The sequence below is a fragment of the Oryctolagus cuniculus genome, chromosome 1 (assembly GCF_964237555.1).
Source record: "Oryctolagus cuniculus chromosome 1, mOryCun1.1, whole genome shotgun sequence".
NCBI classification, from domain to species: Eukaryota; Metazoa; Chordata; class Mammalia; order Lagomorpha; family Leporidae; genus Oryctolagus; species Oryctolagus cuniculus.
This window is the reverse complement of record NC_091432.1, coordinates 134,698,409-134,985,616: the sequence shown is the minus strand read 5'-3', so window position 1 is coordinate 134,985,616 and position 287,208 is coordinate 134,698,409. Positions and strand designations below refer to the sequence as shown.

At 43.1% G+C, this 287,208-nt stretch overlaps 6 protein-coding genes, 1 long non-coding RNA gene, 1 other non-coding gene and 1 pseudogene across 89 annotated transcripts; 6 read left to right on the top strand and 3 right to left on the bottom strand.

Moving 5' to 3' along the window:
• Nucleotides 1-12,648: 12,648 nt before the first annotated feature.
• On the bottom strand, nt 12,649-30,211 carry RMI1 (RecQ mediated genome instability 1). 7 transcript variants are annotated; one of them, XM_070049133.1, is made up of 5 exons: nt 29,730-29,953; nt 23,099-23,158; nt 22,164-22,209; nt 16,787-18,923; nt 12,649-15,371 (listed from the first exon to the last, which is right to left on the bottom strand). In XM_070049133.1, the coding sequence occupies exon 5, from the start codon at nt 15,337-15,339 to the stop codon at nt 13,474-13,476; it is 1,866 nt and encodes a 621-aa protein (XP_069905234.1). In that variant the 5' UTR covers nt 15,340-15,371; nt 16,787-18,923; nt 22,164-22,209; nt 23,099-23,158; nt 29,730-29,953; the 3' UTR covers nt 12,649-13,473. The 7 variants fall into 7 exon arrangements, with proteins under 7 accessions (XP_069905234.1, XP_051689715.1, XP_069905244.1 ...); XM_051833755.2 differs by lacking the exons at nt 22,164-22,209; nt 29,730-29,953 and adding an exon at nt 29,968-30,211 and having other exon boundaries at nt 16,787-16,976; XM_070049143.1 differs by lacking the exons at nt 22,164-22,209; nt 29,730-29,953 and adding an exon at nt 29,968-30,105 and having other exon boundaries at nt 16,787-16,876.
• On the top strand, nt 29,991-40,950 carry HNRNPK (heterogeneous nuclear ribonucleoprotein K). Of its 20 annotated transcripts, none has more exons than XM_051833647.2 (17): nt 29,991-30,105; nt 32,024-32,103; nt 32,205-32,287; nt 32,659-32,756; nt 33,266-33,322; nt 34,805-34,848; nt 35,723-35,795; nt 36,308-36,379; nt 36,885-36,998; nt 37,226-37,354; nt 37,919-38,226; nt 38,339-38,393; nt 38,626-38,709; nt 38,990-39,005; nt 39,084-39,166; nt 39,527-39,696; nt 40,417-40,950. In XM_051833647.2, exons 3-17 carry the CDS (start codon nt 32,230-32,232, stop codon nt 40,448-40,450), a joined length of 1,395 nt encoding a protein of 464 aa, XP_051689607.1. In that variant the 5' UTR covers nt 29,991-30,105; nt 32,024-32,103; nt 32,205-32,229; the 3' UTR covers nt 40,451-40,950. The 20 variants fall into 20 exon arrangements, with proteins under 20 accessions (XP_051689607.1, XP_051689612.1, XP_051689604.1 ...); XM_051833652.2 differs by having other exon boundaries at nt 32,202-32,287; nt 40,477-40,950; XM_051833644.2 differs by having other exon boundaries at nt 32,202-32,287.
• MIR7A (microRNA mir-7a) lies at nt 40,019-40,082 on the top strand. The gene has a single exon (NR_162452.1). It is a non-coding gene; the product is annotated as a microRNA mir-7a (primary transcript).
• A 10,120-nt stretch (nt 40,951-51,070) lies between the features above and the next one.
• On the top strand, nt 51,071-62,888 carry QNG1 (Q-nucleotide N-glycosylase 1). Of its 4 annotated transcripts, none has more exons than XM_017350804.3 (4): nt 51,071-51,209; nt 52,384-52,643; nt 59,257-59,452; nt 62,181-62,888. In XM_017350804.3, exons 2-4 carry the CDS (start codon nt 52,470-52,472, stop codon nt 62,411-62,413), a joined length of 603 nt encoding a protein of 200 aa, XP_017206293.1. In that variant the 5' UTR covers nt 51,071-51,209; nt 52,384-52,469; the 3' UTR covers nt 62,414-62,888. The 4 variants fall into 4 exon arrangements, with proteins under 4 accessions (XP_017206293.1, XP_051689719.1, XP_002721316.1 ...); XM_002721270.5 differs by having other exon boundaries at nt 51,153-51,864; XM_017350805.3 differs by lacking the exon at nt 51,071-51,209 and adding an exon at nt 51,312-51,791.
• An 11,890-nt stretch (nt 62,889-74,778) lies between these two features.
• Nucleotides 74,779-75,767, bottom strand: LOC138846171 (uncharacterized). Its single transcript, XM_070061129.1, has 2 exons — nt 75,674-75,767; nt 74,779-75,572 (listed from the first exon to the last, which is right to left on the bottom strand). The coding sequence occupies exons 1-2, from the start codon at nt 75,765-75,767 to the stop codon at nt 74,779-74,781; spliced, it is 888 nt and encodes a 295-aa protein (XP_069917230.1).
• Nucleotides 75,199-177,819, top strand: KIF27 (kinesin family member 27). 7 transcript variants are annotated; one of them, XR_011378826.1, is made up of 19 exons: nt 75,199-75,364; nt 80,674-81,057; nt 91,986-92,186; nt 96,558-97,516; nt 105,251-105,394; nt 116,562-116,768; nt 125,607-125,776; nt 126,604-126,707; nt 128,998-129,153; nt 130,550-130,755; nt 133,129-133,326; nt 143,179-143,289; nt 145,063-145,239; nt 153,030-153,245; nt 158,707-158,913; nt 162,266-162,464; nt 165,526-165,681; nt 172,819-175,595; nt 176,108-177,819. XR_011378826.1 is itself a non-coding variant. In XM_051833658.2 (18 exons), exons 2-18 carry the CDS (start codon nt 80,760-80,762, stop codon nt 173,310-173,312), a joined length of 4,203 nt encoding a protein of 1,400 aa, XP_051689618.2. In that variant the 5' UTR covers nt 75,199-75,364; nt 80,674-80,759; the 3' UTR covers nt 173,313-177,819. The 7 variants fall into 7 exon arrangements, 6 of the variants coding, with proteins under 6 accessions (XP_051689618.2, XP_051689624.2, XP_051689621.2 ...); XM_051833658.2 differs by having other exon boundaries at nt 172,819-177,819; XM_051833659.2 differs by lacking the exon at nt 75,199-75,364 and adding an exon at nt 75,553-75,695 and having other exon boundaries at nt 172,819-177,819.
• LOC103352409 (uncharacterized) lies at nt 145,038-200,934 on the bottom strand. Of its 27 annotated transcripts, none has more exons than XR_011378862.1 (12): nt 200,633-200,934; nt 174,541-174,706; nt 172,791-173,298; nt 172,465-172,636; nt 164,853-164,963; nt 164,504-164,724; nt 163,769-163,967; nt 155,590-155,973; nt 155,054-155,271; nt 153,988-154,046; nt 153,066-153,686; nt 145,038-145,302 (listed from the first exon to the last, which is right to left on the bottom strand). It is a non-coding gene; the product is annotated as an uncharacterized lncRNA (long non-coding RNA). The 27 variants fall into 27 exon arrangements; XR_011378871.1 differs by having other exon boundaries at nt 155,054-155,203; XR_011378872.1 differs by lacking the exon at nt 155,590-155,973 and having other exon boundaries at nt 153,066-153,787.
• Nucleotides 191,776-193,325, top strand: LOC100348318 (survival motor neuron protein pseudogene; annotated as a pseudogene).
• A 61-nt stretch (nt 200,935-200,995) lies between the features above and the next one.
• GKAP1 (G kinase anchoring protein 1) lies at nt 200,996-282,455 on the top strand. Of its 22 annotated transcripts, none has more exons than XM_051833667.2 (14): nt 201,019-201,158; nt 201,930-201,989; nt 216,963-217,221; nt 226,389-226,532; nt 227,077-227,118; nt 239,226-239,303; nt 241,193-241,316; nt 247,964-247,986; nt 262,656-262,808; nt 270,497-270,598; nt 275,795-275,858; nt 279,303-279,373; nt 279,814-279,891; nt 282,137-282,455. In XM_051833667.2, exons 3-14 carry the CDS (start codon nt 217,006-217,008, stop codon nt 282,182-282,184), a joined length of 1,143 nt encoding a protein of 380 aa, XP_051689627.1. In that variant the 5' UTR covers nt 201,019-201,158; nt 201,930-201,989; nt 216,963-217,005; the 3' UTR covers nt 282,185-282,455. The 22 variants fall into 22 exon arrangements, with proteins under 22 accessions (XP_069905126.1, XP_069905111.1, XP_069905107.1 ...); XM_070049004.1 differs by having other exon boundaries at nt 201,930-202,037; XM_051833666.2 differs by lacking the exon at nt 201,019-201,158 and adding an exon at nt 201,424-201,562.
• The last annotated feature ends 4,753 nt before the right edge of the window (nt 282,456-287,208 follow it).

The following is a 287,208-nucleotide window of genomic DNA, read 5'->3' as shown; positions in this document are numbered from 1 at the left end:
GGGGAGTGACAGAAGGATAAAGCCAGAGCCCAAGCCCTGAATCACAAAGATTCAAATTGTCCCCATAGCTAATATCTCAGTGCTGGCCTCTGAGACTTTCCTAAGAACTCACAGGTGCTGACCAAGGTGGTCCCGAATCCACCCCTAGACCCTACACAGACTGGTGCCCACCTCTGCCATTTGCAAAGAAATACAGTCCCCTGTCACTGACCAATCAAGGGAAGGTCACGTGCACTGTGAACTGATAGAGGACCACAGAGGCTCATTCCCCACTTTATAAAATTCACTCCCTTGGGGAGTCAAATAATTAAGCAATAACTGCCCAACACTTTGCTCTGTGCACTGTAAATAAAAAACTCTTCCACCACCAATTACTGGGTGCCAGCAACCTGCTTGCTGTAAGTCCAGCAAGTGGAATCAGTTGGTGAGGGTTCTGTAGCAGTGTCTCTAACCAGTTCAGGGGTGTTCTATAACACTTCCATCAAAGGTTTTCACTGTTCTTAAAACACTTTTTTAAAAAAAGATTTATTTATTTATTTATTTATTTATTTATTTGAAAGTCAGAGTTACACAGAGAGAGGAGAGGCAGAGAGAGAGAGAGAGGGAGGGGTCTTCCATCCGATGGTCCACACCCCAATTGGCCGCAATGGCCGAAGCTGCACCGATCCGAAGCCAGGAGCTTCTTCCGGGTCTCCCACCTGGGTACAAGGGCCCAAAGACTTGGGCCATCTTCTATTGCTTTCCCAGGCCATAGTAGAGAGCTGCATCGGAAGTGGAATGGTCAGCGGCCATATGGGATCCCATATGGGATGCCAGTGCTTCAGGCCAGGGCGTTAACCCACTGCGCCACAGCGTCGGCCTCTAACAAACTGTTAAAACGTATTTTTCCTAGAACATTTAGCACACTGTCTGGAATTCAGCAAGGAGCTCACAACCTTGATAAGGTTTCTTGGATCCATGCACGACACAAAAACTATAAAGCGTATTTTGGTCCAAACAAAACATAACCAAAAAAAACCAAAAAACAAACAAAAAAAAAACCTGTTTCTCTGCTCACATCCCATTTCTGACATCAACTCCGTAGTGTTTTCCAACACGTTGGTTTGAATTGTTTGTTAAACCAAACCTCAGGCTGGTGCCGCGGCTCAATAGGCTAATCCTCCACCTAGCGGCGCCGGCACACCGGGTTCTAGTCCCGGTAGGGGCGCCAGATTCTTTCCCAGTTGCCCCTCTTTCAGGCCAGCTCTCTGCTGTGGCCAGGGAGTGCAGTGGAGGATGGCCCAAGTGCTTGGGCCCTGCACCCCATGGGAGACCAGGAAAAGCACCTGGCTCCTGCCATCAGATCAGCGCGGTGCGCCGGCTGCAGCACGCCAGCTGTGGTGGCCATTGGAGGGTGAACCAACGGCAAAGGAAGACCTTTCTCTCTGTCTCTCTCTCTCACTGTCCACTCTGCCTGTCAAAAAAAAAAAAAAAAAAAAACAAAAACTTGAATTCTCTGGACACCAAATGGGTGTCCAGTGATTCAATTCTATTCTGAATTCGATTTGACTCAACACTGACCACCTGGAGTTAGCAGAGACACCGACCCTCCAAGGGCTCAGCCCCCCAAAATTGCCCCATACTTCAGGTGCCAATCACAAGCCCAGGCTGCCTGAACACCTAACCAATCAGCTATAAGTCAGGAGAGCCCAGCGTCTCCTCCTTGAGTTTAAGAGATTGTACACAGCTTTTATTCCAGTGGGCGGGGCTGACAGTTCCAAATGTCTAATAACTTGGTCTTTTTGGTGACTGGCCCCATCCTGAGGCTACTCTTGGGATCCATCCCAAGTCACCTCATTAGCATAAGCCCAGGTATATTCAAAAGGAGCTCCTTACAAATGAAAAGGGAAAGCCACAGGGTTGTTCTACAGTTCTATAAATTGTAGATAACTGATACAAGTGCCAAAGACTCACTCACAGAAACTGTGTCTTGTCTGAAAGGGGATCAGTTTATTTCCCTTCTCCACTACAGGAACTCCATTTGTATGTTAACTCCCACAAAAACACCCAACACGTAATTTTTTTTTTAATTTAGTAGATACAAATTTCCAAAGTACAGTTTATGGATTACAATGGCTTTTTCCCCCCATAACTTTCCACCCACCCACAACCCTCCCATCTCCGGCTCCCTCTCCCATTCCATTCACATCAAGATTCATTTTCGATTATCTTTATATACAGAAGATCAATTTAGTATATATTAAGAAAGATTTCATCAGTTTGCCCCCACACAGAACACAAATTGCCAAATACTGCTTGAGCACTAGTCATATCATTAATTCACATTGAACTACACACTAAGAACAGAGATCCTACATGGGGAGTAAGTGCACAGTGACTCCTGTTGTTGACTTAACAAATTGACACTCTTGTTTAAGGCGTCAGCAATCTCCCCAGGCTCTAGTGATGAGTTGCCAAGGCCATGGAAGCCCCCTGAGCTCGCCGACTTTGATCTTATTTCCACAAGGCCATAGTCAAAGTGGAAGTTCTCTCCTCCCTTCAGAGAAAGGTACCTCCTTCTTCCAACACATAATATTTAATCTTCCTTGTCTTTCCCATTATTTCTACTTCATGTATTGAATGTGAATGTACTGGAAGTATGTCCTGGAAGTAATACTGAAAAACCCTCGTCTATTATAAAACCACTAGTGTGGATATATAGATAATAGCTATTCTCAATCAAACCTATCTGTCAGCTATCTGGCCAGAAAATAAGGCTCATGGCAGGTAGCTCAACAGAAAGAATTTAACATGGAAAAGTAGCTACAAATGGTTCAAAAGGCTGAGAAGTCTGAAAGGGAACTATGAGGCAACCCAGAGATAAGCAACAGCAGGAAGCTGCTAACGTCCTGGGCTGGAGGTGTCAGGACAGGAAGCAATAAGCTAACTGAAATCAGCTGTCAAGAGGAGAGTGCTCACGTGACATTAATGCACAGGAAGTGGCATAAGGCTACATATTTATTATCCCACAACATTCCTTCATCCACACTTGTGTCGTTGGACTTCTCCTTTGAGCCAGCTAGGGCATCTGTCTAGCTCCTCTGTTGCTTGAGTTAAAGTCTGTAACACATGTTCAACCTTGTAACTGTCAGTGAGCCTTGATTTTACCTTTTTAAAAAATTGTGTTTTCACAGGAAATATTAAAGAAGCATAAGATTTCTTGTACCCGAGTGTGTAGAGTAAGATTCATATCCACAACAAATATGTAATAAAATAAGTTCAGTCTACATCCAATTCCTTCCCGTAGCTGCCGTTGATCTTATAAATGAATTGATATTACAGCACATATTCACTAGATAATTGAAATGCACTACTTAGTACCAAATAAAAGGATATTTAATTTTTTTACTTAAGGACAGACAGGTCTATACCAATAACTCTAAATTAAGTGATGGGCCGGCGCCGCAGCTCAATAGGCTAATCCTCCGCCTTGTAGCGCCAGCACACCGGGTTCTAGTCCCGGTCGGGGCACCGGATTCTGTCCCGGTTGCCCCTCTTCCAGGCCAGCTCTCTGCTGTGGCCAGGGAGTGCAGTGGAGGATGGCCCAAGTGCTTGGGCCCTGCACCCCATGGGAGACCAGGAAAAGCACCTGGCTCCTGGCTCCTGCCATCGGATCAGCGCGGTGCGCCGGCCGCAGCGCGCCGGCCGCGGCGGCCATTGGAGGGTGAACCAACGGCAAAGGAAGACCTTTCTCTCTCTCACTGTCCACTCTGCCTGGCAAAAAAAAAAAAAAAAAAAAAAAAAAAAAAAAAAGACCTCTCTCTCTCACTGTCCACTCTGCCTGTCAAATAATTAATTAATTAAGTGATGAAGCATGTATTCCTCAGCTTTTCCTTACTTTAACTAAAGCACCTGAGAGTAGCGACTCAGGAAGGAGGCAGCCCTATTCTTTATACTTCGGAGGTCACAGTCTAAGATTGGGTGGCTCCATAGGTTCAGGCATCTGGTGAGGCCAGAAAAAAGCAGAGGGGTACATGAAAGCCAAGAAACAGAGACAGGAGCCAAAAGGTGAGACTTAGCTTGAATGGCCACTCTCTCATGACAACTACCTTCCAACAATTGGACCCGTCTCCCAGATGCCATAAATAAATCAAGCCTCTACCTTTATTCTATTTTATTTATTTATTTGACAGGCAGAGTTAGACAGTGAGAGAGAGAGAGACAGAGAGAAAGGTCTTCCTTCCACTGGTTCACCCCTCAAATGGCCGCTACAACTGGTGCGCTTTGCCAATCTGAAGTCAGGAGCCAGGTGCTTCCTCCTGGTCTCCCATGCGGGTGCAGGGCCCAAGCACTTGGGCCATCCTCCACTGCCTTCCCGGGCCACAGCAGAGAGCTGGACTGGAAGAGAAGCAACCGGGACAGAACCCAGCACCCCAGTCGGGACTAGAACCCGGGTGCCAGAGCCGCAGGTGGAGGATTAGCCTAGTGAGCCACGGCTCTGGCCTCTACCTTTACTCTATTAACCATGACCATAGGCTTCCTTGTTTAAACTTGTCTGCATAACTCAGGGGAGCCAAATCCTGTTCGAACCCTAACAAAATCATATTTTGGATACTAGTCCCTTATCAGAAGTAACTTTCAAATACACACTTCCATTCTGAAGGTTGTCTTTTTACTCTCTGACATTACTATTTGAAGCACAAATTTAAATTTTTATTAAATTCAATTTAAGAATTTTTATTTGGTTATTTATGCTTTACATGTCATATTTAAGAAACCATTGTATCATCTAAATTCACTAATGTTTACACCTGTTTTCTTCTACAGTTTTTAGTGTATAGCGCTTATATTTAGGTCTTTTCATCCACTGTGGCTGATTTTTGTATGTAGCATGAAGTATGAGTTCAATTTCATTTTTTTGCATGATATTGTCTCAGCACTTTTTTTTAAAGATTTATTCATTTCTTTGAAAGTCAGAGTTACACAGAGAGGAGAGGCAGAGAGAAAGTGAGAGAGAGAGAGAGAGAGAGGTCTTCCATCTGCTAGTTCACTCTCCAATTGGCAGCAACAGCCAGAGTTGAGCCAATCCAAACCCAGGAGCCAGGAGCCTCCTCTAGATCTCCCATGTGGGTGCAGGGGCCCAAGAACTTGGGCCATCTTCCACTGCTTTCCCAGGCCACAGCAGAGAGCTGGATCAGAAATGGAGCAGCCGGCCGGCGCCGTGGCTCAATAGGCTAATCCTCCACCTTGCGGCGCCGGCACACCGGGTTCTAGTCCCGGTCGGGGCGCCGGATTCTGTCCCGGTTGCCCCTCTTCCAGGCCAGCTCTCTGCTATGGCCAGGGAGTGCAGTGGAGGATGGCCCAGGTGCTTGGGCCCTGCACCCCATGGGAGACCAGGAAAAGCACCTGGATCCTGGCTCCTGCCATCGGATCAGCGCGGTGCGCCGGCTGCAGCGGCGGCCATTGGAGGGTGAACCAACGGCAAAGGAAGACCTTTCTCTCTCTGTCTCTCTCTCTCACTGTCCACTCTGCCTGTCAAAAAAAAAAAAAAAAAAAAAAAAAAAAATGGAGCAGCCATATGGACGGCTTTACATGCTATGTCACAGCACCAGCCCCTCAGCACCATTTATTGAAAAGACTATTTCCCCATTGATTATCTCCATACTTGCCAAAATTAGATTAGATAAATTACTTTTTTTTTTTTAAGATTTATTTTATTTATTTGAAAGACAGAGCTACAGAGAGAGGTAGAGACAGAGAGAGAGGTCTTCCATCCACTGGTTCCCAGATGGCCATTGTGGCCAGAGCTGCACCAATCCGAAGCCAGGATCTTCTTCCAGGCCTCCCACGTAGGTGCAGGGGCCCAAGGCTTGGGCCATTTTCTACTGCTATCCCAGGCAGTGGACCGGAAGAGGAGCAGCAGGGACTAGAACCAGCGCCCATATGGAATGCCGGCGCTTCAGGCCAGGGCGTTAACCCACTGCGCCACAGCACTGGCCCCTAGATCAATTACTTTAACAAATCATTGAACTAGATTTTTTTGTTCTTTTGTAACTTTTAAGATATCTGACACCTTATCTAAGTTTCCAAATGCATCAGTGTGAAGTTACTCGTAACGGATCCTCTTAAAAGATTTTAGGAGCAGCATTTAGTGTAGCAGGAAGATGCTGGTTGAGACGCCTGCATCCCATATTGGAGTGCCTCAGTTTGAGTACCCGCTCTGCTCTGGATTCAGCTTTTTCCTAATGTGCACCCTGGGGAGCAGCAGATAATGGCCATGTACTTGAGTCCTTGCCATCCACTCAGAGGACCTGCATAAAGTGCCCAGTTTCCAACTTTAGCCTGACTCAGCCCTAGCCATTGCAGGCATTTGCGGAGTGAGAAAGTGGATGGGAGTTGTCGATCTATATCCAACTCTCATATAAAACATTTTTAACTTTTTTTTTTTTTTTTAATTTAACATATGGGCCGGCACCGCGGCTCAATAGGCTAATCCTCCACCTGCGGCGCCAGCACACCGGGTTCTAGTCCCGGTCAGGGCACCAGATTCTGTCCTGGTTGCCCCTCTTCCAGGCCAGCTCTCTGCTGTGGCCAGGGAGTACAGTGGAGGATGGCCCAAGTGCTTGGGCCCTGCACCCCATGGGAGACCAGGAGAAGCACCTGGCTCCTGGCTTCAGATCAGTGTGGTGCACCGGCCGCAGAGGCCATTGGAGGGTGAACCAACGGCAAAGGAAGACCTTTCTCTCTGTCTCTCTTTCTCACTGTCCACTCTGCCTGGCAAAAAAAAAAAAAAAAAAAAAAAAAAAATTAACATATGTAGGACAGTGGGTAATGTCTGTTTCACTTTTTTTTCCATTTCACTTCTAATTTTTGTGCTTCACATTTTCACTAGTCTTGCTAAGTGTTTGTCTTCAAAAAACAACTCTTAGCTTTTGTTAATTACATTATATTCACTTTCTATTCTACTAAATTTTTATTTTTTCCTCCCTTTTTATGATTTATTTGTATTTTTTTATAATTTAATGGGATAAATGCCCAGCTCAATGATTAACCTGTATTCTTTTCTGATACATTTAAGATATAAAATTCCCTTTAACAACAGGTTAATCTCCACTCCATAAATTTTGATTTTGTTTTCATAATTCAAAATCTAGGACTGGCATTGTAGCCTAGAACCAGAGCCCGTATGGGATGCCAGTATTGCAGGCAAGCGGCTTCACCCACTGTGTCACAGTGCTGGCCCCAGCGGTCAATTTCTGTAAATGTTCCACATATGCATGGCGGGGGGGGAAGGCACTATACACATGTTGAATATAGTATATATGTATTGATTGTCGAGTTTAATTGTATTTTTTATCCCTCCAACTTTTTCCTCCTTGAGTGCATAATCTTCCTCTATGATTGTGGATTTCTCTATTTCTCCTTATGGTTCTGTGCATCCAGAATTGTTGTAAGTTTCTGGGTGAATTAGCCATCTTATCAACTGTCCCTCTTTACTAAGTCTTTTGTCTAAAATTCTACCTTGGGAAGCACCTGCCTCCTGGCTTCGGACCAGCGCGCTGCGCCGGCCGCAGCGCACCAGCTGCAGTGGCCATTGTGGGGTGAACCAATGGAAAAAGGAAGACCTTTCTCTCTCTCTCTCTCTCTCACTGTCTACTCTGCCTATCAAAATAAATAAATAAATAAATAAATAACTGGCTAGTGTTCATACATCTTTCTACAACCCTTCACTTTTCCTATTTCATGATCTTTGCACGATCTGTGTCTCTGTTATATAATTGGGTTGTTACCTGATGGTGGCTGCTTTATTGGAGGATTTAGCCTACTTGCATCCCATATCAGAGCCCCAGTTGGAGTCTCAGCTGCTCCGCTTCCCTTCAGATCCCTGCTAATAAGCCTGGGACAGCAGGAGAGGATGGCCCAAGTGCCCCCTGCCATCTCTGGGGGACACCAGGATGGAGTTCTAGGCTACTGGCTTCTGCCCAGGCTAGGCCCTTGCAGCCATTTGGGGAGTGAACCAGCAAATGGAAGATCTCTCTATCCCTGTCTCTGTCGCTCTGCCTCTCAAAATAAATTTGAAAAACAAAATTCTCCCTTTCTCTGCCACCCTTTCAAATAAATCTATAAATCTTTGAAAATAAGTCACTGCTCATTTAATGCATGTATTTACTCTTTTTGCTCATCACTCCTTCTTGCTCTCCAAGTTCCCATCTAGTATCATTTTCCCTCTACTTAACAATTTCTTTCCGGTAGAGTTGGAGAAATTTTTTTTTTTTTTTTTGGTGTAAATTTTCTTAGTTTCCTCTATTGTACCCTATCTTGAAAAAGGGTTTTACTTTTTATAGGACTCTAGGTTGGCAATTATTTCATCACTTTGGATGTGCCATTCTATTATCTTGATTCCCACTGTTTCTATCAAGTCAGTTGCCACATTTTTGGTCAAGATATTACACCTCGCCGGCGCCGCGGCTCACTAGGCTAATCCTCCGCCATGCGGCGCCAGCACACCAGGTTCTAGTCCTGGTCGGGGCGCCGGATTCTGTCCCGGTTGCCCCTCTTCCAGGCCAGCTCTCTGCTGTGGCCTGGGAGTGCAGTGGAGGATGGCCCAAGTGCTTGGGCCCTGCACCCCATGGGAGACCAGGAGAAGCACCTGGCTCCTGCCATCGGATCAGAACGGTGCACCGGCCGCGGTGGCCATTGGAGGGTGAACCAACGGCAAAGGAAGACCTTTCTCTCTCTCTCTCTCTCTCTGTCCACTATGCCTGTCAAAAAAAAAAAAAAAAAATTACACCTCATCTCTCTCCCTGCTGAAGATTTTCTGTTTTCAACATTTACACAGGTATGATTTTCTTCGAATATATTTTACTTGAGACTTGTGGGACTTCTGAAATGTATAGCTTGATGATTTTCCTAAGTTTAGAAAATTCTCAAGACTTAACTCTAATCATCTCTATTTCTCTTCCTGGGACCCTGCTTAGTCTTAGCTGCTCTGTTTACATTGTTTTCTGGTTCTTTTTTATGCCCTTTGTCTCTGTGTTCGTCATCTGATTTTTTTTTTCCTTTTATGATCAAATTAGCTGTCTCTTCAGCTGTTTCATCTGATGTTAATCTCATTGATGTCATAGGAAGCAATTGATTGGGGCAGCAGCACAGTGGTGATAAGAATTCACCAATGCCAGTGCTGTGACGCAGCAGATTAAAGCCTTGGCCTGAAGCATGGACATCCCACATGGGAGCCAGTTCGAGTCCCGGCTGTTCCACTTCCCATCCAGCTCTCTGCTATGCCCCAGGAAAGCAATAAAGATGGCCCAAGTCCGTCCGCTCCTGCACCCATATGGAAGGTAGAAGCTCCTGGTTCCTGGCTTCAGATTGGCTCAGCTCCAGCCAATCTGGGGAGTGAACCAGCAGATGGAAGACCTCTTTCTGTCTCTACCTCTCTGTAACTCTTTCAAATAAATAAAAAATAAATCTTAAAAAAAAAAGAATTCACCAAATAGTAAGCAGACCTAGATTTATTGAAAACACTGCCAGGAATCAACCCACAAGCAGACAGGTAGGGGCTGACAACTGCTGCCAACACAGGCTGTAATATGAGGGGTACACTTGTAGTGGCAACCCCTTCTTAGAATGGCCATTCCATACACTCGCAAGCGAGCAGTGGGCAGGACAGCCAGAGGTCTTGTGTTGCAGTACAGACTACAATTCGAGAAGTATACTTATAACTGCAATATCTTCTCAGGGTGAGTTTGCTATGGTCCAGCTTTTCCCAGGTAGGTGGTTGGCATCGCTGAGCAGAGATGGAGAGCTTGTATTGCCTATAGTGTGCAGCCTCCACCAAACGCCCTGGGCCCACCCTCTAAAATTAACTTCTTAATTTTAGCTATTACATTATTTCTAGAATTTCCATTGGCTTTTAAAATCCCAGTTCCCTACTAAGAGGTTCTGTCTTGGCTTCCTGTGTCCCTCAGACATACTACATAGTTTAGTCCACGATTGTGAGAGCTTCACATGGTGTCTGCTAACTCCAGAATTGGATAAACTTGCCCACTTAGTCACAAGCTGTGCTGGATTAGAGCACGGGCCAATCCAGGGAAGATTTCAGAATGTACAAAGTGAAGAACGTTGACTTCTTGCAAGCAGATTCGTTCCAAAGCAAAGACTTGAAGTTCATGCCCATTTTTTACCCTTCCCATTTGCTACTTACATGTGCCCTTGAGTTCATTCTTTTTTACGTTAAAATCTGTTCGGAGATTATCATGCAGGTAACTTGAGTGTCTGCTTAGCCCATGGAAGTACAGACCAATGGCTACAAATTTGCAAGTGGGAAACAAAACTTGTTCCAACCCAATCAGAATGTAGGTCAAGTCAGCCAAGTTTTCTGATTCTCCCTTTACTAGAAGGCAGACTTTTCTCATCTAGTGCCATGTATGCTGAGGTATCTGGGCTTCAAGTGCCATCCTATTGGAGATGATAAAAAATCACTGAAAGAGTAAGTAAGGAAATAATAAGACTTCATGAAATACTGGAGTTATAAAAACGAATCATTTGGGGTCAATGCCGTGGCATAGTGGGTAAAGCCACTGCCTGCAGCGCTGGAATCCCATATGGGTGCCAGTTCAAGTCCTGGCTGCTTCACTTCCCATCCAGTTCTCAGCTATGGCCTGGGAAAGCAGTGGAAGATGGCCCAAGTGCTTGGGTCCCTGCACCCGCATGAGACCCAGAAGAAGCTCCTGGCTCCTGGCTTTGAATTGGCACAGCTCTAGCCATTGCAGCCATGTGAAGCGTGAACCAGCAGATGAAAGACCTGTTTCTCTCTGCAAATCTGCTTTTCAAATAAAATAAATCTTTAAAAAAGAAAATGAATCATTCAGTCATACCCTCAGGCAGCTTATATTCCAACACAGCAATGGCTCTCAACTTGCGCCCCAGGGAATATCTGCCAATGTCTGGATTTTTGGCTGTTTGGAAGGATGCTACTGTAGAGACCAGGGATGTTGCTAAATATCATACAATGAATGGGACAGCCCCCTAAAGGAAAGAATCATCCTACCAAAAATGTAGCAGTAGAGTAACAGAGAAACAAATAAGCATTAAAACACACACACACACACACAGGGTATTATTATGTACAATATTAATTTGGAGGGCATGAAAGTGGGCACAGGAATTCATGAAACACATGGACACCTAAAGCTTAAACTGAATTGGAAAACTATGAAGGGTTTGGGGAGGCAAAAGGATCACAGCCTGGACACTCTGAACATGAGTATGAAAGTGAGGAGTTGGGGCCAGCACTGCGGCGCAGCGGGTTAACACCCTGGCCTGAAGCACCAGCATCCCACGTGGGCCGGTTCCAGTCCCGGCTGCTCCACTTCCTATCCAGCTCTCTGCTGTGTCCTGGGATAGCAGTGAAGGTGGCCTAAGTCCTTGGGCCCCTGCACCCACATGGGAAACCTGGAGGAAGCTCCTGGCTCCTGGCTTCGGATCGGCACAGCTCTGGCCGTTGCAGCCAACTGGGGAGTGAACCAGCAGATGGAAGACCTCTTTCTCTGTCTCTGCCTCTCTCTGTAACTCTGTCTTTCAAATAAACCAAATAAATCTTAAAAAAAAAAAAAAAAAAGTGAGGAGTATATTCCCTTACGGGTTTAGAAAACTACAGATAATCTGGTAGGACTAAAATTTATGGGCAGATGAGGTAGGCAGGGAGTAATGGCGTAAGATGAGACTACAGTGAAATCAGAGGCCAGAACACAAAAGGCCTTACATATCAGAAGAGCTCAGACTTCACCTTGGCAGTAAGGTCGCAGGGAGAAGGTTGATAATGAAAAGAAAAAAATATTTTAGAAGGATCATTCTGGCATCATTGCAGATTTAAAGGCAAGATAAAGAACAACTAGCAAACCACTGGAATAATCCAGACCAGAACCAAAATCACAGCACTGAGCGATAGGTGGAAAAAAGAGTACCACAGCCAGTCTTCAGTGTCTGCATATCAAGAGAGGAAATAAGGCCTCATCTCAGTTTTCAAGCACCATCCAGAGACAGAACACAGAGGAACATGCAGAAAAAAAGATGATGAAAGATAATGCCATCCCACTTAGGTTTCTTGTTGTCAAAGAGCTACATACACATACAGATGTGACTACTATTAGAACATATATCAGCAATATCTATATTTCGTGTGCTTTGAACTCTGATTATCATGCTTCAAACAAAAATGGAAAGTAATTTTTTATCTTTTCTTCTATATTTTATGTCTGTTTATCTTACTTTCAGTTGTTTGATATTACATTGTTTTCATTAAAATAAAGCACAGGGCTCAATGCTGCGGTGTAGCAGGTAAAGCCCTGCCTGCAGTGCCAGCATCCCATGTGGGTGCGGGTTCGAGTCCTGGCTGCTCCTCTTCTGATCCAGCTCTCTGCTATGGCCTGAGAAAGCAGTAGAAGATGGCCCAAGTGTTTGGGCCCCTGCACCCGCATGGGAGAGCGGGAAGCTGTGCCTGGCTCCTGGCTTCGGATAGGCACAGATCTGGCCATTGCAGCCATCTGGGGAGTGAACCAGCAGATGGAAGACCTCTCTCTCGCTCTCTCTCTCTCTCTCTCTCTGCTTCTCTGTAACTCTACCTTTCAAATAAATAAATAAATCTTTTAAAAAAACACAATGTCTTACTTTATTATTTAAGCATTTGTTTAATATTTTAAAATTCAACACTTTAATTTAAACGTTTTAAGATAAAAGTAAAAATAACTGCTTTTTAAATATAACTCTGTAGCAGCAAAGTAGAATTGTAAAGAGCCTTTTAAAAACTCAGTACTTACAACAAAACTGAAGGAAGGTTTATATACAGATATCTAAAAAGATGTTAATATTTATAGATAAATGCCTTATTTTAATCCAATAAATGAACTGTTTCCTGGAAATTAATAATCAAGTTTTTAAAAAGCCACTTAAAATAAACTATCCTTGAAAATAAGGCTTTTAAATCATTCAACATTATCATGAAATAGTAACTTGTTAACAAGATTTACATTAAACATACCAAACAAATATTTACAATCAGCAAAATAAAAATTAGCAAAGCAATTTGCATCTTGAGACCTGGTATTCTGATTCACTTGATTTTAATTTTTTTCTCTAAGAATAAGGCTATAAACAAGTATTTTGAGTACTCAACGCAGAAGTAAACATCCTATTTATAAATAACTTTCATCAATACAATTCATCAATTAACACTAATTCAATACTTTAGCAATTATCTTACGTTAAATGGCAGATCAAAAAATCTGTCACTACATTTCTTCACTGAACAATTAGTATCAAAAGTTAATTTATTAAAAAAAACCTACTTCTACAACAAAATGATTAAACACTGCAAAATTAAATTGGAACAGCTATTTTTCTTTTTTACAAACAGAAAGCTTCAACACTGAACAAACTTAATTCTAAATATTTCCTTGTTGTCTTGAATTTTTCTCTAATACAATTTTTAGTAAGTTATTTACTTAATCGCTTCTTCAGGCTCTCCAGGTGTTCCACATTAACATCTTCTAACGCCAGCACCATTGCTTTAGATGATGAAGGATTATATGAAATAGTCATGAGACAGCACAGATCTATTAGATCTCTCTGGCATTTCTGCAAACCTTCCAGGAACTTTTGGTATTGAAGAGGATCCTTTTTTAACCGTTTCATTTCTAGTACTGAAAACCCTATCAGACTAGTAAGTATCTCATCTACAAAGTCTACATCTAGATATGCGGTACCATCAGAAACCTTTGCAGTTATACTCCAAATTCCACCAGAACTTGAGAGATTTCCAGTTAAAGTTACAATAAAGGCTTTCACTTTCACAGTTGCAACTTCCTTTGATTTGCTGGCCATTAAAATGGACAAATAGCTAAAGGGTGGAGAATACAAATCCACGGCAAGAGAGGAATCCGTGTTATTCACTGATGACCTTAAAGGACGAGTCTGTAAATGATGATCATTTTCTTCAGACCTTTGTGAACTCTTTCTCGGTCCACAGTTGAGCAGCTCTCTGTTTAACATTTTATTTGTCAAAGAGTGTCCACCTGAACTGTTAATGGTTTGCTTAGTTTTATCATCTATCTCTGAGTTCTCATGTTTATTTGCAGAATCCTGGGTCAGGGGCACATCATGATGTACTGAAAAAACACTACTACTACTTTGGTCTCTAGAAGATGGACAACCAAAAGACTCGTCTTCATTAGCCATTTGTTCAGATAAATTTTTTTCATTCCAGCTATTGTTTCCATTTTTGCAAATCAAAGAAAAATTATTAGCAGTATTAGGTTTATGTGAAACCCTCTCTGTACTTCTATCTGTGTTTCTGTTTAAAGCCAACAGCTGCAATTCTTCAGTTTCCATCTGTTCTTTCTGGACAGTTTCTTCTAAAAGCAAGGCCTCTTCCAATGAAAAGTCATCTAATTCCTCATCAGTGAAACGCATAGACTGCTTTGGTGGTTGCTCCTTTGATTTTGGTTCAAGACTTGACTGTCCCATGGGAATAATATTTGAAGAACTACCTGAGTTGAAACATCTTTCCAAGGAGGTGATATGATTTCCTGCAAGCTCATCATTCTCATCAAGACTTGCCAAGAGTTCTTCATCAGAAGGTCCTAAGGCAGGATCCAGATTATCTGTAGCTCTGGGGATGTTCTGGTTTGAATTAACTGGGATGACTGCAACTGCGGGATCAGGTTCCCCAAGTAATCTTGCAAGTACTGTTTCTTGGGCATATTCTTCTAACAGAGCATCGACTTCACCTCCTAACACCTTCACATTCTCTGGTTTCAATAAGAGAACACCAAGACGGAAAGAAATGTTTCCATGAATCAAAATTTTTGTACCTGGAGAAAGATTACTATGAAGAGCTGGAATAGTCTGATACTCCATTCCCTGCATTTGTACAATTCCATCAGTTAGCTGTAGCATCAACATTCGTGAAGGTTTTGCTTCCCAAGGTTTTTGGGTTACTTGTGTTTCAGCTGTAACTAGATCGTTTGCTGTATTCTTTCCTCTCAGCTTCTGTATCTGGGAATATGCAGGTTGGCTCACATCAACCAAGGAGTTAATCTGAAGAGCATAAAATCCATTCAGTTCTCCTTTTGGAACTTCTAAAATACCATCAGGTAAAAGAGGATGCTCTAAATCTCTCAGATCCGTAAGTAGCCATTGTTCAAACACTTGTTTATTCATTTGTGCCTGACTCAAACTGACATTACTGTTTTCTTCTTGGATCCAGTTAATACAAGCTTCCAGCCACATCAGAGGCACTTTAACATGCCATGTAGCTAAAAGCCAGGTTTCAACTCTTAATGCAATACTAGTCACACTCATTTCCTTTAAATAAAATAATATGCTTCTGTTACCTGAAAACAAAAAATAAAACTGTAATTCAATATATTTAAGTACAATTCTATAATTATCTACAATGCACAAACAAGTATAACCGTACCCTTTAGATTTTTCTCTTTAGCATCTGAAAACTGTTTACCTTCTACATGGCCAAAATTCAAATCCCACAGGTAACCAGTTAGTGTTATGAGAAAAGTGAAAGGTTCCAGACAGATACATGTGTGAAAACTGTCTCTGTCAAATCACAAACTACGTCACCTAACAGATTTCTCACCTCCTCTAACCCCATGTTTTCATCTCCAGCATCTGTCCTACAGGGTTGTTGTGAGGGTTACGTGAATACTTGTAAAGTGCAAAGCCAGACTTATGAAAGACACTCAGCAACAATTATTACATTAACATGGTAATCAGATTCTAAGCATTTGAAATTTAAAATTTAGTTAAGGGGTGGGCATTCAGCACAGCTGTTAAGATACCATTTGGGACTCCTGCACCCCATTTCAGAATGCCCAGGCTTGGGGCCCACCTCCTCCACTTCCAATGCAGCTTCCTGCTAATGCAAACCATGAGGGGCAGCAAACGATGGCTCAAGTATCTAGGTCACTACTACACACCTGGGGAGATCGAGACTGAATTCTGAGTTCCTGGCTTCGACCTCGCTGCTGTGGGCATTTGGGAACTGACTCAGCAAAGGATCTATCTCTATCTGATTCAGATTCTCTCTCCCTGCCTTTAAAAAAATAAATAAACTCTTTAAAAAAATAAAGTTCAAGCCGGCGCCGTGGCTCAATAGGCTAATCCTCCACCTTGCGGCGCCGGCACACCGGGTTCTAGTCCCGGTCAGGGCGCCGGATTCTGTCCCGGTTGCCCCTCTTCCAGGCCAGCCCTCTGCTGTGGCCAGGGAGTGCAGTGGAGGATGGCCCAGGTGCTTGGGCCCTGCACCCCATGGGAGACCAGGAAAAGCACCTGGCTCCTGGCTCCTGCCATCGGATCAGCGCGGTGTGCCGGCCACAGCACACTGGCCGCGGCGGCCATTGGAGGGTGAACCAACGGCAAAGGAAGACCTTTCTCTCTGTCTCTCTCTCTCTCACTGTCCACTCTGCCTGTCAAAAAAAAAAAAAAAAAAAAAAAAAAAAAAAAAAAAAAACTTATGCCACTTATGTTTGGTCATTTAGCACTTAAATATGTGATCTAAGGATAAAATTACAGATGTAATAGTAGACTTTGAACTAATATAAAACATCTTGTTAGGCAAAATATTCTCGAGAGTCCAGCCAGGAAAATATATTTGCTTCTGATTTATCAGTATGGTAAAGCACTAAAGACCGATCAATCACATATTCACAAAAACATACTTTGTTCCTTCTACAGAAGAGGATAGAAGAGGTAACATTTATTAATGTTTTAATAAGCCCATAAGAAAACTTACCACTTGGAACAGCAGCAGGGATTCTGACGACAGGATTTGGAACTGGCTGTTCAGTGGAGTTCCTGATACCTCTACTGCTCAGAAATGGCCCTGGGAGATAAGCAGTAAGGGTGCCAAGATGAAGCTTTAGAAAGAGTCACTGGCCTACTTTCATGAGGGCAAGAGTTTGATGGTACAGTTTTCCAGAGTCCTGTTATCAATCAGGGTTCAGTGGAAGCAAAAATAGAATAGAAACATGAGGTTTGGAGTGAGTTAACAAAAACAAGACATTCTGAGAAAGTTACACTCCCTCTAAGCCTGTTTCCCTATCTATGTACAAGTGTACTTTAAAAAGTTTATGAGAAAATAGAATTAGGAGTTATTTATTATGGTATAAAAATATTTTGAAATCCATGCAGTTTTTTCTTTAAAAAAAAAAAAAGATTTACTTGGGGCTGGCGCTGTAGTGTAGTAGGTAAAGCTGCTGCCTGCAGCACTGGTTCCAGTCCCAGCTGCTCCACTTCCCATCCAGCTCCCTGTTAATGCGCCTGGGAAAGCAGGGGAGGATGGCCCCAGTCTTTGGAACCCTGTACCCAAGTGGGAGACCCAGATGAAGCTCCTGGCTCCTGGCTTCAGTATGGACCAGGCCTGGCCGTTGTAGTCATTTGGGAGTGAACCAGCAAATGAAAGACTGCTCTCTCTCTCTCACCCCTCGCCCTCACCTCTCCCTCTATAACTCTTTCACTAAAAAATAAAATAAATCTTTAAAAAAAGACATTTATTTGAAAGAATTACATGGAGAAAGGGACAGAAAGAGCGAGAGCGAGGGAGAAGGTGACGGTGATGGCATGGGCGAGGGAGAGAGATCTTCCATCTGCTGGTTCATCGCCCGGATGGCCACAATGGCCAGGGTTGGGCCAAACTGAAGCTAGGCACTTCTTGAGGTTCTCCCACATGGGTGGCAGGGGCCAAAGTATTTGGGTTATTCTCTGCTGCTTTTCCCAAGCAAGGAGCTGGATCAGAAGTGGAGCAGCCAAGACACAAAACGGGCACCCATATGGGATGCTGACATCATAGTCAGCAGCTTTACCTACTATATCACAACACCAGCCCCGCAGTTTTTTCAAAATACACATGAACTTTTTGAAGATCTCTTGTATACACAAATATAACATTTTTTGCACCAAAATAAACTCATCTTTTAATTCCATTTTCCAGAAACTTTTTGAATCCTCAAAGGAACATGGAAAAAACATGTTTGATGCAGTGATTCAGAATATAACTCCAGGGCCCAACTTTCACTTTCAGATTCTGTAACTCCAAACAAGCTACTCAACGTCAAGGTACCCTACTTATATGACCTGTAAAATGAGAAGAATAGCACTTTCCTCATAGGCTTATTATGATTAAATTAGTATGGGGAAAAGTAGCACCTGGCACATAATAAGAACTCAGTAAATGTAAACTATCATTAGAGCACCTATTACAGCACTTGAAAAAAAAGCAGTCACTCAAAAACTAGTCATTGTTATTTTAGGTTAAATGTTTCCCACATTGGATAAAGTCCTAGACAACCCTGAAATTAGTGAACTGAGACTTTTTTAAAAGTTCTCAAAGAAATAATCTACTTACTTGAGACTGCAGGAGCTTAAATGCTGAAAATGCTAGCAGAGCTCACCCTAAGCTATTTCACACCGCATCCCAAACCGCTGAAAGAAGTGCAGCAGTGCCCGAGGAACGCTGCAAACTGAACACCCTTTCATGTTTCTTAGCAACTAGAACTCCTATTATGCCTCTACACTTTTCTTCCACTTTGCTTCTATATATACTACTGGTACATGGCAAATGGGATCTAAGTGCTCGCTACCATTAAAAATTTTTAAACAGTCCAAAAAAGAGGACATGGAAGCATACAGCTCTCAGGAATCTACAAACATTCATTTAATTTAAAGAAAGGTTAACATTTAAAGAAGATACGGCCGTAGTAGGTAAGGCCACCGCCTGCAGTGCCATCATCCCATATGGGTGCCAGTTCAAGTCCCAGCTGCTCCACTTCTGATCCAGCTCTCTGCTGATGGCCTAGGAAAGCAGAAGATGGCCCAAGTATTTGGGTCCCTGCACCTTCGTGGGAGACCCAGAAGAAGCTCCTGGCTCCTGGCTTCAGATGGACCACACCTCTGGCCATTGCGGCCATTGAGGATGGGGAAGTTAAGGTTATTACAATTACAATTACATAACTGATGAATCTCTGCATCAGAGAAAATGAGACTATTTTAAATTATATGTGGAAGGGGCTAGCACTGTGGTATAGTAGGTTAAGCATCCACCTGCAGCACTGGCATCTCACATGGGCGCTGGTTCAAATCCCAGCTACTCCACTTCCAATCTAGCTCCCTGCTGATGGCCTGGGAAAGCAGTGGAAGATGGCCCAAGTGCTTAGGCCCCTGCACCTGCGTGGGAGACCTTGAAGAAGCTCCTGGCTCCTGGCTTTGAATTGGCTCAGCTCTGGCCATTGCAGCCATGTGAAGAGTGAACCCATGGATGGAAGACCTGTCTTTCTCTCTCCCTCTCTCACTAACTGTTGTTTCTCAAGTAAATAAATAAATCTTTTTAAAAAGTATATATGGAAAACAACATAAAAATCCAAAGGTGGGGCTGGTGTCATGGCATTGTGGGTAAAACTACCACCTGTGATGCTGGCATCCCATATGGGTGCCAGTTGGAGTCCCAGCTGCTCCACTTCCAATCCAGCTCTCTGCTATGGCCTGAGAAAGCAGTAGAAGATGGCCCAAGTGTTTGGGCCCCTGTATCCATGTGGGAGACCCGGAAGAAGCTCCTAGCTTCTGGCCATTGCAGCCATGTGGGGAATAAACCAGTGGATGGAAAACTTCTGTCTCTCCCTCTCTCTGTAAATCTGCCTTTCAAATAAACAAAATAAATCTTTTTAAAAAAAATTCAAAGGTAGGAAAGGTCCCTGCCTGTTGTAAAGAAAATAAACTATGTAGAGTTTGAAATATATGAAATCAGTCTGTCTCTTTTTTTTTTTTTTTTTTTAAGATTTAGTTATTTATTTATTTATTTTGAGAGATAGAGTTACAGGCAGTGAGAGGGAGATTCAGAGAGAAAGGTCTTCTTCCATTGGTTCACTCCCCAGGTAGCCGCAATGGCCAGAACTATGCCGATCCGAAGCCAGGAGCCAGGTGCCTCCTCCTGGTCTCCCATGGGGTGCAGGGCCCAAGCACTTGGGCCATCCTCCACTGCACTCCCAGGCCACAGCAGAGAGCTGGACTGGAAGAGGAGCAACCGGGACTAGAACCCGGTGCCCATATGGGATGCCGGTGCCACAGGCAGAGGATTAACCTACTATGCCACAGCACCAGCCCCATCAGTATGTTTCTTTAACAAAGAAACCAAGAGTTCTTTCACAAGCTTCCTGATTTATCAAATAGAAATACCTTCAACCTTCTTGGTAAAAAAGGAAAGCAAAATATAGAACAGGCTATATGGCATGCTAACTTCTATATACAAATTAGAGGGAAGTAAGCACATGCTTACACACTTACAAACCCATCAAAGCCATCTAGAAGGATCTGTAATAAACTAGATACAACTAATTGGGCACTAAAGTCATGCAGCCTGCAGGAAAAGAAAACAGACTGAAAACAATGTGGCCAACATTCCAAAAGCTCTAGAGTCTACTATGCCATGTAAGGAGCAAAAGACTGGAAACAGACTCCTTGCCAGAACTGGGCCAAAAACTGTACCTCGCAACAGCAACCTGTAGCTTATGGAGGGAGCAGAGCTGCCCTGAGCCTACATTCACACATGGAATACACACAAAAATACTTCAAAAAGTTCACAGAACAGGGGATTAAAAGTAGGAGGGTAGGCACTGTGGTGCAGCAGTTAAACTGCTGGCTGAGATCCATGTACCCAGTATCAGAGCACCTGGCTTCAAGTCCTGCCTCTGCTTCCAATCCAGCTTACTGCTAATATACACCCTGGGAGGCAGCAGGTGATGGCTCAAGGACAGGTTCCTGCCACCCACATGGGAAACCTGGATGGAGTTCCAGGCTCCTGGCTTTGGCCTGGCCCAGCACTGGCTGTTACAGACATCTGGGGAATAAGCCAATAGGTAGAAGATCTCTCTATCTTTTCTCTCTCTCTCTCCCTCTGCCATTCTGCTGTCCAAATAAATTATACGTATTTATATAATTTATAATTATACATATAAAGTAGTAGTCTATATTTTAGGTAAAAAATTGTTTGAAATCTATGTAGTTTCTTCATAATATACATTTTTCACAAATCATGAAAAAACTGCACAAAAAATTTTTGCATCAAAATAAACTCAATTTTTTTTTTACACTTATTTTTTATTTAATTGAAAGAGTTACAGAGAGTAGATAGAGGGGACAGAGAAAGAGAGGTCTTCCACCCACTGGTTCACTCCCCAAATGTCCACAACAACCAGCGCTAGGTCAAGCTGAAGTCAGGAGCTCAGAGCTTCTTCTGGGTCTCCCACCTGGGTGCAGGAGCCTAAGCACTTGGTCCATCTTCGCTGCTTTCCCAGGCACATGAGCAGGGAGCTGGATTGGAAGTGGAGCAGCTGGGACTCGAACTGGCATCCATATGGGATGCTGGTGCTGCAGGCAGAGGTTTAACCTACTATGTTACAACGCCAGCCCCAACTCACATTTTTAATTCCATTTTCCATGAACTTTGTGAAGTACCCCATGGTTCAGAATTGGGATATTCAAAGTAAACCCAAGGGGCTGGCACTGTGACACAGGGTTAAAGCCCCAGCCTGAAGCACCAGCATCCCAAATGGGTGCCAGTTTGAGAACTGGCTCCTCCACTTCTTATCCAGCTCTCTGCTACAGCCTGGGAAGGCAGTAGAAGATGGCCCAAGTCCTTGGACCCCTGCACCCACATGGAAGACCCAGAAGAAGCTCCTGGCTCCTGGCTTCAGATCGGCATAGCTCCGGCCAGTGCAGCCAACTAAGGAGTGAAACAACAGATTGAATACTTCTCTTTCCTCTCTCTGTGTAACTCTGACTTTCAAATAAATTTTTAAAATATTAAAAAAAAAAAAGTAAACCCAAATCTCTAGTAAAACAATTGACGTTGAACTATGTCAGCCAGATAGGCTAAACTTCAAAACCACACAAAAGGGGGAAAACTTATCTAACATAAGTCCTCAAACCAAAATTACCATGAGCTGCATCAGCAGACACAAAAATAGAAATCTGGACCTTATACAATATAAAATTAAAACAGATTAAAGATCTGAAGATAACACCTGAAACTATAAAACTAGAAGAAAACAGATATCATGAAGTACAAATAGCAGAAGCAAAAACAGACAAATGGGACTTTAAAAACTTAAAAAGGATACAATCAACAGAGTGAAAATCCACAGAATGGGAGAAAATATCTGCAAACTACATATCGGATGACAGGTTAATATCCAACATTGATATAGTAATAAATGTATATAATAGTAAATAGTATACATACATATAAAACTCAACTTGATAACAAAAAAGCAAATAAGTAGGCAAAGCTCTTTAAAAGACATTTCTCCAAAGATATACAAATGGCCACCAGGCACATGAAAGTGCTCAACATAACTGATAATAAGAGTAATAATGTAAATCAAAGCCACAATGATATATTGCCTTACAGCTGCTAGGGTGGTCAATATTTTAAAAAACAACAAGAAAGAAAGAAAAAATAAATGTTGGTGAGGATGTGGAGAAATTAGAAACCCTGTACACTATTAGGGGAAATGTAAATTAGTACAACCATCAAGGAAAACAACATGGAGGTTTCTCAGAGAACTAAAAATAGAACTATCGTATGATCCAGCTAGCAAGACATAAAGAAAACAATATATAGCGCAAAAGGAGTAGAAAAATGTTATAAATAGAAATAATAAATAAGATGGTAGAAATGTCTAAATATGTCAACAATAACAACGAATATGAGGGGCTGGTACTGTGGCACAGTGGGGTAAGCTACTGTCTGCAATGCCAGCATCACATATGGATACTGGTTCAAGTCCCAGCTGCTCTGCTTCTGATCCAACTCCCTCCTAACGCTCCTGGGAAAGCAACAGAAGATGGCCCACTTGGGCCCCAGCAACCACGTGGGAGACCCAGAAGAAGCTCCTGGCTCCTGGCTTTGGCCTGGCCCAGTCCCGGCTATTATGGAGTGAATCAGTGGATGGAAGACTTTTGTCTCTCCTCTCTCTGTACCTCTGTGTTTCAAATAAATAAATAAATCTCTAGCAAAAAATAAAAACAATGAACATGTACAGGTTAAACTCACCAGTCAAAAGATGCTTTCATATTGAATAAACCACATTCAGTTGTATGCTTCATAAGTGACCTAAAACAAAATAACACCAAAATACAACATTAAATAAAATCATGGCCTATTAAAATGTCCAATCACAATTCCATGAAGCCATTAAACAGTGACATCATATTTACAAATACTGTGATAGCTGTACTTACAAAACCTACACTTCCAAAGTGCTGTTTTCCTGCATCTGTTGTCATTTTTTTCTAACTCAGATATTAAGCTAGATGTGTTGTGCTCCGTTGCATTGATTCAGTAGGGTACTTACTGCCTCCACTAATATTTAAACACCACAGTTCAGGCAAGCGAACCCAGAATCATTCTCAAAGGTGTTGTGGTAACGTGATGACAATCAACAGATAAACTGAAATCAGGACAAAGTGTACTTTCAGTAGAGCTATAATTGCTTAAGTAAATTAAGTACAATTATTTATCTAGCATAAATGTGCAATTACAGTTAAGTTGCTTACAGAATCTTTTGTACTATAAATCTCTTTGGATACAGTACAGGTCCCTAATTTAGTATTATATGCAACCGAATAACAGATACGCTATTTTCTACCTAGACCTCGTTAAACACCGGGAGATAATACTGTTGAGACTTCCAAGAGGAGGAAGAAAGACTGGCTAGTTGTGATTTGAAAAAGCCAAGGCTGCACAGAAAATCAAACAAGGCCAAATTTTAGAGAGATGAATCCTATTCCCAGCAGGTACAGATAACACAGAGAACTGGAGATAATGGTTTGTTAAAAATTAACTAAAACTGCTTAACCTCAAAGTAATAACTTGTGATAGAAAGAGTATTATTAACTATATGAGTGATGAATAAACTGAGGCATGGAGATTAAGCCATAAAGATCACACCGAGAGGCCAGCATTGTGGCACAACAGCTTATAATGGTGCTTACGACAACAGAACGCCATCTAGGAATCCCACACTGGACTGCCAGTTTCAGCCTCTGATCCAGCTTCCTCCTATTGCCCCTGGGAAGGCAGCAGATGATGGCCCAAGTACTTGGGCCCTTGTTATCCATGTGGGAGACCAGAATGGAGTCCCTGGTTTCAGCCTGGCCTAGCCCTGGCTGTTGTGGCCATTTGAGGAGTAAACCAGGGGACAGACGATCTCTGTCTCTCTGTTACTCTTTCAAATAAATCTTGAAAAGAGAGAGAGAGAAAAAAAGATCATACCAAGTAACAGACCTCTGCTAATCTCCATTCCTATAACTTCATCCTTTACCCTGTTGACTTAGGTGCAAAGGGAAAAGTGTAGCCAGTCCCTACTGTATATAAAACTCACTTACATAAATAGCCATTCTAAAACACACCACCATTAAAATGAACAGACTTGGGGCCAGCATTGTGGGGCAGTTGGTTAAGTTGCCTGTGATGCTGGCATTCCATATGAGCACCAATTCAAGGCTCATCTGCTCCACTTCTAATCTAGCTCCCTACTAGTTGCCTGGAAATACAGCATATGATGGTCCAGTGCTTGGGCCCCTGCCACCCGTGTAGGAGACCCAGATGAAGCTCCTGGATCCTGGCTTCAACCTGGTCCAGCCCTGGCCCTTGCAGCCAGGGGAATGAACCAGCAGATGTAAGATCTCTGTCTGTCCCTTTCTCTCTGTAACTCTGCCTTTCAAACAAATAAGTAAACCTTAAATAAAGCAAAGACTTGAGAGCAGGATGTTCGGACTAGCAGCTAAGGATGCCTAAAACCTGTATCAGAGGGCCAAGGGAGTTCAATTCCTGACTCCATTTCCCTGTCAATGCAGACCCTAGGAGGCAGTGGTGACAGTTTAAGTGATTAGGTTCCTGCCACCAGGTGAGAAATATAAATTTGAGCTCCTGGCTCCCAGCTTCAGTCCTAGCCTAACTCCAGCTGTTGTGGTTATTTAGGGAGAAAATCAGTAGATGGGTGCTCTGTCTTTCACTGCCTTTAACATAAAATTTTGACTAATCCAATATATCAATCTTATTTGGATCCTTATTCAAAATGACCCATTAGTTAAAAATCTGATTAAAGGTGCTAGCATTGTGGCACAGAAGGCTAAGCTGCTGCCTGCAACGCTGGCATCCAATATGAGCACCTGCTGGCTGCTCCACTTCCAATCCAGCTCCATGCTAATGCCCCTGGGAGAGCAGTGGAGGATGGCTCAACCACTTGGGCCCCTGCAGCCATGAGGGAAACCTGGATGGAGTTCCAGGCTCCTGGCTTCAGCCTGGCCCAGTCCTGTAGTTGCAGCCATTTGGGGAGTGTACCAGCAGATGGAAGATCTCTCCATTCTCTTTCTCTCCCTCTCTCTGCAACTCTTTCAAATAATTAAAATAAATCTTTAAAACCAACACCACCAACAACAAACCCTGTATTTTAAGAGTAATGGATCAGATGATTTTTATTATTTTTATTTATTCCAAACAGGTACTTCTGGGCCGGCGCCGCGGCTCACTAGGCTAATCCTCCACCTAGCGGCGCCGGCACACCGGGTTCTAGTCCCGGTTGGGGCGCCGGATTCTGTCCCGGTTGCCCCTCTTCCAGGCCAGCTCTCTGCTGTGGCCAGGGAGTGCAGTGGAGGATGGCCCAGGTGCTTGGGCCCTGCACCCCATGGGAGACCAGGAAAAGCACCTGGCTCCTGGCTCCTGCCATCGGATCAGCGCGGTGCACCGGCCGCAGCGCGCCGGCCGCGGCGGCCATTGGAGGGTAAACCAACGGCAAAAGGAAGACCTTTCTCTCTGTCTCTCTCTCTCACTGTCCACTCTGCCTGTCAAAAAATAAAAAAAATTAAAAAAAAAAAAAAAAACAGGTACTTCTTTGTGTTACTGAACAAGGCAACTGACAAAAACTCCTCTCAGCTGACAGTTGGACAAATTCTAAGAAACACTGCTTGGCAAACCACAACAACTAAATTGTTCCATCAGTATGTGCCAGTCCTAATTAATAAAATTCTCTCCAAGTACTACCCTCCAGGATTTGAATCTCAACTTCTTTAACTGACATACTATAATTTTATGGTAATGTTATCATAATCAAGCAATAATAGAAAACTCCAGTGACTAAAACCCCAAAAGATAACCAAGACATTTGCAAAACACAAGCAAATATGAGAGATGCTTAATATTGTAGAAGCATTCAAATATAACTATTCTCATGTATTGTACCAAAAAGTCAAGAAGTCTGGAGAGGAAACTATTAAATGCACATATATTACATGGAATTCTTCAATTAACAGTAAAGTAAAATAGATGGCATAATTGATTGGAACATGGCTATAGCCAACTACAAATCATAACCATCCAAATAAAAAGATGATGTATGATAGGATTTTTCCCTCATAGGTTAGAAAGCTGATTAAGATGTTTAATTCAATGGAAAAAGTGTTATATAAAGTCTGTATTATAAAGTTTAGACTGGGTTTCAATAATTGAGACCCTTGAATTATTAAGTAAACTGTATTACTTGCATCTAGTCCTTAAGAGACTTAACGTTTTCATGCATCTCTTTCTGGAGAAATTTGGTAACCATAGTCACGGCAGGTAGGAGCAGCTCTGAAGGAAAGGTTAGCCAGGGCGGCACAATTTCCCATTCACCATTACACAAAGAACAGCCCTCACCCTCAAGAACACCACTGTCGAAGAAGAGAAAAACAAATTACGAAAAGATGGTTTCCAAATTGTACACCGATATCATGTGCATACAAAATAATCCACTTCTTTTGCTTTTCAGAACTAATGCTAAGGAAACGATCAGAAATGAAAACAAAGATGTATGTGCCAGAATGTTTATCACTGTGTTTTTATATTGTGGAACAAACAATCTGTTCAAAATTAGAAAAAAAAAAATCATATAGATTGCATTGATCCACATGAAATGGAAGGCTAGGGACTCTAAAGAAATATTACTAAGGACTATTTAGTGACACGAAAACACATTCACATTTTGTTAGTAAAAAGCCAGATATAAAGCTTAATCCCCATTAGTTTTATAATCAGGAAAGAAGATTAATTTTAAAAAATTAATTAATATTTTCTGCATGATAAACTTGGCCGACCACACTAATCTATATTCTACATCTTGACTGCAGGAACCAAACAGAATAGAGTAGGAAAATTCTATCACTCACCACTAAGGCATATTTGATTTATGGGTTAATTTTCAATCAGTCTCTCATCTTACAATTTTTTTCATAGAAAAAGAGGTGGCAGGACCATCCTTTTGGGCATTTTATGCAGCATTCTACCAACAGCTAAGATTTAAAAGCACTAACAAATATTTAAGTCAAGTCCATGTTCCATTATCTTTCCCTAAAGGTAGCTCTGCATTTTCATTCGCTGGATGGATTTCATGGTAATTCCACAATTTTGAGAAGGTATTCTAAATATTAGGGAGGGAACATTTATATATAATTGAAATCAGAAATAAGTAATCAGAGGAACTGCCTGTAGATCCTTCATATGTAATGTTAAAAAAAAAAAAAAGAATAGGCTTGGGAGTCTGAAACAGGACTCTGTTATGTGACCTTGGGACCATGGCTTCTCTTAGTCTTAATTCCCTCATCCATAAAACAAAGACAACCATAATTTACTCCACAGGCTGTAATAAACTTCAAATTGCCAGCACAGGCCTAGCACATAGTGGGGAACTCAGGAAATGGTAGTTAAAAATAATCATCCAGCTGGCTAATGCACAGTCTCAATTATATTAGCCTATTGAAAGAAAGTAAATTCCACTGCTAATACTAGTTCTAAATTCAAATCCAAAATGACCACTACATCATACTATCATTTATACCAATTAATTACACCGGACATCAGCCTCTACAATTATCAATCAAGTTGGCAAGACCTTGAATGAACACAGGTGTATGCAAAAAGTTCTTGGAAAATGCGTACTACGAAAAGATTTTGCACAGATTTTTTTTTTTACACCAAAATAAACTTATCTGTCAATTTCAGTTTTCCATGAACTTTCTAAAGCACCCAGTATTGCTGGGGGACTCTTAATTTAAATAATGAAAGGATGGGAGAAAGACCTCCTGTTACTTACAGAGATTTAAAAAATAAGTTAAAAGAGGTAAGACAGAAAACAAACAGGTTAAGGACTGTTGGGACAACCAACTCCATCACAATGCCATCTGGAGGCTGAGCCAGTCAGGGTCCAGCAGGTCCAGTGCAATTGGGAGGCTCCTACACAGCACTGCACGCTTGGAATTCCTCCTCATGTCTGATTATCAACACAGAAAATGATGGCTGAAACAGAAACATGAACTCCAAAGAAAGTACTATGATTACAGTCCCACTTACGTGCACATCAGTATCAGTGAAACGTTCCAGGTTTCTGATGACAGATTTTATCGCATTAAATGTTGCCAACCCTGACTGGCACAGGAAATCTCTGTAAGTGCAAGTATCCCTGAGCCCCTACAAACATGCATCAATTCTTGGCTGAACGTTTCATAAAAATCCGAATTTTCTATCTTAAAGCTAAAATGTGAGTTAAATATCACCAACAAGACTGCACAGCCTTCATGGTAGGGGCTGCATGATATGGGAAATTACACCGCCACTTAAAGAGAACTTCTAGAAGCTCCACAACACCGGACGTGATCCCTGAATTGTATTTGTTAACTCCCCTCCCAAGATGTCAACGCTGAGATCCTGAAGTCCTCAGTTTCCCCTACAACCATCCAAGGGTTTTCTTCCCAATCAGGCAGGGAGAGAATGGATGGATGGATGTCACCACTGCATTTAAAAGGACGCTGGTGCATCCTATTTTGCAAAGTGTTGAAGAAGGGAATTAAGTTGCAATAAGAATGAATCAGCACAAACCCATCACCAACTTAAAAAAAAAAAAAAAGTACGTATTCTGCTCCCGGCGGGTTTAGCGCCCTTGTGTCGACGTTAACATCTTTCTGCCTCAACAAGTTCGCGCCCGCAGGTGCAAGGCGGCGTTCAGGACGTGGAAAACGGGTACTCAGGGCGGCGACTACCCAGGTCTGTCACAGACGCAGAGTGACCTTAGGGGCCTGAACAAAAGAAGTCATCAAGCCTTAGGCCCCGGGGCTGGGAAGAGGAATCGGCACGAAGCGGGAGCGCGGAGCAGCAGGAAAGGACACCTAGGTGAGGGCGAGGGGTTTTGTCAGCCTGCAGCACGGTCCCGGTGCCCGCGGCTCGGGCGGGCGCGGCAAGAGCGAAGGGAACCCGACTCCGACGCCCACACAACGTGCTCCCGCCATCCGCACTCGGTTCAGACGAATGCGATATTTACTTCCCGAAACTGCAATAAACTACGACAACACTATAAATGATCCCCTCCACCGCGTTCTTCAAAACAAGGAAAAGAATGAACAATCTCGTCAGAAACGGAGGAAAAAAAAAAAAAAGCCTGGGGTCCTCCCGCCACCCCCAACCAGGACCGAGCGCGGACGCCGGCCCGGACTCGGGCTCGCCCCGCGCTTCCTTCCCGGGACCCCGCTCGCCGGCCGGGCCTCCGGGGGTCCCGTCCCGCACCGCCCCGCAAGCCGGGCGCGGCCGGGGGGCGTCCCGGGGACCCCGCGACGTGTGGACGGTGGGGGCCGGGCGTCCCCCGGGGCCGAGCACCGACCTGGGCGTCCCGCCGTCCGCTCGCGCCACCGCGGGCCCGCAACGGTGAGCACGGAATTCGGCCCTGCGAGCCCGCGAACGATTTTTTTTTTTTTTTTTTTTTTTTTTTTGCCTCTTCCCGCCCGATTTCCCGCGCGCTTCAGCCCCTCCCCCAGTCCCGACAGACGCCGTCTGCCCTCGAAGACGCCCCTGCGCCGCCCCCTCCCCGTGCGCGTGAACGAGGCCGGTTCTCGCGATACCTTCTCCCCTTCCCTCCCCCTAGGTAGCGAGTGCGCGAGCGAGCGAGGAGGAGGGCGCTCCAGGCGACGGCACTGCAGACGCCATTATCCTCTGTTTCTCTGCCGCACCGACCTCGACCTCCTGTCTGCGGGCTCTAGGTAATTGGAGTTACTGGGGCTTAGGAACTGCGGCTTTAGACACGGGCTAGGCCTCCCCGGAAGGCTGCGGCTGACTTCGTCCCAGCCCGGGTTTTCTTTCAGGCCCTTCGTGGCCTCACAGCCCGAAGGGAGGCGCCGGCGGGGGGCGGGGCTGTGGCCGCCGTGGCCCTGACTGGCGCGGTCGGCGGCCAATCGCTTCGCACTCGCGCCACCGCCGAAGCTCGCGCAGCCAATCGGGCGCGGCGGCGGGGGTAAGGGGGCGGGAGGCGGGGGAGGGGGGCTCGCGCTCGTTCTCTGTCTAGCTGTGACCGGCTGAGGCGGCGCGGCGGGCGAAGGGACGGCGGCCTCGCGCGGTGAGGAGCGGCGCCGAGCGGGCGGCGCGCGGGGACGAGGGTCGGAGCCCGGCTTCTCCGCTGGAGAGAGGCTTTCCCGGGGGCTGTTGGTGGTTGGCCGCTTCTCGGAGAGGGGGGGAGGGCAAACGGTGGCCGCCTCCCCTCCCCCACCTCCGCCATTTCCCTGAGCGTCTATCTGCAGTCCGCGCCGCGGTGTCAGACCCTCCGGGGGACCGCGAGGCACGTGCCTGCTTGGGGAGGGCCTGTAGTTAGGCGGCGTTGGGAGCCGGGCGCTGCGTGTGTGAGGAGAAGCGGCGGCCGGCGGTCGGGAGTCGGAGGCGGTGCGAACGCTGCAGCGCTCTTTGTGCGGCTCCCCCCGGGCCAGGGGTTGGGGGAACGGCCTCGGTGGCTTTGTCTCCTTCGGGCGCTGGCGGGGGTGGGTGGGTGCGGGGGACGCGATCGCGGGACCGCGTGGTGGGTGGGGGAGGGGGTCCGCGCTCGGCTCCGCCTCGGAGCACGTAGTCGCCATTACGCGGGCCGCCATTTCCTGTCGGGTCGCGGCAAGCGGAGGTGCGGCTTTTTTTTTTTTTTTTTTTTTTTTTTTTTTTTTTGCCGTCGGCTTTGGCCCTTTTCTGCGCCCGGGCCGGCTCGGCTATTGGCAGTCGCGGTGTCGGGAGGCGAAGAGGGGGCAGCGCGGGGGCGGGCGCTCCCCGAGTGGCTGCGGGGTCTGCGGAGTGGGGACTGCGGTGCCTCGAGGTTGAGCTGCGCGCGGCCCCCGCACTCTTGACGGTAGACGCTGCGTTTCAACTCCAGCCACCCTAGCTAAAACTCAGAATAGGACTGTGTGCCGGGCCGGGAGTTACCGTTTCCGTTAGCCGTTAGGAGACCAGTGTTAGGGAAGAAAGCTTTTTTTTTTTTTTTTAAGTTTGCGCTCTCTGGCCATTCTCGTGGAGCCGTTTGTCGACCCCTGTGGCTCCTAAGAAAAGCTAGGAGAGACCCCATGCCTTTCGAACACTGCAGAGTGTGTTTCAGGGTTCAGCTAATGGTTAGGGCGAAGTGTTTTAACCTAATTCACACTGTTCCGCCAGTTGTGGTCAAGGGTCCTGTTCAGTAATCAGAATGGTAGTAGCGGTTTGGGTCTGTTGCCGTATCGGGTTTTTCGATTCGTCCCCCTGGCTGTTGGATATGGCTTGCATCTGTCCTTGTATTTGTAAACTTGAGAGATTTCTGAGAATGGTCATCACTGGAAAGGCAGCCAAAAGCGATTCGATGTTCCAGTTTACAACTAGATGGTTTCTGATTAGTCTCTGTAATATACTGGTGTTTTAAGGGCGAAATGGAAGCCCATTGACTTAGCTTTTTCAGGTGTCTGAATATACAGTGTGAAAATTAGTTTTGCCTTTCTTGGCCAAAAATCAGACTCCTTGGAGATTTTTGCGCAGGCGCTTGAATTTGAAAACCTGAAAAAGAAGAGGCAAGTTTTAGAAATAGCTATGTAGTTTGTTGTGCTTCATTCGGTGTCTGTGGTGATCAGAAATTAGTAATGAAAGTAAACAAAGCAAAATGATTTATGTTGGTTTTTATAGGCTACTGCAGCACTAGGGTGTCAGTTGTTGGTCCCGCCCCGAATACTTCAGTTCTGCTCTGCAAGGATATAGAATAACTGGTACGTTTTAGAAGTAGTCTTTTTTCCTTAAATATTTAGTAAGATGTGGGGCTTAACTTTCCGAAAAAGCCAAATGTACTAGTGTCTTTATTTTTTAGCAGATTGGTGTCTTTTTAATACAAGAAAATGGAAACTGAACAGCCGGAGGAAACCTTCCCCAACACTGAAACCAATGGTGAATTTGGTAAGACAACTGTATTTCATTGTTATTGATTCTGTGGTTTAGTAAGCTATCAATACCGTTTACCTTTATAATTTCATAGTCTTGAGGTAGTTGTCAGCTGACACAATTCTTATAAACTAGAAGTAAGTGATTTACATAGGTAACTGAAAATAAAATGGTAGAGAGCCAATAAAAACTTTTCCTTGGATTTTGGAATGTAATTCCCTGGAGTATTTTATCGCAGTGTCTTATTCAATAAACGCGGTCTTTACCAGAGAGGGTAAAGATGACACCAGAAGTACTTTTGGCCTTTTTGCAACATGGTTTAATAACAAATGTTTTATGCACTAAATGGAGTTGCTTTCTTTGAAATCTCAACTATTAATTTCTAGGTAAACGTCCTGCAGAAGATATGGAAGAAGAACAAGCATTTAAAAGATCTAGAAACACAGATGAGATGGTTGAATTACGCATTCTGCTTCAGAGCAAGGTATGTTTCAAACTCAGAAATTTGGCCCCTTTGGAGGGAAACCTTCAAAGCTTGAGAGATTTGTGTGAATCTTTCTGAACAGGCTTGTGAGCTCCGATAGTTACGTGATAGTTACGGTGAGGTGGGGTGTGATCTTAAAGCATTAGTAGTGGGTTAAATCTTGATTGCATTGTAGATTCCTTGGGAAATTAATAGGTTGCTTGATTATCACAAGTCACAGTATAAAAGTGCCTATTTAAATTCTTGGTTTATTTTACGAAGTGGAACTGTGAAGTCTGGTTATATTTATACTCCAAATGCATGTCCAGCATTCTAAATATTCCGAAGCTCAATCTTAACTCAGTCCTCAAAGCACATCTTGAAGAGAGGGGGCTATTGATTTTCATGTTGTTTTAAAGATGTCCAACCTTGTAGCAAAGGTTAGATTTTTGTTGTTGCTGTTAAAACTAAGCATAGATTTTTTTGAGGGAGAGTGTTAAGTTTTTTCTTTTGGTCTTTGTCTTCTACAGAATGCTGGGGCAGTGATTGGAAAAGGAGGCAAGAATATTAAGGCTCTCCGTACAGACGTAAGTATTACAAGGTTTAAACTGCACAAAAAGCTTCAGTTTATGTTTCTAGAAGTTTTAAATAATTACATCATAAAAATCATTTAATAGTTTAGGTGCAAGCCGTTTGTAATAACTTATTACATAGATGATTTCAAGGTTTGCTGTTCCTGTTTTAACAAAAGCCCAGATTAAGTAGGTTGGGGGATTTGCGTGAAACCTCTGCATTTAAGATTCCTCCAAATTAATCACTTCAGGCAAGCTGACATTGTAATTAGCAATAGTAGCAAAGTGTAGAAACCCGTAATTGCACCGTTTTCCATGTGTGAATCAATTACAGAAAACCATTGCAGGTGGCTGATTAAACCCAGAATTTTTTTATTTTTTTATTTGTCCATCTGTTTAACAGCTTGCACATGGAGCACAAAAATTTTATTTAACATTCAGGTTGCATGATTGGAATATGGGTACAGAATAGATCAGGTACTTGATCTTATCAGGAAACCATTTGTCAATGCCTATGATTTGTTTGAGTCTTCATATTTTATAGTGGGTTGACTCTTGTGATTAGACACATTAAATGTTGGCAGTACCAGAAGTGAGCATAATCATGGGACTTAGCTACACCAAAATTCCTAAATTTTTTTCTCGTGATGTATATACTTCTTAATGTTTTTCTTGCTAAAATTGAGGCAAATAGTAGCTTTGTGTTGAGTACTTATTTGACAGTATTTCATTTCTCTCTTGGTCACAGATCTTTGTATGTTCCTCTTGATTGCTGTAAACTGAACTTGAAAAATTGTTTAAAATTTTACAAATCTGCTTGTTAGGATTTAGGAATGTATTTCAGACCTCCAGAAAACCAACCAAACCAGTCTTTTACTACTAGCAGGGGTTTTTGGTGGTGTGGGAATTTTTGTTTTGTCTTTTATAAACCTCTCTCCTCCTAATCCAGATGCTCTGTATAATTATCTGGGTTATTTATTTCCCCATTTCCTCAAGAATTTCAGTAAACTGAGTCATGATAGGTTTTGTGTCTACCCTCATGAGCCAGCCTGCTACTGAAACATCGTTTGTTTCTTTTCTTTTTTTTCTTTTTTTTTTTTTTTTAAAGTTAGAACCATCATTTAAGGTCCTTAAATGTTAAGCCACAGTCAGGTATACAAAAGTCCATTATTGTGTTAGTCTTCAGAACAACTTAAGCTTGTTTCATTAATTGAGAGTATGAGTATAGTTTGTATTAAATTAAAATTTATTGCTTTTCCCCCTTTTCCCTCTCCTTGTTTTTTTGGCCATATATCTCCGTTGCCCATGTACTGGATCGACTTACCCCTGCGTTGCCCACCATGACGTTGGCCCATCCGCCCCTGAACGCCCATGTGAAAACCCTGGTTGGCTATGCCCAAAAATGTGCTCGTTGCCAAACGGGTACCATACTTGACAACTTCTGATTGAATGCCCATGCCCAATGCCAACATCCACGAACGCCAATGACCAATGCAGTACAATGCCAGTGTTTCAGTCCCAGACAGCAGTGGCCCCGAGCGGTATGTCCCAACAGTTTATGCCTCACTGCCTGATTAGAAAGAGAGAAATGTATTTTATTACCTGCCTTTTATATAATTAAATAGTATCCCCTTTAGACGGTGTATTGTTTTTCAAGTTTCTGTCTTATTTTCCCCATTAAGTCTTTTTGTCACTGAACTTTTACCGTGAGTTGCCCACCCAAACGATCCACTAATTTTATTTCGATGGAAGGAGCACAGCTTCAAGTGTTGCATATTTGCTGCATTGTAAATCAAATTGTTACCAAAATAGTCTCTCGCTCTGTCTTTGTGGCCCACCTTGCTTCCCAACATTGCCTGTTCATAATTTTTTCTGATGAAATGCTAACTCTGGTTCACTTTCCTTCACTTCTCATTTGTGTTGTCTTGTTTTGTCTTGCATTTGTATTTGTTTTCTTGCAGAGCCCATTAGTGATCTGATTTCTAACTGGTATCCATAACCTTATTCCAGATACAATGTTCACCACTTGCATATTCCCCCACTTTGCCTAAGAGAAGGTGTGCCAGTTTTACCAATGTAACAGCGAGGGTATCCTTAACGTAGTGGTGGCGGGGAACATAAGTATTCAACTCTGCTTCAGTTCTGGTCAATTTATTATTGCCCACTTAATCTGAGCCCTTCCAAAAGCCCATTCTCTCTGTCTCTCTGCAAGTCTCCTAATACTGTTACCATGTCTGTATTGGGCGTAAAACAAAATGCATGTGAAAAAAACTTATAAATAGGCAACTTTAAATGGGGAATATTAAATAATTGTTACTTCTCTGTAAAAGTTTGTATGACTACTAGTGACAAACACAAAACTCATTTTTCTTTTCCACTCTTTTTGTACTATCTGGTATTTGTGATGTTTGACAGCATATTGAGTATCAGTGCTGACATTGAAACAATTGGAGAAATTCTGAAGAAAATCATCCCTACCTTGGAAGAGGTAGGCTCCCTTTTTTATATATATATTTGGCGATATAAGGGGGAATGGCAATGTTTAATAGTGTCTTATTAATAGTAGTGGTGGAGACCCAATGGTTGAAGCCATTTGAAGCAGTAACAACCTGCTACTCTATGTATACATCATTTGGGAGGTTTTTTTGGTTCTGTTTTTGTTTTTTAATTATAGACCTGCCACTTGTAGTAATATAAACTACTTGTGGCCATTTAATGGATTTAGCATGTATTTTGTAAGCTCTAGTTTTAAAGTTGGTATTACTAAAATTAGAATATTCATTCTGGGAATGTTTGAAAATACGATTATTTAGATCTGATGGTAGACTAAAGAGTCTGTAATTTACTAAGATAAAGAGGAAAGTACAATTAAGTCACTGTTAGATAATCAGTTTCTCATTTAATATATATTTAAAATATGTTGTAGCTTTACCAATATATGCGACAATAGCCTGATCACGCTAGACACTTAACCTATTACTCTTATTTTTCTACTTTCAGGGCCTGCAGTTGCCATCACCCACTGCAACCAGCCAGCTCCCGCTCGAATCTGATGCTGTGGAATGCTTAAATGTATGTCATAGTGCCGTTGAACCCCACTGAAGTATGGAGCCTGGCCCATAGGATCAATTTTATTTTTAACATAGTGTGCTTTTCCCATCTCTATAGAAAAAGGATTAAACATGATACACAAATGGTCTTACAACTCACTGTTGACCCTGCTCCATGCTGCAGTGGGAATTAAACTACATTTGCAAAGTGCTTTGCAGTCATTTTTTTATTATGGTGTTATTTGAATGTTAATAATAATTTTGTGGTAACAGCGACATGCTAAATGGCTGCAGTGTGGGTATGGTGTTGCAGGACCTGAAAATAAAATAGTTTTTTAAGGTGGTGCAGAATGTCCTTTTTGGGCCTGGCTATTGAGGATAATAAGCACATAACTGGTAAAGTTATTGAAATATAAATTCAGGTTGCTCACTGCAACAGTATATTATTGTTAACGCTTATAGCAGATAAGTGTGTATTGGGGATTAATATAATTTGAGACTAAAATTCTAAAACTCTCCTTCTACAGTACCAACACTTTAAAGGAAGTGACTTTGACTGCGAATTGAGACTGTTGATTCATCAGAGTCTGGCAGGAGGAATTATTGGGGTCAAAGGTGCTAAAATCAAAGAACTTCGAGAGGTAAAGGCATTCTCTTAACTCTATTATAATCCTTACTAGAGAATAATTTTTTATTATAGATTTGTTTTTGTGGGCAGCTCTTATTCCCCTTTGAATTACCTCCTAAAGAGTCCTTATTATTTGCTTTTAAAATAACTAAAAGGCCTAGTGGTCCTAGAAAGGTTATTTTATAACTTCATGTGAATCTAGAAAGTCCTTTAATTTTTTTTCCTCTATTAAACTTACAGAACACTCAGACAACAATCAAGCTTTTCCAGGAATGCTGTCCTCATTCCACTGACAGAGTTGTTCTTATTGGAGGAAAGCCTGATAGAGTTGTAGAATGCATAAAGATCATCCTTGATCTCATATCTGAGGTATCTTCACAAGACTTTATTTGCATTCAGTTTCATGAAATTGACAATACTGTTTCTACAAAATGAGTTCTTTGTCTTACCAACTTCTGTTTCTTGGCTTTCAGCCTTCCCTTTAATTTAGAAATAGCTTTAGAAAAGTGGAATGTGGTCATTTGGTAATTGGTGAAACTGTGATAGTGTCCTTTAAATAAAACTCACTATGGTGCTGCTTATGTCCTCACTTTGCATAGCTTATGTCTTTCCCATTTTGCATAGTTTCCCAGCTTGTATCCCTGCATATGGATTACAGGCTAGTCCAAGATAACAGTCACCTCGGCCAGCCAAATGGGGGTGATTTATTCATAGATTTGCTTTTATTCATTTAGTTGTCCATGTGTGAAAATAAGAGTTCGACCATTTTGTCTTTCAAAAGCAGTGAGACTGACTTGTAGGGCTTGGAAAGTGCCTGTATTTCTGTCCCGGCCTCTAGTGCCTCCTGGGAAAACAAGTGTCAACATTGAAAAAGTTGATACTGAACCAAGGCGTTTTGTTTAGTCTGTAAGATTGCTATATTTTTGTTTTTAGTCTCCCATCAAAGGACGTGCACAGCCTTACGATCCCAATTTTTACGATGAAACCTACGATTATGGTGGTTTTACAATGATGTTTGATGACCGCCGTGGACGTCCTGTGGGGTTTCCCATGCGGGGAAGAGGTGGCTTTGACAGAATGCCTCCTGGTCGTGGTGGACGTCCCATGCCTCCATCTAGAAGAGATTATGATGATATGAGCCCTCGTCGAGGACCACCACCACCACCTCCTGGCCGAGGTGGCCGAGGTGGTAGCAGAGCTCGGAATCTTCCTCTTCCCCCACCCCCACCACCTAGAGGAGGGTAAGTGTTTTTCATTCACAAATTGTTAGCACACAAGAGGCTGCACTGGGTAGTAGGATAGAGTTGCTATGTGAAGTGAAACAAACTGTTTACAACAGTACTATGCTTGCAGAGATTTAATGGCCTATGACAGAAGAGGAAGACCTGGAGACCGTTACGATGGGATGGTAAGAACAGTTTTTCTCATCAATGTGTTACATGAGGGCTTGGGGGTTAAGATTTTTAAAATAGCTAGCCTTTTTTAAACTATGTTTAAGATGCTTTCTGCAAGTGAATTTAAATCCTTCCATTTGCTGAAGCTGTTGAACTGTTCTCCCAAGATACCTAATTGCTGCCCAGAGTGTGTGTTTATTTGTAATGTAGGATGGCAATTTAGGCATCTTAATATTTCTAAAACAGGTTGGTTTCAGTGCTGATGAAACATGGGATTCTGCAATAGATACATGGAGCCCATCAGAATGGCAGATGGCTTATGAACCACAGGTAGAGTCATAGGTATAAAGTACATATCAGTAAATTTAAGATGCTTCCCTGCTCACCAGTAAGTGTGCTTTATTTCCCCTCATGTTTTTGTCTTTGAATGCTGTAAACTTGAATCCTTTATTCCTCCCCCTAAAGATTGTTTTCTGAAATTTATTTTCTGGAAGGAAATAAATTTGGACATATTTAGGAAACTTTAGTTTCCTAAATGCAGGGGGTTTTATGAGTATTAAAATACTTAAAGAAATTTTAAAATAATTTTCTATTTTTTCTTTATTTTTAGGGTGGCTCAGGATATGGTAAGTTTTCTCTTTTGTGAAATCAAGCATTATTTCATGCTTTTAAAAATGAACTTAACTGCTCATCATTTAAATCAGACTATTCCTATGCAGGGGGTCGCGGCTCATATGGTGATCTTGGTGGACCTATTATTACTACACAAGTAACTATTCCCAAAGATGTAAGTATCATTAGTTCTGTCAGCACTGTTTGATCTCATTATTGCTGTCTTTCCATACATTTCTTTTCAATTCACATGGTTTTAGAAAGTATTCCACTTCAAAATTTGAAACTATATTCAAGGGTTTCAGTGAGGTGTCTTTGGTGACAGACTTCAATGCCATAAAATACCTAGAGGGGTTTGAGCCCTTAGATTCTTGAAGGAAATGTTAGTGTGTTCAAACAGCCCAAACTCTGAGGAGGCATAAGGGTAATTGAATCCAAATAAATACCAAGTTTCGTATTCTTGGCGATCATTGAAAATACAGGTAGTTTTCTATGAAAGTATATGATAAACACTTATTTTCTGAAATCTTTTCAGTTGGCTGGATCTATTATTGGCAAAGGTGGTCAGCGGATTAAACAAATCCGTCATGAGTCAGGAGCTTCCATCAAAATTGATGAGCCTTTAGAAGGATCCGAAGATCGGATCATTACCATTACAGGAACACAGGACCAGATACAGAATGCACAGTATTTGCTGCAGAACAGGTCAGTTGAAGATCAGCTTTGTGTTCACTTGAGACATACCTTGAAAAACTTCCCTTCTCAAATTGATTTTTCTTCTAGAAACCGTGGTGTCTCAGTCATTTGGGGACCTAACTTCTAAACATCCTAATAGCTTTGCCTTAATTTTCCTCTGCTTTCTTACTAAAAACGAAGACATTCAGTACTAATCTTGCTGGAAGAAGCCTTAACCAAGCAAACCTCTCATTTCTCTGGTGAAAACTGCTGCCAAAACTACTTGTTTGTTACAAATTATACAGAGCCTGTAGACAATAGAAGATTCATTGGATGTTGGCCTAGTTCTGTGTGGAAGACTAGTGATTTTGTTGTTTTTAGATAACTAAATCGACAACAAATCACAGTCTGCCATATGGCACAGGCCATGCCTCTACAGGACAAATGATTGGTGCTGTAAAATGCAGCATTTCACACCTTCCTGGCATTTCTTTTGTCTTTTCCACCAAATATTAACAGCTTTCAATTTCATTTCTTAATCCTGCTCTACTAATGTCTGATTAACTGTTAATCTTTTTTCCTTGAATTTTACACTGCTTTAATTTGTGATTGCTAATGTTTTTTGCATTCTTGTTTCTTATTATAAAGGACATGTTTATCACTTAATTTAGCATTGAAATTGTCTTGATGTTGATTCAGATGTAATGAACAAAAATTCTAATTCGCACTTTTTTTTCTTTTCTTTTATAGTGTGAAGCAGTATGCAGATGTTGAAGGATTCTAATGCAAGATATTTTTTCTTTTTTATAGTGTGAAGCAGTATTCTGGAAAGTTTTTCTAAGACTAGTGAAGAACTGAAGGAGTCCTGCATCTTTTTTTTTTTATCTGCTTCTGTTTAAAAAGCCAACATTCCTCTGCTTCATAGGTGTTCTGCATTTGAGGTGTAGTGAAATCTTTGCTGTTCACCAGATGTAATGTTTTAGTTCCTTACAAACAGGGTTGGGGGGGGGAGGGCGTGCAAAAACTAACATTGAAATTTTGAAACAGCAGCAGAGTGAGTGAATTTTATTTTTTGTTCATTGTTGGTGGTTAAAAAGAAACTTCCCCCCATGTAATTATTGTGAACACTTTGCTTTGTGGTCACTGTAACATTTGGGGGGGTGGGACAGGGAAGAAAAGTAACTAGTCCACATATCCCTGGCATCTGTTCAGAGCAGTGTGCAGAATGTAATGCTCTTTTGTAAGAAACGTTTTATGATTTTTAAAATAAATTTAGTGAACCTATTTTTGGTGGTCATTTTTTTTTTTTAAGGCAGTCATTTTTCATATGGTGGCTGGATTTTCCAACCCACCCCAAACTAAACACTAAGTTTGATTTTCAGCTCCTCTGTTGGATATAAGTGCGTCTCTTCTTGGACATAGGGAAATATCGGGGGAAAGTCCATTCTGTGATTCCTTCATGGTTCAAAAGTCCACTGCTGGGGAAGAAATTCTATCATAATACTCATGCTTTATAATAAGCTGGGCATTTTTTGTTTTTATGAATGCTTACCCCTACTTGTCAAAGGTTTGTGATAGTTTTGAAGAATCATAGTGGGGAAGCTGTACTTCAGATTGAGAAATGGTATAGGTATATGCCCAAAGCCTCATTGGCAGCAAGTTTTATTGATGAAACTGACAGTTCTGGAGGTGACTGATACTGAATACTGGTTATTTTTATTAGATAATTTCTCACTTATAGACTTAAATTGTCAACCTGCTAGTGTCTTAGTTAAACTTTGTACAAATATATATATTCTTGTTTTTTCTTTGTATGCAAACTGAAAGAAAAAGATGTACCATTTTTCTGTTGTATGTTGGATTATGTAGGAAATGTTTGTGAACTATTCAAAAATGAAAAAAATTCCTGTGGATGTTTTGTGTTAGTATCTTCACATTTGTATTGATAGTTAAAATTCGCTTCCAAATAAACTCCCCATTAGATTTGTGTTCCCAATTTGAATAAGGGTTGATTGACACTTGTAAAAGTTGTTGACATGTTCCTCTTGTAAGGAAATACAATAATCTTAAATTAAGTATTTTTTTGTGTGAAGTTTTTTAGCACTTACTAAATGAAATATGGTAGGGCTGGTAGGTACCCAATTTGGGCTTTTAATTCTTTTAAATTCTGTATTAGCTAAAAACCAAGTCATTATTTATTTGTACCAGTTACTATGAGTAGTTTTGAGTCCCTGAGGCTTCATTTTTTTAAATACCTTTACCTGGACTTTGAGGACATTAGAGATGGCCCCTAAAATGTTTATGTAGACCTCTTAATGATCCAGAAAGCCTGAGAACATAATTAGCTTTGTATGGGAAGAGTTAGGGTGTAGTTCTGAAATTTAAGATCCTATAATGTGAGTTGAATGGTTACTCTTGTTAAGAATACTACTGTGAGTGCATGTGGATAGATCAAGGGAATTGGAATGGCAGTCAAACTCCTTTTTTAGTATGCTCTGGTTTTTCATGGTCAGCAGAAATGTGACAGAACTATGAGAATATAACTTGAAACTATCATGAATGCTACCTGTGGTTTAGTTTCTTCCCCAAAAGTGAGCTTACACTGCGCTGCTGCAGGGATGAAACTTAGCCATTGTAATAAGACTTTCAGTTGCTTGACATGAAATAGGCCATTTTCCCTAGAGAGAGACACTTGGAGAAGATACTTACTGGCTTTTCAGTTTTTACGTCATCCAAAAGTGAGTTACATGAATATATGAACTACTTAGCTGAAAGTACACATTTTTGCCATGTGTACTTGAGAAAATCTGATGGATTGAATATTTACATTGGTAATGCAGCTTTCGGGCATTGTCACTTGATAAATGATACATGAAGTTGGGCAGGGAATTAACTTGAGAAACTCAAGGAAGCAAACAAATTTAGCACAAGCAGTTTTTAAAATTAGTATATGATCTTGAAGCTTTAAGAACAAGTGCTTTTGGGGGCCAGGCCAAAGCCTGAAGCCAGGAACCCTGTCCAGGTTTCTCAGTGGCAGGAACCCACACACTTAAACCCTCACTACTACTTTACAGGAGGTACATTAGAGTGGAGCAGGATTGAAACTCAAACCTAGGATGTGGGCTTCCCAGCCAGAGTATAAAGTAGATCAAACATCTATCGCAACTGTAAGGATTCAAAGTTTAGACAAAGTCTTGGGACTCCAGCATCCCTTAAGTCTCACATGGGGTTAGGTCCTGCTGCTGCTGATCCAGCTTGCTTGACAACGTGCTTCCTGGGAAGCAACATGATGGATGGTCTAATTGGAGTTTCTGCCACCCACATGGGAGACCAGAATGGCATATTGGACATTTAGAAAGAACCAGCAGGGAGGATCTCTACCTTATAAATCTTGGGATAAAAATCTTTTCATTACTTAATATCACACTGGAATGTGTCACAATTTCAGGGGATCAGTTATAAAGAACATCTTAATATTTTTAGTGCTCAAATGAGTTTATAAACAGTGACAAGGTATGGTTGGTGTAGTATTGCCATCAAATGGTTTTTAATTCTAAAAACACAGTGGTTACAAGTAAGTCAAGTTTAAATACTGGATTTCACAGCTCTCATTAGGAGTTTCCTCATTGCAAGTTTGAAGTGAAATTGCCCTGATTTAATGGTATTGAACTTCCAGAAGGTGATAAGGACCACACTATCACCAGAGGTGCTGGATTAGACTGCCAATTGCTGGACTACAGTTCAGCTCTACTCAGTCTTCATAGAGAGGCACCAGGAATCTATTTAACATTCCCTATGCAGCTCTTAACGGAGCCTAAGGACATTTATAATACAGCGGTGAGGACCACATGTTTGCATGGCTTTTCAATAGCTTGTCAAATACATGAATTTAAAATTTTTGCACCAAAATAAGCCTTTTCAAGTTTGAACTTTTTAGAGATCTCCCATCTGCTACTTCACTCTGGAAATGCCAGTAACTATTAGGCCACCCCCACCACCACCAATGTGAACTTTTTGAGTATGCTTGTGTAGTTTGTGCTAATGAGGCATGTGGAAATGTGCAGTATTAGTAAAGTGACAGGGGAAGGAACTACACAGTACATGGTAACTAAGGAAGCAGAAACCGAGCGTGCTGTGGGTGTGTACATGCGTATGCGTGCACATCCGTAAGCATGTTCTTGAACCAGGTTCATCCTAGAGTTCAACTAGGGAAATCACAGCATCTTCCCAAATATTTGGGACCCAAATTTCTTTCTGGCAGAAGTTGAGAACACAGATGGACATTGCTCAACCAGGGCTAGGCACTTCCAATCAGCTAGAGGTGAATGCCTGGAGAAGCAGCCCAGGCAGTCATAGACATGTTTGATTGTATGTGTAAATACGCATTAGAAAATAGAAGATGCTGGGGCCAGCTGTGAGGCATAGCACTTAAGATGCAGCTTGTGATGCCGCCGTCCCATATGAACAGAATCCCAGCTTCTCCATTTCCAATCCAGCACCCTACTATACAGCTTCTGGCAAAGCAGTGGAAGATGGTCCAAGTGCTTGCACCCCTGCCAAGCTTATGGGAGACTCAGATGGAGCTCCTGGCTTCTGCCTGGGCCAGCCACAGCTGTTGAGGCCATTTCAGGGAGTGAACCAATGAACGGGAGATCTAGCTACTCTGAAATGAGTAAATTTTTTTTAAAGAAAATGTGTAAGATACAAGTGTTTTGTTGGGATGGTTTCTACCACAAGGAGCCACATGCAATGTGGTAAGTTTAAGAAAGAAACCAACATGTGTCTGCCCCGGAGTGGACATTGTGGTGCAGGTTAAGCACTCCCCATCCTCTAGCCCAATCCACTTTCCTGCTCACATGCCTGGGAAGGCAGTGGATGATGGCCAAAGCGGAGTTCCTGGCTCCTGGCTTCTGCTGGGCCCAGCCCTGGCTATTGTGACCATTTGGGGAATGAACCAGCAGATAGAAACACTCCACCTCGTTCTTTGTCCAGAACTGCTAAGAACTAACTGTTGGTCCTCCTGTAAACAGTTCTTCCTCTATTACTTTGTTTCTCCAAACTTATTTCCACCTCCTAACACCTAGACCTGCAATTATGAGGGAATTAAAAGGTATAGTCACCAAAATCTCACACTTTTTAAAATCCTTTGAGAAATTTTCCCTTTTGACCATTGCAACTTCCTTCCCCCCACCCTGCCCCTTTTAATCCTCTTTTTTTTTTTTTTTCTTTTTAAAGATTTATTTATTTGAAAGACAGAGAGGTGGAGACAGAGGTCTTCCCTCTGCTGGTTCACTCCCCAATGCTGGTTCACTCCCCCAAATGGCCGCAGCGGCTGGAGCTGAGCTGATCTGAAGCCAGGAGCCTGGAGCTGCTTCTGGGTCTCTCACGTGGGTGCAGGGGCACAAGGACTTGGGCCATCTTGCATTGCTTTCCCAGGCCACAGCAGAGACCTGGATCGGAAGAGGAGCAGCCAAGACTCGAACCAGCTTTCATATGGGATGCCAGCACTGCAAGCAGTGGCTTTACCCACTATGCCAAAGCGCTGGCCCCTCTTATCAAGTTTTAGAACTGAGATGACATGCCGTGAGGCTATGGTGGAGAGTTGGTTACTGCATAGCAGAAGCCGTAGAGAACCTAGCCCAGGACCTGAATGGAGAAACAACGTAACTGCAAAGATTTTCAGTTGCAATGAAAGCCAAGGTGGATTGTTAAGTCAAGGAAGACCTGCTGTGCTAAGGACTAAGAAACCGCATCACCAGTTTTACTAACTTTGGACACCCAGTGGTTGTGAGGGGAAGAGCAGGGGCCAAAACTCAGACCCCAGCCAGCCTGCCCCTCAGCAGGAGGTCAGAGAGTGCTGACAGACCCTTTCCTCCTGTAATCAGAACACTTAACTTTCCTTTGCATCCACAAGACATTTGAAAAGACAGAGGCAAAAAAAAAAAAAAAAAAAAATCTTTAAAGAGAAAAACAGCACTAATAATATAACGAGGTTGCCCGGTAAATTAACTGAATAATTATTTCCCTTAAATGAGACCATCTAAAACAAAGATATGGGCTGGCTTCATGCAACTGGGAATGGCCACACCCCATGAAACAGATGGTCCCAGATGCTCCACTTCACTCTAGCTTCCTACTAAGGTGCCTGGGAAGGCAGCAGTTGATGTCCCAAGTATCTGGGACCTGCCATCCACAGGGGATGGAGTTCTGGATCCCAGCTTTGGCTTAGCCCATCCCTGACTGTTGTGGCCATTGGGTGATGAACCAGAAGATGAGTCAGTCTCTCTCTCTCTCTCTCTCTCTCTCTCTCTCTCTCTCTCTTCTCTGGCTGCACTTGACAGTTGAGCTGTCTTGGACCAAGCCCTAGAAAGCAGGAGGATTCGTTTTTTCTAATTAATTAATCAGTTACTCTGAAAGGCCGAGCAACAGAGAGAGAAGGAGAGACAAGGATCTTCCATCCTCTGGTTCACTCCCCAAAAAGCTGCAACAGCCAGGTCTGGACCAGGTCAAAGCCAGGAGCCTGGAATGCCATTAGAGTCTCCCACATAGTTGGCAGAGGCTCAAGTACTTGGACCATCATCCGCTACTTTCCCAGGAGCATTTTTCAGGAACTGGATTGAAGTGGAGCAGCCAGGACTCAAACCAACCCTTTCATATCAAATACCAACATCACAAGCAGCGGTTTTACCTGCTGCACCACAATGCCACCTATTTGTGAAAGAATATATGTAGGAAGAAAATTGTTTTGGATGCTGAACAGCCAACGTAATGAATTTTTTTAATTTTTTTTTATTTTTATTTATTTATTTTTTTGACAGGCAGAGTGGACAGTGAGAGAGAGAGACAGAGAGAAAGGTCTTCCTTTACCGTTGGTTCACCCTCCAATGGCCACCGCAGCCGGTGCGCTGCAGCCGGCGCACCGCACTGATCTGATGGCAGGAGCCAGGTGCTTCTCCTGGTCTCCCATGGGGTGCAGGGCCCAAGCACTTGGGCCATCCTCCACTGCACTCCCTGGCCACAGCAGAGAGCTGGCCTGGAAGAGGGGCAACCGGGACAGAATCCGGCGCCCCAACCGGAACTAGAACCCAGTGTGCTGGTGCCGCAAGGCGGAGGATTAGCCTAGTGAGCTGTGGCGCCGGCCAAGGTAATGAATTATAACACATTTTGTTAGTAACATGCTATCAATTTCCATATATATATATATATTTGAAAGAGTTACACAGAGAGAGAAGGAGAGACAGAGAGGGAGATCTTCCATCCACTGGTTCACCCCCCAAATGGCCGCAACAGCAGGAGCTGAGCCAAACCGAAGCCAGGAGTCAGGAGCCTCTTCCAGGTCTCCCTTGCAGGTGCAGGGGCCCAAGGACTTGAGCCATCTTCCCCTGGTTTCCCAGGCCATAGCAGAGAGCTGGACTGGAAGAGGAGCAGCCGGGACTAGAACCATATGGGATGCCAGCGCCGCAGGCAGAGGATTAACCTACTGCGTACAGTGCTGGCCCCCTAGCGTTGCTAATTTCAAGTCGGTCAGCAATGAAGTATGGACGACAGCCAGTACCACTCAGGTCTTCATGGTTATGCCATGTCTGGGAATGCACGGTCATTTCCTGACTTTCCAGGCTCCATCTCAAGGCTGCCACTGAACATCGGGGTAATGAGGAACACAATTCTAAATTTCTGATGGTTCCCTCCACATTCAAACTTCGCTGAAATCCCACACCTGGGGTGAGTGCTTTGGCACTGGAGGTTAAGCTGCTGCTAGGGACATGCACATCCTGTATCAGAGTGCCTGGTTCAAGTTCTGCCTCTGCTGCTCCTTCCTGCTAATACACACCCTGGGAGGCAGCAGGTGATGGCTCAAGGACTAGTATCTGCTATCCACATTAGAGACCTGGATGGAGTTCCTGGCTTCTAGCTCTGGTCTGGCCCAGCCCCAGTTGTTGCAGATATTTGGGGAGTAAGTCAGGAATAAAGGATATCTCCCCATCTCTGACACTCCGCCTTTCAAATAAATAAAAGTAAACTTTTAAAAACACACACACACCTCACATGTAAGAAATCTGACTTCCTGAGCAACCTCCCAAGGAACCGGATAACGCAGCCTGGGATTACAGGGAGTCAGTTCCCTGTGGGGAAAACTCCGACTGACTGCGTGTGGTACAACAGTTAAAATGTCACTGTGGTGCTGGCATCCCATATTATAGTGCCTGGGTTCAAGTCCTGGCTCCACTTCCAATTCCAGCCTCCTGGTGATGCACACCCTTGAAGGCAGCTTGTGATGGTTCAAGTAGTTGAGTCCTTACCATCCACGTGAATGACCTAGGCTGAGTTCCCAGCTCCAGGCTTTGGCCCAGCCCAACACTGTCCATTAGGGGTATTTGGAGAGTGAACCAACTGATGGGAGCTCTCCTTGTCTGTCAGTGTCTGGAACATATAAAAAACAAGAGCAAGAGGCAGGCATTGACAACCAGTGGGTTAAGCTGCCTTGACCCATATCATAGTGTCACTTTGAATCCTGGCTGCTCCACTTCTGCTCCAGCTCCCTGCTAATGTGCCTGGGAAGCAGCAGATGATGGCTCAAGTACTTGAGTTCCTGCCACACCTGGGGAATGAATCAGCAGATAGACACACTCTATCTGCAGTTCCTGGCTCTTGGCTTCAACTTGGCCCAGCCCTGTTGTTGAGGTCATATGAGAATTGAACTTGTGATGCCAACATTCCTTACCATAGTGCTGGTTCAAGTCTCATCTAATACTTCTGGGAATGCAGTGAGTAGGGACCCAGGGGCACCTGCCACCCTACATGGAAGAGCTGGATGGAGTTCTGGGCTTCTGACTTCTTGGCCCAGCCCTGCCTGGCTGCTCATTTGGGGAATGATTCTCTCTCTCCCCCCCGATCCCACCACTCTGAAATAAATAAAGGCTGGAGTGGTGGCATAGCAGGTAGAGCTGTGATGCTGGCATCCCATATGAGGACCTGTTTGAGGCCCAGCTGTCTACTTCTCATCCAGCTCACTGCTAATGTTCCTGGGAAAGCAGTGAAAGATGGGCCAGAGTGCTTGGGCCCCTGCACCCACATGGGAGGCCCAGATGAAGCTCCTGGCTCCTGGCTTTGAGCTGGTCTAACACCAGCAGTTGCAGCCATTTAGGGAGGGACCAGATGATCTCTGTCTCTCCCTCTCTCTGTGTAACTGCCATTCAAATAAATAAATCTTGACATTTTACTTCAGAATGATGGCGCTCTTGATGACTGACTGGAATAATCTAACTTGTACACTGCTTGGAAGTGGGGAAAACGGTACACACGATTGATCTTGTATCCCTGTTTTGTTAACCTTTAAAATTGTCAGCTTAGTGGCCAGTACTGTGGCATAGTGCATTAAGCTGCTGCCTGCAGTGCTGGCATCCTATTTGGACTCCAGTTTGAGTCTCAGCTGCTCCACTTACAATCCAGCTCTCTGATATGGTCTGGGAAAGCAGTGGAGGATGGCCTAAGTCCTTGGGCTCTTGCACCTGCAAGGGAGACCTGGAAGAAGCTCCTGGCTCCTGGCTTCAGATTGGCCCAGCTCCGGCCATTGCAGCCAACTGGGGAGTGAACCAGTGGATGGAAGACCCTCCCCCCAACACACACCTTTCCTTCTCTCTCTGTGTAACTGCCAAATAAAATGAATAAATCTTTCAAATAAATAAAATGTCAGCTTAGGGGTTAGAGGTCATCATGACCTCTTCCAAATTCTATGCGTAGGGGTAGAGTTTCTGGCAAAGGTTTTCAGAGAAATACCCAAGTGACATGTTGCTTTGGCCTTTAGGCGCTTCGGTTTTCCCCTTTCTGCAGACGCATGCTTGTAAATGCAGAACTGTTCTGCAACCATGAAGACAAAAGCTACAGGCTAGGGATGCTGAGGCAGAAAGCAAGAAGCCTAGATCCTGCCGACGTTCTCAAAGAGCTGCACCAACTCTGGGCTTATTCTGAGAAAAGTCATCCCCTTTTTGCTGAGTTACTAAAGTTTGATTTTGTTGTTGTTGCTGTGGCCTGAAGCACAGTCCTCTCTAGATACTTACCTGCCCTACCAGACGTCAAATGCTATGTGTCTTTGCTCCCTGTAGATGCTGTCCCAGGAAGAGAGAAACCATCACAAAACTACTTGAAACCACAAGGAAGTTTATTAGGAAAGCTAAGAGTTGGTGCAATGATGCAATCCCGTTATTCCACTTCTCTGCTGTTATTTTGTTCTTGCAGGCTATTTTTTTGGCCCTATGAACTGACTTCCTACTCACTCAGGTTGCCCCCAAAAGGATTACAGCAGTTCCAGGTCTGACATCCAAGCTCAGCTGGATCCACAGGTGGTGTGAGTCACTCTGGAAGAATGAGCACGCTTTTCCGGAAGCAACTTAAAACTTTTTAGCCTTGCAGTTTACTGAGTTGAACCAGGGGACGTGCATACCTCCAGTCTAATCTAGTTGTTGGCCGACAGTGATAGTACGGGTCCATACCACCTCTGGGGCTGAGGATGCTGGTCTACACTGATTGTGCTTAGGAGAGAGAGATTCCTGAATAACATCGGTTGGGAAGGAAGGAGGGAGATGTTGCGTAAATAAATAACTCACTTTTTGTATTCTCAGCATTTTGTAGACATACCTGGAAAACAGAAGACAAACCCATACACACACAGTTTATGGTTTATTTCAATGTGGTTTTTTTTTTTTTTAAAGATCTTATCTTATTTATTTATTTGACAGGTAGAGTTACAGATGGTGAGAGCGACAGAGAGAGAAAGGTCTTCCATCTGCTGGTTCACTCCCCAAATGGCTGCAACGGCTTTAGCTGAGCTGACCCAAAGCCAGAAACCAGGAGCTTCTTCAGTGCTTTCCCAGGCCACAGCAGAGAGCTGGCCTGGAAGAGGGGCAACCGGGACAGAATCCGGCGCCCCGACCGGGACTAGGAAACTGGTGTGCCGGCGCTGCAGGCAGAGGATTAGCCTAGTGAGCCGCGGCACCGGCCTCAAGTGATTTTTTTTAAGGTTTATTTATTTGAAAGGCAGAAGGGGGGGGGGGTGTCTTCATCCGCTGGTTCACTCCCCAGACGGCCGCAGCGGCCAGAGCTGCGCCATCAACAAAGGCTTAGCTCTCAGCCCAAGTCACCGAACTCTCCCTTTCACTCGCAAACCGCAGGGTCCAGTATGCGCTCCTGTCATACCCCGGGCTAGGTGCGATTCGAGACCACGCCCAAGGCCACACACAGATCAGCACCGACTCAACGCACTGTCTCCTCAACCACTTCTCCAAACCTCCCAACTAAACTACAGACTTCCGGAAGGAATTCTGCACGACGAGGCGGCGACCTGCCCAGGGGCTCGGGGCGGCTCGGGCCAGGCACCCAGCCGAGGGCCGTAAAGCGCGCCGGGCCCCAGGAACCCGGATGCGGGGCGTCGCGCACACCGCGCCTTCCGGGATCCGAGCTGTGAGGCCATCGCGACCGGGACCACGACCGGCAACCGCAGTCCCCACATCCCCGCTTCCCATACGGGGGCTGGCGGGGGGCACAAGGTGGGGAAGCAGCAACTCCCGGCCTACCGGCGCCCGACCCTTCCAGGCGGGTCGCGGGCCTCCACAACCGGAAGTGGGGCCTGATCGCGCTCGGGCGAGAGTGGGCGTGGCCGCCCTCCCGGAAGTGCCTGCGGCGCCGGCCCGAAGCTGTTCCCGCGGTCTCCTCGGGTTCCCGCGGGCGCGGGCATCGCTGCGGGGCTGGGGGCCGCTCTGATTGCCGTTCTCTGGGAGGCCCGGGCCCTGAATCTCGAGTTTGAGCAGCCCCAAAGTTCAAACTGTCATCCCCCCACCCCGCAAGTCCCAGAGGACAGGAGCGGAATGGACGCGCCCCTGCCTCCCCGGGAGTCCGCCCAGTTCATCGCGGAGCGCAGTCGGGACGTGTTCATTGACGGCGGAGGCGTGCGCAGGGTGGCGGAGCTGCTGCTGGCCGAGGCCTCGGGGCCCGGGCTGCGCCTGGAGGGCTGGAAGGCCCTGCACGAGCTGAACCCGCAGGCGGCCGACGAGGCGGCGGTCAGCTGGGTGTTCCTCACAGACACGCTCAACTTCTCCTTCTGGTCCGAGTCAGACGAGCACAAGTGTCTGGTGAAGTACCGGGGCCGGGCGTACAGTGGGTACTGGGCCCTGTGCGCCGCGGTCCACAGAGCGCTCGACCAAGGTTGGTGCTAGGCGCCCCGAGACTGACCCGGCCTCAGCACGGCTCTGAGAGCCCCTTCCCAAGGATACTCGAAGCACAGGAAGGGCATGCTGTGTGCAGGACCCTGTGTGGACGGTGGGGCTGGCGTGGCGTGGCGCCGCGGGTTCGAGTCCCGGCTGCCCCGGCCCGACCCGGCTCCTTGCCGATGCCCCAAGCAAGGCAAGCCCCAGTGCTCGGGGCCCCTCCTGGGCCGATCCGAAGTCAGGAGCCAGGAGCTTCTTCTGGGCCTCCCCAACAGGGGCAGGGGCCCAAGCCCCTGGGCCCTCTTCCACTGCTTTCCCAGGCCATAGCAGAGAGCTGGATCGGAAGACGAGCAGCTGGGACTCGAACCTGCGCCCACGTGGGATGCCCGCGCCTTGGGCCAGGGCGTTAACCTGCTGCACCACAGCGCCAGCCTCATTAATCATGTGTTGTAACAGCAGGAGTCGAATGCACATGATGTATGACATTCTTCTCCTGGATTTTCTTTTCCCCTTAAAGGGATTCCGATAACTAGTGCCTCGTACTATGCCACGGTGACCCTGGACGAGGTTCGGCACATATTCCGCTCCGACACCGAGGTCTCCATGCCTATGATGGAAGAGAGGCATCGGATTCTGAACGAAACCGGGACAATTCTGCTGGAGAAGTTCGGAGGCTCCTTCCTTAATTGCGTCCGCAAAAGTGAGAACAGTGCCCAGAAGTTAGTGAGCCTGGTTGTTGAGAATTTTCCTTCTTACAGAGATGTGACTCAGTTTGAGGTGAGTTGCGTTCGTTGGGGATGTTTGAAGTCCTAATCCTCCCAGAGTTAATTCTTTTACTTCCAGAATTCACTTTGAGAATCAAAACTTGAATTTTGAAGTTCCTTTCCTGTGGATAAGAAATAGTTGGGGCCGGCGCTGTGGCGTAGCGGGTAAAGCTGCCGCCTGAAGCGCCAGCATCTCATATGGGTGCCAGTTCTAGTCCCTGCTGCCCCATTTCTGATCAGCTCTCTGCTATGGCCTGGGAAAGCAGAAGAAGACCGTCCAAGTCCTTGGGCCCCTGCACCCACGTGGGCGACCTGGAGGAGGCTCCTTGCTCCTGGCTTTGGATCGGCGCAGTTCCGGGCCGTTGTGGCCTTCTGGGGAGTGAACCAGTGGATGGAAGACCTGTCTCTCTCTGTCTCTGTCTCTCTCTGTCTCTGTTTCTCTCTCTGTCTCTGCCTTTCAAATAAATAAAATAAATCTTTTAAAAGAAAAAAGAAATAGTAACAATGTCTCAAAGCCATTAGTTCTCTTGTGTGTGTTTTATTTATTTAATTTAAATAGTGAAAGAGGAGGACAGATAGGAAGAGAGAGAGTGGGCCAGCGCCGTGGCTCACTTGGTTAATCCTCCGCCTGCAGCGCTGGCGTCCCATATGGGTGCCGGGTTCTAGTCCCGGTTGCTCCTCTTCCAGTCCAGCTCTCTGCTGTGGCAGAGAGGATGGCCCAGGTGCTTGGGCCCCTGCACCCCCATGGGAGACCAGGAAGAAACACTTGGCTCCTGGCTTTGGATTGGTGCAGTGCCGGCCATAGCTGCTATTTGGGGAGTGGACCAGCAGAAGGAAGTCCTTTCTCTCTGTCTCTCTCTCACTGTCTACAACTCTGTCAAATTAAAAAAAAAAAAAAAAAAAAAAAAGGGAAGAGAGAGAAAAGGGAGAGATCCAGATCTTCTGTGATCTTCCATTCATCTGGGCCAGACCAAAGACAGGATCCAGTAACTCCATCTGGGTCTCCCCATGTGGATGGCAGGGGCCCAAGTTCTTGGGGCATCTTCTGCTGCTTTCCCAGGTGCATTAGCAGGGAGCTGGATCAAAGTAGATTAGCTAGGACTTGAACCAGACCTTTTTTTTTTTTTTTTTTTTTTTTATCTTTTATTTAATGAATATAAATTTCCAAAGTACGACTCATGTGTTACAATGGCTTCCCCCCCCATACCGTCCCTCCCACCCACAACCCTCCCCTTTCCCACTCCCTCTCCCCTTCCATTCACATCAAGATTCATTTTCGATTATCTTAATATACAGAAGATCAGCTTAGTATACCTTAAGTAAGTATTTCAACAGTTTGCTCCCACACAGAAACATAAAGTGAAAAATAATAGATGATTTTTTTTAAATGATGATGAAATCAGATCAGACCTATTGTCATGTTTAATCCCAGTGAGAGTCAAGTTGGGAATTGATAATTTCTTTTTTTTTCTTTTTTTTTTTTTTTTTTACAGAAGATCAGTTTAGTGTACATTAAGTAAAGATTTCAATCGTTTGCACCCCCATAGAAACACAAAGTGAAATATACTGTTTGAGTACTCGTTATAGCATTAAGCCTCAGTGTACAGCACGTTAAGGACAGAGATCCTACATGAGGAGTAAGTGCACAGTGACTCCTGTTGTTGACTTTACAAATTGACACTCCTGTTTATGGCATCAGTAATCTCCCTATGCACCAGTTATGAGTTTCCAAGGCTATGGAAGCCCCTTGAGTTCTCCGACTCTTATCTTGTTTAGACACGGTCATAGTCAAAGTGGAGGTTCTCTCCTCCCTTCAGAGAAAGGCACCTCCCTCTTTGAAGACCTGTTCTTTCCACTGGGATCTCGCTCACAGAGATCTTTTTGCCAGAGTGTCTTGGCTTTCCATGCCTGAAATACTCTCATGGGCTTTTCAGCCAGATCCGAGTGCCTTCAGGGCTGATTCTGAGGCCAGAGTGCTATTTAGGACATCCGCCATTCTATGAGTCTGCTGAGTATCTCACTTCCCATGTTGGATCACTCTCCCCTTTATTTATTCTATCGGTTGGTGTTAGCAGATACTAGACTTGTTTATGTGCTCCCTTTGACTCTTAGTCCTTTCATTATGATCAATTGTGAACTGAAATTGATCACTTGGAATAGTGAGATGGCATTGGCACAAAACCAGACCTCTTGATATGGGATGCTAGCATTGTAGACAGTGGCTTAACCCACTGCAGCACACAGTACCATAAATAAAATTTTCTTAAGATTTATTTTTTTATTTGAAAAGCAGACTTACAGACATGGAGGAAAAGACAAAGAGAACTCTTCGATCCACTAGTTCACTCCCCAAATGTCTGCAACAGCCAAGATGGGGCCAGGCAGAAGCCAGGAACTAGGAACTTCTTCTGAGTCTCCCACATGGGTGCAAGCACCCAAGCACTTGTGTCATCCTCTGCTGCTTTCCCAGGCACATTAGCAGGGAGCTGGATTGGAAGTGGAGCAGCTGGGACTTGAACCAGTGTCCATATAGGATGCCGGCATCACAGGCAGCAGCTTACACTACTGTACCACACCAGCTCCATAAGTACATATTTAAAGAAAATTTAATATGACTTTCAGGACACCATGTAGTTTGTTTACTTTTTTTTTTTTTTTTTTAAGATTTATCTTATTTATTTGAAAGACAGAGTTACAGAGAAAGGCAGAGAGAGAGAGAGAGGCCTTCCATCGCTGGTTCACTCCCCAAATGGCTGCAATGGCCAGAGCTGCGCTCATCCAAAGCCAGAAGCCAGGAGCTTCTTCTGTGTCTCCTATTTTTTTATTTATTTATTTATTTATTTATTTATTTATTTTTATTTTTTTTGACAGGCAGAGTGGACAGTGAGAGAGAGAGACAGAGAGAAAGGTCTTCCTTTACCGTTGGTTCACCCTCCAATGGCCGCCGCTGCAGCCGGCGCACCGCGCTGATCCGATGGCAGGAGCCAGGAGCCAGGTGCTTTTCCTGGTCTCCCATGGGGTGCAGGGCCCAAGCACTTGGGCCATCCTCCACTGCACTCCCTGGCCACAGCAGAGGGCTGGCTTGGAAGAGGGGCGACCGGGACAGAATCCGGCGCCCCGACCGGGACTAGAACCCGGTGTGCCGGCACCGCTAGGCGGAGGATTAGCCTAGTGAGCCACGGCGCCGGCCTCTTCTGTGTCTCCTAGAAGTGCAGGGGCCCAAGCACTTGAACCATCTTTGTCGCTCCCCCTCTTCGTGGAGGAACGACACAGGACCCTGCACTGTTCTTTTGTCTGCTCGGCCCTTCCCGGGTTTGCTGCTGGTTCTTCCCGGGTTGGCTACCGACCCTTCCACCTCCGTGGAAGGGCGGTTCCCCCTGGCCACTTTCCCCACTTCCGCGGGGGAGCGGCACACCGCCGGCCGGCTCTCTCGGGGGCTGCTCAGGTGTTCCCCTTAGATGTTCCTGGTGCATGTTGTCTCTCTCCTCCTTTATAGTCCTCTTCCGCCAATCCCAACTCTGCTACCCACATGCCGAGTACGCTGCTCTCCTCCAATCAGGAGCAGGTCCTACAGTTTATTGGTTGAACTGGAGGCAGCTGTGTAGAAGCTTACTCCTCCCCAGCGCCATATTGTGGGAGAGCAGATGCATAGAATAAGTCTTAATTCGAGTAACAGTCTAGTCCCAGTTGCTCCCCACACATCTTTTTACTGCTTTCCCAAGTGCATTAACAGGGAGCTAATCAGAAGTAGAGGAACTGAGACTTGAACCAGTGCCCATATGGGATGCTAGCACTGCATGCTGTGGCTTTAACCCACCACTGCGCCACAGCGCCATCCCCAGTTTGTTTACTTTCAAGTTGTCCTAGATTTTTCTTTTTGTGGATGTAAGGAATGAATTTTTTTTGTAGATTGTGAAATAGATTTTGCAAGCATTTTCTTTCTATTTCATTTACAGTACAACAGCTTTTTTTTTTTTTTTAAGATGTATTTATTTAGTTGAAAGGCAAGGTGACAGTGAGAGAAAGAGAGAAGGAGATAAGATAGATCTTCCACCTGCTGGTTCACTCCCCAAATGGCCACAGCTGAGACTGGGCCACCCGGAAGCCAGGAACCAGAACCCCACTGGGGAGTCCCATGTACTTGGGCCCTCATCTGCTGCTTTCCCAGGCACATTAGCAGGGAGCTGGATTGGAAGCAGAGTGTCTGGAACTCCAGTCTGGCACTGTTAAATGGGATGTGGGCATCCCAAGGGACAACTTAAACCCCTGCACCAAGCACTGGATATATGTGGGCACTTTTCATATTTTGACAGATAACATTTGATGTTACTCTTAAATCATCTGTAGTACTTTACTTTTCTGTTTGTTCATGGTAAGTTTATTGAAGACTTTGCTCAAGAAAATTCATGGTTATAGAGTTTTTGTTTAACAATTATTTGATAAAGGTAAACATCTTTTGAAAATATTCGTAAGGTTAAATAGATTGTGGAAAATATAAGGAATTGTTATTTCAGCATTTACTGGTATTTTCAGTGATACCAGTTAACATTTTTTTTTTTTTGACAGGCAGAGTTAGACAGTGAGAGAGACAGAGAGAAAGGTCTTCCTTCCGTTGGTTCACCCCCCCAAATGGCCTCTGGGCTGGTGCTGTGCCAATCCGAAGCCAGGAGCCAGGTGCTTCTCCTGGTCTCCCATGGGGTGCAGGGCCCAAGCACTTGGGCCATCCTCCACTGCCTTCCCAGGCCACAGCAGAGAGCTGGACTGGAAGAGGAGCAACTGGGACAGAATCCAGCGCCCCAGCCGGGACTAGAACCCGGGTGCCAGCACCACAGGTGGAGGATTAGCCTAGTGAGCCATGGCACCAGCACCAGTTAACATTTTAGAGGTCCAGAATTTTATTACTAAAATAATTTGATCACTAAGGGTAATTGGCTTAAAGGAAAATGTTTTACGCATTATTTGAATTATTTTTTAGATTCTTCACTGGAGTCTTATATTTTGTTCCTTTTTTCATTTTAAGTGACATAATCTAATCGTGTGATATCTAGTCTGCTACCATGGAAACAGCAGGCATCATGTGACAATTATGTTTCCTTAGACCACTAGCGCTGATTTTGTTATATAAGTTTTAGCCCTATTTTATCCCATTTTGCCCTGTGAACCTTGTTAAAAATAGCAGATAATGACTGCTATCTATTATACTAAACTTTATGGTATAATAATTATCTTTGATACACAATTATCTTTGATCGTTTTATTTTGTGAGTTTTATATCTTGCCATTTTATAAACTAGATTCACTAGAAACCAAGTTACCATATAACAACCTAGCTTATGTGAGAACAATCACAGCGTTGCTGTATTTGAGTGGTTTGGGAATTTAGGCTCTTAGCATAATACAGGATTGTTTCTTAATGCTGATGGTTCCCCAGTCTCTCCATTTAATTCATAGACTTCACATTGTGTTGAAAAATAAGCATGTATGTTTGCCCTGGAAAGCACAATTCCAAATTTTATTTTCTTAATGTTTGTTTATTTATTTGATCTACCTGTAAGACTGACAGAGTGAGAGATCCTCCATCTACTGGTTTACTCCCCAGTGCCCGCAGCAGCCAAGACTGGGCCACGTGGAAGCCAGGGGTCCAGAACTCCATCCAGGTCTCCCACATGGGTGATAGGGCTCCAGGACTCAAACTGGTGCTTTAATATGCAATGCCAGTGTGACAGGCAGCAGTTTATCATTTCACAGGATCTTTTTATAGGGCCTTTCCCTCAAGTTTTCATTTAACTTTTTATTTAGTTACTTATATCATTTACTAATTAAAATGTTCTCAAAGATGGTCAGAATGTATTTGAGGAGCTAATAGTATTTGTTATTCCCATTTAGCAGCTCAACAGTTATAAAATGTGATTTGAAATTATTACCATTGATATTAGGAGCAGGAGTAAATTATAATCAAACTGTGCTTTTCCATAGTTTATACTAATCTTCATTTGTAGATTTAAAGAGAATTCTTAAATTATAATCCAGCATTTTATAATGCTTTATTAAACTTGTTTCTGTAATGTATAGATATAATTGGTTACTTTAGTTACACTTCCAAAAATGGTAGGCTTGATCATTTCTGACTGTTGATCAATTATGTTTTTATGTCTAGAGTAAGTTAACCATATCTGAAAAGAAAGTAAAAAAAATTAATGTGATTCTCCTCAGATGTGAACTCAGGTATTATTTTCTTCTTTATAGTCTTCTGTATTTTAGACAATTAGTGTGAATTATGTTGCAACCCCAAATTTTTTAAAGAAATTTTCAAAAGAATACCATCTAGACCATAAACATAACAAGCAGTTGGATTGCAGTAACACAGAAATACATATCTAAAGTGATGCCATTGAAAAAGAATACTAACCAGTCCAGGATAACATGAATTGTGTTCTGTTTGCCTTGAGTAAATTGGAGTGACAGATAATGTTTATTAGATCATTTTGTTTTCTGCTAAAGGTCTGTAAATTCTTATCAACAGAGTGAGATTAGTCTGCCCTTGACAAAATGATTTGTGCCTTCTTACAACATAGCACAGAGCTTTGGGAAGCCCGGGTAACACTGATATTCTCGCTGTTCACCAGGGGAAAAGAGTTTCTTTTTACAAACGGGCCCAGATCCTCGTGGCAGACACGTGGAGTGTGTTGGAGGGAAAAGGAGACGGCTGCTTCACGGACATCTCCAGCGTCACCATGTTCGCCGACTACAGGTTACCCCAGGTCCTGGTCCACCTCGGAGCCCTGAAGTACTCCGATGAACTCCTGAAGAAGCTTCGCAAAGGTGTGCAGCCTCCATTCAGACATTTCTTGTTATGTGGTGAGCTGTGTTGAGTCTAGTTTTTTTTCCACAAAAGGTCTCTTGCTTTAAAAAAAAGAGTTCTGTTTATTGCTTATAGTGTGGAATATGGATCATGTGGAAAGTTGTGCTATTGGGATGTTTAGTTTCAGAGCCCAGTAAAATGAAACCTGAGTTTGTGTTAGGTGGACCTGTGCCACTCTGACACTTCCTCAGATGTAAGTGGTCAGAGCGTTAATCAAGTGTAAGAGCACCTTAAATTCTCTCTTTTGGGTACAGAATTTTCTGCTACTTTTTCTCTTTTTCTTTTCTGTTCTTCTTCTTCTTTTTTAAAATGTATTTGAAAAGCAGAGTGAAGGGCCCATGCTGTGGCGTAGTAGGTTAAGACTCCGCTGGCAGTGCTGGCATCCCATATGGGCACTGGTTCGAGACCTGGCTGCTCCATTTCCAATCAGCTCCCTGCTGTGGCCTGGGAAAGCAGCGGAAGTGGGCCCCTGCATCCACGTGAAGGACCTGGAACAAGCTCCTGGCTTCAGATGGACAGCTCCAGCCATCCATTTGGGGAGTGAACCCTCAGATGGAAGACCTGTCTCTCCCTCTCTATCTGTAGCTCTACCTCTCAAATAAAAAAAGAAAAGCAGAGTGACAGAGAAAGGGAGAAAGATCGCCATTCTCTGGGTCACGACCCTAATGCCCCAACAACCAGGGCTGGGCCAGGCTGAAGCCGGGGGCCAGGAACTGCATCCAGGTCACCCACGTGGGTGACAGGAACCCAAGTTCTCAGGTTGTCATCTGTGCCTCACAGGCAGATTCATAGGAAGCTCAATGAGAAGAGCTAAGCAGGGCCCAGCGCTGTGGCGCAGCAGGTTAAAGCCCTGGTCTGAAGCGCTGACATCCCGTATGGGTGCTGGTTCTAGTCCTGGCTGCTCCACTTCCAATCCAGCTCTCTTCTCTGGCTTGGGAAAGCAGTGGAAGATGGCCCAAGTCGTTGGGTCCCTGCACCCACATTGGAGACCCAGAAGAAGCTCCTGGCTCCTGGCTTCAGATCAGCGCAGCTCCGGCTGTTGCGGCTGTCTGGGGAGTGAACCAGCGGATGGAAGACCTCTCTCTCTGTTTCTTCTTCTCTGTAACTCTGTCTTTCAAATAAATAAAATAAATCTTTAAAGTAAAATAATAAAATAAATAAAATAAAATAAAATAAAACTGCTTAAAAAAAAAAAGAAGAAGAGCTAAGCAGCTGGAACTCAAACCAGGCCCTCCAATTTGGGATGCTATGGACTGTGAGTGTCCCAAGTGGTACCTTAACTTGCCCAACCCTCTTTATTTTATTGTTAATTTTTTTATTTGACAGGTAGAGTTGTAGACAGTGAGAGAGAGACAAAGAGGAAGGTCTTCTTTCCGTTGGTTCACCCCCCAAATGGCCGCTACAGCCGGCGCTGCGCCAATGCCGATCCAAAGCAAGGAGCCAGGTGCTTCTTCTTGGTCTCCCATGGTGGTACAGGGGCCCAAGCACCTGGGCCATCCTCCGCTGCCCTCCTGGGCCACAGCAGAGAGCTGGACTGGAAGAGGAGCAACTGGGACTAGAACTTGGCGCCTGTATGGGATGCCGGCACCGCAGGCAGAGGATGAACCAAGTGAGCCACGGCGCCAGCCCCAACCCTCTGTATTTTAAAAGAAAGTTTTATGATTGAATAATTTTGCCCAGTTTCTTGTTGTTGTTCAGTTAAAATCCTACACAGCCAAGGAGGCTTAGCTCAAATGCTTCTACTTAGCTTTCCCTGAGTCTTCGTGTTTTGTCTATGTCTTGAATTTTTATAGCGCTTGTCTCTGCTGCTGTGAGAAAAAAATCCCAGTGAGAAGGGAAGCAACAACGGCCAGGCCTGGGCTAGGCCAAAGCTGGGAGCCAGGAGTTCCATTCTGGTCTTCCATATGGCTATCGGGGATGCAAATACCTGGACCATCCTCACCGCCTTCCCAGGCACATCAGCAGGAAGCCGGATAGAAAGCAGAGCAGCCAGGACTCCACGGGCACTCCAATATAGGCTGTCAGTGTTGCCAGCAGTGGCTTAACCCCCTGCACCCCAGTGCCGGCCTGCTGTCCTGTTTTTAAGTTTGTGATTACCACATATTCATTTAGCAAACATTTATTGGTGAGTTAGTATGTGTAAGATGCTATGTGAAGTTCTGAGAATATTGAGAAAACAAGCCAGACATGGCCCCTGTCCTTGTGGAATTTAATGCCTAAGTTGAAGAATGATGTAACCAAAAGTAAATCTGAGGCTTACAGTTTTTGTTTGAAATGATTTATTTATTTAGAAAGAGTTACGGAGAGGGAGAGACAGAGAGAGAGGAATCTTCCATCTGCTGGTTTATGCCCCAGACGGCTGCAGTGGCTAACACTGCAAGGCCAGGCTGAAGCCAGGAGCTTCATCCAGGTCTGCCACGTGAGTGCAGGGGCCCAAGGACTTGGGCCATCTTCTACCGCTTTCCCAGGCCAAACAGGGAGCTGGATGGGAAGTGGACTAGCCGGGATATGAACTGGTGTCTATATGGGAAGCCGGTGTCATAGCAGTGACTTGACCCACTCAGTGTCAACCCTGGACTACAGTTTAAAATGAGTACTATTTAAGTACTATGTATTGTACTACAGTGAAGTTCTGAGTGCATTTTGTTACCCACAATGAATGCTTCTTGCTGTTTTTCCTCCTTGCAGGAGAAATGCTTTCATATGGGGACAGGCAAGAGGTGGAAATCCGAGGGTGCTCACTTTGGTGTGTCGAGCTGATCCGTGATTGTCTCCTGGAGCTTATTGACAGAAAGAGTGAGAAGCCTAATGCAGAGATCAATTCCATTCTTCTGGATTATTGCTTATGGGACTATGCTCGTGACCACAGGGAAGATATGAAAGGAATCCCGTTCCATCGCACACGATGCATATATTATTGATCCGGAATATAAATAGATCCAGAGAAAACGCCTACGTTTTTATAGCATATAAATCGTTTGTACAGTTTTGCTTTGCCATTTGGAATAGATGGTAGAAATTACAAGAACAAGAAAGTTGACTGTTCAGTTTTGCTTTAAAAATGTTTTCCCCAGTATTTCCTCTGTATTCATCACTTTGCTTGTTTCAATCTTGGCTGTATTTTCCTTTATTTTGTGGTGACACAGTTGACAGAAATAGTGAAGGAAGTTTCATACTTTCTTTATATCTCAGATTTCTTACAATTAATCATGTCTTGCAGTCTTTACTAATAATATTTAATCTCTTCAATTGATATCTTTTTTCAGGGTATACTTATTTTATTTGTACTGTAATCATTTGATATAAAAGAGAGGATAGAGTCTTTGATGTAATTAATCTTGACCTTATTTTTATGCTCCTTATTGGTAATAATAATAGATGATTTTCAGTTTTGGATGTCTGCTTGCCTGCTGTTTATTTTCAGAATAACCACATCAGAATTGAAAAAAATATTTTCAAAACTTTTCTTAAACCAGGAATGGATTATTTCATTAAAATAGAATTTACCACATATGATTTTTAAAGTTTGCAGTAAGTTAGTTTATTTACTTTCTGTTGCAGAACTGTCATTACCTTCTAAGCACTTGTCCCCCAACTGCATACCCTCACTTTCTGACCATCTTGATTTCGTTAGGTGTCTGCAGTGGCCCCTACGGACACCAAAATCTGTGGATGCTCAATCCCATGTATGACATGGCATGGTATTTACATAGAATGTGTGCACATCCTCCTGGGAACTTTACATCCTCTTTAGATCACTTATTCTTTAAAAATATATTTATTTACCTGAATGGCAGAGTTACAGAGAGAGAAGGAGAGACAAAGAGAGAAAGATTCCATCCTCTGGTTCTCTCCCCAAATGTCTGAGACTGGGCCAGGCCAAAGCCAGGGGTCAGGAGCTTCATCCAGTTCTATGTGCGGGGGCCCAAGTACTTGGGCCATCTTCCGTCACCCTCCCAGGCACATTAGCAGGGGGCTGGATCAGAAGCAGGGCAGCCAGGACTCACCGTCCCCTGTATGTGGTGCTGGCGTTATAGGCAGTGACTTTATCTGCTACACCACAACGCTGGCCCCCTTTAGATCACTTATAATACCTAATACAACGTTATTATAAATAATTAGTACACTGTATTGTTTAGGGAATGATGACAAAAAAAAAAATGCATGTTCAGATGAGGACTTTGTGACCTACAGTTGGTTGAATCCACAGATGCAGAACTTGTGAACACGAAGAGCTGACTACACTTTGCCTTTCTGTTTTCTGTCATTGTGTGAATCAGGAAAAGATAACCTTTCCCTAAGGACTTTACTGCCATCTGCTGGAAATTTGTCATAATAGTCTTAGAAATGGAATGAAGGAAGGAAGGAAGGAATGTGAGTGGAACCTCCTGGAATTGGGTACAAGCTGCGCAGCCTAGGTAGCTGGTGTTGATTCCTCTCTGTCTGTGACCCAGGAAGTCCTCAGTCCAGGGCTGATCTGGTCTGGTATGAGTGGTTTAAATGCACAGTTAACCCATCCTCTTCGCATGGGCTTACTTAGGCAGTGGGTATAGAATCTGGCTCTGGCCAGTACCTGGACAGGAAATCTGCTGACTGTGCAGTGCCCCATGGTGTAGCAGACCCAGCTGTCTTTTATCTCAAGCCCCTCAGCATGGCCTGGCTCCTGATCCAGGAACTCTGTGTTCTAATCTAGGCAGTGGGATTGAAGGAGCAATGAAGCTGAAGAGTACAAAGAAAGTTGACACCAAAGTCTCCAATAGCTGCCACATTACATCTTGTTTCCATTTCACTGACCAGTACTTGGTCACTTGACTACAACTACCTACCAAAAAGGCTAGAAAACTACAAGTTATCTCTATTCTTGGCATTAGATACATTCTAAATTATGTAAGGGGTATGCATAGATTTTGGGAAACAAGTTTTTTACCACCAGCACATGGGTTTTATAGATTCAGAGAATTTAAATAGTCTTTTTCCTAATGACTTCGACAGTCATTGATGGCCATTTTTAAAATCTGTTATTTCATTAGGAATTACAAAAGGGTAACTAATATTCTTTTTTTTTTTTTTGCCAGGCAGAGTGGACAGTGAGAGAGAGAGAGACAGAGAGAAAGGTCTTCCTTTGCCGTTGGTTCACCCTCCAATGGCCGCCGCGGCCGGCGCGCTGCGGCCGGCGCACCGCGCTGATCCGATGGCAGGAGCCAGGAGCCAGGTGCTTTTCCTGGTCTCCCATGGGGTGCAGGGCCCAAGCACCTGGGCCATCCTCCACTGCACTCCCTGGCCACAGCAGAGGGCTGGCCTGGAAGAGGGGCAAGCGGGACAGAATCCGGCGCCCCGACCGGGACTAGAACCCGGTGTGCCGGCGCCGCAAGGCGGAGGATTAGCCTAGTGAGCCGCGGCGCCGGCCAACTAATATTCTTGATTCTGTGGCCCTTATATAGGCATGATCTCTCTCAATGGGTTTCAGGGAAACCTGGAAAACTTTTTTTTAACAGTTTATTTTACTTATTTGAAAGGAAGAGTGACAGAGAGAGATTTTCCATCTGCTAGCTCACTCTGCAAATGGCTTCAATGGTCAAGGCTGGGCCAGGCCAAAGCCAGGAGCCAGGAACTCCATCCAGGTCTCTATATGGGTGGCAGGGGTCCAAGTACTTGAACCATCTTTTGCTTCCTGGAAAGTGCATTGGCGGGAAGTTGTATTGTAAGCAGAGCAACCATGACTTAAAGACAGTGAAGTGTGCAGAGTTCCCCCAAACTCCTTGCCACACCTTTAATTCAGAGGATACCTTCCTAATTCCTTGGCGCCTCAGTCTCCAGTGATAGCCTTTGGTTTGCCATTGTGACTTTTTAAGCAAAGTTTATTATTTTAAAAGAGTTACAAAGAGAGAACGAGAGACAGATCTTTGATCTGCTGGTTCACTCGCTAGATGGTGGCAACAGCTGATGCTGGACCAAGCCAAAGCCAGGAGCTGGGAGCTTCATCCAGGTCTCCCACAAGGGTGGCAGGGGCCCATACACTTGGCTTATCTAATGCTGCTTTCCCAGGCCATTAGCAGAGAGCTGGTTTGGAAATGGAGCAGCCGGGACTAGAACAGGTGCCCATATGGCATGCTGCCGTCACAGCAGCACTTAACCCGCTATGCCACAATGCTGGCTGGAGATTTGCCTCCTGTAAAATTCAGTCATTTAGCCAAGGTACCTTCTCAATGCTTTCCAACCAAAGTGAACAGATTAGCTTTACTGTTGTAGCCTGGGGCATCTCAGGATGTTTTGGGAGAGAGCCTGAGAAAGCAGGGTTCTGTCTAGATCAACTGCTACAGAAAGCAGGGGTAATCCTGCCGCTGGCTATTTCAAATCTTATCCACAAGGAGGGCAGAGAGAGACTGACGCTGTAACTATAAGGAGAGTGACAGTCATTTGTTTTGGTGGAGAGAGAAGTGTGTTTGGTACTTTGTGTGTGGCACATTGGTCTTCCATCTTGTTTGGATAAAAATTAGGTGGTAGCTTTATTCTGTCTTACTGTGTCATGGCCTCAGATGTCAGAGCCTGTGAGATTATGTCATGGGGGTGAGTCCCAGGCTGTCAGGGATTGTCTTGTTTTCTTTTGTGTACTTTCTCCACCTTCAACTTCACCCCAACAGCACTAAAGCAAATTAATACATTTCATTCCGTTCAATTAAAAAAAATTATTTGTTAGCTCCAACACTGTGCTCCTTCCCTGAAGCTGAGTGGACAAATGGCTTGAAGATCTGGCTGATGGAGGCTGGCACTGTGGCACAATGGGTTAGAGCTACCGCCTGCAGTGCCGGCGTCCCATATGGGCGTCAGTTCGAGTCCTGGCTGCTCCACTTCCAATTCAGCTCTCTGCTGTGGCCTGGGAAAACAGTGGAAGATGGCCCAAGTCCTTGGGCCCCTGCACCCACATGGGAGACCTAGAAGAAGCTCCTGGCTTCAGATGAGCTCAGCTCTGGTTGTTGTGGTTATTTGGGGAGTGAACCAGTGGATGGAAGATCTCTCTCTCTCTCTCTCTCTCTCTCTCCCTCTCAACCTCTCTGTCTTTAAAATGAATGAAATAATTATTTTTTTAAAAAAAGTTAAGGAAGTACAGAGATAATGAGCTACAGTATGTAACTTAGGGAAGCTACTTTCAGGCAAGTGTGTCTTTTTTGTTGTTGTTGTTGTTGACAGGCAGAGTGGATAGTGAGAGAGACAGAGAGAAAGGTCTTCCTTTTGTCGTTGGTTCACCCTCCAATGGCCACCACGGCTGGCGTGCTGCAGCCAGCGCACCGTGCTGATCCGAAGGCAGGAGCCAGGTGCTTCTGGTCTGCCATGCGGGTGCAGGGCCCAAGCACTTGGGCCATCCTCCACTGCCTTCCCAGGCCACAGCAGAGAGCTGGCCTGGAAGAGGGGCAACCGGGACAGAATCCGGCGCCCCGACCGGGACTAGAACCCGGTGTGCCGGCGCCGCTAGGTGGAGGATTAGCCTAGTGAGCCGTGGCGCCGGCCCCAATTGTGTCTTACCTGATAACACCAACTTTAACTGTCAGTGTGCTTAGATTTTTTTTATGGGATTTTTTTTTTTGGAGGGAGTGTAGGTTTTATTTATTTATTTATTTGGAGATTATTTTTTGAAGATAGAGGGAGAGATAAAGAGGGAGAAGAGAGAGAGGAGTCTTCTAACTACTGGTTCACTCCCCAAATGGCTGCAACAGCCAGGGCTGGGCCAGCCTACAGCCAGGAGCCAGAGACTCCATCGGGATCTCCCACATGGTTGGCAGGGACACAAGTACTTGGGCCATCTTCCACTGCTTTCCCAGGCACATCAGCAGGAAGCTGAATCAGAAGTGGAGTTCAAGTCCTGGGACTTGAACTTGGGATGCTAGCATCTTAGGCGATGCTTAACTTGCTGTGCCATGATGGTGGTCCCTGGCTTTAGTATTTGATTTTCACCCTTTGGGTAGATGCCGTTATCGAAGACAAAACCTGAGCAAGTAATGGAATTGAATTTATTCAGTTCAGGGTATTGAAATCAGAAAAGCACCCAGATCCAAGGAGCAGAGCTGCTTGGTGGGATGATTTTGCCTTAGACTTTTGTAGGGTGGGGTAGACCCATTACTGGTGGGAGGATTTATAGGTGAGATTGTTTTGCCATCAGGAGAAATCCCACTTCACTGAGCAAGAAATGTTTATCTCCATGTGGAGGTAGTTTCAGGCCCACAAAGGGTTCTAATCATTCACGAGACAAGGAATAAATAGTTGCAAGGCCTGCATCCGTCCTTGTCATCAGGTTTAGGCAAAGGGGAAAGGATCTGTGTTTGGCTTTGTCACAGATCAAGGGAGTCCTCTGGGAGTCTAATGGGAGTCTTGAAAGAGAGCCAGCAGTGCAGAGAGGGGTGATGCTTCTGGGTAAGCCATTTTCCTGAACACAAAGGGTGGGAGATGCCAAGAAAAAATGAAAAGGTTGGAGGGCTTTATTCATGTCGCTGTTTCCCCAGATTACGTGTGGGCTGTAGGGACTCAGATACTTCAGCCATCATTTGCTGCTTCCCAGGCACATTAGCAGGGAGCTGACCTCAAAGTCAAGTAGCGGGGACTTGAACCAGCACTCTGATATGGGACACAGGCATCCCAAGTGGTGGCTTTTTTTGTCCTTCATGTATTTATTTGAAAGGCAGAGTGGCAGAGGGACAGAGAGAGAGAGAGAGAGGGAGAGGACACTGCCATCCGCTGGTTCTTCCACAAGTAGCCAGATCAGGGCCAGGTTAAAGCCAGGAGCCAGGAACTCCATCTGGGTCTCCCACGTGGAAGCAGGGGCCCAAGCACTTGGGTCATCTTCTGCTGCCTTCCCAGGTGCATTAGCAGGGAGCTGGATCACAAGTGGAGCAGCCGGGACTCGAACCAGCACCCATAGGGGATGCTGGGATCTAAGGCAGTGGCTTTACCTGCTGTGCCACAACGCCAGTCCAGACTTTTTGACTTGGTGTATTTATTTATATTTTTGTTTGGTATTCATGGGCTGAATTGTATCCTTCCCCAGATTTTGAGGAAAAAAAAAACACCTAAATGACATTATACCCACAGGGACATGTATTTCAGTACTAAAAAAAGAGCATAGTGTATGGAATACTGAAAGCCTGTACTATAGCTTAATGACTGGCACTAAATAAAAGTACTGCAAAAATGCTCATAGAGGAAAATTGAATTAAAAGTTAATTTCACTTTGGTGCAAAAAAATTGAACTCCATGCATAGTTTTCTTTTTTCATAATACACATTTCCAAGACATTTTGAACTGCACTGTAACAACAGATGTTAAATATGTTTGTGATTCTTGCCACCCAATACCATCTTTCCCATCCATTATCTAATAGGCATTCGTTCTGAGAGGAGGAGTGTGGTGGGGGCAAGAGGCGCGGAGTCACCACACAGACCCCGGGGAGTCGGGTGAAAGTGGGCCAGAGGTGAGCAGCCTGTAGACTGGTTTATTTTCAGTTGGTACAGCAGCTTATATAGCCAAGGCAGCCAATCTGGTCAAGGGGCGGTCTATGCCCTAACCAATCACAGCCTGTTGCCAGGCAGGCTCTGTTGTCAGCGGCCATCTTGGCATGGCCTTCTCATTCCACCACACCTGTGTGTGGGGGTGTGAGTGACAGAGACTCAGAGGGGAATTGGAGGTGGGGAGGAACCATGTCAGACACACTGCACACTCATCACGTCAGGTGAGTCCAATTTCCCCTTCACCAAATCTGTTCTTGTCACGCATGGGTGGGAGAAGGTAGAGACAGGATATAGGAGGTCAGTGAAGAGGGTTTTCTCTAGCCTGAAACTCTTAGCCAAATCTAAATGTCATTCATGCCTCAGAATATTTTACTTATTTGAGAGGCAGAGGAACAGAGAGGTGGAGTGACAGAGAGGGAGAGAGAGCTTCCATTCATTGGTTTGCTCCCCAGATGCTGGGATGGCCAGGACTCAGCCAATCTGAAGCCAGGAGCCAGGATCTCCATCTAGGTCTCCCAGTGTGGGAGGCAGGGACCCAAGTACTGCTCTGCCAGGAGCATTAGCAGGGAGCCAGATCAGAAGCAGAGAAGCAGGGACTCAAACCAGTGCTCCAAAGTATGGGATACTTTCTCAGAAATCTTAAGGCTTCTCCATTGCTCCCAATTAAAGACTGTGGGGAGGACTCTGGGTCTTGCTGTTCATGCACAGAATGCGGCAAAGGCAATGGGACAGCCTGATGGTGGCTAAGTTGTAAGATGGGCTTCTGTCTTGCTGCTTTTCTTTCCCTGCCTCATCTTGAGTGTTGATCTGATGGAGAGGGGCACCTGCCAAGGAACTGGGTGGGGGAGGAACAGAAGGCAGGCTCTGCCCAGCAGCCAGCAAGGATCTGAGTCCCCAGTCCAACCACCCTCAAGGAGAGGAATCTGGCCACAGGCAGGACGGGAGGCAAGCTGGCCCAAGCTGATGTGACTATGGCCGACACCTTTATGGCAGTCTTGTGAAAGCCCTGAATCAGAGGACCCGGCAGAGCCACGTGCAGATTCCTGACCCACAGAAATGTCACTGAGTTATGGGGTGATTTGTGGTTCATCAATAGATAAGTAATACAGTAGGTATGTTATGCTGCTGGGTGAATGGAAATGTCATCTGATTCATTATCATCTAAATTACAATCTTCGACTAGAATATTTCAAGTTGCTGGTTGCAGTCCATGAAATGGATCATAGGGTTATTATCAACATTAAGAAAAAGTGAAATAGAATAGGATAAAACAGAACACCATGGTGGGTAAGGGTAAGTATAATCTCATGAAATTCTTTTTTTTTTTTAAAGATTTATTTATTTATTTGAAAGTCAGTTACACAGAGAGAAGGAGAGGGAAGAGCTGGAGCTGGTCCTAAGCCAGGAGCCAGAAGCTTCTTCCAGATATCCCACATGGGTGCAGGGGCCCAAGCACTTGGGCCATCTTCCACTGCTTTCCCAGGCCACAGCAGAGAGCTGGATCAGAAGTGGAGCAGCCTGGACTTGAACCGGCACTCATATGAGATGCCGGCACTGCAGGTTGTGACTTTACCCACTATGCCACAGCGCTGGCCCCAAAACTTTTATTTTCATTTACTCACATGTATTTTGAGTCATGTCGTCCATGCACGTGAATTGAGTCGTGATGTTAGTTGTATTTTGGATGATACCTTAACATCAATACAATTTGAAAGTCACTGCCCAAGGCCCATTTTTCAGGTTGCGATGATGGCTCTTTCCTGGTCTCCTAGTTTCCCTCATGACTGGTGGACACCATGCTTGCCTGGTTTGCCCACAGGGGCGAGAGAATCTGCCTGGCATGGTTGGACAGGATGCATTAGGAAAGTTCAGCTTCTCCACTCTACACTAAGGAACCAAAGGCAGAATGGTGGCTAGAACTCCCAATATGGTAAGTAAAGGGGCTCTCTCTCTGTTCCAGAAATAAAGGGAAAACCAGACACTCCTCAGTACTGAAGGAACCTAAAGTGGGAGGAGTAGGATCTATTGCTTCCCGAATAACTCATTTTCTACAAAAACAAAAAACAAAATAACTTTTTTATTTGAAAGCCAGAGAGGAGAAAGAGAGAGAGAGAGAGAGAGAGAGAGAGAGAGAGAGAGAGAGAGACTATCCACTGGTTTACTCTCCAAATGCCTGCAACAGCTAGGGCTGGATGAAGCCAAAGCCAGGAGCCAGGAAATCCATGTGGGTCTCCCATATAGGTGACAGCAACTCGAGTGCCTGAACCATTATCTACTGGCTCCCAGGGCGCTATGAGCAGGAAGCTGGAATTGGAAGCAGAGCCGGGACTCAGATCCAGACACTCTGATATGGAATGCAGGCGTCATAGCCAACGCACCAAATCCCAGTCTATGGTTCAAGCTGTTCTGAGAATGTGCGTGCGTTAGAAGTCTTAGGGGGAAAGGACAAATGTTTCTTTTCCTTCCCTTCCTCCCTCTCTCCCTCCCTCCCTCCCTCCCTCCCTCCCTTCCTTCCTTCTTTTCAAAAAAGATTTACTTATTTATTTGAAAGGCAGAGTTACAGAGAGACAGAGGCAGAGAGAGAGAGGTCTTCCATGCGCTGGTTCAACTCCCCAGATGGCTGCAATGGCTGGAGCTGCTCCAGTCCAAAGCCAGGAGCCAGAAACTTCTTCCAGGTCTCCCACATGGGTGCAGGGGCCCAAGGACTTGAGCCAACTTCTGTTGCTTTCCCAGGCCATAGCAGAGAGCTGGATCAGAAGTGGAGCAGCCAGGTCTCCAAATGGCGCCCATAGGAGATGCCAGCACTGCAGGCGGTGGCTTTACCTGTTACGCCACAGCGCCAGTCCCGCAAATGTTTCTTTTACTAAACTGGGCCCAGCTGTGATCTTCTGTGATTTGCTGCTCCTCTACAAACTTGGACTGGCCGTAGGTGTTGTCTGTAGCCGAGGAGTCCCAGTGCACCATGGAGCACAAGTGGAGGAGGTCTTCAAAGGAGCTACAAGGCATCTCCCAGTGGGAGATCCATATGAGGCTCCATTTCTTCCAGCGGCCCTAAGCCCAGCTCTTCCCACTGCCTCCTCAAAAGACAACCTTGGAGGCCATCGTCCTGGCGCTCAAGTTTGTGTACCTTCCAGAGGATCCACTGATCATGAGGAAATTGCAATTCTTACCTTGCCACATGGTGGCAGCACAGCCGCTACTGCTCCCCCCTGCACTACCATTCAATCAAGTGGCCCGGTGCTTCCAGCCTCTCACCCGGCACCTGTCTCCTCTTTCTGCAGCTCTTGCAAATTCTGCAGGTGACCCTTGGAGCTTCCTCTGATTTGGGGTGGGGGGGGTCTTTTAGTTTCTCTTCTCTCTACTCACCCCAGAAGGCCCAAGACCCCTGTCTCATATCGTTAGCATCCCTAAGTACCCCCAACCCTTTTTAAAAAAAGATTTATTTTATTTATTTGAAAGAGTTACAGAGAGAGGCAGAGAGAGAGAGAGAGAGGTCTTCCATCTGCTGGTTCACTCCCCAAATGGCCACAACGGCTGGAGCTGCACTGATCTGAAGCCAGGAGCCAGGAGCTTCTTCCAGGTCTCCCACGCGGGTGCAGGGGCCCAAGCACTTGGGCCATCTTCTACTGCTTCCCCAGGCGATAGCAGAGAGCTGGATGGGAAATGAAGCAGCCGGGTTTCAAACTGGTGCCCATATGGGATGCTGGTGACACAGACAAAGGCTTAACCTACTACACCACAGTGCCGGCCCCACTGTTATTTATTTAGGCTTTGTCTGTACTGGGTTCTCCCGTATCAATTCACAGTCCCAATGGGCAACACAGGTTTTTTCTGTTTGTTTTTTAAGAGTTCTAAGAAATGCAACACAATGAATTGACATATTTGATGTTTTTTTCCCTGGACCACAGGCTTTAGTTTGGAGGAAAAATGCAGAATCTCAAAAAGAACTATAAAAGCTGTAGCAAATTATAATTTACCCTGAGATCTCTGAAGGTCCTATTTAGAAACAATCAATGGTCAATGTCACGGTTTTGCAAGAGCAAGAGACACAAACCATCGAAACATCAGATTCCAGGTTTCTGGCCTTAAGGATTTCCCAATCTCCTCTGTGAGATACATTTTGGACTAGAAGAAAAACATTGGCAGTCTCACAATTATTTCTTTGAAGAATAAGTCCCCTTTATGCACAGGAACCTGTGAATCCCTGACAACTGCTTTTTGGAACACCAAACCACCTTGATTGCACCACAAAAAACTAGAGACACTGAGGCATTTAAAACTAAATCAATGGGGGCCAGCGCTGTGGCACAGCGGGTAAAGCTGCCACCTGCACTGCTGGCATCCCATATGGGCACCAGTTCAAGACCTGGCTGCTCCTCTTCCGATCCAGTTCTCGGCTATGGCCTGGGAAAGCAGTGGAAGATGGCCCAAGTGCTTGGACCCTTGGAGCCCCGTTGGAGACCAGGAAGAAACTTCTGGCTTCGGATTGGTGCAGTTCCAGCCGTTGTGGCCATCTGGGCAATGAACCAGGGGATGGAAGACCTCTCTCTCCCTCTCTCTCTCTCTGCCTCTGCCTCTCTGTAACTCTGCCTTTCAAATAAATAAATAAATATTAAAAAATAAATAAAAACCAAACCAAGGAGACGGTGCTGTGGCACAGCTATTGGAGCGCCAGTTCAAATCCTGGCTGCTCTGCTTCCAATCCAGCTCCCTGCTAATGCGCCTGGGAAAGCAGAGGATGGTCAAATGCTTGGGGCCCATGTGGGAGACTTGGATGCAGTTCTCAGTTCCTGGCTGGACCATTGCAGCAACCTGGGGAGTATGCCAGCAGATGGAAGATATGTGTCTATCTCTTCTTCCTCTGCCTGTCACTCTTTCTCTCTCTCTCTCTCTTTCTCTCTTTCTTTCTCTCTCTCTCTCTCTTTCTTTCTTTCTCTCTTACAGCTGGACTGGAAGAGGAGCAACCGGGACTAGAACCTGGCACCCATATGGGATGCTGGTGCCCCAGGAGGAGTATTAACCAAGTGAGCCACGGCGCCGGCCCCCACTCTGTCTTTTTAATACATAGTTGTTTTTTTTGAAAGTACATTGGAAAAGTTAAAAATAGAATTACCTCTCTCTCTCTTTCTGTCTCTGTGTAAGTCTGACTTTTGAATAAATAAATAAATCTTCAATTTTCAAAAAAAAAATAGAATTACCATATGACCTAGCAATTTCATTCCTAGGTGTATACCCAAAAGAACTGAAAACAGATATCCAAATAGTCATACAAAAAATGCTTACAACAGCAATATTCAATTTAGCCAAAAAGTGAAAATACCCCCAGGTGCCCATGAAATTACGAATGGACAAAACATGTTGGTATAGCCACACAGTGGAGTATTATTCACCCATAAAAAAGAATAAAAGTGCCGAGAGATGCTACAGCATGAGTGGACCCCGCAAACATTAAGCACAGAAACCAGAGATGTCGCCCATGGAGTGACTGCACGAACGCGGGACACCCAGAACGAGCAGGGGCTGGCGGGCGAGGGGACCACCTGCAGGACGGAGTTTCTTTCGGGGAGTGAAACGTCTTGGAGGCAGACACACACAGGCGATGGGTGCATGACGTCGGGAATGCGAACTCGACAATAAAGACGAACTGGACTGGTGGCTAAGCTATTGAGGTGGAACCTGCAGGGTTCTCGTATCCGGTCAGGAGCCCATGGACAGCTGCTTGAGCTCAGCGCCGCGGGAGCAGCCGGAGCCTCCACTGCGGCAGGAGGAACCTGTGTGGGTAGGAACGCTCAGAGCCGGGGCTCGACTCTGCCACCGGAGGCCGGGACTGATTCAGGGGTGGGACAGCGGAGGGGCGGGGCGGGGCCAGGGGGCGGGGCGGGGCCAGGGAGTCGGTGCTCGCGGCAGGAGCAGGGAGCGGGTGGGGCGGCAGGGGCGGCAGGGGCGGGGCGCCGCTCGGGGCGGGGCCAGGAGGGACGGGCTTCGCGGAAGGGGCGGGGCGCTGTTGGGGGCGGGGCCAGGAGGGACGGGGTTCGCGGCGGGGGCGGGGCTCGCGCAGGGGCGGGGCGCCGCTCGGGGCTGAGCCAGAGTGGACGGGGTTCGCGGCGGGGGCGGGGCGCTGCTGGGGGCGGGGCCAGGAGGGACGGGGTTCGCGGCGGGGGCGGGGCTCGCGCAGGGGCGGGGCTCGCGCAGGGGCGGGGCGCCGCGGGGGCGGGGCCAGCACGTGGCGCCGGGACGGCGTTCCTCGCGCGGCTGGCTTCGCCGGTTGCCTGGAGAACGCGCGACAACAAAAGGCGCGGGCGGCGGCAGCGGCGCGGCAGAGCGAAACCGGGGAGTCGTGCGCTCGCCGCCAGAGACCGGGCCTTTCCCGAGCCGGTGAGTGCGGGGACGGGGCCGGCGTCTGTCAGCGGCGCCCCTGAGCTCGCTCGGCGCTCTGGCTGTGGGAGCCGCGGCGGGGCGGGCTCGGGGGGCGGTTGGGGCGCGGGCGAGGCTGACGGGGGCGCCCGGCGGGGCGTGGGGGTGTGGGGGTGCCCCTGAGGGGGCGGGCCCTCCGGGCCGGAGCCCGCCGCCGCCGTGGCCTGCGCTGCGGGAACCCGGAGCCTCCTCAGCGGGGGTGACGGGCGCGAGACCCCTGAGAGAAAGTCTGTGCTCCGCTCCAAGCACCGGGCCTTTCCGATCGCCCACCCACTGCGGGTTCCCAGCTCAGGTTGGCGCCCACCCTGGCCTCGGGAGAGCCAGTGCTGCTGTCCTGGCTCCGCTCGGGAAACCCTTTCAGCATGCCTGATGTCCCCAGAGAGCAGGTGTTAGCGACGGAAGGCGGCCGACCTGAGCAAGTGTCAGCGAGACGGAGTTGTTTTAAAAAAAGAGACTGCTTCTTGTGTATTGATGACAAGCCATTATTGCTTTATAAAGATTTATTTATTTGAAGGCAGAGGTACAGAGCGAGAGAGAGGTCGGTCTTCCATCCGCTGGTTCACTCCTCAGATGGCCGCAACGGCCGGAGCTGTGCCAATCTGAAGCCAGGAGCCAGGAGCTTCCTCTGGGTCTCCCACGTGGGTGCAGGGGCCCAAGGACTTGGGCCTCTTCTACTGCTATCCCAGGCCACAGCAGAGAGCTGGATCGGAAGTGGAGCAGCCGGTGCCCATATGGGATGCCGGCATTGCAGGCGGCGGCTTTACCCATTATGCCACAGCACCAGCCCCAAACCATTATTTTTTAACTGATAGAATAGTTGAGTTTCAGTTGCTCCTAGAGCCAAATTGTTTCTAGATGTTCCTATTATAAAAACCAAGAGGGTGGAAATATCTCAGTTGCGTTTGACAGATTTTATTCACAGTTTCATCAGAATTAGCCAGGTTTGGCTTAATATAGATCATTACTTTTATGGCATAACAAAAAGACTATTTGATAAAAATTTAAATGTTCGGAAACAGTTGGAAGAATCAACTCGGACGACATCCTTGCAGTCTACCAAGTTCCCATTGGCAAATGACTGTAGAGTTCTTTAGAATCCAGTAAAGGATTTACCACGTATATGAGTATTATTTTAGTGCCAAGGTTACATGTCTTTCTTTGTTTTTGCCATTCAGTATTTTGTTGTTGATTGTTTTGGGATTTTACAGCCCAAGGGACCTGATGCTTTTTACTCAGTGGGCTCCTTATAGTGTGATTAAGTGTTTATTATTGTTAGGATCATCTTCATATGATCCACTCACAAAGTGGTAAGTGCAAAGTACTACAGTCTTTTTAAATGCTAGTTTATATATATATATATATATATATTTAATTTATTTATTTACTTGAGAGGTAGAGTGACAGAGGGAGAGACAGAAGGCAAGGTCTTCCATTCACTGGTGCACTCCCCAAATGGCTGCAAAGCCTGGAGCTTTGCTGATCTGAAGCTAAGAGCTAGGCACTTCTTCCAGGTCTCCCACATGGGTGCAGGGGCCCAGGCTCTTGGGCCATCTTCTACTGCTCTCCCAGGCCATAGCAGAGAGCTGAATCGGAAGCAGAGCAGCCGGGACATGAACCAGCATCTGTATGGGATGCGGGTGCCACAGGTGGAGGCTTAGCCCACTACGCCACAACGCCGGCCCCTAAAGGCTAGTTAATTAATTAATTAATTTATTTATTTTTGACAGGCAGAGTGGACAGTGAGAGAGAGAGACAGAGAGAAAGGTCTTCCTTTGCCGTTGGTTCACCCTCCAGTGGCCTCCATGGCTGGCGTGCTGCGGCCGGCGCACCGCGCTGATCCGAAGGTAGGAGCCAGGTGCTTCTCCTGGTCTCCCATGGGGTGCAGGGCCCAAGCACTTGGGCCATCCTCTACTGCACTCCCTGGCCACAGCAGAGAGCTGGCCTGGAAGAGGGGCAACCGGGACAGAATCCGGTGCCCCGATTGGGACTAGAACCTGGTGTGCCGGCGCCGCAAGGTGGAGGATTAAGGCTAGTTAATATTAAATATGGTATTAGTAACATTTCCATAGCAACCCATGCTTAGAATGTTATTTTTGGTCTAGTAGTCAACTAGTTACTTAATGATATTGTTCAAGACAGCTTCTTCAAAGGCCTGGCCTCATCTCTGATTACTTTACATCATCTGCCTTTAAACATTCTCAGGTTACTTGTTACTTTTTTTTTTTTTAAGCTTTTATATGGTGTAAGCTTTACCCTACCAAGAGTATGAACATTTGTGTACAAGCTTTTATACAAACATATGTTATCATTTCTCTTGGCAGGAGAATTGCTCAAACGATAAGTCTGTGTTTAACTTTTAAGTAACAGACAGTCTGTTTTCCAAAGTGGCTATACCATTTCACATTTTCACTAAGAGAGAAGATTCCAGTTACTCTGCACCTCCACCAACACTTACCATGATTTATCATGGTAATTACACCCTTGCTAGTGGATATGGAGTGATACTGTGTTTTCCTGATAGCTAATGAAGCAGAGTATGTGCTTATGTGCATGTGCCTAGTGACCATGTTGTGTATCTTTTTTTTTTTCTTTCAAGATTTATCTATTTATTTGAAAGGCAGAATTACAGGGTGGGGTTGGGACAGATCCTCCATCTGCTGGTTGACTTCCCAGATGGTCATAACAGCCAGGGCTGGGCCAGACCAAAGCCAGGGGCCCAGAACTCCATCCAGGTCTCCCACTTGGGTGGCACTTGGACCATCCTCCACTTCTTTCCCCCATGCATTGGCAGGGAGCTGGATAGGAAACGGAGCAGCAGGGACTGGAACCAGCGCTCATATGGGATGCTGGCATTGCAGGCAGTGGCTTAACCCACTGTGCCAGAATGCTGACCTCAAGCCATTTTGTGTATCTTCTTTGAAGAACTGCTTTTCCAGATAATTTGCTCATTTTAACTTTTTTTTCTAAGATTTATTGATTTTGAAAGTCAGTTACAAAGAGAAGGAGAGACAAGAGAGCTTTCATCCCCTGGTTCACTGCCTAGATAGCCACAATCGCCAGCCTGTGGGCAAAGCCAGGAGCTAGGAACTTCTGGGTTTCTCACATGGATAGCAGGGGCCCAAACACTTGGGCCATTCTCTGCTGCTTTCCCAGACCATTAGCAGGGAGCTGGATCAGAAGTGGAGCAGCTGAGACACGAACCAGTACCCATATGGGATGCTGGCATGCCACAATGCTGCCCTCCTCCCAACTTCATTCTTACACGTGTCTTATCTGTTGTCCCTGTACCATTTGTTTAAAAGGCTGTGCTTGCCCCTTGGAATGGCACCATTGTTGAAAATTGCCCATAAATGTGAGGGTTTATTTCTAGATTCTCAATTCTGTTCTTTTGATCCATATTCTCTCCTTTTGTTCATATCACATTGTTTTCATTGCTGTTGCTTGGTTTTGAATGTAGGGAGGTGTGAGTCCTCCTGTTCTTTTTTGATATTGTTTTGGCTATTCTGTGTTCTTGATGAGTCTGTATAAATTTTAGGATCTGCTTGTCAGTTTCTGCAAATTAATCAGCTGGGATTTTGACAGGGTTGCATTAACTATGTATCAATTGGGGAATACTGACATCTTACCTATTAAGTCTTCAAAGCCATGAATGTGGGAATTTTATTTGTTTAGATCTTTGTTTTAACTTCTTCTTCTTTTTTTTTTTTTTTTTTTTGACAGAGTGGACAGTGAGAGAGAGAGACAGAGAGAAAGGTCTTCCTTTTGCCATTGGTTCACCCTCCAATGGCTGCCACGGCTGGCGCGCTGCAGCGGGCGCACCGCGCTGATCCGATAGCAGGAGCCAGATACTTATCCTGGTCTCCCATGGGGTGCAGGGCCCAAGCACTTGGGCCATCCTCCACTGCACTCCCTGGCCACAGCAGAGAGCTGGCCTGGAAGAGGGGCAACCAGGACAGAATCCGGCGCCCCGACCGGGACTAGAACCCGGTGTGCCGGCGCCGCAAGGCGGAGGATTAGCCTATTGAGCCACGGCACCGGCCCTGTTTTAACTTCTTTAAACAATGTTTTATAGTTTTCAGAGTATAAATTTTATGTGTCTCTTGTTAAATTTATTCCTAAATATTTTACTTTTTTTAAAAAAAGATTTATTTACTTATTTGAAAGAGTTACACAGAGAGAGGAGAGGCAGAGAGAGAGAGAGACAGAGAGGTCTTCCATCCACTGGTTCACTCCCCAGATGGCAACAATGGCTGGAGCTGCGCCGATCTGAAGCCAGGAGCCAGGAGCTTCTTCCTGGTCTCCCACGTGGGTTCAGGGGCCCAATGACGTGGGCCATCTTCTACTGCTATCCCGGGCCAAAGCATAGAGCTGGACAGGAAGTGGAGCAGCTGGGTCTCGAACCGGCGCCCATATGGGATGCTGGCGCTTCAGGCCAGGGCATTTAACCCACAGCGCCACAGTACCGGCCCCATTTTTTTAATGCCATTATAGATGGAATTATTAATTTATTTGTCAGAATATTTATTTTAAATAAAGTTCTGAGTTTAATTTTAATATGTTAATTCCATCAGCAATCTTCAAAAATAAATACAACCTAATATTTAGTAGTATAAAAAGTAATTGTTGCTGGCGTTGCGGCTCAATAGGCTAATCCTCCACCTAGCAGCGCCTGCACACCGGGTTCTAGTCCCGGTGGGGGCGCCGGATTCTGTCCTGGTTGCCCCTCTTCCAGGCCAGCTCTCTGCTGTGGCCAGGGAGTGCAGTGGAGGATGGCCCAAGTGCTTGGGCCCTGCACCTCATGGGAGACCAGGAGAAGCACCTGGCTCCTGCCTTCAGATCAGCGCGGTGCGCCAGCCGCAGCGCGCCAGCCGCGGCAGCCATTTGAGGGTGAACCAACGGCAAAAAGGAAGACCTTTCTGTCTGTCTCTCTCTCACTGTCCACTCTGCCTGTCAAAAAAAAAAAAGTAATTGTTATGGTAGTTTTTATTATTTTTGCATAAAATTTAGTTTTATATTGATTTATAGAAATTCTTGAAATATTTTCATGGGCTTATTCCTAATATTTGTGACAAAGATGCCATTTTTCCATACATAGCTGTAAAATTAAGCAGGATTCAGACTACACTGTAGCTATTTAGTTCTGCATTGTTCTGCCCTCTGCTCAAAATCAAGTGTTTTCTTAACTGTATCTGTCTGCTCTACCCGTGTAGCAGCCTTATTACAGCAAGTGAACTCAAGATTAAAATTTGTTTTTTTATTTTCGTTCACAGGAGTCCAGATCTTACATACAATGGATGCTTCTCACACTAGACACTGAACGTTAAGAGATAACTTGTTTAGTACAATCCAAGCTGCCATGGAAGAAATACCAGTAAAAGTTGCTGTAAGAATTAGACCTCTGCTTTGCAAAGAAGTTCTTCATAATCATCAAGTGTGTGTGAGAGTTATTCCAAATACCCAGCAAATTATCATTGGGAGAGACAGAGTGTTTACTTTTGATTTTGTTTTTGGCAAAAATTCCACTCAAGATGAAGTTTATAATACATGTATAAAACCCCTAGTGTTGTCACTCATTGAGGGCTATAATGCAACTGTTTTTGCCTATGGACAAACTGGATCTGGGAAGACATACACCATTGGAGGAGGCCATGTTGGTAAGATTCTCACATTCGGCTTTATTTGAGACACCAGAGAGAAACTTGCATATGACAATATCTGATACATACTGTGTGCTTACATATTGATTAAATAATTAAAGAATGAATAGGATAATCCTTTGTCATCATGTGATCATCTTTGAAAGAATTGTGTTTAAATGGTGAAGCTTCATTAAATAATCAAATTTATGATTATATTTGAGGAAAGAAGTTCAATGCAATGTTCAGTATTCAGCCCTTGTTATTTAAAATTTTAGATTTTAAAACAAATGAGGTAAAATAAATGAGTGCAACATGCCAGTTATGAATATTAAGCATCCTGCAACCAGGAATTAGGGATACTAGGAGAAAAATGTTTTATGGATTAAAGTGTGTTTTTTAAAAACCTAGATTTCTATTTCAAATTATTTCAGATATTGAATATTTTAGTATATGATTTCTTCTGCTTAGAATCATAGTTTAGAAAATGTGGAATCTTAGGATTTCCTGTGGCTCTGAAGGGAACCTTGGAAATCATCTCTCTTCACTGATGACTTCTGAGCTTCAGCCACAGAGAGATGAAGAGCTTGTTCAGTTAGTTGGCTAGTGGTGGGTGGGGAATTAAAAGGCGAGTACTCTGTTGAATGTTTTCTCTTTTGGTATTTTTTTATACTAACACCAAATTTCTGATTGTTTCACATATGCATCCTTGAATTTTGGTTAGTATTCTCTATATGTGCTGTGAATGTCAATATTTTTCATTTTCAGTCTTCTCAAATGTAAAATATGTTGCCCTGAGAGGCTGCTTTCATGATACATGTGGAGGTAGGGGACTTCTGAAGGGTGGCTGTGTCTTTGGGAGGACCCCTCATTCCAGCAATTGTGGGGAAGTTTTAAGTGGTACCTCCCAACCTCCCAATTATTTTTTTTTCCTGAAATGCCATTTAAGGATTTAGTTTCTTTCCATTCCCTCCCTCCCTCCCTCCCTTTCTCCCTTTGCCTTTCCTTCCGATTTATTTATTTATTTATTTATTTATTTATTTATTTATGAGACAGAGTTACAGACAGACAGAAGGACAGACAGAGGTCTTCCATCTGCTGGTTCACTCTCCGAATGGCTGGAGCTGAGCCCATCAGAAGCTAGGAGCCAGGAGCTTCTTCCACGTCTCCCACGTGGGTACATGGGAGCTGGATCAGAAGTGGATCAGGGATTAGAACTGGTGCCCATACAAATGCTGGTGCCGCAGGCAGAGGCTTAACCTACTATGCCATAGTGCTAGGCCCCCTCCCAATTCTTAAAAATCACCATTTTACAGAATTGAAAGATTACAGATATTGGATTATTTCTACCTTTCACAATAAAATTAACCCAGTTTTTCTTGTGCAAGTTGTGACGTTTCTTGAGGATGGTAGTTTTTCTTTGTGTTTTTGATTGGCATACTTTTATGACCTTAAAGACCCAAATACCAGGGCCAGCACTGTGGTGCAATGGGTTAAGGCCCTGGCCTGCAGCACTGGCATCCCATGTGGGTACCAGTTCAAATCCTGGCTGCTCCACTTCTGATTCAGTCCCTGCTAATGCACTGGGAAAGCAGTGGAAGATGGCCCAAGTCCTTTGGCCCCTGCACCCATGTGGGAGACCTGGAAGAAGTTTCTGAATCCTGGCTTCAGATCTGCCCAACTCCAGCTGTTGCAGTCATTTGGGGAGTGAACCAGTGGATGGAAGACCCCTTCCCTCCCCTCCCCTCCCCTCCCCTCCCCTCCCCTCCCCTCCCCTCTCCTCTCCTCTTCTCTCTCTCTCTCTCTCTCTCTCTGCCTCTACCTTTCTCTGTAACTCTTTCAAATAAAAAAAGACCGAAATACTGATAGGAGTTATGAAATAGTTAGAGCTTGGTGATTTAATTATAGCGATAGTGTGTTTTATTAAAAAGCCACAAATACAGTTTTAATTCTGTAAGGGAAAAATTACTAAAGTTGTTTATTGTCCTAAATATTTTAAAAATATTTATTTATTTATTCATTTGGAAAACAGTGGCAAAGAGAAAGAGACATGCATAGAGAGAGAGAGAAAGAGTGAGCTTCCATCTGCTGGTTCACTCCGCAAATGACCCCAAAAGCTGGGACGGAGCCAGGAGCCAGAAACTCCAGCTGAGTTTGTCACACAGGTGGCAGGGATTCAAGTACTTGATCCATCATCCACTGCTTCCCAAGCACATTAGCAGGGAGCTGGGATTGGAAGTGGAGTACCTGGGATTCAAACTGGCCTTCAGAATGGGATTTGAACTTCACAGAGACAGCTTAACCTTTTGTGTCTCGCTTGTCCTAAAATATTTTAGCTACTCTAAAATTCTGCATATCACAGGAGATAGAGCACCAATAGGAACACTTTTTAATGATTTTTTTCCTACTTAAAACATTAATGTTCACTATAAAAATAATTACAACTGATGCCTAAGAAATGAAAACAAGTGAAAGCTCTTCTCACACCTCGGTTTTTGTTTGTTTTTAAAGTTTGTTTAATGAGATAGTGACCTGTGATTCTGTAACTTTCCTTTCGCATTTAATATAAAATATTTTACTTCTCCTTAGGCTTATACATTTACACTTCATTCTTTGGCTGTGTAATATTTCCAGAATATGAATGGTCATAGTGCATCCATGGAAGCAGTTTGTGATTGCCTCTGACTTTTACTATAATAAAAAGGTTTCTCTATGTACATTTAACTTTGCCTATATGTTACAGGAATCTACTTTCTATTGCTAATAGCACAGTAGCACGGACTGGGCAGGTTATAAAGAAGAGAAGTTTAGGGGCCGGTGCTTTGGCGCAGCCGGTTAACGCCCTGGCCTGAAGCGCCAGCATCCCATATGGGCGCCGGTTCTAGTCTCGGCTGCTCCTCTTCCGATCCAGCTCTCTGCTGTAGCCTGGGAAAGCAGTAGAAGATGGCCCAAGTGCTTGGGCCCGTGCACCCATGTGGGAGACCTGGAAGAAGCTCCTGGCTTCTGCCTTTGGATCAGCGCAGCTCCGGCCATTGCAGCCAATTGGGGGAGTGAACCAGCAGATGGAAGACCTCTCTCTCTTTCTCTGCCTCTCCTCTCTCTGTGTGTAATTCTTTCAAATAAATAAAATACAAATCTTAAAAAAAAAAAAAAAAGCCCTAGCCTGAAGCGCTAGCATTGCATACGGGCACTGGTTCAAGTCCTGGCTGCTCCACTTCCAATCCAGCTGCCTGCTATGGCCTGGGAAAGCAGTAGAAGATGACCCAAGTCCTTGGGCCCCAGCACCCATGTGGGAGACCCGGAGGAAGCTCCTGGCTCCTGATTTGGATCAGCACAGCTCCAGCCGTTGCAGCCATCCGGGGAGTGAACCAGCAGATAGAAGACCTCTCTCTCTCTCTACCTCTCTCTGTAACTCTAATAAATAAAATAAATCTTAAAAAAAAAAAAGAACAGAGGTTTACGTTGGCTCATGGTACAGGACAAGGGGCCACATATGCTGGTGGCCTCCTGCTGGCAGGGTTCTGAGGTGGTGCAGGGCATCGTCGCGTTGCAAGAGATAGGGAGTGTCTCCCTGTGTGTCTGCGTGCTTCTGATCTCTTTCCCTCTTACACAGCCACCAGGGTTCAATCTCTGGGCTCCAGCACAATGGTTTTACCTCGTCCTAGTCACCTTTCAGAGACTCCACCTCCAAACACCACAGCCAGCTTAAGTTTTTACACTCTTAACTACCTCCCCTGGGGGGTTAAATTCAGCACCTGAAGCCTTGGGGACATGATCAGACCATATCCAAACACATGGGTTAGTATATTCCTATAGATTATATTCCCAGAGGTGGATTTGTTGAGCCAAAGTATGCACATTTATTTAACAGTTTTATTAATTAATTTACTTGGAAAGTGACGAGAGAGGGGGAGTGACAGAGATCTTCTATCCGCTGGTTCACTCCCCAAATGTCTACAGCCAAAGCTGGGCCAATCTGAAGCCAGGAGCCAGCAACTCTATCTGGGTCTCTGAAGTGGGTGACAGAGACCCAAGTACTTGGGTCGTCATCTGCTGCCTCCCAGGATAAGCATTAGCAGAAAGCTGGATGGGAAGCAGAACTGGTACTTCATCTCAGGTGATGCAGTATGGGATGCAGGCATTCCAAGCAGAGCCTTAAGCTGCAGCACCACGACGCCTGCTCCAGAGTATTCACGTTTAAAATGCAGATGGAGGGGCGGGCATTGTGGCACCGTGGGCTAAGCTGCCTTTGGGATACCCACATCCATTAGTGCAGAGCCTGGGATTGAAGCTTGCCTCCTCTTCCATTCCAGCTTCTGGCTAGTGCATACCCTGGGAGGCAGCAGATGATGGTTCAAGTGCTTGGGCCCCTGCTACCCACATGGGAGACTCAGGTTAAGTTACAGGCTCCTGCCTTTAACCTGGCTCTGTCCTAGCTGTTGTGGGTATTTGGGGAATAAACCAGCAGATGGAAGATCTCTCTGTCTCTGTGTCTGTCTGTGTATCTCTCTGTGGCTTGGCATTTCAAATAAATAAAAAGTTTTTAACAACAATTTGAAGATACTGGACACTGACAGCTACCCTCTGGAAGGGCTATGTCAGGTTATATTCCCACCACCACTATATGAAAACTGATTGCGGATATCCTTGTCACTTACTGATAATATAGATTCAGACATTTCCCCCAGCTGACAGTTGACAAATTGTATTTTGTTGCTCGAAACTGCATTTATTTCCTGGTGTATTAATGAAGTTAGTGAGTTTTCTATTTCCCAGATTTTCTCTATGGGATATTATAGATACCTCTGCACCCCTCATCTGGTGTTTAATTATTGATCATGCAAATAGTGTTGATTCTCCCCCAGTGAATATTTATTAAGCATCTATAGTATTTATTTTTTAAAGATTTAATTATTATTTGAAAGGCAGAGCTATAGAGAGGCAGAGAGAGAGAGAGGGAAAGAGAGAGGTCTTCCATCCGCTGGTTCACTCCCCGAAAGGCCACAATGGCTAGAGCTGGGCTGACCTGAAGCCAGGAGCCAGGAGCTTCTATGTCTTCCATGTGAGTGCAGGGGCCCAAAGTCTTGGGCCATCTTCTACTGTTTTCCATGGCCATGGCAGAAAGCTGGTTAAGAAATGGAGCATGCCAAGACTCGAACCAATGCCCATATGGGATGCCAGCACTGCTGGCAGCAGCTTTACCCACTACGCCACAGCGCCAGTCCCCTATAGTATTTAGAGTACCATGCTAGGCACTGTATCAGAGTGGAAATCTCTATATTCATTTTCTTGCTTTTCATAACTTTAGATTTACTACCTATAGAAGACATAACCTTTTTTTTTTTAAAGATTTATTTATTTATTTGAAAAGCAGAGGCAGATACAGAGAGAAAGGGAGAGAGAGAGAAGAGAGAGAATTGATTGATTTTCCATCCACTAGTTCACCCCCCAGATGGCTGCAATGGCCAGAGCTGGGCCAATCAGAAGCCAGAAGCCAGGAGCTTTTTCCAGGTCTCGCACGTGGGTATAGGGGCCAAGCAGTTGGGGATCTTCTATTACTTTCCCAGGCCACAACAGAGAGCTGGATCAGAAGAGGAGCTGCCAGGTCTCTAACTGGCATCCATATGGGATGCTGGCACTACTTTACCCATTATACCATATCACCAGCTCCAAGGCATAACTTTTTTTTTTTTTTATAAAGATTTATTTACTTACTTGAAAGAGTTACACAGAGAGAAGAAGAGGCAGAGAGACATATCTTCCATCCACTGGTTCACTCCCCAGATGGACACAACTGCCAATGCTGTGCCGATCCGAAGCCAGGAGCTTCTTCTGGGTCTCCCATGTGGGTGCAGGGGCCCAAGCACTTGTGCCATCTTCCACTGCTTTCCCAGGCCATAGCAGGGAGCTGGATCAGAAGTGGAGCAGATGGGACTCGAACCAGTACTCATATGGGATGCTGGCACTGCAGGTGGCAGCTTTACGTACTATGCCACAGTGCCAGCCCCTGAAATTTTACTTTTTAGTAAGTTTTTTTTTTGAATTCTTGTGCTTTGTTTTCTGTTGAAGTGGGGAAGTCAGTAGTCTATTCCGGCTAGTCTAGATTGCTTGTTTATACTATAGTTTGAAAGGGTTTAGACTTCTTTTATTGGCTAGTTCCTAGAAACTCTAAAAAAGGAATCCTCATTTTCTTATTCACATTGAAAAACCTTACCACTTCTTATACTTGCCACGCGATGGCAGTCTTGCATTTTAAAAATAGGCAAAAGTCTGTCCCAGTTGCTCCTCTTCCAGTCCAGCTCTGTGCTGTGGCCCGGGAAGGCAGTTGGAGGATGGCCCAGGTGCTTGGGCCCTGCACCTGCATGGGAGACTAGGAGGAAGCACCTGGCTCCTGGCTTTGATTCGGTGCAGTGTGCTGGCCATAGCAGCCATTTGGGGGGTGAACCAACAGAAGGACGACCTTTCTCTCTGTCTCCCTCTCTCTCTCTCTCGCTGTTTAACTCTGCCTGTCAAAAAAAAAAAAAAAAAAAAAAAGGCAAAAGGCAGCCATCCAAGTTACTAGACGTTCAGATTCTTAGGATGGTTGTTGCCAAAAATCTAAATCTTAGTAACCTTCAGCTCGGAAGCAGGTTGTTCTTAAGGTTCATTGTAAGCCAAACCTTGTTCATTGGCACGTGTTTTCCATGAAACAATGCTAAAAATGGTAGGCAGGTTTCCTGAACTGGCTTGCAAAACTTATTAACTCTCAATTTCTTTATCACTCTATTTGTTTTAAATTTTGTCTTTATCTTGTACCTTTTTTTGTTACTTAGAAACATTGTGGTAAATATTCCCGTAAATACAACTATACATAAAACAGAATATACCATTTTAATTAGTACCTTTATGTGTACTGTTCTGTGACGTCAGATTTACTTGCTGTCTTCATGTGGTCATCACCATTGTTTCCAGAATGTTTCATTTCCCAGACAAAAGCTCTGCAGTCATCAAGGGGTGATTTCTCCCTGCCAGCCTGTGGCAGCCTCAGATCTACTTTGTCTCTGTGGACTGGCGCATTCCCAGTATCTCATAGAAGTAGAATCTCTCAGCTGGCACATTGCAGCATGTATCAGAACATCATTCTTTTCTATAACTTAATAATATTCCGTTGTGTGTATACACCACATCTTATTTATCCATTCCTCTGTTGCCAAACACTTGGTTTGTTTCTTTTGCTTTTAGGAGTGATGCTGCTGTGAACATTGCGTACTAGTATCTATTTGGGTCCCTTGTTTACATTTTTAAAAATAATTTATTTATTTATTTTACTTGAAGGGTGGAGTTACAGAGAGGGAGAGGGAGAGGCAGAGGGAGAGATTGCCCATGTGAGATGCTGGTGCTGCAGGCGATGGCTTAACTCGCTATGCCACAGCACTGGCCCCTGCGTATACATTTCTGTTAAGCTGCTTTTAACTTTTTAACTGTTCTCGATGCAAGGTGGGGCATAAATGTTCTCTCATAAAGTCATTGTGCTAGTGTGTGTTTCAGGTTGTGGAAGCTGTAGCTCAGCTGCTGATGGAGAAGGGAGGTGTGGTATGGACATGGGCCTGCACTGAGGCCTAGACCTGGGCAGGCCGACCATCCTGCACCTCTCTTCTGCACACGTCATCTGTCACCATCAGACTCGGGCTTGGTTCTCTGCCCTCTCTCATCCCCTTCTACCCTCATGCTCGCTGTACTTGTCTATCCCCCCAGAAATCTCAGAACAGGTGTTCTTGGCTAAGTTTAAGGAACCATAATACGAGGACTTTTTTTTTTTTTTTCCTAAAGGGCTCTTGCTAAGGAAAATGAATTGCACTCCAGTGATTGGCATCTCACCTGACCATTCCCCAAAAGAATATGAAATAGGTTGAGTTTACATGGGTCAGTTTCCCACTGCTTTGCAGCCTTTTCTGTTTCAGAAATGATATATTGTCTAAAACCTCCAACGATTTTATCACAGTGGCTCCTCCTAGTAGGGGGCCCTTAGTGAACATCCGAGAGATAGTGTGGATTTGAGCAAGGGCAGCCTTTGATGTGAAGAGACTTTTTTATGGGCCTATGGCCACATTCTTGCATCTAGTGTTTAAGGAGCAGTAACTCAGTGGATTGGAAAAGGTGAAGAATTTATAAGATGACATGGTCTATTTATGGAATAAAATGATACTCCCTATTGTTTGATCTTTCATATTTAAGTAGGTATTTCTTTTTTTAAAAAGATTGTTTATTTATATATTTGAGTTACACAGAGAGAGGAGAGAGAGAGAGAGAGAGAGAGAGAGAGAGAGAGGGAGGTCTTCCATCTGATGGCTCACTCCCCAATTGGCTGCAACGGCAGGAGCTGAGCCAATCCCAGTCCGAAGCTAGGAGCCAGGAGCTTCCTCAGGGTCTCCCACATGGGTGCAGGGGCCCAAGCACTTGGGCCATTCTCCGCCACTTTCCTAGGCCATAGCAGAGAGCTGGCTTGGAAATGGAGCAGCTGGGACTCGAACCAGTGCCCATATGGGATGCTGAAATTACAGGCAGCAGCTTTACCTGCTATACCACAGCACCGGCCCCTGTAATTGCTTTTTTATTCATAGATCCTAGACATCTATTTAACAGTAGGTACATGGTAGATCATTGTTAATCAGCCATTGTTCTGATGGCTTTATTAGATTTTTTTGGAATTTTTTCAAAAATTACAGTAAGTCTTTCCTGATCCTTATATAACATCTCTGAGTACATCCATCCATAGGTATTCTTTTTTCTTAAAACTTTAAAAATACATATATTTAATTTTTTAAAAAATTCCTTTTTGAGAGAGAAGAGAGAGCTCACATCTGCTGGTTCGCTCACCAAACGCCCACAGTAGCTCCCAACTGGGATCAAAGCCGGGAGCCAGGAACTCAGTCCAAGTCTCCCAGGTGGGTGGCAGAGATTCAAGTACTGGAGGCACCACTGGCTGCCTTCCAGGGTGTGCATTAGCAGGAAACTGAGGACTTGAATCCCAGCACTCCAGTATGCATTGCAGGCTCCCCAGCTGGCGTCTTAATTGAGCAGATGGTTGAAGGGCATCACTTGTAACGGGGCCCACTTCTCCCTTTGCCGCTCTTTCTTAAATCCTCTCTTCAGACTTTCACCTCCACTGCCACGGAAACTTCACTCATCATGCATTAGTCATAAATGATCCTTACTTTGCTAAGTCCAGTGGCAAGTTCTCATCTTTTATCCAATTGGACCTATTGGCACATCAGACATATTTCTGCTTGGTTTCCAGGCCACCACTTAACTGGTTTCCTCCTGCCTAACTGGTGGGCCTTCGTGCTGTCTTGCTGGCCCCTTCGTAGTGAACCCGTAAGTGAAGGTGCTGAACAGCCCCGTTTCCGTGGGCTTTTCTAACCCTCTGCTTTCTTCCTGGGTGATCTCCTCCAGCCCTGTGACATTAGAGCCCATCTGTGTATAGCTGACTCCCGTTCCCCCCTCCCCATACTTCTGACCACTGGTTTGAATTCTGGACTCATAGATCCAACTGCTTATTCAGTATAAGGAATGCCTAGTAGACATTTTAAGTTTAATTCATTAAAAACTGAATTCCTGCTGTTTCCTCTCAAACCAGCATGTCATCTATTCCTTCCCATTTCTGTTGATGGCAGCTCTGGTGACGCAAAACAAAACTTTTGGGTTGTCCAGGACTTACCCTTTCTTTCACATCCCACATGCAGTGTGTCAGGAAACCTTAATGGCTCTCCTTCAACAGAAATGCAAATCCAGCTGCCACCATCATGTCTACCCCCCGATTCCCTGTACGAACCTCCTGAGTTGTTGCCCTGTTTCCATCCTACAGTGCATAGCAGCCAGAATGGCTTTTAAAATCTCAGCTAAGAATAGCTTCTTGCTCTTCTCCAGTGGCTCTCATCTGACTCAGAATCAAACCCTGGGGAAGGCATTTGATGTAGCAGCATAAATCACCGTTTGGGATACTCCCCACTTCCCCAGATGGATTGCTTAGTTTGACCCCCAAGTGACTCTGCTTCTGATCTAGCCTCCTATATCCTGGAAGGCAGCAGATGGTGGCTCAAGTACTTGGATCCCTGCCACCCCAATGGGAGCCCCAAATTGACTTCTGGGCTCTTGGCTTTGGGTTGGCCTGGTCTTGACTGTTGCAAGCTTTGAATTAGCAGATGTAAGTGATTGTTTCTCTTTCTCTGTCATACACACACATACGGGCACACACTTTCAAATAAAATAAAAATAAATTAGAAATTTTTAAAAAAGAATGAAGCCCCAAGTGTACAGTCCCTCTACCAGGACCTGCATGATGTGGCTTGCGTCATCACCATTCTGAGCTCATCTCCTGCCACTGTGCCCTCACTTCCTCTGTTCTAGCCACACTGAACTTCTTGCTTACAGATCACACCAGTTTAGTGCCTTTGCCTTGGCTGTTCCCCCTTGTCTGGGCTCCATGGCCCCTTTGCCCCCTCTTTCAAGCATTTCTCAAATGTCAGCTTTTGAATGGTGCCCACCATGACCTTGCTGTTGAAGTTATGAGTGCTGTCCTCTCAACATGCAGTCCCACTTCCTGTGCTGCTCTCTTAATACATTCTTCAGGCACGCTTGCAACCTTTTCACATGCCATGTAGCTCACTTATTATTCTGCTTTGTTATTGCCTCGCCTCAGTAAAATCCCATGGGGAATGGATTTGTTTCCCTTGATTTTTTTCACTGATAGTTCCCAGGGTCCTGGAATAGTACCTGCACATAGTGTTATAAGAAAAACATATTCGTTCAAAGAATGCATGAGTGAATTCAAAGGGGAGGCACACAAAAGTTTTTACCTATGAATTTCATAGAACTGTAAGAAAAGAAATTCATTAATTGTAAGTTTTGCATTGTAGCTTTTCTTATAGTTTAAGTTCCAGATGTGATTCCTTTTTCTAAAATTTCAGCTTCAGTTGTGGAGGGTCAAAAGGGTATCATTCCTCGAGCCATCCAAGAAATATTCCAAAGCATCTCTGAAAATCCTAGCGTTGACTTTGATGTAAAAGTGTCTTACATAGAGGTTTACAAGGAAGACCTAAGAGATCTGCTAGAACTGGAGACATCCATGAAGGATCTTCACATCCGAGAAGATGAAAAGGGAAACACAGGTAAAGGAGCCTACAGATAGACCTTAATGCAGTTTTAGAGATAGGCCAGTAATTTAAAAAAAAACAGGTGAAATATGTTTACTTTTAAATGGATTGTTTATTGAGTATCAATCAACGAAGTTATTGAGGTGAAAAAGTAGGAGTTCGTACTAGTTGGTAAGCTGGATTATAATTATTTCTTTTGTAATTGAAAATATTGGTTTCCTACATTTCCCCTCTCAGGTGAGACTTTGCTAGAGGCTAAATTTGCTTTTGTGTGTGTGTGTGTGTGTTTTCTTCTCTCAATGCTACCCCGAGGTTAGGGGTGGCTTTGCTTTTAGATGTTCATCCAGTTGTCCAAAACTCTCCTGTCTTCCTCTCTGCTTTTTCCCAGTTCACCTTTTTAATCCCTTTTTTCTTTTTTTAATTTGGAGTCAATATTTTTGCTTCTCCATTGTTGACGTTTCCCTGTCCTTGTTGTGCTGCTCCAGGTCTGATTTTCTTTCTTTTTTTTTTTTTTTTTTTTTTTTGACAGGCAGAGTTAAACAGTGAGAGAGAGAGAGACAGAGAGAAAGGTCTTCCTTCCATTGGTTCACCCCCTAAATGGCTGCTACAGCCAGCATGCTGCGCCAATCCGAAGCCAGGAGCCAGGTGCTTCCTCCTGGTCTTCCATGCGGGTGCAGGGCCCAAGCACTTGGGCCATCTTCCACTGCCCTCCCGGGCCACAGCAGAGAGCTGGACTGGAAGAGGAGCAACTGGGACAGAACAGGCGCCCCAACCGGGACTAGAATCTGGGGTGCCGGCGCCACAGGCAGATGATTAGCCTTGTGAGCCGTGGCGCCGGCCATCCAGGTCTGATTTTCTGTGTTAGCAACCTGCTGTTCTCATTTGGTTGAAAATAGAAGGAAGTCAGAATGGGAGAGGCTAAATGCAAGATTTTTGTGGTTTTTTTTTTTTTTTTTTTTTTAAGATTTATTTATTTATATATATGAAAGTAAGAGTTACAGAGAGAGTGACAAAGAGAATCTTCCATCTGCTGGTTCACTCCCCAGATGGCCCCAATGGCTAGGACTGGACCAGGCGAAGCCAGGAGTCAGGAGCTTCATCCGAATCTCCCACACTTGAACCATCTCGTGCTGATTTTCTCCAGCCATTAGCAGGGAGCTGGATTGGAAGTAGAGCAGCCAGGACACAAACTGGCCCCTATCTAGGATACTGGTGATGCAGGTGGAAGCTTCATCTGCTATGCCACAAGTCTGGCACCAGATGCAAGTATGTTTTTTTTTTTTTTTAATTAATTTATTTATTTGAAGGAACTATAGAGGGAGAGAAAGAGACAGAGAGAGAGAGAGATCTTCTGTCTGCTGGTTCACTCCCAAAATGGCCACCACAGTCAGGGCTGGGCCAGGCCAAAGTCAGGAACCAGGAGCTTCATCCAGGTCTCTCATGTGGGTGCAGGGGCCCAAAGACCTTGGCCATCTTCTGCTGCTTTCCCAGGTGCATTAGTAGGGAGTTGGCTCAAAAGTGAAACTGCTGGGACTGGAACCAGAGCCCATATGGGATGCTGGCACTGCAGATGGCAGCTTAACCTGCTGTGCCACAGCATTAGCCTCCCAAATGCAAGTATTTTAAAGAATAATTTCTACTCTTCTGATTTAAGAGCTAATAGATTTCTTATAGAAAATTTTGAAAACAGAATAAGGAAGAAAGTTAAAGATCATCTTCAATCCTAGAACCTGGAAATACCAATTTAAAAATATTTATTTGTGTGTGTGTGAGAGAGCGAGTGGGCACACCCACTTCTGTCTGCTGGTTTACTCCTGAAATGGCTACCACTGGTGAAACTGGGCTGGGCTGAAGCTGGGAGCTGGGACCCAGGAACTCAAACCACGTCTCCGGATGGGTAGCAGGGACTCAGTTACTTGAGCCTTCACCTGTTAACTCTCGGGGTCCTCATTAGCAGCAAGCTGAAGTCAGAAACTGGAGCTGAGTATTGAACCCAGGTACTCCAACATGTGACATGGGTATCTTAACCATCATACTTAATGTCTGCTCCTATAAATGGCAATTTTTGACTGTGTCTCTTTCCAGATTTATTTTTCTGTATTCACATCCTTTTAAAAATATTTATTTATTTATTTGAAAGAGTTACAGAGAAAAAGGGAGAGAGAGAGACAGAGAGATCTCTATCCTCTGGTTCACTCCCGAGATGGTCTCAATCATTAGGGCGGGTTAGACCAAAGCTAGGAGCCAGGGGCCTTTTCTAGGTAGCAGGGGCCCAAGGACTTTAGCCATCTTCTGCTGCTTTCCCAAACCATTGGCAGGGAGCTGGATCAGAAGTGGAGCAGCTGGGACTCAAACCAGCACCGATAAGGGATGCTGGCACCACAGGCAGTGCTTTACCCACTATGCCACAATGTTGACCCCTGTACACATGATTTTTAAAAAATGTAACTTGTAACTCTACCTATAGTTTTATATTTTATTTTTCACCTAATAACTATATTGTGAGCTTTTTCATTACATATTTTTCAAACTTATGGGTCTTCATAGTAATATGGTAATGAATTGATGTGTTATAATGATTTATCTAATATTTCATCATTGGACATTTAGGCAGTTTCCAAGTTTTAATCATTATTAATAACATTGCAATGACTGTTCTTGGATGTCTGCATCACCTAGAAAACATGTAGTAGAACTTTTCTGGAGATCCTGTCCAGGGAGTGATTTCCATAGGAAATTTCCTAGCAATTAGAAAAGTAAGATGGCTATGGCCTTTCATATGGTAGCCTACAGTGGGGGCAGTAAGTTTTGCCTCCTTGTAGCCCTGTGCTTAGAAGCCCTGGAATTCCTAGATGTTTGAAGAAATTGGTTTTTGCTGTTTTTTAGAAAGAAAGTGAACATGGTTATTTATGATCTTATTTGATAATTTAATATTAGTTTATCTCTTCTGGATAGAATTCAGACTGATGTTTTAAGTTTCTGTATCTTATGGAATGTAATTATTGAAATGTTTTTATCTTTTTTAAAAGTTAAAAAATAATGCATGCTTATTTAAAACATCAGCACAGAGGTATGTGCTACACTACAGTATCCCTCCTGATAAACTTGATGATCAAAATATTCCAAAGCTGATAGCAGTCTTGCACACATTTTGGAAGGCTTCAACAAACTATCTAAAGACAAATTGCCGTATGTCTTCCTCATGGCCCACTTAACCCAAGTGCATTTGCTCGACTTACCGCTTGAGTGCCTCCCTGAAGTCGTGCTGCCCACTCTGGCTGCTGCTGCCCAGTCAGCACTGCCTGAGAAACTTGTTTTACACATGTTGACTTCTGGGCCCCACTTCTCAGAAATTCTGACTTAATTGGTCTGAGATGGGGCTAGGACATTGACACTTTCTCTTTTATAAAGTTTCTGAGTGATTGGCAACTGGGTTTGAGAACTGAATTTGCTATGTTATAGCCTAACATTAGAAGAAATTTAATGATAATTTTACTTTGGATTTAGAATTACACTGCCATATTCTATAAACTCTGAAATTGTAACATGGCCTACTTATAATACAGGTATTTTAGGACTTTAAATTAGCTAGGTTGTTAAAGTGTCAAAATGGAAGTAATGTAAGTGAAGTATTTCTTTTTCAAAGAAACAGCGGCGTGATAGGCTCTGAGTGAGAAGGAAGCATGTGTTGTGATGTGAGCATGGAATCAGAAGCGTTCCTGCTCTGAGTCAAATCTCAGAGCCTCCTACTCCTTTTGAACAATGTAGGTAGTAAGCTCAGATTATTCTTGGTTCTTTTCCTGCCACTGAAATGGAAACTTTTTTGCCTTTTTTTTGTGTGTTGCCATCTCATCTGTTTACCTTGAACTCAGATATGATGTTTTTAAATCAATAAGCAACTTTATTTTTATTGGATTTTTCATTTGTCATTGATTATGACTGTATAGTACCAAAAACCCCCAAAGCTGAGAATGATTTGAATATTAATAAAACTACAAAGAAATTAATTTTTCAAATTTTACTACTATTTTGAGTTATCTATTTTCTTTTTCTTTTACTTAGTTGACTATAAATCAGAATATTAGAATAAAGTTTTTTTGTCACTTTTAAATAATTGAGTGTGTGACTTGAAAGAAACTAAATTTTTTAAAAATTACATCTTTTAGAATTTAACCATCAAAATGAGTGTTGCTAAAATAGTTCTTTGGGATAATATTTAAAATTTTTAAATTATGGTGGTATTGTTATTATTGTTGGAACTGTTATTGGATTTTTAAAGGGAGCATCTTGACTGGGCTGGTTAACAAATGACTGTTGTATGGTTAATTTAACTCTACTGGATTTTGATGAACACCTGGTTTAAAAGCTTGCTGTTGCTATTTTAAGTGATTGTTGGGGCCAAGGAGTGCCATGTGGAGAGTGCAGATGAAGTGATGAGTCTTTTGGAAATGGGGAATGCATCCAGACATACAGGTTCCACCCAGATGAATGAGCACTCCAGTAGATCACATGCGATTTTTACAATCAGCATTTCCCAAGTTGAGAAAAATATGGAGGCAACTGAGGATGGCTCATGGTATCCCCACCGGCATATTGTCTCAAAGTTCCATTTTGTGGATTTGGCTGGATCAGAAAGAGTAACCAAAACAGGGAACACCGGGGAGCGGTTCAAGGAATCCATTCAAATCAACAGCGGCTTGCTGGCTTTAGGAAATGTAATCAGTGCTCTCGGGGACCCACGCAGGAAGAGTTCACATATCCCATACAGGGATGCTAAAATCACCCGGCTTCTGAAAGATTCCCTGGGAGGCAGTGCCAAGACTGTCATGATCACGTGTGTTAGCCCTTCCTCCTCGGATTTTGATGAGTCCTTAAATTCTCTCAAATACGCCAACAGAGCACGGAATATAAGAAACAAACCCACCCTGAACTTTAGCCCCGAGTCAGACCGTATGGACGAGATGGAGTTTGAGATTAAGCTGCTGCGAGAAGCTCTGCAAAGCCAGCAGGCTAGTATCAGCCAGACCGGCCAGATCCATCGGGAAGGGACTCCTGATAAAAACAGGATCCATTTTCTTGAGGAGCAAGTTGCTCAATTACAAGGAGAATGTCTGGGCTACCAAAACTGTATAGAAGAAGCCTTTACCTTCTTGGTGGACTTAAAAGATGCTGTCAGACTAAACCAGAAGCAGCAACACAAATTGCAGGAGTGGTTTAGCATGACGCAGGAAGTCAGGAAGGCTGTCCTCACGTCGTTCCGGGGAAACCGAGGCCTTGGGAACCTGGAGGAAGGACCACAGCACATTACTGTCCTCCAGCTGAAGAGAGAGCTTAAGAAATGCCAGGTATTTAGACATCACTTTATGAGTGACTTCTTTACGTTTGTTTGGGCGAGGGGATTCTAAGAGATATTTTGGAATTCTGGAAGATTTGTTAAAGTGTTTTGTGCCAAATCACACTTATCCTTCCTTCTTTCTGTCCTCTCTGTTCCTGTGGCTTCCTCCTCACAAGTCATACCTTGCTTGTCTCCTCCTTTTTTTCCTCTTTTGGTTAAAATGTATTTTAACTTGTTATATTTATTCAATAGAGCCATGTAGAACTGGATGTTAGTTTGGAGAGCGATAAGGAATACATTTTCAGAAACAAAATTAAGTTATACTTTCCTCAGTTTTTTTCCCTATTTGGGTCAATGGTTCTTTTTTTTTTTAAGATTTATTTATTTATATGAGAGGCAGCGTTACAGAGAGAGGGAGGGACACAGAGAAATGTCTCCTATCCACTGATTCATTCCCCAGATGGCCGCAACAGCTGGCGTTGGGCCAATCTGCCTTTTTTTTTTTCTTTTTTTTTAAGATTTATTTTATTTATTTGAAAGAGTTACAGAAAGAGGTAGAGTGAGAGAAAGAGGTCTTCCATCCACTGTTTCACTCCCCAGATGGCCACAACAGCTGGAGCTGTGCTGATGTGAAGCCAGGAACCAGGAGCTTCTTCCAGGTCTCCCATGTGGGTACAGGGACCCAAACACTTGGGCCATCTTCCACTGCTTTCCCAGGCTGTAACAGAGAGCTGGATTGGAAGAGGAGCAGCTGGGACTAGAACCGGCACCCACATGGGATGCCGGCACTTCAGGCCAGGGCTTTAACCTGCTGCACCTCAGCGCCAGCTCTGGAGCTGCGCCAATCTGAAGCCAGGAGCCAAGAGCTTCTTCCTGGTCTCCCATGCAGGTACATGGGCCCAAGCACTTCAGCCATCTTCTACTGCTTTCCCAGGCCATAGCAGAGAGCTGGATCGGAAGTGGAACAGCCGGGACACCAAACAGCCGGTGTCCATATGGGATCCTGGCGATACATGTGGAGGCCCAGCCCATTATGCCACAGTACCAGCCCCAGGGTCAATTTTTTTTTTTTTTTAATTTTGACAGGCAGAGTGGACAGTGAGAGAGAGAGAGAGAGAGAGAAAGGTCTTCCTATACCGTTGGTTCACCCTCCAATGGCCGCTGAGGACGGTGCGCTGCGGCCAGCGCACTGCGCTGATCGGAAGCTGGGAGCCAGGTGCTTCTCCTGGTCTCCCATGGGGTGCAGGGCCCAAGGACTTGGGCCATCCTCCACTGCACTCCCTGGCCACAGCAGAGAGCTGGACTGGAAGAGGGGCAACCGAGACAGAATCCAGCGCCCCCACCGGACTAGAACCCCGTGCCGGCGCCGCAAGGCGGAGGATTAGCCTAGTGAGCTGTGGCGCCGGCCCAGTTGTTCTTGATAGAAAAAACAACAACAACAAAACAAAACTGTATTCCTTGGATTTGGAGTACAGATTAAAAAAAAAATCAATGTATTTGATAATATTTAATGAATATTGCTATTGTATGTATATGTATATTATACTTATATTGAGTTCAGAATCACAGTTCCCTATGTTTCATTTAAAAATATCTGTATTTCAAATTTTTTTGTTGTTTTTATGATTTCATTTTATTTGAAAGTCAGAGAGACAGAGTTCTATCTGCTGGTTCACTCCCAAATGCTTCTAATAGCAGAACTGGCCAGGCTGAAGCTAGGGACACCATTCACATCTCCCACATGGGAGGCAAGGACTTAAGTACTAGAGCCATCATCTGCTGCCTCCCAGGGTACACATTAGCAGGAAACTGGAATCTGGGGCAGAGTTGGACTTGAACACAAGCACTCTGATATGGGATGCAGGCTTCCCAAGAGGCAACCACTGCGCCAAACACCTGCCCCCGCAAAAACATTCATATTTTGTAAAATTGTGTGTCACAAGGAAATATTGGAGAATAAGACACATTTAGTTCTGCTTGCAGTCTAATGGGCAAGCATCTTTCAGTTGTTCCCTAAGTAACCTGGTTCTCAGCTTCTGTGATTCTGTGCATTAAAATATGAAAACGTATAGTTAAAAAAGAGAGCTTTCTAGCAAGAGATATGTCTTCAGTATCTTTTTTTATTTTTATTTTTTGTTTGTTTTTTTATTAGGCAGAGTTAGATAGTGAGAGAGAGAGACAGAGAGAAAGGTCTTCCTTCCGTTGGTTCACCCTCCAAATGGCCGCTACGGCCGGCGCGCTGTGCCAATCCGAAGCCAGGAGCCGGGTGCTTCCTCCTGGATTTCCAAGTAGGAACAGGGGCCCCAGCACATGGGCCATCCTCCACTGCCTTCCTGGGCCACAGCAGAGAGCTGGACTAGAAGAGGAGCAACCGGGATTAGAACCCAGCGTCCATATGGGATGCCGGCACCGCAGGCAGAGGGTTAACCAAGTGAGCCATAGCACCGGCCCCTTCAGTATCTTTATACGTATTAGAGAGAAGCCATTTGTACTATTCCCTATTATATTATAGCAGTTCTCAAACTTTTTGATTGCAGGACTTTTTTATACTCTTTTTTTTTTTCTTTTGACAGGCAGAGTGGACAGTGAGAGAGAGAGACAGAGAGAAAGGTCTTCCTTTGCCATTGGTTCACCTTCCAGTGGCTGCCGCGGCCGGCGCACCGCGCTGATCTGATGGCAGGAGCCAGGTGCTTCTCCTGGTCTCCCATGGGGTGCAGGGCCCAAGCACTTGGGCCATCCTCCACTGCACTCCCTGGCCACAGCAGAGAGCTGGCCTGGAAGAGGGGCAATCGGGACAGAATCCGGTGCCCCGACCGGGACTAGAACCCGGTGTGCTGGCGCCGCAAGGTGGAGGATTAGCCTAGTGAGCCGCGGTGCCAGCCACTTTAGACTCTTAAAATTGAAATTTCCCCAAAAAGGTTATGTTAATGTGGATTATGTCAGGAGCCAGCGCCTTGGCTCACTTGGTTAATCCTCTGCCTATGGCACCGGCATCTCATATGGGTGCTGGGTTCTATTGCCAGTTGCTCCTCTTCCAGTCCAGCTCTCTGCTGTGGCCCGGGAAGGCAGTGGAGGATGGCCCAAGTGCTTGGGCCCCTGCACCCACATGGGAGACTAGGAAGAAGCACCTGGCTTCTGGCTTTGGATCTGTGCAGCACTGGCCGTAGTGGCTATTTGGGGAGTGAACCAGCGGAAGGAAGATCTTTCTTTCTGTCTCTCTCACTGTCTATCTGTCAAATAAAAAAAAAAAAAAAAGAATGTGGATTATGTCAATTGATTTACCATATTAGGCTTAAAAATGAAGAGAAAATACAGTTATTTATTTTAAAGTTAATTCAGAATTAACAATAATAACCTGATTACATGTTAATATGGAAATTTTTTTCATTAAAAACAACTTTTTCAAAGCAAAAAAGTTTAATAAGTATAGGATTGCTTTACATTTTACTAAATTTCTGGCTTAATATAAGACTGGATTTTCATATTAGCTTCAGCATTTAGTTTATTGCAATATGTTGTTTTGGTTGAATTTATGAAGACAATACAAACTTCTGTAGTTTCGTAGTTGGAAGGGAAGAATATTTTAAAAACTTTGTCAGGTAATTATATTCTTTGCTACACCAAAATTTAACAAGTGGAAATGTACTAAGTTTACTTGCAGTGTGGGATTTGAGACATTTTGTTTACATTAAGATCTAATTTTACATTAAAATCTTCTGGTTTCTATCTTGTACTTTAAATAGGTCTTTTATCTATACATAATTTTGAATCATCATTAATCATTTGGAAAATATTTGCTGAGTTATGCAGATATTCCAAATGTTGAAATATTTCACTACACAATATCCAGGAATCATCTTTGTTAATGTCATCAGGAAAGTCTTTGGGTATTAGAAGCTGTCAAGCTCACAGTGGCAGAAGTGTTTTCCAAACTTTAATTTTTCCATGAAACTCAAATTTTATCAGTTGTAACAAATATTGTTAGCTGTTTTCCTTGCAATGATTGGTTTTCATTTTTTTAATTAATTAATTAATTTGAAAGGCAGAGTTACATAGAGAGAGAAAGAGATTGAAGGAGAGACAGAGAGAAAGCGTCCACCTGCTGGTTCACTGCCCAAATGGCTGCAGTGGTTGGGGCTGGGCCAGGCTGAAGCCAGGAGCCAGGAACCAGGAGCCCGGAGCCTCCTCCCAGCCTCCACGTTGGATGCAGGGGCCCAAGGACTGGGGCCATCCTCTGCTGCTTTCCCAGGAGCATTAGCAGGGAGCTGGGTTGGAAGAGGAGCAGCTGGGAAAGGAATCCTTTATGGGATACTGACACTGCAGATGGCAGCTTAACCCATATTGCCACAGCACCGGCCCTCTGGGTTTTCATTTTCAATGTCTGCTGCATATCCAAATCTAAATAACCATAGTTTATCATTCTTTAGAGTGAAACTCCATGAAAAAGTGGAGCATTCAGCTTGTAACTCAACAATTGTACATTGTTTCCCACACAAAGTATCTCCTTTAGTACTCAGCAGAAATATTTTGTGAATACCTTCCATTTTGTCACACAGAATATCAAAAAAACACATACTCGAGAGTTGAGGATGAACAAATTTTTTGTTTGTTTGATCAAGACATTCTGAAGGAAAAATGGCACTTGTTTGTAGGGTGAGTGAACAGCAGTGAACAACTACTAGAACAGTTTGCTGTCACTGCCTTTATGTGTTCTAAGGAGCTAGCAGATTTACCTACCATTGCTTTCACACCATGTGGTGCAAATGTCATCATGGTGAAAAAGGCAAATATCACCTTAGTATGGTTTGAAAATGGTTTTGACAGGGACACCCTGAAAGGGCTTAAGGGATGTGCCGAAAGGGTCTCTGGAACCAGCTGTGAGAGTGCTGCTCCTTTCTGCTTAACATTTAAATATGAGCATTAAGGTGATACTTCTAAAATTATGAGGATTTTTTTTTTGGAAAGGTAGTGATTGTCCTACTTCTTTACTCATTAATATAAGAAAGTGATGGTACAGGAGGTATAGGTAACTGGTAATTTGAATTTTGGGATGCATATGGTAGTTGGTAATGGGAAGCACTTTTCCTTCGTGATCCTAAGATAGTAGAAATTGGAAGCTCATAAAACCCACTGCTTGGAGTTGGGTGAGTAGTAACTCTCTGTACATGTTGGAAACTTAATTTTTAAACTTGCTCTGCTTTTTGTATTCTAGATTATGGCTTCCTAAAGATAGAAAGTCTTGGCCGGCGCCACAGCTCAATACGCTAATCCTCCGCCTTGCGGTAGCGGCACACCGGGTTCTAGTCCCGGCCAGGGCGCCGGATTCTATCCTGGTTGCCCCTCTTCCAGGCCAGCTCTCTGCTGTGGCCAGGGAGTGCAGTGGAGGATGGCCCAAGTGCTTGGGCCCTGCACCCCATGGGAGACCAGGAGAAGTACCTGGCTCCTGGCTTTGGATCAGCGCGGTGCTCCGGCCACAGCACGCCAGCCGCAGCGGCCATCAGAGGGTGAACCAACAGCAAAAGGAAGACCTTTCTCTCTGTCTCTCTCTCTCACTGTCCACTCTGTCTGTCAAAGAAAAAAAAAAGATAGAAAGTCTTGTTGGAAAAGGTGAAAAGGTGTCAGGAACAGATTATTTGGAGGAATGCTAGATTGCAGAAAGGATCAAGATTTCTTAACTGCAAGACACATCAGAACTTTGAAAATGCTCAGGAATATTACAGCTCTCAAAATGACAGACATCACAGTCGGTGTTTACCAGTTTTTTAAAAGTGGGGGCAAGCTTTGTTTCATAGCTTAAGCTGCTGCTTGAGATGTCTGCATCCCATATTGGATGAGTTCATGTCCATCCCAGGTTCCCAAGTTTGTGTTCCAACCTCCACTTCCTGTTTAGCTTCCTGCTAATGCACACCCTGGGAGGCAGCAGATGATGTCTAAGGTAGTTGGGACCTTGATACCCATGTGGACATTGATGGAGTTCCTGGCTTCTGACTTCAGTAAGGCCCAACTGTGGCTGTTGCAGGCATTTGGGGAGTGAACCAGTGGATGGAAGATCGATTCTCTCTCTCTCTCTCTCTCTCTCTCTCTCTCTCTCTCTCTCCTTTCCTCTTTCTCGTATATAAAAATAAATAAGCATTAAAAATTGCTTAAAAATGCATTCCCTCATCTTGTCTGGAATCTCTCAAGACAAGTAATCTTGTATGTCTCTTTTAAAACTGGCACCTATATGAGATGCCGCATCCCAAGCAGTGACTTAACCCACTGGGCCACAATGCCCACCCCTAAAATTAAGTAGTTATTATTAAGATTTATTTATTCATTTGAAAGGCAGAGCTGCAGAGAGGCAGAGGCAGAGGCAGAGGCAGGGAGAGAGAGAGAGAGAGAGAGTCTTCCATCTGCTGGTTCAGTCCCAGATGGTTATAATGACCGGAGCTGTGCTGTTCCAAAGCCAGGAGCCTGGAACTTCTTCCAGGTCTCCCACGTTGGTGCAAGGGCCCAAGGACCTGGGCCATCCTCCACTGCTTTCCCAGGCCATAACAGAGAGCTGGATCAGAAGTGGAGCAGCCAGGACTCAAACTGGCACTCAAATGGGATGCCAGCACTCCAGGCAGTGGCTTTGCCCTCTACACCACAGTGCTGGACCCAGAATTAAGTATTTAATAGTCATATAGATTATACAACTGTATCACAATATAAGGATCATCAGGATTATGTGTTTCCTGCTCATTTGATAATTTAAGGATCCCAAGCAGAGAAAAGAAGAAACTTGTTGGGGTGGGCATTTAGAATAGCAGTTAAGACTCTGGTTAAACAATGCTCACATCCCAAATCAGAATCCCAAATGAGCTGGTTCCAGCACTGACTCCAGCTTGTGCTAATACAGACCCTGGGAGGCAATGGTAATGACTCAAGTAATTGGGTTCCTGGCACCGATGTGGGAGACCTGGGTTGAGTTTCCAGCTCCTGGCTTCAGCCCATCTCATCACCTGTTGTTGGCATTTGGGGAGTGAACCAGTTGATGGGATCTCTCACTGTCTCTTAGATCAATCAATCAGTCAGTCTTACGGTAATTCTAGCAAACTTGTAAACATCTTACTGAATGTTCTTTAGAACCTAAGTAACCAGTTTTCATTTACAGAAAAATAAAAATCAGGAAAATATTCATGTCTGTATGGTAATTCCTATATTATAGAAATAATAGATTATCTTTGCCTTTCTTAGAAAGAAGCCAGTAAACTGCCGGCGCCGTGGCTCAATAGGCTAATCCTCCACCTTGCGGCGCCGGCACACCGGGTTCTAGTCCCGGTCAGGGCGCCGGATTCTGTCCCGGTTGCCCCTCTTCCAGGCCAGCTCTCTGCTATGGCCAGGGAGTGCAGTGGAGGATGGCCCAGGTGCTTGGGCCCTGCACCCCATGGGAGACCAGGAGAAGCACCTGGATCCTGGCTCCTGCCATCGGATCAGCGCGGTGCGCCGGCTGCAGCGGCGGCCATTGGAGGGTGAACCAACGGCAAAGGAAGACCTTTCTCTCTCTGTCTCTCTCTCTCACTGTCCACTCTGCCTGTCAAAAATAAAAAAAAAAATAAAAAAAAAAATAAAAAAAAAGCCAGTAAAAAGTTGAAGATGCAAAGGATAAGAAAATATAAGAGACATCAACGAGCTTTCCTCAGATCACTGTCTCTGTGGTAGTATACGGACTCCATTGAGTATTTTCTATGTAAATATCACTTGTGCCTTCTTTCCCTCCTAGTGTGCACTCGCTGCTGATGAAGTCGTCTTTAATCAGAAGGAACTGGAGGTAAAGGAACTCAAGAATCAAGTGCAGATGATGGTACAAGAAAACAAAGGGCATGTTGTATCTTTGAAAGAAGCACAAAAAGTGAATAGATTGCAGGTAGGGTTTCTTGATCTCTGTAGATTGAGTTGAAATGGAACTAATTAAACAGAGTCACATGTTCAGTGATGAATGGAAGTGCTTGCAAAGTATGTTTCAGTTGAAGAATTTGGAACATAGGCTCCTGAAAAAGCTATTACAATTTTTCCCCTAAATCAACTTAAAAAAATTTTTTATTGTTAGCTTGACTTCTGTTTCACAGATATAAAGATAATACCCAGGAACTTAATTTAAAAACTACATTTTGGTTATCTTTCTCCAAGCTTTTCTCTTCTGTTGTTTGCCAAGGTTCTAGGCAATGTGATACTGTTAAGAATTAGAAAGTAAACATACAACCTAAATTTTTAAATTTATTTTCCTTTTACAGCTCATGTGTACTTTGCTCTTTAACTTTGGTCAAATATTTCAAATTCCTTATCTAACCTTTCCTATTGCTAACATGGCTATGTCTGCAGTGTAACATAGTATGTCCCTAAAAATACTATCTGGCTGTGATTCCTCCCACTCCTAAATATTTAATGTCATTTCAAGCCTTCAGCTCCCTATCAGAGAGGAACTAGTGCTGATTTTGACATATTTTATTTTTGTTCTCTTCGTAGCCTTTCTTTTTTTTTTTTTTTTTTTTTTTTTTTTTTTTTTTTTTTTTAAGATTTATTTATTTATTTGGGGCCAGTGCCATGGCTCACTTGGTTAATCCTCTGCCTGCGGTGCCGGCATCCCATATGGGCACTGGGTTCTACTGCCGGTTGCTCCTCTTCCAGTCCAGCTCTCTGCTGTGGCCCGGGAGGGCAGTAGAGGATGGCCCAAGTGCTTGGGCCCCTGCACCCACATGGGAGACCAGAAAGAAGCACCTGGCTCCTGGCTTTGGATCGGTGCAGTGCCAGCCATAGCGGCCATTTGGGGAGTGAACCAGCAGCAGGAAGACCTTTCTTTCTGTCTCTCACTGTCTATATCTCTACCTGTCAAATAAAAAAAAAAAGATGTATTTATTTATTTGAAAGAGTTACACAGAGAGAGACGAAAAGGCAGAGAGAGAGAGAGAGAGAGAGAGAGAGGTCTTCCATCCACTGGGAACTCTTCAGTTGGCTGCAATGGCTGGAGCTGGGCTGATCCAAAACCAGGAGCCAGGAGCTTCTTCCAGGTCTCCCACGCAGGTGCAGGGGCCCAAGGACCTGGGCCATCCTGTACTGTTTTCCCAGGCCATAGCAGAGAGCTGGATCGGAAGTGGAGCAGCTGGGACTTGAACCCGCACCCATATGGGATGCTGGCACTGCAGGCAGCAGCTTTACCCGCTATGCCACAGTAGCCTTTCTAGTTGTGTAATAAATTAAAAACATTAACCAAAATGTATGCAAAACCAGATGGATTGTTGAGTGATTTATCACCAAGAGAACAACTGGGTAACCACCCCCAGGTCCAGGATCACAAAGTACCAGCTCCTGAGAAGTTCTCAGTGCCTCCTTCCCATCTTTATCCTGCCCTCCTCAAAAAGAGCTTGATTTGTGTGGCGATCATTTCCTTGCTCTTCTTATTTTCCATCTCACTATGTATCCTTCAACACTATAGTTTTTGGAAGTTTTATAAATTTACTCTGTTTATATTAGTCAGTACGTGGTTTCTTGATTGAAATTGTAATTAATATATTTTATATATGATAGTGGCTTGCTTAGTTTAATAGCTATATTGTGTTTCACTGTATGATTATACCTCAAGTTTATTTTCTGTTCTGTTGATTGACATTTGTGGGCTTTTCCTGTGTATTTTCTTATTATGGACAGGTCTTTCAGATTTGTGCCTGGGGTTGAATTGCTTGGTCCATAGGGTAGATGTAAAGTTTTCAACTTAAGTAGATTAACCTAACCTGTTTTTCAGTTTGTACTCCAAACATTAGCTAGATATTCCCATTGCCATATATGCTTGCAGACATTTGTTATTGTTAATTTTTCAATAGTAGCCAAGCTGGTAGGTATGTGGTCTTATTTTGGTATCGTTTTCGTTTGTATGCCCTGATGACCAGTGATTTGGAGCAGTTTTTAGTATTTTTTGACTATTTGATAGCCTCTTTTGTGAATGCTAGTTCAAGTCTCTTTCTTGTTTTTTCTATTGTCTTTTAGACTGTCTTTTAGATTAGTTTGTAGAATTTTATTGTATATTCTAAGGTCTGAGCTCGCTGTCAGTTATGTGATTGCAAATACTTTTTCTCCTTCTATGGCTTTTTGCTCTCAGTGGTGTTTTGATGAAAGGATTTCTTATTGAAATGAAATGGAGCAATCTCTTTCTTTATGGCTAGTGATGTTTGTTCTGTATTTAACATATGTTTCCTTTCCCCAGCCCTTTCCTGTGAGGTTACTTTTCTATATTATCTTCCAGGAACTGTATTGTTTGGCCTTTCAGGTTTAGTTCTAGTGTCCTAGAATTTTGGCCATGGGGTAAGGTAAGAGTAAAGGTCACGTTTGATCGTTTTACAAATGGATTTCCAGTAGTCCCAGAGACTACCTTTTCACTAGTGTTTTGAGTGCTGTCTTTAATTATCAACCAAAGTCCATTTGTGCCACAGTCAAGTGGTTGGAACTGGAAGACATCATGTTGAGTGAAAGAAGTCAAGCAGGACAAATACTGCATGTTTTCTGTTATATGTAGGAGCTAAAAGAAAAAAAGAAATACCTGTTGGTATCAGTTTTGCTACAAATACATTGTTTTGTAAAACTTTGTTTTAAATGTTTGTCAAACAAATTGATAGGAAATTAATGATTTTGTGACTGTTTTAAAATGTACTGTATCTGAGGCCGTCGCCACAGCTCAATAGGCTAATCTTCCGCCTGTGGCGCTAGCACACCGGGTTCTAGTCCTGGCCGGGGCGCCGGATTCTGTCCCGGTTGCCCCTCTTCCAGGCCAGCTCTCTGCTGTGGCCCGGGAGTGCAGTGGAGGATGGCCCAAGTGCTTGGGCCCTGCACCCTATAGGAGACCAGGAGAGCACCTGTCTCCTGCCTTCGGATCAGCGCGGTGCACTGGCCGCAGCGTGCTGGCCGCGGTAGCCATTGGAGGGTGAACCAACAGCAAAAGGAAGATCTTTCTCTCTTACTGTCCACTCTGCCTGTCAATAAATAAATAAATAAATAAAATGTACTGTATCTGAGTGAAGTTGAGCTCTTTTCATTTGATGATTGTTTATAGCCCTGGCCTATATTCCTGCTGTTCAATGGTCTTTCTACTTTTTATCTGTTAAACTCTTTTTTTTTTTTAATTTTATCTATTTATTTGAGAGGTAGAGTCACAGATAGTGAGAGGGAGAGTCAGAGAGAAAGATCTTCCTTCTGCTGGTTCACACCCCGAATGGCTGCAATGGCTGGAGCTGGGCCAGTCTGGAGCCAGGAGCCAGGAGTTTCTTCCAGGTCTCCCACATGGGTGCAGGGGCCCAAGCACTTGGGCCATCTTCTACTGCTTTCCCAGGCCATAGCAGAAAGCTGGATTAGAAGTGGAACAGCCAGGAATCGGACCAGTGCCCGTATGCAATGCCAGCACTGCAGGTGGAGGATTAACTTACTCTGCCACAGCACCAACCCACTGTTGAACTTTTTCTTTTACAGAACCATTAAGCCTTTGACTATAATATAAATTAAAAATATATTATCTCATAAAAGGTCAAATTTCCATAAGATAATATAAAATATAATATAAACCAATTCTGATACAATATTGAAAAAAAAAGTCAAAACAAAAAGCCCACTTGTGTATGAGTCCATTTTCTACTTCTTGGCCTTCTGTTGTATTCTAGTGGTTTGTCTATTATTGAGCCAATATCACATGTATTATTAATTATAATTATAACAAGGCTAGATATTCTGTAGAGGAAAGCTTTCCACTCTGTTCTGTGTCTTCTCCCTCTACGTGTCAGGGAGCACAAAAACACTTGTGATTTTGGCTGGCATTACATTAAATCTATAGGTCTATTTGGAAAGAATTAGTATCTTTTGCTTATAAGTCTTCTAAATCATGAATTTTCTCAATAAATGCTTATTTTTTGTGGGTACATAGAAGTATTGCACGTATTTTGTTGCACGTATTCCTGGTCTTTGAGTTTTTTATGTGGCTTTGAATGGAATCTTTGGTTTTTGGGAAGCAGATTCATTCATAAGACATAGATGAATTACATCAGTAGGTAACCAGAAGTTCTATAACATATTTATGTCAGGAAAACATTACCTTATATCTCAGCCTATCATCTGCTAAAAAAAATTGCTCATTTCTTACCATAATATCTATGATTATAGGGTAGGTGGCCTGACGAAAAACCTAAATGTATGTCAAGTGTAAGACAGAGTCAACAGTAGGAACATAGACACTACAGGGTTTATAATTCAAACTAGGAAGTGAGAGAAGGCAAAAGGAAGGTAAAACCACTCAAGTGGTAAGCTGCCTGATCTATTGGTGCCTTGACTCACCCCCTACCAGCTCTGAAGAGGTTTTGGAGAGGTCAAGCTAGCAAAATCACTAAATGGAATTAAAAAAACACCTTTTTTTGTATTCCTAATTGTTCATTGGTATGTGTAACTATGTTGATTTTTTAAAAATATTTATTTATTTATTTGAGAGGGAGTTACTGACAGAGAGAGGGAGAGACAGAGAGAAGTCTTCCATCCACTGGTTCATTCCCCAAATGTCTGCAATGACTGGAGCTGGGCCAATCCGAAGCCAGGAGCCAGGAGCTTCTTCCGGGTCTCCCATGTGGGTGCAGGGGCCCAAGGACTTGGGCCGTCTTCCACTGCTTTCTTATGCCATTAGCAGAGAGCTGGATCAGAAGAGGAGCAGCCAGGATACAAACCAGTGCCCATATGGAATGCCAGTGCCACAGGTGGAAGCTTAACCTACTACACCACAGCACTAGCCCTGTATTGAGTTTTATATACTGAAATCTTAACATATTTAGCAACCTGAGTAAACTTTTAAATTCTAATGTTTTATCTGTAAATTCATTTGATTTTCATTTTATATATTTGTATTATCTGCAAATAGTGATAGTTTTATTCGTTTATATCTTTCAGCATTCTATTTCTTTTTCTTAGCTTTCTATATTTGCTGGAACCTCCATACAGTGTTGAATTCAAATAGTGACAGCAAATATACTTGTCTTTTTTCCAGTCATAGAAAAAAAGCTTTCAACATCACACACTACAAAGTATCATACAATACTTGGGTTTGCTGAAGGTGGTTACCCTTTATCAATATAAGGAAAATTTCTTTGCTGAGAATTTTTATTATAAGTGGATATTAAGGGTAGATGTTTGGTGCTTTGGTAAAGCCCCAACGTAAGATATCTGCATCCCCTATTAGTGTGCCTTGGTTCAAGTGCTGGCTGTGGATATTAAGGGCAGGTGTTTGGTTTGTGGTAAAACCCTCACGTAAGATACCTGCATCTCATATTAGTGTGCCTTGGTTCAAGTCCCGGCTGTGGATATTAGGGGCAGGTGTTTGGTTTGTGGTAAAGCCCCCACATAAGATACCTGCATCCCCTATTAGAGTACCTTGGTTCAAGTGTTGGCTTTGTTCTCTGTTCCTGTTTCCTGCAAGTAAGCACCATGGGTGCAGTGGTGATGGCTCCAGTATTTGGGTACTCACTACCCATGTGAGAGATTTGTATTGAATTCCAGGTTCCTGGCTTTGGCTTGGCCTAGACCTGGCTGTTGTGGACATTTGGGAAGTGACACAGGGAATAAGAGACCTCTGTCTGGCTGTCTCTCTGTTGCTACCTTTCAAATAAATAAATTAAAAATTTAAAACTAGAAGATACTGAATTTTATTATGGTTTTTTATCATGATTTTTCTCCTTTATTCTGTTAATGTGGCTAATTACCTTGATTGTGCTGCGTTTAAGAGAATTTTCTCTTCCTGGAACAACTCCCTTCTGTGTTGTGAAGTACTGTTGTTTGGGAGTCCCCAAACCACCCTTAGGTTGGGTGATTCACTAGGAGAACTCAGCATCTGGCTGTTCTCATGGCCAAGGTCACTGAAAGGACAGAGAGCAAGAACAGTGAAGAGAAAAGCACGTGGAGCAGCATCCGGCAGAAACCAGGCACGTGCTTCCGAGGGACGTCTCCCTTTGGAGTCAAACAGGATGCACTTAATTTCCCTGGCCGAGTTGACAACAGAACTGAAATGTTTTCTACTAGGGAAACTCATTAGAGACTCAGTGTCTTTGAGTGTTTTCCAGGGCTGATCTTGAAGACTGAACCAAAATTGCAGGTTACTAGAAGGAAAGCATAACCCGCATTATTTGTACAGTTAGTCTGAGCATAATAAACCCCCTTACCAGTTAGGGTGTTGGAAACCCTCCAAAAATACAAGTTCTCAGATACCTGATAACCTTATAAGCAGGTCTTTCAAAGGATCGCAGTCAACATCTGCTGTGACTGTCCTAGATGTGGTTTGCTAATGCTGATGCTCCTCGACTTACATTGAGTTTTGTCCTAATAAACCAGTTGCAAGCAGAAAATATTCTAAATTGAAATGAAATTAGGTTATTTACCTAACCTACTGAACATAGTAACTTAGCAACACAGCACACCATGTCATGTAGGTTGTTTGCCTCGTGATCATATAACTGACTGGGTGCTGTGACTGCTGCTGCAGCCCAGAGTCCAAAGAGAGTATCATTCTGCATAGCACTAGTCTGGGACAAGATTAAACTTCAACATAAATTTGAACATGATTTCTATTTTTAAGATTTATTTCTTATTTATTTGAAAGCCAGAGTCACAAAGAGAATGGAAGAGACAGAGTGAGCAAGGGAGAGAGATCTTCCATCCACTGGTCACTTTTTCCTCCTTAATCAGCTTTACTAGGGGTTTATAAGTTTTATTAATCTCTTCTAAGAACTTTTTTTAAAAAGATTTATTTATTTAAAAGGCAGAGTTACAGAGAGAGAGAAGAGGGAGGGAGGGAGGGAGGGAGGGAGGGAGGGAGAGAGAGAGTGAATCTTCTATCTGCTGGTTCACTCCCCATATGGCCGCAATGGCAAGAGCTGGAATAGTCCGAAGCCAGGAGCTTCCTTCTGATCTCCCAGGTGGATTCAGGGGCCCAAACACTTGGGCCATCTTCCACTGCTTTCCCAGGCACATTAGCAGGGAGCTGGATCTGAAGTGGAGCAGCTGGGACTGCAACTGGCCCATATGGGATGTTGGTTCTACAGGCAGTTGGTAGGCTTTACCTACTATGCCCCAGCACCAGCCCCCAAAGAACAATTTTGATTTTACTATTGCATTTTTGCTCATTATTTTATTGTCTGAACTTTTAAATTTTTTTTTTCTTTTTGGGGGACATTAATCTTCTGTTAGCTTCTTTGGCTTCTTTTCTTTGGTAATATACCCAGTTATACATGTCTTCCTAAGCTTATCTTTACCTGAACTCTACATTCAGCTAAAAATATTTATCAGTTTTGTTGTGAAAGTTTTTTAGATCTGTGGGTTATGTTTATTTTGTATTATGGGAGGTTTATTTTATTAATTTTTGGCTTAATGACATTGTGGTTGAATACCATACTATGTATGATTTCTTTCCTTTGTGTTGAAGCTTGCTTGTTGGTTCAGCATCAGGGTGGTTTTGTGATTAAAACTGTGCTGATAAAGAATGTGTGTTTGACATCCTTGGATGCTGTTATTTAAGTCTGTATTTTTACTCACTTTTTAAAAATACTTTTTGTTATAATGATATTGTAGAGAATGATATTAAAATCTCCTGCTACGATTTTGGATTTGTCTGTCTTCTCCATGAAGTACAGCTGTTTTTTGTTTTACAAGTATTGAAGCTGTGCTAGAAGTACATAGGGATGTAGAATTTTTTACGTCATCCTGGTGAATTGACCTTTTTTTTTGCCTTAAAGATTTATTTTATTTACTTGAAAGAGTTACAGAGAAAGGTAGAGACAGAGAGAGAGAAGTCTTCAATCCACTGGTTCACTCCCCAAATGGCCACAATGGCTGGAGCTGGGCCAATCCGGAGCCAGGAGCCTCTTCTGGGTCTCCCACGTGGGTACAAGGGCCCACACACTTGGGTCATCTTCCGCTGCTTTCCCAAGCCCATTAGCAGGGAGCTGGATCAGAAGTAGAGCAGCCAGGACATGAACTGATGCCCACATGGGATGCTGGTGCTGTGGGCCAGGGGTTTAACCTGCTGTGCCACGGCACCAGCCCTAGTGAATTTACTGAATTAATCTTTTAATCATTTTTTTTTTTTTTACCTCTTTTAGTGATTTTTTTTTGCCTTAAAGTCTGCTTGAATTCTATAGCTGCACTAGCTTTCTTTTAATATTTACATGGTGTCCCTTCCCAATTTACTTTTTAAAAAAGTTTTATTTATTTATTTGTAAGAGTTACACAGAGAGAGAAGTAGAAAGAGAGAGGTCTTCCATCCGATGGTTCACCCCCCAATTGGCCACAACAGCTGGAGCTGTGCCGATCCGAAGCCAAGACTCAGGAGCTTCTTCTGGGTCTCCCATGCGGGTGCAGGGGCCCAAGGACTTGGGCCATCTTCCACTGCTTTCCCAGGCCATAGCAGAGAGCTGGATTGGAAGTGGAGCAGCCGGGATTAGAACTGACGCCCATATTGGATGCTGGCGCTTCAGGCCAGGGCATTAACCCGCTGTGCCACAGTGCTGCTGGCCCCTCATTTACTTTTATTTATTTATTTTTTGACAGGCAGAGTGGACAGTGAGAGAGAGACACACAGAGAGAAAGGTCTTCCTTTGCCGTTGGTTCACCCTCCAGTAGCCGCCACGGCAGGCACGCTGCGGCCAGTGCACCACGCTGATCCGATGGCAGGAGCCAGGTGCTTCTCCTGGTCTCCCATGGGGTGCAGGGCCCAAGCACTTGGGCCATCCTCCACTGCACTCCCGGGCCACAACAGAGAGCTGGCCTGGAAGAGGGGCAACCGGGACAGAATCCGGCGCCCTGACCGGGACTAGAACCCGGTGTGCCGGCGCTGCAGGCGGAGGATTAGCCTATTGAGCTGCAGCACCAGCCTCAATTTACTTTTAATCTTTTTATGTCTGCTTTAGTTTTTCTTATAAGCAGCATATGATTACTTAAGTTTACTATCCTGACAGTCTCTACTTTTTAATTAGGTTTGATTCATTTATGAATTTAACATAATTGCTATTGAATATTTTACATTTTTCTTTTTCCTTCTTAACTTAGAAAATGTACTTTCACTCCTTTGTTTAAAATAAGTTTTCCTAGACAGTATGTCATGCCCCCTTGACTTAATAAAGTCTAATATTGGTTGGTACTTGGACTCTTTTTCCAGATAGTATAATGACTCCATTTACAACTTCCTGGCTTAAATGGCATTGGTATCATATATCTTGATAATCTGGATACATGATTTAAAAAAATAAGTTTGCACCTTTACTGATCAATTTTAACACAAAGAATTTTAAGATTTTTTTTTCTATTTAGGTATTGTAGTAAATGTGACATATTAAGAATGACAGGAGGCCGGCGCCATGCTCAATAGGCTAATCCTCCACTCTGGCACACCGGGTTCTAGTCCCGGTCGGGGCGCCGGATTCTGTCCCGGTTACCCCTCTTCCAGGCCAGCTCTTTGCTATGGCCCGGGAGTGCAGTGGAGGATGGTCCAGGTGCTTGGGCCCTGCACCCCATGGGAGACCAGGAGAAGCACCTGGCTCCTGCCATCAGATCAGCGCGGTGCGCCAGCTGCAGCACGCTGACTGTGACGGCTATTGGAGGGTGAACCAACGGCAAAGGAAGACCTTTCTCTCTGTCTCTCTCTCTCACTGTCCACTCTGCCCTGCCTGTCAAAAAAAAAAAAAAAAAAAAATGACAGGAGTTTTTTTATTTATATAACTTTGTGCTTATTTTTTTTTTATTTTTTTTTCCTGATAGTTATTTTATTTCAAATATAACAGACTACAGCAAGTGCTCTACAGCATAGCATATATTACAGATCAAATACACACATTTCATATGAAGGACCCGACTTGAAAAACCAGAACTTACTCTAAGTGCACTTGCAGGGGTAAACAAGGCTCAGGAGAAGATGTTAGAACAAAGATCTTCCCAGACAGCCTTCAAAGATAACACATCTGTGGCATTGCTGGGTTCTGGAGTTTTGTGTAAATGCCCATTTCAAAATCCCTGGAGTTGTGCGTGCCTAAGAGTCCGTGGGATTCTTGGCCGGAGAAGGAGGTGGGGCGGGAGGCGCTCCGAGGGTGGCAGCAGTGCAGGCGGGAACGGCTTCTTCAGAGTCTGACTGGGAGTACAGGAGCATCTCCAGGGTGGCGTCCCTGTCCGTGCTGAAGACCTCTTCTCTCGTGGTCATGGTGGCTCTGCGCCTGGTCACCTCGGAAGCCAGGTCTTCGTAGGGGAAGGTAACGCTCTTGTTCTTGAGGCTCTTCTGAGCCATGGCCTTGTTACCCAGACCACGTGAGGAATTTAGATCCACTGCACCTTTTAATCCCAGATCAGCTTAGTCTACAACCACTTGCACACTTCAGCTTATGGCTCATGGCCTGCTGAAAAATGCCTGCATGACTCTGTTTCCACACATCAGCTACTCCTCCTCCTCCCAGAAGGAAAAAGACCACCCTAACTTTGTGCTTATTAAGCACAGACTGACTTTAGAGCTTTCTGGACTGAAAATATTTTGGATGGGTTACATAAAAAATTCAGACCCGTCCCCAGGCCTGTCAGCTGGCTGTCTTCTCTTTGTAAAGCTTTGGGCTTGCTTTCCCCAGGAGTAAAGACTCTGAAGACTCACTTGACTGCACCTGTTACTTCTGTCTCCTTTGCCGCACCTTCTGCTATCTAGAGCTCTTTACTTTTCAGCTTTCTTATCTAATGCTACTTCAGTTTCGCTCAGAAAGTCCACGCTTTCATAGAGCACACTGTGTTGGCAGAGCAGCCAGTCAGTGGATGTGGCATTGTCTTTGAGTACTGGACCTCTTTTGGCTGGATTTGTGCTGCTTTCTATTCAAAAGGTTTTACCTCTGAGAACAATCCTAGTGACTTGTGCACCCAAGGAGGCTAGTCTTTGGGTAAAGGAAGTTTGTGTTGTCAATGGTAGTTGTGACTTTGGTCAATGTAAAATTAATTTTTATATTAATCTACACATGTACTGAGGTTCTCTGTCAAATTTTCATTTCTCTTCTACAAAGAATGAAAAAATAATAGAACAGCAACTTCTTGTGGATCAGCTGAGTGAAGAACTAACAAAACTTAACCTGTCAATGACTTCTTCAGCTAAGGAGAATTGTGGAGATGGGCCTGATGCCAGGATCCCAGAAAGGAGACCACATACTGTGCCATTTGACACTCGCTTGGGGCATTATATTTATATTCCATCAAGACAAGATGCCAGGAAGGTAAAGTCCAGACGTTAATATTTTTCTCATTTTGAGATAAAAAGATCATATAGAATGTAATATCACATTGCATGTGTAGAGTCTCAGCATTTTTGTTTGGCTTTATGGGCTTTCCCATATACCCTTAAGCATGCTTCTTTTTGATAAAAAATAATAAGAGATTGTATAACTATATTTAGAAGAAATAGTTGGGTCAAGATGCTGTGTATACTTCATCAGGGATTAAGCTATGATTTGCTGTCGTATGTTCAGACATGACTGAGTTTGACACTTTGACATTTTTTCTTCCTTTAACCATTCAAAGTTGAGATGAGGTTGGAGGGTATTTATTTTCACTTATTTGGTCTGTCCTATTATTTTGTAAATGACATTTATGTATTCTTCAGGCTTGCCAAGTTGACTTAATAAAGATATGGTATAACAAAAAGTATGAAGTTGTTTTAATTTTTATTTATTAAACATGTTTTGGGTGATAAATATATGCATACTCAGATTTCTCTTAAAGAATTATTGAGAAATCTCTACTATGGAAGAGAATGAATTAGCAGACCCTTGAATTTTTTTTTTTTTTACACTGAGCAAAGCAAGATTTATTGAAAGCGAGAAACCTCCTGCCACAGCAGTCAGGAGGGGGGGGTCTCCATAGGAGGAGCTGCCCCAAATTTTGGTTTCTATTTAATAGTTTTATGAAGGGAAATGATATAAGTGAGATCTATGTGGTAGTTACAAAGGGCTAGGAAGTATGACCATCAAGTTGTATATGAGCAGTGTTAGGCAGTGTGCATCAGCTAGTCCTGGGTGTGAATACCAACTGTTGCATAGCCCTGGACCTATGAGGAGTCTTCAAAATGCCTATGGAAAATGTTTATTATGAAAAAACTATACATGGATTTCAGAGGTTTTTTTTGCATCAAAATAAACTTTTTAAATTCCACTTTCCACTGAACTTTTTTAAAGCACCCTTATATGACTAGACATCCAGGTGAGCCCTGAGTTCCTTATTTTTAAGAGTAGGGGTAACATGGTGGGGTTGTCTAGAGGGCTTATATAAGCTCTGACAGGTGCCCGGCACAGTGCTTAGTACACTGTGGTCTCAACCCATGTCCCAGGCTCAAGTGCCTCAGTGTGAGGAAGGCAAAGCAGACACTATGTCTACTTTTATGCTTTTCAATTTTTTTTAAAGGATTTATTTATATGTTTGAAAGTCAGAGTTACAGAGATGGAGAGACAGAGAAAGAAATCTTCTACTTGCTGATTCACTTTACAAAAGTCTGCAACAACCAGGTCTGAGCCCGGCTGAAAGCAGGAGCCAAGAACTTCATCCAGGTGTCCCACATGAGTGGCACTTGGACCATCTTCTGCTGCTTTTCCCAAGCTACTAAAAGGGAGCTGGATCAGAAGTTGAACAGCAGAGACTGAATTGGAACCAGTACTTATGTGGGTTACTGGCATTGTAGGTGGTAGTTTAACACACTATGCCACAATGCCTGCCCTTTATAGTCAAAATTTTAAATCTTTTTTTTTTGTTATTGTGGTGTTTTAAAATTTTATTTAAGTTATACAGGTTTCATGTGTTTCGTATATATAGATTTAGGAACATAGTGATAATTCCCACCCTCTTGCCCACACTCCAACCCTTCTTCCATCCACTGGTTCACTCCCTAGATGGCTGCAATGGCCAGAGCTGGGCTAGTCTGAAGCCAGAAGCTTCATCTGGGTCTCCCGCGCAGGTGCAGGGGCCCAGGCACTTGGGCCATCTTCCACTGCCTTCCAGGCCACAGCAGGGACCTGGATGGGAAGTGGAGCAGCCGGGAGTCAAACAGGTGCCCATATGGGACGCCAGCACTGCAGGCCAGGGCTTTACCCACTACACCGCAGTGCTGGCCCCCTAGTCTCTCTCGTTTGATTAGATCTGAAATAGACATGACTGGAATAACGTCATTGTTTCGTATTAGAAAATGCTTCGTTCTGCTTTGAAGAGTTTCCTTCACCTCTAAGAACCCTTCTAGTCACTAAGAGGAGGGGAAAAGGAAGAAGATGCAAAGGTCATATGACTATCTTCCTGTGTGTCCAGGCACTGGGGCCAGCCCTCCGGGTTGGACTGGTCACTGCAGCAGCCTGAGAAGGCAGGCTTGTTGGGGAGACACACAGCAGGACAGGCTTTGCTGCAGTGCTCCTGGCCATTTCATTGTCCTAGATACAAGTGGAGGTTTCACACTGAATACACAGACTAGCTAAATTAAGTCACGAGGACAGCCACATGGCATTTCATTTTGTCCTAGATTTCATTCTCCTTAGCAGAAATCTAGCTGAGATTTTCCACTGTAATATTTTCTGCCTGGAGTCTAGCTCCAGTATATAGTTTTTCAAATGAAAATCGTCTGGCAAGGGAAATACTTCCTCAGCTTAAAATGCTTTCAAGGAAGAGGGGGTAGCTTCATCTTTTTTTTGAAAAAAGATTTATTTTATTTATCTGAAAGGCAGAGTTACACAAAGAGGGAGAGAGACAGAGAGATCTTCTATCTAGTGGTTCACTCCCCAGATGGCTGCAACTGCCATGGCTGGGCCGGGCTGAAACCAGCAGCCAGGAGCTTCATCCAGGTCTCCCATGTGGGTGCAGAGGCCCAGGGACTTAGGCCATCCTCCACTGTTTTCCCAGGTGCATTACCAGAGAGCTGGATGGGAAGTGGAGCAGCCTGGACATGAACCGGCACCCATGTGGGATGCTGGCATTGCAGGCTGCCACTTAACACGGTATTCCACAACTCCAGCTCCAGCTTCAGAAATTTTTAAATCAATTACAGAAAAATCTTGCTTTTATTTATTTATTATTTTTTGAAGATTTACTTATTTATTTGAAAATCAGAGTCACACAGAGAGAAGGATAGGCAGAGAGAGGTCTTCCATCCGCTGGTTCACTCCCAGTTGGCCGCAACGGCTGGAGTTTGGCTGATCCAAAGAGCCAGGAACCAGGCGCTTCCTCCACGTTTCCCACGCAGGTACAGGGGCCCGAGCACTTGGGCCATCTTCCACTGCTTTCCCAGGCCATAGCAGAGAGCTAGACCAGAAGTGGAGCAGCCAGGACTTGAACCAGTGTCCATATGGGATGCTGGCACTTCAGGCGGCGGCTTTACCCGCTGTGCCACAGCACCGGCCCCTATTTATTTATTTTTAGCCTAGTGAGCCGTGGCGCCGGCCTATTTATTTATTTTTAAAGATTTTATTTATTTATTTGAGAGGTAGAGTTACAGAGAGAGAGAGGAAGAGGCAGAGAGCAAGGCCTTCCATCTGCTAGTTCAGTCCTCAAATGGCTGCAACAGCCGGAGCTGGGCCAACCGGAAGCCAGGAACCAGGAGCTTCTTCCTCTCACTGGGGTGCAGGGGCCCAAGCACTTGGGCCATCTTCCACTGCTTTCCCAGGCCAGAGAGAACTAGATTGGAAGTGGAGCAGCCAGGACAGAAACCGGCACCCATATGGGAAGCAGGCATCACAGGCAGAGGCTTAGCCTACTATGCCACAGCACCAGCCCTGCTTTTACATGGAGGGAAAGAGCAAAAATACCTTTTTTATTTTAAATATACATTATTATATATGATGTAGAATACTTTCGTTACTAGCTTTTCTCACATTTCCTGTTGTTGGACATTTAATTTATTTTTAGCAAGCTCTCACTCTGGAAAATTGAATACTAAAATGGAATTATGGGACATAGCCTAGGCTGAATCCTCCAAGAAATTGCCTGTAAACTAAGTAGTATACAGATAAATAAAAGAAAAACTATTAATACAATTTATAAAATTAATGGAAAAAGGAGAAAAACTCATTTGTCCCAATTTCCACCAGAAATTCATCTGATGAATTGAAAATCCACACCAAAAAATATAACAGAGAATTCTACTTTTTCAGCATTATGAGTATGAGATGATTAAAGCCATAAGCCCATGTTATGCACCCTAAAAAGCCACCTTGGAAAGAAACTATTACAGAGGTGACCCACTCATTACTTAGTTTTAGTGTAGTACCAAGGCACTGATAAAAATCTGTTCTATTGTGATGAGTGTAAGGTTCACACCTTTTTTCACGTTTTATCATCTTTGATGGCAGGATAATTTTAATGGCATGTTATAACTGATGGCTTTTTTTCTCAATGATAAAAAATAATGAGGTGTCTTACAGTTGATGACATTTTAGATTTGGTGAAATAGATTATTATGAATAGGAAATAAAAGAAGTATCTTAAAATATTACTTTCTGTTCTTGACATAATTATCTACTAAGGAAATGAACCAGGATGTACTTAAATGATATACTTTTTAAACCATCTAGATTCTGAAAATTCAAAAAGCTGGCAATATCTGTAAAATATTTTATCTTTTCCTAAATGAATTACATTTTTGTTGAGTCACAGAATTCCTGTGCAAAACCTCCTGTTTAGGGGCTAAGAGCCTCTTCAATTTTTATCTTTCACATGAAGTCCATTTATTTCTCACAAAGTAGTCATTCGCTTCATTTTGGCTTTTAATCATGTTTTTGCATGCGTGGTCACTCATGGTGAGAAAGGAACAACAGTGGAACTGCGGGGTTTGTCTGCTGAGATGTCGAGCAGGCACTTTGCTAGCTAAGCAGCTTCTTCCTGCAGAGCATAAGCAATGAAATCCTAGACCTTTACAGAAGTGTTAATGACCTAAAAGACTAATTATGTGAAAGCCATAGTCATGTCAAATGAGTTAAGCAAAGTTTTAGTACATCTGATGAACTAAAATCAAATGACTCACTAGTGAGAAGAGACTCATTTATTGTATAGCAATTAAGTCTGAGTACAACATCTTAAGTCTACTTAAATTATTTTCAGACAGCAACCAAGTTGGTGAAGGACCTTAGGAAAGATCTAAAATAACTTTAGATGTAGTCTGTTAGAGTGGATGTGGAGACTGTCTTCAAATATTTGAAGACTTATTATTATTGATAGATGTTATATTTAAAATTAGGATCACTGGGAGGAAGCACCAAGAGAATATAAAGGAGGAATGATTAATGAGAAGTGCCAGAAGTGGCATGTGAGTCCCCAGGAATATGGCTAGATGATAATTTTGCACTATTGCAAAGCAGAGAAACATGAGAGGAGTGGTTGAACTAGGTAACCTTTCTAGTACTTTCCAACCTTGTGGCTGTGGAGTTCTAGGAAAAAGATGGCTAGAATTCAAAAAATGGCTTTTAGACGGATACTCATCAGCTGAAAATTTTTTTTTTTTTTTTTTTGACAGGCAGAGTGGACAGTGAGAGAGAGACACACAGAGAGAAAGGTCTTCCTTTGCCGTTGGTTCACCCTCCAATGGCCGCTGTGGCCGGTGCGCTGAGACCCGCGCACTGCGCTGACCCAAAGGCAGGAGCCAGGTGCTTCTCCTGGTCTCCCATGGGGTGCAGGGCCATCCTCCACTGCCTTCCCTGGCCACAGCAGAGAGCTGGCCTGGAAGAGGGGCAACCGGGACAGAATCCGGCGCCCTGACCAGGACTAGAACCCGGAGTGCTGGCGCTGCAGGCAGAGGATTAGCCTAGTGAGCTGTGGCGCTGGCCCTCAGCTGATTATTAGCCATCTTGTTTTAGTATTCATATTGTGAGCAGTGCTGTCTGAGTGTGGTTGGAAAATGCTAAGATATCCCTAGTGGTGAACTGTGGAATGCAGAAGCAAGTGAGGTAGAGTAGGATCCAACCCCTCTGTAGGAAGAGGTTGGGTCATAGAAGCTTTCACAAGCCTGGAAGGGGCAGACGACCCGTATGTTGGGCTGGAAGGACTGTTGAGGACTGTTAATCACCACACAGTGCTCACCAGTGTAAGGCACCAGATGTTCCTCAGTGTGGCACACTTTATTTGGGGTTCATTATTAAACTGGGCGGACAGTTTGGTGGGTTTTGTTTTTGTTCGTTTGTTTGTTTTGTTTTTTGTTTTTTTTTTTTTTGCTTGTTTGTTTTTGTAGAAAGAAAATGTAAAAGCAAATTACAGTCCCAGAGAACAACATTCAACTCTGAAACAAAATGTTTTACTTGCTTTTGAATTAATACCCAAACCCTAACAGGAAAAACTTTGATGTCTGACAGTTATGGGGCAAAATTGCCATGCTGGAGATACATTAGTTGTTAGATAAATACTCATACTTTTTTTCTTAAGTTTTATTTATTTGAAGTCAGAATGACAGAGAGAGACAGGCAGACAGAGAGAGACAGAGAGACAGAGACGTAGAAAGAGAGAGAGAGGAATCTTCCATCTACTAGTTCACTCCCCAGAATGCCTGCAACAGTCAAGTCTAGGCCAGGCTGAAACCAGGAGCCAGAAACTCCATCCAGGTCTCCAACGCAGTGGGCAGGAGCCCAGGTACTTGGCCATCATCTGGTGCTTTCTCAGGCACATTCGCAGGAAGCAGGGCAGCCAGGACTTGAACAGGTGCTCCACTATGAGGTGGTGGCCTTGAAAGCTGTGGCTTAACTTGCTATACCACAGTGACGGCCCCACTCATAGTTCTCAGTTGATTCTTCCATAAAAACTTCCCCTTCTCATGCCCCATACCCCAGAATTGGGAGGCCACCTAGAGAAAACTTTACCCCGCTCCATCCATCCTCATGCTGACGTGACAGATGGTCCAATTAGATAACCAACAGTAGAGACACAAAAGTCAGATGCAAGATCTTTAGTACCGTGTAGGCTTTTCTGGGGAGGAGGTTCATGAGAGACCCATTGTCAGCTAATTGAATTTTTAACACAATTTTACACATATTCCACTGTACAAGGAAACTTCAAAAAGCTCAGAAAGATATGTATTTTGAGAAACCTATGCATGGATTTCAAAATTTCTTTGCACCAAAATAAACTTGCCTTTAAATTTTTTTTTAATTTATTAGAATGGGTGGTGGGAAGGAGGGAAGGAAGAAAAAACAGAGAGAGAGAGAGAAACACTCCCAATGGCTGGCTGACTTCCTAAATGCACGCATCAGCCTGGGCTGGGCTGCACCAAAGCTGACAGTAGGAATGCAGCCCAGGTCTCCCATGTGGATACCAGAGACTCAGTTACTTGAGCCATCGCTGCTGCTTCCCAGTGTCTGCACTGGCGGCAAGCTGGACTCAGGCATTTTGATGTGGGATCTGGGCATCTAAATGGCTAGTCTAAATGCTTGCTCCCATAAAGGCAATGTCTAATTCCTAGTTTTCCAAGGTCATGTTTAAGAATTTAAAGTACATTTTCAATAGAAGAGTGGTAAAACATCGGAAGTTCCCAGGGTAGTCAGCAAATTTTATTTATTCTATATTGTCATTAATTCAGCTGTACCTAATTGCCACCTGGGTCTGTTTTTCCCCAAGCAGAGGGAGTGGCAGTGGCTCTAGATCTCTACTGGGGGTAAGATTTGGATTGGGTAGGAGACAAACCTTAAACAGCAATGCCGTAGTTCTCCAAGTGTCTTGAACCGGGAAGACTGAGAGGCAGGCACAATTACTGGCACATTTATGCTGTGCTTAAGAGTTGGGATGTTTTTCATGCCTCTCTTTGGTTTTGTTTTTGAATACCATTTTCCATGAACTATAATTTTAGAAGAACTTTCTAGAAGAGAACTACTGTATAGGTTTTGAAAGAAGTATGTGTCCTTTAGGCATAATAGTATTGTGAAATTAATTTTGATTTTTTCGGGGGAGGCATATATTCAGTGATTGATTTAACAGATCTAATAACCATGTAAAAAATATATTGACGAAGGAATCCCTCAGTGCTTGGGGGCAGACACCATAAGCAAAGCTCACCTTCCCAGGTTGAGAAATTTGTGGACAAGAAGTTGTCATTGAAATTAAATGGTGGTACGCTGGTGCTGCAGCTCACTAGGCTAATCCTCCACCTGCTGCACCAGCACCCCGGGTTCTAGTCCCGGTTGGGGTGCCGGATTCTGTCCCGTTTGCCCCCCTTCCAGTCCAGCTCTCTGCTGTGGCCCAGGAGTGCAGTGGAGGATGGCCCGAGTGCTTGGGTCCTGCACCTGCAAGGGAGACCAGGAGGAAGCACCCGGCTCCTGGCTTCGGATCGGCACAGCACGCCAGCCGTAGCGGCCATTTGGGGGGTGAACCAACGGAAGGAAGACCTTTCTCTCTGTCTCTGTCTCTCTCACTGTCTATAAGTCTCTCTCTGTCTCTCTCTCTCACTGTCTAACTCTGCGTGGCAAAAAAAAAAAAAAAAAAAAAATTAAATGGTGGTAGACATGTGCAGGGAATACTGTGGGGACTTGATCGTTTTATAAATCTTGTGACAGATGAATGTGTGGAGATGGCAAATAGCGGACAACAGAACAAGTATCATCATGTTAGAAGCCTTGGAATGAATATTAGTGTTAAACAAAGACATCCATGTTCTCTCTCCAAAAGACCTGTTTTACTGTAATGTAAAAGTTGGGTCATGTACATTTTCATATGAAATTTTTTATTAAAAAAACTTTTGTGATAGTCAAAAAAATATTTTGGCTGGTAGATGTTTGGCTTAGAAGATAAGATGCCTGTGTCCCATGTTGGAGTGCCTGGGTTGGATCCCTGGCTCCTGCTCCTGACTTCCGTTTCCTGCTAATGAAGACCTTCAGGTGTAGTGGTGGTGTTAAGTGGGTTCATACCACCCATGTAGGAGACTAGATTGAGTCCCCAGCTCCCACTTCAGCCCCATTGAGGGCATTTGAGGAGTGATGCATGGGAGATGTGAGCTCGCTCTCTTCTGTTTTGTAAAAAAAAAAAAAAAATTTTTTTTGAATAACGACATAAAGACAGACATTTTTAAAAATCAATTTTCTTTATTGTTGGGTGGGGGAATCCCCTGCAAGGTCTACACAAGTCCTCCCATGTACTCTCTGGATCGAGTATTTGCTGGATTTCGAACACGAAGTCAGATACTGTTGGGTCACATAGAAGAACAAGATGAAGTCCTCCACTGCCAATTTTCTGACAACAGTGATGATGAAGAATCAGAAGGCCAAGAAAAATCAGAAATTAGGTATGTTAAATATAGACTAGTGCGGGCCGGCGCCGCGGCTCACTAGGCTAATCCTCCGCCTAGCGGCGCCGGCACACCGGGTTCTAGTCCCGGTCGGGGCGCCGGATTCTGTCCCGGTTGCCCCTCTTCCAAGCCAGCCCTCTGCTGTGGCCAGGGAGTGCAGTGGAGGATGGCCCAGGTGCTTGGGCCCTGCACCCCATGGGAGACCAGGAAGAAGCACCTGGCTCCTGCCATCGGATCAGCGCGGTGCGCCGGCCGCAGCGCGCCAGCCGCGGCGGCCATTGGAGGGTGAACCAACGGCAAAGGAAGACCTTTCTCTCTGTCTCTCTCTCTCACTGTCCACTCTGCCTGTCAAAAAATAAAATTAAAAAAAAAAAAAAAAAAAAAAAAAAAAAAAAATATAGACTAGTGCGAATCCTTGTGTGCCGGCACCGCAGCTCACTAGGCTAATCCTCCGCCTTGCAGCATCGGCACACCGGGTTGTAGTCCCTGTCGGGGCGCCGGATTCTGTCCCGGTTGCCCCTCTTCCAGTCCAGCTCTCTGCTGTGGCCCGGGAGTGCAGTGGAGGATGGCCCAAGTGCTTGGGCCCTGCACCTGCATGGGAGACCAGGAGAAGCACCTGGCTCCTGGCTTCAGATCAGCACGGTGCACCGGCCGCAGTGGCTATTGGGGGGTGAACCAATGGTAAAGGTAGACCTTTCTCTCTGTCTCTCTCTCTCTCACTGTCCACTCTGCCTGTCAAAAAAAATAAAAAAAATTAAAAAAAATAAAAGAAAAAAAAAAGAAATGCTAACAAACAAGTTATTTGATCCTAATCTTTTTTCTAGATGCAGAAGTCGCTCATGGATTAAAAAACCAGGCTCTCTTTGCTCTCTCGTTGAACTGCATGGTACTCAGGATGAAACACAGAAGCCAAATTTGGGAAATAAAGGTATATAGACTTTCTCCAATAATTTAGAGCCAGTGATCGTAAGGGACTCTCCATTTTCTCCAGGTGGTAATTGTAAAGCATCTAAGAGTTCTCAAACTTGTTAGCAGTGCCTCCCTGCCTGGTGTCACTTCTGCAATTGTCCCTGTTCTGCCTCTCATTTTTCAAGCTTTTCACTCAGTAAAGAAGCTTTTTTACCAGTCAAGACTGGATAGAGATATAAACTAATTTTCTCGCAACCGAGTTTTGTGGTTTTTTTTTGTGGTTTTTTTTTTGTTTGTTTGTTTTTAAGATTTATTTATTTTATTTGAAAGGCAAAGTTACAGAGAGAGAAGGAGAGGCAGAGAGAGCTCTTCCATTGTTTGGTTCGCTTCCCAAATGGCAGCAAGAACCAGGGCTGGGCCAGGCCGAAGCCAGGAGCCAGGAGCTTCCTCCAGGTCTCCCACATGGGTGCAGGGGCCCAAGGAGTTGGACCATCTTCTGCTTTCCCAGGTACATCAGCAAGGAGCTGGATCATATGTGGAACATCTGGGACTGGAATTGGTGCCCGTATGGTATGCCAGCACTGCAGATGGCGGCTTAACCCATTGTGTCACAGTGCCGGCCCCACACAGAGATTTTTTATATTCAGGTCTGAGTAGATAAACTTTATACTCTTGATGATTTTGAAATGCCTCATAAGCAATTCATCCAGTGTCTACTGCTTCATTGGCACACCAGACTACTGCTCATGATCTATTTGGTATTAAAGTGCAGTTAATTTATTGATTGCCATCACAGTTGATGGGAATTTTTATGTGTCAAGTGGAGTATCAAAGACATGTATATGGAGCTGAGTGACTAATATGGCTGCATCCCAATAATTTCACAGCTCTGGCTCCTGACTCCATCTTCCTGCCAGTAGAGACTGTGATTGGGTTTGTGCCACGCATGTAGAAGACCTGATTGAGTTCCAGGCTTCTGGCTCTGGCACCAGCCCAGCCCTGGCTTTTGCTAGCATTTGGAGAGTGAACCAGCAGAAGGGAACTTTCTGTTTATCTGTCTGTCTCACTCTCTATTTCTCTCTGTGCCTTTCAAGTTAAAAAACAATACATACACACACACACACACACATATTGTTGCAAAAACTGCTGTATAATGCAAGATTTTAGTTCATCTCTCTGGACCAATGATGGTCACCCCAAAAAAGTAAGAGTATAGAAAATATAAATAACACGGTAAGTGCTGCACTATGAAAATAGCATCCTTTTAGCAGCCTATGCATTTAATATTTACCAAAAATGGACTCTTTTTGTAAGCTTGAATGTGAAATCCCAACTGCTGTGTATTTTTGCCTCTTTTCTCACCTTTCTATTTTAGTGCCTTCCTCTGCTAATTCTAAATTACTTTTATGTCTGCTTTTCTTTTTCGACTCTACATCTGTTGACTATTTTATGAGAAGAAAGTTTTTTTGTTGTTGTTGTTTTTTTTTTTAAATTTTATTTAAGGCCGGCACCGCAGCTCAATAGGCTAATCCTCCGTCTGCGGCGCCAGCACACCGGGTTCTAGTCCCGGTTGGGGTGCTGGATTCTGTCCCGGTTGCCCCTCTTCCAGGCCAGCTCTCTGCTGTGGCCAGGGAGTGCAGTGGAGGATGGCCCAAGTGCTTGGGCCCTGCACCTGCATGGGAGACCAGGAGAAGCACCTGGCTCCTAGCTTGGGATCAGCGCGGTACACCAGGCACAGCGCGCCAGCCACGGCGGCCATTGGAGGGTGAACCAACGGCAAAGGAAGACCTTTCTCTCTATCTCACTGTCCACTCTGCCTGTCAAAAAAAAAAAAAAGATTTTATTTAAGGTATACAAATTTCTCATATTTCATATATATAGATTTAGGAACACAGTGATTCTTCTCACTTTACCCTCCCTCCCACCCATGCTCCCACCTTTCTTCCTCTTCCCTCTGCTATTCCCACTGTTAATTTTTACAAAGGTCTATTTTCAGTTTACTTTATACTCATAATATTAACTCTACACTAAGTAAAGAATTCAATAAATGGTAGGGAAAAAAAAAAAAAACACTGTTCCTCAACAGTAGAGACAAGGACTATAAATGATCATCGAATCTCAAAATGTCCATTTCACTCCAAGACTTACTACATTTTAGATACTCTATTAGTTACCACAGATCAGAGAAAACATATGGTATCTGTCTTTTTTGGAACTGGCTTATTTCACTATAATGATCTCCAGTTGCATCCGTTTTGTTGCAAAAGACAGGATTTCATTTTTTAGTTTTGTTTCTTTTATTTTTAAAGATTTGAAGATTGAATGTCTCCAGGAGAGTCAAGAATCAAATTTGCAAAAATTAAGGAATTCAGAACTTATACTTAATGAAGCTAAGCAAAAAATGAGAGAACTTACAATTAACATCAAGATGAAGGAGGATCTGATTAAGGAGCTAATAAAAACAGGTAATAATGTCCTGTGAGCCAGCCTAAAGGAGAAAGAGAAGCTTTGAAAGTTGCCTCTGATGTGGTAACATTCACTTTAGATTTTGAAGCTCAGGACTGCGCTTGTGTTAGGTATTACAAGAGATGTTTAGAGCAGTATATGGAGGTTAGTTATTAAAAGAATTTATGTTGAAGTTTCACATATGAATTGTTCCAACTGCTGTGAACTCTGTGTTGTATTGAAACTCTATAACACTTCACTTTTTTGACATTTTTAAAGAAACATACATGTTAACTTTTTCTAACTTATTTTACTATTTAAATTATACCCTATGTCTTAGTTCATTTTTAACGTCAATCCTAAACTTCCTGTGTTAGATGTAGATAATTTGCACTTCTCTAAAAGATGTCAGGATTTGTTCTTGAGAGCAGTTGTAGGCAAACCAAGCTTTGTCTCACATGTGTCTGAGCTCGGGGTATGTCCTACATGCTCCCCTCATTTTATCGTCAGCTGCATTAGGCTTGCCTAAAAAAGGCAGCTCAGACTGTTTGTTGTTTTCCTTCAAATGCACTCGAAGGGTCAGCTTCAACTGCTTTGAAATTCAGTAAAGAATTGAAGGAAAAGGAAACGTTGCATTTCATTTCTCCAACTCGAATGAAAAACAGCTCCATGATCTCCTTTGGGGGAAACTGAAGGACATGCTGTCTTTCTTTTCTTCAAGCCCAAGGCGATAATCACGTTCAAAATACATAAATTATGGTGGTCTCGAATCTGATGCACAAAGAAGACAGCTGCCTTCCCACTTCCCTCCTCTGCCTGCAGGCTTGGTTTCTGGGGTTGGCGCTCCTTCCTCAACCTGCTGCCTTTTCCTCTGTCTTAGTGGCATAGGTGGCAGGCAGCATCTGAGCGCCAGTTAACCTAGATATTTGGAATTTGACCATGCCCCTTCTTCACAGGGGATCAAATGCCAGTTGAACCCTCTTCCAAGAGCTGATATAGGGGTTTAAATGGCTCCTCCCTCTAAAGATTTCTGGGTAGTGCCAGGGAAGTTGAGAATAATTAACTCCTGGAATAATTGTTTTCTTTTACAAAAGTTACCACATCATGGATCTCAATAAAGAGAATCTTTTGTGGCCTGCGGTATCCTTACCGGTTGATCTAAAATAGAGACAACCTGAGCGTACACACAGTGGCCCTGTTCTCACTCATCAGAGCCAAGGGCAGTTTGGAGCCTTCCTCAGAATCCTCTCCCCTCTCTGCCTCCTTCCCTCTTTAACAGCCAAGTTTTTAAGCCTTTGTCTTAAATGCTTACTTACCTTGCTCAGCCAGATTCTTAGAATAGAGCATTTTTAGGTTTTGATGTTTTAATTTTTAATCATAATTTATAATTGTTATTTTATTATTTTTGTGGTGAAGGTAACGATGCCAAATCTGTAAGCAAACAGTATTCTCTGAAAGTAACAGAACTAGAGCATGAAGCAGAACAGGCAAAAGTGGAGCTAACTGAAACAGAAAAGCAGCTACAGGAACTGGAAAGCAAAGATCTTTCTGATATTGCTCTGAAAGTAAAATTACAGAAAGAGTTCCGTAAAAAGATGGATGCTGCGAAGCTCAGAGTCCAGGTAATTTAGAGAATGTAATAGAGAAAACTTACTTAAGCCTTCCTTTCTTACATAGGAAACTTCCTTATTCAGGAATCTTGCTTTTTAGGATTCTTATACTGAATTAGGAGAGAAGTGGGAGTCAGCTGTTACTGGCCAGGGAATCTGGATGGCAAATTTCTTTTCCAGTGTGCTGACTGGCTTACTTACGTATTTTTCCAATCTGGATAGGCTACTTCTTCACTCAAGAAGTATATTCATTTAATCTAAGGGTGAAAAATAAAGACAACCACAGAAATAGTGTTCTATCTGAAGAACAAAGGATTGACTAGCACTAAAGTAACACTACAGATGTAGAAAGCGTCAGGTACATAGATGATATTTTGTTGGCACTCAACAGTTGGCAACAATTTCAGACAACTATCTGAAACCGTACTGATTGGATTCAAATAAATATGAGTACCACAACGTTTTTTGTTTAATAACTACTAATTTTCTAATTCCTGGATTTATTTATAGCTTCAGAAATAGATACAGTTAAAAATTCTAGTCTATCAGAAATATCCCATTACAGAAAGATTTTGTGTAAGGAAGCCATTTCCAGGTGTTTGGGGGATGGATAACAGTGCTTGATTAGTCTAATCATGATGAATTTTTTAAAAAATATTTATTTACTTGAAAAATCAGTTACAGAGGTGGGGAAGAGAGACACAGAAAGAGAGCGAAATCTTCCATCTGCTTGTTCATTCCCCAGATGGTCGCAACAGCCAGGGCTGAGCCAGGCTGAAGCCAGAGGCTTCATCCTGGTCTCCCACATGGATGCAAGAGCCCAAGCACCTGCTGCTTTTCCCAGGCCTTTAGCAGGGAGCTGGATCAGAAGTGGAACAGCTGAGATACAAACTGGCACTCATGTGCAATGCTGGTGTCACAGGCTACACCACAATGCTGGCTCCCATAATGAATTTTCTAGAATGCTTTCTCTAGTCCTTTTCATCTCACAACTTGTTGCTTTCATGTTGTGAAAATACACTGTTTCCATTGTAGGTAGAGTTGAATTGTAATTAATCTATTCAGAGCATTTTTGGGGGAACTGTTCTATTGTTATTTCAACAAGATGAATGTTTAGTACACTATATATTGGTGTTACTCTGAAAATGGTAGCAAATTTTTAATTATATAGATAGAGATAGGTAATTTTATGGTAATCCTGATCATTTTAAGGATTAATAATTCAGACTACAGCTTGCTGTGGAAACAAGAGCACAGTGCAATAGTATGCAGTCACATACAAAGAACAAGTTGATATGAAAGACCTCTAGTAACCAGATAAAGAGAGTAGTCTATATAAAATATATATGAAGCTATTTGAATGCCTGTGCTTAAGTTATTTATGAAAAATTTAATACATTGGTAATTTTCTGTCCAGGAGAAGGACAAACAGATTAGGGGTCTGGGAGAAAATCCTCTCAAATATAAACTTAGTGTTGTACTGTTTTAATCTTTATCATGTGTATATGTTTATTTTTAAATTAAAAAACATTTTTTTGAGAGAGAAATCTCCTATCCACTGGTTCACTCCCACACGTCCACAGCAGTCAGGGCTGGGCCAGGCTGAAGCAGATAGCTGGAAACTCAATCCAGGTCTCCCATGTGAGTGCAGGGGATTCACATTAGCAGGAAGCTGGACCAGGAGCAGAGCTGGGAACTGAACCCAGGAACTCTGATATGGGATATGGGCATCCCAAGTGGTGTCTCAACCACTAGGCCAAGCACCCACCCCATATTTTTTTCTTAAAGATTTATTTGAAAGGGAAAGAGAAAAGGAAAAGGAAAGGGAGGGGGAGGGGGGAGAGGAAGAGAGAGGGAGAGAGAGGGAGAGAGAGAGAGAATCTTCCATCCCCTGGTTCACTCCCCAAATGGCTACAATGGCCAGATGTGAGCCAGGAGCCAAGGACTTTCTCCGGGTCCCCCCCACCCCCGGGTTCAGGGGCCTAAGCACTTGCTGCCTTCCCAGGCATTAGCAGGGAGCTGCATCAGAAGTGGAGTAACCAGTATTCAAACCAGTGCCCATATGGGATGCTGGCATCACAGCTGGTGGCCCCACACCCCATATTTTTAAAATTAAAATACCTATTAACAGAAAAACAGAGATCCATTTTGTTCTGTTTGATTGTCAGCATCAGAAAATTTCATCATTCTTTTGTTGTTTACATATATGATAAAAATTATGATGGTTTCCCCAATTGTAAAATTAGAAGTGTAGAATAATAAAGCTCTTTGTGAACCTATGAAAAAAATCAGTGAAAATCTATTCCATTGAAGGAAAATGCTTGTTTAGTTTAGCTCAGAATATGAGATGCAGTTGCTCATTTTGAACTATTCCTGTGTCGTCAGGTCTTACAGAAGAAGCAACAGGATACTAAGAAGTTGGCATCACTGTCGATCCAAAATGAAAAACGTGCCAATGAACTAGAGCAGAACATAGATCACTTGAAATATCAAAAGGTACAGCTGCAAAAAAGACTTCGAGAAGAAAATGAAAAAAGGAAGCAACTGGATGCCGAAATTAAGCGGGATCAACAAAAAATCAAAGTAATATTGTCATACATTCCTGCTAAGTATAATACGAAATGTTAATGAGCTCAGAGCTAAGGAAGCCAAGGTCTTGATTCATTGGCTTGTGAAGTGCCTGTCCTTGACCTGCCCTTCACTGCTGTCCTCACTCACTTTTAAAGCTATGTTCATCTACATAGTAAAACCTATTTATTGAATTCTGAGTACTGTCTTGAAGGCTTTGACTTCATAAAAGAAGGTACAGTGATAAAATTTCTCTCAGTAGGATCTTAACTTTGGTTGAAGCTATCAAAAACATTAATTTATAAAGCTGACTTCCTAAAGAACGTCCATCATTTGAATAGGATTTCTAGTTTTCCAAGTGCTTTGATGTGCATTGTCCATGTTGCTACATGGAGAGGTACCAAGTGAAATGCTACCATTTCATTCATGGTGAACAGATCTGTGTGTCCAGCAATTCTATAGAACTGATCTTGTCTAGTTCTCTGTTTCCAGCTAAGAGATTTATTGAGAAAATCACTGTCTTCTCTTAGTCAGTTTATTCTTATCCAAAATGGCCTTAATCAAACTTGTCTCACAGGGCTCTTTTGAAAAAGAAGATAACACACACTTGTCTGGCACCATGTGCCAGGCTCTGTTCTGTTGAAATATTAAGCTGAACCCAAGCCTTAGGACATAATTGGGAATTTCCTAGATTTCTTTAAATTAAAGTTAACACTTTTTTTTAAAAAAAATTTATTTATTTATTTGAGAGGCAGAGTTACAGACAGAAGAGGGAGAGACAGAGAGAGAGAGACAAAGATCCTCCATCCACTGGTTCACTCCCTGAATGGCCACAACAGCTAGAGCTGAGCTGATCTGAAGGCTGGAGCCAGGAGCTTCTTCCAGGTTTCCCACGTGGGTGCTGGGGCCCAAGCATTTGGGCCATCTTCCACTGCTTTCCCAAGCCATACCAGAGAGCTGGATCAGAAGTGGTGCAGCTGGGACTTGAATCAGCTTCCACATGGGATGCCAACAACACAGACAGAGGCTTATCCTAATACACCACAGCACCAGCCCCAAGTTAACATTTTATATTTTTAGAGCAGTTTTAGGTTCACAGCAAATCTTCAGAGGAAGGTACAAAGATATGGTCAGCCATATACCCATAGACCCCACACATACTTAGGCACCCTCAATATCAGCACCTCCCAGATTTGCTAGACTTTTAACCCTGTGCATTACCTATGTTCTTTAAAAAAAAAAATCACAGAATTTACTATTAGAAGGGAACTTAGAGTTTTTTTTTAAAACTTTATTGAGATAAAATTCACATTATCATTCAACTCACTCACATAGTGTATAATTCCTTGGGTTTTGCTGTAGTACATTATTATTTTTTCTAAATTATAGGAAAATATAACATAAAATTATCATTTTTAATCATTTTAAGTGTAGAATTCAGTGGTATTAATTATGTTTACAACGTTGTGTAACCATTGCCACTATTTCCAAAACTTTATCATCCCAAACAGAAACTCTGTAACCAGTAAGCCTTAACTCTCCATTCTTCCCTTCCTTTAGTTCTTGGCAACTTCTGCTTTCTATCTCTGTGAATTTCCTAGATATATTTTCTAGGTATTTCTTAAAGGTGGAATCATATAAAGTTTGTCCTTATGCGTATGACTTATTTCATTCAGCGTGCTTTTAGGATTCATCCATGTTATATGGCTTGTATCAGAACTTCATCCCATTTTATAGGCAAACAATATCCCTTTATACCACATTTTGTTTACCCATATATCTGTCAATGGACACTTGGATTGTTTCCAAACTTTTGACAATTGTGAATAACGCTACCATGAATGCTGTCGTATCAATAATTGAATTCCTGCTTTCACTGCCTTTCGGTATATACCTAGGAGTGGAATTTCTGGATCACGTAGTAACTCTTTAGCTTTTTGAGGAGCTACCAGATATTTTCCGTAGCAGCAGCATTTCACATTCCCACTCACGATGTGCAGAGCTTCTCATTTCTCCCTGTCTTCATCAACACTTGTTACTTTCTATTTATCTTTTATTATAGACATCCAAGTGGGTATGAAGTGGTATCTCATTGTGATTTTGATTTGCATTTCCCTAATGACTAATGTTGTTGAGCATCTTTTCAAATGTTTAGTAGCCATTTGTATATCTTTAAATGGCAATTCAAGTCCCTTGTTCACTTTTAAAAAAAAATATTTATTTATTTATTTGAAAGAGTTAGAGAGAGGCAGAGGCCGAGAGAAGTCTTCCATCCCTTGGTTCACTCCCCAGGTGACTACAACAGCCGGAGCTGCACTGATCCGAAGCCAGGAGCCAGGAGCTTCTCCCATGCAGGTGCAGGGGCCCAAGGACTTGAGCCATCTTCTTCTACTGCTTTCCAGGCGATAGCAGAGAGCTAGATCAAAAGTGGAGCAGCTGAGACTTGAACTGGCACCCCTGTGGGATGCACTGCAGGCTGCAGCTTTACCCACTATGCCACAGCATCAGCCCCCTTTGTTTACTTTTAAGATTTATTTATTTGAAAGGCAGAGTAACAGATAGGGAGAGAGAGAGGGAGGGAGGTAGAGTAGTAGAGGGAGGGTGGTGGGAGAGAAGAGAAAGTGGGAGAGAGAGAACGCCTCCATCTACTGGTTTACTCTTCAAATGCCCACAATAGCCAGGGCTGGGCCAGGGCAAAACCAGGATCCAGGAACTCCATCCAGGTCTCCCATGTGGGTGGCAGGGGCCCACATATTTGGACCATCTGCTGCCTCTCAGGATGTGCATTAACAGGAAGCTGCATGGAGAGTGGAGGCAGATCTGAACCCCAGGCACTCCAGCATGGGAAGCAGGCATCCCAGGTGGGCTTAACCCACTGAGCAATACTCCTGTCTACTTTTTAAAGTGAGTTGATTGCTTTTGTTGTTGAGTTATAGGGATTCTTTATGTATTCTGGACATTAAACCTTTATCAGAAATGATTTCTAGGACTGGCGCTGTGGTACAGTGGGTTAGAGCCCCAGCTTGCAGTGCCAGCATCCCATGTGGGCACCAGTTGGAGTCCTGGCTGCTCCACTTCCAATTCCAGCTCCCTGCTGTTGCACCTGGGAGGGCAGTGGAAGATGGCCCAGATCCTTGGGTCCCTGCACCCTCATGGGAGACCCGGGTGGGAGGATTCCTGGCTTCTGGCTTCTGATCAGCTTAGCTGTGGCCATTATAGTCATCTGGGGAGTGAACCAGCGGATGGAAGACCCCTCTCTCTCTGCCTCTGCCTCTCTCTGTAACTCTGTCAAATAAATAAAATGAGTCTTTAAAAAAAATAATTTCCAAATTTTTTCCCACTCTTTTAAACTCTGATAATATCCTATGATATACAAAAATTGTTTATGTTGAAAAACAATTTTTTTCTATTTTTTTTTCTTTTGTTGCTAGTGCTTTTGGCATCATATCTAAGAATTTGTTGTCTCTATTGCCAAATCCAAGGTCAGGAAGATTTATCCCCAGGTAATGGTTTTAGCTCTTGTATGAGGTGGCCCGTTTGGGGGTGTGGTTTTGCATATGGTGTGCAGTAGGCGTACAACTTTATTCTTTTGCATGTGGATCTCCAGTTGTACCAGTACCATCTGTTGAACAGGTTATTTTTTCTCCTTGAATAGGCGTGGTAACCTGGTCAAAAAGGTGTGGGATATGGGAGATGCTGGTGGGGGTAATAGGAAGATGTTGGTCAGAGAGTACAGAGCTGCAGTTATGTCGGATGACTAAGTCTAGATATCTAATACACAGTTTGGTGACTGTTAATACAGTTTTACACTGAAAAATTGCTAAGAGAGTAGTTTTAGGTGCTTTGGCCACAGTAGACAGATGTTAGTGTTAGCTGTGTGAGGAGACAGAAATGCTAATCAGGTTGATTACAATAATCATTTCTCTATAGATAAATATATTGTAAAATATGTTATATATCAAGTATGTACAATTTTTATTTTTAAAAAGTCAACTGGCCAAGGGTATGCTTTCTAAACTCAGCTGTATTCCATTGGGCTGTATCTATCTGAATTTCAGTACCACACTGTATTCACTACTGCTGCTTTATAGTAAGTTTTGAAATAGGGAGGAAAATCCTTCAACTGTGCTCTTCTTTTTCAAGACTGTTTTTGGCTACTTGGGGCCCCTAAAATTCTACATGATTTTGAGTATTGCCTTTCACATTTTTTCAAGAAAAGCTGTTGGCATTTTGATAGGAATCACACTGAATCTTTATATTGCTGAGTAGTATTCAAATATTTACAATATTAAGTCTTTCCTATAATCAGAAATATTTTTCCATTTATTTAAGTCATCTTTAATTTTTTCAGCAGTACCTTATAATTTTCAGTGTACTAATCTTTTACTTCCTTGGTATTACCAGATATTCTATTCAGTTAGGTGATATTGTAAATGGAATTGCATTCTTAATTTCCTCAAATTACTTATTCTTGATAATGGTGGTAATTGTTATAGCAATGTTAGTATGGATTGAGTATATTCAGATAATATTATGCTAAGCATGTATGTAACTTACTTAATCCTTTTTTTCTCTTGCATTTTCAACTTTTCTTTCAACTTTTCCTGTTCTCCTGTATTTTCTAAGTATCTTGGATTTTTCTGATTCTAAAATTATTCTCTTTCAGCCTTATTTTTTCCTCCAACTACTTCCTCTTTCTCATTTCCCTGGGAAAGTTGACTACATTTGTTACTGTTCCTTCTACTTTCTTCCATTTTCTTACTTTTTCCAGTCTGGCTTCTGGCTCTGCTATCCATCAGAAAGCTCTTGAGAAATTCCTCTGGGTCACTAATGTCCCTGTCTTAACATTTAGCCACTCCCAGCATGGTTCACCACTCCCTCCATCTTGAGATATTTTCCCCTTTGCTGTTGTGACATTATACTCTCCTTGTTTTTTCTTCTTTTTTTTTTTCTTTTAAACATTTTACTTATTTATTATAGAGGCAGAGACAAAAAAAGACAGAAGAGCTCCATCTACCGATTTACCCCAAATGCTTACAACAAGCAGAGGCTGGGTTGGAGCCAAAACTGGGGACTGGGTACACACTACAGGTCTCCCATGTGGGTGGCAGGAGCCCAGTTTCTTGAGCCATCACCACTGCCCTTCAGGATCTGCATTAGCAGGAAAGAGAGTCAGACACCGTGGCCAGGAGCTCAGGTACTCCAGCGTGGGGTGCACTAGGCTGAATGCCCACTGCCTTCCTTTCTGATTGCTTGTTCTCTCTTTGCTAGGTCATCCTACTCTGTCAGCCCTTTCAGTGTATGACTTTCCCATGGCTCTGAGTCTGGCATCTTCTGTACTCTGTCCTAGGTGGCCTCATTTTTTTTTTTTTCATGGCTGCAATTAAACTCTGGTAACTGAGATTTAATCTTTAACCTCAGTGCTGTCTTTTGAACTCCAGATTCATATTTCAGCATGTTCATGAGGTAGTCTTAGAGATGAACTCATGGTCTTCCTTACTTGCCTCCCCACTATTCCCTCTCCCTGCCCCCTTCCTGGGAGAGACAATGTAGTTCTCCAGTGTGCCTTACAAGGCAGATGGACCCACTTCCACTAAGGAAAGGTAGACATTTAGGAGTCTGCATTGACTCTGCCCTCTTTCATATCATTCATAGCCAATGAACTACTAAGTCCTATGGAGTTTGTCACCCACGTGTCTTTATTTTATTTGAAAGGCAGGATGACAGAGAGAGAGAGAAAGAGAGAGAGATCAATTGATCTTCCATCTGTTGGTTCGCTTTTCAAATGGCCACAAAGGCCTGGGCTTGGCTAGGCTGAAGCTGGGAGCCTGGATCTCCATCTTGGTCTCCCACTCCTTTCCCAGGCACTCTGCAGGGAGCTGGATAGGAAGCAGAGCAGACAGGATTCAACCCAGCACTCCAGTATGGGATGCCAGTGTCACAAGTGGCACCACAACACCGCTGGCCGCCTTCCATAGATCTTGCATTTGCCCAGTTTCCACTTCTGCCAACAATGTAGTCTGTCAGAGTCCTTTCACACACGTGAGGATAAGGCCTGCCTTGTCTGTGCTGTGCTCTTTGAGTTCCAGATCCACATGTCTCATAGGCCATGACTTAAACCAGCAAGACCTAACACTCCAAACTCATGCCAAGGGAAAGGAAAAAATTAATTCAAAGAGAGGATTTTCTGTTGAAATGCAACTTTATCTGCAATGTAAGCTTTTTACATTCTTCTCCAGGGCATTTTTGTTCCTTTCAGCCACATCTCTAATTCTAGTGAAATGATCCATTTATGGGAGATAGCAAGTTTTCCAGAAAAAGGAACAGACTTGCGCCCCCCCCCCCCAATTATACTGATGTTTCTACTACATATAAAAACAGGTAACTGCTCACAGCCTTAAAGGGCATCATATCATCATTTTGGAGCTTTCTGGCACTCCTGTTTGTCCATTTTCTATATGACTAAACCATTTCCAGAGACTACTGTAACTCTGTAGAGTCTCCTTCAAGAAGCAGATCTTAACTGAGATCCATGGGTACATTTCAAAGAAGAGCATGGGAACTCCTGAAATTGTGGGTGATGGTGATCTTGGCGTTTTACTTCTGAGCACCCATTTCCTCATCTACACGTGGAGTTCCTGATAGTCTCTGTCTCATGGTATTATTGGGAGCATTAAATAATTAAATAGATGTTATAAGCCTAGCACAGTGCCACGCACAGTTATTTTAGTATTATAGCAGGGATTACAAGGAAAAGGTAGTAATTTCTGGAAAGAGGAATTAGACCTGTTGTGCTATACTTTGAAGGTGTATACAGACAAACAAATAGTGGGGTCAGCTCCAAGTGTAAGGTACCTTTAAGGTAGTTTTATTTCAGCATCCTGAAGTTGCTGTGGACTGTGGCGGGGCTAAATTACAACCATGAACAAGAGCTATGCAAGCAAGAAGAATTAATGGTTGATAAAATATAGTGAAGTCAAAATTTACCCATAATATGATTGAGATGGGCATAGGAAATTTGTTTCTTCCATAGCACACTAGTTTTCCTTTGGAGTGGCCTGCTTTGCCACTGTCCGTGCTGGAAATACGTATGGTGAGAACTAGCCAAACATCCTGTCTGTTGAAAACTTCATCAGTAAATGTAAACACTTCCTTTAACTCTCTCAGGTCTCTTCAGTAAGAATACCCACACTCGTAGCTTCTTTCTCCTTGAGCTTCTCTCCAAAGGCGGCATCCAGTGTGTGCAGTGGTTGGGTGCAGAGCTTTCTTTTATTGTACCCCACGGAGTGGAGGTATGTGACTGGCTGGAACCTGCTCATCCTGCCTAATCTCCTGTTCCTGATGATGAAGCCATGGCTGGAGTAACTCAGAGGCCGGTGTCCCTTCCAGCTTAGAGCATGGAGGTGCTTGGCTTTATAGGTCTCTGGAGGCTTCCAGGTCTTTTCACTAGCTTGGCAGCCCACAGTCCTGTCCTTTCCCCCAGTTGTGGGTTCATTTTCCCACAATGAATGATTGGCATTGGGCTTTCGACTGAGGATCTATGCTGCAGGAGACCAAGGAATCCAGTTGGTCTTTGTGTCCTAAGCAGATCTCTCTGCAGTTTTAGTGAGGCAGAACAGTCCCGTGTGGGTGTAGGGCCTCTGCACTGCAGTACTCTTTCCTGACCGGGTTAGTGCCCCCTCTGTCCTGGCTGATACTTTAACTTACCTCCCTTCTGGGCCACATTTCAGAGGGAGGGCAACTGGGACACAAGTCTTACTCCTTTCTGCTATTCCCAAGGTTGGAAAGTGCTAGGCTTTCCTTTCACTTTATTGGTGCTTCTGAGATATCTTGTCCAAAAAGGTAGTGTTCATTTTATCCAAAGTATCTGTCACGGCACAATACTTATGTAAAACATGAATTAGTAGGAAGATAAAATAAAAAATTAAAGTCCACTTTTTAAACTTACTCTGTTGAATTACTATGAAAGTATCTAAACACTTTAAAATTTCTGCACTTACCCATCATGACATAAAAAATATGCAGACTGGCCCACTTTGATTCCTGGCTCCTTCCAGACTCCTGCTAAGGTAGACAGCAGCAGATTCTCTGAACTCCCAGGGAGCACTACAGGTGTCAGGCCTCTTGATTTGTGAGACATGAGTGAAAACCAAAGAATTTGAAAATACTCTTCACAGGACCAAGATCTGTCTTGCAAGGCTATTCTCATTCTGCAGACTCCGATTTTTTAATGCTAGCAACTGAATATTACTTTTCTATTTGCATGTCAACTACAATAATTTCTAGTATACCCATAGCAGTTTGGGGGTCTTGGGTAAACTTAGGTGTGAAGGTAACAGGCTAAGAAAGGCAGAAGAGAAAAAGCATATTTGTAAATTGCACTCTTATCACTTTAAAGATAATTTGCAACACTGGCAAAGAATGAAAAAAAATGCTCGGGTAATTATCACACAGTTATTCTTAAGTGTTGAAAATTAACTGAAATGTGATCCCTGTTAAACATAAAAGTGGGAATAAGAGAGGGAAGAGATGTATAATTTGGGGCATGCTCGGGCTGACTTGCCCCAATTGGTAGAGTTGGAAACATACTAGGGGATTCCAATTCAATCCCATCAAGGTGGCATGTGCCAATGCCATCTCACTATTCCAAGTGATCAATTTCAGTTCACAATTGATCATAATGAAAGGACTAAGAGTCAAAGGGAGCACATAAACAAGTCTAGTATCTGCTAACACTAACCGATAGAATAAATAAAGGGGAGAGTGATCCAACATGGGAAGTGAGATACTCAGCAGACTCATAGAATGGCAGATGTCCTAAATAGCACTCTGGCCTCAGAATCAGCCCTAAAGGCACTCGGATCTGGCTGAAAAGCCCATGAGAGTATTTCAGGCATGGAAAGCCAAGACACTCTGGCAAAAAGATCTCTGTGAGTGAGATCCCAGTGGAAAGAACAGGTCTTCAAAGAGGGAGGTGCCTTTCTCTGAAGGGAGGAGAGAACCTCCACTTTGACTATGACCTTGTCTAAACAAGATAAGAGTCGGAGAACTCAAGGGGCTTCCATAGCCTTGGAAACTCATGACTGGTGCATAGGGAGATTACTGATGCCATAAACAGGAGTGTCAATTTGTAAAGTCAACAACAGGAGTCACTGTGCACTTACTCCTCATGTAGGATCTCTGTCCTTAATGTGCTGTACACCGAGGCTTAATGCTATAACGAGTACTCAAACAGTATATTTCACTTTGTGTTTCTATGGGGGTGCAAACTGTTGAAATCTTTACTTAATGTACACTAAACTGATCTTCTGTTAAAAAAAAAAAAAAAAAAGAAAAGAAACTATCAATTCCCAACTTGACTCTCACTGGGATTAAACATGACAATAGGTCTGATCTGATTTCATCATCATTTAAAAAAAAAATCATCTATTATTTTTCACTTTATGTTTCTGTGTGGGAACAAACTGTTGAAATCCTTACTTAAGGTATACTAAGCTGATCTTCTGTATACTAAGATAATCGAAAATGAATCTTGATGTGAATGGAAGGGGAGAGGGAGTGGGAAAGGGGAGGGTGGTGGTTGGGAGGGACGGTATGGGGGGGAAAGCCATTGTAACCCATGAGACGTACTTTGGAAATTTATATTCATTAAATAAAAGATAAAAAAAAAAATGCTCGGTTTTGTCAGCAAACCCTCATTTTTTTGCAGTTAGATTTTCTTGCCTCAGTGAGAGCTAACATTATTAGTTCTAGCCTTCCACTATTAATTTTCTCTTATTGCAATTAAAAAAATAAGTGTTAAGAAAATGTGTGCATGTAATGATGGCAAGGTAGTTTAATTGATGTTTTCAATTTCTTTCTCCACAGGAACTGCAGGTAAAAACAGAACAGGAAGATCAAAAGCTGAAAGCTGAGGCCCCCAGTGCATTTAACCTGAGAAGCAGAAGAGGCTCCCTTGGAAGTGTAGACCAGCTCCAGGTCTGTCCATTCTGTTGTTTCTGGTTTCTCTCTGATTTGCTGATTGTCTAAATAGAAGTAAGAAGTGATTGACTCTGAAGAAATCCTTCAAACCCTAGACTTTTTGTCACTGGAGTACAAAATTTCTAATATTTCTTCTAAGAATTTTGTTATCAAAATTGTTTTCTTTTCTAGAAAAATGCTTTGTTCTTATTTCAGTAGAAATGGGCTTATTTGTATGTTGCAGAACATTTGCATGTACACTAGCTGGTATTTATTCTCACATAAAGACTGGATCAGTCTCACAGAGACAGTTACTTTTCCACAAATCAGAGCTCTACATTCATACAGAACCAAACTGTATTTACACTACACATATTAAAGAGCCACATTTTACAAATAACAAATCATGATCCATAAACTAATTTCAGGTTCAAAGAAACCGAAAATTTTATGTAATACTGTACTTAAAATTGTAATTACACTACAAATGCAAATGCATCTATCTTGAAAAATTTACCGTCTCCCTAGATTTTACATTGTAAATTTTAATAAGCTGACATTAAGGACATGGAGGTAGCCCCCATTTATACTTTCTACTTAGAAATGTCTTCAGCAGACATGATTGGGCTGGGGGTCCTCCCGTGGAAATGGCACTTACAAAGGCTCTCTTCATCATTCAAACTGCGCTCACAGGTGAGGAAGTTTGTGGTCACGTTTGAGTTCATTGCTATACTTCATCGGGTCTCCTGCTGGAGTTCTAAGGACATATCAGGACTGTTTCTACTGTTGCTCCTCCTGTTCCTACTACTTGTAGAGGCCCTGTTTGAGGCCTCCGTGTTACCCGGGTGTAGCAGCGCTTTTGAGATCACTCTCTCCAGGTCTGGATGGAGGCCTGAATGCTCTCATATTCTTTGCCTGTGCCTCTTTGCTGTCTTTTTCTCACACATATTCAGTCTCATTGTCTTCACAGAGATTTCTAGGAACTGTCTTTATCTGTTTGTGAAGGAAAATACTGATTTGTTTTCCTATTGTGTTGCTGCCATTGCTTCCTAATTATTTCCACTTTGTGGAGTGCATCTTGGAAAGTCACATTTCACTCATATTCATATTTGTACTTATTTCGGGGTCTCTGTAATTCAACAGAGTACTAAGATACTTGTTTTGGGAATTTTTCACCTCTGTGTATTTTATAATCATTTGAAGTTGATAAGCTGCTGCAAAGGAGATTGGGTTTCCTTCCATGTTTCATCATCTGTGTCTTTCACTGAGTGTAGTCATTTGGTCACTTTATTAATTAACTGAATCAGCCATTCATTCACTCATTCAGTTAGCATTTTATTGAATGCCAACTGTGGGTGAGGGTGAGGCTGTATGCCAGACATTGTAGAGAGAGGTGAAAAGTACACCCCTGCCGTCAGCCAAGTAGCTCAGATTAAAGAGATAGACTAATGGGACATTCACCAGAGTAAGTACTATGATAAGCATGATGATGATGTATGTGCTTCTTCAACAAAGAAAAGATACCCAGTGTTTAGCATGAGGAAATTGCCAGTCCTTTCTTTGTCAGGTTAAAAGACCCTAGCTTCCGTAACCAATTTGGGGAATAAATTTTAGTACCCATAAAACACCCCAGCAGCATGTTAACCAGAAACCACTTACTCAGGGTTTCTAGACAGGAACAGGAGTTCATTTATGAGGTTTCAGCTGATCTGAAATTACATTATTACCATATGCATTTTTATGGCTGAAGACAAAGATAAATAATAGCACTTCTTTGGAATTTTAATGTAGAAATTGGATGAGCAGAAGAAATGGTTAGATGAAGAAGTAGAGAAGGTTCTGCACCAACGGCAAGAGCTGAAGGAGCTGGAGGAAGACCTCAGGAAGCGGGAGGCCGCAGTCTCTAAGAAGGAGGCCCTGCTGCAACAGAAAAGCCACCTGGAAAGCAAGAAGCTGAGGTGCAGCCAGGTATTCTGTTCCGTATGCTCTCTGATCATGGCTTGAGCGTTGTTCCCTGGGAGGTGGATCAAGCTAGAAATCAAAAGAAAGCTTCATTTTCACTATATTTTGATCATTAAAACTCTTATTAAATGACCATCACTAAAATCTATAGCAATTTTGAAGTGAACTGTTTAATGTTCTGTTAAGTATACTTCTCAATTATAAAATATACAGAACATAAAATTTGGCATTTTAACAATTTTTAAATATATAATTCAGTGGCATTAATTCTATGCACAGTATTGTACATCACCAGTATATATTCCCCCCAATTTTTTATTACTGCAAATAAAAACTCTAACCAGTAAGAAATAACTCCCCATTCCTCTTCCTCCAAACCCCTGTTAATCAGTTTGGTATATATTTAAATAAATTGTACCAGTTGATGCTTTATATTGAACATTGGTAATCTGGAAAAATATGCTTGAAATCTGTCTAGCTGTTGCCCAAAGTTCCGGGTTTGCAGGGATCTTATAAAAAAATTGTGCAGTGAAGATTTGTTTCATTTTTAAATTATAGAGATTTAGGAAATTTTACAAAAGTTTTTCCTGGAGGACTAATTTTTTTTTAATTTGAGAGGCTGAGAGTTAGAGAAGGAGAGCGAGAAAAAGAGTCAGAGAGAGAGAGAAAGAGAAAGAGAGCTCTCATTCTCTAGCTCATTCCCCAGATGCCTACGGCAGTCACGGCTAGGCCTGACTTGCAGCCAGGAGCTTAGATTGTAACCTCTGACCTGAGTGGGAACCCGATTCTGTGGGCTATCACTGCTGCCTCCCAGGGTTTCCATCAGCAGAAATGCTAGATTCAGGAGCCAGAGCCAGAGCCAGGACTCAAACCCAAGCCCTCTGATACAGGACAGAGGCTTCTTAACTGCTAACCTCAGCACTGGCTCCCTGCAATACTTGCATTTTATGAGCCAATTGAAAAAGCAGTTTCATGAAGAAATTTGCCTCCATTTTAACTTATGAAAAGAAATGATTGTGGAGGGAGTCGAAGCGCCAGGGACGTTTTTTGTTTACCTGTAACTGTACATACTTTCAACAACAGTGTCTTAATAATGAAGCTGGCTGGTCCCAGACTGGATGAGGACTTGGCAGCTGGCCTTGGGACTTGAGCTCAGCATGGAACAGGCCAAGGATCAATGACATTGCTTTTCTATTAGACTGGCCTTTCAGTCAGCATCTAGAGACCGGCAGGATCTGGGCTGCTGGCGATGTTTTCTTAACCTCTCCACATCAGTATCAGATGGGGCTGGGGACCCATTAGCTCACCCTGAAATACCAATTAGTACCAGCCCCTGGAGCCAGTGTTAGCGGTGGCCCCTCCAACAAGCCCAGCTGCTGGTACTGTTTCCAGGTAGCTGGCTAAACATCTCTGTCTGCATCAAGTTCCGAAAGCTGTTTTTAAAAACATGGAAATGACAACAAAGGAGATTCAGAAATTAAAATCTCAAGCAAATAAATAGAAGAAAATTACCTAGACCTTTATGATATGTTCTGTACCAAAAAGGAAGGGAGGAGAGGGGGAAAAAAAGAATGAGAGGAAAATCTTTTCCCTGAAATATTTTTCATAGTAAAGAAAAATCAATAAGTGAAAATAAGCTGTTTTCTGTTTATGGTGAGAGGTAATACTTAGGAAGCAAGAACATGGCTGAGATCAACAGGGGTGCAAATGAAAACCACAGTAGGTCAAAACAAAAAAAAGATTCTTTGAACTTGTTTTAATGAAATGTTAGAGTGACTGTGATCCTGCTGAGTTCTTTTCTAAACAAAAGGCACAAAAAGATCGCATCTTTTCTCTGTTTCAGAAATATTTAAATAAGACTTCATTTTATACATTTTAAACAAGAAACACGATGGGCTGAACACATGCATATTACCCTGCTAAAATTACAATAAAGGAATACTCTTATTTTACCATACACAAACTTAACTGAAAGTGAAACATAGACCTACATAGCTGAGACTATACAACACTCAGAACACATAGACTTAACTCTTGCGTGACTTTGGATTAAGCAGTGAGTTCTTTGATTTTTAACCTAAAGCACAAGCAACAACATAAGCAAAGGATAAATAGGACTTTATCGAAATTTAAAACAAATTTTGATGAAAAGGACACCATCAAGAAAGGGAAGATATCCCATGGAATGGCGGAAATATTTGCAAATCTTATATTTGAGAAGGGAATTGTATCTAGAATGTATAAAAATTTTACAGCTCAATAATGAAAAGACAACCCAATTACAAAATGGGCATAGGATCTGAAACGATCTCTCTCCAAAGAACATGTACAAGCAGTCAGTAACCTTGTAAAAAGATGCTCAACATCATTAACCATCAGGGAAACTTAAATAACTTACTTAACCATCAAAACTTAAATAAGGTAACATTTGATACCCAGAACAGATAAGAGAAAGATAGATGAGGAGGTGAGGAAATTGGAACCTTCATACACTGCTGATAGGATTACAAAATGGTGCAGTTGTTCTAGATAACCATCTTGCAGTTCCTCAAAAGGCTAAACAGATACTGTGTAACCCAGCAGTTCCAGTCCTACGTGTATAGCCAAGATAAATAGAGCCTAGGTCCACACAAAAACTTGAATACAAATATTCATAGACACCTTACAGTAGCTAAAAATGTAAGCAACTGAAATGTTTATCAGCTTATTTAAACAGATAAAACTCTGCTCTGACCATACAATAGAATATTATTTGGCAACAGGAAGGAAGCACTGATTAATGCCACAACAAGGAAGAACTTTAAGGGCATACAGTAATGAAAGAAGCCAGTTGCAGTAAGCTAGCACTGTATAATATCATTCATATCAAATGTCCAGAATATGCAATTCTATAGACACAAAGTAGAAAAGAGCTGGCGGAGGCTTGGGGAAGAAATGCGTTGACTGCTAACTAGTATGGAGTTTCTTTTGGGGAAGTGATGAGAATGTTCTAAAATTGACTGTAGTGATGGTTGTATAACTCTGTGAATGTATTAAAAACCACTGAATTATATACTTTAAACAGGTGAGTTGTATGATATATGAATTATACCTCACTAAAGCTGTTTTTTTTTTTTTTTCAAGTTATAAATCCTCAAAGGGGAAAACAGTAGAGGAAGTTAACAGAGGACAGAAGATTACTTAAGTCTTTTATGGGGTGGGCATTTGGCCTGGTACTAGTTGGGAAACCCACACCCCATATTAGACTACCTGAGTTTGAGTCTCAGCTCCACTTCAGATCCACCTTCCTGCTAATGTGCTCTCTTGGAGCACTGGAGCCCTGACCCAGCCCCAGCCCCAGCCCCAGCCATTGTGGGCATCTGGGGAGTGAACTAGCAGATAGGAGCTCTCTGTCTTTCTGCCTGTCTCTCTGGTCTCTCTGCCTCTCAAATCAAAAAAACCAACCAGGCCGGTGCCGCGGCTCAATAGGCTAATCCTGCCGGCACACCGGGTTCTAGTCCCGGTCGGGGCGCTGGATTCTGTCCCGGTTGCCCCTCTTCCAGGCCAGCTCTCCACTGGACTGTGGCCCAGGAGTGCAGTGGAGGATGGCCCAAGTGCTTGGGCCCTGCACCCCATGAGAGACCAGGAGAAGCACCTGGCTCCTGCCTTCGGATCAGCGCGGTGCGCTGGCTGCAGCGCGCCAGCCATGGTGGCCATTGGAGGGTGAACCAACGGCAAAAGGAAGACCTTTCTGTCTCTCTCTCTCACTGTCCACTCTGCCTGTCAAACAACAACAACAACAAAAACAAAACAAAAACCAACCAAAAACATAACAAAAAAAAAAACCACCAAACTTTTTTAATTGCAAGTTTTTTCTAACAAGCATAGCAAGTAGATGAGAAGTTATTGGCTTAGCAGAACAGAAGCTGCAGTCAGGTGCCTGGAGGGACACAAAGGAGAGCCAAAGCTTGAGCTTCTTTCCTATGTTTAAAAATAACAGCTTTAATAAGATACAATTTATGTAAGACATCAAAAAAGACTTGGAAGTGAAAGTACCAAGATTTCCCAGAAGGCAGGAGAATGAGGCATAAGAATGGAAACAGGGCATAGTCAGGAAGCTGTCCTTTTCTCACTCTGGGATGAGATGATTTATTTTCTGAAGATTGTGGCATGGCAGAGGATTGGGGCAAGTCAAAATACTCCTAATGGGCAATGAAAATGAGTCTCCATATGAATTCTGAGATACCCACTCCCTAACCCCTGCTTAGATCTCAAAATGGTGGCAGCCAGATTTATACTTCCTAGTGGTAGACTAGTTTGGGACTTGCTAAAATAATCCCTGAAAAAAAGACATAAAAATATACTTGGGATCCTACATATATCCTATCACATCTTACCAGCTTTTTAATCCCCAACTCTTAAATATGATAGATATTTAAGGAATGCTACCGTATTAAATGACATAGACCATCAAATGGAAGAAAGAAGCTAGAGAAACTAGAGAAAGCAACATGCTGGAAAAACTTAAAAAAAAAAAAAAAAGACTTAGTTCAGGGGGATAGAAGATAACGTTTTATCCATAAAACAAGAACTACAGGTTGTTAAAAATATGAAAGGGGGCTGGCGCTGTGGCACAGCAGGTTAAGCCACCATCTGCAGTGCTGGCATCCCCTTATGGGCACTGGTTCAAGTCCCAGCTGCTCTACTTTTGATCCAGTTCCCTACTAATGCTCCTAGGAAAGCATCAGAGGGTGGCTCCAGTCCTGGGGACCCTGAACCCACGTGGGAGACCTGAAGAAGCTCCTGCCTCCTAGCTTCAGCCTAACCCATCCCTGGGCATTATGGCTATCTGGGGAGTGAAACCAGCAGATGGAAGGTCTCTGTCTGTCTCTCCTTCTCTCTGTCACTGTGCCTTTCAAATAAATGTTAAAAAAGGAAGAAGTTAAAAGACTTGGGGCATGTGTCTGGTACAGCAGTTAAGATGCCATTTGGGGTGCCCACATCCCATTTCAGAGTGGCTGGTTGGAGACCTGGAGCCTCTGCTTCTGATCCAGCTTCCTGCCAGTGCACACCCTGGGAGGCAGCAGGTGATGGCTCAGATACTTGGATCCCTGTCAGCCAGAAGGGAGAGCCAGACTGAGTTCCAGGCTCCTGGCTTTAGTCTGGCCTGGCCCCAGCTGTTACAGGCATTTGGTAAATGAACTAGTCGAAGTAAGATCTGTCATCAGCATTCTCTCCCTCCCTCCCTCCCTCCCTCCCTCCCTCCCTCCCTCTCTCTCTCTGCCATTCAAATAAGATGAGAATAAATAAACTGGCAGTTAAAAAAAAAAAAGTTAAAAGACCTGAAGCAGTCTTCAAACTTATGAGGAAAGTGGCTTCCAATCAATAATTCCCTTCTTAACCAATCAAATTTGAAGGTAGAATTAGGATATTTTCAGGTTAAAAAAAAAAAATCTGGCCAGCGCCGCGGCTCACTAGGCTAATCCTCCACCTGCGGCGCCGGCACACCGGATTCTAGTCCCGGTCGGGGCGCCGGATTCTGTCCCGGTTGCCCCTCTTCCAGGCCAGCTCTCTGCTGTGGCCTGGGAGTGCAGTGGAGGATGGCCCAAGTACTTGGGCCCTGCACCCCATGGGAGACCAGGATAAGTACCTGGCTCCTGGCTTCGGATCAGTGAGGTGCGCCGGCTGCGGCGGCCATTGGAGGGTGAATCAACGGCAAAGGAAGACCTTTCTCTCTGTCTCTCTCTCTGTCCACTCTGCCTGTAAAAAAAAAAAAAAAACCAAAAAACTTCAGTCACATCTGTCATAAGAAACTACTAGAAAATGTGCTTCAGGGGAGAGGGAGTGGATAAGGGGAGGGTTGCGGGTGGGAGGGACGTTATGGGGGGGAAGCCATTGTAATCAATATTCTGTACTTTGGAAATTTATATTCATTAAATAAAAGTTAAAAAAAAGAAATTGCAACATAAAAAAAAAGAAAAGAAAATGTGCTTCAGAAGAGCATAAACTATACAAAAATCAAGATGCTAAAAATGTGATCCAACATGGAAAGTCCTGGGAAATACCAAAAAAAATTTCAGGACAAATAGTCCAGTTTGGGGCAGGAGGATGAAGGCTGCAGGCAAAATGTTTCCAGAAAATAAGAGATTAAAAAAATTTCCTGATAAATTTGAGCAAGTGAGAAAGATACTGAGAGAAATCTTACACTTCTAGTGGAGAATTTATGAAGTGGAAAAAAAAGTTGTTTTAGATAAAAAGCACAGCAGAGCTATCCCTCAGTACCCACAGGGGGTTGGCTGCAGAAATCCAATGATACCAAACTCTCTGGATGCTCAAGTCCATTAAATAAAATGGCATAATATTTGCATATAACCTACACAACCTTCCCTCATATTTTAATTCATTTATAGATTATTTATAACACCTAATTTAGGGTAAATTCTTTGGAAATAATTATATGATATTGTTTAGGGAGTAATGGGAAGCAAAGCTGTTTGTGTTGAGTAAGACTATTTTTGTGTGAATATTCTCAATCTGCAGCTGATGGACTCCACAGAATGTGGAACCTGGGGATACAGAGGGCTGACTGTGTGATCATTTTCGACCCCATAGTTGAGTTTTTTTTTTTTTTTTTTTTGACAGGCAGAGTGGACAGTGAGAGAGAGAGACAGAGAGAAAGGTCTTCCTTTGCCGTTGGTTCACCCTCCAATGGCCGCCGCGGCCGGCGCGCTGCGGCCGGCGCACCGCGCTGATCCGATGGCAGGAGCCAGGTGCTTTTCCTGGTCTCCCATGGGGTGCAGGGCCCAAGCACCTGGGCCATCCTCCACTGCACCTCTTGGCCACAGCAGAGGGCTGGCCTGGAAGAGGGGCAACCGGGACAGAATCCGGCGCCCCGACCGGGACTAGAACCCGGTGTGCCGGCGCCGCTAGGCGGAGGATTAGCCTAGTGAGCCGCGGCGCCGGCCATAGTTGAGTTTTGAGTAGTCACAAAGTTATCATCATCATCATCACCATAATAGCAATGTAAATGCATACTGATTTAACTAAAAACTGTAATATAACATGTTGCAAGAATGGAGAAAGGGGGAGGAAATAGAGAAGATACAAGAGGGCTAAATCCTCGTCTCATAAAATACACAGTTAATGTATGGTATATAAAAACGATAACGCTATTTAGAAACCTGGATCTAAGCATCAAAGGAATAGCTAGCGAGGTTGGTGAGGCTGTTTCCGGGAAGGGGACTCCGGGGAACACTGGGGTAGAGTGCTCTTCTAGAAATCACAGACCCATGACAGTGAGTACGTATTATGGTTGTGTATACATACAATTACAGTCGCAAAACAGTCACAGTTTATCTCAAATAGGCCACAATGAGTATCTCCATTATTCTGGCTTTGTTTTCTGAGCAGAATGAAATAAAAGTAAAAACAAATTGCGTTTAAACCAACTACTTATATGTTTAAACACAGCAGATTTCAACCTCTAGGAAATTGAAATATAATTATATAGTGTAATAGGCCAAGGAAGAAAATTTCAATTTAAAAATAATATAAAAACCAGAAAATCTGCTTTTCAAAGGCAACCAAAGGCAATTCTTGGCAGCAAATTCATAGTTTGAATCTACGTGAAAAGTGCTATTCAGCCTTTTAGAAATTGAAATTCCCTTCCTCCCCACAAAAATGCATGGGAAAAAACAGTAATATGAAAACTAAACACATATCCATTCAGGAGCTTTCTCTGTGTTTTCCCTAATTTATGTACAGTCTGGATTTCTAGTAACTGTTTTTGGGGTATCTGGCGGGTTATGTCTTTCTAGGCCTTAAACACAGATAGTTTGAAAATATCAACTCGCCTGAACTTGCTGGATGAAGAGTTGTTTGAGAAGAATGCACAGCTGCAGGGCAGCACAGCAGAGGAGAAAATAAAGATTTCTGAACAAGTTCACGCCCTCCAGAAAGAAAGGGATCAGCTCCAGAAACGAAGAAACAGTGTGGACGAAAAACTGCAAAGCGGTCGCTTGCTGTCACCTGAAGTAAGTCAGTATTCTTTGGAACTGGAGGTGCTGTATGATGATGGATCTCCGGAGTAACATCCTCGGTCTCTGTCACATCCCCATAAAAATGATCAATCTGGTGCACTTGTTTCCTTGAGCCTTTGTCAGATGCAATGAGTTCACCTGGCACCTGTTTGGCACCATAAACCAGGCCCAGCTAAGGACGGAGATGTCCTCCCGTTGCAGTCCTGTCACGGCCCCTGTGGGCATTGCCAGGTGTTAGGAGTGCTTTCCCTGGTTATGGACTTCTCATCTGAAATCTCAGAGCACAGAAAGTGTTGTGAGTTCTCAGTTCTTCCAGGGAGGGCACCGACTTGTCTCTATTCATGGTTCTTGAGTGATACTTGGTCATTTATTACATACAGTGATTCCATGGAACCTTGGCTGAGAAAGGCTGATGTTTGGGACCGTATTCCACATCTAGTCAAATGGAGGTACAAAATTCAAATCATAGTAAAATGACTTGGCTGCAGTTTTCATTGAGGAGAGTATATGGCTCTTCTCATTTTTACTTCTTTAAACTATGTAAAAGATGAGTCATTTGTTATCAAATTGTCCCAGACTTTGTCTTTTTTAAGTTCAGTTGGTAATGGGAACTTTTCATACAAAGAGTAATTTTTGAGCCTGAATTTTCTCTGCAAATACTTACTGCTGATGCCCCATCCCTTCCCAAAGAAAGGGGAAAATGCTACAAGCAGGTTAGTAGCTGGAAGTCACTCACCTTGCTGAATCTAGTAGTGACTGTTTTAGACTGGAGCAAGTGAGAGGCTGTTCAGGGAGCTAATTAAGAAGTAGGAGAAACAACAGTATGAAGTTAGATTATTGTTTAGTGGGGGCTAAAGGAACATTATATACGTCTGCTGCTCTGTTCTATAATCTGACTTGAATAAGCTGTGCAGAGGATCATAGAATCTTGCTGCCCTCCCAAATTGGAGCCCCAAGCTTGTAGATTTGAAGGCAGGAGATTTTAAGCTACAGGAAAACTTAAGTACTCAGGAATTCTTCCTTTTCAGGACTGTCATTAGCCCTATAGAAGAAATTTAAAAAGCAAAAAGTATTGTCTTATCCTTCCCTTGGGAAATTCATATTCTGTCTGGGAAAAGAAAAATAGAAAACTCTAATCCCTAAAAATATAAAAAAGAAAGTTATGTATGACATAAGGAAGCTGTCCTTGTATCACATTATTTATGCAAAGCAGCCCAGTGATCACTTGGAGGACAATTCATCAAGGCAACTTGGGTGGATTAGAATCTTGAGCTAGATTATGAAAAACAAGAAAGCCATCTTAGAATACTGTTAAATGTAGTGTAGACATGAGAATGAGCAAATTATGATTTCAGAAACATAGGGATCATTATTTTCAAGAAATACTTAGGATTCTATTTCATGTGGCATTCTGTAAAAAACACTATTGGGGGTGGGGGTGGACATTTGAACTAGCGGTCAAGACACCAGGTAGGATCCTAGTGTCCACATCCGAGTTCCTGGGTTCATGTCCTGGCTCTGGGTCCCAATTCTAGCTTCCTGCTAATGTGGACCCTGGTGGACAGCAGATGATGAACAAGAAGTTGAGTCCCTGCATCTATGCAGGATATCTGGGTTGAGTTCTCAGCTCCTGCCTTCTGCCCAGCCTGGCCTCTGCTATTGTGGGCATTTGAGGAGTGAGCCACTAGATGTCTGTCTCTCTCTCTGTTGTTTCTCTCATATTCTCAACGAATAAAAAAAATTACAGGAAAAAAACTTATTTTATGGATTCATGGTAGAAATATGGGACATATATGATATACTTATTTAGCAGCCTCTCGGACTGGTTAGAGGGAGTGATGGCCCTCCTGCAATCGCTGGGGTTCCTCTCAGGCACATGAGCTTCTCTGGACCCTTCTTCCACACAGTTGGTTCTTCTTAGTGTAGTTCTGAAGCAGGCTCTGCTCTTCCCACTATTTTAAAGCCGAGATTAATGTTCCCAATAGATCAGCCAATAGGAAATGATCAGAAGCCCGAGACTCTAAAGTGACACAAGACATCAGTAAAATCTGGATGGAATGGTTTACTCTTTTGGTATCTTTAAACTTGATTAGAATTGTTTTTTTCTTTCCACAATAAATTAAAATATTTTCCCTAAAAATATTAGTTTATGGGAAGTGATAAAAACATTTTACACTAAGAGAGAATTACCCAACAATTTACTACAGACAAACCACATTGTTTTACAGAAGCCAGAAACAAGTTAAAAATGTAAAAGATTACTTGAATTCTAGTTTCCTAATAATTGCCTAGTAAGTAGGGCAAACAAAGAAAATACAGGAAACATTGTAACTTTTACCTTTTAAACTTTCAATTCCATGTTTTATGATTAGAACATTCATATAGTTTATAGCAAGATACACATTTCTGCAGTGCTTCTCTAAAGCTGTGTTTCTTCTGTTTTGTTTTTTACTGATGGGGATAAGTCATCAATCGTGTTTGCAGAACACTGAACTAGGTCCTTGCTGCTCACGGTGTAGGCTCTGGACCAACAGCAACACCAGAGCTTGTTAGAAATGCAGATTCTCGGGGCTGGCGCCCTGGCTCGCTTGATTAATCCTCCGCCTGTGGCGCTGGCATCCCATATGGGTGCCGGATTCTGTCCCAGTTGCTCTTCCAGTCCAGCTCTCTGCTGTGGCCCAGGAGGACAGTGGAGGATGGCCCAAGTGCTTGGGCCCTGCACCTGCATGGGAGACTAGGAAGAAGCACCTGACTCCTGGCTTCGGATCGACACAGCACGCCAGCCGTGGTGGCCATTTGGGGGGTGAATCAATGGAAGGAAGACCTTTCTCTCTGTCTATAACTCTACCTGTCAAATAAAATAAATAAATAAATGCAGATTCTCACCCTCACTCAGACCTGCTCAATCAGGATTCAAATTTTACCAAGCTCTTTTGTGTACCTTAGTTTGAAAAGCAGGACTCTGAGATAAAGCGTGGTCAGCTCTTGATAATTTGTGGTTTGTTCTGGGGCAGAGTTTTCATCCAGGACAGTTTTCCATGACCACTTCTCCCGTCAGCTTACAGGGAACCACGCACTGTTAAATGCTGCAGCCTCACGCAGCAGGCTAGCCTCGGGCTCTGAAGTCACGACACACTTGTATATTATCTCAGTACTTTCATAACTGTGGGCATTAAGTTTACCCTGTTCTCAGCCATGTATACAGTCAAACTATTCATATTTGTTTTTGGTAAAATATAATCACATTACATTATAAATCAAAAGAATTCAGTAGTCAGGGTAATTCACTTTTATTTTGTGGTTTCTTTTAATTATCTACCTAAATACCTTTGGGTATTTAAGTCTAAAAAAATATCATTTTTGTCCTGTATCAAACACTTATCAAAAACTTAGATTCCTGATAGTGATTACACAGAGAAATAAAATGGTTGTTGAACATTTTTTTTTCAAAGATTTTATAAAATGGTTTCCTACTGGAATAGGTTATTACATGCCAGTTCCCTGAATTCCAGAACTGGAGCTATGGAAGTCACTCTAACTATTCTTTAGGTCAAACATAAATATGGTACTTTCATTTCAGATGTGTGGGGGGAGGAAGAGTACAAAAAAATGCTTGGGTCACGTAGTAAACCAGAGATAAAGGAAAACACAAAGGATCTTCAGAAAGTTCGTGGAAATAATGTGTACTATGAAAAAACTATGCATGGATTTCAAAATTGTTTGTACCAAAATAAACTTATCTCTAATCCCATGTTCCCATAAACTTTTTGATGCTTGCTGTTATTTTTTTCAGCTCTTCCTTCCTTAACTTACTCAACAGTAAGCTGAGTAAGTTTAAACTATGTGACAGGTACTGTGCTGGGTAATACGAATACAGGATGGACACACAGTCTGTCCTCAAGGAACCGAAAGTTTAGGTGACCTCCACAGTTTATGTCTATAGAAACATCTGTACACATCTCACCAATCTGTAATCATTTCTTTCAGGGTCTGGATCCCCCAAGTTACATATATTTGGATAATTCAAAGAACTGATAGGTTTTATGACAGGGAGGATTCAGCAGGCTTCTTTTTTTCCTTCCAAAGGAAAGTTCTATCATATGAAAAAAATTTGGCTTCCACCATTTTTAAGGCCTCTATTTTTCCTCCAATAACATTCCATAGGAAACTTATGAACTGTTTCATGGCCCTAGTCCTCATTACTTTTTTACTATCACACTATGCTTTTCTCCAGAGACTCTCCACAGATCACTGGTTCTTCTTCTTTTTAAATAAGACTTCTTTATAAAAGATTTATTTTTATTTATTTGAAAGGCGGAATGACAGAGAAGATAGATCTTCCATTGTAATGGTTCACTCCCCAAATACCCACAACAGCTAGGGCTGGACCAGACTAAACCCAGGGGCCAGCAACTCCATCCAGGTCTCCCTCGTGGGTGCAGGGACCCATTAATTGTTGCCTTCCAGGAAAGTTATCAGGAAGCTGAACCAGAAGTGGAGTAGGCAGGTCTTGAACCAGCACTCTGATAGGGGATGTGGGCATCCCAAGAGGCAGCTTAACCTGGTGTATCACAACACTGGCCCTCAATTACTGGCTCTTCATAATTTATTTTAAATTTTCCTTCTTTCCCTCTTAGCAGTACATGAGCATGGTTCAAAAAGTTTATGGAAAAAAATGAAACTAAAGTTTATTGTGATGCAAAATTCTTTAAATCTATGTAGTTTCTGAATTTTTGAAGTCTATGTATATTTTTCTCTTAAGATTTTAGTTATTTATTTGAGATGTAGAGTTACAGACAGAGAGAGGGAAAGACAGAGAGAAAGGTCTTCCATCTGCTGGTTCACTCCCCAAATGGCTGCAAGGGTCAGAGGTAGGCCAATCTGAAGCCAGGTGCCAGGAGCCTCCTCTGGGTCTCCCACGTGGGTGCAGGGGCCCAAGTACTTGGGCCATCTTCTACTGCATTCCCAGGGCATAAATGCAGGGAGCTGGATCGGAAGAGGAGCAGCTGGAAACCACAGGTGCCAGCCTAGCCCACTTTGCCACAGCGCCAGTCCTTCCCAGTATTGTTTGGATAGATCATCAGAGGGGCAGCAGTGGGTCTCTGGCTCTCACTCATGGACTTCCTGACATGGAATATATATGCCAGGAGTTATGTTGTAGCTGACAGTACTGCCAACCTGAGGCTGAGGCTTTGCTGAGGTCTTGTTGGAGTATAATCCTTGGATAGGTATTAACATTTGACCTTAGGACGTTTCAATACTCATCTGCCTCTTTCATTGTATTTTTAGTAGGAGGGTTGAGGGATTATATGCTATATATGTATATATAGTACAGCAAGAACTCAAACATTTTCCTGAAATTCAGTAAAAGTTCATTAGTACAATCTGAGCATATGACCAAGTCCAAGTATACTATTTCATTTAAAATGAGTGACTTCTATCGTATTGTGTCTAGGAAGAACATGTTCTTTTCCAACTTGAAGAAGGAATTGAAGCTTTGGAAGCTGCAATTGAATACAAGAATGAAAATATCCAGTGTCGCCAGAATTCGCTCAGAGCATCAATCCGAAACCTCTCCCACAGCGAAGCAAATGTCTTGGAAAAGCTAGTTTGCCTGAATCCTGTTGAGATTAGAGCTATTCTTTTCAGATATTTCAATAAGGTTGGTTTTTAAGAAACAGAGTATTTTTCTTATTAAGAAGAATCAAGATGCTTATATGAGAGGAAACTTCAAATAGTTCATGGAAAATGGAATTTAAAAATAAGTTTATTTTGCCACAAAGTTTTAGAAATCTATGCATACAAGGGGCCTCCAAAAAGTTCATGGGAAAAATGTGTTATGAAAAAAAAGCTATGTGTGACTTTCAAATTTTTTGGCACCAAAATAAACTTTTTAAATTCCATTTTGCTATTAGTACCCTTGTATTGCCTATATCCATTTTGAATTTTTAAAGATATTAAATAGCTTAAGGGTGTGTCTGTGTAACTACAATAAGCAGGTCTCCTTGCAGTATGGAATGTGGTCATCTGAAAGTTCTGTGATTATTTAAATATGTACAGCAACTGTAAGCTGGAGAGCCTTAGGGTGTGGGTGTTCTCATGCAGTGGGTTAAGCTGCCGCTTGGGAAGTCCGTATCACATATAGGAGTGCCTGGAATTGAGTCCCACCTACACTTCTGTCTAATGTGCACTCTGGGAGGTAGACGACTGCTCAAGTGCTTGGGTCCCTGTCATCCGTGTGGGGATCCTGGCTTTGGCCTGGCATGGCCCCAGCTATTACAGCCATTTGCGGAGTGAACCAGCAGATGGATGATCTCTCTGTCTCTCATTCTGCCTTTCAAATAAACTTTTTAAAAAGTCAGAGGCCCTTTCAATAGAAGATCTTTCAAAAGCAGCTTTTTAAAAAAATTCATTTATTTGAAAGGCACAATTAGAGAGAGAGGAAACACAGAGAGAGCATCCATCCACTGGTTCACCCCCGAGTTGGCCACAACAGCTGGAACTCCGAAGCCAGGAGCCAGGAGCTTCTTCCAGGTCTCCCATGTGGGTGCAGGGGCCCAAGCACTTGGCCCATCTTCCACTGCTTTCCCAGGTGCATTAGCAGGAAGCTGGATCAGAAGTTGAGCAACTGGGACTTGAACCAGTGCCCACATGGGATGCCGGTGCTGCAAACAACAGCTTTACCCACTACACCACAACACAGTCCCTAAAAGTAGTTTTTAAAACCAAGGAATTTAAGTTATATTCCTTACTATTTCTTGAATGTTTTCTAGATTTGGGTGTTGCCACATAGCATTCATGACAAATCAGGGGCTCTCCAAATTTTGATTCCCTTTCTTCATTGCTGTTAGAGTAGGGGAACTTGTACTTTCTCATCCTAACTGGTGAGTTAAAATGGAGGTGAAATGGTAGTTCAGTGGTAAAGACAGCAATGGATTTGATTAACCTGAATGTGTTCAAGTCAATTAAAATATTTTATATGAACTTGACAGTTGACTAATCGAAAGATGTTTCATAGCACTGATATTCACTGATACTCAGCTTTTTTCTAAGGTCTTTTCCACTCAATGTATTTATCAAGTACCTGTTCCACATAGGATATATGAGGGTACTTCCAAAAGTTTGTGGAAAAGTTGAATTAAATGATAATTTTGATGCAAAAATGTTGAAATCCATGAAGGTTTTTCATAATACATGTTTTTCACAAACTTTTTCAAGGCCCTTTTTAAAACTGTGTATTAAATACAATTCCAAACCTATGAAACATAGATGAAAATATTACCCACAGCCTCTCTTGGCTAACCCATCAGCAGTAAGCCAGTGTTGAGGCTGAGGGCATATCCTGTCGCTGGTGTCTGCAGGAAAGAAAAATGGCGGAGTACTGCCCCAGCCTTTGCTGACTCTTATGGTGCTTTTTGAGTGAGGGTTCTTACCACAGGTACCCTGGCCAAGGTCAGATTTTTCTGATCTTGAGAACCCTTTGTGGAAATGAGTAGTTTTCTGTACAGAAGATTATCAATATACATGACTTGAAACTGTATTCTGTATTTATAGTTTTAAAAATTACTTATAATGTCCACTTTGGAATTAAAACTGGGAACTACCTAGATGTTACAAAGAGTCTTTAGTGTCTCAGAATCCAGTTAGAGAAATAGAGTTACGGCAATATAAATTGTAAACTGCAGCACTCACATCTAAGAAACGATGGAGGAAGTGCTTATTAGAACAGTATTATAAAAGTTATTATAAAACATTATAACATTATAAAAGTGTTACTGGGCAAATGTGATGCAGTAGGTTAAGCTGCTGCTTGGGACACCGCATCCCACACTGGAGTGCTGATTCAAGTCCTAGCTAGTACTCTGCCTCTGACCCAGCTTCCTCCTAATGCACCCTGGGAGGCAGTAGAGGATGGCCCAAGTACTCAGATCCCTACCACCCACATGAAGAAAACCACACTGTTACCAATTCTGAATCCAAGCAAATTCAAAAGGCTGTTAGGTTATTTTGTGGCTAGGGTCAAAGAATTTGCCTTGGGATCCAACACTTATGCAGGAATCACTTAGACAAGAGCACTTCAGAAAGTTTGGGAAAAACAGAATTAAAAGGTAAGTTTTCACATCCCACATCAGAATGCCTGTGTTGGTGTCCTGGCTCTGCTTCCAAATCCAGCTTCCTGCTAGTGCGTGCCCTGGGAGGTAGCAAGTGACAGCTCAAGTACCTGGGTCCTGGCATCTGTTTGGGACATGGATCAAGCTTCAGGTTTCTGGTTTTGACCCAGCCTGGTCCTGGCTGTCATAAGCATTTGGGAAGTGAATCAGTGGATGGAGGATCTCTGGCTGTCTCTGTCTCTGTCTCATCTGTCACTCTACCATTTGTATAAGTTTAAAAAAAAAAAACAGAGAAAGAAAAAAAATGAAATTCTTCTGTAAAAAATGTTGAAATCCATATATATAAGGATTCTTCAAAAGGTTCATGAAGGGGCTGGCACTGTGGCACAGTAGGTTAATCCTCCGCCTGCGGTGCTGGCATCCCATGTGGGCGCCAGTTCTAGTCCCGGCTACTCCTCTTCCAATCCAGCTCTCTGCTGTGGCCTGGGAAAGCAGTAGAAGATGGCCCAAGTCTTTGGGTCCCTGCACCCGCAAGGGAGACCAGGAAGAAGCACTTCGCTCCTGGCTCTGGCCGTTGTGGCCACTTGGGGAGTGAACCAAAGGAATGAAGACCTCTCTCTCTGTCTCTACCTCTCTCTCACTGTAACTCTACCTCTCAAATAAATAAATAAATAAAAATATTATAAAAAAGGTTCATGAAAAAGCATATTCTGAAAAAATTATGCATGGATTTCAAAAATTTTTTGCACCAAAAATCTTTTAATTCCGTTTTCCATGAACATTTTGAAATACCCTCCTATTTGAGAAAGTAAGGAAAATCAGTTTTATGTAGCCTAAGAAAAGTAAATTAATCTTATTAGGTTATCTAGATGCACTTAAAAGGTAAAAATTTGTATTTGCCAGGTGGTTAATTTGCGAGAAGCTGAACGGAAACAACAATTAGAGAATGAAGAGATCAAAATGAAGGTTCTGGAACGGGACAACATGGTTCGGGAGCTGGAGTCTGCACTGGAACATCTGAAGTTGCAGTGTGACCGGAGACTGACCCTCCAGCAAAAGGAACATGAGCAAAAGATGCAGCTGCTGTTACATCATTTCAGAGGTAACTGCCCCTTTTCATCTGTTATGCGAAGGTAATGTGTAGGGGGAATTGAGGAGGGAAGATAAAGAGATTTTGATCATGTAAAAGGCCCAGTAGGTACAAAGGTGCTTCAGAAAGTTCGCGGCAAAATGGTTCTGAAGGATGTTTGGGGGCCAGCGCTGTGGCGCAGCGGGTTAAAGCCCCAGTCTGCAGTACCTGCATCCCATATGGCCGCTGGTTCAAGTCCCAGCTGCTCCATTTCCAATCCAGCTCTCCGCTGTGACTTGGGAAGGTGGTGGAAGGTGGCCCAAGTCCTTGGGCTCCTGCACCCGCGTGGGAGACCCAGAGGAGGCTCCTGGCTCTTGGCTTTGGATCGGCGTAGCTCTGGCCATTGCAGCCATCTGGGGAGTGAACTGGCATATGGAAGACTTCTCTCTCTCTCTCTCTCTCTCTCTCTCTGTGCCTCTCTGTAACTCTGCCTTTCAAATAAATAAATCTTAAAAAAAAAAAAGAGAGAGAGATGTTTGGGTGCAAAAAATTTTGAGGGGACAGGAGTTACCTTGCAATATTTTAAATAGCTGCTTGGAATGACCCCATATTGCAGTGTTAGATTGAGTCCCAGCTACTCCACTTCCAATCCAGTTTCCTGCTAATGCAGGGGAAAAAATGCAGAAGATGATGGCTGAAATGCTTGTGTCTGTTCCACCCATGTTAGAGACCCATATGGAGTTTCAGGCTCCTGGCTTCAGCCCAGCCTAGCCTTGGTTTGTTGTGGGCATTTGGGTAGTAGGCCAGCATGTGTAAGATATCTCTCTCTCTCTACCTTCCATGCATTTTCCATGAACTTTTTTGAAGACCTCTAGTATGCATGGATTCCAAAAAAATTTTGCACCAAAATAAGCATACTCTATTAGTCATTTTCCATGAAATTTCTGAAGTACACTGGAATAAACAGTGACTACTGTAAGTAGTAGGTTATTTTATTTTACATGTTTGGTTACCATGAATTGGGAGAGTTGACTTTCATACTGGGCTATCATACCTGAAATGCTGTTCCTTCTGCTGGCCCCCAGCACACATATAAAAACTGCTGCAAGCCGGCTAGTCTGTGGTTGATCTAGTTTTTGATGAAAATATGCGTCTAGTTCCCAGGGAAATAGTATTATGATATTTAAATATTTTCCATCCACCTAAAGTGATAGGCTCTGTTAGGCCCTTCCGTACATTCCTAGATATATTTCTTAGTATAATTTTTGATTACCAGATTTCACACATTAAAGTTTGTATCTTGGGTTAAAACTGGTCTACCACTTCTAGGCACATACTGTTGTCAGTGAGCAGCTGTTCAACTATCAATTCCAGTCAGGCCAGAGAGTCATCACCGTCACCGAGCCCCATGGACCCCAGGCAGATGGCCAGTATACGAACAGCCAAACAGCTACTATAGCAACCGAATCACTGCCAATCAGGACCATTACTGCTTCAGTCCAAGCTTCTTGGTCTTCATTCTCATGAATCTGAAAGCTGAAAATTGGTCAAAAGCAATGAAGAAGAAGCAACATGAATTTGCAGAAAATTAGAAAATATATGAATTTGAGTGTTGAGGTAATCTGCCTCTAAATGAATTCTGTAACTGGTTAATTAGCCACCAGTTGCCTAATGACAAGATTTCCTTGGCAGGATACCACATGCATCATTGCATTCAAACGTGCTCTTCTTTCCTTAGTTTAATTTTAAGTCTCTAAAAGTGACATTTTAATCAAAATTTTAACTGTTTTTAAAGTGACTGGAATCAGATTGAAAAATCAATCATCTCATTCTATAAGTATATAAGTTTTTTATAACAAAGTCATAATTTAATATAATAACAATTATGAATCTTCCAATTTCTGGTGAATTTGGGACATAAAATTAAGTTTATTTATATGATGTAGTATGGAGATTATGATTTACAATATCGTTAATTTTAAGTATTTTTGAAAACATGATGAGTTAACTTAAAATATACAATTATACTTAAATAAATTTTACAAAATAGCAAATTATAACAAGAAAATTACCAACTAGGAGGACCTCTTTCTAAGTGTGCCAGTAGGAGAGAGTAGGTCAGAAAGTGTCTTTTGAAGAGCAGTATTATTCAGATTTGTCACTACAGCTAAACACCTGAAGGAAGATGTCTATTTGGCGCACCGTTTGGGAGGTCCGCGGCTTCATTAGTTGGGCATCTGTCTGGTGAGGCCTGAGGATGGCAGTGGCATAGCACATGCAGAGGAGGGATCACCTGGTGAGCCAGGAATCAGAAAGAACAGCTGGTCCCCACGGGCTTCTATAACCACCCGCTATCATAATGACCTTGTCAGAGCATGCCCCGACTAGGGACCTCCCATAGCCCACCTCCCACCCACTTACACGACTTTGGGATCCTTAGATCCTTAGGACTTATCCTGCATGAGTTGGGAGTTAAATCTTACTTAAACTATAGCAGTTAGCCTTCTGTATTTCCTGTTTCCAGAGCAGAACCTAGTGTGGATAGCATGAGACATTCATAAACATTAATCAGCAGCTTTCAGTTGTCTTATGGCCTGAACTAGAACTTTACTGACACTGGCTGTGCTCCCTCTTCTTTGTCCATGGTGCTTTCCTTTGGGACTTAATCTTTCTCGTCTCTTTTAACCAGTTGTTTTTTGTGGGGTTTTTGGCTATCTATTTCTTGGACCTTTAAACCTTAGGCTTATGAATTTCCACATAACCACAATTCCTGTTATAAATTGCAGATGGACAGAGCTCCCAACAGAAACTTCTAATAGAAAACACCTTATTCTGCTGCTTTAAGCATAAGTCTAGCAAAAATGCTTGTGAATCATGAAAATTTGGTGGTTAGTAGGGCATAGGATAGAAAATGTGACTAAGGGCTCAGTCCTTAGAAAAACATCACAGGTAGAAGAATCCAAATTGTAGCTGAAAACTACTCCATTCAGGTAACAGAAGTGTGGAACAGATTTCTGACCCTTTAGGCTGGGGCTATGTTAAAACTTAACTGTGAATTCTTTTTTGATTTTAAATTTAAGTTTCTATTTTATAGAGTCAGGTGGAGAAGATACTACAGAAATTTTAAAAACATATGAAGATAAAATCCAGCAATTGGAAAAAGATCTTTATTTCTATAAGAAAACCAGCAGAGATCTTAAGAAGAAACTTAAAGAACTGTTAGTTCGGCGGCAACTAGCAACAATGGAAAGTAAGACTTCCAGTTTTACTTATCACGCAGAAACTGTTTCTCTAGCATTTGGTGAAGTCATGCTTGATTAGTAGTGCAGCCTTTCTTGATTGATTAGGTGATTTAACATTAAATATTTCCCTTCTTTTTGTCTCTGTAGACAAAAATAGTAAGATAAAACCAAATGAGAAGTAAATGAATAAAAAATGTATATATGACAAGGAAACAATCATTTATTGTGTGCCATGTGCCAGGGGCTCTGTAATTCTTAACTTTTTTAATCCTTAAAATAATCCTGTCCTGTTTTATAGTAAATTAAGCCTTCTTATCATGATTAAAAAGATGTACAACAGAGAGGAATAAAAGTAAAGGCCACTGGTATGTAGAGTTGGCACTTGCCTAATTGACATAAGACACATCAGATACTCTGCAAGAGTTAGAAGCACTGGGGTCGGGACTGTGGCACAGCAGTTAAGCCATTGTCTGCAGTGCCAGCACCCCATATAGGGGCCAGTTCTCATCCCAGCTGCTCCAGTTCCAAGCCAGCTCCCTGCTAATGGCCTGGGAAAGCAGTGGAAGGGGGTTCCTGCACCCACGTGGGAGACCCCAAAGAAGCCCCTGACTCCTGTCTCTGGACCTGCCCATTCCCAGCTATTGCAGCCATTTGAGGAGTAAACCAATGGATGGAAGACCTCTCTCTCTCTCCCAGTTGCCCTCTGTTAACTCTGCCTGTCAAACAAATAAATAAATCTTAAAAAAAAAGTTAGAAGCACCATAAAGGTAGTATTTTGTTATGATTAAAATGTATCCTCTTTAAGACAGTAATCAGTATTTCTCAAATAATAGTTTACATTTTATATAAAAGAATTAGCCTTCCTTTAGAGACAATATCCTTTTAATAAAGTATGATTTATGAAAAGTTGACTTTAAAACCTTTTAGCAATACACCTATTTTATACCTATAAAGAAAACTGCTTAAAGATGGAGACACACATGTAAAGAAACCACTGAGAAATTACATGTATGTACAATTAAAAAGTATATGTGAATAGATAATAGAAGCAGAATTAACATTTGTTAAAAATATGACTCAGTAATATTTTTAAAAAGTAATTCTAATGCTACATTATGTTTATATTAATCACATTTTCACAAATAATTTCATTTAACCCTCAAACTCACAGTAGACTGGTAACTGCTAACCTCATTTTTATTTCCATTTATTTGAAAGACATAGATCTTCCATCCACTGGTTCACTCCCCAGATACCTTTAACAGCCACGGCTGGGAATTCCATTGGAGTCTCCTGTAAAGGTGGCAGGGATCCAGCTACTTGAGCCATTAGGTGCTGCCTCCCAGGGTGTGCATTAACAGGAAATTGGACTGGAAGTGGAGCCAAGACTGAAACCTAGGCACTCCAGTATGGGACACGGGTATCTTAACTGCAGCACCAAGTGCCCACCCCTGCTAACTTTATTTTTAGATAAAGCAATAAAGTTTAGGGAGGCCAAGGGACTCATGAACAGAACAATAATTAAATCATATTTTAAGGTCTCTCCTCTTTTGACTCCTGGTTCAGTATTCTAGAAGTTGTCTCAGGATAAAGATGGGACATAAACATACAAATCCCACAAAAGATTTTCAGTGTGGTAATACAAAAGTGCTTACTGATACAACTCAAACATTTATATGAAATACTGCCTTGCAAAATATAGCTGAAACTACAACTTGAAATACTACTTGCAAAACATTAAGAAACAGAGAACAATCAGCACAAGACCATGTTAGCTTTTTGAAAATCCACTTTTGGGGCCATTGTTATGGCACAGTGGGTTAAGCCACTACGTGCATGGTGCCCATATCAGAGTGCCACCTTGAGTCCCAGCTGTTCCGTTTCCCAATCAGCCCCTGCTAATGTACCTGGGAAAGCAGCAGATGATGACCCAGTAAGGGGGCCTTTGCCACCCATGTGGGAGACCCAGATGGATTTCTGGGCTCCCAGCTTCATCCTGTCCTAGTCTTGACTGTTGCCATCTGGGGAGTGAATCAGCAGATGGAAGATCTTTGCCTCTCCCTGCCACTCTACTAAATCAATAAATCTATTTCTAAAAAAAAAAAAAAAAAAACTACTTTCAAGGAGTAGGCGTTTAGTCTGGCAATTAAGACACCCGCATCCTCTCTGTCTCTCTCTCTCACTGTCCACTCTGCCTGTCAAAAAAAAAAAAAAAAAAAAAAGACACCTGCATCAAAGTACCTGGGTTTGATACCCCGTGCCGTTTCCTGACTCCAGCTTAATGCTAACACAGACCCTTGGGAAATAGGGGTGGTGGTTCAGGTAGTTGGTTTCCTCCACCCACACGGGAGACCAGGATTGAGTTCCGGCTTCTGGTTCTGGCTTAGCCCAGTTCCAGCCATTGCAGGCATTTGGCAAGTAAGCCAGTAGATGGGAGCTCTTAACTGTCTCTCAATTTTTAAAAAATCTATTTTCAAATTTCAAATATTTAAAATAAGGTATTTAGTTTGTAAATGGCTCATGTTTATTAGTGTGTACGGAACATTTAAAAAGATTTATGTATTTACTTACTTGAGAGAAAGGGAAGGAGAAAGGGGGGAGAGAGAGAAAGGAGAGAAGGGGAGAGAGAGGGAGAAGAAGGGAGGGTGGGAGAGGGAGAGAGAGGGAGGGAGGGAGAGAGAGGGAGGGAGGGAGGGAGAGAGAGTATCGATCTTCCAGCCACTGGTTCACTCCACAAATAACTGCAACTGCCAGGTCTAATCCAGGCTGAAACCAGGAGCCCAGACCTGCAGCCTCATCCTCCACGTGGGTACCCGGGACTCAAGCACTGCAGCCATCATCAGCTGCCTTCCCAGCCACATCAGCAGGAAACGGAATCAGAGGTGGAGCAGCCAGGCCGTGAACACTCACATAAATAGGGGAAGCCAGGGCACAGTGGTGGCTGACCCCGCTGCACTGCATGCTGGCCCTCCAGACATTCCTTCCTTCCTTCCTTCCTTCCTTCCTTCCTTCCTTCCTTCCTTCCTTCCTTCCTTCCTTCCTCCCTCCCTCCCTCCCTCCCTCCCTCCCTCCCTCCCTCCCTCCCTCCCTCCTTCCTTCCTTCCTTCCTTCCTTCCTTCCTTCCTTCCTTTTTTTTAAGATTTATTTATTTTACTTGAAAGGTGGAGTTACAGAGAAGGAGAGGCAGAGGCAGAGAGAGAGATCTTCTATTCGCTGGCTCATTTAACTTTTAAATTGAGAGGCAAAGTTACAGACAGGAGAGACACAGGGAGAGGTCTTCCATCTGCTGATTCACTCCCCAAAGAGCTGGAGCTGGGCCAGTCTGAAGCCGGAGCCAGGAGCTTCTTCCAGGTCTCCCTCGTGGGTGCAGGGGCCCAAGGACTTGAGCCATCTTCCACTGCTTTCCCAGGAACATTAGCAGGGGGCTGGGACTCAAACTGGAGCCCACATAGGATGCCGACACTGCACGTGGTGGCTTAACCTGCTATGCCACAGCACCAGCACCATTCCTTTCTAAATAACAGTGTTGTATGGTGGTATAATTTGAAGAAACCTAGATTTTTTTTTTTTTTTTTTTTTGACAGGCAGAGTGGACAGTGAGAGAGAGACAGAGAGAAAGGTCTTCCTTTGCCGTTGGTTTACCCTCAATGGCCGCCGCGGCCAGCACGCTGCGGCCGGCGCACCGCGCTGATCCGAAGGTAGGAGCCAGGTGCTTCTCCTGGTCTCCCATGGGGTGCAGGGCCCAAGCACTTGGTCCATCCTCCACTGCACTCCTGGGCCATAGCAGAGAGCTGGCCTGGAAGAGGGGCAACCGGGACAGAATCTGGCGCCCTGACCAGGACTAGAACCTGGTGTGCCGGCGCCACAGGCGGAGGATTAGCCTAGTGAGCCGCGGCGCCGGCAGAAACCTAGATTTTTATCCTGCTCTTTAATGATAAAAGGCTAAAAGTTAAATCTTAGAGAGCTATAAAATGAGGATAATACCTGTCTGATTAACATATCTAAGAAGTCTAGCAGTTAATTTGCTATTTTACCTAGAAGCATTTTAAAACTTTTTAAAGATTGGATATAAGAGGTAATATACTAGGGTACTTTGTAAAGTTCATGGAAAAATTGAATTACATGTGATCTTAGCCAAAAGGCCAAGAAGCAATGAAAATTTGAATTAAAAGATAAGTTGAAGTACTGGCACTGTGGCACAGTGGGTTAAGATACTGCTTGTAATGCAGTACTCTTGATATGAGATCATATCAAGAGTGCCAGTTTGAGTCTCAGATGCTCTGCTTCTGATCCAGTTTCCTGCTAATGCTCCTGAGAGAGCACCAGAGGATGTCTGGACCCCACCACCCATGTGGGAGACCCAGCTGGAGTTCCTGACTCCTGGCTCAAACCTGGCTGTTAGGGCCATTTGGGGAGTCAGCCAGCAGAGAGAAGATATTCCCTATCTCTCCCTCTCTCTGTTACTCTACTTTTCGATAAATAAATAAATAAATAAATCTTTTTTTAATCAGTTGATTTTAGTGCAAAAATATTGAATGCAGTTTTTTCATAATATGCATTTTTATGAACTTTTTGAAAACTCTTTATATACTCATTACATTTTTAAATATAGGAAAAAAGCAGAAAACAAGCCTCCCATAACCATACTTAGGTTTTTGCATAATTCCTTTCATATTTTCTCCATACTTTCGAGGATGCTTTCTAAACTAGTTTGTAAGAATAAAATCAGGGGCGCTGGTGCTGTGGTGCGGTAGGTTAATCCTCCGCCTGTGTGTGGCACTGGCATCCCATATGGGTGCTGGTTCTAGTCCTGGCTGCCCCTCTTCCAATCCAGTGCTCTGCTACGGCCTGGGAAAACAGTGGAAGATGGCCCAAGTCCTTGGGACCCTGCACCCACATGGGAGACCCAGAAGAATCTCCTGGCTCCTGACTTCGGATCATTGCGGCCATTTGGGGAGTGAACCAGCAGAAGGAAGACCTCTCTCTCTCTCTCTCCCTCTCACTGTGTGTAACTCTAGCTCTCAAATAAATAAATCTTAAAAAAAAAAAAAAAAAGAATAAAATCAGTTTAGGGGGACAGGCATTTAACCTGGCAGTTAAGACATGTTAGTAGATCTGCATCCCACGTTGGAATTCTAGGCTCAATACCTGGCTCCACCTCCTGACTCCAGCTTCCTATCAATGCAAACCCTAAGAGGCACCAGATGATGGCTCAAGTAATTGTCACACACATGGGAGACCTGGACTGATTTCTTGGCTCCTGGCTTTAACCTGATCCAGTGCTGACCACTGCTGGCATTTGAGGAACGTACTAGAGAACTCGGAGCGCTTGGTCTGTCTCTCCAAATAATACATTTTAAATCAGTTTATATCGACAGTCTCCACTCACTTACTTAAGTTTAAATATGCAGAACAATCCCTGTATCAATTTGAATCACTATAAAAGTGTATGTAAGGGTACCAGAGTCAGAAGATCTGGGTTAGAACCCCAATTTGGCCGGCGCCGCGGCTCACTAGGCTAATCCTCTGTCTTGCAGCACCGGCACACCGGGTTCTAGTCCCGGTCGGGGCGCCGGGTTCTGTCCCGGTTGCCTCTCTTCCAGGCCAGCTCTCTGCTGTGGCCAGGGAGTGCAGTGGAGGATGGCCCAGGTGCTTGGGCCCTGCACCCCATGGGAGACCAGGAAAAGCACCTGGCTCCTGGCTCCTGCCATCGGATCAGCGCGGTGCGCCAGCCGCGGCGGCCATTGGAGGGTGAACCAACGGCAAAAGGAAGACCTTTCTCTCTGTCTCTCTCTCTCACTGTCCACTCTGCCTTTCAAAAAAAAAAAAAAAACCCAACTTTTTTTTATTAGCTATATGACCTTGGGCAAACTACTCTCTCCCTAGTCTGTTTACTTTGTTCGTTATACAACTTTAAGAGCAGGAAACTGTGTTGTGAAGAATCAGTGTGCTCTGGAGTGCCCATCTCTGCTCTTCATTGCGGTCTTTAAAAAGTAAGATGCTTGCTCCTCCCCAGACGTGCTGACCTGGGCAGCAGGAATTTTGAAAGCTTTCTGGTGACTCATGATTGCAGCAATCTGTAGCCAACTTAGTGTCTGCTTTAGTTCCATGTGAGGATCTATGTTATTTGCTGGTTCGGGTGTCTTGTTTTGGGGAGAATTTTTCAACTAGAAATCCGTAAGTTTTAAATGAAGGGTTACAAAAAAGAATGCCTACAGGAGCCAGGGAAGCTAGATGGGCAGGGGCGGCTCTGCTTCAGCCGCTGTTGCTATGTTATCGTTTCTGATTTTTCTAGAAAAGCTGGAAATCCATATTTTTATATGATACCAATATTTATATTTTAGGTCAAGTATTACTAACATTATAAGCCAAGTAAAACATGTCTGTGGGTCAGACTGGCTTGGAAGCTGCCAGTGTGCAACCTGTTTTTAAAGTTTGTCCTCACAAGACTAAAAATACACTAAGCATGTAGCAACATATGCTGCATTTGGCATTTTTTTGTCATATTATGTCTGGGACCTGATTTCCTTTAAGCAAATTTTGATCTTTGATATCAGGTAGTCTATAATTTGAGATTATACCAGGCTTTGATCTCTCACTCAAATCACTCATCCCAGCGGTGTCGCCCACTGAGCTGGGGTATGCCCTCTCTCCATTTTGATGGCAGAACTTGTGGTGTACACCCCACAGTACCCTTGGACAGCAGGACCCTGCCATCATACTAGGAATTCTGAGACCAGATTTTCACACATACAGTGCCCAGTCCCAGAGGTACTTTGTAGTATTCTCACCTGGCCTGGGTGTGGCATTCACCAGGGGCAAGCCCAGCAGGGGGCAAGTGTGGAAAGGCACCAGAGGTCTAGAGCAGGCCTGTGTTTCCATGAAGCATCAAAATCCGTAGAAGACTTATTTCATAACTTTGTTCTACTAATTAAAGTTCTGAGTTATTTACATGCAAGATGCCTATAAGTGAAATAAGAATAATTCATAGTCACACATTTGCCTAACAGACGTCATTTAACACAAGAAACCTGGAAGACACTGTGTGTATTGAGTGATAATAATGGAATCATTTTAGGATGTTATGGTTAAAAATGCCTGGTTTGGAGGGACTAACCTCTGATTGTGTGGTCTGGGGATTTCAGATTATGATGCTGGAGGTGGAGCTGGTGATCCAGACGCAGCAGCAGGCGTGCTGCTGGCAGAGGAATTCAGATGCGCATCCGGAACCGAGAATGCGAGATTCAGCGGGAGAGACAGACAGACAGACAGTTCCACGAGCAGCTTCAGAACACAACCAAATCCTCAGAAACTCTGGGAAGGTGGCCCAGACATGCCTCCAATGTGTAGCTCTTTAGCACCTCCCAGTGGGCAAAGCAATGAGGATAAAGCAGAAATAGATGAAAATCAGTTTTCAAAATCTCACAGGCGATCATGTTCCCAAATTCAGCCAGTGGAAAACGTGGGACAACTTCATGGTGTCACACCTGTAAAACTGTGTCGCAAAGAATTACGTCAGATTTCTGCGCTGGAACTGTCATTACGGCGTTCTAGTCTCGCAGCGGGGGTCGGATCTATGACTGCAGACTCCATTGAGGTGTCCAGGAAACCTAGTGACTTAAAAACTACAGGCACTTAGAATTTCTAACTTAGTAGATACGTCAAACGTGTTAAAATTAAAGCTCAAGTTGACTAGCCCTTCCCTCAGGATAAAAAAAAGAAGGGGAGGAAGGAATTCTTATTCCTTTTGTATATTACTGGCATATATTTTTCCTGTGGTATATTTGGGGAATTTTAATTTGTATTTCCATAATAACCTAATACATATATTCTAATTCTTGGTAATATTTAAATATTTCCAGTTATAAATGTGTTTAAAATTACTTCCAGGTATATTTGAAGAACAAATCCAATAATAGGCTAAAATATCCATCAAATGTATATTATCATATAATATAAAAGTATATTTCATTATAAAGACATTTTATAACACAATAACTACATTCCTAGTATTCTAAAACTTTGTTATTTTTTAAGAAGCTGGCTAAATACTGTTTGTGTCACAGCAAGAACCACCTGCTGATTTGTTCTAGCAGGGCTGAAAATCTGTTCAGAATGCACGGGTGGTAGACACCTGTGAGACTTAGACCCCACAGAAGCTGAGTGATCAGTCTTAGCTTTTAAGCATGGTCTCTGCTCTTTTTTTTTTTTTTTGGATATATTCTTATGATAATGTTGTATTATTGGATTGCTAATATGGAGTGTAAGTGTTAATCTCTGTCCTGCACCACGCCCACAACCTTTCTCTCACTGTGCTGCAAATGAGAGAACTGGATGCAGTTCCGTGGAACAGGGAAACATTGATGGGACACACTGAAACATTCAGTTTGTCAAGGCAGAGAACACTGGTTGTGACACATCTGGCCACGTGGAGTGCATGTGGAAGGGCTAAGGTCCAGCCAGTAATCTAATGCACTCCAGTCTGAGATTTTTCTCTGTAACCTGCTTAGTCAGGTTTTACAAACAGGTAGGCCCAACTACACGGGGCCTAGAAATATGTAAATGAAATTCTTGCTCAAATTTTCTTTCAAGTTTTTTTGGTCAAAATCTTATTATGTAATATTTAGAAATCAGAACTAAACAGTTTTCCTGCCAAGTATAGTTTATGCTTTTTCATTATATTTTTCATTTCATAGTAAATATGCCATTATAATGACTTGAGGTATTATTTGCTTACTTTTTGTTGTATTTCCAAATTGGGTTTCCTAAACTAATCAGTGCTCAGAGAGGGCAGCAGGGAAGCCCCTGACTCAGAGGCCTCCTGAGGCGGCGTTACGCACTGCCTGGCTGAGCCAGTCTGTTCCTACCTGACGCTGCGGCAGACTTTCTCCTTGTCCTTTGCTGTGGTGCTCCAGCCATCGCACGTAAGGCTGAGACTCGTCCTGTGTGCAGACATAAGGCGGTCTTTTTCCAGTGGCTAGTCCTTAGAGTTCCTTGGAGTAGAGTTCCTTTGGTCCTATTTAAAACCAGTTCCTACAGGAAAACGAAACCAAATCAAAACCAACTTCTGAACAGGTGGATCATCTACCTCTTAAGCATGGCACTAAAGTTCATTTAAATCCTGGATTAAGTGTTCTATGACTTACCTGGAAAATGAACAGTTTATAACATAAGCCCAGTGAGTAACTGCTTCCTAAGTTTCAAACAACTGATTTACAAACTAAGTTGGAAGCTTTGTTTTTAGCAGGGATTATTTAAAGTCAGACTCTGGTTTTCAGCTAGTCTTCCTTATTTTTGCCTTTGGTTTGTATGATATGTATTTCTATACATTAACATGCAGACCTTTAGCTATATTAATATCATAGCAAAAGGCTGTCAACAAAATGTACCACTTATATATCGATCATTTATATCAAATCAACAGTAAGTTGATTTGGTGATGACTATGTGAACTGATTTTTGAAGTAGAAAACATGATTTTGCTCTTCCTTTTGGTTAAACTTACATCTTGTATATGCTATGAGAGATTTTATTCATAAATGTAGACACACGTGTAAATAATGTTCTGAAAATATATTCTAGAAACGAGTTTCTGGTCATTCCATCAAGTCAGTGCCCTCACAAAAGAAAGAAAAAATAAGGGAACCCCCCAAAGCACATAAACTTGTTTTTACATATACTAATACAGTTTTTCACATGCTTTTCCTTAGTCTAAACATGTTTGTGATTGTTTTATCATGTATATAAAATGTCTTTTTTTGTTCACTGTTTTTTCCTCCATTTACAACAGACAACAGTATTTGAGAAAATAGTTGCTTCTGCCCCAAGTTAGTTCCTGCCTCAACTCCAGAATGTTGCAGATAACGGAGCTGGAAAAGTTGCTTACATTTGGCCACCATGGGTAGCGAGAACACCAGTGAAGGTGCTTTTGTACTTTAATCTTTGTTTTCTTTTGCTATTTTAAATTTTTTTGGTCCCTCCGTTCTTTAGATTTTTATGAACTCAGAGTCAAAGAAGTCAGCAAAAATACATATGATCTTAAGGAATGTGGATAACTGTGCCATTAGTCATTGCCTTATTTATATTAGTCTAGGCCAATAAAATGATGAATGTTTTATTGGAGAATAGATGACTTAAATGGAAAAAAAGTCTTACACCAAGTCCTAGAATGAATTGTAATGCAGTCAGATCCTTCAGTGAGGGTTCAGTTTTGTGGTCAACATAGATTTTTGAACATGAAATACAAGTATGACATGTTTTGATCTTTATTTCTTTGTGACTGTAAACATGGGGTTACCAATATCTGAACGTTCAGGGTAGAAAGTCATTCATGAGGGGCTGGCGCTGTGGTGCAGGGGTTAAAGCCCTGACCTGAAGCACTAGCATCCCATATGGGCACTGGTTCTAGTCCTGGCTGCTCCTCTTCCGATCCAGCTCTCTGCTACGGCCTGGGAAAGCAGTAGAAGATGGCCCAAGTCCTTGAGATCCTGCACCCGCGTGGGAGATCCAGAAGAGGCTCCTGGCTCCTGGCTTCAGATCAGCGCAACCCCAGGTGTTGCGGCCATCTGGGGAACGAACCAGTGGATGGAAGATCTCTCTGTCTGTATCTACCTCTCTCTGTAACTCTTTCAAATAAATAAATAAAAAATCTTAAAAAAAAAAAAAAAGTCATTCATGACTACAATTCCTCTCTCAATTTCATTGGAATTTTTTTTTTTAAATACTCATTATAAAAAGGGGCTGGCAGTGTTGTGGCACAGCAGCTCAGGCTACTGCCTACAATGCCCATATGGGCACTGGGTTGAGTCCTAGCTGCTCCACTTCCAGTCCAGCTCCCTGCTAATGCACCTGGGAAACCATCAGCGCTTGGACCTTTACCACCAATGTGGGAGACCCAGATGGAATTCCAGGCTCTTGGCTTCAGCCTGGCCTAGCCCTGGTAGTTGTGGCCATTTTGGAAGTGAGCCAGCAGACAGAAGATATCTCTCTCTCTAATTCTTTCAAATAAAAAATAAAATCTGTAAAAAACATATTATGTATATTTTACACTTAAATTTTGTAACAGGTTGTTGGCTGCCTTAATATACTGATAACATTACTCTTCTACATTTATATTTTCAAAAATTGAAAACAAAGTTAATAATGATATCCTTCAGAAACAAATGCCTCAGATGCACTGAAGTATTTGCAGCCTCTGTTGGCAATAGTGCACCCAAGTGTAGGGTAGAGGGAGCCTCTGCCCAGTAAGGAGTTCTTATCACTGTTCCTGATGCTGACAATCAAAGTAGATGGGCTTTTTGTAGGTTTTACTATTTTTCAATTCTTCAAAAACACTTCGGTCACTGCTCCTCTAGGGCACAAGACACTTGCAATGGTGTCTTTGTTTTTTGAGAGAGAAAGAGCTCCCATCTGCTGGTTTTCTCCTCAGATACCTGCAATGGCTCAGGCTGGGCCAGGGTTAGGGCCAGGAGCTCAATCCACATCATAGCAGGAACCCAAATACTTGAGCCATCACTGATGCCTCCCGGGGTCTGCGCTGGCAGGAAATTAGACTTAGGATCAAAGCCAGGCACCAGAGCATAGGACACAGGCATCCTAACCACTGGGCTCACCACCCACTCCTGTGTTTGACTTTCCTTATGGCCTTCGTAGTACTTCACCATGGAGGAAACAGGAATAAAGGAGATTTTAATGGAAATCTCAGGCAGACGTGTGGTGTAGCGGTTAGGTTGCTGCGTGGGACTCTTGCAAAAAATCAGTTCTTGTTTTGAGTACTGGCTGCTGCGCTTTCAATCCAGCTTCTGGTTAATGCAGCAGGTGACAGCTGAAGTAGCTGGAGCCCTATCACCCACAGGGGAGATGCTGATTAAGTTCCAGGTTCCTGGCCCAGCCCCACTTTTTGTGGGCAGGTAGAAGATCTCTCTCCATCTCTCTGCCTTTCAAGTAAAATGAAAATAAATAAAAATTTAAAAAACAAACCTCAGAAAGAACTTCATGTATAATGTTGGCCTTGATGTTTTGCATAATTACCATTTGTCCCTTTTTAAGTATTTTCTATTCCAGGAATTTCCACAGTTAAGTCAACAGAACAGCCACTGTTTGAAATATTAGCAGTGTCATTTGAACTAAATACATTCAATTAGACCTAGGTGTATATTCTACTGGGTAATTACAACACAGAGTTCAACTGAGTTCTATGTAATTTAAGAGAAATAGAACAACCTCACAGACTGTTATAATGAACAAGATCCCTATATGCCAAACACAAAACCAATTACAACATTAAAAAAGCACTGTGGCACAGCAGGTTAACACCCTGGCCTGAAGCACCATCATCCCACATGGGCTGTGGTTCGGGACCTGGCTGCTCCACTTCACATCCAGCTCTGCTCTGGCCTGAGATGGCCCAAGTCCTTGGGCCCCTGCAACCGTGTGGGAGACCTGGAAGAAGCTCCTGGCTCCTGGCTTCTGATCGGCACAGCTCCGGCCGTTGTGGCCAATTGGGGAGTGAACCATCAGATGGACGATCTCTCTCTCTCTCTCTCTGCCTGTCCTCTCTCTGTGTAACTCTTTCAAATAAATACATCTTTTTTTTTTTTTAAAGTTTTACCTAGTGATTTTTAGAAATCTGAAATTCCACTTACTAGTTACTAGCTGTATAGTTAAAGTGGAACAGAAGAAAGCATTTTATTTTTAAAGACTTATTTACTTGAAAGGCAGAATGACAGAGAGGGAGGGACAGAGAGACAGAGATCGTCCATCTACTGGGTCACTCTCCAAATGGCCTCAACAGCCAGAGCTGGGTCAGACTGTAGCCAGGAGCCCAGAAACTCCATCCAGGTCTCCTACACGGGCAGCAGGAGCCCAAGCACTGGGGTCCTCATCCACTGCCCTCCTAGGCGCTTCAGCAGAAACCTGGATCAGAAGCAGGGCAGCCAGGACTCAAACCAGCACCCAGTATGGGATGCCAGCATCATAAACCAGTAGCTTTAACCCACTGGGCCACAATGCTGGGCCCATAAAAATATTTTTAAACTACTCATATATTACTGTGTTTTCAAGCTTTTTTACGGTACACACAAAACAGCATACTTTTTGAAGTCCAAAATGATAAATATTGCTAGATCTTAGTATCATTCTTTTTTTTAACTTTTATTTAGTAAATATAATTTTCCAAAGTACAGTTTATGGATTACAATGGCTTTTTCCCCCCCATAACTTCCCTCCCACCCGCACCCCTCCCATCTCCCGCTCCCTCTCCCATTCCATTCACATCAAGATTCATTTTCAATTATCTTTATATACAGAAGACTGATTTAGTATATATTAAGATTTCATCAGTTTGCACCCACACAGAACATAAAGTGTAAAATACTGTTTGAGTAGTAATTATAGCGTTAAGTATCATTCTTAAAATAACCACTTCTTGAACCCCACCATGCCCCCCAGTTACCAACGACAAATTATGGGCATGTGCTAACTTACCCTTCTCTCTCCACAGTGAGCCAGGATGCAAACTGCTTTGAGAAGACAAATGAGTGGGAGTGGGGAGAGGGAGGGAACAGGAGAGAGCTTTATATGAAAGCACTCCATGGATGGGCAAAGAATTTTCAAAGAATCTATTTTATTCCTCGGGTAATAGGACTGAAATTTAATTTCACCTTTGGTCATCCCTAACCCCACATAGTACTCAATTTCCCATTTGATTTATGGTGATACTTTTTCCTATGATTACCACTGATTCTATATGAAAAGGAGCCATCCTGATGGAATCTGAATGGAGATTGTGGAGCCATTCAGTAGAAAATCACAAGAAACAGGAGCTTTGGACAAATTCCAACAGCAAACAACGTAAACCAACGCAAGCTGTTAGGGCTTCGAGTTTTAACACTGAAGCCCTGTGAATGGCATGCCAAAACAAACATTTGATTGTAGGCAGAAAAAAAGGATTTATCTTTATAAAACAGTACCAGCTCAAACATTTGCTTAATTTCCCTTTCTGTTAAACACTACTTAATTTTTCTGCTGACAAACCTGTGGATAAAACACTCCATTGATGATTAAAACCAGTAGTGACTGGCCTGCCTTGAGAAGCTTAATTAACAGCACACATTTCCATCTGTGGCCTGCAGCGGCATTTCACTGCCCTACCCTCTGGGGTGAAAAGGAGTTACCTGAATGTGATGGGTTTGCAATGTTGATAATTTACAAATATTAAAATTGTCAAAGCTTTGTTGCTACTTTCTGGCATGACTCTTTTTTCTAGATTGGAAGAGTGGGCACAGGGCAAGGCATTTCTATATTGAGGGCAGTCTCCTTTTGACATTCCCACACCTGGCTGGGGGATGGGGCAGCATCTGAATGGAAAAAGCCCAACTGTTTCACTGGACAGTGCCCGGGAGCACCAGGTGTTTTTAGCAGCTGTAAGACATGAATGGCCTAGGTTATCATCTTACTAATAGAGTCCATTAAATAATGACTTTTTAAAAATATTTATTTATTTGAAAGGCAGAGTTACAGAAGTAGAGGCAGAGAGAGAGAGGTCTTCCATCCACTGGTTCACTTTCCAAATGGCCACAACAGCCAGAGCTGGGCCAATCTGAAGCCAAAACCTTGGAGCTTTTTCTGGTTTTCCCACTTGGGTGCAGGGGCCCAAGGACTTGGGCCATCCTCCACTGATTTCCCAGGCCATAGCAGGGAGCTGGATTGGAAGTGGAGCAGCCGGGACTAGTACCTGCGCCCACATGGGATGCTGGTACTGCAGGCAGTGGTCTTACCCGCTACACCACAGCAATGGCCCCAATAATGACTTTTCTAAAACACCAAACAAGCATTTTTTTTTCTTAAAAAAGGGCGGGGGGGGGTGAGGGAGAGAGGCTGGTGTTGTAGCACAATGAGTTAAGCTGCCTTGACTTTTGCAACACTGGCATCCCATATTAGAGTGCCAGTTCAAATGCTGGCTGCTACACTTCTGATCACACTCCCTGCTAATCTGCCTAGGAAAGCAGCAGAAGATGGTCCAAGCACTTGGGTCCCAGTCACCCATGTGGGAGACCTGAGTGGAGTTCTGGCCTCCTGGTTTTGGCCTGGCCCATTGTGGCTACTTAGGGAGTGAATCAGCAGATGGAAGATCTTATTGTTTTACTCTCTGTCAATCTGCCTTTCAAATAAAGAAATAAATAAACCTGGGGCTGGCACTGTAGGTTAAGCCTCCGCCTGCAGTGCCAGTATGCCATATGGTGCCAGTAGAGTCCTGCCTGCTCCTCTTCTGATCCAGCTCTCTGCTATGGCCTGGGAAAGCAGTGGCGGATGGCACAAGTCCTTGGGCCCCTGCACCCACGTGGGAGATCCAGAGGATGCTCCTGGCTCCTGTCTTCAGATAAGCGCAGCTCTGGCCATAGTGGCCATTTGGAGAGTGAACCAGCAGGTAGAAGATGTCTCTCTGTCTCTCCTTCTTTTTTTTTTTTTTTTTTTTTTGACAGGCAGAGTGGACAGTGAGAGAGAGAGACAGAGAGAAAGGTCTTCCTTTGCCGTTGGTTCACCCTCCAATGGCCGCCGCGGCCAGCGCGATGTGGCCGGCGCACCGCGCTGATCCGATGGCAGGAGCCAGGAGCCAGGTGCTTTTCCTGGTCTCCCATGGGGTGCAGGGCCCAAGCACCTGGGCCATCCTCCACTGCACTCCCGGGCCACAGCAGAGGGCTGGCCTGGAAGAGGGGCAACCGGGACAGAATCCGGCGCCCCAACCGGGACTAGAACCCGGTGTGCCGGCGCCGCTAGGCGGAGGATTAGCCTAGTGAGCCGCGGCGCCGGCCTCTCCTTCTTTCTGTCTGTAACTCTGCTTCTCAAATAAATACATCTTTTAAAAAAAAATCTTAAAAAAAAAAAATGAAAAGCTGGGGCCGGCGCCATGGCTCACATAGTTAATCCTCTGCCTGCGGCGCCGGCATCCCATATGGGCGCTGGGTTCTAGTCCTGGTTGCTCCTCTCCAGTCCAGCTCTCTGCTGTGGCCCGGGAGTGCAGTGGAGGATGGCCCAAGTGCTTGGGCCCTGCACCCACATGGGAGACCAGGAGGAAGTACCTGGCTCCTGGCTTCGGATCGGCGTAGCTCCGGCCATAGCAGCCATTTGGGAGGTGAACCAATGGAAGGAAGACTTTCTCTCTCTCTCTCTAACTCTGTCAAATACATTTAAAAAAAAAAAAAGGAAAAGCTAGTTCTGAATAATGGTCTTGCATTAAATCAAAATATTATTTAAATTTTAAAATTAATTTTTCATATGCAACTCAAGTCGTTTGATACATTGCAAGGGAAACTGCTACTTTTACTATATGGCAAAGAGTCTGTTGCTCTATCAAACACATGAAAGCATTTGGCTGTCAAATCTGGGTAACTTTTTTGGTGCACAGGTGGTTGCTTATCGTAAAAAACATTTTGTAAACAATGTGATTCTTAAAGTTTTAGCCAGTTATGTTATCAAGCAGAAATAACAGTGTTCTCTGCAAAGTTGCACATGAATTCTATTTTCAAGGAAATATTTTAAAGACTTACCGAATCTATTTTATAGGTACAAGAACTGTCTCATGACTATGTCTTTGATTTATGAATCAAAGTATGAGTTTTAATAAGAGTTCTGACCACCCATTTTGGCTACTTGTTACTTCTTTCATTAGAAACCGTTACATGTGAGTCACTGAACTGTGGCTAGAAATCAACTCTTAAAATCAGGGAGAACTGTTCCCATTTGGTAACTGCAAGTATTTTAAACTTACTTTCCCCAAGGAAACAGGAAAACGGTTAAGTTTTATTTTGGCACACGTATAGGCGTGCATCAAATGATGCAAAGTCAGTCTTCATCTGGCATTTGATACTCTTTGTCTCTAACACAAGCAGTATGCTGGAAGTAAATTTGACATTACCACGATGCCTTCTCCTTTATAGCATGCAGAGGGGAGCTTGATGCCCTTGGTCTGTAACATCTGCCAATGTTAAGGAACATTTGACCTCTGTTAGATGAAAGCACCCAGGACCCAAGCAGCCAAGGGGAGGCTAAGACTCGCAGTGTAATGGAATCTACACTCAGAAGCATTCTAGTGGATTGTGAACAAATCAATCAGAAAGGAAGAATATTAACGTACACTTTCCCTGAAAGAGCTATCTTCAGTGGGACTGAGGTCCTCTTAGTAAGACTTGGCACAAACATCACCCATGAGAAAGGAAAGTAGATGTGAGGACCTGACTATCTAGTGTGATTTCAACTGGCCAGGCCACAGCAAACCAAAACACCCTTCAGAATCAGGGCCAGTACCCTGGGGTTAAGTTCTCATATGGCAAAGGATCTGCCTCTTTAAAGGGGAGCTAGGAGCTAAAGTTACTTAATTTTCTGAAAACATCACAAAATGGCATTTCTATAGATTTTTAGTATATAAGCACTTTTCCTTTGTTTTTACAAAAAAAATTTTTTTGAGGATTGAGCTGAGAACTTAGCCCTATCCCTCTAAAAGAACTTCATTGCGGTGACAAGCACTAGGAGAAAATAGAGCAAAGGAATAGGGAATTTAGGGGAGCTTTTTCAGACAGAAATGTTTCCGAGCTCAAAAATACATAAAGCTGTAAAAACCAGATGTAAGGGGCTGGCACTGTGGCGTAGCAGGTTAAGCTGTTGTCTGGAGCATTGGCATCCCATTTATGGGCACCGGTTCAAGTCCCAGCTGTTCCACTTCTGATCCAGCTCTCTGCTATGGCCTAGGAAAGCAGTAGAGGATGGTCCAAGTCCTTGGGCCCCTGCACTCGTGTGGGAGATCTGGAAGAAAGTCCTGGCTCCTGGCTTCAGATCAGCTTGGCCACAACCATTGTGGCCATCTGGGGAGTGAACCAGAGGATGAAAGACATCTTTCTCTCCATCTCTCTCTGTCTGTGACTCTATCTCTCAAATAAATAAAATCTAAAAAAAAAATAAAGTTGACATGATTTATTTAAAATAAAAAGTGTACAACTGCCTTTGATTGGATTAAGATGGCGGAGTAGGGAGGGAACTTTGCTGCTCCATTCTAGAGGATAGTTTTTAAAAAGTGGAAAGAGTGCAGTCTCAGGGAAGAGTTAGGGAGAAAACAGCAGAGGAAACTCTAAGTAAATTGGAGGAACACGGTGGACCTGCATGGAGGGCGAAGACACGCACAAGTTAGGACCCCACCAGCCGAGAGCCTCTGCACCAGTGTTGGAGAGCAAAGCGAGACCTGACTGCAGGAGCCCAAGCCACTGGGGAAAAAGCTACAGGAAGAGCCCAGAGGGAATCTGGCTTGGAGCCCTGTGGGGCATAGTGTACCTGCAAAGGCGTCCTGTAACAAGCTGACAGAGAGCAGGTGCCATTTTGGGCGTACATAACAGCTGCACCAACTCATGTCCACACCCAGCAACCAGCCAAGTGGAGACTCCTGAGTCTGGTGGAGAGAGCAGACTGGGGGCTGGGTGCTCGTGACTGTGGGAAACTTGTGTGCCAGGACTGTGAAAACACTGCGGCTGCATGGGAGGACTCAGGGTGTGGCTGGAACATGGGGCGGTCACTGTGGGAGACTCCACATGATCAGGGCTCCCTGGTTACCTGGTGAGGGACACTGCTGGGGAATCTGAGCTTATACTGAGGACTATACAGATCCTGTGTGTAGTCCTTGTGACAGAGCAGACAAATAATATAATCACTGGGGCTACCACCCAGGACTGGTCTCCTTCGAGGAGAGGAGTGTGGGGAGCAACTCGGACTAGACTAAGTTACTGGAATTAAGACTTATTCTATGCATCTGCTCTCCCACAATATGGTGCTGGGAGAGGAGTAAACAACTTTTACACAGCTGCCTCCAGTTCGACCAGTAACCTGCAGGAGCTGATCCTGCTCCTGATTGGAGGAGAGCAGCGTACTCGGCGTGTGGGTAGCAGAGTTGGGATTGGTGGAAGAGGACTATAAAGGAGGAGAGAGACAACATGCACCAGGAACATCTATCTGAAGGAACACCTGAGCAGCCCCCGAGAGCCGGCCGGCAGTGTGCCGCTCCCCTGAGGAAGTGGGGAAAGTGGCAGGGGGCACCGCCGTTCCACGGAGGTGGAAGGGTGGGCAGCCAACCCGGGAAGAACCAGCAGCAAACCTGTGAAGGGCCGAGCAGACAAAAGAACAGCGCAGGGTCCTGTGTCGTTCCTCCGCGAAGAGGGGGAGCGACAGAGGAGCTCAGCTGAGTCTATGCCAACAGACAAGAAGAAACCGCCCCACTGATATTAAAAAAAAGATTTACCACACCAAACCTGGGTGTGTCAACTCAGACATGCCCTTCACCCTGGAGCACTGAACAGAGCTCCCTAGCCACTGCCACCACACCCCTCTAGGTATTCCTTGAAAGCAGACACTGCACTAATCCAATCAGACACAGTCCAAAGATAAAAGCCATCACAGCGAAAATAACAAAGAAGAAACCACCGAGTATCCCTACAAATGCCAAATAACAAATGCACCAATCCAAGAAATAAGAACAAGGAAGATAACATGACCCCCCAAAAGAACACAACATTCAATACTAGATTGTGAAGATAATGAAATTGAAGAAGTGCCAGAAATGGAATTCAAAAAACTGATCATAGGATTACTTAGAAGTAATCAGAAGCAAATACACAAACTAATGAAATCTATATATGACATGAAAGAAAATTTCTCCCACAAAATTGAGATCTTAAAGAGAAATCAAAATGAAATCTTAGAAATGAAGAATTCAATAGAACAAATAAAAAATACAGTGGAGAGCTTTAACAACAGAATTGGTGAGGCAAAAGAAAGAATATCTGACTTTTCTAAGCTTTTCTGTGTTTTCAAAGTACAGGAAACTATGCAGTCAGACCAAACACAGGAAGAAATTACAAAACTAAAAAACATTGTTTGGAATCTACAGGACACTATAAAAAGACTCAACATCCAGGATCTAGGAGTTCCTGAAGGCATGGAAAGAGAGAAAGGATTAGAAGATCTTTTTAGTGAGATACAAGCAGAAAACTTCCCCAAGTTAGAGAAAGAAAGGGTCATCCAAGTACAGGAAGCACATAGAACTAATAGACATGACCAGAAAAGATCTTTACTATGAAACACTGTAATCAAACTCTCCACAGTAAAACATAAAGAAAAAATTCTAAAATGTGTATGAGAGAAATGCCAGATTACTTTCAGAGGATCTCCAATTAGACTCATAGCAGGCTTCTCATCAGAAACCCTACAGGCTAGGAGAGAATGGTGAGATATAGTCCAAGCCTTAAGAGAAAAATATTGTCAACCCAGAATACTATGAATGAAGGTGAAATAAAGACCTTCCACAACAAACAGAAATTGAAAGACTTTATCACCAGCCATCCAGCCCTGCAGAAGATGCTTAAGGATATGCTACACACAGAAACACAGATACATGGTCATCACTACGGAAGAAGGTAAAGGATGGAAGGCTCCCAGTAAAACTACAAAGGAAACCCAAAGGAAAAAATAGGAATATTTATGAAAAAATGGCAGGGCAAAGTTGTTGCTCATCAATAGTCACCTTGAATGTAAGTGGCCTTAACTCTCCAGTTAAAAGACACAGCTTGGCTGAATGGATAAAAAAAAAAAAAAAAAAAAAAAAAAAAAAAAACACCGATTTGCTGCCTACAAGAAACACATCTCACTAACAAAGGTGCATCCAGACTAAAAGTGAAAGGTTGGAAAAAGATATTCCATGCTAACAGAAACCAAAAAAGAGCTGGTGTAGCCAGCCTAGTACCAGACAAAATAGACTTTAACACAAAAACTGTTAAAAGAGACAAAGAAGGACACTATGTAATGATTAAGGCATCAATTCAACAGGAAGATGTGACTATTATAAACATATATGCACCTAATTACAGGACACTTGGATATTTAAAAGAAATGTTAAGGGATCTAAAGGGAGACATAGACTCAAATACAATAGTAATGGGGGATTTCAATATTACACTTTTCAACAATGAACAGATCAACCACACAGAAAATCGGCAAGGAAACAGCAGAATTAATTGACACTATAGACCAAATGGACCTAACAGATATCTACAGAACTTTTCATCCTACAGTTGCAGAATACACACTCTTCTCACCTGCGCATGGAACCTTGTCTAGGATTGATCACATGCTAGCCCGTAAAACAAGTCTCAGCAAATTAAAAAACATAAAAATCATACCATGCATCTTCTTGGACAATAAAATGAAGCTGGAAATTAGCAACTCAGGAATCCCTAGAGCATATGCAAATACATGGATACTTAACAACATGCTCCTGAATGAACAGTGGGTCATAGAAGAAATCAAAAGAGAAATAAAAAATTTCTGGAAAAAAGTGAAGATGACAATACAACACATTAAAACTTATGGAATATAGCAAAAGCAGTGTTAAGAGGAAGGTTTATAGCAACTGGTACCTACATCAAGAAATTGGAGGGGCAAGCACTGTGGCATAGTGGATAAAGCTGCCTCCTGCAGTGCCAGCATACCATATGGGCACCAATTCAAGTCCTGGCTGTTCCACTTCCGATCCAGCTCTCTGCTCTGGCCTGGGAAAGCAGTACAAGATGGCCCAATTCCTTGGACCCCTACACCCCTACACGGGAAGAAGCTCCTGGCTCCTGGCTTCAGATCGGCTCACCATTGTGGCCAACTGGAGAGTGAACCAGTGGATGGAAGACCTCTCTCTCTCTCTCTCTGCCTCTCCTTCTCTCTGTGTAACTCTGACTTTCAAATAAATAAATAAATCTTTAAAAAAAAGAAATTGGAAAGGCATCAAATATATGAGCTACCAAAGCATCTCAAGGATCTAGAAAAGCAACAGCAAACCAAATCCAAAACTAGTAGGAAGGAGAAAAGAAATAAGTAAAATTAGAGAAGAAATCAACAAAATTTAATAAAAAAACAAGATTAGTAAAACAGAGAGCTTATTTTTTGAAAAAATAAACAAAATTGACACACCATTGGCCCAACTAACCAAAAAAGGAGAGAGAAGACCTAAATCAATAAAATTAGAGATGAAAAAGGAAATGTAACAACAGACACCACAGAAATAAAAGATCATCAGAAATTACTCCAAAGAGAAGTACGCCAACAAACTGGGAAACCTAGATGAAATGGAAAGATTCCTGGACACATACAACCTACCTACATTGAGCCAAGAAGACAAAGAAAACCTAAACAGACCTATTACCAAGACGGAAATTGAATCGGTAATAAAGACCCTCCCAACAAACTAAAGCCCAGGACCAGATCACTTCACTACTGAATTATACCAGACATTTAAGGATGAACTAACTCCACTTCTTCTCAAGTTACTCAAAACAATTGAAAAGGAAGGGATCCTCACAAATTTTTCTATGAAGCCATCATCACTTTAATTCCTAAACTTGGAAAAGATGCAACAGAGAAAGAGAACTACAAAGACCAATTTCCCTGATGAATATAGACACAAAAATCCTCAACAAAATTCTGGCCAATTGAATCCAACAACACGTCAGAATGATCATTCACCTGGACCAAGTGGGTATAGAAAAAAACATTCCTCAACACAATAAAGGCCAGTGTCCTAAAGAATGTGGAAAAGTTGTAAGCATTCCCACTGAGATCTGGAACCAGACAAGAATGCCCACTCTTGTTACTGCTATTCAATATAGTCTTTCAAGTTTTAGCCAGAGCCATTAGACAAGAAAAAGACATCAAATGGGGCCAGCACTGTGGCACAGCAGGTAAAGCTGCCTCCTGCAGTGTCAGCATCCCATATGGGTGCCAGTTTGAGTCCCGGCTGCTCCACTTCTGATCCAGCTCTCTGCTGTGGCCTGGAAATGCAGTATAAGATGGCCCAAGTCCTTGGGCCCCTGAACCCACATGGGAGACCCAGAAGAAGCTCCTGGCTCCTGGCTTTGGATCGGCCCAGCTCCGGCCATTGCAGCAGCCAACTGGGGAGTGAACCAGTGGATGGAAGACTTTTCTCTCTTTCTCTCTCTCTCTCTTTCTCTCTCTCTCTCTGCCTCTCCTTCTCTAACTGTGACTTTCAAATAAATAAAAAAAAAAACTAAAATTCTTTTTAAAAAAATAAAAAGAAATCAAAGGGATTCAAATTGGGAATGAGGAAGGCAAACTATCCTTATTTGCAGATGACATGATTCTATATATAGGGGATCCAAAAGATTCCACTAAGAGACTCTTGGAACTCATAGAAGAGTTTGGTAAAGTAGCAGGATATAAAATCAATACACAAAAATCAACAGCCTTTGTATACACATACAATGCCATAGCTGAAAAAAAAAAAAAACTTCTAAGATCAATCTTGTGGGGAACAACTCGGACTAGACTAAGTTACTGGAATTAAGACTTATTCTATGCATCTGCTCTCCCACAATATGGCACTGGGAGAGGAGGAAACAGCTTCTACACAGCTGCCTCTCACCAACTTGACAAGCTGCAGGAGCTGCTCCTGATTGGAGGAGAGCAGCGTGCTCGGCGTGTGGGTAGCAGAGTTGGGATTGGTGGAAGAGGACTATAAAGGAGGAGAGAGACAACATGCACCAGGAACATCATCTTTCTGAAAGAACACCTGAGCAGCCCCCGAGAGAGCCGGCCGGCGGTGTGCCGCTCCCCCAAGGAAGTGGGGAAAGTGGCAGGGGGCACCGCCGTTCCACGGAGGTGGAAGGACGGCAGCCAACCCGGGAAGAACCAGCAGCAAACCCGGGAAGGGCCGAGCAGACAAAAGAACAGCGCAGGGTCCTGTGTCGTTCCTCCACGAAGAGGGGGAGCGACAAATCTCATTCACAATAGCTACAAAAAAAAATCAAACACATTGGAATAAATTTAACCAATGATGTCAATGATCTCTACAATGTGAATTAAAAGACATTAAAGAAAGAAATAGCAGAAGATACCAAAAAAATGGAAAAATCTTCCATGTTCATGGATTAGAAGAATCAATATCATCAAAATGTCCATTCTTTCAAAGGCAATTTACAGATTCAATGCAATACCAATCAAAATACCAAAGACATTTTTCGCATATCTAGAAAAAATGATGCTGAAATTCATATGAAAGCACAAGAGACCAAAAATAGCTAAAGCAATCTTACACAACAAAAACAAAGCCAGAGGCATCACAATACCCGATTTCAAGACATACTACAGGGCAGTTATAATCAAAACAGCCTGGTACTGGTACAAAAACAGACAGATAGACCAATGGAACAGAATAGAAACAACAGAAATCAATACACGCATCTACAACCAACTTATATTTGACCAAGGAGCTAAAACCAATCCCTGGAGCAAGGACAGTCTCTTCAACAAATGTTGCTGGGAAAACTGGATTTCCACATGCAGGAGTACAAAGCAGGACTCCTACCTTACACCTTACATGAAAATCCATTCAAATGGATTAAAGACCTAAATCTAACCTGATAGCATCAAATAGCATCAAATTACTAGAGAACATTGGGGAAACCCTGCAAGACATCAGCACATGCAAAAATTTCTTGGAAAAGACCCCCAGAGGCATAGGAAATCAAAGCAAAAAATCAACAAATTGGATTATATCAAATTGAGAAGATTCTGTACTGCAAAAGAAACACTCAGAAAGTGAAGAGGCAACCAACAGAATGAAAGAAATTATTTGCAAACAATGCAACTGATAAAGAATTAATAACCAGAATCTACAAAGAGATCAAGAAACTCCACAACAACAAAACAAACAACCCAGTTAAGAAATGGGCCAAGGACTTAAACAGACATTTTTCAAAAGAGGAAATCCAAATGGCCAACAGACACATGAAAAATTGTCAGGAACACTAGCTGTCAGGAAAATGCAAATCAAAACCACAATGAGGTTTCACCTCACCCCAGTCAGAATGGCTTTCATACAGAAATCAACAAACAATAAATGTGGATGTAGAGGAAAAGGTACCCTAATCCACTGTTGGTGGGAATGCAAACTGGTAAAACCACTATGGAAGATGGTATGCAGATACTTCAGAAATATGAATATAGAGCTACCATATGACCCAGGTATCCCACTCCTGGGAATTTACCTAAGAGAAATGAAATCAGCAAATAAAAGAGCTATCTGCAGTCCCATATTTCTTGCAGCTCAATTCAGAATAGCTAAGATATGGAATCAACCAAAATGCCTGTCAACTGAACACCAGATAAAGAAATTTTGGAATATGTAGCCTATGGAATAATACACAGCAGTAAAAAATAAAATCCTGTTACTTGCAACAAAATGGATGATCTGAAAAACATCATACTTAATGAAATAAGCCAGTCCCACAGGGACAAATACTGGGACAAATACCATATGTTCTCTCCGATCTGTGATAACTAACAGAGCACATTGCACTTTGAGAAGCAATGACTTGAACAGCCCTTGTTTCAACTGCTGAGGAACAGTTTTTCGCTTTTTTTTTTTTTTAATGGAGAATGGGACTGGGAATGGGAGAGGGGGACGAGGTGGTTGTGAGAGAGCAGGTACGGTGGGAAGAATCACTATATTCCTTAAGTTGTACTTATGAAATTTGTACTCATTAAATAAATGGTTTCTTTGGGAAAAATAAAAAAATAAGAAAAAATAAAGTATACAACTAAGTCTTTTTTTACATTAACCATGTTGTATGCCATCATTCTGGTACTAGAACATTTTCATCAACTTGAAAAGAAACTTTCCCAACTCCCCACCCTCACCCCATGGTAACCACTAACCTACTCACCTGTCTCAGTCTCATTTGCCCAGTCTTCATATTTCACATAAATAAAACACACTGTGCAGACTTTTGTGTCCAGCTTCATCATTTAGCATAGTGTTTTCAAAGTTAATCTTTGCACTATGTAACAGCACTTTGTTCATTTTTATTGCTGAATAAGAGTCCACTCTATGGATATACAACACTGTATGTATGTACTTATGAATTAATGGGAACTTGGATTATTTTCACTTTTTAGCTATTATGAATAACAGCACTATGAAATGCTATGAACATTTTGTCCAAGTTTTTGTGTGAACAGACATTTTCAATTCACTCGGTTATATATCTAGTAGAATTGCTGGGTCATAATGTAATTGTACACTTGACTTTTGGCGGGAATGGGAAACTTTCCCACTATAACTGCACCATGTTCCATCCCTAACAGTAGTGCATGAAGGTTCCAGTATCCCCAGATCTTTACCTGAATTTGTATTGTCTCCCTTTTTTCATTTTAGTTATTCTAGTGGGTGAGTTGCTTTTTCCTAATAACTAATGTTATGGAGTACTTTTTCATGTGCTTGCTAGCTGTTTGTTTAACTCCTTTGGAGAAGTATCTTTCTGAGTCCTTTGCTGTTTTTAAAACTTATTATTTGAGGGCTCACTATGGCGATGAGCAGTGGCGGCGGCGGCGTTTCGGAGCCGGAGGACTCGGTGCTGTTCCGGCGCGGAACGGGCCAGAGTGATGATTCTGACATTTGGGATGATACAGCATTGATAAAAGCTTATGACAAAGCTGTAGCGTCATTTAAGCATGCTCTGAAGAATGGTGACATTTGTGCAACTTCAGATAAACCTAAAGTCACACCTAAAAGAAAACCTGTTAAGAAGAATAAATGCCAAAAGAAGAAGACCACAACTGCCTTAAAACAGTGGAAGGTTGGTGACAAATGTTGTGCCATTTGGTCAGAGGATGGCTGCATCTACCCAGCTACAATTGCTTCAGTTGATTTTAAGAGAGAAACCTGTGTTGTGGTTTACACTGGATATGGAAACAGAGAAGAGCAAAATCTGTCTGATCTACTTTCCCCAACATCTGAAGTGGCTAATAACATAGAACACAATGCTCAGGAGAATGAAAATGAAAGTCAAGTTTCTACAGATGAAAGTGAGAACTCCTCCAGGTCTCCTGGAAGTAAACCAAATAATATCAAGTCAAAAGCTCATCCTTGGAACTCCTTCCTCCCTCCGCCTCCCCCCATGCCAGGATCAGGAATGGGACCTGGAAAGCCAGGTCTAAAATTCAGTGGGCCACCACCACCGCCACCGCTACTGCCACCCCTACCACCCCACTTCCTGTCATGCTGGCTGCCCCCATTTCCTTCTGGGCCACCAGTAATTCCCCCACCACCTCCCATATGTCCAGATTCTCTTGATGATGCTGATGCCTTGGGAAGTATGTTAATCTCTTGGTACATGAGTGGCTATCATACTGGCTACTACATGGGCTTCAAGCAAAGTCAGAAAGAAGGAAGATGCTCACATTTCAGTTAAGGAGTACAGCTGTCTCCCAAGGAGAATGGTATCTTGATGTTCCCTGGCCGATATGAATAACAGGCTCATCATTTTCTTCAGGAACACTGGGTTGGTGACACGATCATCTGCACTTTTGCTCTTGTTGTATGTATTCCATACTTAAATAACTAGCAGAGTATTTTTAAAAACAGCCTGATTAACTGAACATGCCAGTGTAAGTGATTAAAAGAAACTCAGTGCCGCATTCAGAGCACAGAAGTCAATCTGCCAAAACTGTGATGGAGCACATTTTTGTATAGTGTAACTTTCTTAGTTAAGTATGTTAAGTTTTCTATTCGTGCTTTTAAAAATAAAGAAAACCACTTTAAAAAAAAAAACTTATTATTTGAGAGACAGAGGGCTCCCATCCACTGGTTCATTCCCCAAATGCCCATGACAGCCAGAGCTGGGCCAGCTGGGCTGGGTCAAAGCTAGGAGCCAGGAATGCAACCCAGGTCTTCCATGTGGGTGGCAAGGACCCAACTACTTGGGACCATCACCTGCAGCCTCCCAGCATGCACATTAACAGAAAGATGGAACAAGAAGCAGAGCTGGGACTTGAAAACAGGTACTCCAATATGGGATGTAGATGTTTTAACTGCTAGGCCAACTGCCTGCCCCTTTCGCCCATTTTGCTTTTTCATTGTTGCACTTTAAGAGTTCTTTATGTATTCTAGACATACTTTCCTTATCAGATATATGATTTGCAAATATTTTTGCCACTCTCTTGGTTGTTTTTCATTTTCTTGACAGTATTCTTTGCATTAGGAAAATTTTTACTTCTTTTCATTTGAGAAAACTATTTATTTTCTTGGGTGGGCCTGGCCCTACAGGGAACGAACCAGTGGGTGGAAGATCTCTCTGTCTCTCTCTCTAACCCTCCCTTGTAAATAAATAAATAAATAAAGCTTAAGAAAATAATAAAAGAGGGGGAGAGAAATTTTCCACCTGCTGGTTCAGTATGCAAGTACATTCTTCAGTGTTACATCGTTTAAAGATCAACAATGCTGACAAAGTTTATTCAACAAAATTCTACCTGCTAGGGCTTGTGCTAAATGCTATATATTAGCAAGGTTTCAAATAAACCATAGACTCATCTGCCAAGGAGCATACAGCTTGCAGAGGAAAGACAGACAACAAAGGTTGCGTTAGCTGGCACTGTGGTGACATACCAGTGTGCAGAGCAGGCCAGGTTTCTGTTTCTGATGAGGCTCATAATCTGAAGGGAAATCTAATGGCTTTGGGAAGAATAGAGGGTACTACCAGAGTCTGGAAGAAGGGCATCCGGCTTTACGGGTAAAACCCTCTCTTCCTCTGTGTCTTAATGGAGAAGTTGGTCCTAGGAAGGTATAGGAATAAGAAGTTTACTACTGGATACTCCATTACAAAGCCCAAGAAATGGGAAACCTCATATTCTCACAGAACTTCAAGCCATTAGCTAATGTGCCTTGTGCATGGGAGGCTTGGTGTATCTACTTACTGAATGGCTGACCAACTAGTGCTGGATGTAAGAGATGCTGGAGATGAGGATGGGAACGCTGGCCACACTAAGAAATCCCACAGCTGAGAGAACCTGGCTGTATTCCTTGCTTACATTTCATACAGTGACTGGACTGGTTAACTTTTGTTTCCCTGAATCTTCTTTCATCACAAACAGTATATGTGACACTAGAAACACCGGAAGAGGGTTAAAAACCATTAGATGGGATGGGCATTATGGCACAGCAGGTTAGGTAGACTGCCTGGGATAGGGGCATTCTATGTTGGAGTGCCAGGTTCAGCCTCAGTTACTCTGCTTTCTACCCAGTTCCCCACCGATGTGCCTGGGCAGCAGCAGAGGATGGCTCAAGCACTGGACCTGCCACCTATGTGGGAGACCCAAGATGCAGTTCCTGGGTTCCTGGTTTCATCTGGGCCCAGACCTGGCTGTTGCAGCCATCTGATGAGTAAACCTTAAAAAATTACATGCAACTAATTATTTACAAATTATAGATGATATCTACACATAATAAATTCATTTTAATCATTGCCAGGCTCCTGTGGAAGATACTTCTTTTTGATCTGGTGTCAGAAAATATTTTTTAAAACAATTGTTTTTGGGGGCCGGCGCTGTGGCACAGTGGATCACTCCCCAGGCCAGCTCTACACCACTACACGGGAACCACCCACACCTTCACCCAGGAGATTCCGTCATTCCTTTCTTGGAGCTCCTGTTTACTGGACACCACATGTTTCTATTTCTTGATTCATACCCTTATCTGGGTGGAGTACCTCCCTCCAGTAGTTACCTAAGAAATATATAGGAGTTAATAAATTAAATTCTGTTTGAGAGTCAGAGACACAGAAACACACATACAGGGAGGGAAGGGAGAGGGAGAGAGAGAGAGAAAGAGAAATCTTCCTTCTGTTGGTTCACTCACAATAGCCAGGGCCAGGCCAGGCTTAAGCCAAAAGCCCAGTACTCAATCCAGGACTCTCACATGGGTGGCAGGGACCCAACCACATAGGAAAGCACTTGCTGCCTTTCCAGGGTCTGCGCGAGCAAGAAGTTCCAGAGGTGGGACTCGAACCCAGGCACTGTGATTGTGATCCCTGCATGCAGTATCCCAAGCAGCATCCTAACCGCTGGCCAAACACCCATCCCAGGAATTAATACTTTTTGAACCTTTTATTTTGAAATAGTTTCTGGCTCCCTGCATTGGTCTCAGTTTTCTCTGACTTCCTTTTTTTCTTTTTTCTTTCCCTTTGTTCATTTTAGGTTCTGTTGTTCCTGCAAGGGGACATCAACCTCCCCAGTGTTGACTGGTGAGTTATCACTCATCTAGGTGCCTTCCATAGTCTTAAGTCTTGCTGGCATCCTCCTTCAACAGGAATCTCTTGCCCTTTTCGTCTTTAGAGATTCATATCTTTTTCGTTCCTTTACTGATTTTTTTTTTTTTTTTGACAGGCAGAGTGGACAGTGAGAGAGAGAGACAGAGAGAAAGGTCTTCCTTTGCCGTTGGTTCACCCTCCAATGGCCGCCGTGGCCGGCGCACTGCGGCCGGCGCACCGCGCTGATCCGATGGCAGGAGCCAGGAGCCAGGTGCTTTTCCTTGTCTCCCATGGGGTGCAGGGCCCAAGCACCTGGGCCATCCTCCACTGCACTCCCTGGCCACAGCAGAGAGCTGGCCTGGAAGAGGGGCAACCGGGACAGAATCCGGTGCCCCGACCGGGACTAGAACCCGGTGTGCCGGCGTTGCTAGGCGGAGGATTAGCCTAGTGAGCCGCGGCGCCGGCCTCCTTTACTGATTTTAATGAGGTATCTGGAGTAAATGGAGAAAAACATGTTCAATGTACCATATTCAATGTTATCATTAGGTCTTAAGTTGTTCATGGACAATGCATATTATGAGAAATCTATGAGTGGATTTCACAAAAAGTTTGCACAAAAATAAACATTCTATTTTCCACAAGCACTTTTAAATATCCTCATATAACATATGTTATCTGTTATTTTCACAGTAACTTTACAAAGAGACTGCTATGATTCAATCCCTGGCAGCCTAATTTTGAGCCCCCATGCTATACAGTATGGTACATCATTTTCCAATAACAGGTAATCCTACTATTTTTTATTTCTCAGGTGTTTAGTCAACCCCTATCCATTTTGAAACTATAGCTGGGGACCAGCACTGTGGCGCAGCAGGTTAAACCCTGGCCTGAGGCACCAGCATCCCAAGTGGGCACCAGTTCTAGACCCAGCTGCTCCACTTCCAATCCCGCTCTCTGCTATGGCCTGGGAAAGCAGTAGAAGATGGCCCAAGTCCTTGGGGCCCTGAACCCGTGTGGGAGACCCAGAAGAAGCACAGCTCCGGCCGTTGCAGCCAATTGAGGAGTGAACCAGCAGGTGGAAGACTTCTCTCTCTCTCTCTCTCTCTGCCTCTCAAATAAATAAATAAATCTTAAAAAAAAAAAGAAAGACAAATTTTTAAAAAAAGAAACCATAGCTGTTTTTAAATGTAGATCTGGAATCTTTATAATATTTGAGGTGGCAAAGCTAGCATCACTACAGAACTATTTATTTGGAATACACTCAAGGTGTTCCTTTCCCAATAGTTCATAAATTGGCCAGCGCCGCGGCTCACTAGGCTAATCATCTACCTGTGGCACCGGCACCCCGGGTTCTAGTCCCGATTGGGGTGCCGTAGCAGCCATTTGGGGGGTGAACCACGGAAGAGAGACCTTTCTATCTCTCTCTTTCTCTCACTAACTCTGCCTGTCCAAAAAAAAAAAAAAGATTCACCAATAGTTCATAAATTTATAACAAATTTTAAAGTATAATCTTCTGAACTGGGAAGCCTGGCATGCATTGGGTTTATAATAGACAGATGGACACTTCCTGTAAAAGCAAGTAGTGGGGCCAATGCTGTGGTGCAGCGGGTTAACACCTTGGCCTGAGGCACCGGCACCCCATATGGGTGCCAGTTCAAAACCCAGCTGCTCCACTTCCTATCCAGCTCTCTGCTATGGCCTGGGCAAGCAGTAGAAGATGGCCCAAGTACTTGGGGCCCTGAACCCGTGTGGGAGACCCAGAGGAGGCTAGAGGCTCCTGGCTCCCGGCTCCTGGCTTTGGACCGGCACAGCTCCAGCCATTGTGGCCAACTCGGGAGTAAACCAATGGATGGAAGACCTCTCTCTCTCTCTTCTCTGCCTCTCCTCTCTGTGTAACTCTGACTTTCAAATTAATTAATTAATTTAAAAAAACTATAGCTGGTTTTTAAATGTAGATTTGGAATCTTTATAATATTTGAGGTGGCAAAGCTAGCATCATATAGAACTATTTATCTGGGATACACTCATGGTAGACTTTTCCCAATAGCTCATAAATTTATGACAAATTTTAAAGTATAATCATTTGAACTGGGAAGCCTGGCATGCATTGGGTTTATAATAGACAGATGGACACTTCCTGTAAAAGCAAGCAGTTACCATCGATGATTTGAGAGGTCAGAAAAGAAGCGGTCAGAGATCGCATGTTAGTCACGCAAAACTTAAAAGCACCTGCTCAAATGAAATGTGATATCTGCAGAGATGCAAACATTAAACCCCCGATGGCCTTGAGCACCTTAATTCCAAGAATTCAAACCCCTCATTGTTTGAAGAGTTTAGTACCAGGCTCACCATCACTCTCTCCGAGAATTCTCACTACTCCAACACTATTGTGTTATCAGTCCTGTGATAATTCTCACATAGTATACTTAATATATGTAAACTACATGGATGTTCCTTTCAAAACATTTACATTCAATTCCTTGATTTCTTCTCTTCAAGGGGTCCTGTACCTCTGCTACTTCAATCACCCATTCTCAAGATCATTGCCTGAATCCTAATAACTACAGCCGCTAGACTCCTACTCTCTGACTTTTCTCTCTCCAGGCCATTCCCTATGGTACCTAAACTCCAGCAATCCTGCAGCCTGATCAGAAGTGCCACCTAGCTGCACTACTACCTTCCTGCCATTCCCCAGCCCCCTCCTACCACCTCTGATATCACAGTGCTTCCTCCGCTTTGCCCTTCTCTCTCCATGACACTTGCCTGGCCAAATCTCAGTCCTGGTTATTGCCAAAACTGCAACTTGGGGCCAGTACCGTACCGTGCAGCAGCAGGTAAAGCCACCATCTGCAGTGCTGGCATCTCATTTCAGCGCCGGTTCGAGACCCGGCTGCTCCACTTCCCAACCAGCTCTCTGCTATGGCCTGGGAAAGCAGCAGACAATGGCCTAAGTCCTTGGGCCCCTGCACCTGCATGGGAGACCCGGAAGAAGCTCCTGGCTCCTGGCTTCGGATCAGCGCAGCTCTGGCCACTGCAATCATCTGGGGAGTGAACCAGCAGATGGAAGATCTCTCTCCCTCTCTGCCCCTGTGTCTCTGTTAACTCTGCCTTTCAAATAAATAAATAAATCTTAAAAACAAACAAACCTGCAACTCAACACTAGCACATGAGCAACTGAATACAGCTGGAGAAAAATACATGACCAATACACTCGCTCACACGACTGAGTGCGCCAGGTCAGGGCGCAGCTCTCGTTCGTCCAGGCACCTCCGTTCCTGTGGCTCTGCCAACCAGAGGGCCCTGGCAGCCATCTGCATAATCAGAGCAGAGTCCCCGTGTCCAAGGTCCAGCTGGCAGAAAGGAACACGCACCGAGGACAAGCACGCACTCGCAGAGGCGCTGGCCTGACAGTGGGGGGCACAGCTTCTGGCCACATCTGACTGACGGTCACTGAACGCCTGGCTAAATCGAACCGAGAGGGAGGCTGAGAAGCAAGCGCTCTGCCTGTTCAAGGAGAAAGACAGGCTGAAATGTGATGGGTCAGCCATATGCCGGGCGGTCTTGTACCTTATTTCACTGGGAAATTACAAGCAACTAGAACTCTTTTCTCTCGCTTTCTGCTCTACCTATTTTCTTCCGTTTGTCCCATCTATCCAGGAACTAGGGGGGCTGGATCCCTAGACTACCCCTGATCAGGAAGTGGAAGTCTCCCACCTTCGATGACAAGCACTTGGTCATAACGACCACCCCACCTAATCACAAAAGGCCTTCTTCCTGGGGCTTGTCTGCCTCTGTGGTTTGGGAGACTGTTAACCAATACGCCTTCCCACCCTGCTTTTGTGAAACCCGATTCACCTTGCGCTGGTGATTCTGCATAATCCTGGTTCCACCGCTTCTTTTCCCCCTCTCTGGGCTGGTTTCCCTCATCTACATCAGAGCTCCTCAAACTCGGACGCGGTACAGACCTCTCAGGCTTCTGGGGTGGGGCATGAGGGTCCACGTGTCTCACGGATGCCTCAGTGATGACCACGCTGCCGGGCCATCCGCCAGACCGTGAGCAGCAAGTCTCTCAATACGTCCCGAGACCCTGTTCTTCCTCACGGTGAGACTGCTGCCAGACAGAGGAGCAGTCCCCGATCGGTGCCTCGCTCAGTCCTCTTCCCGGTATTCCAAGCCTTTACTCCTAATTTCTTAGCGCCGCTTCTACCTGGCTGTCTTGACAACCCTTCAAACCCTTAAAATGTCCGAATCTAACCTGATCGTCGTCTTTCAAAATTCCACCTGCGAACCTTCTCTGTTACAACCGTTTCTTTTCTAAGTATGTACAAACTCAAATCTCTGCCATCTTTGATTTCTCTCTTCCCACGCACAACCAATGAGTCGGTGGCTAGATTCTTCAGATTACTGTTTCTACACCGCATCTCAACCACACTCCTCAATTCCTCCTGTCCAGGTCTCTGCCAACGTGTCTGCATACCTTCACAGAGACATCAGCAGCCCCAAGGAAGAGACGTCCTTTTCTTCTCCCCAGACTGTTGGTAAGGCAAGCTACGAAGTGACTACAGACCCCTGCACTTGCTATCTGCGGCCCCCACTCTCCTGTTGTCTCTGCCACTTCTCAACACACCCAGAGGCTCTGCCGGTTCCGCACACACAACTCTGATTCACTTCGGGAGGCCAGGGGGTTCTGCCTCTCCACTCCTGCGGGCCCACCCCAAGGCCGTCTCCTCCGCGCTGCCTTCCTGCCCGATGCCCCTTGGTCCTCCTCAGCGTGCACCTGCCCCGCTTTCATCTCCCTTTTCGTCCCTACTTTTTGGGGGTGAGGGTAACATACCCCTCCACGCCTCTCTGTAGCGCCGAGGTGTGTTATTCTACGGGGGCAGGGGTCCAATCACGTCACAGTGATTCAGGGTCGCGGGAGGCGGTGGCAGGCGTCCGGCCGGTCTCCGGGGTCCAGCCCCGGCACGTCGTGGCCGGCAGGCGTTGGGTCTCTCACCGTCGCTCCGGGATGCGGAGCGTGACGCCACAGAGACCCGGGCACGGTGCGTCACCGCCCGCACAGAGCCCTCCGGGCGGGCTCGCCTCCGGCACCGGCACTCGCAGCGCCGGCCCCGCTTCACCGAGCGCAGGTCGGCCCCGCGCCCTCGGCCCCTCGCGCCGGCCCGGGGCCCGCTCACCGCGCGCTCGGCGATGCTGCGGGGGCGTGGCCCGCGAGGCCGCCCGCCTCCTCCCGCCGCTCCGGGACGGCGCCTCTCCCTCTCTCTCTCTCTCCCTCCCCGTGACCCCGAGGACCGCCGCGCCGCCGCCTACGTGAGACGTTTGGACCCTGCCCGGCCCCCGTAGCTCCCCTTCTCCAGCAGGTGGTTCTAGTCCTCCCTCTTCCCTCAACTCGGGGCGCGCGCGTCCACCCGCCCGCCTGCGGACCCCGCGCCAGCGACGCCCGTCAACCGAGCAAATAAACAAACCCCAGCGCGGCGGCGGCGGGCGCGCAGGCCCCGCCCCCCGCCCGCGGCTCTCACGCCGGCCCTCCGCCGGGCTTCCCTCCCGCGCTCGCTCCCTCGCCCGCCCGCTCGCTTCCCCGCCCCTCCCCGCAGCTGCGGCCGCGCTGGCCGGCCCGGGACCCGTTCGCGTCCCCGCGTCCAGCCCGGCGGGCCGACGCGCGCCCGCGCCCCGCCCCCGCCGACACTTGACCCTGCCCAGTCCCAACGCCCAGTGCGGCGGCCACCTCAGGAGCTGCGGGAGACGCGGCGGCCGCTGAGGCCCGGTGAGTCCGCGGACGCCGGCCGGCCGGCCTCGCGCCCCTCAGGGCGGTTGCGGCGGTTCGAACGCGCCCTCCCGAGCGCCCACCCTCGGGCTGGTCGTGGTGAGGACGCGGCCCCTGAGGCCGCCCGCTTGGCCAGAGCCGCTGGGCAAGAGGGCGCGGGAGGGCCGGGCTCTCGGGCAGGGCCGCGGGGCGGCCGCTCGGCGCAGGGCTCGGGGGCGCAGGGGCCGCACCGCAGGCCGCGGGCCTGCACCCCGCCGGGGGCCGCCCGGCTGACAGGTGCCGCCGCCCCCGTCCCCGTCCCCGGGCCGCCCGGCGCCTGGAAATTTCTGGAGCGACGCCCCGACCCGCTGTTTTCCACCCTTCGCAGCGCCTGCAGCCCGCCTCGGGGCTCGCCGGGGCCCTGGTTCCTCCTCGGCGTACTTTGCGAGTAAGTTTGGAAGCATCGGGTGAGATTTGGCTTTGGTTCACGCAGGAGGTATAGTGAATTACTTTTTGAATATCGAGCTCCTCCTCCCTGCCAGCTCTGGAAACGGAGCGAGGCGAAAATTTAGACTTTTTTTTTTAATCTTTGATTTTTCTTTTTTTTGGGGGGGGGGCTGTTATTTGGCACAGTCTTTCAGGTTTTTTTTTTTTTTGGGGGGGTCAGATTTCTAGCATTTACGTGTTTACTGCATGTTGACGGGTAATGACAAAAGTAGTTTCTCTGTCCTTTTCTCTCCACGCTCGCTCTCCCCCTTTTACGTATCGGCCTTAGCCAGATTTTTCACTTGAGTAGATGCTAACGCTGTCTTAAGAAGTGCTGATGAAAAATCATCTTTCTTATACCGAAAAGCCAGTGAGTGATGTTTTCTTTCCTACACCTTTCAGCGATGTCTCTGCGTGCGTCTAACTGAAATAATCAGTTTAAAACACTTGACGTGTGTCGCTGTGAAAATGAGAAATAGGGCGTTGAAGTATTAGAATCCTTGATCTATAGGACTTAATAGGATCTATAGGATTTTTTTTTTCCTCAACCGTTGGTGGCTGTCAAATTCTCATTAATTAATTAATTAATCGTCTATTAATTGTCATAAGTGGTCTTGGTAACTTTTACTGAGAGACGTCAGCCCTCTGGAGAAAATCAAGAGCCTACAATTGACCAAGCGAACACTGGGGACGGGTGAAAAGACCAGGGCTTTCTTATCCGTGACAGAAGCCCCTGGGTCCCCTCTCAGTGCCTGCTCCTACTCCTTGCTTTGATTTCTCAGCCCACAGAAAATTGGGAGCTGTGGATTTAGGGGATGCAGTACTTAATTGTGAGGAGAAAATGGAGTTTGGGCACGTTATGTTGTTTGTTTGCAGTAGGTGGGCTGTGAGCAGGTGGGCTGTGAGCAGAGTTCCTGTATGCACTTGGCCGTTTGCTGTGGACATTAGTTTTTCAGAAGTCAAATCGAATGATACAGTCGTGTTAGGAACAGAACCTGAAGTAATGAATTGTTTTAATGTCTTAAATCAGTGATGTCCAGTGCCGTTTCATGTTATCTCCAATCTAAACTGCATTTCAGTGAGGCCACGCCAGTTGGCGCCTACATCATATTTATTCTTTTTTTTTTTTTTTTTCTTTTTGAGTGAGGCTTTCTGGTTGATGGTATTCCTTTTATTAGAAGGGAAGTGGGGAACCCACGTTTTGGTATAACAGCTTAAGCTGTGGCAGGCATCCCATATGGGTGCTGGTTTGTGTCCTGCTCTGCTTCTGATCCAGCTCCCTGCTAAAGGCCTGGGAAAAGCAGTGGATAATAGCCCCAGGGTTTGGGCCCCTGCCGACCAAGTGGGAGGCCTGGATGTAGCTTCAGGCTTCTTGCTGGCCCTGCTCCTTTGGACTGCCTCAGCACTGGCCTTTGTGGCCTTCTGGGGAATCAACCAGCAGATGGAAGATCCCTCTCTGTAACTCTGACCTTCAAAGTAAATAAATCTTTAAAAAAAGAAAGGCAGGGGACAGGGATACGGAGCCAGTGTTGTGGTCCAGCCAGATAGGCTGCCACTTGAGACTGTTCTGAGTCCTGGCTGCTCTGCTTCCAGTCCAGCTTCCTGCGAATGCACCTAGAAAGACAGCAGACCTCGGCCACCTGGTTGGGAGACCAGGATGGGTTTCCTGGCAGACCTTAGGCCTGGTCCAGACTTGGCTGTTGCAGCCATTTAGAGAGTTAGCCAACGAATGGCAGAACTGTCTCTCCCTCTATCAGTCTGCCTTTCAAATAAATAAATAAATCTGAAAAGAAAAAAAAATCAAAAGGGATATATTTGATTGCTCTGAGTTTTTGAGGTGCCCTAATTATGATCTGCTGGATTGAAATATGGTGGCTGTCTTCTTTCCTGACCTAGTGAGGTCACAACTTACAGATGAGATCATAATACCGGAAACCCAAGAGTACAAGTATTTCAGAAGCGCCACTGCTTACTGTTTAGGTAATTCATTTTAAATCTGATGCATCCCACTTCAAGTCAGAACTTTAAAACCAAATATGCTTCCTACACTAGTATGCTTTCAGGCAAAGTTAGTTGTGATGACTAATTGGTAGAATGGTACTAACCATCATAAAACAACTTGGAACTGGAAATAATCATTGTTAATCCATGTTGCATTGTAGGAATTGGGGATGACCTGTAGTGAATATGTATTTTTTTCTACTTCTAAAGCACATCTTTTTTTTTTTTTTTTTTTTCAAGATTTATTTATTTATTTGAAAGAGTTACACAGAGAGAGGAGAGGCAGATAGAGGGGGCAGGGTCTTCCATCCAGTGGTTCACTCCTCAGTTGGCCACAACGGCTGGAGCTGTGCCGATCCAAAGCCAGGAGCCTCTTCCGGGTCTCCCATTTGGGTGCAGGGGCCCAAGGACTTGGGCCATCTTCTACTGCTTTCCCAGGCCATAGCAGAGAGCTGGATCTGAAGTGGAACAGCTGGGTTTCAAACTGGCGCCCCTATGGGATGCCAGCGCTTCAGCCAGGGCGTTAAGCCACTGCGCCACAGCACCTGCCCCCAAGCACATCTTTCAGTGCATAGATAGTTGTTTACCTGGGGAATTTAAACATGAAATAAACACTAGGTTTAATAAATTTATTTATGTTTTTAAAAGATTTAGTTATTTATTTGAAAGTCAGAGTTACACAGTGAGAGGTCTTCCATCCGATGGTTCACTCTCCAGTTGGCTGCAACGGCTGGAGCTGCGCTGATCCGGAGCCAGGAGCTTTTTCTGGGTCTCCCACGTGGGTGCAGGGCCCCAAGGACTTGGGCCATCTTCTACTGCTTTCCCAGGCCATAGCAGAGAGCTAGATCGGAAGTGGAGCAGCCAGGTCTGGAACCAGCGCCCATATAGGATGCCGGTGCTTCAGGCCAGGGTGTTAACCTGCTGTACCACAGCGCCGGCCCCAATAAATTTATTTTCTATACCCAGATCACGTAGCGGTGGTTAGGAATAGGAAGAAGCCTTTGAATTTCAGGATCGGGAGATCAGGATCACTGGGGGCAAGGTGTAACAGTGGATTATTTTAAATGGAGTTTATTCAGTAGCAGAAATACGTGGAAACTACATTGTGGAACTATTTCAGAGGAGGGAATGATTACCCTGAGGGGCATGTCAGAGAATGTTTCATAGAGATACTAGCACCTGAGCAGGATTTTGAACAATGACTAGTTGTTTCAAGTGGAAGAGATGGAGGGCATTGTCGGCAAAGGCAGCAGTGTAGAGGAAGCTATGAACAAGTAAATTAATTGTGTCTTTCCTGGAGTACATGTAAAATCTGAGGAAGGAGAATTGCTATAGAAAGTTGTCATATGAGTCAAATAATTGGTTTTGGTGTATCATGTGTAAAATGGAGACTTCATTATACTTTCGACATTTTTGTGATCTGAAGTATAGAAGATTTAATAGTTTTTACTGAGTGGTGATCATTAAATTATAGAAGATAAGAGAGTAATGGAAACTACATTATTATATGATGGGCTGCCTATATATTTTAGTTGTATTTTGTGTTTCTTTTGCATTTTGACCTTTTAAAGCCTTTATTTTTTAAATTACCTTGTGAGTTTCTTTTTTCTTCAACTACTTACATTAGCTTTGAAATTATTTCTAAAATGAGACTTAAAGGGAAGGGGAAATTGTTTAAAAGTTATTAGATTTCTGGACTAAAAACCTGTTTATGTGGTATTTTAGTAATAAGCAAATGTCTGTTTAAAGCCACCATGTTAAAAGACTGTTGTGTAGATAGCTTAGTGGTGGTTACTATAGTGTGTTTTTTTTCGTTTTGTTTTGTTTTGTTTTGAGATTTATTGATTGATTGCTTTGAAAGGCAGAGTGACACAGAGAGAGATCAGTCTTTCATTCACTGATTCACTCCCTGAATGCCCACAAAGCCGGGACTAGGCCAGCCTGAAACCATAAATCAGAAGCCAGGAACTCCATCTAGGTCTCCCACGTGAGTGGCAGGAACCCAAGTAGTTGGACCATCATCTACTACCTTCCAGATGTGTTAGCAGAAGCTAGAATGGAACCAGCACTCCTATGTGGAATGCAGAAGTCCCAAGTGGCAGCTTAATGTGCTTTACCACAACACTGGCCTTTGCTCTACTTTTATTTATGTTGTGTATTTCTTAATTATGTCATTTTAATGTACATAAATGGAGGCTGGAGTTGTGGCTTAGTGGGTTAAGCCACTGCCTGTGATGCCAGTGTCCCATACGGGCACTGGTTCAAATCCTGGCTGCTTCACTCTCAATCCAGCTCCCTGCTAATGTACCTGGGAAAGCAGAGGAGGATGGCCCGTGTGCTTGATCATGTACCTACATGGGAGACCTGGAAGAAGCTCTGGACTCCTGGTTTTAGAATGGCACAGTCCTGGCCGTTTTGGCTATTTCTGGAGTGAACCAGTCTCTGTCTGTAACTCTGCCTTTCAAATAAATAATAAATAAATCTTAAAAAGCACACAGATGTCTGAGCTTATATCTGAATTTTAAAGACCAACCGTGGAATTTTTTAAGATTTTATTTTATTTATTTGAAAGGTGAGTTAGAGAAAAGGAGGAAGAAGGGAGGGAGAGAGACAGAGACCGACTGACCTTGTTTTTCCATTTGAGGTTCTCTCTCAGATGGCCACAACAACTAGGGCTGGGCCAGACTGAAGCCAGGAGGCTGGAGTTCCATCCTAGTCTCCCATGTGGGTGGGAAGGGCCACTGTACTCGGACCATCTTCTGCCTTCCTAGGCAGATTAGCATGGAGCTGGGTCAGAAACGAGCTGAGGGACTTGAACTGGTTGCTCATGTGGGATGCTGGTGTTGCAGGTGGCCAGCCTAAGCCTGGACCATCTGTGTTTAAAAGAGGGAGAAAATAGGGAAACAAGATGAGCTATATTTGAATCTATGCTAGTATTTCTTAGACATGACTGTAGGTGGAGACGTAGAAGTTCAGGACCCAAAACTGAAGAAATACCCTACTCTTAGTTTCTTTAAAAGGCCTCATTTCTTCATGGTGTTTATATTCCTTTTTTTCCCGTATGGGCAGTATGTTTATCCCTTTTTCTCATCAAGGTTTAAAAAAAGTTAGAGGAACTCCTGGATTAGATAATATAACTATCTTTTGGTAATTTCTGAATAATTAATTTGGTAATGTCCTCCTAAAAATGTTAAATATTAGTCTCTTTTAAAAAAAGATGTTTATTTTAAAGGCAGAGTTATAGAGAGGCAGAGAGAGAGAGAGAGATCTTAACACCCATTGGTGAACTCCCCAAATGACTGCAGTGGCCGTGGCTGGGCCAATCTGAAGCCAGGAGCCAGGAGCCTCTTCCAGTTCTCCCATGTTGGTGCAGGGACCCAAGGACTTGTACCATCTTCTGCTACTTTCCCAGGTACATTAGCAGGGAGCTGGATCAGAGTGGAGCAGCCAGGACTTGAACTGGCTCCCATATGGGATGCCAGCATTGCAGGCAGCAGCTTTACCTGCCATGCCACAGTGTTGGCACCCCGGTTCTAGTCTTTGATGGTTGTTGTCTGTGGTTTGACATCACTAACATAAAGGACCAATGGCATCTCATTGTTGGTTCTGCCTTGTAGTTACTCTTTCTAAATTTTGACTCAAAATATAAAGTCAATATTCTGCTAATTACATTATTTTTAACCTTTTTTTTTCCAGTTTGGAAATAGATGATCATTTTCCCATTTTAAGATTTGTGTGGTTTTTCACATTTATTTATTTGAGAGACACAGTTACAGGTAGAGGGAGAGACAGAGACCTCCTGTCTCTGGCCTCCTGTCCACTAGTTCACTCCCCAAATGGCTGCAATGGTTGGAGCTGGGCCAATCCAAAGCCAGGAGCCAGAAACTTCTTTTGCGTCTCCCATGTGCCTGTAGAGACCCAATCATTTGGGCCATCTTCCGCTGCTTTCCCAGGCCATTGGCAGGGAGCTGGATTGGAAGTTTAGCAGCCAGATCTCGACTGCTGCCCATATGGGATGCTGGCACTGCAGGCAGAGGCTTAACTTACTATGCCACAGCACTGGCTCCAAGTAATATGATTGTCATGGAACGTTAGAAGAAACCATTATTTCAAAGATTAAAGTCTTTGGGGCCAGCTTTGTGGCATAGCTGGTTAAATCTGACTGTGATGTTGGCATCACATATGGGCTTTGATTCAGCTCCTTGCTAATGGTCTGGGAAATGCAGCAGGAAATGACCTAAGTGTTTGGGCCCCTACACCAATGTGGGAGACCTGGAAGAAGCTCTGGGTTCCTAGCTTTGGCTTAGGGAGTGAACCAGCAGATGGGAGATCTCTCTCTCTCTCTCTCTCTCTTCTCCTCTCTCTGAAACTCTGCCTTTCAAATAAATTTAAAATAATAATAATAAAAAGATTAAAGCCTTAGCTCCTAGATGTTGATTTAAGTTGGGAAACACTTTTTGCAGTGGAGTCCCACATGCTTAGTCAGATTTTTAAATAGCTTGTGCCACTTGTGTTATGCCTCATAGGATCTCAAGACACAATAATAATAGGGAGAACACCAATAAATGCTTATATTTGAGTGTTTGTATTGCACTGGCTACTGGTCTAAGCCCTTTACATATATTAACTTCTTTAGTCTTTGCAGCAGTTCATTGAGCCAGGCCTTCTTATCCCTGTTTCACAGAGAAGAGATTGAGTAGGTTACACAGGGGCTCTCATAAGTAGCAAGTTAGATTTGACCAGACAGTCAGGTTCTGGGGCCGCATTCTTGTGCTGGTGCTCTGTGCCATTCGACTTCTGCATCACCAACAGGGAGGTCCAAGAAGCATCCCATTATCCCAAAATTGGAAAGAGAACCATGTCTCTTTGGAGCAGGATTGAAAAATGTGTGTTATGTCTTCATTATAGTAAAGGTTAGGCTAAGTAAAATAGGATAGAAAAGACACTAAATTGAAATGAATTAAATGTTGCATTTCTGTAAAACTTCTGAATCCTTTCAGGGTTTCTAATGAGGAAATTGTACTTGCTTTTTTTTTGTGAGCATAAAATTTTAAATATCAGATTATCCGTGAAATGAAAATATATAATTCTTGCGGCGCTGGCACACCGGGTTCTAGTCCCGGTTGGGGCGCCGAATTCTGTCCCGGTTGCCCCTCTTCCAGGCCAGCTCTCTGCTGTGGCCAGGGAGTGCAGTGGAGGATGGCCCGAGTACTTGGGCCCTGCACCCCATGGGAGACCAGGAGAAGCACCTGGCTCCTGCCATCGGATCAGCGCAGTGCGCCGGCCGCAGCGCGCCGGCCGCGGCGGCCATTGGAGGGTGAACCAACGGCAAAGGAAGACCTTTCTTTCTCTCTCTCTCACTGTCCACTCTGCCTGTCAAAAAATAATAAAAATTTAAAAAATATACAATTCACGGTCTACAGTTTTAAAATTTATATCTCTATTGAGAGGCAGAGAAATAGAGACAGAGAGAGCATCCATCTTCTGGTTCACTCTGGAAATGTCCTGGCTGAAGCTGGGAGCCAAAAACAATCCTTGCAGATAGGTGACAGGAACTCAACTGCTTGAGCCGTCAGTAGTGCTTCACAGGGTTTGCATTAGCAGGAAGCTGGAATCAGAATCTGGAACTGAGGGTCAAACCCACGTACTCCATTGTGAGATGCAGGCATCTCCAAATGCTAGACTAAATGCTACCTCCTGATCCAGACTTTTTTTTTTTTTTTTAAGATGTATTTATTTACAGAGAGGCAGAGGCAGAAAGAGAGGTCTTCCATCTGCTGGTTCACTCCCCAGGTGGCCACGATGGCCAAAGCTGGGCCATTTCTGAAAGCCAGGAACCTGGTGCTTCTTCCAGGTATCCCATGTGGGTACAGGGGCCCACACACTTGGGCCATCTTCCACTGCTTTCCCAGGTCATTGCAGAGAGCTGGATCAGAAGTGGAGCAGCTGGGATTTGAACTGGTACCCATATGGGATGCTGGCACTGTAGGCACAGCTTTACCCCACTATACCCCCTGATTAAGACTTTCATATGATTATTTCTTCAAATTGAGTCACCATTAAAATTTTGTTTATAAGTAAAAAACATTTCTGTTGTCTAAACTTTGAGTAATTTACAACAGTTGAAATTATTTTGAAAGTTTAAATCTTTTATTAAAATTTTTTTCATTGTTATTTATATATACTTTTTTAAAGGTTTATTTATTTATTTATTTGAAAGTCAGAGTTACACAGAGAGAGGAGAGGCAGAAGAGAGAGAGGCCGGCGCTGTGGCTCACTAGGCTAATCCTCCGCCTTGCGGCGCTGGCACACTGGGTTCTAGTCCCAGTTGGGGCGCCGGATTCTGTCCCGGTTGCCCCTCTTCCAGGCCAGCTCTCTGCTGTGGCCAGGGAGTGCAGTGGAGGATGGCCCAAGTGCTTGGGCCCTGCACCCCATGGGAGACCTTTCTCTCTGTCTCACTCTCTGTCCACTCTGCCTGTCTAAATAAATAAATAAATAAATAGACAGAGAGCGGTCCTCCATCCGATGGTTCACTCCCCAACGGCTGCAATGGTCGGATCTGTGTCGATCCGAAGCCAGGAGCCACGAGCTTCTTCCGGGTCTCCCACGTGGGTGCAGGGGCCCAAGGACTTGGGCCATCCTCCACTGCTGTCCCAGGCCATAGCAGAGAGCTGGATTGGAAGTGGAGCAGCTGGGTCTTGAATCAGCAAGGACGCCGGTGCTTCAGGCCAGGGCGTTAACCCAATGCGCCACAGCGCTGGCCCCATTTATATATTTGAAAGAGAGCGAGCAGTCCCACTTTCTGCTTCACTCCCCAAATGCTCACAACAGCCAGAACCAGACAAGGATAAAGCTACAAGCTTTATAGTGTCTCCCATGTGAGTGGCAGGAACCCAGTTACCTGAGTCATTATTACTGTTTCCTAGAACCTGTGTTAGGAAGCTGGAGTCAGCAGCCAGAGCTGGGAATGTAACTCAGGTACTCCAATATCTGTACTTATGTCATAACCACCAGGCAGAACACTACCCCTAAAAGCTCTCTCTACCAAAAGATTCCTTGCAATAAAATGAAAAGACTTCAAACTCAGTTGGACTAGCTTCAAGTATTTTAAAATTATGAACAGTTGGTGCTGTTCGCAATGGAATAAGCTGCCGAATGTCACTCCAGTGTCCCATATCAGAGTGCTGGTTTGAGTCCCAGCTGCTCTGTTTCTAATCCAGCTCCCTGATAATGCACCTGGGAAGGCAGTGGAGGATGGCCAAAGTACTTGGATCCCTGCCACCAATGGCGGGTACCCAGATGCAGTTTCAGGCTCCTGGATTTGGCCTGAACCAGTCCTGACTGTTGGCTGTTTGGGTAGTAAACCAGCAGATGGAAGATCTCTTTCTCTCTGTGTCACCCCCTCTCTCTCCATCACTCTGTCTTTCAAATAAATCATTCTTCACACACACAAAGACACACACACACACGAAAGTATGTAGAGACTTAAGGTCATTGCATAGAACCTTCCTCAGTAAGATGTAGTACTCCCTTAATATTTGGACACCTGGAATATAAACATTTCCAGCAGTTCCATGAGTGTATCTATGATGATGGGCAGGTGTTTGATGAAGCAGATTTCCATATGATAGAATACTTACTTTGTCACAGCTGACACAACTGCAGCACAGTGTAGGAGTTACCCACTGACAAACACCAGAGACGTTCTTGCTTATGGAGGTGGTTGCCCCCAGGGCCTGAAGAAATACTGGTGGTTAACAAAGCTCTGCCATATGTTGCAGAAAAAAAATGTCTGTGAGCTTTGCAGGTATGTTTTAAAATAGACAGTTTGAACATTTAGTTCAGGCAGAACAATCCAAATTCAGTTTCAGTATCAGTTTTAGAATGAAAAAGTTATTTGTATAAGGTGTACGTTATGAAAACTTGAGGTTATACTGCAGTGAGTACCTGAAATTGCCATCAGCTTGAAACATCACAGTTGCTTTCTTGTTCAAGCTACATGACCATCACAGGTTAGTGAGGGGACTTTGTTCATTGTAGTTTCAGGCTGCTGGAGACTCTGTCTCCATGTATGCTCCTATGATCCAGAACCTGGGAAAGGAGACCAGTGAACCATGTGCTGACTTTCAAAGCTTTTTAAAGCTTATATTTCAGTGGCCAAAGTAAGTCACACGGTTACACCTGTAGTCAACAGGGAAGGGCTACAAAGTTCTCCTTCAGGGAGGAGCAGTACTTGTGAACTGTAATAGAACTGCCACTCGTAATTTAATAGTTCTAACAGTTAAATCTTGTGGTAGTATTTGACGAGCTGTGTAGGATTATTATGCCAAACTTCTCAAAGCAACTAAACCTTTTATAAAATTATTTTTTAAAGATTTACTTATTTATTTGAGAGGCAGAATTAGAGAGAAAGCTTCTGTCTGCTAGTTCACTCCCTGAATGGCTACAACGACTCCTCAAATGGCCATGACAGTTGGGACTGGGCCAGGTCAAAGCCAGGAGCCTGGAACTCCATCCGGGTCTCCTGCCTGGGTGGCAGGGGCCCAAGTACTTGGGCCATCTTCTGCTACTTTTCCAGGTGCATAAGCAGGGAGCTGGATTTGAAGTGAACCAGCCAGGGCTTGAACTGGCACTCATATGGGATGCTGGCATCACAGGCAGCAGTCTGAACTGCCACAAAGCCAGCCCCTATAGGATTGTTTTTATCAAGATGTGTAGAAATTAACAGAATTTTTAGCATATCTTCAAGCCTAAAATTCCTTTCTTATTTTGTAATATCTTCTCCCTGTAACAAGTATGAAGCCTTAGTTCTTATGCTTTCAGGAAAGATTTATGCTTAAAAATACATCACAGTTTGGGCCAGCACTGTGGTATAGTGAGTAAAGCCATATGGGTGCCGGTTCAAGTCCCGGGTGCTCCACTTCCAATCCAGCTCTCTGTTATCGTCTGGGAAAGCAGTAAAAGATGGCCCAAGTCCTTGGGCCCCTGCACCCACATGGGAGACCTGGAAAAAGCTCCTAGCTCCTGGTTTCGGATTGGTCAGGCTCTGGCCATTGCAGCCATTTCAGGAGTAAACCAACAGTTGAAGAATTCTCGCTCTCTCCAACTCTCCAACTCTCCAACTCTCCCTTTCAAGTAAATAGATAAATATTTTTAAAATATACATCACAATTTATCTGGTGATGTAATGTCTATACATTGTGGTGTTTTATTTTGATATGCATATTTCTGGGAACAGGAGCAGTGAATCAATGTGTAATAATAATAATAATACTTCAATTTAATGACTGCTAAATGACCTTGCCATAGGATTTTTTCATTGTGTGACCAAAAAATTTTCAAACATTTTTCTGAATTAAGATGAAAGATTGAATTTATGCTTCTCATTTTTGTTACTTCCTGAAAATATACAAACTGTAGTGTGCAGTAAGATTTCATAGTAGACCTTCATGTATTTTACTTTTGCTTAGACTTCTCCCACATTGAATAGGGTGGATCTATGTGATTCTGTGATATAATAAATGTATATGTAACCAGTAGCATGTTGTGGGAGTGACACCAGCTCATTCAGATATGAGCCCTGTGGCTCAAGACAGATATGATAAAACGATAAAGAAAACCAAAGGAAGAACTTAAACCAGGATAAAGTTAATCTGTGGAAGGTGGCAGTTGGGCAATGCTGGTAAGAGGCACAGGGGTGTGTTAACATTTTTTTTTTAATCTTGGTGGTTGGTATTTTATTTTGGTTTTTCTTTATTCGTTTTAAAGATGTATTTTATTTATTTGAAATCTAGAGTGTCAGGGAGAGACAGAGAAAGAGAATTTTATCTTATGGTTCACTCTCCAAATGGCACCATGGCTATGGCTGGGTCAGGCTGAAGCCAAGAGCCTGGAATTCCATTGGGATGTTTCACATGGGTGGCAGAGGCCCAGACATCTAAGCCATCTTCCTCTGCTTTCCCAAGCACATCACCAGGGAGCAGGAGCAGAGGTAGAGCAGCTGGGACTCTAATTGGTGTTCTGATGTGGGATCCTGGCCTCACAAAGTTAATTTAACCCACTGTACCACAATGATGGCCCTTCAGACCTTTTTTATTTTTTAAGTAAATATTGTATTCAATTTTTATTTGCCTGATATATTTTAAAACAAAAATTTGAGTCCTAAAATCTAGTAAGAAAAACCTGTGCCTTTTTTTTTTTTTTAAGATTTATTTATTTATTTGAAAGAGTTACACAGAGAGAGGAGAAGCAGAGAGAGAGAGAGGTCTTCCATCCAATGGTTCACTCTCCAGTTGGCCGCAATGGCCGGAGCTGTGCCAGTCCGAAGCCAGGAGCCAGGAGCTTCTTCCTGGCCTCCCACGCAGGAGCCCAAGGACCTGGGCCATCTTCTACTGCTTTCCCAGGCCATAGCAGAGAGCTGGATCGGAAGTGGAACTGCTGGATCTTGAGCTGGCGCCCATATGTGATGCCGGCGCTTCAAGCCAGGGCATTAACCCTCTGTGCCACAACACCAGCCCCAACCTGTGTCTTTTTAAATTGGAAGAATACTTCTTCTAGTAGTTACAGGGCTTCTTACTGTGAACTTAAAGAATAGGATTGAACGTATCTAGGTTCAGGTCCTGATCTTATGGAAGTCATGTAACCAGTCTAAATTATAGTTGCCTCATCTAAAATACTAAGCAATGTGGATTAGAAATTATGAGAAAGGGCTAGCATTGGGGTGCAGCAGGTTAGGCCGCCGCCTGTGACACTGGCATCTCATATGGACACTGGTTTGAGTCCCAGCTGCTTCACTTCAGATCCAGCTCCCTGCTAATGCATCTGGGAAAGTAGCCAAAGATGGCCCGAATACTTAGGCCCCTGTGCCCACATGGAAGACCACATGAAGCTCCTGACTTGGGCCTGGACCAGTGCTGGCTGTTGTAGCTGTTTGGGGAGTGAACCAGTAGATGGAAGATCCCTGTCTGTCTGTCATCCTCTCTCTGTAACTCTGCCTTTCAAAGAACTAGAATCTTAAAAAAAAATTTTTAAAAAGCAGTTACTAGAGGACTTTAAGATCCCTTTTAAGTCTGAACAGTTTTTGTAAAACTAACAACAATAACTGAAACCACACTCACGTGTGCTTGGAATGGTAGGGTGTACAGAAACTAGTGAATAAAAGCTAATGTGAAAGATGATTTTGATGTTTCTTTTAGTTGACAGAGTTCTAGCTCTTTACTTTGCCATCACTTTTTAAAAAAAAAAAAATTTAGGGACTGGTGTGGTGCCATAGTGGGTAAAACTACTGCCTGCTATGGCAGCATCCATATGGGCACTGGTTTATGTCCCAGCTGCTCCATTTCCTATCCAGCTCCCTACTAATGGCCAGGGAAAAGCAGTGGAAGATGGCCCAAGTGCTTGGGCCCCTGCATCTATATGGGAGACCAGGAAGAAGCTCCTGGCTTCAGCCTGGCCCAGCCCAGGTTGTTGCAGCCATATGGCAAGTGAACCAGCGGATAGAAAATTCTCTCTCTCTTTCTCTCAACTCTGATTTTCAAATACATAAATTAAAAAGATTTATTTATTTGAATGACAGAGTTGGGGGGAGAGAGAGAGAGAGAGATCTTCCATCCACTCGTTCACTTCCCAAATGGGGCTGGGCCAGGCTGAAGCCAAGAACTACATCCAGGTCTCTCACATGTAGGTGACAGGGGCCCAAGCACTTAGGCCATGTTCTGTTGCTTTCCTAAGCACATTAGTAAGGAATTGGATTGCAAGTGGAGCAGCTGGGCCTCCAGCTGGCATTCGTATGGGATGCCAGCATCACAGGCAGCCGCTTAACCTGCTGTGCCACAACGCTGACTCTGGCTGTCAATTTTAAGTCATAGTCTAAACTTAAAAAATCAAACTTAGGGGCCGGCACTGTGGCGCAGCAGGTTAATGCCCTGGCCTGAAGTGCCAGCATCCCATATGGGCACCGGTTCAAGACCTGGCTGCTCCTCTTCCAATCCAGCTCTCTGTTATGGCCTGAGAAAGCAGTATAAGATGGCCCAAGTCCTTGGACCCCTGCACCCACATGAGGAACTTGGAAGAAGCTCCTGGCTCCTGGCTTCGGATCGGCGCAGCTCTGACCATTGCAGCCAATTGGGGAGTGAACCATCGGGTGGAAGACCAATCTCTCTCTCTCTCTGCTTCTCCTCTCTCTGTATAACTCTGACTTTCAAATAAAATAAGTAAGTCTTTAAAAAAAAAATCAAACTTAAAGTGGTAGCAGTTTGTATGTGATAAGAATGTTCTTCCAAGGTGGGCTTTTGGCTCAGCAGTTAAGACACCCACATTCTGGGCTGGTACCGCGGCTCAATAGGCTAATCCTCTGCCTTGCAGCGCCGGCACACCGGGTTCTAGTCCCGGTCGGGGCGCCGGATTCTGTCCCTGTTGCTCCTCTTCCAGGCCAGCCCTCTGCTGTGGCCAGGGAGTGCAGTGGAGGATGGCCCAAGTGCTTGGGCCCTGCACCCCATGGGAGACCAGGAGAAGCACCTGGCTCCTGGCTTCGGATCAGCATGATGTGCCGCAGCAGCCATTGGAGGGTGAACCAATGGCAAAAGGAAGACCTTTCTCTCTGTCTCTCTCTCTCACTGTCCACTCTGCCTGTCAAAAAAAAAAAAAAAAGAAAAGAAAAGAAAACCATATATGGAAAAATGAACATATTGTGGTGGTAGTTTTGCAGTGATTTTTTGTGAAATCTCAATTTTTAATTTTTATGTTGTACAATTTTATATTTTTTACTTAAGTTAAAAATTATATTACTGCCAAAAAGACTGTGCATATGAATCTAAATATTACTAAATATGTCTGAAATGTAATAGTACATAAGTGTGTGTGTATAGTTCTGTAATCTAAAAAAATTTTTACTAAGCATGTTTACTTATGTGCCTCCTTTTCTGTCTCCCCACAGAAATTATCCTTGACGGAAGTATTTTAAAAGAAAAACCTTCAGCATGGCCTCAGCAGTACTTAGTTCCGTTCCCACTACTGCTTCTCGTTTTGCCTTGTTACAAGTAGATAGTGGCAGTGGTTCTGATTCTGAGCCTGGAAAAGGCAAAGGCCGGAATTCTGGGAAGTCTCAGGCTTTGGGAAGCAAATCAACTACAAATGAGAAAAAAAGAGAGAAAAGAAGGAAAAAGAAGGAACAGCAGCAGAGTGAAGCAAATGAGGTAATAGTTAGAATTATTTGTGTTGCCTGATTTCCAGGTAGACTGTCACTGTCATAAGGGCAGGTGCTATCTTATTCACTCATGTATCCGTAGTACCTGGTCCATAGGTACTCAGTAAATATTACTTGAATGAATGGCTTTAAATGTGTATATAATTAAAGTCAAATGTTATGAATGTTGTTTAAATGCCTTTATTTTTTTCCTGACTGTGGAAGCTTATGTGTTTAGTTTGAAAAAGTTGAAACAGAGAAGTCTTAAAAGGAAACAACAGTCATTTGTAAATAGATTTATAGATAAAACAAATTAATATTTTGGTTATGTTTTCTGTACATGTATCTGTGTATTCATATTTTACCTAAAATGGGATAATAGACTTTTATAAATGATTTTTAAAAAATTTAACTGTGGTAAATTTTATATATCAGTAAATATAGATCTGCATTATTTTAAATAGTTTAATTATATGGTTATAGCCTACTTTAATTAAACTCTTGTGGTAAACATCTAGGTTTCCCATTTTTTACCATTATAGGCAAAAATTCTGTGACTAGCCTTGAACATACATTTTTTATGCATTTGTTGGTCATCTTTTTCTTCAGGGTAATAAGTACTTTTTTTTTTTTTTTACAGGCAGAGTGGACAGTGAGAGAGAGAGAGACAGAGAGAAAGGTCTTCCTTTTGCCGTTGGTTCACCCTCCAATGGCCGCCGCGGCCGGCGCGCTGCGGCCAGCGCACCGCGCTGATCCGATGGCAGGAGCCAGGAGCCAGGTACTTTTCCTGGTCTCCCATGGGGTGCAGGGCCCAAGCACCTGGGCCATCCTCCACTGCACTCCCTGGCCACAGCAGAGAGCTGGCCTGGAAGAGGGGCAACCGGGACAGAATCCGGCGCCCCAACCGGGACTAGAACCCGGTGTGCCGGCGCCGCTAGGCGGAGGATTAGCCTAGTGAGCCGCGGCGCCGGCCGGTAATAAGTACTTGATAGATCATTCTCCCCTACCTATTCTTAGCATGAGTTATATGACCAACATTTAATATGCCCATTTGTTTTTAAAAGAAATGCTGAAACATAATTATAACTTTTTTTTTTGTTTAATAGAAGGAAAGGTTGGGTGTGTAACCTTTTTCAGCATCATTTAATGAGAGAAGTAATAAAAGTGTTTTTTCCTTCCTCTTCGTATTCATTTTGTAATGTCTGAAGACTTAGAAAAAAGACTTAAAATTTGTTTCTATTGTGTTTCTATCACAATTGCTTTGTAAATATTCTATAATTCTTGCCATATAGATGGAAACTTTAAGAAAAAGGCATTTTCCCCATGGGTAAAATTACAGAAGTTCAATCTTTCAAAATTTTTGATTGCTGATTATTTTCCTTTTTGAATTAAAGGTGATATGGGGGATAGAAAATAAGGTAATAGTGCAGGTTATGGTAGAGAGTAAGGAAATATGTAACTAAGGATGAACACAAAGAATCCTCCTTTCCAGCTTTGGCCACCTATGGTTTTAGCAGTCTTTATAGTTAAATCAATGATCTTTGCCAGTGCTTCATCTCCAGAAGCTTCTCCTTCCCTAGTTCATCCCGTAGGAGAAACCAGGTACTCCAAGTGGTATTGGCATAGCATCACTGTCTCTTTTGTAGAATGCTGTATTATCAGTTAAAATTGTGATCCTCAACTTAAAGTCTCTTCATTGTTTCTATGAAAAAGTACCAAAGGCTTACCACAACAGGAATTTATTCTCTCATTTCTAGAGGCTGCAAGTTCAAATCAGATATCAAAAGGCCATTCTGTTCTCTGAGGTTCTTGGAATCCTTCCTGTCTCTTTCTAGTCTCTGAGTGGAGGCCATTTGATCTTTTACATTCCTTGGCTTGAGGCTTCATCACTACAGTCTCTGTTATGTTGTTATATGACATTTCTTTAGTGTATCTTCATCTCTTCTATGAGGATACTGGTGATATTGTAATAGCGTCCATTATAACTCAGTATGATCTTACCTTAACTTGATTACACCTGCAGAGACCTTGTTTCCAAGTAAGATCACATGCACAGATATTAGAGGTTAGGACTTCAGCATATCTGTAGAGGGGATACAGTTCAGTCCATTTTTGAAAAATGCCAGTTAAAGTCCTTTGCCCACTTCTTTACTGGATTGTTTGTTTTCTTGTTGTTGAATTTCTTCAGCTTTTTATAGGTTCTGTATACTAAGCTTTTATCAGTTACATAGTTTGCAATATTTCCTCCCATTCTGTCGGTTGCCTCTTCACTTTGCTGAATGTTTCTTTTGCAATGCAGAATCTTCTCAGCTTGTTGTAACCCCATTTGTCTATTTTGACTTTGATTTCCTGTGCTTCTGGGGTCTTTTCCAAGAAGTCTTTGCCTATGCCAGTGTCTTGAAGAGTTTCCCCAATGTTCTTCTCTAGCAGTTTGATGGTAGTAGGTCATAGATTTAGGTCCTTGATCCATTTTGAGTTGATTTTTGGGTATGGTGTAAGGTAGGGGTCTTGCTTCATACTTCTGCACGTGGAGATCTAGTTTTCCCAGCACCATTTGTTGAAGAGACTGGTTTTATCTCCTTTGTCAAAGATAAGTTTGGTGTAGATGCATGGATTGATTTCTAGAGTTTCTATTCTGTTCCATTGGTCTACACATCAGTACCAGGTTGTTTAGATTTTTTTTTTTTTTTTTTTTTTTTTTTTTTTTGCCAGTACCAGGTTGTTTAGATTATGTGTACTGTGATGCCTTTGGTCATTTTTTTTTTGGGGGGGGGGGTGGGAAGTGTGTGTATAAGATTGCTTTAGCTATTCATGGTCTGTGTTTCCATATGAATTTTAGCATAATTTTTTCTAGATCTGAGAAGAATGTCATTGGTATTTTGATTGGGATCACATTGGATCTGTAAATTGCTTTTGGTAGTGTGGACAGTTTAATGATATTAATTCTTCCAATCCATGAACATGCCAGATTTTTCCATTTTTGTGTCTTCTATTTCTTTCTTTAATATTTTGTAATTTTCATCATAGAGATCTTTCACCTCCTAAATGTATTCAAAGATATATAATTTTTTCTGTAGCTGTTGTGAATGGATTGATCTTAGAAGTTCTTTCTCAGCCATGGCATTGTCTGGGTATACAAAGGCTATTGTTTTTTGTTGTTTTTTTTTTTTTTTTTTTTTTTTTTGACAGGCAGAGTTAGAGACAAAAAGGTCTTCCTTCCATTGGTTCACCCCTCAAATGGCCTCCACGGCCAGCACACTGCACTGATACAAAGCCAGGAGCCAGGTGCTTCACCTGGTCTCCCATGTGGGTGCAGGGCCCAAGCATTGGGCATCCTCCACTGCCCTCCCAGGCCACAGCAGATAGCTGGACTGGAAGAGGAGCAACCAGGACAGAATCTGGCGCCCCAAATGGGACTAGAGCCCGGGGTGCCGGTGCCGCAGGCGGAGGATTAGCCTAGTGAGCCGTGGCGCCGGTGGGGTATTGATTTTTGTGTGTTAATTTTATATCCTGTTGCTTTACCAAGCTCTTTTATGAGTTCCTTTAGTCTCTTAGTAGAGTCTTTTGGTTCCCCTATATATAGAATCATGTCATCTACAAATAGAAATAGTTTTGACTTCCTCCTTTCCAATTTGTATCCCTTTGATTTCTTTTTCTTGCCTAATGGTTCTGGCTAAAACTTCCAGGACTATATTGAAAAGCAATAGTGAAAGTGCACATCCTTGTCTGGTTCCAGGTCTTAGAATGCTTCCAATTTTTCCCCATTCAATAAGATGCTGGCTGTGGGTTTGTCATAAATTGCCTTGATTGTGTTGAGGAATGTTTCTTCTCTAGTCAGTTTGCTTAAGGTTTTCATCATGAAAGGATGTTGTATTTTATCAAATGCATTTTCTACATCTATTGAGATAATCGAATGGTTTTGTTTTTCAGTTTGTTAGTGTGATGTATCACATTGATTGTTTTGTGAATGTTGAACCATCATCCCTGCATGCTAGGGATAAATCTCACTTGGTCTGGGCGAGTGATCTTTCTGATGTATTGTTGGACTTGATTACCTAGTATTTTTATTTTATTTTATTTTTAAAATATTTATTTGAAAGAGTTACTGAGAGGGAGAGATAGAAGCAGAGAGAGAGGCCTTCCATTAACTGGTTCACTCCCCAAATTGCTGCAATGGCCAGACTGAAGCCAGGAGCTAGGAGCTTCATCTGGGTCTCCCACGTGGGTGCAGGGGCTAAAGACTTGGGCCATCCTTCACTGCTTTCCCAGGCATGTTAACAGGGTGCTTGATCATAAATGGAACAACTGGGACTTGAACCAGTGCCCATATAGAATGCTGATGCTGTAGGTAGCAGCTTTACCCACTACACCAGAGCGCTGGCCCCAAGTAGCTAGTAGTTTGTTAAGGATTTTTGCATCCATGTTCATCAGGGATATTGGTCTGTAGTTTTCTTTCTCTGTTGTATCTTTTTCTGGCTTAGGAATTAAGGTGGTGCTGGCCTCATAGAAGGAGTTTGGGAGGATTCCCTCACTTTCAGTTGTTTTGAATAGCCTGAGAAGAATTTGATTTCTTTAAAAATGTGATAGAATTCAGCAGTGCAGCCTTTCAATCCTGGACTTTTCTTTGTTGGAAGGGTATTTCTTACTGATTCAATCTCCACCTTGATTCTTGGTCTGTTCAGGTTTTCTGTGTCTTCATGGCTCAATTTTGGTAGATTGTATGTGTCTAGGAATCTATCCATTTCTTCTAGATTTTCCAATTTATTGGCATCTATCTCTTTGTAATAATTCCTGATGATTCTTTTTATTTCTGTGGTATCTGTTGTTAATTTCCTTTTTCAGTCCTGATTTTATTAATTTGAGTCTTCTCCTTTTTTTTTTTTTGGCTAGTAGGGCCAATGGTATGTCAATTTTGTTTATTTTTTCAAAAAATACTCGTTTCATTGATATTTTATATTGATTTTTTTTTGTTTCAATTTTGTTTATTCTCTATTTCTTCCCTCCTCCTAATTTTGTGTTGGATTTGATGTTGTTTTTCTAGGTCTTTGAGATGCAGTGATAGCTCATTTATTTGATGCCTTTCTAGTTTCTTGATGTAGGTACCAGTTGTTATAAACTTCCTCCTTAACACAGCTTTTGCTGTATCCCATAAGTTTTGATTTGTTGTTTTGACATCTTTACCCATTTCCAGAAATTTTTTTTTATTTCCCTTTCGATTTATTCTATGACCCACTGTCATTCAAGAGCATGTTGTTCGGTCTCCATTTGTTTTTCTCTGTTCTAGAGATTTCTTGAGTTGTTAATTTCTGGCTTCATTCCTTTGTGGTCAGAGAAGATGCATGGTATGATTTCAGTATTTTTGAATTTGATGAGACTTGCTTTATAGTATAGCATGTGGTCTATCCTATAGAAAGTGCCATACACAGATGAAAAGAATGCATATTCTGCAACTGTGTGATAAAAGGTTCTGTAGGTATCAGTTAGGTCCATTTGGTCCATAGTGTTGATACTATATATAACTGTTGTATCTTGGTTGATTTTCTGTCTAGTTCATCTATCCATTGATGAAAGTGGGGTGTTGAATTCCCCCATTACTATTGTATTGGAGTCAATGTCTCCCTTTAGATCCATTACCATTTGTTTTAAATAACTAGATACCCTGGCATTGAGTGCATGTATATTTATTATAATCACATCTTCCTGTTGAATTGATCTCCTAATCACTACATAGTGCCCTTTTTTTGTCTCTTTTAACAGTTTTGTTTTAAAGTCTTTTTTACATCTGATATTAGGATGGCTATACCTGCTCATTTTTGCGTTAACATGGAATATCTTTTTCCATCGTTTCATTTTCAGTCTATGAGTATCTTTGTTGGTGAGGTATGTTTCTTGTAGGCAGCAAATAGATGGCTCTTCTTTTTAATCCGTTCAGCCAGTGTTTGTTTTATTGTAGAATTTACATCATTTACATTCAAGGTTACTATTGATAAGTAACAGCTTGGCTGTGCCATTTTTCCATAAATATTTCCATTGTTTAGATTTCCTTTGTACTTTTACTGGGAGATTATCTGCCTTCATATTATTTCATAGCGATACCTGTGTTTCTGTGTGTAGCACATCCTTAAGCATCATTGTTAGGCTGGATGGGTGGTGACAAATTCTTTCAATTTCTGTTTGTTATGGAAGGTCTTTGTTTCACATTCATTCATAAATGAGAGTTTTGCAGGGTACAAACCCTGTTTGTACCCTGCGTTTAAAGTTTTTTAAGACTTGAATTGTGTCTCTCTCTCCTATCCTGTAGTGTGGTGGAATGAGAAGGCCATGCCAAGATGGCCACTGGCAACAGAAACTGCCTGGCAACAGGCTGCGATTGGATGGCGTCAGAAACTGGGTGTGATTGGTTAGGGCATAGACTGCCCCTTGACTGGATTGGCTGCCTTGGCTATATAAGCTGCTGTAGCAACTGAAGTAAAGGAGTCTGCAGGCTGCTTGGCTCAGGCCTGCTTTCACCAGGCTCCTGGGGTCTGTGTGGTGACTCCGCACCTCTTGCCCCCACCACGCTCTTCCTCTCAGGAACGAATCCACAGCAAAACTGTAGGGTTTCTGATGGGAAGTCAGCTGTGAGTAATTGGGGAGCCTCTGGAAGTAATCTGGTGTTTCTCCTGAGCACAGTTTAGAATCTTTTCTTTGGTTTACTGTTGAAAGTTTGACTACAGGTGTCCTGGTGAAGATCTTCTCTAGTCATGCCTATCAGGAAGGAGTTCTGTGTGCCTTGTATACTTGGATGTGCCTTTCTTTATCCAAATTAGGGAACTTTTCTGTAATTATTTCACTGAATAGGCCTTCTAATCCATTCTGTCTTTGCACTCCTTCAGGAACTCCTAAGACCCAAATGTTGGGTCATTTGATAGTATGCCATAAATCTTTAACACTGTTTTTAAGTTTTCTAATTATTATTATTATTATTATTTCTTCTTCTTCTCTTCTTCCTCCTCTTCCCTCCTTCTCCCTTCTCCTCCTTACAGCTTCTAACTTCTTTCTTCTTCTTTCTTTTTGCCTCTTCCTCCTCCTCCTCTTCTTCAGTTTCTCTTCAAAATCTCAATTTCATGAAAATTTTTCTTCTATGTCATGTATAGATTTCTTTAACTCTTGAATTTTCTTCTTATTGCTTCTGAGTAATTTTATGATTAATCTTCTGAATTCCTTTTCAGGCATTTCATAATCTTTGTCTTTACATTCTAATATTGAAGTGTTATTGTGTTCCTTTTGGGGGGTTGATATTGTGTTTCTTATTGTTTCTTGAATTTCTGTGTTTAGTTTTAAGCATTTTTGGGAATACTTGCTGGTTTTCTTCTCTGATTTTATCTTTGAAATATACCTGTGTGGCTTAGTGGAATGTCTACTCTCTGAGTGAATTCCCAGAGGCATATGCTGGGTATGGCCAGGGATTTCTGGTCAGTGCTCCAGGGTGGAGCAAGTATCCAGGGTAACACTCAAGTTGGGCGTGGTAGATCTCCTTTATTGTCAGCAGGGAAGAGAGTATGATCGCCTCTGTTGGCATAATCACACCCTCTCCTCTCCTCTCCTCTTCCAAGGTGATCAGTGCCCTGAGTTCACCCACAGTGGGTGAACTCTCACCTGCGCTGCCACATGAACCACACAGAGGATCTGTGCAGTCTTCATATTAGCTCAGATCCTGCTACAGGGACCCACCCCCAGCATTCAGGGAGTGCTAAGCCTTTGGCACTGCACACAGTGATTGCCCAGAGACCCAGCCACACCCTGCTCCCTCTCGACAGTCACAGAGTTACTTCCATCTCCGCACACAAGGCTCTGACAGTTATGGGGTGCAAAGGATCTACCCTGTCCCAGTAGCCTATCCTGTTGATGGAAAGGCAGAGACGTTCCCAGAGCCAGCTGCCTGTGGGTGTTCCACCTTGGCAGTTTGATCCCAGGAGCCTGTGATATATTGAGAGGCTATGGGCACCTCACAGTCCTGTGTGCATGTCCAGCACCCTGTCAGTCCTCCCAGGCAGACTAGAGTCAGTGGGGAATGCAGATTTTTCCCTATGGTAAAAACTCCTGTATCACATGCGTGCACAGGAGCCACCACAACCACTACACGTTTCAAAATGGTGGCTTCTCCCCACCGGTTGCTGGCACACAGAGCTGCCACAGCTGCAGCTGATTTCAAATTGGCATCTTTGCCCACCCATTGCTGGGTGCACACATTCAACCTGCCACAGCCGTTACTGTTGTCAAGATAGCACCTTGTCCCCACCAGTTGCTGGGTGCATATACAAGAGCCAACACAGCTGCCCTCTCCTAGCCAGTTGCTGGGCGCCGTTGTTGGCAGATGGGAAGAGAGGAACGTTCTCTTTGTTTGCTGGGTTAGGCTGGTAACCTGTCCCCCTTAGGGCTCCAAGCTGGACTCAAAGACAGGGTACTCTACCAGGCTGTATCCCCAGCGGCATGGGCTGCTTTAGTCTAGTCTCACCTCACTCTCCAAAGCTGGCGCTTCTTACGCCTCTCAGCTGCAGGAGTCGTGTGTTTTTGTCTGTGCTCATTGCTGTGCACCCATACCTTCTTCTACACTAATCCCTAGCTTCCCTCTTCCTTCTGTAGAATTTCCACTGCAGAGTTCTCTCCAACTCTCCCCTGGGAATTCACTACTTCAACGTTTTTGCTGCTATCTTCCCCTCACCTGAAGCAGTACGTCCTTTCCTTATTCCGCCATCTTGACCCACCCCCTTTGTTTTAGTTCATTATGTTATGTTGGATTAAAGCCCTGTGTTTTTTAGGACTAGCGTGTTGCTGGTGTGACTTAGGCAGTTTCTCACTATTTAAACCTAACTGTATTGTTTGCATTTCAGAAGCATACTTATTTTACCCATGAAACTGTTCTCTAATTTAGTAAAGTAGAATCATTAAAACAGTGGTCTACAACGCATTTCACTTAATCATTTCATGTACAGTTCAACCAACATCCCAAATACTGGCAAAATGAATACTAAGACTAAAAAAAACACAGATAACAACTTGAGTTATATGGGTTAGCATAAGGAGTGTTTTGGGGTAAAAGTATAAAAAATACTCTTTTTTTCCCAAACCCAAAAAATTATTAGTAATACAGGATTAGCAAACTGAATTTAATACACTTTTTTGCTTGTTTTATAGCTCAGGAATCTTGCATTTAAGAAAATTCCCCAGAAATCTTCCCATGCCATTTGTAACACTCAACATGAGCTTTCACTGTCAAACCCAGTACAGAAGGAGTCACGGGAAGAAAACTGGCAGGAGTGGAGACAAAGAGATGAGCAGGTACAGCTAAATAAATACAGTTATTTTGCCTTGTTTTTCAGTGAGTTTTTGGATTGTTTAAGATGGCAGTGCATCTAAATCTATGTCACTACCATTGTGAAGAATAGTCTGTACTCGATTAATTCACATGTGTTTGCTGCTGTTTTTTATCTACTAGAAAATCAGATCAGTATGTCATTTATGTTACTTTTAGCAATTCAAAGTTATTTCATGGTTTTAAAAATTAATTGGCCTTTTTACAAATGAGAGAGAATGAGGAAATGTAGAAGAACAGGAATAAGTTATGTTAGCGAAAAACCACATTTGTAGGGCTAGAGGTCTTTTGTAAAAACTACCACCTGGCAGTTTGCTTAAAAAAGAAGGAATTTGTAGGGGAAAATTTTTTCTTTCCAACTTGATGTGAAGCTCTTGATGGTATTTGTTTTGTTAACCTACTTACATGATATTTTGTTTCTATCTCTCTATTAAATATCAATAATAACAACCAAATAAAATAGAAAATTTATTAAAACCAATACATTTCTCCTTTTTTTGTTGTGTCTAGGAAAAAAACATACTAAGCCTGGAATGTACTCCAGGAGATACCGTATGTATAGAAAATAAAGTTATTTCTTTGCTTATCTATTTGGTCTCTTAGAAATAGATAGCATTGTAGCAGATGTTTGGTCTAGCAGAGTGACTTACCTATCATTCTTGGGTAATTAGTATTAAAAGAAATAGACTCAATAAGCTGTGCTCTTAACATATAAACATTTAGTTTAGGCTCTTGCAATGCCTCAAGCTCATCATATGGATGTCAGTTACTATAGAACCATGCCATAATGCTATTCAAAAGATATTTCTAGGCACTGTTAAACTGGATAAATCATCTTGTATTTCTAGGTATCTTTTTTGCTTGTACAATATTTATTATGCTAAATTCTTTTTTATACGTATAAATGTTATATTGATTGACTTTTTTAGATGGTAATAGTTTTACAGATGTCCTCTACAGAGAGAATTTCTCCCAGTATCCCAAAGAGAACTGGAAAACCAATGAAGGAAAGCTACTTAAATTTGCTCTAGGGGCAGGCATTTGGTACAGTAATTAAATATGCCAGTTGGGATACCTACATCTGTTTCCCAGTGTTCTTGTCCTGGTTCCACTTCCAATTCCATCTTCCTGCTAATGTACACCCTGGGAGGTAGCAGGTAATGACTCAGGAACTTGGGTCCCTGCCACCTACATGGGAGACCTGGATGGAGTTCCTGGCTTCTGACTTCAGACTGGGTGTTGTCTTTTCCTCCCTTTCTCTCTGTGCTATTCAAATAAATAAAAATTAATGGATTAAAAACATTTTTAAAACTGCACCAAAGTAAATTCCATGCAATAAGAAAATAAGCACAGATACTTCATTGTCTTTCCTCCTTTTGCCACTAATTACTATCAAAATGATCAGGTAATTACGTCCCTGCACCTGTACAAGGAAGCCATTCAAGGCTCAAGAACTTTTGCTGTGAATGACAGAACAGACAAAAAGCTGGATATGGAAATCTTAGCTGTTACATGGCTGCTTATTTCAAACATTCAAAAGAGGAATTATCCTGGGGCCGGCTCTATGGCATAGCTGGTAAAGCCACCACCTGCAGTGCCAGTATCCCATATGGGCACGGTTCAAGTCCTGGCTACTCTGCTTCTGATCCAGCTCTCTTCTATGGCCTGGGAAAGCAGTAGAAGATGGCCCAAGTCCCTGGACCCTGCACCCGAGTGGGAGATCCAGAGGAAGCTCCTGGCTCCTGGCTTCAGATTAGCCCAGCTCAGGACGTTGTGGCCATTTGGGGAGTGAACCAGCAAATGGAAGACCTCTCTCTCTCCATCTCTCTCTGCCTCTGCCTTTCAAATAAGTTAACATTTTTTTAAAAAAGAATTATGACAAATTTTCCAGTGCTAAATCACCATATTTATAATGCAAATTTACATCAGCTAAACTTCAGCATAAAATATGAGAACTCTAATTAAAAACTACCAGATGGACAGTAAAGAAGCATCCATTCCTACTTAAGAACAAGCCCTGTATCTTAACTGATTTCAACTCAACAGAAGAAAAGTTTTTGTGACATGAAAGGGGAAAAAACTTTGTACTTAATGTCCAGAGTGAAAGCATAATTTGAGAATAATCAGCTCTAGGGAATGGAAGTTAATTTTAGATAGCACCTACTTTCTAGCGAGGGTCTAGAACATTTTGTAAAATGTTTATTATATAAAAGGGGAGATAAGATAATGGACTGAAATGAAAAAGTGGTTGAGAAACAGGGATTGAAAGGGAGATGGATGAATTTTTAAAATTAGGAAATAAAATAATAGCAGATAAAAATTTCATTAGAATGACCAAAGAACAAGAGTATACCCTGAAGAAAATTAAGCCAGTTATGTGAAAGGAAAATTTGATATTTTGCTGATAAAATAGATGTGTTATATTGGATCATTGGGCTGAAATCCAATAGAGGCATAATTAGTATCCTTGAAATAAGTATAATACAGACAAGCATTAAGATGATGCTAATAAAAATTTCCCTAAGCTTAAGACTTGAATGTAAACTTAAAAGAACTGAAGTCAACTTTAAGTCTCCTAAAAAGTTTTTCGTTTTAAGAATGAGAAATAAGGCAATAATGCTGTAAGTATATGCATGAAAGAAAAAAGATTGCCTGTAAATAATGAAAAATCAGGCTTACCACTTAAATCCAGAACTGAAAGTTAGGACCAAGACTTCCATATCTACTTAAAAAGTCATTTGTGAGAGTAAAGAAATACATGCTGAGGTACACAAGGACTGAAAAAACGTACCATCATTATCCTTTCTGAGATGGCCGATTTATTTATTTATTTATTTTAAGATTTATTTTATTTATTTGAAAGACAGAATTACAGAGAGAGGTAGAGACAGAGAGAGAGGTCTGCCATCTGACTCCCCAGATGGCCGCAACGGCCAGAGCCACGCCAATCCGAAGCCAGGAGCCAGGAGCTTCTTCCGGGTCTCCCACATGGGCGTAGGGGCCCGAGGACTTGGGCGATCTTCTGCACAGCACTGGCCCCAATTCCTGGCTCTTAACTCCAGCTTCCTGCTAATGCTGACCCTGGGAAGCAGAGGTGAATGACTCAAGTACTTGAGTTCCTGCCGCCTCCGTGGGAAACCTAAGTTGAGTTCCTGGTTCCCAGCCCCTCCATTGTAGGTGTTCAGGGAGTGAGCCAGCAGATGGGAGCTGTTTCTTTTGCTTTCTTTCTGCCTCTCAAGGGAAAAAAACATAATGTGTGTTGAGGGGTAAATCTAAGTAAGGATCATAACAATTGGAAAACCAATGGTGAACATTGAAACTAGTTCAATAAATAATTAATTGTACTGGCCGGTGCTGTGGCACAGCAGGTTAATGTCCTGGCCTGAAGCACCAGCATCCCATATGGGCGCCGGTTGGAGTCCCGGCTGCTCCTCTTCCGATCCAGCTCTCTGCTATGGCCAGGGAAAGCAGTGGAAGATGGCCCAAGTCCTTGGGCTCCTGCACCCGCATGGGAGACCCGGAAGCTCCTGGCTCCTGGCTCCTGGCTTCGGATCAGCACAGCTCCAGCTGTTGTGGCCTACTGGGGAGTGAACCATCAAATGGAAGATCTCTCTCTCTCTCTCTCTCTCTCTCTCTCTCTCTGTCTCTACTTTCTCTGTGTAACTCTGACTTTCAAATAAGTAAATGTTTAAAAAAAAAGAATTAATTGTAGTGGTTGTAAATGCAGTTATTAAAGGAAGCATAACCCATTTGAAGAATTTGTATGAAATGAAATTTCTGTTTATGGATACAGAAATTAGGAAGAGGAGCCACAGCACCGGCCCTGATCTTAGTTTTAATCTTTCCCTGAACATTAAAAATTATATATATTGACAGTGAAAGGTTCAGTATTTTCTGGCTATTTTGTTGAGATATGCTGCCAGAGGTACTAAGAATTGGAGAGATCTGAGCCGGCGCTGTAGCTCACTAGGCTAATCCTCCGCCTTGTGGCGCCGGCACACCGGATTCTAGTCCCGGTTGGGGCGCCGGATTCTGTCCCGGTTGCCCCTCTTCCAGGCCAGCTCTCTGCTATGGCCCGGGAGTGCAGTGGAGGATGGCCCAGGTCCTTGGGCCCTGCACCCGCATGGGAGACCAGGATAAGTACCTGGCGCCTGCCATCGGATCAGCGCGGTGCGCCGGCCGCAGCGCGCCGGCTGCGGCGGCCATTGGAGGGTGAACCAACAGCAAAAGGAAGACCTTTGTCTCAGTCTCTCTCTCTCACTGTCCACTCTGCCTGTCAAAAAAAGAAAAAAAGAATTGGAGAGATCTTTGTTGCAGTTTTAAGGTCTTTAAAGAAATGCTTTTCATCTCCTTTTTCATTCATAAACGTAAATCTTTCCCAGTGTAGTTTATTGTGGAAAAAATAGTCTTACATTTCCTACACTTTTCTTTCCATAGGTGTATATCAAAAGATATATGGTTCATATTTGAAATGGATATGTTATGTGATAGGTACTATATAAAATAGGTGAATTATATTAAAATAAAGCTGTTGTTAAAAAGATGATTAGGGGTTGGCATTGTGGCATAGCAGGAAAAAATGCCATCTGCGACACTGGCATACCATATGGGCACTGCTTCACTACCGATCCACCTCCCTGGTAATGCCCTTGGAAAAGCAGTGAAGATAGCCCAAGTATTTGGGCCCCTGCACCCATGTGGGAGACACAGAATGAAGCTCCTGGATTTGGATTTGGGCCTGGCTGTTGCAGCCATCTGAGGAGCGAACGAATGGATGGAAGATCTCTCCCTCCCCCTCCCCCTCTCCCTTTCCCCTCCCCCTTATACCTATATTTCTGCAATGCCTATAAGAAATGAGTAATTTTTCATTTGGAATTTATTTTTTGTTTGGATTTCATTGGGTAAAAGTGTTATGGTACTTAGACTAAACAAATTTTTTTTTAGACTTTGGTTCCAACATATTTACTGTCCTTTAGGTTCTCTTTTTTTTATTGGTTCTGCATACTCTGTGATCATAAACCCTTGAGGTTTGCTTAAGTAGAAAAAAGTGTTTTAATAGTAAATGGGGAGTAGGAGGCAGTGAAGGAAGCCAAGGGGAAGGGTATCTGAAGTACTCCATCTTGGGCACGTTTATGTATCTGTATGTATCTTTGCTGGTTCACTCCCCAAATGCCCCCAGGGGCTGTTCTGTGCCATGCTGAAGCAGGAGTGAGGAGCTTCTTCTGGGTCTTACATGTGGGCAGCAGGGGCCCAAGCACTGGGGCCATCTTCCACTGTTTTCCCAGCGAGGACTTGAACCAGCGCCCATATGGGATGCCAGCACTGCAGGCGGTAGATTAACCTGTGCCACAGCACCAGCCCCTCTGTAGGCATTTTAGTGCCGCCTCTTCCCTTTTTCTCCTCCTTTCTTCCTCATCTCATATATACAAAGAAAAGAATGAAAATTTTCCACTTGAAACTTAAATGTGGATAGTTTCCAACTTAGAATGGTTTGCCTTAGAGTTTTTCAACTTTATGGTGGTAGGAAAGTGAGACGCATTCTGTCAAAACTGTACATGGATTTTGAATTTTGATTTTTTTTTCTGGACTAGCAATGTTCAGTATAACACACTCTTGCTGTAGCGCATAGTAGCCCTGTGATCAGGAGTGTAAACCAGCAACACTTTAAAGTGTATGTTGACTGCATTGTTTGGAAATTTTGTTTTCATGCACTGTGTCTCAAAATCCTGATCTCTGTCTCCTGTACCCGTATATTCTGTTTATCAGTTTCAGTTCAGTCTTCAATGATTTGAGATGTCCAGTGCTTTATTAAAAAATATACTTTGTGTTTGATGATTTTTGCCCAAGTGTTATGAGTACATTTGAAGAATGCTAGGCTAGCTAGTATGTTCAGTAGATTAAGTGTATTAAATTTTTTAATTTACATATTTTTTACTTACAGTAGTTTATTGGGGCATAACCCCATGGTCAGTCAAGGAAAATATGTATAAGATAATTTTTGAACACCAAGGTTTTGTTTTATTTGCATTTTAATGTTTGGGACCTGTTTGTCTCTCTAGTTCTACCTTTGCATGTTCTGATTATTTACTTTAACAACTACATTTATAGCAGTCTTTTTTTTTTCCTTAAGATTTATTTATTTGGGGCCAGCACTGTGGTACAGCAGGTTAAAGCCCTGGCCTGCAGTGCCAGCATCCCATTTGGGTGACGGTTCTAGTCTCAGCTGCTCCACTTCTGATCTAGCTCCCTGCTAATGTGCCTGGGAAGGCAGTAGAAGATGGCCCAAGGTCTTAGGCCCCTGCACCCACATGGGAAACCCTGAAGAAGTTCCTGGCTCCTGGCTTCAAATCAGCACAGCTCCAGCCATTGCAGCCACTGGTCTCTCCATCTTTCTGTAACTCTTTCAAATAAATAAAATAGATCTTAAAAAAAAAATGATTTACTTGAAGGAATGACAGAAAGAGAAACAGATCTTCCATTAGCTGGTTCACTTCCCAAATGGCTGCAACAGCCAGGCTGCGCCAGGCCAAAGCCAGGAGCCAGGAGCTCCATCTTGGTCTCCCACATGGGTGGCAGGGGCCCAAGTACGTGAGCCATCATCTGATGCACAATAGTAGGAAACTGAATTGGAAATGACTTAACCTGTACTCCAGTGTGTGATACTGGCATTGCAAGTAATGGCTTAACTGCTATACTACAACACCAGCTCCTATAACAGTATTATAATAGAGAATTTAAAATATGTTCAGAGTTTGGAATCATTTCTTTTCTCCTTCCTGATGTGTTTGTATTATATTACTTGTTCTCCCTGTTATTTGGGGTCAAAAATCTTCAATACAGTCTATTATTAAGATCCCTCCTGGGGCCAGCATTGTGGTGTAGCAGGTAAAAGCCACAACCTGCAGTGCCAGCATCCCATATAGGTGGTGGTTCAAGTCTAGGCTGCTCCACTTCCGATCCAGCTGCATGCTATGGCCTGGGAAAGCAGTAGAAGATGGCCCAACTCCTTGGGCCTTTGCACCCACAAGGGAGACCCGGAAGAAGCTTCTGGCTCCTGGCTTCAAATCGGCACAGCTCCAGCCATTGCAGCTACTTGGGGGTGGGGGGGTGGGGTGAACCAGCGGATGGAAGACCTCTCTCTCTCCCTCTTCCTCTATCTTTCTGTAACTCTGCCTTTCAAATAAATAAATAAATATTTTTTTAAAATCCCTCCTTTTTTATTTTCTACACTGCTACTTTTTGGCCCAGGTGCCTAGTATATATATGAGGTTACAGTGGCTTACCAGGGACATTGATTCTAGGTTCTCATTTTTGTTTTCCTTTTTTTTTTTTTTAAGATTTATTTATTTGTTTGAAAGACAGAGCTACAGAGAGAGAGGAAGAGGCAGAGATAGAGAGAGATCTTCCATCTGCTGATTCACTCCCTACATGGACCAAGATGGAGTTCCTGGCTTCCTCCAGGTCTCTCACATAGGTACAGGGGCCCAAGCGCTTGCGCCACCCTCCAGATGCACCAGCAGGGAGCTGGATCAGAAGTGGAGCATCTGGGACTCGAACTGGCACCCACAGTGGATGCCAGTGTTACAGGTGGCAGCTTTACCCGTTAAAGCACAAAGCCAGTCCCTTTTATTTTTCTAATGTTCCAGTTTGTCTTTTGTTTGTTTGTTTTTGACAGGCAGAGTGGACAGTGAGAGAGATAGAGAGAAAGGTCTTCCTTTTTGCCGTTGGTTCACCCTCCAATGGCTGCTGCGGCTGGCGCACCGCACTGATCCGAAGGCAGGAGCCAGGTACTTATCCTGGTCTCCCATACGGGTGCAGGGCCCAAGGACTTGGGCCATCCTTCACTGCACTCCCCGGCCACAGCAGAGAGCTGGCCTGGAAGAGGGCAACCGGGACAGAATCCTGCGCCCCGACCGGGACTAGAACCCGGTGTGCCGGCGCTGCAAGGCGGAGGATTAGCCTAGTGAGCCGCGGCGGCGGCCTCCAGTTTGTCTTTAGGATAATTTATACCAGCACTGCTCTTTAATTTACCCTAACTTCCTGATTTTTAGGGAGTGTATGGAACTGAATTCTACTCTACCCAAACTATTTATTTTTTTGCTATTCTAATCTGTGTACAGGCAGACATTTCCTTAGTTACTTCAGAGATACTACAACTTTAAATCCTCAAAACTATCCTGTAAGATTAATACTCTGATTTGCTTTTAAAAATGAGAAAACTATGATTCACAAACGTTACATAACTTGCCCAGAGTCACAGCTATTATGAGTAGAATAGGAATTTAAATTAGCCAACTATGTCATCTCCTGAAGCTTGCGTTTTTTTTTTTTTTCTTTTTCCCACATCTTTCTCAAAATTCACTTTGTGTCAGGATGGCTTTCCTTATTCCATAATGAATCTATTCTTTTTAAAAATATTTTATTTATTTATTTGAGAGGTAGAGTTACAGACAGAGAGAGGGAAAGGTGGAGAGAAAGGTCTTCATTCCACTGGTTCACTCCCCCGGAGGCCTCAAAGGCTGGAGCTGAGCTGATCTGAGGTCAGGAGCCAGCAGCTTCTTCCGGGTCTCCCACGAGGGTGCAGGGCCCCAAGGCCTTGGGCCGTCTTCTACTGCTTTCCCAGGCACATTAGCAGAGAGCTGGATCAGAAGAGGAGCAGACAGGGCTAGAACCGGTGCCCATATGGGATGCCAGTGCCACAAGCAAAGAATTAACCTACTGCGTCACAGCCCCGGCCCCTGAATCTATTTTTTTTTTTCTTGAACTCCCATCTGCTGGACTCCCCTTCTTCCAACACCAGCAATGGCTGGGAATGGGCCAGGCTGAAGGGCGAGCCAGTCCAGGGATTCTACATGCAGGGCAGGAATTCAACCACTTGAGCTGTCACCATTGCCTCCTAGGATCTGCATTAGCAGCAAACTGGAATTAGGAGCCAGAGTGAGGCATCAAACCCAGGTACTCTGATATGGTATGTGGGTAGCTTCACTGTTAAGCTAAACACTTGCTCCTTGGATCTATTCTTACTTTCATTGTTTATGTGGCTGGCACTTCCTGCAGTTGTTTTACTCTTTTTCTACTTACCTAATTGTATATATCCTGTTTTTTTTTTTTTAATATTACTTTATTTATTTTCATCTACTTGAAAAGCAGGAAGGAAGAGAGATCTTCATCCACTGATTCATCCCCAAATGGCTGCAATAGCCAGGATGGGCAGGAAGGAGTCAGGAGCCTGGGACTCCATCTGGGTGTTCCACAAGAGTAGCAGGGGCCCAAGCACTTGGGCCATCATCTGCAGCCTCCCTGGTACATTAAATGCTTGAAGCTGGATTAGAAGCGGAGGAACTGAGACTCAGTAGGGGATGTGGGTGTCCTAAGTAGGGACTCAGTTGGGAATGTGTGGCTTAACCTCTGAGCCACAATGCCTGCCCCTGTGTGTCCTTTCAGTCCAACTTAAATTTTTTGTATGCTTCTCTAAATGCCATTTGTTGTCTTTGTCTTCACTTTTGTAGCACTTTTGTTGTGTTACTCTATTTCTATAGCTTGAATGTGTTAGTCTTTTTTAAAATGTTTATTTGAAAGTCATAATAACAGAGAAAGAAGGACAAAGTAAGAGATCTCACATGGGTGCAGGGGCACAAGGACTTGGACCATCTTCTGCTGCTTTCCCAGGCCCATTAGCAGGGATCTGGATTGGAAGTGAAGCAGCCAGGACTCAAACCTGCACCCTTGTAGGATGCCAGCATTGCAGGCGACAGCTTAATCCATTTTGCCACAGTGCGGTCCCTAGATTTATTCTAGTTTTTAAAAATTTATTTTTTTCTACTGGAACTTCCTTGTATGCTAGCTTATGTTAATAATTAAAAATAAATTTAAAAATTTAGAATCAAATGTTGAGGAGAGCCCTATTTTTCATTTATAAGTTCTATTTCATTCTGCTTTTATCATGCTGTTAAAATCAGCTACTTTAATATGTAAATTAAATAATAATACCATCTTGAAAGACTGCCAACTTTTTAACCTAATTTCTCCTCACTGATTTTTAGAGTATTAGTCAGAATATGTGTATGTGACATATTGGAAATAATCTTTTATGTCCTTACCACAATTAAATATCAACAGTATGGGTAAATAAAATATATAATGGCTGATTGAACCAGCCTTACTCAGAATAAATTTAAGTAGTTTTGTTATTTTTTTTATTAAGATTTATTTTTTTTATTTGAAAGAGTTACAGAGAGAGGTACAGACAGAGAGAGAGGTCTTCCATCCTCTGGTTCACTCCCCCAGATGGCCACAGTGGCCGGAGCTATGCCAGTCCGAAGCCAGGAGCCAGGAACTTCCTCCGGGTCTCCCACTTGGGTGGAGGGGCCCAAGCACTTGGGCCATCCTCTACTGCTTTCCCAGGCCATAGCAGAGAGCTGGATTGGAAGAGGAGCAGCTGGGACTTAGAACCGGTGCCCATATAGGATGCTGGCGCTTCAGGCCGGGGCTTTAACCTGCTGCGCCATAGTGCTGGCCCCTTGTTATTTTTTTTTTGTTAGGATGACTACTATGCTTAAGTTGCAACAAAAGTTTGTTTTTTTTTTTTTTTTTGGTATAATACTAACATGAATCTAATTATTTTTCTTGTACGTCATAACTGTTAGTTTGGAATACCCACTTATTTATTTAGTAAATATATAGTAATTCCAGATGGTTACTTTATTGCTCTTTTCTACTCATTACTAATTTGGATTCAATATATTGTTGAGTTTCTCTCAGTTATTCTGTAGAAGAAGCATGTACAGTTTTCCCTGGGCTTAACTATTTTCTGGTCCTATGTATGTTATTTACCATTTTAATTCTAGTTTTATTTTCCTGAGTTAGATTGTTTTTCTGTGTAAACCTAATCTTTTTCCCCTCTTTTCAGTGCCACAGCATAGGATTGGATACGATGCTTTCAAAGGGATGACCCTGGTTAGAAATTTAAGGTTTAGTTCATGGTGTTCAGTGTTAATAGCTTTCTAGTTTTCAAGGTATCCCTCTAACAGATCACTATCTTTTGCAGTTGGTTTCTGTTAAATTTTGTATTTCTTTTTTTAATCATTAAATGACAGAAACAATTCAAATTTGGCAAAAAAGTATTTATTGGAAGGGTACTGAGTGATTCACAGATTTAAATTAAAAACTTAACAGGCTTTGGGAAAGTTGGAAACCAAGGAATACCTGTATAATTTTTCAGATACATGATTTAGTGTATGTCATTTTGAGGTCTCATCAAATGGTTAAACCCAACTTGATTTATTCTTGGTCTCAAACTCTAATTCCTGAGAGAGCAAAAATGAATTAGATTGCTTGCCTACACCTGTTGGTGGTGATAGTAGCTGATATTTGTATGGGTGTGGTAGTGGGTAGTATACAGTGTCATGTACTAGGCTGTGGTGCTGGAACAAATGACATTGGAATAAAGTGTAATTTTTCAAAGGAATAGAAGGGTTCTGAACAGACAAAAACAAGAAATACCCACTAAATGTATGCTTTTGTTACCCTATACAGACAGAAAAACATGTATTGAAAGCTAGGATGTTTATTCCTGTTATTTTGTTACAATTAAACAATATACAGCTGCACTTCCACCTAAGAGAAGACAACTCACAGCCCTATCCCACTGTTATAGCAATTCTGTTTGGCAATTAGGTGAAGTAATTCTTATAGAGAGTAATTTTATTAGAGGATGGTAGAAGCTAGATTGTAAGAAGTTAAAGCAAGGTTAAATGGTGAAAAAGAGAAACCAACAATTAACAAATTTAGAAATCATTTTCTTGTGTTAGATGACTTAAATGATAACCATACAGGTTATCATTTTGAGAGTAAAAGTAATTATTCTATCACTCTCAGCATACTTCCAAGACATTTGGTCACCTTATTTAAGTATTCTGGGGCCGGCGCCGCAGCTCACTAGGCTAATCCTCCGCCTTACGGCACCAAAACACTGGGTTCTAGTCCTGGTCGGGGCACCGGATTCTGTCCCAGTTGCCCCTCTTCCAGGCCAGCTCTCTGCTGTGGCCCAGGAGTGCAGTGGAGGATGGCCCAGGTCCTTGGGCCCTGCACCCACATGGGAGACCAGAGAAGCACCTGGCTCCTGGCTTCAGATCAGCGCGATGCGCCGGCCGTGGTGGCCATTGGAGGGTGAACCAACGGCAAAAAGGAAGACCTTTCTCTCTGTCTCTCTCACCGTCCCCTCTGCCTGTCCAAAAAAAAAATTAAGTATTCTGTACCTGTGGAATTTTCTATACTGAGGAAATAATTGTTAATGATTATTTTTTCAGTAAAAATCACTATAATGATTTTCAGTGTCTTAGGCTAGATACTATCTTTGATACCTATTAATTACTATGTTGATTTTTGGGGTAATTTTTTTTTATTAAAATGAAATTACATAGTAGAGAAATAATTATGCAGTGGAAAATAGAAATCTCCAAATTTGGAGTTTGTGCTTTAGTATCTTCTATAAAATACTGGATTATATAGTTTGACATAGTTAAATAACTTCAGAGAACCCATACTGTTTCTTAACATATTTTTCTTTACCCATATGTGTTGTCTTGTGTCATGGTTATTTTGCTAGTGTAGTACAATGCTGTCATCTGTTTATTGTGAAATTCTTTTTTCTTTTTTAGCTGACATCTGAAATGTTTGAAGCAGATCTTGAGAAGGCCCTGTTGCTAAGTAAATTAGAGTACGAAGAACACAAAAAGGTATTTACATTTTTGTTTATATAGATATGTTAGATGTTACGATCAAAGATAAGAACCAACCTTGGTGATTTTCTCATAAAACTGATTTAAAATTTATCCTGAAAACTCCTTGTAACAAAACATTACCAACAAATTTTCATAACAGGATTCCTTCTCAAGTTTTGAGAGACTGAAACCTGTGGACTAAGCCTTGTCTAATGATTTGGAGTATTTGGTTAAAGGGTTCATCCACCCAACATGAAGGGAAGAGAGGGAATGAAATACCTAACAGATAATTTAATTTTGAATTAATGTAGAAAGTAGTTTATTTTAAAAATTCAAGTAAATATGAGTGCTGCAGTACAGAAGCATCTGTTAAGAGACCCTCTCTGAGATTGACTACCAGTAACTAAAATAAATGGGAGCCCTTTTTGATATTTTGGCCCTGTAAACTCAGCATTTGTCATTAAACTTTCACGTTGGACTGTGTGTTGAAATTCATTCTACAGCCGTAACTGCAGGAAAATTTAAATAAGATGTAGTTGGTTTCCGCTTTCTGTATTTAAATTGTAAGAGCATTGTTTACCTTTATCCCATCTAACATTTTAGCCCTTAACATCTATAGGAATTTTTTTTTCATAAAATATATTCAACTTGTGATCACTCAGTGGATTATCTTAAATGGCCCCTGGTCATATTTAAGGCTTTTTTGGCCATACCATTGTACATATCACCTTCATCCAAGATGGAAAGAAGAGAGTAAAATTTATAGCAGATGTTTTTATTTTTTATTTATTTGAAATGCAAAGTTAAGAGGAGAGACAGAGAAATCTTCCATCTGCTGGTTCACTCCCCAAATGGCTGCAACAGCAGAGGCTGGGCCAGGCCAAAGCCAGGATCCCAGAGCTTCTACAAGGTCTCCCACCTAGGTGCAGGGGCCCAAGGACTTAGGCCATCTTTGCTGCTTTCTCAGGTACCTTAGCAGGGAGCTAGATCTGAAGTAGAGCAGCCGAGTCTTAAATCAAGCCATATAGGATGTCAGTGTTACAGGTGAAGATTTAACTTGCTACACCACAGTGCCGGCCTCTCATTTATTTTTGACATCAGCTCAATATGAGATAACTAACTAAAGGAAACATCTCCAACAAGGTCAAGCCGGCATCTTTTCCTCTTCTAAGGTTTAGGTTTCACCCAGAATTCCTGATACTTGGAATAGCCCATACCAAGATTCATTGCTCCTACAACAAAGCATATGTGCATTTGCTAGAATATAGCATGTTTGAAAAGCTGTAATTTGGAGACCTAGAATTGCTGGAGATACAGATACAAGGATAGGATATAAAGAACCTCATGTACCAGGCTAATGAGATTAGATTTTATACCTCTTTTGGTGGAAACCTATTGTGTATTTTTAACTTTTAGATTGATTTCAGATTTTCGTTTTAGAAACTCGGGCTGTAGCAGTGTAGAAGATGGATTGAGAGGCTAAAATTAGAGGTTGTTGCAGTGTCCATGTGAAAGAAGATAGGGGAAGTGATAGAAAGTACAAGGAAAATGGAATATATTTAAGAGATCTTTAGGAGGATAAACTCAACAAGACCTAGTGACTAGTCTGGATATAAAGTGTGTAGGAAGAGTAGGCAAGGAGGTGTCTGGCTTAGATAGCTGTATAGATGGTAGTGGCATAACAGCGTACTCAGTGTAGGGTCGAGTGAGGAAGGCAAAATAGCCATTTGGGGAGTGAACCAGCAATTGAAAGATCTCTTTCTCTGTCTCTCTCCTTCTCTCTGTAACTTTGCCTTTCAAATAAATAAATAATAATAAATAAAACCTGAAGAAACAGATTACCTATTAGTTGATTTTATAAATTGTAAGCTAACGCTAATTATTTTTGATAATTTTTTTCCTAGGAGTATGAAAATTCTGAAAATGTTTCAACTCAGTCAAAAGTTATGAATAAAAAAGATAAAAAAAAGAACCATCAGGGAAAAGATAAACCTCTCACAGTATCACTAAAAGATTTTCAATCAGAAGGTAATGTATGTATAATATCTATTATGCTAAAACTGTTTTAAGTCATTTTATATTTAAAAATTTTCAGAAGCAAGTGATTTTCAAAAGTAAGTGAAATTGTCTTGTTACAGAATTTCAACAATGTGAACCTCTTAGTCCATTTTGTATTGTTAAAGCAGAATATCTTGAAACAGGGTAATTGATAATAAACAGATATTTATTGGCTCTGGGAGCTGGTGCTGTGGCGTAGCAGTTTAAGCTGCCACGTACGATGCTGGCATCCCATATGGGCATTGATTTGAGTCCCAGCAGTTCCAGTTCCAATGCAGCTCTCTGCTGTGGCCTGGGAAAGCAGTAGAAGATGGCCCAAGTCCTTGGGCCCCTGCACCCATGAGGGAGACTCAAGAAGCTCCTGGCTTTGGATGGGCCCAGCTCCAGCTGTTGCAGCTATTTGGGGAGTGAAACAGCAGATGGAAGATATTCTCTCTCTCTCTGCCTCTACATCTCTGTAACTCTGCCTGTCAAATAAATAAATCTTTAAAAACAAACAAACAAATATTTATTGGCTCACGATTTTGGACACTAGAAAGTCTAAATTTGATGGTGAACTTTCTTGCTATTTCATCACCTGACTGAAGGCAAGAGGGCCAGAGAGCAAGAGGGGCCACACTCACCCATTTATAAAGTACTAGTCTCATTTAAGAGGGCAGAGTCCTCCTGACCTAGTTACCTCTTTTTGTTTTTGTTTTTGTTTTTGTTTTTGTTTTAAAGATTTATTTTATTTATTTGAAAGACAGAGTTACAGAGAGGTAGAGACAGAGAGAGAGGTCTCCCATCCACTGGTTCACTCCCCAGATGACTGCAACAGACAGAGCTGCGCCAATCCGAAGCCAGGAGCCAGAAGTCTCCTCCAGGTCTCCCACGTGGGTGGAGGGGCCCAAGCACTTGGGCCATCCTCTACTGCTTTCCCAGGCCATAGCAGAGAGCTGGATTGGAAGAGGAACAGCCAGGACTTGAATCGGTGCACATATGGGATGCTGGCACTTCAGGCCAGGGCTTTTTAACCTGCTGTGCCACGGTGCCGGCCCCCCAGTTACCTCTTTTTTTTTTTTTTTTTTTTTTTTTTGACAGGCAGAGTGGACAGTGAGAGAGAGAGACAGAGAGAAAGGTCTTCCTTTTGCCGTTGGTTCACCCTCCAATGGCCGCCGCGGCCGGCCGGCGCACTGCGGCTGGCGCACCGCACTGATCCGATGGCAGGAGCCAGGTACTTATCCTGGTCTCCCATGGGGTGCAGGGCCCAAGCACTTGGGCCATCCTCCGCTGCACTCCCTGGCCACAGCAGAGAGCTGGTCTGGAAGAGGGGCAACCGGGACAGAATCCGGCGCCCCGACCGGGACTAGAACCCGGTGTGCCGGCGCTGCAAGGCAAAGGATTAGCCTAGTGAGCTGCGGCGCCGGCCCCCAGTTACCTCTTAACACTAAAACAATAGCAGTTAAATTTCAGTGTGAATTTTGGAGGGAACAAACACTTAAATCATAGCAATCTATTTAGAAATAAACTAAAACCATTTGGAGGTTAAAATAATTTAAAACCAGCCATTAAAACCCTCTGCAACTTCAGTAGAATTTCTTTGTTTTTTTTCTGAATTTGTCCCTTTTCTTAGACTTACTGAAAATAAAAACAGTAGGTTTTAATGATTTTGAAACACATATGTAGTGATTTGGCTTATATGAAGCCAAAAATAGAATCTTTAGATTTCTTAATTTTTGTTCAACTTCTGCAAGTTATCTAGCATTGCATCTTAGAAAATTAAAATGCAAAATTTAAAATGAGAGCTATTACCAGAAAGTTGTTTATAAAAACATCATTTGTATTTATTACAGAAAATAGAATTATACAAACTACTAAACTTTTAAAGACATACCACAAAAGATACTATTTTTAATGTGGGAAATGGCAAAAAATGCTTACCCTGTGCTCTGCACTATGATATCCAATTTATATATAAATTCAAGTAGAAATCATAAGCCTTAGCTGCATTTTAAGTGCTCAGTAGCCACTGTGAGTGCATGCTTCTTTATAAGCCTTGCTAGAGAAAGTGGTTGTCATCCCACAAAGTTTTATTGAACAGTGCTGTGTATCAGGATGGTTGCTGCCATTTGTTTTTTTTTTTTTTTTAAATCTTTTATTTAATGAATATAAATTTCCAAAGTACGACTCATGTGTTACAATGGCTTCCCCCCCCATACCGTCCCTCCCACCCACAACCCTCCCCTTTCCCACTCCCTCTCCCCTTCCATTCACATCAAGATTCATTTTCGATTATCTTAATATACAGAAGATCAGCTTAGTATACCTTAAGTAAGTATTTCAACAGTTTGCTCCCACACAAAAACATAAAGTGAAAAATAATAGATGATTTTTTTTAAATGATGATGAAATCAGATCATTTGAACAGCTGTTTTGTTCATTGACAGGGAGGTTTATTTGAGACGTGTGAATTTAACCTTAATACATTGAGTATTCTATGAAGATAAGTAATATAGAATAATAAAAAATTAAAATCAGAAAAAAAGCCCTGTGTGAAATTAGGAATATATTTAAGAGGACTGTATTCTTTTCCTTTGAGAATCAGGTTTTTCCTGTGGCCTGCTGTATTTTGGAGTTGAAATCTTCTTAAAATAAGATTTCCTAAGTCAAGCACAGAAAGACAAATACCTGATGTTTCCATTTATATGTGGAAGCTAATAGTTGATCTCAAAGAAGTAGAGAATAGAATAGTGGTTACCAGAAACAGAGAAGGACGTGGGAAAAGGAGGGAAGGAAAAGGATGTTTAAGGACCGGTGCTGTGGCAGAGCAGGTAAAGTGGCCACCTGCAATGCCAGCATCCCATATGGACACCGGTTCTAGTCTTGGCTGCTATGTTCCAATCTGTTCTAGTCCTGGATATGTTCCAATCCAGCTCCCTGCTATGGCCTGGGAAAGCAGTAGAAGATGCCCAAGTCCTTGGGCCCCTGCACCCACATGGGAGACCAGGAAGAAGCTCCTAATTCCTGGCTTCGCATCAGCACAGCTCTGACAGTTGTGGCCATTTGGGGGAGTGAACCAGCAGATAGAAGACCTCTTTCTCTGTCTCTGCCTCTCTGTAACTCTGCCTTTCAAATAAATAAATAAATCTTAAAAAAAAAAAAAAAAAGAATGTTTAGTAGGCATGGAATGTTCTGTAGCACAGAACTATTATTGACAGTTAATTGAATATTTTGAAATAACTAGTGGAAAGGATTTTGAATGTTCCCAATACAAAGAAATGATAAATGTTTGAAGTGATAATGCCCATTACCATGATCTGATCATTACATATTTAAATTATATATTATATTAAAATGTCACACTGTACCACATAAACATGTGCAGTGTCAATTAAAAATAGAAATATATTTTAAAAGTAAGATGAAATCCCAAGCTTAGTAAGAAAGACTGCATAAGAGAAATATGTTATATAAGAAAAAACAAGGTAAAAGCAAGAAAAGAATGCTTTTGTAAACTCTTGTTTTCTTTCTGAAGTAGTATGTAGCTTCATTAGCTGCATTGAGAAAAATATCACTATTACAGTGTAATGGAAGCTACACAATGCTGGCAAGTCACGACTAACACAGTTGTGAGTCTTCCTTGGGTTCTGGCATCTCATTCTATGCTAAGGAGACCTGGAAGAATGATGGTGTAACCTGCCAGGACTTGGTAGTTTGATCTGAACCTTGTGATTTGGGGATTTACTGTGTTTATGGACTCCATTCTGATTATACATCCTTTACAGAACTGGACCAGCTTTTAGATTCTCAGACATAAGAAAACTAGTAAATTATTTTTAGTTCTTAAGAATGGAAAATTTCTGGGACCAGTGTTGTGGCATAGCAGGTAGAGCTACAAACTGCGATGCCAGATTCCCATATGGGTGCTAGTTTGTGTCCCAGCTGCCCCCTTTCTGCTCTAGCTCCCTGCTAGTGGCCTGGGAAAAGCAGCAGAATATCGCCCAAGTGTTTGGGCCCCTGCCACCCATGTGCAGGACCTGGATAAAGCTCATGATTCCTGGCTTCAGCCTGGCCCAGCCAGAGCCATTTCAGCCATCTGGGGAGTGAACCAACAGGTAGAAGATAGCTCTGTGTGTCTCTCCTTCTCTCTCTCTGACTGACTGCTAAATAAATAAATACATCTTTAAATAAAACAAAAAGAAAGGAACATTTCTGCTGTACACAAGAAGCATTGTTAAGTAGGTGGCATCCTGACCATCTCAAGTAAGTAAAAATACTTGGCTCTGCTCCTTCTGTATACTTTAGATTCAACCTTGTTATTTGTGTATATTCCCTTGTGCCTTCCTGTCCTCATTCTGCCATCAGTAATGCCTTTCCAGAAATGCTGTGTTGTTTTTAAGTTGATAATTTCTTACATCCAGATATATTTTGGGGGGTTATTGTTTGTATTTATTCCATAAATATGTATCAGCTTTTAGAGTTTTTACACAGTATTGTCAAGTCACTGTGATATATGTTCTTAAAATAGCTAATAATTTTAAAAGGCATAAATTACTATCTGGTTATTTATTTTTATTTATTAAGATATGTTTATTTGTTTGAAAGGCAAGTTAGAGAGATATCTTCCATCCACTGGTTCACTCCCTAAATGGCTGCAATGGCTGAGGCTGGGCCAGACTGAAGCCAGGATCCTAAACTCTTTCTGGGTGTCCTACACAGGTGCAGGGGCCAAAACACTTGGGCCATCTTCCACTGCTTTCCCAGGCCCATTAGCAGGGAGCTGGATTGGAAGTGGAACAGCCGGGATTTGAACTGGCATTCATGGGAAGCCAGCATTCCTGGCAGCAGCTTCCCTACTGTGCCATGATTCCGGTCTCACTATTCTACTTTTTAAAATTCATTCTGCGAGACCAGTAATCTAAACATTATTTTTACAGCTCTAGAATTTGTGGTTTTATTTTGGACATATTTGTGTCCACTCAATTTGTTCCACCCCCCCCCACCCCAAAATATATTTGATATGAAATAACTGGGTACATTTGGCCTAGTGTTTGATACGCCATTGAGGACACCTGCTTCTTATTCCAACCTCCTGCTGATTGTGGCCTGGGAAGCAGCAGGTGATGGCTCAGATGTGTGTGTCCTTGCCACCCACGGGGGACTGGATTGAGTTCTCTACTTCAGGCTTCAGCCTGAACCAGCTCCAGCCTTTGCAGACGTTTGGGGAGTAACTGGCATATGGGGGCACTTTCTCTCAAATAAAGTAAATAAAAATTTCAAAAAGGAACCAGATTGCTAAATTATATAATATTCACATGATTAAGTTACCCTTGGTATGGGTTGCATTTTCTAGTACATAAACCAAGCAAATTAGTAATTATATACTAAATCTTAAGTCTAGAAAATCTGATGTGAGTACCCAAAAACTCATTCCATAGCTTTTTTCTTTTAAAGTCTGCCTCCATGAAGTAGACCTTCAAGTGGAAGGTGATAACACATTCTTCTTAAAGATTTATTTTAGTTATTTGAAAGACTTACAGAGAGAGGTAGAGACAGAAAGACTGGTCTTCCACCTGCTGGTTCACTCCCCTAGATGGGTGCAACGGCCGGAGCTGTGCTGATCCGAAGCCAGGAGCTTCTTCCAGGTCTCCTACGCAGGTGCAGGGGCCCAAGAACTTGGGCCATCTTCTGCTGCTTTCCCAGGCCATAGCAGAGAGCTGAATCGGAAGAGGAGCAGCCGGGACTCGAACTGGCGACCATATGGGATGCCGGCGCTTCAGGCCAGGGCTTTAACCAGCTGCGCCACAACGCCAGCCCCCTAACTTTTTTTTTTAAGATTTATTTATTTATCTGAAAGGCAGAGTTACAGAAAGAGAGAGAGGTCTTCCATCTGCTGAATCTGGGCCGATCTGAAGCCAGGAGCTTGGAGCCTCTTCCAGGTCTCCCTCATGGGTGCAAGGCCCAGGAACCTATTTGGTGGTTTCCTGCTCCACTGCTTTCCAAGGCACACCACCAAGGAGCTGGATCAGAAGTAGAATAGCTGAGTCCAGCCAGGGCCTATATGGGATGCTGGCACTGCAGGCAGCAGCTTTACCTGCTATGACATGGCTCAGGCCCCTGTAACTCTTTTATTATTTATTTATTTATTTGTTTATTTAGGTAGGTAGGTAGGTAGGTAGCACAGGCCCCTGTAACTCTTTTATTATGTATGTATGTATTTGAAAGAGTTACACAAAGAGAGAAGGAGAGGCAGAGAGAGAGGTCTTCCATCTGCTTGTTCACTCCCCAATTGGCTGCAATGGCCAGAGCTAAGCCGATCCAAAGCCAGAAGCCAGGAGCTTCCTCTGGGTCTCCCATGTGAGTGCAGGGGCCCAAGGACTTGGGCCATCTTCTACTGCTTCCCAGGCCATAGCAGAGAGCTGGACCGGAAGAGGAGCAGCTAGAACTTGAACCGGCACCCATATGGAATGTCGGTGCTGCAGGCAGCGGCTTTACCTGCTATGCCATATGCCGCCCACCCCCCCCCCCATAACTCTTATTATAGTTTTGAAATTCTTTTACTTTGTTGTTTTTACATGTTTAAGCATTTTATATGTTAGTTTCCTTCAATGAAGTCTCACTTTTTTTTTCTTTTACAGATCACATTAGTAAAAAGACTGAGGTAAGTTTTAACTATCTTTTATTTGATTTTAAGAATAATATTTAGCAGTAAATCTTTTTTGAGACATAGACATTTAAAAGAAACCTAAAGGTTGTCTTAAATGAACCCAGTCATGTTTCTGGCATTGTAAAAATGTAAAATATAGAAGAAAAATATGATTATTTACATGAAATATATCATTTGGTTTTATTCTCATTTGTGTGTGTGATCTAAAAAGTTGCCACTTTCAGGGAAAGATTTCAGGGAAGAGTAATTTAATTTTCAACTGTATATTTTAATCTTTGTGAAAAACTTACCTTGAGACTGTCTCATGTTTGGAATTATGGAAATTGTAAGGTGCGCTATGATTCTGTAGATATACCCATGGGTAAGAGTAATCTAATTATACTTCTCTTACTGTTCACCAGTAGGGGGTGGTATAGCCTGCATACCTTCCTAGTGTTAGGGATTTTTTTAAGATTAGTCCAGTGTCTACAGACCTTTTAAAATTGGAGATGATACTATTATAAGATATCATCTAACATTAATGGAGATACTAATAAATGATTATAATTCTTTTGATATCTTTAGGTAATAATTTCAGAGTTTCATTATTTTTCTATTATGCATTCTTGTCAGTAATTCCATTGATAAAATTTTTTATGATCACATGTTCCTTGCATTCACTTTGGATATAGTATTACATAGTATTATATACATAGCATCTGACTGTGTTTTGGTTTCAGGTATTTGCTTGTCAGGTTAGGAAAATGTACTCTCTTTCTTAAGATAAAACATGCATCTAAATAATTTTATGATTGTATTGATAATATAGTCCTTAACTTTGCATGCAAACACAAAATTAATTTGTTATTAAAATGAATGGTTGACATTCTTAAGTTGGTTACAAACCATTGTTACCATTTCTTAGGTTAAATTTTAAATGACCACATAAATAAACAGGACGGTTTTATGCACGTGAGAAGACAGGCACAGATGGTATACCCTGTTTCTAGGAGACTACCAGCAACTGTTAGTGGAGGAAAAAATAATTCCATAACCTGTTCTATTTTTTTTCTTCTTTTCTGAAGTGAACAGAAAATGGAGACTACCAGGCCCTTATGTATTGAATACATTCAAGAGGAGTTGTATTTAAATAAGAGTCTGTTTTTTGTGTGTGTGTGTGTGTTTTTTTTTTTTTTTTTTTTTTTTGGACAGGCAGTTAGAGAGAGAGACAGAGAGATAGGTCTTCCTTTTTCCATTGGTTCACCCCACAAATGGCCGCTACGGCCAGCGTGCTGCGCCGATCCGAAGCCAGGAGCCAGGTGCTTCCTCCTGGTCTCCCATGCGGGTGCAGGACCCAAATCCCTGGGCCATCGTCCACTGCACTCCCTGACCACAGCAGAGAGCTGGCCTGGAAGAGGGGCAACCGGGACAGAATCTGGCGCCCCGACCAGGACTAGAACCTGATGTGCCAGCGCCGCAAGGCGGAGGATTAGCCTAGTGAGCCGCGGCGCCGGCCAGTAGTATAACATTCTTAGCCATTGGTTTCACAAAGGTATAAAACAGTTTTACAAAACCATATATGCAGCATTACTGATACACATAGACCTTTTTTCACAAATTTTATAGATTTTTAAAAACATGAAAATTGTACATATTTATAGCTTATTATGTGATATTTTGTTAGTGTATACATTGTATAATATCCAATCGGGGCAAATAACATTTATCTTTGCAAACATTTAACATTTCTTTAGAGTGAAAGCATCCAAAATCCTATCTTTTAGCTTTTTGTTTGTTTTGAAAGACAGATTTAGAGAACAAGAAACAGAGAGAAAGATCTTCCACCCGCTGATTCACTGCCCCAGTGGCTGCAACTGCTAGGATTGGGCCAAGAGCCAAGAGCTTTATCCTCTTGGTTACAGGAGCCCAAGCACTTGGACCATCTTCCACTACTTTCTCAGGTCATTAGCATAGAACTGAGTAGGAAGTAGAGAAATCAGAACATAAACCAGCACCCATATGGGATGCCAGTGTATCAGGTCGCAGCTTAACCAACTGTGCCACGGTGCCAGCCCCATTCTAGGTTTTTTAATTTTTTTTTTTTTTTTTGACAGGCAGAGTGGACAGTGAGAGAGACAGAGGGAAAGGTCTTCCTTTTGCCGTTGGTTCACCCTCCAATGGCTGCTGCTGCCAGCGCGCTGCGGCCGGCGTGCTGCGGCCAGCACACTGCGCTGATCCGATGGCAGGAGCCAGGTACTTATCCTGGTCTCCCATGGGGTGCAGGGCCCAAGTACTTGGGCCATCCTCCACTGCACTCCCTGGCCACAGCAGAGAGCTGGCCTGGAAGAGGGGCAACCGGGACAGAATCCGGCGCCCCGACTGGGACTAGAACCCAGTGTGCCGGCTCCGCAAGGCGGAGGATTAGCCTAGTGAGCCGCGGCGCCGGCCTCTAGGTTTTTTAAATACAGAAATATATATTACATTAATATCTCTAGTCACTGTACTCTGCAATAAAACCTCAGACCTTCTTACTCAATTCTCACTATAGCCTAGTACCTGTTAATTAATTTTTCCTCATCTCTTTCACCCATCTTCCTTCCCCAGCCTCTGGGGTAACCATTACGTTTTTAAAATTTAAGAGATAACCTGGGGGCTCGCACTGTGGTGTAGTGGGTAAAGTTGCCACCTGCAGTGCCGGCATCCCATGTGAGTGTCAGTTCTAGTCCTGACTGCTCCACTTCCAATCCAGCTCTCTGCTGTGGCCTGGGAAAGTAGTGGAAGATGGCCCAGGTCCTTGGGCCTCTGCACCGGTGTCGGGGACCGGGAGGAAGCTCCTGGCTTCAAATCAGCGCAGCTCCAGCAGTTGCAGCCAATTGGGGAGTGAACCAACAGATGGAAGACCTCTCTCTCTTTCTTTGTCTCTGCCTCTCCTTCTCTCTATGTGTAGCTCTTTCAAATAAATAAATAATTCTTTTAAAAAAAAGATAACCTATTTATTATTAGTGAGATTGTGTGGCTTTTTCTGTTGTTATATATTTGAATATAGTTTCGACCTCTTTGGCACCCTCAAAGTTCCTCTTGAATCTTAATAACAAATACTTAGTCTTTTCATGTTACCCGTATTTCCTATAAGCCTTTTTCATCCTTAATTCTTTCTCCAACTATTTTCAAATAGCCCATGAGCTCATTGATTTTTCTGTTCGCTGTATTCTGCTATTGATGCTTTCCTTCACATTTTAAATTTTACTTAGTATACTTTTCAGTTGAAGGATTTTTGCTTAATTTTGTTTAATTACATCATCACTCTATCAAGTCTCTTAGAATAGTGATTCATCTTTCTGTGCTCTCTTGAGTTTTGCTGAGTTTCCTTAAAACAGCTATTTTGAAGTCTTCATTCAAGCATTTGGAAATCTCATTTCCTAGTGGTCGGTTTCTGGCACCTTATTTTGACTTAAGGTGAAGCTTTAGTTCCCTGAAGTTCTTGAACACTGAAGGATTATAATAATATGGCTTTCTTTATAGCTATGCTTCTAAAAATTCTAAGCAGTCTGTTTATTTTCTCTGTGCCTAAGGACACTTTTGGTGTTTCAACACTAGAAAGCACCCTAAACTGGTTTACCTAGGTTCTTTGTTGATATGTTTTTACTGATCCAGTCATAAAATACTTTCCAAACTCAAATTTGTCCTAAATCTGCAACTGATGTGTTGTTTAGTATCAGCTGGGGAAATGCCTAAAAGGGGTAGTCTGTCCCTGCAAGCCTTTTCCTGGGCCTATGGTAGGTTCAGGCTCCTTGTCCTGTGTCCATAAATGCCATAAAACTAAATGGCATGCAGAGCCGTCAGCCCACCAAGATCAGTGTAGCTTGTGGGGTAAAACCAAAGCTTACCCTGCTATGGCCTGTCTGTTGCTGAGGTGGGCTTATTGCCCCACTGGTATTGTTGGCTGGGATAAAATACTACTCAAACTGGGACTGCACAACTCTCCTGAGCACTGAAACAGTCTAGAGATCTATCTGCAGGCACTAACCTGGGGACAAGGGACCATTAGGATCTGCCCAGTTAATGGATGTTATCAGGCTAACATTGAGTCCTGTGATTCCATGTTATCCGCCAATGGTTGTGGGGATGGAGGAGGATGATAGAGGCAGCCCCTCAGCTATTCAGGCAGCCCCTAAGTGTGTCACACCTGGATCTCACAGTCACCAGGCCTGCAGAGGCTGGTGATGACACACACCAGACCATGTCTGTCTCACCAGGGTATAGTTCTCTGCCTGAAACTGGGGCAAGTCCAGAGACTCTGTCGATAGGCCCTGCCCTTAGGACAGATACCATTAGGATATGCCCAGCTGTCTTTTCAAGGTTGGAGGAGAGTGATAAAGGCCACCCAGACAGGGCCTAGGCTGGTCACACCTGATTCTCAGTCACAGGTCCCTACAAAGTCCCAGGGGTGTCCATTAAGCCCACCCCCAGCTCACGTCTCTGCCTAATGCGAGGCAGAGCTGCAGGGGCCAGAGGCCTTTAGGCTTTATCAGGTACTGGGTCTCAATATGGTAGGCCCAGCTCTGAGATCCCTCTCCTGATGTCTTTAGGCTGGTAGTTGGGGGACGAGTGGCAGAGGTCATCTGGCTGTGGAGGCTCGAAACATTCACTCAAAATATATGGGCCTGGCGGTCAGGAATGCTCAGTCTGACTGATTTTTTAAGATTTATTTTATTTATTTAAAAGGCAGAATTATATATAGAGAGGGAGATATGGAGAGAGATCTTCCATCCGCTGGTTCACTCCCCAGATGGCTGCAACAGCCAGGGCTGGGCCAGACCAAAGCTAGGAGCCTGGAACTTCTTCCAGGTCTCCTGTGTGACCCCTACTTTTGGGCTGTCTTCCTTTGCTTTCCCAAGCACATCAGCAGGGAGCTGGATTTGAAGTGGAGCAGCCGGAACTTGAACTGGCACCCATGCGGGATACCAGTGCTGTAGGTAGGGGCTTTACCCAGTACACCACAACGCCAGGCCCTCGCTGAACTTTTTGGGATTCAGTCTGCGCTCCATCTCCCTGTAGGAGTCTCTCCATGCTGTGCTGCTTGCAGCTGGGGAGGATGAGGTAGGCGGGGCTTTGCCTTCTTCGATGTGGCTTTTCCTACAACAAGACAAGGCACTGTGGTCTCTCTCATGGCTTCCCTAGCTCCTGGGAAGGTAACTTCATGTGCAGATAGTTCACATTGGTGTATCTGCAGGGAGGTGGTCACTGAAGCCTCTTACTCAGCCACCATTTTGGTTCCAATCTATAGCTTTCAGGATTAGAAAATATTTTGGAGACTATATTTCTGACGTTAGGGGTAAAGATTTAAAAAACACTTAATGTAACTTAATGTAAAAAATACTTTAAATGTAACTTAACTGTTACATTTGAAACTTAACTATGGGGGCCAGCACTGTGGCATAGTGGGTAAAGCCTCTGCCTGCAGTTCTGATATCCCATGTGAACACCAGTTCGACTCCCAGTTGCTCCACTTCTGATCTAGCTCCCTATCAATGTGCCTGGGAAAGCAACAGAGGATGGCTCAAGACCTTGGGCCCCTGCCACATACATGGGAAACCCAGATGAAGCTCCTGGCACTTGGCTTCTGACCAGCTCCTGGCACTTGGCTTCTGACCAGCTCCACTCTGGCCACTGCGGCATTTTGGGGGAGTGAACCAGTGGATGGAAAACATCTCTCTCTGCCCCCACCTCTCTGTAACTCTGCCTTTCAAATAAAAAAAAATCTTTAAACTGTGAAACAAAAGTTTGATAAATTGGGTATCATTCAAAATTAATAACTTATTTTCCATAAAATACCACAGAGAATGTAAAGACAAGGTCTAAGTGCAAAGACAGTTTTTTCAATACATAGAACTGATAAAGGAATAGTATTTAAGGTAGAGAAAAACTCCAAATGTTCACTGTCTCATAGAAATTTTTTTAAAGATTTATTTACTTATTTGAAAGAGCTACACAGAGAGAAGGAAAGGCATAGAGAGAGAGAGAGAGAGGCCTTCCATCCGCTGGTTCACTCCCCAATTGGCCGCAGGCTGGAGCTGCGCCAATCCAAAGCCAAGAGCCTCCTCTGGGTCTTCCATGTAGGTGCAGGGGCCCAAGCACTTGGGGCATCTTCTACTGTTTTCCCAGTCCATGGCAGAGAGCTGGATCAGAAGTGGAGCAGCTGGGAGTCAAACTGGCACCCATATGGGATGCCGGCACTGCAGGCAGTGGCTTTACCCGCTACACCACAGCGCCAGCCTCTCATAGAAATATTTTTAAAAATAGGCACAAGACATTAGCCATTTCACAAACAGAAAATATAACAAAACAGAAAATGTTCACGCTTGCTACTCATTGGAGAAACGCAAATTGAGATCACACTGCGAAACCAATTTTTTGCCTTATATACCTCATAGACAAAACTATGAACTTTGAAAATGTCAAGATTCAGAGATTATAGAGTTGCAGATCAATTTATATTGATGGGAATAAAAATTACTACAAATATTTTACAAGGATTTGGTGTTCTTGAAGTTGATTATTCATTGTAATTCAGGGTGCAGCAAGTGTTTCCTGTAAATGACAAGGTGGCAAATATTTTAGGCTTTGAGGTGCAACTGGTCTCATCACAGATTCTCAATTCTTCATTGTATAAAAGCAGCCATAAACTTAATGAATGAGGATGGTTGTGGTCTAGTAAACTTCATTTGCATAAAAGGCAGCAGGTCGTTTGCTGACCTTTGATATAAGTTATGACTAGTAGTTGTGGTACTTGTCCACACCCCTAAAGAAACTTGTATGTGTCTGCTAAGAGCCATATACAGGAATGTTTATATGTGTAATGGCCCAGCCTACTTCCACCCCTCCAGGAATAGTCAAATGTTATTCTTCAGTAGAATGGATAAATCAGAAAAATGGATGGGTTTACAGATCCAGGCAACAACATGCTGAGTAAAACGTCATAAAAGATTGCATCAGAGTGATACAAATTTATTAAAACCTAAAGTATTCTCGTACCACATAGGACCTAGGGAAGAACCCACCTGCAGACCTACAGCTGCCAGTGCCCTATCCTCAGGATAATCTGTATTTTCCCTGTGGTGCTTGGGCTAGTTCCCCTTTAACATTTCCCAGTGCTGGGACTTGGGCTCTTGGTGCTAGAAGCCCTACCAGTACTTGGATAAGGTACTATCCATATTACACAGTTTGAGGGTTCTAGCTATTAGTGCCACAACCACCAGCATTATTCAGACTTGCCTTGTGGGGCAGGACAAGAGAACAGCTCCGTCTGTATCCCACAGCACCCCCAAAGCATGGCTACAGTCATCACAAATCCAGTGTGGTTGGCACCCAACTCTCCGGGGACTAAAGACAGACACCTTTGGAAGCTCACATCCACCTTAAAGTCATACTACTATGTCTGCTGTCTGGATGGTTGTGGCACTGGTAGACACTGTTGATACTTATTACTACTGAAGAAATCACTCAGAGGTTACATTTCTGGGCTCATCTAGAGCCAAAGTAAGAAAAAGAAAGGGTTAGACCAGATGTACGAACATCAACAACATAGGGACACAGGAAAAATGAAGGAAGCATGACACCTCTAAAAGAACACAGTGGATCTCCAGAAATACATTCTGACTTGAAAGAAATCTGTGTTATGCCTATAAAAGAATTCAGATTCTAAGGAAACTCAGTAGGGGTACAAGAGAATACAGCTAATTTAAAGAAATTAGGAAAACAAATGATACGAATGAGAAGTTTAGTAAAGAGATAGAAGTCATAATGAGAACCAAACAAATTTTGGAGCTAAAAATTTCAAATAACACAGTTGAGAGCTTCAACAAGAGAATAGACCAAGCAGAATAAAGAATATCATATCTGGAGAACAAGACCTTTGATACAACCCAGTGAGACAAAAATAAAGAGAATACAATTTAAAAGAATGAAGAAAGCCTACACAACATGTAGGATCCCATTAAGTGAACAGATTTTTCTTAAAAAGATTTATTTATTTGAAAGGCAAATTTAAATCAATTTTCCATCTGCCGCTTCTCTCCCTAAATGGCTACAATGGCTGAGACTGGACCAGGCTGAAGCTAGGAGCTAGGAACTCCATCCAGGTCTCCCATGTAGATGGCAGGTACCATCTTCTGCTTTTGCAGGTACATTAGCAGGGGGCTGGGTTGGAGGTGAAATAGCTGGGACTTGAACTGGTGCTCATGTGGGATGGCAGTGTCCCAGGTGGTGTCTTAACTCACTGCGCCACAATGTGAGTCCAGTAAGCAGATATTATATTAAGAGATTCTGGGAAGGGAAGAGAAGGAGAACTACTGAGTGAAGTAATAGTTGAAAACTTCCTGGCCGGCGCCACGGCTCACTAGGCTAATCCTCCGCCTTGTGGCGCCGGCACACCGGGTTCTAGTCCCAGTCGGGGCGCTGGATTCTGTCCCGGTTGCCCCTCTTCCAGACCAGCTCTCTGCTGTGGCCCAGGAGTGCAGTGGAGGATGGTCCAAGTGCTTGAGCCCTGCGCCCCATGGGAGACCAGGATAAGTACCTGGCTCCTGCCATCGGATCAGCGTGGTGCGCCAGCCGCAGCGCGCCGGCCGGCCGCGGCGGCCATTGGAGGGTGAACCAACGGCAAAAGGAAGACCTTTCTCTCTGTCTCTCTCTCTCTCACTGTCCACTCTGCCTGTCAAAAAAAAAAAAAAAAAAAAAAAACTTCCTAAGTCTTGAAAGAGATTTGGACATTGAGATACAGGAAGCTCAAAGGACCCCAGACATGCTCAATCAGAAAAGACCTTCTCCAAGGCATATTATAGTCAAATTGTCAAAAATTAAGGACAAGGAGAGAATCCTAAAAGCAGTAAGAAAACATCGAGTTATATATAAAGGAAAATTAATTAGACTAACAGAAGATTCTCAACAAAACCCTACAGGCCAGAAGAGAGGGGGGTGATTAATTGCAAGTTTTGAAAGAAAAACACTTCCAACAAAACTTTATATACAGCAAAGCTATCCTTTGGAAGTGAAGTAGAGGGTCCGGAACTGTGGCATAGTAGGTTAAGCCCCCACCCACAGTGCCAGTATCCCACATGGGTGCTGATTCAAGTCCCAGCTTCTCCACTTCCATTCCAGCTCCCTGCTAATGCACCTGGGAAAGCAGAGGAAGATGGCGCAAGTACTTGGACCCCTACACCCACATGGGAAACTCCGAAGTAGCTCCTGGCTCCTGCCTTTGGCCTGGCCCAGCCTTGGCCATTGTGGCCATTTGGGGAGTGAACAAGGAGATGGAAGATGATTTCTCTCTCCCTCTCTGTATTTCTGCCTTTCAAATAAATAAATCTTTAAAGAAGTGAAGGAGATATAAAATGTTCTCCAGATAAGGAAAATCTGAGAATTTATCACCACTAGATGAGTCTTACAAGAAATCCTGAAGAAAACATTCATTACATCTCTTACATTAGAAGTAAACCTCATGAAAACACTTTTGACAGTACATAATTCACTAAAATACCAGCTGCAATTAATGAATCAACAAAAATGACAGGAGTTTTAATCTGTCAGTGTTAACCTTGAATGCAAATGGATTAAATTGCCCATTCAAAAGATCCAGGTTGGCTGAATGGATAGAAAAGCCAATACCCAACTATATGTTGGCTATAAGAAATGCTTTTCTTTTTCGTTTTCATTTTCGTTTTCTTTTTCTTTTTCTTTTTCTTTTTTCGACGGGCAGAGTGGACAGTGAGAGAGAGAGAGACAGAGAGAAAGGTCTTCCTTTTGCCGTTGGTTCACCCTCCAATGGCCACCGCGGCTGGCACACTGCGGCTGGCGCATCGCACTGATCCGAAGCCAGGAGCCAGGTACTTATCCTGGTCTCCCATGCGGGTGCAGGGCCCAAGCACTTGGGCCATCCTCCACTGCACTCCCGGGCCACAGCAGAGAGCTGGCCTGGAAGAGGGGCAACCGGGACAGAATCTGGTGCCCCGACGAGGACTAGAACTTGGTGTGCCGGCGCTGCAGGCGGACGATTAGCTTATTGAGCCGCAGTGCTGGCTAAGAAATGCTTTTCACAGAGAAAAATGCACATAAACTGAAAGTGAAGGGTTAGAAAAAGATAATACTATGCAAGTGGAAACCAAAAGACCAGTGGGAGTAGCTATAATCATATCAAATAAAACTTTAAATCACAAACTGTAAAAAGAACATTATATGTTGATAGGATCTATTCAGCAAAAAAATATAAGAATCATAAATATATATGCACCCAGCACAAAGACAACTCTGGTATATACAGTAAATATTTAACCTAAAGACAGAGAGAAATAGTAATAGTAATAGTAATAGTGGGGGACTTCAGCACTCCATTGTCATCAATGGGCAGATCATCCAGACAGAAAAACCAACAAAGTTACATCAGAGTTGAGTCATACTATTGAGTAAATGATCCTAACAGACATTTATAGAACATTTCGCCCAACAGCTATAGTATACATACTATCCTTATCAGCACATGGGGCATTTTCTAGGATAGAGCATATGTTAGGCCACAAATCAAGTCTCAGCAAATGTAAAACCACTGAAATCATACCATGTATCTCTCAGACCATAAGGGAATAAAAGCCTAATCAACAACAAGACAAACAATAGAAAATTTACAAATACATGGAAATTGAGTAACATGCTATTAAGTGACCAATGGATCATTGAAGAAATTGAAAAGGAAATTAAATCTTTTGAAAGAAGAAAATGAAAACATAGCACATCAGTTTAATACTGAGGGAAGTTTATAGCAATCAATGGAACTGCCATATGATCCAGCAATCCCACTACTAGGTATATACCCAAAATACTTAAATTAATTGTGTAAAAGCTATCTTTTCTACCATGTTTAAAGCTGTTCACAGTAGCCAAATAATGGCATTTACTAAGGTGCCCATAATTAGATGAATGGATATAGAAAATGTGTTATATATCCACAGTGGAATACTGTTCAGCTATATAAAAAAAGAAATACTGTCATTTGTACAAAATGGATGGAACTGGAGGACACATCATGCTGAGTGAAATAAGCCAGAAACAGACAGATACCCTGTGTTCTCCCTTACATGTAGGAGCTAAAAATTTTAAAGCCTGCCCAAACACAGAATGTTTGTAACTAGAGGCTAGAATGGGTGGAGGGATAAAAGGATTTTGGATTTAAGGGGGGGGGGGGGGGGCTGACTGTGGCTCATTAATTGTGACAAATATACTTATATGAGATGTTAATAATAGGGTAAATGGGGTTAGGGGAATATCGAAACTCTTTGTATTGCTACCTCACAATCTTTGTTTTTAAATATAAAACTATTAAAGTGTTAAAAAAAAAAAAGCAGTGATATATCAACCCAACTCCAGTTAGATTGGCTGCTATCAATAACAAAAGATGACAACTGCCAGTGAGGATTTGGAAAAAAGGGGACCCTTGCCCACTGTGATAGGAATATAAATTAGTGTAGCCATTATGGAAAACAGTGTGAGGTTTCTCACCTAAAAATAGACTACCGAATGATCCAGCAGCCATACTACCAGGCATGTATACCAGGGAAATGAAACCAGTTACTCCCATGTTCTTACAGCACTAGTCACATATAGCCAAGAAATGGAAACCTGAAATGTTCATCAACTGAAACATAGGTAAAGAAAAAGTGGTAAGAGCTGGTGTGGTGCAGCAGCGTGAGCCAGTGCCTGCAGTGCTGGCATCCCATATCAGAGTGTCAGTTTGCGCCCTAGCTGATCTGCTTCCAATCCAGATCCCTGCTAATGTGTCTTGAGAAAGCAGCAGAAAATTGTCCAAGTACTTGGGTCCCTGCCACCCACACAGGAGACAGATGGAGTTCCAGGCTCCTGGCCTCAACCTGGCCCAGCCCTGGCTGTTGTGGCCTTTTGGGAAGTGAATCAGTAGAATCTGTCTCTTCCTCCCACTCTGCCTTTCAAACAAACACATCTTTTAATTTTTTTTTTTTAAAAAAAGGGGAAAAGTAGTAATATACACAAGGGAATACTACTCAGGCATAAAATGAATGGGATGTTTGTCATTTGCAACAACATGGATGGAACTGGAGGTCATTATGTTAAGTGAAATAGGCCAGGCACAGAAAGATAAGTGCCAGATGATCTCAGTCATGTGGAATATAAATTGATGTCATAAAGTTAATGGTGTAATTGTGGTTATCAGCCTGGGGAGGGTGGTGTGAGGAAGGGCTGTTTCACAGTACTAACTTATAATTAGATGGTAATCAAAAGCATTGACATTCTGGTACACAATTGGAGACTATAGATCAGACAGTGTACTGTATATTTTTCTTTATAAAAACTGGAAGAAAGGCATTTTAATGTTTTTATCATGAAGAAATGTGGGCTGAGGAGATAGGTGACAAAACATTTTAATCTCTTGAGATATCTTTATTGGCATATAGAACTTACATAAAGATTTTTAAATGTAAAAGGTTAGGCAGCACAAGCTTAAAGTAATCAACATAGCATGGTAGGCATATTGGTTGATTTGGTTGATGGGATACAATGGAGAGTCCAGCAGCAAACACTGATATTTATATTTAGTAGATTTTGGACAAAGGTGCCATGACAATTCGTTGGGTTAAAGAATAACTGCCTTCTCAACCAATGATGCTGGATATCCATATGCAGGAGACTGAATTTCTACCCCTTCTTCACACTATGCCGATAATTAATTCAGAATGCATATTAGAACTAAATATAAGAGCTAAAACTATGAAGCTCTGAGAAGAAAATATAGGAGTAAGTTCTTGGGACCTTGAATTTTTGTCATGATTTCTTGAATTTAGACTTTATGAAAAATGTAAACCTTCTGTGATGCACAGAGATACCATGAAGGAAGAAGGTGCAAAATATTCACAGGAAAAATATATTTGTAAATTATATTTGGTAAGGTGTGTTTGTATGTAAAGTACATCAAGAACTCAAAAAAAGGCAAGTATGGCCGGCGCCGTGGCTCAATAGGCTAATCCTCCACCTTGCGGCGCCGGCACACCGGGTTCTAGTGCTGGTCGGGGCGCCGGATTCTGTCCCGGTTGCCCCTCTTCCAGGCCAGCTCTCTGCTATGGCCAGGGAGTGCAGTGGAGGATGGCCCAGGTGCTTGGGCCCTGCACCCCATGGGAGACCAGGAAAAGCACCTGGATCCTGGCTCCTGCCATCGGATCAGCGCGGTGCACCGGCTGCAGCGGCGGCCATTGGAGGGTGAACCAACGGCAAAGGAAGACCTTTCTCTCTCTGTCTCTCTCTCTCACTGTCCACTCTGCCTGTCAAAAAAAAAAAAAAAAAAAAAAAAAGGCAAGTAACCAAGGCAAAAAGTGAACAAAAAGGAGGCAGGCACTTTGTTCAGTGGTTAAGACACCCAGGTCCCATATCAGAATGCTTGGGATCAAGTCCTGACTGTGCTCCTTAGTCTGCTTTCCTACTAATGTGCACCCTGGGAGGCAGCAGCAGGTGATGGTTCAATCTTCATTGGAGACCTTGATTGAGTTCCTATCCCTGATTTCAGCCTGGCCCCTCCAAGGCTGTTGTTCACATTTCGGGAGTGAACCAGTGGATGGGAGAGTTCTCTCTCCTCTGCCTGTCTCTGTTTCACTGTCTCCATGCCATTCAAATAAAATTTAAAATCATCAAAAAAGATGAGTAGACATTTTCCCAGAAAGATATATAAATGTCTAATAAGCACACAAAGGGTATTCATCGTTAGTCATCAGGGAAATGTAACTCAGAACCATGATGAGAAACCACTTCATTACCCACAAAGGTGCCTGTAATCACAAAGACAAATAATAACAAATGTTGGTGACGAATATGGGGAAATTGGAACTTATTTGCACTGCTGATTATATCTGGTAACATCTCAAAAAATAAACATAAAGTTAACAGACTGTGACCCAGCAATTCCATTTGTAGGTATATATCCAATATAGTTGAAAACACATCCACACAAAATCTTATGCATGAATGGTCATAGCAGCATTATCCCTAATAGCCAAAAAGTGAAATAATCCAAATGCTTATCAACCCAAATGGATAGAAAAATGTAGAATAAGCTATTATTTGGTAATAAGAAATGAAATACTGAGGTATGCCATAAGATGGACGAACCTTTAGAACAGTTTGCTAAGTCAAATAAGCCAGTTGCAAAAAAGGTACTAGATTATTTCATTTACATGAAATGTCTAGAATAAGTTGATAGTAGATGAATATTGCCTGGGGCTGGGAGAAGCATTAGGAGGAAAATGGGGAGTGACTGCTAATGAGTGCAGTGTTTCTTTTTAAAGTGATGAAAATGTTACAGGATTGATTGTGGTAGTAGTTTTACAACTCTTTGAATATATTAAATAACCATTGACTTGTACACATTACATGGATGAATTGTGTGTGACTAACAAAAATTTTAAAATCAAGCATTCCCAAGCCCAAAACTATTAAGAAGGAAGAAAAGGACATTTCCAAATGTATCTTAACTGTTTATCTTCCAGAACCAAGGGGTTGATTGTCTCTTAATTAGCAGATTCCTTTTGATTCTTTATTCCTCTAGAGACTGACTAGGTTTATTAATGCATACACTTTTGTGTTGAATGATAGTAAATCATATTCATTTTTGACAGGAATTGAGTTCTTCTCAGACTTTATCACATGATGGAGGATTCTTCAATAGACTGGAAGATGATGTTCATAAAATTCTTATTAGAGAAAAAAGAAGAGAACAGCTTACAGACTATAATGGAACAGATAATTGCACAGCTCATGAACACAACCAGGCATGTAAAGTAGAAAATTCTGTTAAAATCAGTGAAATTAAAATGCATGATTTTTTTAAAAAAGTAAGCTGTGGAATCCAATTATGATTGTATAAAGTAACAGTTTTAGATAATATCTTAGTCATTAGATAATATTTTAGTCATTATCACACAAAGATATAAATATTCAAAGCATGAAGTATGTAGTTCATTCATTGATGAGTATTTACTGAGCATGTGCTATATTCTGTGTACTGTTAGCCACTGGTGTGAGGAAGCAGGACACCAGGATAGTTGAGACCCTTTTTTTTTTTTTTTTTTTAAATGATTTATTTGCTTGAAAGTCACAGTTACACAGAGAGAGGAGAAGCAGAGAGAAAGAGAGGTCTTCCAGCCTTCCATCCACTGGGTCACTCCCCAGATGGCCGCAACAGCCGAACCTGTGCCGATACGAAGCCAGGAGCCAGGAACAGCAGAGAGCTGGATGGGAAGTGGAGCAGCTGGGTCTTGAACTGGCACCCATATGTGATGTCGGCACTGCAGGCAATGGCTTTACCTGCTACGCCACAGCGCCGGCCCCAAGACCCTTCTTACCTTAGGTACTCAATCAAAAGTAGTGAAAATAGGAGAAGGCAGATCTGTAAAGGCATTGTTATTCAGCACGATGAAGACTTTAAGGGATAGAAGAACAGTGAAAAACAGGCTTTGAGTGGATAAGGCAATAGAATACTGTTTAGGTGAACTGTGATGGGTATGTTAAGAAGTGACATTTGAGGTAGGAGTTGAATGATGAGTAACTGTGTAATCTGAGAAACAAAGGGTTTGTAGCCTAAGGGAACCCTAAGAACAGAGGCCAGGCATTATGAAGACCGTAGACTGAATACTCAGGAAACTACAGTGAAGTGTAGTACAGAGACTGTGAGATAGCATGGCCAAAGAAACAGATTGGAATTGAGTTACAAAGATCTTTTCTGTGAAATTAACAAGTTAGATAATTATATTGTACAACAAGGCAAGCTGTGGCCAACAGCAGTCGTGGTGGGTGGTCTGCCTTTGAAAGACCATAAGCTAAGAACAGTACTTAGATTTAAAAAATATTGGAATGATATTTTCAGTTTTTAAAAATGAATAATGTAGCTCCATATTCATGACACAGCATTTTTCAGTTCCATCTCTGTTGGAGAGAGCAGGATCACACCCACTGGATCCCATCCAGTCCCTAAATTCCCACAACAGCCACAAGTTGGGGCTGAAGCCAGAACCTAGAAACTCAGTTCAGGTCTGTCTCCCACATGGGTGGCAAGGACCCAATTATTTGAGTCATCATCCCCACCTCCAAAGGTCTGCATTAGCAGGAAGCTGTAGTCAGGAGTCAGAACCAGAAATCTAAGCTAGGTTCTGCAGTATGGGACATGGTTATCCTGACCATCATCTTAACTTCCAAGCCAGATGCCCACCCTACTATTTACATTTTTTATTATTAATTTTTATTTGTATATTTGAGAGGCAGAGACAGAGCTCCTGTCTGCAAGGTTATTCTCCAGATGCCCACAGTAGTCGCAGCTAGGCCAAGCCAAAGCTGACAGCCAGGAGCTCAGTCCATCTCCCACATGGATACCAGAGACCCAGCTATTTGAACCGTCACCTACTACTTCCCAGAGTGTGCATTAGGAGGAGGCTTGGATTGGGAGCAGAGCTGGGACTGGAACCCAAGCACTCCCATATGGGTGTCCCAAGGGGTGTCTTAACCATGAAGCCAAAAGCCTGTCACCACTTTCCTCATCTTTAAATATATAAAAGAAATTGATAAAGATTGTGACAGACTGTATGTGATCTGTAAAGCCTAAATTAACTGTTGGGCCTTTTACAGTAGAGGTTTGCCAACCTCTGTTACAGACCAATACTATCTAAAATACCTAAGGAGAAAAGGATACTTCCTCTCCTCATACCCTAATCCTGAATTCATAGGGCCAGGAAGAGGTATGATTTATGCTGAGTTCTTTGTTGCCACATCTTAAATTTCATCATATAGGGAAAGTATATTATCTCTCATTTCTCTAAGTCTGCATTTATTTTTCTTATCACAACCTCTAGAAGGACATCACTTTCACTGTGTCTCTCAAAAAAAAAAGTTTCACAGAAAATGTTGTATATCATACTCATAGATAATTATTTTTATAAAGGTAAAAAAACATGTTCAGCTAAAGTGCTCTAGTAACTTAGAGGAGTGAGAATCAGAAGTGGCTTTGTGAGGAGAAAATTGCATTTAAATTGGAAGCTTAAAGGACAGTAGGATTGAACATGCAGAGGTGAGGAAGAAGACATGGAATGCCTTAATTATGGAGGCAGTAAAGCATCAACCAGTTTAATTAAAACAGAAGTCCATAGAGGAATGTAGTATGATAAGGTAGGCTGGGAAAGACTGTGGAGGATTTAAAGCCTGGTTTATTTTTATTTATTTGAAAGGCAGAGAGAGAGAGAGAGATCGATCGATCGATCGATCGATCTTCTATTTGCTGGTTCACTCCCTAAACACCTACACCTGCTGGGGCTAGGCCAAGCCAGAATCAGGAGTCTGGAATTCAATCCGGTCTCCATGTTGGTGTCAGAGACCCAAACATTTGGCCATCACTGCTGCCTCTCCTGGTGTATAACAGCAGGAAGGTAGAATAGGGAGCAGAGGTGGGACTGAAACTCAGTGCAACAATAGGATGTGGGCAACCCAAGAGGTGTCTTTTTAAAAAATATTTTTTATTATTACTATTATTATTATCTATTTGAAAGGCAGAGTTGCAGAGAGAAAGAGAGGTCTTCCATCTGCTGGTTCACTCCCCAAATGGCCGTATTGGCAGGAGCTGTGCCAATCCAAAGCCAGGAGCCAGGAGCTTTTTCTGGGTCTCCCACGAGGTTGCAGGAACCCAAAGACTTGGGCCATCTTTTATGCTTTCTCAGGCCATAGCAGAGAGCTAGCCCCGCAATGTCTTAACCTGCACCAAACACTTACCTCTAACGCCTAAATTGGTAGACAGTAAATAATTTTTGAAGGTTTTTAAGCAGAGAGGCAAGTTTTATAGAGTAATACTAATTTTACCACAGTACCTAGGAAAAAATTGAAGGAAGGTAGAGACTATTGAAAAGAATTATGCAGGACAGTCCTCCTGGGTTAAAGGCAACAAGCAAGGGCAACATAGTGCCAATGGAAATGTAAATTGACATAACCATTTTGGAAAACAATTTGGCATTAACTTTTAAAGTTGAAGGTTAGACATAATCTGTATTCTAGACATTCTACTAGATTAAACTGATGAGCTGCTCAAGAAGAATGTTCTATATTCATTTGTTTTTAATGGCAAAATCATTAAGAGAAATGCTATAGCTATACATAGCAACATGGATGAGTATCAAGAACATAATGAAAAAAGCAAGTCACTAAATCATAGTTGAATTCTGTATATTGTTAGTTCTTCTTAGTCTCATGTATGCCGTATGTATACATATATAAATTTTCTGGATATTTGGAGCTTTTCGTAAGTAGTCAAGGTAGGATCTTGTCATAGTAAGTCATTGAGTGTAAGGGGATTGAGGCCAATTTAAAATTGCTCTACTTCCTTCTATATGTCTACCTCCCTTCTCTCTCCATTGTATTCCTTTTTCAAAAACACCTCTTACTGCCAAGGTTAAAATACTTTTTAACTGAACATGCATATATTATCAGGGATTTTTTAAGAAAAGATTATTTGAAGTTAAAGTTACAGAGAGAGAGATCTTCCATCCACTGGATCACTCCCCCAGATGGCCGCAATGGCCAGTGGCTGGGCCAGGCCAAAGCCAGCAACCAAGAGCTTTATATGGTCTCCTCTGTGGGTGACAAAGACCCAAGTGCTTGGGCCATTAGCAGGGAAGTGGATTAGAAGTGGAGCAGCCGGGACATGAACCAGCACCCATAGAGGATGCTGGCATTGCAGGCTGCAGCTTTACCTACTGTGGCACAACGCCAGTCCATCACCAGGAGTTTTTAAAGGTGAGAAAGTAGGTACCAGCATTGTGGCACAGCAAGTTAAACCATCATTTGTGATATAGCATCTCATACTGGAGCATCAGTTTGAGTCCTGGCTACTCCACATCCAACACAGCTTCCTACCTGGGAAAGCAGCAAAAGGTAGCCCAGGAACTTGGGTCCCTACATCCCATGGGAGAGAACAAGATGGAGTAGCTGGCTGCTGCTTCAACCTAGCCAAGACCTCCCTCCTGCTTTCTCCCTCTTTCCCTCCCTCCCTCTCTCTCTGCTGCTTGGCCTTCCAAATAAGTAAATAAATCTTTTTTAAAATGTGTAGACAAATCAACCTTAATTCTAATGTTGTTAACATTTGGCTTCATACACTAAATTGCTGCCACCACTTAGAAAAAAATAAAAGGAACAGGACAAAAATGTCAGAATAAGTGAGTGACACCTGTATGTGTGTGCATATGTAGAAGCATACACAGTATATACACATATGTACCTAAATATACTGACATGTACACATTAATTTTGACTTGTGATATAAAACATTCTTATGAATCACTATTAGATAACTCTGAAAGTATTGTTCTGCATAGTCTCAACTTAATTAACTTTGCTATATGTAGTCTTCCAAATTTCTTGTTGCTAGAGATACCACTCCTTTCACAAAACCCTTCCCACTTTGCTCAAGGTTAATCCCCTCCCTGAAGTCCTCTCTCAGTGCTGCAGCCTAGCACTAGACAGAGAACCGGGATAGGATCTTTCCTTCCTTTTGTCTGTCTCACTGCATTTTGTTTTTCTTATAGTCTGCCTCACACATCACATCTTTCTTGTCACTGTTCCTAGATTTCAAGTCTCTTGTGCACGTAGACTTTTTCTTATGTAGTCTTTTATCCTCATTTTGGTATAGTATCTTCTACTTAGAAGGTAATTTCTGTTGAAATAAATGATTTTATTAAAGTAGTATACATTGAAGTAGTATGACTTTTAAAGAGTGATATTTATTGTAAAAATGTTGATAATATTTAGATAATATAGTAAAAATAAGGAAATGGTAATAGCAAAATTAAATATTTGAAGGGTTGTTATATATATTCTGGATACTGTCTTTTTTTTTTTTTTTTTTTTTTTTTTTTTTTTGACAGGCAGAGTGGACAGTGAGAGAGAGAGACAGAGAGAAAGGTCTTCCTTTTGCCGTTGGTTCACCCTCCAATGGCCGCCGCGGCCGGCGCGCTGCGGCCGGCGCACCGCGCTGATCCGATGGCAGGAGCCAGGAGCCAGGTGCTTTTCCTGGTCTCCCATGGGGTGCAGGGCCCAAGCACCTGGGCCATCCTCCACTGCACTCCCTGGCCACAGCAGAGGGCTGGCCTGGAAGAGGGGCAACCGGGACAGAATCCGGCGCCCCGACCGGGACTAGAACCTGGTGTGCCGGCGTTGCTAGGCGGAGGATTAGCCTAGTGAGCCGCGGCGCCGGCCTGGATACTGTCTTAATACACAAAGTGCATAAGGTTATCTAATCCTACAGTTAGTCGTGAGATTGCTAGGTAACATTATCATCCCAGTTTGCAGATGTAGTGAGGGAAGAGTGACCTAATTTTATCCTGGAGAAATCTGCTGATATTTTAGTGTGGTCCTGCTTTACTGTGGACTTATATTCTTTTCCTTAATAATGTAGAAACCGGAGAACTTTTTCAGTTAAATAAGATGGTGAGCATGTCAAGTGGTTAAGTCGTCTTTATATATTAATTACTTCAGGTAATGGATAAATTGCCACCAATTACCTCCACAGAAAAGTTTCTTAAATGTACCAACCTGATAAAACACTGGTCTGCTTACTAGTGAAATTGCACATTTTCTTGTGTGTTTTTGGTCATACTGGTTGCCATTGATTTTTTTTTTTTTTTTTGCCAGTTTTCCATTTACCTGTTAATTTTGTTATAATATTTTTAAAATTTTTATCAAATATTTCAATCTTTTCCTTTTTGTTGTCTGTCTTCAGTGTGTATTTCAGAAGGGCCTTCCTATTCAAAGGTGATAAGCATATTCATCTAAATTTTTTAAAATATTCATGTGATTACATTTAGAATCAATTTATATTCTTGTCAAAAGTATAACTTTGTAGTTATAAATAAATAAATAGACCTTTCCAAGTTGGCCTTTTGTTTTATAGACTACCAGTCTGTAGTTCAGACTTTTCTCACTTTTTAAAAATACCATCTTTATAGGCAGGCATTTGACCTAGCTGTTAAGATGTCCATGTGCTACATATGAGGGCTTGGGTTTGGTACTCACCAGGTCCTGAATCTAGCTTTCTGCTAATGCAGACCCTGTTGGGGCAACTGGTAATGTAACTTCTGCCTCCTGTGCAGAATACCTAGACTGAGTTCCCAGCTCCTAACATCCAGGCATTTGAGGGAGTGAACCCGCACAGCAGATAGGAGCATCCTTATGCACAAGCTCGCTCGCTCTCTCTGCCTCTCAAAGTTAAAAAAACTTTAAGTGCCATATTTATGTTATGAGAAGCTCTTATATATCAAGTCTTTTTTTTTTTTTTTTGACATTTCTGGCATCTTTCTCTGTCATATGTAAGTGCAATGACCACACTTTTAATTATTGCTTGTGTTTATAGTATGAATTATTTGGTAAGTAAATCCCTCTTCATCAAATTGACTTTTTATGTGTTTCCATCCTATATTCTCCCAGTTGAAATTTTTACTGTCCCTCTAAGTTTCCAAGAATAAAATCCTATTGGAATTTCAGTTGACAGTTTATTGAAATTAGAAGTAATACTTAGCCTTCTTATCTGCAAACATACTTTGTTCTGTCATTTTCAAAATTGTGTAATTTTCATAGTATGGCTCTTAAACTTTTTTAAATTATATTTTGCTATTAAGAGATTATTTTTCTAGTTAGTCCTCTACTTGATAATTGGTGCTATGGAGAAAAGTTCTTTACTTTTTTTTTTTTGGGGGGGGGTGGGGGGACAGGCAGAGTTAGACTGTGAAAGAGAACGACAGAGAGAGTTATAGACAGTGAGAGAGACAGAGAGAAAGGTTTTCCTTCCGTTGGTTCACTCCCCTAATGGCCGCCACGGCCAGCGCTGCACCTATCCAAAGCCAGGAGCCAGGTGCTTCCTCCTGGTCTCCCATGCGGGTGCAGGGACCCAAGCACTTGGACCATCCTCTACTGCCCTCCTGGGCCACAGCAGAGAGCTGGACTGGAAGAGGAGCAACCGGGACTAGTACCTGGCACCCCAACAAGGACTAGAACCCAGAGTGCCGGCACCGCAGGTGGAGGATTAGCCTAGTGAGCCACGGCGCCGGCCTTTACTTTTGTTTTTTATATCTCAAGTTTCATAGTCATTTAATGTTCTTTTGAGTTTTCATGGTAATAACAACTTTCCCAGAAACACTTTTAATGTATTTATTTCAGGATAGAATTTTATTTTATTTTGAAATAGAATTTCAAAGCCCTAATACTGTTCTAGGGTATGCTTGTATTTTGAGATTTATCTTAAATATCTTATTTGCTTGTGTTGTACATAATTAAGATTATATAATTGAGTCAAAGTAGAAATGTCAAAAGTTTAAGGTTGCCTTAGAAGATTAATTAAAGTCAGGATTTTTCCTTTTCAACTTTTCACAAAGAAATATGCCAAATCAGGATTGGCAGAAGAATCTTAGTGCTAAAATAATTTTTTTTTTAGGAAGTGGTTTTGAAAGATGGAAGAATTGAAAGACTAAAGTTGGAACTTGAAAGGAAAGATGCTGAAATCCAGAAGCTGAAAAATGTGATCACTCAGTGGGAGGTTTGTGTCCATTTACTTTTATAAAAGAAAAGTATATAAATTTGCACATTTTCTGTTTCTCTTTTTCGTAAATGCACTTAATATTTGATTGATAGAAATAGTCATTTTGCTATTTAGGTTTTAAAACTGATTAATGGTTTAAAGTCTGAATGATAATATTTATTTTTCTTGATGTAAATATATATAACATATCCATTTTAAGTGTACAATTCAGTGTCATTATTTGCCTTCATGATATTACTTAATCATCACCACTGTCTACTTGCAGAGCTTTTTCCATCATCTTTTTTTTAAAAGACTTGTTTTTTAATATTCATTCATTTATTTGACATTCAGAGTTACACAAAGAGAGAAGGAGAGGTAGAGGGAGAGAGAGAAGTTTTCCATTCACTAGTTCACTCCCCAGGTGGCTGCAACGGCCGGAGCTGGGCCGATCTGAAGCCAGGAGCTTCTTCCAGGTCTCCTACGTGGTGCAGGGGCCCAAGGACTTGGACCATCTTCCAGAGCTTTCCTAGGCCATAGCAGAGAGCTGGATCGGAAGTGGAGCAGCCGGGACATGAAGCAATGCCATGTGGGATGCCAGCACTGCAGGTGGCGGCTTTACCCGCTACGTCTCAGCGCTGGCCCCTCCATCATTTTAAACAGAAACTCTATACCCAGTAAACAATCCCCTGTTTTTCTCCCAGCTCCTGGTAACCTCCCATTCTCTATGAAGTTTCCTATTCTGGTCACCTCATATACATGGAATCATATAATATTTATCCTTTTATGTCTGGCTTACCTCACTTAGCAAGTTTTCAAGGTTCATTCATGTTATAGCATGTGTCAGAGTTTTATTTCTTTTTCCATTGTATGTGTATAATACATTTTGTTCATTGGTGTGCAAAGTGTCTGAGTCCCTGCTTTCAGTTCTTATGATTATATATCTGAGTGTCAGATAACTGGTTCATATGGGACTCCTACATTTAACTTTTTGAGGAACCACCAAACTTTTACAGCAGTTGTTAACATTGTGTTCCCACGAACAGTGTACAAGTTTTCCAGTTTATCCACATGCCAGCCAATAGTTGGGTATACAGTTCATGTTTAATCACAAATTTGCCTATTACTCTCTCCCTTCATAGCTTAGCCTTTTAGAAAAATCTCTTTTTCATCTCAAGCATCATTCTTCTTTGACTACTATTAATTCACTTAGCAATACTTACTGAGTGCCTGGAACGTGTTACCAGGTGCTTTTCTGGGCTCTAAGTAATAGTGTGTGGGGGGGTCAAATTCCAACCCTGAGTGTTCTTAAATTTGCCTTCCTATTCAACTCACACATTCAAGAATCATCCCTGCTAAAACTTTTTTTTTTTTTTTTTTTTTGGACAGGCAGAGTGGACAGTGAGAGAGAGAGACAGAGAGAAAGGTCTTCCTTTTGCCGTTGGTTCACCCTCCAATGGCTGCCGCGGCCAGCGCGCTACGGCCGGCGCACCGCGCTGATCCGATGGCAGGAGCCAGGAGCCAGGTGCTTCTCCTGGTCTCCCATGGGGTGCAGGGCCCAAGCACCTGGGCCATCCTCCACTGCCCTCCCTGGCCACAGCAGAGAGCTGGCCTGGAAGAGGGGCAACCGGGACAGAATCCGGCGCCCCAACCGGGACTAGAACCCGGTGTGCCGGCGCCGCTAGGCGGAGGATTAGCCTAGTGAGCCGCGGCGCCGGCCACCTGCTAAAACTTTATAACTGCAGCCACTCATCTCCCTCAGCTTTTCATTTGCATTTGTCATCCTTTTTGTTGTACGAGGCACAGGGAGTACAGAGATGAGTTAGTAAGCAACTCATAGTCCAATGACAAAGACAGACATGTAAATAACTGTAGTGTAGTGTAGGGATTTGCCACCGGGGTTTCCGAGAACTCCAGAAGCACAGAAAAAGGAATGCGTGCATTGCTGCTGTTGAAAATTGGTAAGGATCTCACAGAAAAGGGGATCTTGCCAGGTAGCGAGCACAGTACCTACAAAGGCATGGGAATGGTGGGAAGCACATTGTAGCTGGCATTCTGAGAAGTGGGAAGCCGTAGGAGGAGAGATTGGAGATTTGAGTTGGGGTCAGATACTGAACTCATTTGGTTGAATAATGGGTACTGGGACAGTAAGACAGAAGTAACAAGTTCTGTTGTTCTGTTTCATAGCACAGTGGGATGACTATAGTTTACAACAATGTATTCTGCTTCCTCTAAGGAACTGGGAGAGAGGAGCTGGTAGGCTCCAAACATAAAGGATAAGGAAATAAAGGCTAGTTGCTTGGTTTCCTGGTTAATACTATGTCTATTTGTTAAATATTGCATTATACCCCATCAAAATGTACAAGTATTACATGTTAATAAAAAATGTAAGCAATAAAATAATTTGAAGGAAAAAAAGAAATTTGAAGGCCTTGAGCTTTCGAGAGGGCAGTGAAGGCCTTTGTAAGTGAAGTGACCATAAGAGTGTTTCTGTGGGACAGGGGTACTGCGTGAGACCTGCAGTAAAGACAGTCTGGTAAAACAGTAAAGAAATACTGAATGTAAGAGGAAGGCCGTTTCTTGGGGGGGGGGGGGCAGTGAGAGAGAGAAAGGTCTCCCTTTGCCGTTGGTTCACCCTCCAATGGCCGCCGCGGCTGGTGTGCTGCGGCCGGTGCATCGTACTGATCCGAAGGCAGGAGCCAGGTGCTTCTCTTGGTCTCCCATGGGGTGCAGGGCCCAAGCACTTGGGCCGTCCTCCACTGCACTCCCGAGCCATAGCAGAGAGCTGGCCTGGAAGAGGGGCAACGGGGACAGAATCCTGCACCCCGACCAGGACTAGAACCGGTGTGCCAGCGCTGCAGGTGGAGGAGTAGCCTATTGAGTTGTGGGCTGGGCGGAAGGCTGTTTCTTTTCTTTTCTTTTCTTTTTTTTAACTTTTATTTAATGAATATAAATTTCCAAAGTACAGCTTATGGATTACAGTGGCTTCCCCCGCCCATAACTTCCCTCCCACCCGCAACCCTCCCCTTTCCCGCTCCCTTTCCCCTTCCATTCACATCAAGATTCATTTTCAATTCTCTTTATATACAGAAGATCAGTTTAGCATATATTAAGTAAAGATTTCAACAGTTTGCACCCACATAGAAACACAAAGTGAAAAATACTGTTTGAGTACTAGTTATAGCATTAAATCACAATGTATAGCACATTAAGGACAGAGATCCTACATGAGGAGTAAGTGCACAGTGACTCCTGTTGTTGACTTAACAAATTGACACTCCTGTTTATGGCATCAGTAATCTCCCTATGCTCCAGTCATGAGTTTCCAAGGCTATGGAAGCCTTTTGAGTTCACCGACTCTGATCATATTTAGACAAGGCCATGGTCAAAGTGGAAGTTCTCTCCTCCCTTCAGAGAAAGGTACCTCCTTCTTTGAAGACCTGTTCTTTCCACTGGGATCTCACTTACGGAGATCTTTCATTTAGGTGTTGTTGTTTTTTGTTTTTTTGTTTTTTGGTGAGTGTCTTGGCTTTCCATGCCTGAAATACTCTCATGGGCTTTTCAGCCGGATCTGCATGCCTTAAGGGCTGATTCTGAGGCCAGAGTGCTATTTAGGACATCTGCCATTCTATGGGTCTGCTGTGTATCTCACTTCCCATGTTGGATCATTCTCTCCCTTTTTTATTCTATCAGCTAGTATTTGCAGACACTAGTCTTATTTATGTGATCCCTTTGGCTCTTAGTCCTATCATTATGATCAATTGTGAACAGAAATTGATCACTGGGACTAGTAAGATGGCATTGGTACATGCCACCTTGATGAGATTGAATTGGAATCCCCTGGTATGTTTCTAACTCTACCGTTTGGGGTAAGTCAGCTTGAGCATGTCCCAAATTGCACATCTCTTCCCTCTCTTATTCCCACTCTTATATTTAACAGCGATCACTTTTCAGTTAAGTTTCAACACTTAAGAATAGCTGTGTATTGATTACAGTATTCAACCAAAAGTATTAAGTAGAACAAACAAAAAAAAAATACTAAGAGGAATAACGTATTAAGTTGTTCATCGACAGTCAGGGCAAGGGGCTGATCAAGTCACCGTTTCTCATAGTGTTCATTTCACTTTAACAGGTTTCCTTTTGGTGCTCAGTTAGTTGTCACCGATCAGGGAGAACATATGATATTTGTCCCTTTGGGACTGGTTTATTTCACTCAGCATAATGTTTTCCAAATTCCTAACAGGGATCACTTTTCAGTTAAAATTTAAACACCTAAGAATAATTGTGTGTTAATTACAGAGTTCAACCAATAGTACTAGAACAAAAAAAATACTAAAATGGATAAAGTATTACATTGAACATCAACAGTCAGGACAAGAGCTGATCAAGTCACTGTTTCTCATATTGTCCGTTTCACTTCAACAAGTTTCCCCTTGGTGATTCAGAATGCTATAAGATAGGCCAAATAAGGATAACGTAGGCAGAAAATTGCCTAGAATGTGGATGTTAATATGGGAAAACAGTTCTGGTTCAGATGTATAATTGTATCATGTAGATTGGGAAGAAGCTAAGCCATTTGGAAAAAAAATTGTAGAAGATTTGAAAGATATTTCAGTAAAGTACTCACTCATGTCAGCCAAAAATTACTATAAAAGAAATGACTTAATCAATGACAGAATAACATGTTGCACTTTAACTGAGAAGGTACAGAAACTGTATTATAAAATTAAATACTACACGAGTTTCAAATTTTTAATTAAAATTCATTCTCAGAAATTATTTAAAAATTATGTTTCGGTAGTCACCTACTAGCCAGTGTGAAGAAGCAGATTCAGGAAGTTCTGGTGAATTACTGGACAGTACTGGGTAGAACTGTGAATCATTTTTCTGTTGGTTTTCATCTACACTGTGTTGAGTTGTATAATGGTTTTATTGGGAGGAGAAAAGAAGACTGTTCCAGAAAATTTAATATTATCCTGACCTCTTCTCATTTTGCTCCCTCTTTTCTTGAGTTACCTATAATATTAATACTTTTCATTTTACCAGTGATTTAAGTAGCAGGCAGTTCTGAATACATCTTCCTCCATCCTACTTATATAAAAAGCAATTTATGTCTGAGAAAGCCTGGAATTCACATGTCCATAAATTGGTAGTAAATTATTAAAATTGTATTGTTTACTTTTAAAAAAAACTAAATGTTTTCTTCTTTATTAGGCAAAGTATAAAGAAGTAAAGGCAAGAAATGCACAGTTATTGAAAATGCTTCAGGAAGGTGAAAGTAAGTGATATGTATGTTTTTAGAATTAAGTTTGTCTTAAATCGAAGATAATTTTTCAAGATACATAATTTGCCAATTCACTAAAATGAAACACTGATACAGGCTAGCTAGAAGCTAATAATGTTTAACCACAAGTCACTCTTGCAGCACCTTAGTTTTATACAAGTTTATAATTACTCAAAAGAAGTCTTTGAGATTTTAATTATTTATAAACTATTAGATTTTATTTAGAAGAAAATCAAGTCTTAACAATTGCTTCTGCATTTTGATTGCTTGAGAAGAGAGCCTTTGGCACTGTAGGGTTTCCTTCCTATTCTTTTCCTTCTTGTTTCCTTTCTTCCTCTCCCCTCCCCTACTGCTCTTCACAATTGTGCTGCTACACTAAACTTTGGACAAGAAGTCACCAGCAGAAAGCCAAGGAAATCAACCTAAAACATTCTTAGAGATAACAAGATTAGTTTGGTTGATGTTCTGTGAAGTCCCCCCAAATTAGATGAATTCCTGAATATGTATACCTAATGACACCTTGAAAATTCTGATAAATTTTTCATACATGATAGAAAAGGAAATGTGTATTAATTTTAAATACATTTTAAGTACATTTAAGTAAAGCTATAATATGCAAGTGAAATTATAAATCATAAAAGACATTAATTAAGACATGAATAAAGGAGAAAATATTCTCCCAAGTAGACAAAATTAAATGTAATAAATTTTCCTTATTGATAAATGATAATGAAATCCCAGCTGTAACTCCTGGGAGTACCATATAGCACTTAAGAAATTAAGTGATGGGTGGGTGCTGTAGTGTAGTGGATAAAGCTGCCACCTGCAGTGCCGGCATCCCATATGGGTGCCAGTTCGAGTCCTGGCTCCTCCACTTCCCATCCAGCTCTCTGCTGTGGCCTGGGAAAGCAGTGGAAGATAGCCCAAGTCCTTGGGCCCCTGCACCCACATGGGAGACCAGGAAGAGGCTCCTGGCTCCTGGCTTCAGATTGGCACAGCTCCGACCGTTGTGGCCAATTGCAGAGTAAACCAGCAGATGAAAGACCCCTCTCCCTCCCTCCCTCCCTCCCTCCCTCCCTCCCTCCCTCCCTCCCCCTCTCTCTCTCTCTCTCTCTCTGCCTCTCCTTTTCTCTGTAACTCTGACTTTCAAATAAATAAATAAATCTTTATAAAAAAAAAAAAGAAATTAAGTGAAAATTGGGGTTGGTGCTGTGGCGTGGCAGGTTAATGCCCTAGCCTGAAACACTGGCATCCCATATGGCTGCCTGTTCAGTCCCAGCTGCTCCTCTTCCAATCCAGCTGTCTGCTATGGCCTGGGAAAACAGTGGAAGATGGCCCAAGTCTTTGGGCCCCTGCACCCAAGTGGGAGACCCAGAAGAAGCTCCAGGCTTTTGGCTTTGGATCAGCCCAGCTCCGGCCCTTGCAGCCATTTGGGGAGTGAACTAGTGGATGGAAGACTTTTCTCTCAGTCTCTTCCTTTCTCTGTCTGTAACTCTACCTTTCAAATAAATAAATAAAATATTTTTTTAAAAAATTGTGAAAATCAAGGCTGGTGTTGTGGTTCAGTGGGTTAACCACCAATTGCAATGCCACCACCACCCACAGCTTTTTTCCTTAATGTTTATTTTCATCTACTTGGAAAGCAGAGCAGAGTAAGAGAGATCTTCTAACTGCTGGTCCTCTCCCCAAATGCCTACAGCAGCTAGGACTGGGCCAGACCAAAGCTAGAATCCTGTTACTCCATCCGGGTGACAGAAACCCAATTGCTAGGCCATCATCCACTGACTCCCAGGATGCATTAGCAAGAACTGTGGAAGCTGAGCAGCCAGGACTTAAAACGAGCACTCCCACGTGGGTTTTGGTTGTCCCAGGCAGTGGCTTAAACCCCTACAGCACATTACCTGGCACTTCCCTAGCTTGTTTTTAAAGTGAGAAGTTTAGCCATTGGAAATTCTCAGCTGCTTGAAGATTTCTAGGACTTAGAAGATGTAGGAACCAAAATATAAATCTCTGCTTGCTCACAGAGGAGAAAAACCTCTAAATAAATCAATAGTTCTAAGGGAATACAGATATTATATGACCAGATATGGTCACATGAGCTTCATGTACTTGTTAATGCGTTACTGGTGTGAAAAGTGTGAAAAAGAGAAAATAATTTTTTAAGCCTATTGAGCCATGGCGCCGGCCGATCTTTTACTGTTTTACCAGGCCATAGCAGAGAGCTGGATCAGAAGTGGAGCAGCTGGCCAGCGCCGCGCTCAATAGGCTAATCCTTGCCTGCTAATCCTCCACCTAGGCGCCGGCAACCGGGTTCTAGTCCCAGTCAGGGCGCCGGATTCTGTCCCGGTTGCCCCTCTTCCAGGCCAGCTCTCTGCTGTGGTCCGGGAGGGCAGTGGAGGATGGCCCAAGTCCTTGGGCCCTGCACCTGCATGGGAGACCAGGAGAAGCACCTGGCTCCTGGCTTCGGATCAGCGTGGTGCACCGGCCACCACACTAGCTGCAACGGTCATTGGAGGGTGAACCAATGGTAAAGGAAGACCTTTCTCTCTGTCTCTCTCACTGTCCACTCTGCCTGTCAAAAAAAAAAAAAAAAAAAGAAGAAGAAGAAGAAGAAGAAGAAGTAGTGGAGCAGCTGGGACTCAGCCAGTGCCCATATGATATGCTGGCACTGCAGGTGGCAGCTTTACCCACTACGCCATGGTACCAGCCCCAAAAATAATTATTTTCTTTGTAGTGTGCTTACCCCCAGCAACTTAACATAAAAGAGCACTTTGCATTGTTTTTTTAAAAAAATTTATTTATTTATTTGAAAAAGTTACACAGAGAGAGAAGGAGAGGCAGAGAGAGAGGTCTTCCATACACTATTTCACTCTGCAGTTGGCTACAACAGCCAGAGCTGCACCAATCCGAAGCCAGGAGCTTCTTTCAGGTCTTCCATATGGTTGCAGGGGCCCAAGCACTTGGGCCATCTTCCACTGCTTTCCCAGGCCATAGCAGAGAGCTGGATCGGAAGTGGAGCAGCCTCGAACCAGCACCCAAATGGGATTCGGGCACTACAGGCGGCAGCTTTACCTGCTATGCCACATTACCAGCACCTGCATTGTTTTAAAAATTGCCTTTTTTTTTTTTTCCCTATGTGAAATTGTTTGTTTTCTTGTATATTTCTCCCATTTAGCGAAGATGGAAAGATCCTTTCGTCACATCTGTGTAGTATTTTAACAACACAAAAATGTAAAATTTCCAAGAAAAACTGTTATGATATTAATGATCAGAATTTGCATTTGAAAAAATAAGAGCCCTCAAGAACCTAGAAGTACATTCATTGAATTTGAAGACAAGAAACCATTATTATGACTGTACAGTATCACTAAAAGTATTGTTTAAAGAATTTGAGGGATTAAAAAGACTATATGACCATTTCTCCTTTTTTTTTGTCAGTGAAAGATAAAGCAGAAATACTGCTGCAAGTTGATGAATCGCAAAGTATCAAGAATGAGCTAACTGTACAGGTAAGGAACTGTGGAGCAAGCGTGGCTGGTTTTCCTAAGCAGTGACTAGTCCTGAATTGCTAAGCTTGACCAAGCAGAAATACAGCCTCTGGTACTTCAAGATGAAGATGTTAATGATACTTCTGTTGTGTGTTGGCCAGTAAGTGGAGATTCTGGTTACTGCACAAAGTATGTGCTGAAGAATAAGGGGAAAAAGTTGTATTCACTGAAATATGAATACAGAGATAGAAAAGGCAAATTGAACTTAGCCTATGGCTGGACTTCACATCCTTATCCTGTCTTAAGATTGTGAGCTTCAATGCTTAATAGAAACTACAGGGAGGGTCTCTCCTCTGATACTTGTTCATAGAGCTGTTAAAAATCCATCATTGTAACTAAGTGTTAAGAATTAGAGTATTTGCCCAAAAAAAGTCTTTTTCTTATTGAATATTTGATTATAGGTGACATCACTTCATGCTGCATTAGAACAAGAGAGGTCTAAAGTAAAAGTATTGCAAGCAGAATTAGCCAAATACCAGGTATGCTTTTATAATTTGAAGAGTTAAGACTATGCTTTCAAGGATCATTTCTGTACTTCGCTACTGATTTTGAAGTGTTTTCATCACAAGCAGTATGTTTAGAATAGATACCGTCTAGAATAAATGTACTATTTTATTCTTAAGCCACAATTTATTTACCAGATACATTAATAATTTTGTTATTTATCAAATCTTTTTTAAATGTTAATATTATTATACATACTGATATGTACGGCCCTAATTAAAGTAATTCAGGTAAGTGAGTAGTTGATGTGGCATGCATGACATTGAATCATATTGGGGGAAGGCACATAATGACGTTTGTCCCATTACAAGTTTGATCACTTGGCGTTAACCTCCTGTCTCCATTATAAAGTATCTTGTCTTCATCAATTAAAAAGTAACTTGTGGGGTGACACTTTGAGATTGTCTGAATTTCCTTTTCATCCAGTGGTTCTAGCATCATTGAAAATATTTGTATCCGTTTCCATTTTGGTGGCTGCAAAGTAGTGATTTTCTAGCTTTATCATTTCTTCTATATAGACAAGCAGAATTCATACTGTGTTATTTGGGATAAGCAATAAAAAGGATCATGCTTTTTTTTTCTGGATGGAGCAATAAAAATTACCAGTGTCATTTGCACATATATTTGTATGTACACATGTGTGTGTTTGTAAAACAAAATGCATTTATTAATGTGGAGATACTGTTTTTAAAAAGCCCAAAAACCACTGGTGGCATAAAGAAACATGAAAGTTGTTGAATCCTGGCGTTGAAATCTAATCAGTCCCAGACGGAGAATTTCCTTTGCTTAGGAGACTTTGAAGGGGATCCATGAATGTTTGTTATCTTTGTTTCTGTAAAAATCTCTTTGGGAATCATGGTAAGAGTTTTCAGCTGTATAACATTGGTGCCTCTCTATAGTAATTATCCCTCAAAAAGACTTTGGCTGAATTTATTTTCCTGCTATCAGGAAATAAATCTCAAGTACATGTCATACATATCCCACAAAACATATTCACACTGTTTTTCTCTGAATAAATCTTTGCATAACTTTCGTTTGCTTAAGAGTGAGTGGTAGCATTCTTCACTTGGGAGGGCCTTTTTTTTTTTTTTAAGTTAATGTAGAAATGTATTTTCCAAGAGGGAAAGCTAGCAGTAGACAGATAAAGAGGGGGGGACAGGTTGAGAAAAAAATAAAGAGAAGCTGTCATCGTTGCCAGATGAGGCCGGGCTCCACCAGAGATGACCGCCAGTTTAGGAAATGTGCTTCCCCAGATGAGCAGCTCCCACACTTGGCTGAGCGTCAGGATCAGTTGGATAATTTTTGAATTTGCTTCGTAACCCAGTTAAGTAGGTGTGGTATGAAAGTTAGAGGTCAGCATTTTAAAAATATTACACTTAAATGATTGTACTAATCACCTAAGTTTGGGCACATTTGCCAGAGTTTATGAAAGTGGAAAAAACTGTGTAGATATGTCAAAGCATTATGTGTGGTTAAAGTAAGGGTAGAGTATGAAGTTACAAAAACTATTTGCTTTTTAAAATCAGAGTAAAGCATAAAAGGTCATGCTAAAAAGTAATTAATTTATATAATTTTTTCTTATATTTAAGCTGGCTTTTCATGAGCAAATTGCATATTTATATATAATATATAAATATAATATATATTAAATACATATAAAATATTTAAATATATATAACACTTAGAAATATGAAAAGTATAGGCTAGTTTTCAGCCTGCTGATGAACAAAATCAATTTCTAATGCTGTCTAGTATTAGTACAAACTAGACAGGACTAGTACAAAACTAGACAGGACTTGTCTACCTATAAATTGAGTTATAAAAACTGTATTACCCAAAAGATAATAAAGTAAATTTTCAAATGTGTTTATCATATGGAACAAACTGAGTGTGTGGGTTCAGTGTTGGTATGGGTCAGAAACATTGTTTTTTAAAAACTGTGGTTTCAGTCAAAATGAGCTCTAAAAAATAAGATATCATGATCTCATTAAGCCTAATTCAAATATAAATACTTCAACTATTTTTTAAAACCTACTTTACCCATTTATAAACATAATAAAAATAATTTAATGATCTGTACATTGAAATTTACAAAAGATTCAAGACACAGAAACTGCTTCCTTCTCTTGCCCCAGAATGCTTTTGGTCTCATGTATTCATAAAATGAAAATGGTCCCAAAATGGCATTCCCTAAGTAATTTGCTCTATTTTTCTTTACAGGGTGGCAGAAAGGGGAAAAGAAACTCTGAATCTGACCAGTGTAGGTGATTTCATTAGCTTTTGAAGTCAACACAAAAACTAACACTTTCAGGGTTTTACAAAAATGTATATATTTAATGCCGTGCAACTGCTAAACTATGCAGTTTTTGTTGAAGGAATTAAAAGCAACTAGCTCACTAACAGTCTAGAATTGTATGTTCTTTTGGCTTAAAGTAAAAAGAAAAAATAGAGAATTCCAGCAGAACTCAATGATTATTGTTTACTATCCATCCTTATCACCTTAGTTTTTCATCAGTCAATAAAATAATTTACTCTTCCACTAGTATGTTTGATTTTTTCAAGTTTCAGAAACAGCGTGAAAGTATATTTTGCTTATAACAGCACCATTTCATTGGATCCTTTTAGATCAGCAAACATTTTCTCAGCACTTTCTGCAACCTTAAAGGGCATACAAAACCAGTAAGACACGGTTGACAGCATGGAGTAGCTTCTACTTAATGAGATAGGAGGTGGTGGGTAAAATGAGGGCAGTACATACTTACCATCCATATCAGAGGATGGTATCACGTTGCTTGGAAATGGAGGGTGCTTGCCTGAGGCAGGTTTTAGAAGGTATCTGTTCTTTCTGTAAATATATGGAGAGGCATTCCAGGCAGAAGGAATGGAAGGAATCTGGAGTGAAAGACTTGTTTAAAGAACAGTTTGGGTTGAGGATGGTAACATGACATCCTGGGAACAGAACGAGTGTTGGTGTGTGGGAGGAATGAATTAGAGCTTTCTCAGTGGAATCATCACTGCCGGAACGATTAGTGGTTTATGAGACTCAGGTGGTGGTGTTTAAGTGTATTCATTGAAATACAGGATTTGTGTGTGTGTGCTTGCCCTCCACAATAAGCATTATATGAAGGATTCCACTTCATGACAGTCTTTGACGAAAAACGATCTGAAATAGAAAGGTGATGAAATCGTCATCATTGCTTCTATGTCTGACTTCCATAAGGTTATATGAACCGTGCAAAGAATGGTGACAGCCTCTTCCCCATATTCCCAGTGTTTAATCTGCTGAGAGGCAGATTGGGGGTTGAAGAATTATTCAGTTCATAAAATGGCCAAACATTTTGAAATTATTTTCTCCCAAGTTTAATTCTTTAAGAATAGGTATCATCAGAATCTAATTCATTGAACATGTATGGTAATATTCTGTAACCTATTTTTTAACTCAGTAATGAGCAAAGGTGTCTAATGCTGTTTCATATAAGCAAGTCTAGACAGAAGTGGAATCAGACTTGTTTCAACTATAATATAATCAGCCAAGTAGTCATGGAGCTGCATTATCAAAGCACACTCTATTGTCTCCTGCTTTTGATTATCTACCTACACATTATCCAGTGGGTACATTGTCTAGCACCTAGCACAGTGGTAGACACACAACATGGCACATTTAACTGTCCATCAGAAAGGGGTCAACAATGTGATTGACAAAGTAAAATTGGGTGTCAGATGACTACAGCTAGTGAAAGTCTTGGGTAAAAAGTCTAGGGCCAGCATTGTGCTGTAGCCTGTGACACTGGCATCCCATATGGGTGCCAGTATAATTCCTGGCTGCCCCACCTCAGATCCAGCTTCCTGCTAATGTGCCTGGGAAGGCAGCAGCGGATGCCAAGTTCTTGGGACCCTGCACTCATGTGGAAGACCCAGATGAAACTCCTGGTTCCTGGCTTGGGCCTGACCCAGCCCCAGCTATTGCAGCCATTCGTAGGATGAGCCAGCAAATGAAATCAATCAACCAATCAATCTCTCTCTGCCTCTCTGCCTTTCAAATAAATCTTTTTTAAAAACTGTGTAAAATGTACTAGGGATAGAAGAGCGTAGCACATACATAACTAAAATTACAGATAGAATGATGGATTCCAGAAGAGTATGACTCTTCAACAAAGTCAGCTGTTACTTATTTTAAAAATAATGTTTAGGCTGGCGCAGCAGCTCACTAGGCTAATCCTCCACCTGCGGCGCCGGCACACCAGGTTCTAGTCCTGGTCGGTGCACTAGATTCTGTCCCCGTTGCCCCTCTTCCAGGCCAGCTCTCTGCTATGTCCCGGGAGTGCAGTGGAGGATGGCCCAAGTCCTTGGGCCCTGCACCTGCATGGGAGGCCAGGAGAAGCACCTGGCTCCTGGCTTCGGATCAGCGCGATGCACCGGCTGTAGCGGCCATTGGAGGGTGAACCAACGGCAAAAAGGAAGACCTTTCTCTCTGTCTCTCTCTCTCACTGTCTGCTCTGCCTGTCAAAAAAAATTCTTTTTTAAATAATGTTTTTTAATTTAAGATTTAATTATTTTGAAAGAGAGAGTAGTGATGCCTCAGTTACTTGGGAGTTCCAAACTCCTGGCTTCAGCCCAGCCATGGCAGGCACTTGAAGAGTGAACTAATGGATAGAAGTGTTTCTCTCCCCCTACTCCTTCTGTCAAATAAATTTTTTAAAAGATTGAAATGGCAAAGATAGAGAATTAGAGAAGAAAGTCATTTCAAGGGGACCTATTTTTTTTTTTTTAAGAGAACTAAGAGGCAAAGGGGATCTAAACCAAGAAAGTGGCAGTAAGATTGAGAAAATGGAATAAAAACATATCCAATGTGGAGTCTAGCAAACTTGGGAAGTATAAGAAAACATGGCTTCGGGGGTCAGGGCAGTGGCACAGTGAGTTGAGACATGGCTTAAAAAAGTGGCATCCCATATAGGCTCTGGTTCTAGTTCCCAGCCACTCTCCTTCAGGTCCAGCTCCCTGCTAATGTGCTGGGAGTGGAAGATGGTCAAGTCCTTAGACCCCTACACCCATGTGGGAGAAGCTTCTGGCTCCTGGCTTTGGTCTGGCCCAATCTTGATTGTTGTGGCCATTTGGGGAGTGAACCAACAAATGCAGATTCTCTCTTGTGGCTCACTTGGTTAATCCTCCGCCTGTGGCGCCAGCATCCCATAAGGGCACTGGTTCTAGTCCCAGTCACTCCGCTTCCAGTCCAGCTCTCTGCTGTGGCCCGGGAAGGCAGTGGAGGATGGTCCAGGTGCTTGGGCCCCTACACCCGCATGGGGGACCAGAAGGGGGCGTCTGGCTCCTGGCTTCAGATTGGTGCGCGGCCTTTTGGGGAGTGAACCAACAGAGGGAAGACCTTACTCTCTGTCTCTCTTTCTCACTGTCTATAACTCTACCTGTCAAATAAATTAAAAAAAAAAAAAGATTCTCTCTCTAGCTCTGCCTTTTGAATAAATAGAAGGAGAGGGAATGGGAGAGGAGAGGGTTGTGGGTGAGAGGGAAGTTATGGGGGGGGGGGGAGCCATTGTAATCCATAAGCTGTACTTTGGAAATTTATATTCATTAAATAAAAGTTAAAAAAAAAAAAAGATCAAGGCATCAGAGACAGAAACCAGATCCCAAGTCTAGATGAGCATAAAACTGCTAGTGCTACTGACAAATAGGCAGGGGCGATGGAGTCACTAGTGGGGGAGGAGGGAGTGGAGATGGACAAAATGGACCTGTGATACATTAAGTTGTATTTTCCCACAGAACACCTGAAAGTACAGAGTCCAAATTGGGAGTGTAGATGTGGTCTGGTTCTTAGAGGAAGAACTTGGGGTCCATGCACCATGACGCTGTCAGAATGGTCCACATCCCCAAGGATGAGGGTGTGAAGAGAAGCAGAGGACCGGCTTTGGGAAGGATGGAAGCAAGAGTGGTCAGAAGAGTAGGAGGTGAGGTTAGGAACCTGTGGACAAGTCTCAGGTTACAAGGCAGAGGGGAAACTGCTGGATTTAGCAGCTTGGGGACACGTCGACATGGGAGACCCTGTGGAGTTCCAGGATCCTGACGTCAGCCTGGCCCAGCCCTGGCCATTGCAGCCGTTTGGGGAGTGAACCAGTGGATGGAAGATTCATTGTGTGTGTGTGTGTGTGTGTGTCTCTTTCTCTGTAAATCTGCCTTTCAAATAAGTAAAAATCTTTTTTAAAAAACTTTTTTAACATACTGTTTTTTGCAATTAAAAAATGCTACTGCTTGGATTTGTGTTACGTAATCTGCTATTACAGAACTATGTTGTATCAACTTGTTTCCTTGACTTGTTCAGTTGAGTTAAGTGTTATTACAGGACATGGCTGGACAGGGAAGTTCCATTTTGTCTTTCAATCCAGAATCAGTCACTGTAATAGAACTGAGCCAGGGGGATAGCAGAGTGAATGAAAATGACTGTGGGAAGTATCTGCAAAAGATCATGAATGAATGAACATTATGAGAAAAATTTGTACCCAGATAAACTTATCTTTTAATTCATTTTTCTGTAAACTTTTAGAAGTACCTAGTAAGTCTGTAAGAAAACTTACAGTCAACCAGCTTGACATTTCATTTGTTTTACTTCCCATTTTATGAATTTTAGAACTTTAGTTTTACTTACTACCATTATCCGTGTCATATTGATCTGGTGACATCTATACAAGGATAATTTTTATATAAATATTACAAATTAAGATGTGAATTGGGGCTGATAAAGCCTCAATTCAATGTAGGGGCAGGTAAAGCTGTTGCTTGCAGTGCCGGCATCCCGTATAGATGCCAGCTCGAGTCCCGGTTGCTCCACTTCTGATCCAGCTCTCTGCTATGGCCTGGGAAATCAGTGGAAGATGGCCCAAGTCCTTGGGAAATTTTATCTTTCTGAAATGACAAATCGTGGGTAATTTTTTGTTGTTGTTTAAAAGTCTTATTAGCTGGGGCTGGCACTGTGGTGTAGCAGGTAAAGCAGCCGCCTGCAATGCTGCCATCCCATATGGGTGCCGGTTCAAGTCCTGGCTGCTCCACTATCGATCCAGCACTGTGCTATGGCCTGGGAAAGCAGTGGAAGATGGCCCAAGTCCTTGGGCCCCTGCACCTGGGAGGGAGACCCGGAAGAAACTCCTGGCTCCTGCCTTCGGATCAGCCCAGCTCCAGCTGTTGAATCGTTTGAGGAGTGAACCAGTGGATGGAAGATCTCTCTCTCTGCCTCTGCCTCTCTGTAACTCTGCCTTTCAAATAAATAAATCTTTTTAAAAAATCGT

Coding starts and splice junctions, on each gene's coding strand:
- RMI1 (XM_051833755.2), bottom strand. CDS start 15,339: ATGAGTGTGACTAGTATTGCATTAAGAGTTGAAACCTGGCTTTTAGCT.
- HNRNPK (XM_051833649.2), top strand. CDS start 32,230: ATGGAAACTGAACAGCCGGAGGAAACCTTCCCCAACACTGAAACCAAT. Junction 33,323..34,804: donor TTAAGGCTCTCCGTACAGAC/GTAAGTATTACA, acceptor TGACCAATGCAG/TACAATGCCAGTGTTTCAGT. Junction 34,849..35,722: donor GACAGCAGTGGCCCCGAGCG/GTATGTCCCAAC, acceptor GATGTTTGACAG/CATATTGAGTATCAGTGCTG.
- QNG1 (XM_002721270.5), top strand. CDS start 51,528: ATGGACGCGCCCCTGCCTCCCCGGGAGTCCGCCCAGTTCATCGCGGAG. Junction 51,865..52,383: donor CCACAGAGCGCTCGACCAAG/GTTGGTGCTAGG, acceptor TTCCCCTTAAAG/GGATTCCGATAACTAGTGCC. Junction 52,644..59,256: donor GAGATGTGACTCAGTTTGAG/GTGAGTTGCGTT, acceptor GCTGTTCACCAG/GGGAAAAGAGTTTCTTTTTA.
- LOC138846171 (XM_070061129.1), bottom strand. CDS start 75,767: ATGCTGAAAGGGTTTCCCGAGCGGAGCCAGGACAGCAGCACTGGCTCT. Junction 75,573..75,673: donor GAGCTGGGAACCCGCAGTGG/GTGGGCGATCGG, acceptor GGGTTCCCGCAG/CGCAGGCCACGGCGGCGGCG.
- KIF27 (XM_051833658.2), top strand. CDS start 80,760: ATGGAAGAAATACCAGTAAAAGTTGCTGTAAGAATTAGACCTCTGCTT. Junction 133,327..143,178: donor GGGATCAACAAAAAATCAAA/GTAATATTGTCA, acceptor CTTTCTCCACAG/GAACTGCAGGTAAAAACAGA. Junction 162,465..165,525: donor GCTGTTACATCATTTCAGAG/GTAACTGCCCCT, acceptor TCTATTTTATAG/AGTCAGGTGGAGAAGATACT.
- GKAP1 (XM_070049006.1), top strand. CDS start 217,006: ATGGCCTCAGCAGTACTTAGTTCCGTTCCCACTACTGCTTCTCGTTTT. Junction 262,809..270,496: donor CAGCTCATGAACACAACCAG/GCATGTAAAGTA, acceptor TTTTTTTTTTAG/GAAGTGGTTTTGAAAGATGG. Junction 275,859..279,302: donor AATGCTTCAGGAAGGTGAAA/GTAAGTGATATG, acceptor TTTTTTTGTCAG/TGAAAGATAAAGCAGAAATA.